At 39.9% G+C, this 288358-nt stretch overlaps 3 protein-coding genes across 3 annotated transcripts; 2 read left to right on the top strand and 1 right to left on the bottom strand.

The window, feature by feature from the left end:
• Nucleotides 1–21168: 21168 nt before the first annotated feature.
• On the top strand, nt 21169–25186 carry LOC110083802 (replication termination factor 2-like). The gene is given in 2 exon segments (XM_078386841.1): nt 21169–21422; nt 21424–25186. Coding segments are annotated over 2 exon segments (495 nt in total). The 3' UTR covers nt 21665–25186.
• A 39911-nt stretch (nt 25187–65097) lies between these two features.
• SYN2 (synapsin II) lies at nt 65098–266543 on the top strand. Its single transcript, XM_020802549.3, has 13 exons — nt 65098–65948; nt 152788–152845; nt 153629–153720; nt 169935–170091; nt 179792–179881; nt 225970–226032; nt 229422–229564; nt 237749–237823; nt 243838–243940; nt 249292–249441; nt 257630–257690; nt 262151–262394; nt 265648–266543. The coding sequence occupies exons 1-13, from the start codon at nt 65557–65559 to the stop codon at nt 265781–265783; spliced, it is 1764 nt and encodes a 587-aa protein (XP_020658208.3). The 5' UTR covers nt 65098–65556; the 3' UTR covers nt 265784–266543.
• On the bottom strand, nt 187320–206626 carry TIMP4 (TIMP metallopeptidase inhibitor 4). Its single transcript, XM_020802560.3, has 5 exons — nt 205518–206626; nt 196489–196586; nt 190516–190630; nt 189913–190037; nt 187320–188411 (listed from the first exon to the last, which is right to left on the bottom strand). The coding sequence occupies exons 1-5, from the start codon at nt 205825–205827 to the stop codon at nt 188214–188216; spliced, it is 846 nt and encodes a 281-aa protein (XP_020658219.1). The 5' UTR covers nt 205828–206626; the 3' UTR covers nt 187320–188213.
• Nucleotides 266544–288358: the final 21815 nt, after the last annotated feature.

The raw sequence follows: 288358 nt of genomic DNA, 5'->3' as shown, positions 1-288358 counted from the left end.
TTGAAAAGTTCTTATGTTGAATCTGCATTTCCCATAAGAATGCATTGAAAACCATTTAATCCGTATCTGCTCTTTTCCGTCCATAGAAACTACAGTGGAACCTCTACTTAAGAACTTAATCCGTTTTGGAATGGTGTTCTTAAGTTGAAACGTTCTTAAGTTGAAGCAAAATTTCCCAAAGGAATGGACTGAAAACCAATTAATCTGTTCTGGCTGTTTTTTTGTTATGTAGAGGTGCGTTCGTACATTGAAGCATTAGTTCCCATAAGAACTAATGCAAAGCTGGTTAATACGTACTCTCCCACTAGGGGGAGAATTTTTTTTTTAACCTAAGATGACCTAAGGTTAAAAAAAGAGCAGGAAAGGTTTTTTTTCCTGTTCTTATCTTGGATTTCTGTTCTCAAGTAGAAGCAAAATTTAGCAAATGGAGCTGTTCTTAAGTTGGATTGTTCTTAAGTAGAGACGTTCTTAAGTAGAGACCCCACTGTAAGTATTACTGAAGTAATGTACAGTAATTCTATTATTCTATTCCATATAATTTAGATGGGAAAAAGCTCAGTGATACATACCATTAACAGTATGTGGCTACATCAAATATCTAGGTAGGTGTGTAAAAACAATACCAGCCTTTTCTAAATTATGAAACAAGTACATGAAACGGGCAGGAATATTTTATTCCTTGGTAACCATCACATTGTTTGATGGGGAAATCATAGCTTTAATAAACCAATAAAACACCCCCAGTGTGTACATATATTTACACTAATTAGGACTTCATCAAGATAAAGAATTTTATTCACCTCTTTCTGCCTGCTGGTCCTGGTTACTGCCCTAATAAGCACAAACCTTGCCAACATTTCTGCCCACATGAATTCTTAAGAGTGATTCCCCACTATGCCTCCAAGCACTGCAGTCAACCTATGTAGCCTTGGGTAAGCTGCACATTCCCATGGTACTCCCAGAAGAAGGGGTTAGTAAAACACTTCTGAGTACTCACTACCAAGGAGACACTGAGAAGGGTTGCCAAAAGTCTTCATGCAGCTCACTGCTGTTGTTGCTGTTAGCCTTGGCAGTGAACATCTGCTGCTGATTAGAAATCTGTCTTTTCATAAACCTTAAGAAAACCTTTTAGAAATGAACATCTAGGCTGAATTAGTTAGTTTAGACACATGATGCCGTTCATTTATTTAGCAAGCTTGTTTGCTGATGTCGGTTTGCCCAATTTCATATAATGGCAACATTCACAGTGTAACAAGAAAGAAAATACTCCTTGATATGTTGCATTCTCTCTGAGATATGTACAGTATTAGCTGCAGAATTTTTCTGATGGTCAAAATCAAAATTTGTATCTTAAGGACAAATATGGAATTTAGCATTTATCAGTGAATCTTGTCTTCTTTGACACATCTAAAACAGTCAAGTTGTAGGTACTGAGATAATTTTAAAAGGTGTATATGTTTTAAATGTTTTAAAAGAGATGCTGTGTGTGTGTGTGTGTGTTTCCATTTTAGGGTTGAAAGTAGCTACTCTGGCAGACATTTCCTTTAAGATAAAACACTTTCTATGGAATGGGAGGGCATCATGTTGTCTTTCACCATGGGCAGCAAAATGATGTGAGAAAACCTGGTGGCAGTGTTTTTCTGACTTAAATTAAGATGTGAATCGATAAATTTGGACAGAGCCTGCTTTTTTTTTTTTACTACAGCTATCAATTCAAATTTGTAGTCAGCATGACTATCATTCTTGACTTGCCTCTTCATCCATTTTGTTTGGCTGGGATATATATTTATCTATTTACTTTCACTTTTTTGTGATCTTGGCACCAGTTCAAGAAAGGATGTTATTTGAGCTTCCTCATCTGGACAGTGGTTTTTGGTGAGAAAACAAATTAGTGAACTCCAGTCCCTGTATTCATGTGCCATCAAGTTGACGCCAACATATGGTAACCTTTCCCAGGGTTTTCTAGGTATAAAGTACAGTATTTAGACCTGGTTTACCACTCCTTCCTTGAAGACAAAGGCCATGCAATTCTCAGGTACATATTGCTGAAGAGATTTTCATAGCATGAGGGAACTGCAACTGAGGCCATATTTCATTGATCTGATTTCTGTTTCTCTTCTTAAACAATCCATCTGTATTTTGAGGGACCTTTATTTAAATAAAAATAATGTTGACCTTTTAAAAAAACAGATTAATAGACTCTCCTGGCCAACTTAAGCTTCTTTGCCTTGTTTCCTCTCTTTCAGATAATGACTTAACAGGTTGGAATGGTTGTCTTTGGCTTAAGTTAACCATCTCAAAGGATAAACCATTTAGCTAAAGATTAATTGATGATGGCAACACTTTCTCTTCCTGAAGGTTTCTCTTTTTTAAAAATCCTACACTGGCACTGCTTGAAATATTCTGGCAAAGTCCCATCCTTGGCACTGCATGCCTGAGCTGTCATTTCCCATGCCTGAAAAGACATTGCAAGGGCGGCCAGATTGCTGGATGGGAGAAAGAAAATGAGGATGCATCCTGGAATGGGAATCAACACTTGAAAAAAAAAATCCAACTATAAAATATGTTACTATAACATGGAACAAAATGGAATTTGAAAATCAATATTTTTTTAAAAAGCGTTCTCCTCCTCCTCCCACAAATATTCATGTATGTCATCCCTTTATTCCCTCAAGGTATATTTGTGAATCAAGAGAGGAAGTGGTTAATCGTGTGCTCCTTGGAAGGCTGTGCTAGATGTTGCAGACCTTCACCACTTCTGGCAGTCTCCTTCTGGAGGTCCTTCAGAAACCTCCTCTCCTAAGGCTGCCCTACCACTCAAGGCCTCATTGGCAGTGCAGTTGGACATAGGGAGAGTTCGAGGGGATGTTAGTTATCCTTCTCCTTTGGGTTCTCCTCATATGACCCCAGCAGGACCCAACCCCTGGGTGACCCAAGCTTTCCTGTCCCATGAAACAATTCATCACCTGTCCCTAGCTAGACAAAAATGCAGTGGGGGCATAACCCAGTTATGGGTTGCTCTGTTATTATATTTCACCTCAGGCTTCAATTCTAAGGAGACAGTGATTGTGTTTGGTTTAGAGGATCCCTGAATGGAATTTGATAACATCCTTTAAAGTCTATTTTGGTCTTATTTAATGCTCTTTTTTTAAAGCAAGGAAAATGGGTTTCTTTCATTGTATTTTACTTTTAAGATATGCTACGTTGTTTTTATCAGCATGCTAGGAAATGTGCCCCTTTCGTGCCCATTGCTGATATTGTACCCTAAAAGTATTTGAAAACAGTAGTGCTTGAATACCGGTGTGATCCAACTCATATAACAATATTTGCTTTATGGATGAGGACTGACCCCTCCTGAGTTGATTGGGAGGTGGCCTGAACAGATTTGTTCCTGGATTTGTGCAGGAATTTGTATGTTTCTAGAAGATTGTGGGGTGAGGTGGACAAATACTGTGAACCCTTTGGTATATGCTCCAGCTTCCCCTTACAGAGAAGGAAATCACACTGCAAGTGTATTCATTCATTTGCGGATGATCTCCTGTGTACAGAGGCAGTGAGTCACAGAAAAGCATTGACATGAGTGAGCCTGTCCAAAAAATAGCATGCCCTGTGGCTGGCTTAATGCGGCAGAACAGCAACTTCTCAGAAAAGCATTTCTACTGTTCATTTTACCCCAAACATCTAAGAGCTTATGCTTTTCTGTATCTGTGTCATAAATCCTTAATTTTATTTCCATTTAAGTAAAATAATCATTTCCTGCAGAAGATCATTTTAGAATAAGATTGCCACCCTCCCATTTAGACTTCAAATGTAAAAACTCGGATGTGGAATGGCTGGTTGACAAGAATAAAGATCCCTTGTCAGGGTCAAATTGCGGTTGATTTCAGTGTTTGCACTCCAGTGTTTAAAATATTGTTAGATTATGTCAACACCCTGGAAGTGAGCAGAAGTGTTAAAACTAAAGAATGAATTATTCTTTTGTTACTGGCATAGGTGTTTACACATTGTGGTTGGGAGCAGCTAAGTGGGAACAAAGTAAACATCCTAGAAAAGTACAACACAATCCTATGCCTATTTATTGAGAATAGGTCTCACCATGTGTTACATGCTCTAGGATATTCCTTTGAGAGTATGTAGAATTGTACACAGGTACTGAGGCATAAATCCCATATAACACATAGTGGGGCTTATTCTGAGTAAACAGGCATAGCATGGTGCTGCAACTCTGATAGTGTTTGCTGTCACTTGCTGTTTCAGCTTGCATATTTCAAGAACAGAGCACAGCCCAACTAAAGACCATTTTATCCCCCATTGACATAAAGAGCGTCTCCTTCCTTCCTTCCCACTTAAGCAGTCTTGAGCATTTTCAGGTACATGCTTATCTGGGTATCAGAAAGCATGGATCTCATATAGTTGGTATTGATTCCCACGGTCATTTGTGCCCCCTCCAGGGAAACTGCTTTGATCATAATTGTGGGAGCAGATGCAAGACATAGATATCTTTGCCAACATTGGTGTGCCCATACAAGGGAGTGTGTTAACCTGGCCTTGGATGACCATTTGTCTTAGAGGGGGGAAAATAGACGGACCAGCTACCAAATGTTCTAAAAAAAATCTTGCTGAAAAGTCTGGTTAGCACACCCAGTAACCCTAAGCATTGCTCTGTTTCCTTTGCAGTGAAGAGCAAGCCAGAGTGAACAAATATAAAATCATAAGCTTAAAATATTGGTAGCCACTAGCAATAGTACAGTGGGGAGTTCAAATGAGCTCAGGCAAGATCTGCTTCACAGCTGAGGTTATTGCAGGTAGGAAGAATACTAACATCTTCCATTCCTTGTCCAGAAAGTCAAATGAAGACCCCAGATTAGTGCTGTTTCCCTTTCTTTTGGAATTCATTTCAAGGAGGATGGTTTCAGGTACTTGGCTGTAGAGAAAAAGAAACATGCTGCCGGCAGGCATTTGATTTTCTTATTTTGTAGCAAGAAAATGAACAATTTGAATATATGGGCTAGATCTGATGTTAGTTCTACTTAGAGCAGCCCCACTGAATTTTATTTAAAAAAATTTTTTTTGCATAAAGTTATTAGAAGATAGCTGTTACTAACAATTCCTATTCATTTCAATAGGTCTACTCTGGATATGTGTAACACTGCTTTCCTTCTTCTTATATCATTTTTGTTGGTGAGCTTTATAAAAGGGTAAAATGTGAAATCTGGTTTAATTTGCATCCACCCCCCCCCCCCATATGCATTTCTGTAAAAAACACACACAACAACAACTTACCATTAAATATATTTGAAGAAAAGCAATTCCAGTCCAGGAAGTGGAGCCATATTTTAGTAGTGGGAAAGTATAAGAGCATGGTTGTGATTGTTGTTTCTTTTATTTCCACTGAAAGACGAAAAGGGTAGGTTTCAAAGGTAGATTACAAAGTTAATAGTTGCCAGTTCAGATTTTCTGACTGAAAAGCACCAGGTGGTTTCATGCAATCATTCATGCAATCATTTCCTTGCCTTTGTCAAGGTTTAACATAGGTTTGTATGTATAGAGTACTAAAATAATTAAGAGGGATGTAAATAATTAAGAGGAGTGTAAAAATGCAACCCTGAAAATGTACATTGTGCTTTATAGAATTAGGCTCCAACAGCAGTGTGTGAAAAGTCACTGCAAAACAATCAGCTAGTTCTCCATGCAAGCCATCATATGGAAATCAAGGTCAATGTACAATAACATTGTCTCACAAAGGATCTCTTTCCTAGTAAGCTAACAATATATGGCAAGAATGCCTGGAAAAAACTTATTTTACCATGAGTAAAACAACATTTTAAAATACTTAAAGTTTGATATCCAGAGAAAGTTTGATTTGATTGAAAAAGTTATCTGATCCCTTTCAGGGATAAATGTCAGATAAATGATAAACCATTCAAACTGCCAAGGAGAGTTGTAAAGTTTTATAGTGATCTGAGGTGTGAGATTTTTTACTTTGATAACTGCAAAGCACAATTCGGTTCTATGCAAGGAATTCAAAGTTTACATATCTTTAAGTGCCCTCTTATCTCTAATCAATGATCAGGGTAAGAGCAGAGACGCTGAGACACCCGATGGAGAACCCTTGTATATTTCAACTAGCCTACAGATAATATTGGTTGGCCCCTCACTTGGTGTGTGTAGGCATCCTTCAGTCTCGAAAGACTATGGTAGCGTACTCTGTATGGAGGACTTGGAACAGCGTCTGGTGTGGCTGAGGAGGCCAATTCGAGAGTTACAATCTCTTCCACACTGAAGACAAATCCAATCTGTCCCCTGTCCAGCTCCCTTGTATTGCTTCCTTTGTGACTTCCTCTTTGCCTCGGCCTGCTGGACAAGGGTCTCTTCAAATTGGGAGAGGCCGTGATGCACTGCCTGCCTCCAGGCTGAACGATCAGATGTCAGAGTTTCCCATCTGTTGAGGTCTATTCCTAAGGCCTTCAGATCCCGCTTGCAGATATCCTTGTATCGCAGCTGTGGTCTCCCTCTGGGGCGATTTCCCTGCACTAATTCTCCATATAGGAGATCCTTTGGAATCTGACCATCAGCCATTCTCACAACATGCCCAAGCCAGCGTAGACGTCGCTGTTTCAGTAATGTATGCATGCTGAAAATTCCAGCTCATTCTAGGACTATTCTATTTGGAACTCTGTCCTGCCAGGTGATACCAAAAATCCGTCGGAGGCAACGCATATGGAAGGTGTTCAGCTTCCTCTCCTGCCGGGCACAAAGTGTCCAGGACTCACTGCAGTACAGGAGTGTGCTCAGGACACAGGCTCTATAGACCTGGATCTTGGTATGTGTTGTCAGTTTCTTATTGAGCCATACTCTCTTTGTGAGTCTAGAGAACATGGTAGCTGCTTTCCCAATGCGTTTATCCAGCTCGACATCTAGAGAGAGGGTGTCAGAGATGGTTGAGCCAAGGTACACAAAGTCATGAACAACCTCCAATTCTTGTGTGGAGATGGTAATAGAGGGAGGTGAGTCCACGCCCTGGCCCATGACTGATTGTTCACGCTGATTGTTAGTCCAAAGTCTTGGCAGGCCTTGCTGAAACGATTCATGAGTTGTTGGAGGTCTTCAGCAGAGTGGGCAACAATGGCTGCATCGTCTGCAAAGAGGAAGTCCCGCATGCATTTCAGTTGGACTTTGGTCTTCGCTCTCAATCTAGAGAGATTAAAGAGCTTTCCATCTGATCTGGTCCGGAGATAGACACCTTCTGTTGCAGTTCCAAAGGCATGCTTCAGCATGACAGCAAAAAAGATCCCAAAAAGTGTTGGTGCGAGGACACAACCCTGTTTCACTCCGCTTCGGATGTCAAAGGGATCTGATGTTGAGCTGTCAAAAACTACAGTGCCTTTCATTCCATCGTGGAAGGACCTGATGATGTTAAGGAGACGAGGTGGACATCCAATCTTGGGAAGTATTTTGAAAAGGCCATCCCTGCTAACCAAGTCAAATGCTTTTGTAAGGTCTATGAAGGCCACTAAGAGTGGCTGTTGTTGTTCCCTGCATTTCTCCTGCAACTGTCGGAGGGAGAATACCATGTCAGTGGTGGATCTATTAGCTCGAAATCCACACTGTGATTCTGGATAGACTCTGTCTGCAAGCACCTGGAGCCTCTTCAGCACAACACGGGCAAGCAGCTTCCCTACCACGCTAAGAAGAGAGATACCACGGTAGTTATTGCAGTCACCCCTGTCACCTTTGTTCTTGTACAATGTGACAATGTTTGCATCCTTCATGTCCTGTGGTACTCCACCTTCCCTCCAGCAGAGACAAAAGATTTCATACAGTTCGGTGATGATGATCTCCTTACCGCATTTCAGCACTTCAACAGGGATGTTGTCCCTTCCAGGTGCCTTGCCGGAGGTGAGGGAATCCAAGGCCGCATTTATTTCTGCTAGGGTTGGTTCACTGTCCAGCTCTTCCAAGACAGGCAGGCACTCAATGTTATCTAATGCTTCTTCGGTTACTACATTCTTTCTGGAATATAGCTCAGAGTAGTGCTGCACCCAGCGTCCCATCTGCTGTGCTCGGTCCTGGATGATCACACCTGTGGCAGACTTCAAGGGAGCAGATTTCTTCTGTAATGGACCTAAGGCCTGCTTGATACCATCATACATTCCTTTGATGTTACCTGTGTCCGCTGCTGTCTGTATCTGAGAGCAGAGCTGAAGCCAATAGTCATTGGAGCATCTCCTGGCAGCCTGTTGGACTTGGCTACGAGCAGCTCGAAGAGCTTGCAGGTTGTACTCGCTCGGACAGGTTTTGTATGCTGTTAGAGCTCTTCTCTTATCCTCAATGGCTGGCATTAACTCCTCCGAATGGGCTTCGAACCAGTCAGCCATCTTTCTGGTCTTCTTGCCAAAGGTGGACAAGGCGGTGTTGTAGACAGTGTTCTTGAAGTGTTCCCATCGTTCAGGTGCATTTACATTAGCTGGACCTGGAAGGGTTTCCTCGAGAGCTTGGGCAAATTCCTTCACTTTTCTTTGATCGCGAGTCTTGTTGATGTCAATACGTGGTCTTCCTTCCTTTTTTGTGTGATACAATTTCTTTGTTCGCAGTTTTACTCTACTACACACCAGGGAGTGATCAGTATCGCAATCAGCACTCTGGTAGCTGCGTGTGATCGTAACACTAGGAAAGCTAGAACGTCTAGTGAGGATCAAATCGAGCTGATGCCAATGCTTGGATCTTGGATGTCTCCAGGAAACTCTGTGTTGCAGCTTCGTATTAAAGAATGTGTTGCTGACACAGAGACCATAATAACAGCAAAACTCCAGTAAGCGCTGGCCATTTTCGTTCATCTTTCCAATGCCAAAACGGCCTAGACAAGTGGGCCAAGAATTTTGATCAGCACCAACTCTAGCGTTAAAGTCTCCAAGAATGAACAGTGACTCTCTTTCAGGGACTTTTTTGATAGTAGCTGCCAGATCGTCGTAGAATTTGTCTTTCACTTCTGTAGTGGATGACAGTGTTGGTGCATATGCACTAATGAGGGTTACTGGTCCTGCTGATGAGTGGAGCTGCAGAGACAGGATTCTTTCACTCCCCACAGTGGGTGGAACAATGCATCTCAGAAGGGTGTTTCTGACTGCAAAGCCAACACCATACTCCCTGGTCTCATTCGATGGTTTTCCCTGCCAGAAGAATGAGAAGTTTTTTTCTTTGACAGATCCCGAGTCTGGAAGTCTTGTCTCTTGCAGGGCAACAATGTCCATCTGCAGTCTACTCAGTTCCATGTCAATGACAGCTGTCTTGCGCACATCGTCTATTTCTTGCAGGTCGTTAGGAAAGCCATAGTCAGGAAAGCCAGGGGTCATTGTCCGTACATTCCAGGTGCCCAGCTTTAGGGCAGAAGTTTTCTTATGATTGTTGCATGGTGCACGGTTGTCGATCTGCTTGTCGGGATTCACCCTAAACCCCACGCACCCCATGAGGTTAACAGACCGTGGCGAGGTAGCACCTTACTGGCTGGAGGCTGCCCAGCTTAAGGCGGGCGGTATCTACCTAGTGAGGTGCAATGACCTCTCCCACCGTCAGAAGTAGCCCCTGGCGTCCTGCTCTATGCCAATTGAGCAGAGACTTATAACTGGTAACTGCTACTTCCCGTGTTGTTTCGACGCTGTATGCGAAGCTGGAGTGTCCTCTCCAGAGCATGAAGCCTGGGTAAAATAATAGGGAGGATAGGCTGTTACCCAAGCAGCAAATCCCCCCCCTCCACGTCGCTGAAATGGTCCAGTGGAAAGGCAAGAGCCAATACAACTGGTTCCAGCAACGTCGCAGGAGTTGGCAGAATGAAAGAAAATGCCTCCGGGACTCCGGCTCCGGATTTTGCCCCGAGGTTATCTCCTGAAGCCCTTTCCATAAGTGGATATAGCCACAAGGCAGTGGAGGTTTAAATTTGGAGTTTTCCTTCTCCTAGATGGGCTGCCTTCCAGGGCTGACGAGCCCCACCTACCCGGCTCACTTGGTATAAAAGGATGAAAACATATATTTCCATTGCAGTAACTGATTGGACAAGGTCTGGTCAAATCTTAGGGGTGAAGTGGGGAGAGTTTCCCACTAAATTTCTGTTTCCTTTTTGTAGTCAGTGACACTGAGCTATAAAAGAACTGCTGCAGGGTTCTTCAGAACAAGTTCCTTATTGGAGAGTTCAGTATTGTAAAAGCAAGCTTGCCAGGCTCCTCACAGTGAAATATATTAATCACACTAATGGGACAAGGGTGGGATCTAACTGTATTATTGCAACAAGGGCACACAGTTCTTGTGCCTGTTAATGACAAGCAAAGTGTGATAGACTAGACTTTGAGCATCCATTATAGCCATTGAGCTGGAAAATTGTAGAAGAACATATGCAGTAGGACCATGAAGGATACTCTATATGTATCCTCCGTTGTCCTGTTTGGTTGCCTATGAAGCAGGTCTGTGGAGGGTGCATTCATAGCTTCACTTATTTCAGCCAGGGCACCTTAAGGCTAGCTTAGCAAAACACGGTCTGATTCATAGATCTACACTACACCACATCACAGCAGGAATGGTCAAGATGACATATTTTCTCTGGAGCTGTAAACTCCCAGTTTCTTTGGGAATTTATATACAGTATCTGTACAGTAGCAAAAGTTTGTCGGTCCCACAGAAGCTAGCATCCAAAGTTATTTGTGGGTGTCTGGTTGTCAGAACTCCTCATCAAACCAAGTCCTAGTGCTGCCATGACAAATCTTGACAGCATCTTAAAAAGCAGAGACATCACCTTGCCAACAAAAGTCCGAATAGTCAAAGCTATGGTTTTTCCTGTCGTGATGCATGAAGTGAGAGCTGGACCATAAAGAAAGCAGACCGCCGAAGAACTGATGCCTTTGAATTGTGGTGCTGGAGGAGGCTCTTGAGAGTTCCCTGGACTGCAAGGAGAACAAACCTATCAATTGTAAAGGAAATCAACCTTGAGTGCTCACTGGAAGGACAGATCCTGAAGCTGAGGCTCCAGTACTTTGGCCATCTCATGAGAAGAGAAGACTCCTTGGAAAAGACCTTGATGTTGGGAAAGTGTGATGGCAAGAGGAGAAGGGGACAACTGAGGATGAGATGGCTGGACAGTGTCTGCAAAGCAACCAACATGAATTTGACACAACTCCGGGAAGCAGTGGAAGACAGGAGGGCCTGGCGTGCTCTGGTCCATGGGGTCACGAAGAGTCGGACACGACTAAACGACTAAACGATGACGAGTGCTGCCATGTTGGAGGATGAATAAGATGGCATCCCTGCCATCCTCCCTTGGTGTGCTGCTTTCTTTTTCCACTAGGTGGCGGCAATGAAAGAATCAGCTCCATTTTCAGCCATGAGGGGATGCAAAGGAAGAAGGTTTGTATTTTCTTCTGCATGTTATGTGCTTTTAATTTCGATTTATGTAAACCCTAGTGACGTTTCCAAGGTATGTGAGATATTTGAGGAATAATTTTACCAGAGCCACCTCCCAGTGAGTTTCCATGGATTAGCAGAGATGTGAACAGAGTTTTTCTGAGTCCTAACCTGACCCTTCATCCCCTCTACTGCTCCACCCCTTCTGTGTGATCTCCCCCCACTCTCCTTTGATCTGGTGACTTATGGTGGCAGCAGTCAATGCAATCTCATTTTTTAACATCCTTTTTGTGCACTCCATCTACAGAGAAGATTTCCAGTTAGATATGCCCTTCCGCATTATTTTCCAGAAGGCTACCAGGCCTCACAGTGTGAAGAATGAAAAGAAAAAGGGTCCAATGAATGAGCTGGCTGATGGGGGTTTGTCCTTCAAGGAGCCTTTAGGCTGCCCTCAAACATAACACCAAGAACAAATGGACACAAAATATGGTCTCCCAATTAGGCTGGGAAGGATTTTAGAAACAAGATATTAGTCTTCCACAACACTAAGCAGCCTCCCGTTCCCAATCTTTCAGACCAGTCATTTTGTTTTCTTCCATTCCACCAATCATATTCTCATTACTGTTCTGTTTGTTACTCTCATTTGTTTGCCAATCTATTCTTATAAAATATTATATATTTGTAAATAAGAACTACTTCTTTGGCAACTAGTATAAATATTTGTTTCTAAAAGTGTGATTTTCCTTAACAAGGCTCTTCCAATTCAGTTCAACAGTATAGTACGACAGTTGTAAGGCTGTTGTTATTGTTTCAACTTGTACCCGTTAGTGCTAGAGTACTCTCTGGCTGGTTTATAGCATAATTATGCAAACAACTCCCATAGACACACACCAGCAAGCTAGGTATTTATTTTACTGACCTCAGAAGGATAGAAGGCTGAGTCAACCTTGAGCCGACTACCTGAAGCTGTCGGGATCAAGTTCAGGTTGTGAGCAATACTACTCATACTACAGTTTAGCAATACTGCAATACTACAGTTTAGCAACTGTACTTATAGTACATGTTGTTATGCTATTATTGTGGAGTAAGAAATGAATTAACAAGTAGCAAATTATTTATATCTATGGCAGCTATTTCTAACCTCTGCAGTTACACAAAATTCAGTTTCTTTCAAAATACTTTGTAGTAACGCATTTCCTTATTATGGGACTGAGAAAAAGGCCTCCCCTGATTATCTTAACAACCAGGCAGGCTCATGAAGGGAGATACAGTTTTGGAGATAGTTGGGACCAAAACTGGTCAGGGCTTTATAGGTGATTATAACCAGCATGTTGAATTGTGCCCGAAAACGGACTGGTAGTCAGTAGAGTTGCTGTAACGGAGTTTATGTGATCCCTGTAACCAGCGCCAGTTAATCCGGATGCAGCATTTGGACCCATTGACGTTTCCAAGCACTTTCCAAAGGCAGGCTCACATAGAGTGCATTACAGTAATCCTGTGGGGATGTAATTAAGACATTTATCACTATGGCCAAATCAGACCTCTCCAGGAACAGGCACAGCTGGAGCACTAGTTTTAACTGCAGAAAGGCACTCCTGGCCACTGGCAAAACCTAGGCATCCAGGCTCAGAGACAAATCCAGGAGCATATCCTGGTATGAGCTCTATAAAGAAAATAAATTCAATTAGTTAAAAACAATTAACTCAATTAGTTGAAGAACAATGAGCATGGAAATGCAAATTGACAGCAAGGTACATTTTTTTGCCCAGCAGGAATTTGCTAAGTGAAAATCTTGAATTGATCACTTCTACTTAATAGGTAACCAATTAGGGAATGTTGACCAGAAAACATGATTCAAGAGAATATTTGAATGATGCTAATGTTCCTATGATTGCTAGCTTTCAAAAAGCCCATGTTTGGTATTTGGTATTTGGAGAGTCAGATATACAGCTGGTGAATTTATGTGTGTTTAAGTACGATTTATGTGGCTATATTGTGATTAAAAGCAAATATAAACTGAAATACAGAATTTCCTATCCATAACCCAATTAGCATAAGGCTAATTTTGCATGACAGTGATTTCCTGGATACTTCATATTATTACATGGATACTTCAAGGCCCAGGCAGATGGGTAGAAATGGGCCTTTCATGTTTCCCTCCCCCTTCTCGTAAAAGACACCCTGTAAAACACAAATGATGTGCATTTATGAAAGAGGCATACACAAAAGTTTCCTATTGCTTTCGTGTGCCGCTTTCGTGTAACCTTTCTTCTTACTTTTTGTCTGTTCTCTATCATATGCCTGGCTCTGATCCTCCTGATACTCACTACCCAGACTAGTCCAGACCACACTTCTGTATACCATGATCTTAGGCCAGATGTAGGTTGGTGTTTGGTGCCAGCCCGTGGCACTTGATATCCATTGGTGGGAGCCAGGCCATGTTTCCTTTTGTGACAGTTGTGCAACTCACCCATTGGAGCAATGGGAGTTGCTGCAGTAAGACTTCAAGTCTAACAGGCACAATGTTAAGAATGAAACATGGTCTGAGGATGGTGTTTTGGGGACACACCCATGGGAGTTGTTCGACTTGTGGCAATACTCACAATTTTTAAAAACCAAGGTCCTTTAAGATTTTCTATCCTTCAATTCAGGACTGTAGTCAGGAAAACAGAAAAAGACTTGAAAGGGCAGTATGAAGGGACAAGAAAAAATCCTTAAGGTAAAAGATGGATCACTTGAGACCAAGGACAAAATCATCCATAATACAGTATTCTTGATTACTATGTACTGATATGAAACCTAAACAGTGAAGAAAGCTGACAAGAAAAAAAATGATCCGTTTAAAATGTGATATTTGAGGAGAACTTGACACTTATTGTGGGCTGTCAGAAGGACAAATAAATGGTTTGTAGATCAAATCAAGTCTTAACTTTTGCTAGAAACTCAGCTGATTAAATTGAAGCTCTGGTACTTTGGACATACCATGAGAGGACAGGGCTCACCAGAAAAGACAGTAATGCTAGTGCAACCACAGTGGTCTAACTGATTCAGCCCAGTGGGTAGGAAAGCCTTTGGAAGGGCTGCATCTTCAGGTGGTTAAATCAAAATTTCAGTTGAGAAAGAGAAAGAGAGAGGTTAAGTATACAGGAGGTGCTATTTGCTTGGGGATAATATAGGCTCTTTTCACTTCGATTTAGGTAACAGAATTTTAATATGTTTGGGCAGGAGGGGAACAAGAAGTCCATGTAGTTATATCATGTATTTGTATCTTATTTTTTAAGGACTATACACACCTGGAACTGTTTTCTTTGTGCTCTGGATTTTTTGCCTTGCCTAACAACAACAGAGATGTTTGCATGACTTTGTTTCTCCCTTCAGGCAGCTCATGATTGGCTTAGTGTTGACTGATGTTTTTGCCTTTAGTTGGCAAAATCTGAGTCAGGGTTCAGAAACACTGCTGAAATAAATTGGGTGATGGCTGTGAGTTTTGAACTCAGTTTAAAATCACATAGAAGTGTGGGTTTGAGATCGGTGTGTGCATCCTCTTGGAACAACTTTTAATCTGCTTTTAAGGTGTGTTATATATCAGTTGAGGGGAGGGCTAAATGAGCTTTTTAAATTGTTGCACGTGAGCCTTTGTCCTATGCCCTCATGCTGGCATGTGTGCTCAACTGTGTGGGGTTTGTCAAGTAATGTATTCTAGGCTCACAGGTTTCAGGCTGCAGGGAAAGCTTGCAATCAGATCAGTTACAGTGGTACCTCGACTTGCGAACGTCCCTACATATGAACGATTCAAGTTAAGAACGGCTCCGTTCACAAAAGGTTGCTTCGACTTGAGAACGGAGCCTCGACTTAAGAACCAAAGAAAAAAGAAAAAAGAAAAACCCTGTCCTGTTCTTTTTTTGATGTAAGTTCACCTTGGGTCAAAAGAAGAATTTTTAAAAAAAAAAAAAAATCACCCCCTAGTGGTAGATATGGATTAACCGGCTTTGCATTTGTTCCTATGGGAACTAATGCTTCAACTTAAGAACAGGGATGCAAACACAAATCTTTAAAGTGAACTGGTCTATTATTTAAAAAAATCTTGTAGTCCATTAGAATGGGGGGAGGGGGAACCTGGATAGAACAAGGAACAGCCAAAAATAGTCAACAAGCTTTGCACAACTGTCCCCTAGGCTGGATTTTGCTAAACAAAAATGGCGATGGAAGTTTGTGATATAATGTTTCAAAATGTTTCTTTCCAGACAGGAGTATGTATATGTGACAAAGCCGCTGTTTTTATGTTTATATTTGGCCCCTGATTGAAGTCCCAAAATGGAGACAGCAGGCTTCAGCAGTTGTCTTGGGACGCAGTGGTAGAGGTTGCACCATGTGGGGCATACATTTTATGGTTTTTCTCCACCTAAATAGGAAAACAGTTTATAGAAAGACAAGAGCTTTGATTAAGTCATTTTAATTTGGAGGGGCACAGTGTCATAAATGACAGGAGAAGAGCTTCAATGTCTTCCAGATGGCTTCTGAGCAAAGCAAAAGCAAAGTGTGCTGCTTATATACTTACTCATAGCACTTAAAGTACTCTCTGGGCAGTTTCCAATTTATTTATGTAGGCTACTGCAGTGAGCTGGGCACTCAATTTACCTACCTCTGAAGGATAGAAGTTTGAATCAACCTGATGACAGTTGCTTGAGCATGATGGGATCAAACTCAGGTTGTGAGCAGAGTCTTGACTTCAGTGCTGCAATTTAATCACTGTGTCACGAAGAGTCAGTCACAACTAAACAAGGATGACAAGACTGTAGTCACTTGAGAACAAATCAAAGTGTTCATTTTGAGCCATAAAACCCCAAATGACTTGAGTCTAGGCCATTTGAAGGACTCTATGAGCTTCCTTCGGTCTTAAGGTCTTTCTTTCGGCCTCACAGCCACACTTGATGGAGAGAGAAGAGGGGCCATTTTCAGTGCTAATCCTAGAATGAAGAGCTCACCTTCACAAGAGCTCAGACTGACCCCTCCTTCCCTGCTGTCCTTGTGCCAGCAGGTTTTTAATAAGTAAATTGCAGCTACAGAAGAAGGCTTTAATAGAGGAGATTCATTTGGCATCTAGGTGGGCAGGCTAAAATCCAAATAAATAAATATATGTCTCTTTTTAAAAACTTGCTTTAAAATGAGTTTCTTTAGTAATTTGAGTTTCTTTAGTAATTTTTAATGATTAATTGTTTTTAAGTAGTGGAATTTATTGTATCTTTTAGTTCTTTTAATTCTTGTGTTTCAAGTTCTCCAAAAGCTGCCTTGGGGTCCTTCTGCTGGGAGAAAGGCAGAGTGTGAATAAAATACAAGAATCAGTAAAATAAGATGTTGGTGGAAATGCCTTATCTGATATGCCAGATTGTGTGGCTTATTCAAAAGTTATGTAATGTGCAGGCTCAACAACAGGCCCATAAAAACAACAGTATAACACTCCTAAATCAAAATTTAACACGAGACATTTCATAATGTGCTTCTTAAAACATTCTTTAGAGGTTTCCCTCAGCAAGACAAATTTCTCATACATTTCCCTCCACTCTCACTCACCCACCCACCCATTCATGTATTTCTTCCTAAGTATGTTTAAACTGCAGTCTTGTACTAATATATTACCTGGTAAGTCCCAGGACTCTCCTGTAGTTACAAAAAAGCTCTCTCAGGAAACCAGATACTTCACATGTCTGAATCCCATCTCTTTCTTTATTACTCCTCCAGGAAATGCATTCTCATGTCGTATTTTTCTCTTTGTCTGTTCTATATCAGTATGTAGAACAGTTCCTATTTATTGTTTCTTTCTGTCTTCTTGGTGCTTCAGGTCTTGCTTGTTTTTGTTGAACATTCCATTTAATTACATTTCTCCCAAATCAAATGCTGCTCGCAGGCAACAGGCCCACAGCCCGAGCGAACCAATTATTTTTCCTGTCATTTTCTCAACCTCACCAGGCTGTAAAGAAACCCATACTAGTAGTTGCTTCCAGTTTCACCAGCACATTCTGTACTAGAGTACTGAAGTGAAACAGTGCTTTCAAATCTAAATATATTTGTGACTGCAGGCCTTTTTGGGGGAGGGGAGCAAGCCTTGGTTTCCAAGATATTTCCTTAATATAGAAATATTCCAGGGAATGGAAATACATAGTCATTAACTACTGGCTCAATAAGCATCATTAAAACAAGCTAGCCCTTCAGCTTTAATGGCCATGAGTATAAAAATGAGAACATTAAAAAGAAAAATAACTTGCTGTTCTAAAAATCTAAATTAGAGGAAAGCAAATCAGTGGGACTCAATTTGTGAATTAACACTTCAGGATTAACATGTATATTATTGACTCAGCATCTAAGGCATGCATGTGCTGCACATGAGCTTAAAAATCATTCTCTGCCTGCAGACATATACGGTAACATCAAGATTTTCTACATAAAGAAAATAGGCAGATATTTTTGTACTTAGTTAATAATATTAAAGCATGCTTTGCTTTAATATTATTGCTAAGAAAAGTCCTAATCCTAAACACACATCCTCTTGAGAAAATGTTCCTGATTTGAAAACTGCCTGTTTTCTGATTTATGATAACTCTTCCCATGGTTTTCTCAGTATAGAGTATTCGGAAGGCTTACCTCCCAGCAAGGGCAAAGCTGTGGGGCCGGGGGCTCTCTGCCCCACCTGTCCAGAAGTTGGGGAAGCAGGGAATGCTGTGTGTCCCACATGGCCAAGCCGGGGTGGGGGTGCCATGGGGGGTTGAGCATGCCTTGTTTAAGGGTGTGCCACCCCAGTTCTAGACTCTTTCCTCTGGAGCGCCTGACCCACCTGTCTGCCCTGGGGACCCCGTCTGAGAGTAACTGGTTGCTGCAAGGGCCAGATAGGCATTCTTGAGCTGACTCCCCAGACTGGAGTGTGGAATGGAAGGTGAGTGGGGAGTGTTTGGTGTATACCAGCAGTTCTTAGCCTGGACGATATCACCCCCCAGGGGGCGATTTTTTTTTCAGGGGGGCAATAGAACAAAAAGGGGCAACGCAGGGCGAAGGAACAGAAGGGGGGTTGAAACGGGGTAATGGATCAAGCCAAACCTGAGAAGATGGCTGCAGCCATGGTGCTGCCAGCAGATCCAGCAGGCGGATCCAGAGCAGCTGGTGCTGGCAGTGGATCCAGTGCCGCTGCTGCCACGCCGCCACGGGGAGGGGGCGATGATAACTTCCTCAATGGCTCAAGGGGGCATTTCTTTCAAAAAGGTTAAGAACCACTGGTGTATACCATACTGTATTTACCCCTGGGTGCTAATGGACATGTTCGTGTTCGGTCACAATGAAATAGGGCACACTGGTGAGTAGTGTGCAAAGTGAGGTATTTTTGGGGAGTTCCCAAGGGGCCCCCATGTTGAGATATGAAAATGTATTAAATATCCATGTTGTATAGTTAAATGTAAAATGGCCAATTTTACCTGAGTGACTGTACTGATTGTATTCAGGAGTGGGTATCAAGGATTAAGGCTTAATGTTGTAGAGCTGTGTACATGATGAAACTTTGTGTAACAGAAAATGAAGTAATGTATTTTTTGAGTGGTCACAGAACTGTATACAGTATAAATCATGTGTAAAATGAACATCTTTATCTGCTGTTAAGTCAGATCACTTTTTCCTATGCTGTGTGTTGTTTCATGTCATGTTAAGCTGCCGGAGGAATGTCTATTCTCTATGTATGTATGTAAATAGACTAAGTTGTTGGTTTTACTCTCTCAGTGTCATAAGTATCTCTGCTAACCAATATCTCTGCTGATGTTATGAGAATACACATAATCAAAATTCTCAACAACGCGGGTGGTGCTAGGTCCTCCAACCTCCCTGAGATCAGGGTGCCAGGAGAGGATATGTGGGGGGGGGGGGCTTCCCGGGCCATGGGCCACTTCGGGTCACAGGGCTTGGTGGCTAGTGGACTGGAGAGGTCACCTGATCCTCAGCTGGCTGGGGCTGGGCTGTTTTGGGGAGCATGCAACTTTGGGGCTTCGAACTTGCCTGTTTAAGGTTGGAGCAGAGGACAGCTACGACCCCCCCAACCCCAAACCAGGATTGTGCACTATAGCATGCCCCTCTTCCAATGGAAGTTCTCCGTTTAACATTTAATAGAGTTGTGGCCCTAATTTCAACCCATCACCTGTGTCTTGACTCTTCATTCTGCGTTAGGTGTGGGGGGAAGACAAGAGGTTTACTATTCCCTTCTTCTGAGTGTGCTCTGGGACTGTGCAGCTTGCCCAAAGCTACCCAGCCTGGCTGGTCTCCTGGGAATCATGGAGGGGAATCAAACTCACTGCCTCTGGCTGTACACCCAGGTATCCAACTCATTGAGCCATCCAGCCAGCAACCACTCTGGAAATGGCATGCCAGACTCTGTGGCTTATTCAGAAGTTATGTAATTAAATCATGCAGCAGCAGCAGCCTTAACCTTTAAATGTTTTGCCCTATAACACAGCTCAAATGAGTTTTTACAGCAAATCAGTTCATTTCCATATTTTTATCTCTGAGCCTCTAGCCATTCATTAAGTGTTATCTATTCTTTGAGATACTGAAACAGATTTTGCATTCTTTTCTTCCTACTGCAAGATCCAGAAATGGCATCTGTGGTTAGCATATGTAGACTGAAAAGAAAAAACGGGCCTGGCAGAATTTTAAGAGTTTCTCACCATTTAAAAAGAGGCTGATTAACTTCAGTGAATTAAAATCAGATAAGGATTTGTGTATTAGTGCCTGGTGGGCATTTCTAGACATTGGAATATTATGTTTATGTAGCTCCTGCTCTTACATAGTTGTGGTTATACTAGTATCCAGTGACCCAAGCATAACTTCCCTGTTCCAGTAGACAAGATGGGTAAACTTTCCCCTCCACTGCCTTCTCCACTTTGAGAAGGAGGAGATTCATTAGTGTTGTTTAGTTTTGTTATGTCTCTGTTTAAGCATCTCATATTTTTGGCTGCCTGATTTTTATTCATAGATATGGCAGTGTAGCATGTGTAGCATACTGCTTAGACATCAGAAATGAGACTTCCTTATAGTACTGCTGCTTTCTACATTTAGATTTGGTGTCGAGACAAATAGCTTCATTAAGATACCTGACTCATATAATCTGGGGTTTGGGACTTACACAGTCTAAGCAGCAGTACTGACTAACCCATGTCTTTGGGATCTCAGCTAGGGTGGCCACTTACAAAATGGAGGAGAATGGATTTGCATCAAATTGCATATGACAATTTATAGGAATATAAAGCTTATGAAGGAAGAATCAGTTGGTGCAGTTTATCCTATTTGGCATTTTACTGTTGACTTGGTGGCAACATGAGGGTGGAAAAGAGATGGATGACAAATCCCATAAAATACACTGTCAGTAAAGCACAGCTGATTTGCTGGTCTCAGAATGTATTGCTTTGCTTCCCAGTTAACTGGTGATGGAAGATGTTACCTTTTCTGCTGAGTCATGCAGTGCAGAATGTGACCCTTTGAAGCTGCTGCCTACAACACAGTACCATTCTTGTAACTTAGAGCTGTGTCCTCTGAAAGACAATGAAGTTTTAAGCAATGGTTTCCTAGGTATTCATGCCAGCCCTACCTTAAAGCAAGGTGAGACATCTGTCTCCAGATATTCTGCAGGCATGTGCTCCACTCCTGGGCTCAGTTCAGAAGCTGGAGACCTCCCTCACCCAGTGGATCTATTTTTAAGTACCCTTTGTTGTGTGGAAACCCGGAAGCAGGAGGAAGGATTTGGGTGGTGAGATGGGTTGCGATGGGGGCATCATCCTGAAGAGGCACGAATTGGTGAATGGACGTCACAAAATTGGGAAGGTTGACAAAAATGAAGAATTGGTGGTGCAGTGGTACTATTGTCCACTAAGTCAAGAAAAACTAAGCAGGCCTATAGTGGTTTGTGAGCTTGGCAGGTTATATAATAAAGATGCAATCATTGAATTTTTGCTCGATAAATCTTCTGATAAAGTCCTTGTAGAGGTTGCATCCCGCATCAAGAGTATTGAATGTCATTGAATTGAATCTCACAGACAATCAACCATGGACTGGTGACAAGGGGAATACAAAAGGGGACAAATATGATGACATCCAGAGTGCCCATTTTATTTGCCCTGTAGTTGGGTTGGACATGAATGGAAGGCATCAGTTTTGCTTTCTTCGGAACTGTGGATGTGTATTCTCTGAACGTGCTCTTAAAGAAATTAAAACTGAAGTGTTTCACAAGGGACACCCAAGACGGTCATAGTGGAGAGTTCTGAATAAATGCGATCCACCTGGACTGGGTAGGTGGGGCTCATGAGCATGGGAAGGCAGCCCATCTAGGAGAAGGAAAACTCTGATTTCAAACCTCCACTGCCTTGTAGCTATATCCACTGATGGGAAAGGCTTCAGGAGTTAACCTTGAGGCAAAATCCGGAGCTGGAGTCCCAGAGGCAGTTCGTGTCGTTCTGGCAACTCCTGCAATGTCAGTGGAACCAGTTGTAATGGTTCTTGCCTTTCCATTGGACTATTTCAGCAACGTGGAGAAGGGGGATTTGCTGCTTGGGTAATAGCCTATCCTCCATATTATTCTACCCAGGCTTCGTGCTCTGGAGAGGACACTCATACAGAGCGTGTTCCCATGGTCTTTCAAGACTGAAGCAGTCCTAAGAACTTACTGCCCGAAGCAACGGGCTGTGGTGTTTTACCCATGAAGATATCATCTGGCAGGGAAGGCTGCCTCCTAAGCAAGCCTGCTGTAGCTGTTCATTCTGTTTTCTAGATGAGAATAGAATTGTGTTTGTGTATGATGTGCTACCAAGTTGATTCCATTCCTAGTAGGATTTCCTACGGTTACTGGCCAAACCTGGGTTCTAAGATTCTCTGGCAAGGAATCAGGCATAGGCACCAACAGCTGAACTAAAGGCCTGATTTTATTTGAATAGCAGCAAAGAAAAGGTCAGCTGGGACTTCTCTTAAAGGCAGACAAGATCCAAAAAATACAGTGTACATATGTTTTATATGATACAGGCAAAGAGTCATAAAATGCTACAATTCTGTTGGTCATTTGTACCCCAAGTTTGGATCTAGTCCCTCATTGGGTAATGATGCCAACTAAGCTAATTTATCGGTTACCTATAGATTTGCAGATGGTGTGCCCATGTGTCCTTGGCTTATGCTCAGGATGCGCCTAAATGTCTGGGGGAAAGAGTCTTATCTTTTGGTGTGTTTATGTGTAGGCTTCCTGGGCCTTCAGTCTCCAGCTCCCTGCTGTGAATGTTTTGGCCTGTCATCGTGGGTTCCTCTGCATACTAAAATCTAGTTTGATTCTGCTCCAGTATCACTACTAGATAGGATTTCCTACTAGGTAGATGGGATATTTAAAGGGTGGTTTCACCAGTTCCACACCCCTCCCCTGCTCCAGTGAGTTTCCATGTCCAAGTAGGGATTTGAACCCAGTTCTCCTGAATCCTGAAATATTCTGTGCACTACACTACACTGGATCAAGAGCATGGTTGCCTTCCCACACAAAGCAGCACAGGTTGTTTCAGAAAAAAAGGGGGGAACAAGTCAGGGAGGCATGATAGATTGCCTCTTTCCATCCCAGAATATTCACAGAACATACAGTTGGTGCTTACCCAAGGCATGTATGCGCACATCCACCCATGCATAGCCTGTTTTGACAATACTTGAGGGAGCCACCTCTGTAACAACAGGAACAGAATTCGCTGTATTCCTCAGCAAAACAAGAGCCAGTCACTAAACTTGTCCATTTGGCTATTAATCCCTTTGAAATCCAGCACTCAGAATATGCCAAGGAGAAAAATAGGGGGTGCTGTGTGCATGACTCCTGTGTTACAAGGTCTCAGAATGCTGTCACTTAATGATCCTGAGGATATTGCACACACTCAGTGGCCTAAGATTATTCTTGCCCTTGAGAGCTAACAGAAGTGATTAGCTGCTAGAACACTCTGGTGCTTGTGGATAAAACAGCAAGTGCTAATTGTGTGAGATTATTTTTTTCAATATTATTTTTATTCACATTTATTTATACAGACTTTAAGCTTAATAATTACTTTTAATTATCAAGTCCTGCCATTTCAGTAAGCCACCTTGTAGCTTCCGGTGGTGACTGAATTTAAAATCTGATTATTATTTGCTTAGACTTAAATGCATATCCATGAGCAGCAAACTACAAAAGTCTAGATGCTGAAGTTGTGTTTGTGTGCTAATCATTGTGTGGAGAACAGACATGTGCAAATAGCTCTCTAGCTCTTCCTCTGAGAGAAGGGACATATTACTCTTCAGTATTGACCAGAACCCTGCTGGTATTTACATAAAGTTTTTATAGCTTGATGTTCAAACATCTGTCAATTAAGCCCTGAGTTGCTGTTCCTGGGAGGGGAACTGGCTATCCACAGGGGCCTTAAAGGCCATTGCCAGATGTGAAATGCCCCACCATCAGCTACTTGTGCCCCAGGGTAACAAATCAGTCCCTTAGTTTTGGGGCCGCTTATAACTGTAGAAATATTTGCCACACAGTCCCACTCTTATGTCATGTCCACAAAAGCTTCTCCAAAAAAGCTCACATTAAGATGGAGCAGTTAGTCTTTAAGGTGCCAGAACATTTATGTCTTCTTTATTTTTATTGTGTTTTGCCTGATATGCTAGCACAAGCTAACACAGCTACCTCTCCTAATTGGAGCTAATTGAGGAAGTGCTGGAATGCATTTGAGTTGTACAGTTGGGCACATGAGCAGACACACAATTGAGGCAAGCCACAGCACCTCGTCAATTGGTTTCAGTTAGCTGCAGCAAGTTGTATAAACTTTGTGCAAACATCAGTCAAATTCTGCCCATTGTAACAAACTATGAAAATTAGCTGCTTGCTCTGTAATAAGTACAAAAATTGATCATTTACTGCAGGTAGTTTTCCCAGCACTTTACTATCTTGGGGTTGGCTGTCACAATAAACCTGGTTTATTTACCTTCTTGCTACAGCATTTTAATATCCTTGTTACCAGAAAAGAGGTTATTTACTACAGGTAACCATGTCACTTGTAGCCCTTTACTTGCATACACTGATGTTGTGGTTTATTGCACACAAACAAACTAGGAGTGCAAGCCAACTATAAATGAGGATTTGTTTTGCATTTGAGAAACCTGGCTTGCTTGACCATAGTAAACCACAATCCCAGGTTTGTATATTTCTGCACCTCTGCCTCCATCTCCCCCACTCTGGCTGCGGTGCACTGGTTACCTATTCGTTTCCGCATTGACTTCAAAGTATTAATGATTACATATAAAGCCCTAAACGGTTTGGGACCTCAATATTTGGCAGATCGCCTCCTCCCACCCAGATCTACCCGAGTCACCCGACATAGCCAGCAGGGACGGCTGAGGGGATTGACGCCGAGAGAGGCCCGGAAGGAGAAAACAAGAAACCGGGCCTTCTCGGCAGTTGCTCCTCGGCTGTGGAACACACTTCCCACTGAAATTCGGCTGGCACTCTCGCTGGGTGTGTTCAAAAACCAACTAAAAACATGGTTATTCAGACAGGCCTTCCCCCCAGTCACCTAAGTTCTTTTCCCCCTTTTTCCTGGTTCTTAATGTTGCCATCTTGGATAATATTAATTATAATAATTGCATTATGTTAGTTATTGTTCTACATTGTTTTAATGTGTTTTAATTTTTGTAAGCCGCCCCGAGTAGACGTTGTCTAGGGGGGCGGGGTAAAAATTGAATAAATAAATAAATAAATAAATAAATAAATAAATAAATAAATAAATAAATAAATAAATAAATAAATAAATAAATAAATAAATAAACTGACAGCCTGGGGATCTCCTGCCAGTAATTCCATTGGCTCCAGGCTGTTGGTTAAAGTAGTTTTTAACCACGTAAGGTGCTTTTAACAGCAGTTTCCCTTCACTGCCCTGCCAGCAGTCAGTTCAGTACTGGCCTCAGTTCCTGTCACTGAGGACAGTGAAATTTTGGTAAGCACCAAGCCCATTCCAGGACCAAGCTTGGAGCCTTTTAACTAGTGTCAGAAGAGCTGACTGGCGGTATGCAACACTTGTTCTCTCACTCTTCATATTGCTGCCTCCTCCTCCTCTCCTGCTGGCACTTGTGCCACCTGCACCTCGCTGCCTAAGGTGGGCACCACAGGTTCCATCTGGCATCTTGGGGGTCAGAGAGCTGGAGACACAGGAGTTCGATCTGGTGCTGGCGTGAGTGTTGTGACCTTCTTCCTCAGCCCCTGTTTTTTGACACCAGTACACTGGGCTCTGAAGCTGGAGTGGATGCATTCTCCCATTCCCCCACCTCTCCTTCTGAATGCCAGGAAAACTCCAGAGGATCCCTGCCAGGGACTGTCTTTCAGCTCCATTCCTGGGATACAAAAGAGTATCCCAGTGGCAATGGTCAGCTCCACCATGGCTCACAGGATGGGATCCAGTTCCTCTGACGCTAAGGCCCAGGTCTCTTCCTCCTTTGCTAATGCCTCACCAGGCATCCCTGGTCCGAAAGAAGGACTCCAGCCTTCCTTCTTGCCCTCCTTTTATTCCCCTTCTGTGCCCGCCTCTTGTACTCCCATGCACTGCTCGTCACCTGCCTCACTAGAGACATCAGCACTTCCCTCCTACGGGTTCCTTTCGACCACCGAGCGCCTGCTATGCCCAACCTTTTTTGGGGGAGGGGCTAGGTAGGATGGCGGGCTCCAATATCATGCTAAGCTACTCCTGGAAGCTTAGCTCACCAACTCACATGGACAGAGAGGTGATGTGAGGGCACATAGGCTGCAGGTTTTAGCACACCCCCATTCATGCTGTGATGCCATGAGACATGATTCATAAGTGAAAATGTATCCAATAAATAATGGAAAACTATGTGGACTAATGCTTTTATGAAGTACAAGACAGCTTCCTCTGATCTTATGGCACCTGGGAGTATGAAGTGGAAAAGTGACAAAATACTGTATCTAACTCTCTGTGCTTTCTGCATGCTGAAATATCTTGCTAAGAAATCGCTGCCCCCCCTCCACCAGTGAGATTTCTGGTCTCCCCACAAAAAAAAATTAGAGCCTCCTCTCATTCCACCCCCTTTCTTTTTGGTTTTTCTCCATTGTTGTATGTGGAAAACTGCCAAATTCTGGTCAGCTTAATGTTCTTTCATGTGTATCCTGTTCAGGAAAGATGCTTTATTGTGCAGGAATTGTGACAATCCTGCGCAGCTTGGTGTTTTCAAATAGAAATGATCATGAAACTTTTGAGATTTCCCATGAGATTTCTCAGAGGGAAAACCACATGAAAAACCTTGCAGAGAGAAATCTCACTAGGAGGTGAAAAGAAACAGCTTCTGTCTGAAGGCGAGAGGCAGTGAAATTCACATCCCTAATATAAAGGGACTTCAGTGACATTCCTATCTTCTCGTTTGCAGTGTTTGCCGGGGGGGGGGGAACAGAAGTGATGCTAATGTGGCTGTCTGAGTTCTGCAAATTAAGCTTGGCCAGTAAGATGGTCAGCTGATTTTTCTCAGAGTAATTTGATGCTATCTCTAGAATGTTTTGCTGACTATGAACCGTGATTCCTTGGTTTTCTCCATTTGATCATTGTGTTCATTGACCTGACTTTATCTTAACTCTGATCTGATTCAGATTCTAGCATTTACTTTTCAATCTCTGACCTTGTGGATGCAATTAAACCCGACACACCAGGGCCTTTTTTTAAGGCAAATAACTTTGCATTCATCCAAAACCTTGTGGGTTTCAGTAAGTGTGGCAGGGCATTAACACAAAGTGGTGTGAACATTCTTTAGGCTGTCCCTGGCTATGCAATTGATCCCATAATGACTTGTGCCACTGGTCACCCAGTAGGGATCCCGCAACAAATGGGAAAATCTCTTGAACCACTGCTTTATAAATACCCGAAAAAGCCAAGCAGAAACATGCCTGTTTCAGAGAAAGGCCAAATAAGTTGAAAGTGTGCGAGAGGCCTGTGGCTCTTCATTTGGAGAGTTGGACTCTGATATCCAACCCACAGCTGCCTCAGCTGCCACTTTGAAACAACAGCTCTAATGTAGCCTGGGTTACACCTAAGAAAGATGTTTCTGGCAAAATCCATCTTGCCATGACCTTTTAGAGTTTAAGTTCTTTAGAGTTTAAGAACTTTTGGACTTTAACTTCTCCACACTGGTACACGCCTGATGAAGTGGTCCTGATGCATGAAAGCTAACAGAATGTATCATGATTTTTTTTAAAAGTGGTCTATAAAGGTATCTCCTACTCTTGCATTTGTAGGTATTTTGTAATGACCACATAATTCCCTTTTATTTCAGCTAAAAAGCCAAGAGAATCCTGGATAGTTGTAGGATATATTTGTGATGCCAGTGAGCACTCCAGTGTATTGAGAGGTAGCAACGGGATTAACAATCTTCATAGAGTCAGTACAAAGATTTGGGATGGGGTAAACCCTTAAAATGCATTTCCTGATCCCAGGAAGAATTCCAATGTCCACCTTGAGTGAGGACCAGCTTAATGACAACAAATGTGTGTTGCTCTTTGACAGTCAACATTTAGATCCTGCTCTTTCCCATAGATGGATGTTTTCCCAATGCAAACACAGGAAAGGTTCACATTCTAAAATCAGAATCCTACTAGAAAAACACAACACATATATGAGCAACAATAATCAAGCTTCCTTTGGCAGGCTATCTCTCACACACTTTGTTGTGCACTGGTTCCAAAATCAGTTGCACCCAGACTTCTCAACCCATGTGCATCCAGTTCTGTGATGGATGCCTTGTTTGGAGCAGGAAAATATAGCAGCGGCTGCTTTCCCGACAGGATTTTGGCCTCAATAACTCAATGACCTGGAAGGCAAAAGGAGCCAAATTAAAATGATAGCAAGAGCATGTAGTTATGCAGTCTATTAAAACAATATCACATGGACACACTGCTGTACATCATTAGTTTCAAGAAGCAGAGGAAATCAATGAAAAAACACGTACTGTGACTTTTTATGCAGCTGGTATAGAACACATACAATCCAATCTGAAAATGCTGTTCAGAAGCTTTGATTCTTGTTACAGATTATGTCAAAAAGCAGGGCTGAACACTGTCTACTGTACATTTGAATAGATGCATCTTAATATCCCACCGAATGCCAGTAAGAACTTCACTTACAATCTAAATTACTATTGCAACCCTATTGTTTTATGTATCTTGAAATAATGGTCTCAAAAAATAAAAAGCAGTTAAGCAAAAGATGTTTGATCTACTAATTAGGAGAACTCGGAACACAGAAACACCAGATTTGAAGCGAGGACAAAAGGCAACAGTTAGAATGAGGTTTCTCTTCCAAAATGGTCTTTCTCATTCACCCAATATAGTTCCCACCTAGCTCCATTTAAAAAAAAAATTGCAAAGATTTCTCAAGACTTTTGGAGGAAGAAATTGCATTGGCAAAAACAACAACAAAAACAAAAGCAAATCCATACTCAAAAGGAATTTGCTTTTCCTAATGCCAAGTTACATAATGATTATTTCTTTACTTGAAGAAGTCGTCTCATGGGGAGGGGGGCACCTTGCAGGCATCAGGGGCTATCTTTACCCATGGCACCTCAGAGGGTCATTTCATTCCCATGCTGAAAAAACAACAACAAAACTCTCAAAATGCCAGCTGTTTCCCAGAAGTCTTGAGGGGGTGCAGTTCCACAATCAACAAGAACACTGTTATCTGAATAGGTCCTAGGATGTTTCTAAGCTTACTTTTAAACAGCTGCCCAGGGCAACATTTTATAGAGAGTGACACTCTTGCTGAAGCAACCTTTCCTTCCTAGGGCTTCCTTGGCACACTCAAGTCTGCAAAAATGAGGGGATCAAAAGCTGAGAGAAGCCAGTCATCAGCTGAACAGTTGAAATGGGACAAAATATATAAGAATCTGAATGGGGGAATATCTGAGTACTGTGGCACCAATTTTGAATGCTGTGTGGATAGATGACTTGCAACCATCCCATCAGCACGTATGCAGTCAACCTCAACGGACTGATGAGAAAGCCAGGAATTGCAGCTAGGTTGTTCAAGATGGTGTCTCATTTTTTTTTAAAGGACCTTGATACCTACATTTTCTTTTTTGTTCCAAACTTTCTAAACACAGATACTCCAATGTGATTTTGTTAAATGCCATGCATTATTAGAGACCTTTTAACTGAGAGAAAGAAGGGGAGTTGTAGGCCCCAAAAGCTGCTGCTAGCCCATGCTAGCTAGGGCTGATCGGAATTGGAGTCCAACAATATCTGTGATAACTGAGTGTGATAACTGAGCTTCCAGGTTTTGGATAGTGGTAACAGTAGGCCTAGCAGCTATTTTTCTAGAGGACTAAATCTCTCTTCAAGAACAAGAACCAATATATTCCCAAGTAATGTTGATATCAATAGCTTCACGAATTAAAAAGACCTCATTCTTTGACTCATAAAGACTTCTGGGGTGGGGAATAAATGCTGTTTCAATAACTGTTTACGGGATGACTTTTTATCTCAGTAGTGAAATTTTATTAGAGGGAGCCTACGTTTCTCTGACCTTGCCTTCTTCTAGAGCTGTGCTTCCCAATCTTAGGTCCCCAGATGTTCTTGAACTACAACACCCAGAAGCCTTCACCACTACTTTTGCTGGCCAGAATTTCTTGGAGTTGTAGTCTAAGAACATCTGAGGACCTAAGGTTGGGAACCACTACTCTAGCATATTAGATATCTTCGCAAATGAAAATAGGGCATTGAATATAAATGGCTGGTGCTATAAACCCATGGCACAAAAACAATGTCTTAAGGTTATACACAATAATAGGGGATCAAAACCAACTATAGGAAAAATCAAAAGACATAAGAAGACAGCTGCATAGATTGGTAGTGCTACCAGTGCATTTTGAAGTGAGTTTCTTATTAACAAACACTTCTGTCTACAAAAAAACACATCAAAACACAACACTTTGTATTCAGAAACACACAAAAAGGGCATCTTATGTAGTCTAACAACTTAAAATATTTAAACATTACATAAAAGATTACAACAATTTAGGGGGAAAAGGAAGAAAACATATCTGATAGGCAGAATTATATAATAGTGTATATTCTCATACAACAAAAGCTGAAATCCTGTTGTGCAGTTCCATGTGCACAACAGAGATGATGGCAGCGGAGGCAGCAGCAACAAATAACTGCTGACTAAAGGCAAAACTCCAGCAGTTAAAGGCAATTTCAGGGTGCACACAACTCATACACAATGCAACAAAGTTATGTGTACCCCGAAATTCTCAAAGGAAGCTTTATATAAGTGGTCATTCTTTGCTACTGTTGACATCATCACCATTGCCCATGTTTTGCAACAGGATTTCAGCCGTCATGTTCTTATATTTATTAATAAAAATCTCTTGGGGAAAATTTTCATGATGCAAATCAAGAGAATGGATATCGTAATGTTTGACCTGATTAACACATTCTAAAAAAAACTTCAGACCGGCTATATTTAATCCAGACACACAAGCCTCTAAGGAGGTCTCATTGTTCCAAGAATTTAGGATCTTAGGTTTTTGGGCTACATGCTTTACTCAGTCATGGTCAGAGTAGTCTAAAATCTAGCTAGCAAATGGATAGAGATCCACTCCAGGAACTGAAAACATATATTGACATTTTGTTTGCACACCAACGGGCACTTTGCAAAATCTAAAGAGGCAGCAGTTCAAACTATGAAAGCCTCTGCTGCCTAAAGGTCTACTCCTTCTGCAGTCATTCTGTTTTTAAAATTCCATTCTTAAAATAAAAAAAACCTTCCAGTTTATGAATGGAGGATATTGTGCTTCTGTAGCCATCATTTAAAACGCCATGAAATGGCCCAATATTGAAGCATAATATTGTGCTCGCATTTTCAGCAGGAAAAAGGATGCCCTAGCAAAGAGCAGCCTGAATGCGGACAATGCCAGTAGCAGCAGTCAAGATGATCTACAGGATACTCTTTCTGCTCACTACTATTCATGCTTGTCAAAAAACAGCCATGAGAATTGCTATGTGGCTGGGTGAGTAGTGGTTAACTGAAGAAAAAAGGATGCAGTTTCTAGTGTCTTCCCTTGCTTGGTCTCACTTTGTGAATGCAGACTTGAAAACTATGTTCCAAACACTTTCCTTGGGATAGTCAAACTGAGGAAGAAAAGCTATATCAGACCAAAAGCTCTACAAACATGTTGTGTGCATGTTTTCAAAAAAATGTCCCCTTCTGAAATTTTTAAAAAAGGGAGAACTGGGAGTTAATGATTATTGCTGGAAACCAGGGTCAAAATCATCCATGTTATGTGAAAGAAAGACAGTGAAGAAAGAGAGAAAAATCAACTTATTTGAAATGCAGTGTCGGAGGAGAGCTGTACAGATACCAAAGACAGCTAGAAAGGCAGGAAAGTGGGTGCTCAGTCATGTCAAACCGAAATCACTAGAACCAATAATTAGTAATTGATTCTATCTTGCCATGTAAACAAAACACAGAACTGACAGAAAAGACAGTATTGCTGGGGGAAAGGTGGGGGCAGTAGGGAGAGAGAACAACTTAATATGAGATGTGGGTTTGTAAGATCTGAGCAGAGCTGTTAATGATCGGGCATTTTGGAGGTAATTAACTTATATAGTCACTACATATCAGAAATGATGTTATGGCACATAGCATCTTTGGAGGTTTTTTCCTTAATTACTAGGGAATAGTAATTAACATGGGTGCAATGGGGAGCAAGGCTCTGCTAACACTCTGTAAGACTACATGGCTATTTTCGAATTAAACCAGAGAACCATATAAGCAGAAGCAAGAGGAAAGATTTTAATGGTAGTAGAATTCTATAGAGCAGACATTCAGTGCATTAAGGAAAGAGGCTGAATTCCGTTGACTTCATTGTATTGATATTATCATCTATCTCAGTTTTCAGCAACTGCCCCACTGTGCAGCTATGAAGGTATTCAATCATTTAGTGTGACTTATTTCTCCATAACTGGATTGTATCATTTGTTCATAAAGAAAAAAAAAGATTTTACTGACAAACCTAATCCAAAAGTAATTTAAATTTAAATGGTGTGAGGAAAGGCTTCCCTTCATGAATATCAGTAATCCATAACAACTAGAATGTTTATAAATGCTTCTGATAGGTTTATCTCTTAGATATAAAAAGTAATGTTGCCTAAGTAGTGGTTATTCTGCTGTTAGAATTCCTTCACAAAACTGGTTGGCATAATGCTTTGCTTTTCAGATGTCTTTATTAAAGAAGAAATAAAAGCAAGTTACAAAAGAAAATACTTCCTATATTCTCTAGGGATAAAATAATGATGTATTTGCAATATTTTATGCTGCATTTCTATGCAACCCTCAAGGCAGTATAGAAACAACCAAATGAACACTATATAATCTTTTTGATTTGTGACTCCCACACCATCTAATGCTCTAGATCAGTGGTGTCGAACTGTGGCCCTCCAGATGTTCTTGGACTTCAACTCCCAGAAGCCTTCACCACCACCTCTGCTGGCCAGGATTTCTGGGAGTTGAAGGCCAAGAACATCTGGAGGGCCACAGTTCGACACCACTGCTCTAGATGTAGCCAAGGGCACCTTTAAACGGATGAGAAGAATCAAGAGCAAAATACAAAGTTCATATGCAGAAATCTGTCAGTTGAAGCTTCAATTACCCAAATGCTTTTGGCCCAACTGGCTGACTGCTGAGGTAACTGGAAAGCATCCAGATGCTGAATAATGTTTAAGCCCGTCCGCATGCCAAGACAGTATTATGCAGTATCAGGAATGCAAACCACGGAGAAGTCTGTGCATGAATAAATAGCTCAACAAGACCTCAGAGACTCACTCACCTTTTGAGTCATGACTTGGCTGCCATTGCTCCTGAATGAATTTCTAAATGGATACTGAAACTTTGAAAGACACACAGAGAAGGAGAACTTATTGTTATCCTTATGGTTTGATGTTGGTATTTATTTTATTTTATTATTCTTGTATGTTGTTAGCCACCTAATAACTAGAACTGGTTGAAGAACAGAAAAGACCCAACAACACTGGAATGTGTATATTTCGTTGTTGTTGTTGCTGCTGTTGTTGTAGTTGTTTTTTATTATTATTATTATTGTTGTTGTTGTTGTTGTTGTTATTGTTATTGTTATTTTAAAAAATCCATGCATGCTTATTTAACATTGTGTTACCTGGGTTCAGCTTATAATCTTTTGTTAATACACCTACAGTGGTACCTTGCTTGGCGACGATAATGCGTTCCATTAAAATCGCTGTAAAGCAAAATTGTCACCAAGCGAAATTTAAAAACCCATTGAAATGCATTGAAAACCATTCAGTGCGTTCCAATGGGCGAAATACCTCAGCGTCCAGTGAAGATCCTCCATAGGGCGGCCATTTTCCTGTGCCTGTAATGCGAGGAATCTCTCCTAAAGCACAGCGTGGAGCCATTTTGCACAGCGGGCGGCCATTTTGAAACCCGACGATCAGCTGTTTTTGATTGTTGTTAAGCGAAAAATCAGTTCCCGAAGCAAATTTGTTAAGCAAATTTTCCCCATAGGAACATTGTTTTGCAATCGCAATAGCGATCACAAAAAACCCATCGTAAAGCACATTCATCATTTAACAAGGTAATTGTTAAGCGAGGCACTACTGTACAATACATATTACGCTCTTAATCTATACAACGTGCTTCTAACCATTGATAAAACAAGTTCCATGTTTGATAATATTCTGCATCTTCCTTTCCTTTGATTTTCAGTATCAGTCTATCCATTTCGGCACAGTCCAATATCTTTTTATTTAGTTCTAAATTCCGGGGCTACCACTGACAAAGCTCTGAGCTCAGAAGTGGATTGATAGCAAATTCAACTGATGCAAAAAAAATGGTACAGTGGTGCCCCACTTGACGATTACCCCGCTTGATGACAAATCCGCTTTATGATAAGTTTTTTTGCGATCGCTATTGCAATGGCAAAACGATGATTCAATGGGGGAATTTTGCTTAACAATGCTTTGGGAACCGATTCTTCGCATTATGAAGATTTTAAAACAGCTGATCGGCGGGTCGCAAAATGGCCGCCTGCTGTGCAAAATGGCTCCCCACTGTGTTTAGGATGGATTCCTCGCTTTACAGGCACCGGAAAATGGCTGCCCTATGGAGGATCTTCGCTGGACGATGAGGTATTTCCCCCATTAGAATGCATTAACCGTTTTTAATGCATTCTAATGGGTTTTTTACTTTCGCTTGATGACAATTTCGCTGTCCAGCGATTTCGCTGGAACAGATTATCGTCGTCAAGCAGGGCACCACTGTATCTGATGTTAGGCTTTGGGGCCTCCATTCATGTCTGGAGCAGCTGAATTTTGCACCACCTGAACATTCTGAACCACACGAGAGGTGAGAGGTATTCAAGTAGCCTTGAACAGGTCCAAACTCTCCAAATGGGATTAAAACAGGTGTACCAGACTAGGTGGATAGAAGGCTGTCATTATGTGCCGTCAAGTCAGAACTAACTTACAGTTACTTTAATAGGATTTTCAAGCTAATTGACTTATTTATGGAATAATTTTACCAGTGTTGCCCCTCAGTATACAGTATTTCCATAGTAGATCCAAGGAATCAAAGCCAGGTTTCCTGAGTCCTAGTCCATTGCTCCATTATACCACACTGGATACCCAGGATAAAATGCATGGAGGATCTTGCACAGTCTTCCATAGGCAGTGATAAGCAGAGAAGCTACCGAAAGCTGCATAAGTGATGGCTCAGAGGGAGACTAGCCCCATCAATTGGTTGGTGGGTTGGTTTGGGTTTGATTTCCATACTGCCCATTCAGAAGCCAAGGCCACTCTGGACAGTTTACAACAACTAAACAATAACAATATCATAATCACAAGAAACTCAATAACATCTATAAAATATAAAGGTATAAAAAAAACCCACAGAATAAAATAAAAATAAAATAAAATGAAAAACATGGTGGTAGTTTAGATGTTGCATTATCAGATGCACTATTGTACCAGGATGTTTTTTTATCTGGGAAGACCTGTCTAAATAATTAGGTTTTTAGTAGTTTTTAAAGGTGCCCAGTGAAGGGGGCTTGTGGATTTTGGGCAGGAGGCTGTTCCACAATTCCAGAGCTACCGCCAAGATGGCACGACTTCTGGTCATTTTCTGGGCCTCTCTCGGGATCTGAATTCTCAGCCACCCTGCCTGAGATGATCTTACTGGATGGGCAGACCTGACAGGAAGGAGGCGCTCCGTTAGATATCGAGGTCCTAAACCATTTAGGGCCTTATAGATTAATACCATAACCTTGAAACTGGAACAGAAGCGAACAGGTAACAAGTACAAGGAGGCCAAGGGGGGTAAAATATGTTGGTGCTGAGTTCTGGACCTGTTGAAGTCTCTGTAGCAGCCCCCAGGGCAGGCCCATCTAGAGGGCATTGCAGTAGTCTAATCTCGAAACTACCAACGCATGGACCAGCATGGTAAGGGACCCACTGTCAAGGTAGGAACGCAGTTGGGCAATCCACTGAGCAACCAAGGATCGGTTCTAAGCATCCATGCATGAGTTCTAAACATCCATCCAGACTAGGCAGTTCCCAACCTGCAAAACCTCTCCCTACTTTGGATTAAGATTCTGCTTGTTCTCCCTCACCCATTTTGCTACCACATACAAGCTCTTGTTCAAGACTCCCACAGCCACTTGGGGATTGGAAAGCGAGAAGGCAATGTTACAATGGATGGCTAGTTACGGAAAATAGTGCTTGGCTATTTCGGCTGCACTTCATGGTCTTCAGCTTTTGGGGTGTCTTGGTTTTCCATCTTTTTACTCACACTTTCTTTATGAAGCTACATGATTACCCATAGGATGCTGTTGATGTTCAGCTGTGTCATTTCTTTACATGATCCCATGGTTTTCAGCTTTTGGGGTTTCTCAGTTTTTCCATCTTTCCACCCAGACTTCAAAGGCTGGAAGGAATGATTGGTTAGTGTTAGATAGACAGTCATCCCAGCCCAAAAAAGTCCCTCCCAGTTACACAAACCACAGACAGCATTTTTTAAAGATTTTATTTCTACTACAAGCACATATCTAAAATACGATACAATACAGACTTCCCCACACCCTCCCCCCTTTGAGGACAGGGATTCAGACCTCGTTACAAACCAGCTTTCCCAAATTTCAGAGAGCATTGAAGAAAACAAAACAGAACTAAAAAAAAAAAAAAACCACAAACAAAGCTCACAAATCATTTTGCCCTATCTTCAAGTCTGACCCTGGGCCCAAACATGTATTAAGTTCCAGCTTTGTTTTGCATAGTCTCTTGGTTGATCTCGTAGCGCTTCTGATAGTGCATCCAGTTCTATAATGTCCAACAGCTTCTTCAGGAACTCCTCCATTGTAGGTACATCTTCACTTTTTCATTTTTGGGCCCAGAGTATCCTAGCTGCTATCAGTATATACATCAAGCAATATTTAATTTTCTTGTCAGTAATTTCTGGCATAATGTTTAATAATAAAGAAAATGTATACATATTTATTGGAATATGAACTGGAGGATGAGAGGGTAAAGGAGACAATGATAAGATGGGCAAGGGATTTCAGTTATAATATCGACATTGATCACTGGACGATGATGTGGAAAGACTGTTATAAAATGATCAAGCCAGTAAATTTAAGAGAAAATATCCTCAAAATGTTTTATAGATGGCATTATACTCCCATAAAATTGGCAAAAATGTCAGAAGGAAGCAGTAATATCTGTTGGAAATGTAAAAAAAAAAAAGTGGGAACTTATTATTATATGTGGTGGTCATGCGAAAAAGCCAGGGCTTATTGGTCACAGTTGTGGGAAATGATAAAGGGAATTATTCAAAGGAAATTAAATTTTAAACCTGAAACCACAGACAGCATTTGAGCTTGCAAACAAAAACTCCAACAAAACAATACTTCCCTTTAGTGGTCCCACATCTTATGAGACCTGTCCTGAAAGCAGTTAAGAAGCTCTGTATTTTAAATCTAACACCCAGTTCTTGGAATACAGTTGAAAGCATTTCCCTCCTTAATTGTTTGATGAAAGATGTTGCATGTGCTCCATGTTAAATCTCCAGGAACTTCACTGTCTGTCTCTGAACCAACCCAGAACAAAGTGAACTGCAAGCAACTAATATGCACATCTGCCAATTGTATTTTAATTAGCATACATTTTAATTGTTTTTTAATGTTTAACATGTCTTTAATTCTACTCTTTTAATATTGTGAGCTGCACTGAGTCCCCTTATCAGGGGAAAGGCAGCCTATAAAACAAATAAACAAACAATAAAGCGGCAATTACAAACCTTCCATGAGCAAAGATTATCAAAAGGAAGGATACACAGGTGTAACAAGATACAGTGACAATGCCATCATACTTTGGGTTCCAATTAATCCAATGCCTTTGCCTGCTTACCTTGGAAGTGCAACAAAATGGGTGTGCTTTCACCTGCAAATTTTGGTTAGACCCTTTCCATAGGCTTAAGTCTGCAAGCATGCCTACTTTTTAAAAGAAGAATCTCCACAACGTTCTAATACTACTGAAACAGTTATTGGAAGTTCCAACAGAGCCTTTCAGTGTAGAGAAAATCATATATATTTTTCTTATTCCGCGCAAGTGTTTAGTTTGCATGCTGGCACTATGAACCTCCTATGATACAAAGAATACCCTAAGGCAGAGGACCTGCACGTTCATTTCCTTTAGGATTAATATAATGGAGAAATTTATAGCAGTACAGTGGTGCCTCACTTAATGACAATAATCCATTCCAGGAAAATTGCCATTAAGCGAAAACATAGTAAAGCGAAATTAAAAACCCCATTGAAACACATTGAAACCCATTCAATGCGTACCAATGGGGTAAAAGCTCACAGTCCAGCGAAGATCCTCCATACGGCAGCCATTTTTGCTGCCTGTATAGAGAGGAATCCATCCCTAAGCACAGCGGGGAGCTATTTTAAGCACCCGGTGGCCATTTTGAAAACACGATGATCAGCTGTTTTTGATTGTCGTAAAGCGAAGATCGGTTCCTGAAGCAGGGAACCGATCATCGCTAAGCGAAATTCCCCCATTTAGACCATCGTTTTGCAATCGCAATTGTGATCAGAAAAAGATCGTCATAAAGCGGATTTGTCGTAATGCAGGGAAATCGTTAAGCGAGGCACCATGTACATGGAAGAAAGAGATGAAAACAGGTGAATTTGTCTCTTTTCTCAATGTCTGGCACACCTTTTCCTCTCTGTCATATTTCCTACCCAGCAGATTTCTGGGCAAAAAAATTATTCCTTCTGCAGGGTGAACTGATCATTCACTGAGGGCTTTTGAATTGTGGCTAGGACTGTGTGTAGCCATAGGGCCACAGACTGCACATCCATGCTGTGACCATTGTTATGTTATCTCCCTGCTATACTGAGCACAACCAGATACTAAGGACAATTTTGGGGTCAGGATTTTAGGGCTCCTGAGATAACACCATTTCATCTGCTGTGGAATGTATTTCCAGTTTTCATGATGCTGTTAAAGAGATGTTAAGCTAGGCTGCTGGGATGGGTTTGCTTATAAATTGGAAGTTATGGCAGTTTTGCTGGATAAATGCCCAAACGTGAGATGGTTCACAGTTCCTTAATGTGCATGATCTGTCATGTTTTACTCATAATATTTCCATTTCCATTTCATTTGTAATAAAGCAACACCAATCATTTGCAGTAAGAGTGTATATGTCAAAATTATCTGACGGCAGGAAAGTGGATCAATTGAAACAACCAGTTATACAATTACAACAATTTGTTGGGACTCTGCAGAAGCAAATCCTCCTGATTTCAAAACCCAAAGCATGCTTAGGGAGCAATCTAGCCAAGATGGCCTAGTATCAATCAGCTCAGGCCATCTGAGCTGGTACTAGGCCAGCTGCAATAAGTCTAGGGTGCTGGCAATTACTTAATACAGTACTACCCTTTGAGCCAGCACAGAGTGCCCATTTCACTCTGTTGATTACTTTAGCCCCACCCCTTCTCCAATTTTCCCCTCTCTTCTGGTTTTAAATTTTAGCCAGCAGAGGTGTCTGCTGGCAGATCTTTGAGACTGATCAGCAGAAGGGAATGCCTGCCCACATAAGAGATTATTGCCTATTCCTAATCCTTATAGATGGCAGATCTTTCATTTAGACCTAACTTTCTGACGTCATGCTAATAAATTATCCACAAATTATCCACCTCCTACACATTTCCACAAAGCAGCGATTTTGCCTGCAACCTCCAGAGTGTGCCTGTCTGCAACAGAAAATGAAGACTGATTGTAATAAGTCATTGAAGGTTTGCCCCAACACACCCCGACCAATGTGGCAGCAGGTTCTTAACCATTCAGTATAGCTCTGCAGGATAACAGTGTGCACAAGCAATGGTGGCAGAGAAGCAAGCTTCCATGAATACAGACCATTTATTATTTAATATATTTTAGAATGATTTCTTCCTTTTTATTTGTCTCTGTGGCAAATTCAAAATTATCCAGGCACCTTTTAAGTGCAGCAATACCATGGCAAGTTCCTAACACATTATATAATTCAGTAAATATTAGTACTTAGTATTGCAGGAAAAATTTTGAAAGCCTGTTTTGCTTAAAATTACACTCTTAGAGATCTACCCCTGGAAGTCTTTTTTTTTTTGTTTTGATCCCTTGGAAACAAGACTGGAAACCAATCTGGGATGCATAAAAAGGATAAAGATTTTCTGTGAAAAGCTTTCTCTCTCCAAATAGTTATGGGTGCGGTATGAAGGTATGAAGATTCTGTCCTATTTGTAGATTTTATTTATTTTGCATATTAAACAGGACAAAATATATCAGGGCTGGGGCATTTGAATTTAGAGTTCATGAAGATAAGGCAGCCAACGATAATGTGACCAGCGCTCTATTTTCTGGCACCTCCATGACATTTCTCAGACTAATGGATGCTGTCCTTCTGATTTCCACCATTATGAAATCAGAAGGAGCGCATCCGTTATTCTGAGAAATGTCATGGAGGTGCCGGAAAATAGAACTCTGGTCATATTGTCGTTGGCTGCCTTATCTTCATGAACTCTAAATTCATATGTCCCAGCCCTGATATATTTTGTCCTGTTTAATATGCAAAATAAATAAAATCTACAAATATACAAATCATAGGTCACCCTTTCCATTCAATTATGGCTTGCTTTGGAAAAACAAAAAACAAAAAAATAATAATCAGCACATAGATTCTAATGGCCTTGCCTTTCTTTTGTATTCTTTTGCAACAGAGTCTCTGACTATTATTTTATTTCATTGACATGTCATGTATACAATATTTCGAATAAGGCACATCTGGCAAAAGCAAAACAACATATACCTAAGGCAAAAGTCCCGTGGCAGCTTTAAGTTGAAGAGATTTATTTCAGAGTGAGTTTTCATCGACCACAGGGCTTAGGGAAATATCTCCAGGTTCTCTGTAGGCTCAGAAAAACAGCTCTATGATGTGATTTTTTAAATGCCTTGCAGATATTTGTTTTAAACTGCACGGAGAGACTGCGTGCCTTGTTGTTGTTTTGAAAACAATGGAGAATACTTTGAAAACGTTTGTCTATGGGGATGTAATATATAATCAATAAAGTATATACGTCTCCAGTAGACAACTCATTGAGAGAGCACTCATTATAAATACACATTTGTCTTTTTGGGTTTGACTTCTAGTTGCAGCTTTGAATCCTCAGCAACATGTCACGTTTCCTTGGAAACTGTCAACATCCATGGGACCTGTCAGCAAGTTCTAATAAGCAGCCTCAAGAAGTAGAAGGAAGTGTGTGTTACACCAATGAGTAAGTGCAGAAAATACTTTTCACCTATCTCGCCTTTGGAACAGTCTCCCCTCAGAGATCTGTCTGGCTCCCTCGCAAGGTGTTTTTAAGAGCCAACTTAAGACCTGGCTCTTTAGGCAGGCTTTTCCTCCTGTCATCACTTGATTATTTTTTTTATTTTTTCCCCCATCTTGAACTATCTAATTATTGTGGCTTTTTATTTTATTATACTGTTTTTATTCTATTTTTATTGTTAGCCGCCCAGAGTACACATGTGTCTAGATGGGCATAAATTTAATGAATGAATGAATGAATGAATGAATGAATGAATGAATGAATGAATGAATGAATGAATGAATGAATGAATAAACAAACAAACAAACAAACAAACAAACAAATAAATAAATAAATAAATAAATAAATAAGTAAGTAAGTAAATAAATAAATAAATAAATAAATAAGCAAGCAAGAAAAGGCTTTGAAAATTAAGCTGCTGGAATGAATGACAGGACTTACCATTCCACTTGAGTTCTTGAGATGGTGCATAATTTTTAAAAAGATCCAACATGATAAATTATAATAATATTAGTGTTAATAATCCAATATGAGAGATTATAATTAGATTAGGGTTAAAAAAATCCAGAACAGGTAGAAACTGTTGAAAAATTTGAGACACTGAGACAAAATCTAAGTAATAAACTTTCTCTAATTCTCTTAGGAAAAGGTAAACAGGACATCCTAAGAAAACAATAAAACTACTAAAGCTACATAACAAAACATACCAAACAGTAAAAGCAAGTAGGGCAGCAGCAGCTCAGGCAACGCCCACAAACTTAGGCAAGCACACACAGTCTCTGCCTCGCTCAGTCAGTCAGCACCAGTGAAGTGTGGGCTTGAGAGAGAGTGAGAGGCAAATCTTTATAGCCCCTTACTGAATAAAGGGGACAGGTGAGGTCTTTAAGCACATTAAGCACACTAACCCACAATGGCTAGAATGCTGGATCTTGCCATATCCCAACAGAAATGGGGTAACCTAGACAGCTAGGGATGAGAGAACCTGCCCTACTAATGAAGGCTGGAAAGAGATGTACAATATAGCTTAAAAGGAATCTTGGAAGAAAGCACGCCAGAGCTGTCATGTTCGTAATGGAAACAACCTCTCCTGAGCTCTGAGAGGTTCAGCTATTCAAAGCGAACATCTCTTATCCAGCTCACAATAGCAGAGACTCTAGAGCTGAACCAGAAAGGTAGCTGTTCCTGTGGCTAAGGTGGAACCAAGTGAGCTGCTGTTAGCATGAGCCCCAGGAAGTCTCTGGACTGGTATAAAATATGCCCTCATGTTGTCAACCTTCTCTCTATTGATTATGATTCTATACATGTATTTGTAATTGTTGCATGATGCCCTGTGTTCTTTTATTGGAAGAAGGGCAAGATATAAATAAAATTAAGTATAATAAAACAAAATAAATGTATTTATTCACTACTTCAGCCACAGATCACAAGAACATAAAGAATTTGCAAGCAACACACCCCTAACTAGATCTACATTTTGGTATATCTAGTGGCAAACCTATCCTGGCTCTAACAATGGGAAGCCTATGCTGGTCTAGTGCAGTCTAGTGAGCATTCAAGCAGGGCTGCTTTTTATTTATTTATTTATTTATTTATTTATTTATTTATTTATTTATTTATTTATTTATTTATTTATTTATTTATTTATTTGACTTCTATACCGACAACCTGTCTGCCAAGGCCGATCTGGGCAGTTTACATATTGAACAAACAAGACAACAGGAATGATTCAAAGCAATAATCATAATAGTTATAAAGTCAAAATTAAATACAAATAACCGACAAAATTCAAGCAATAGTAATTAAAATAATATAAGAGCAAGATGGCAGGACTGATGATATAAGTGTTAAGACCAATCACTGTATTAAGATGTTATGAGGTTCAGGAAGACCTGTCGAAAAAAGCATATTTTGAACAATCGCTTGAAAATTCCCAGTAAGAGGGCCAAGTGGATACAATATTTTTACACCCCCCTGCTCCTTAAAAGGTCCCAAGGTACCGTATTTTTTGCTCCATAAGACGCACCGGACATTAAGACACACTTAATTTTTAGAGGAGGAACACAGGGAAAATGTACTCTGAACCAAATAGTGTAATAAAATATTTAATAAACTATAACATAATAACATTTGAACCATGTAAAGTGAACAGCAGTCAACAGTGGCATTAATATAGACCATTATCAGCCAGTGATAAGACCTATACCACTCTACCTATATTTTACATTTCCTTGGCTCAGTCTACAGTACCTGGTAAGTGACTAAATAAATAAATAAATAAATAAATAAATAAATAAATAAATAAATAAATGTGTGTGTGTGTTTAGTCGTTTAGTCGTGTCCGACTCTTCGTGACCCCATGGACCAGAGCACGCCAGGCCCTCCTGTCTTCTACTGCCTCCCGGAGTTGTGTCAGGTTCATGTTGGTTGCTTCGCAGACACTGTCCAGCCATCTCATCCTCGGTCGTCCCCTTCTCCTCTTGCCATCACACCTTCCTAACATCAAGGTTTTTTCCAAGGACTCTTTTCTTCTCATGAGATGGCCAAAGTACTGGAGCCTCAGCTTCAGAATCTGTCCTTCAAGTGAGCATTCAGGGTTGATTTCCTTTAGAACTGATAGGTTTGTTCTCCTTGCAGTCCAGGGGATTCTCAAGAGTCTCCTCCAGCACCACAATTCAAAGGCATCAATTCTTCGGCGGTCTGCTTTCTTTATGGTCCAGCTCTCACTTCCATACATCACGACAGGAAAAACCATAGCTTTGACTATTTGGACTTTTGTTGGCAAGGTGATGTCTCTGCTTTTCAAGATGCTGTCAAGATTTGTCATTGCTTTCCTCCCAAGAAGAAGGCGCCTTTTAGTTTCAGGGCTGCTGTCTCCATCTGCAGTGATCATGGAGCCCAGGAAGATAAAATTTGACACTGCCTCCATATCTTCCCCTTCTATTTCCCAGGAGGTGATGGGACCAGTGGCCATTATCTTAGTTTTTTTGATGTTGAGTTTCAGACCGTTTTTTGCACTCTCCTCTTTCACCCTCATTACAAGGTTCTTTAATTCCTCCTCACTTTCTGCCATCAGAGTGGTATCATCTGCATATCGGAGGTTGTTGATATTTCTTCCGGCAATCTTAATTCCGGCTTGGGTTTCTTCCAGTCCAGCCTTCCGCATGATGTATTCTGCATATAAGTTAAATAAGCTGGGGGACAATATACAGCCTTGCCGTACTCCTTTCCTAATTTTGAGCCACTCAGTTGTTCCATGACCAGTTCTGACTGTTGCTTCCTGTCCCACATATAGGTTTCTCAGGAGACAGATAAAGTGGTCAGGCACTCCCATTTCTTTAAGAACTTGCCATAGTTTGCTGTGGTCCACACAGTCAAAGGCTTTCGCATAGTCAATGAAGCAGAAGTAGATATTTTTCTGGAACTCTCTGGCTTTCTCCATAATCCAGCGCAAGTTAGCAATCTGGTCTCGAGTTCCTCTGCCTCTTCGGAATCCAGCTTGTACTTCTGGGAGTTCTCGGTCCACATACTGCTGAAGCCTACCTTGTAGGATTTTGAGCATAACCTTGCTAGCGTGCGAAATGAGTGCAATTGTACGGTAGTTGGAGCATTCTTTGGCACTGCCTTTCTTTGGGATTGGGATGTAGACTGATCTTTTCCAATCCTCTGGCCACTGTTGAGTTTTCCAAACTTGCTGGCATATTGAATGTAGCACCTTAACAGCATCATCTTTCAAGATTTTAAATAGTTCAACTGGAATGCCATCACCTCCACTGGCCTTGTTGTTAGCCATGCTTTCTAAGGCCCACTTGACTTCGCTCTCCAGGATGTCTGGCTCAAGGTCAGCAACTACATTGTCTGGGTTGTCCGGGATATCCAAATCTTTCTGATATAATTCCTCTGTGTATTCTTGCCACCTCTTCTTGACGTCTTCTGCTTCTGTTAGGTCCCTTCCATTTTTGTCTTTTATCATGTTCATCTTTGCGCAAAATGTTCCTCTAATATGTCCAATTTTCCTGAATAAATAAATAAATAAATAAATAAATAAATAAATAAATAAATAAATAAATAAATAAATAAATAAATAATTGTTATATTGAATGTGATGTTACCTATAGAACTGTAATAAATGCTATGTAAGTTATATAATTGTGCCTGTTTGTTTAGGTGGAAAAACATGTTTCCCCTCCCAAACAAACATATTTAAGGGGGGAGGTCTGTAGCGTTCCCTTTTATGATGTCAGTGGTTCATGTTATTATGTTAATTCTTCATGCATATTCATGTTGCTGACAGGTGGAGCCCAGGAGAGATGTTATAAGAGGCAGAACCTGGGAGGAAGAGTCAGTCAGTCAGTAAAAGTCAGAGAGTTGGAGTGGAGTGTGAGAGAGAGAAGTAGTTAGAGTGTGGAGTTTAGGGAATTCTGAGGTGTGATTAGAGTTAGGAGTGTATTATCAAATAGAAGATGGTTGTTAATAATAAAAAATTTACTTCAAGAAGATATTCATGAATCAATATCAATTCCCGTAATCAATAAACAAAAGTCCTATTTAAAAGACTTTGAGTGTGGACGTGAATCTTTATCTTCCAGAAGTAATGGTGATTTAGTGATCACCTGGTGGCAGCAGTGTAAAAGAGGGGATTGTTTGCTCTGAATCTTGATGGTCAAGCAAGGGAGCACGAGGGTGAATGCCACACCTGGTTTGGAGGTTTATGGTGGTTCATTGGACCAGCACCACTGGTGCCACACATTTTCTTCCTCCACAACACCCCAGCTGGATTCTCCACTCACCATCTGGTGTGCACTGCTCTGCTCCTTCTCTTAAGGCCTTCAACCAGTCCCAACAGGAGCACGTGCTTCCCTCCTCTGCCTCCTCTGGCAGCTGTCCACTCAGATGAGGAGTCAGGGCAGGGATTCCTGCAGTGCTGCCTTTGAGTGGGTGGCTGCTGGAGGACGTGGAGGAGAGAAGCATACACTCCTGCTTGGACTGGCCAGATGCCCAAAGAGATGGAGAAGAGCAGCATGTGCCGGCTGATAAATGGAGGATCTGGCCAGGGTGGGAGAAGGGAACGTGGAGCAATTGTGGTGCTGATCTGACAAACCAGCATGAACCTCTGTACTGTGGTTCATGCCCATCTTTATCTCTGACCCTGGGGGTATTATAAGGAAGAGGTTTTAATGGAGTAGTAGTATGTCTTATCATTTTAAATGTTTTTAATGCACTAGCTTTATTTTGAAATACCGTAAATTTAATTATTTTTTAATCTTGTAATTTATTGCATTTTTTAGCTTTTCTAATACTTTTTAATATGCTTTGTAAGCTGCCTACAGAAAGGCAGGGTATAAGACAGAGAACTCAGAAGATGGTGCTGCAGAATATTATTCAACATTCTGGCTGCTGGCCTGTGGGGTCCTACTGAGTTCTATTCTGTCTCTTATGTTATTTAACAGCTACTTGAATCCACTGAGAAAAATTGTCCAGAATTTGGGGATTCAGTGTCACCATTGTGCAGATGACACCCAACTCAATTTTTCATTGCCATCTAAATCCAAGGAGACTGTTTCAGTTCTAGATCAGTGTCTTGTGTCAGTAATGGACTGGATGAGGGTGAATAGACTGAAATGTAATCCAGACAAAACAGAAGTAGTCCTGATCAGTCAAAAGGGAGATCAGGAAGTAGGGATGCAGATTGTGTTGGATGGGGGTTGCAGTCCCTCTGAAAACACAGGTCCCAAACACTCAACAGCAGGTCCAAAACACAGCAACCAGATTGCTGACTGGGGCTGGTTACAGGGATCACATTCTCCAGTACAGTAACTTCGATGGCTGCTGATCCATTTTGAGGCTGAATTCAAGATGTTGGTTCTAACCTATGAAGCCCTAAATAGCTTGGGCTCAAACTATCTCAAGGACGATACAGTATCTCCCTTTGTCTGCCAGTTCAAGTGTTAACATCATCAGGAGAGGCAGGCCTTTCTCTTGGTCCCACGACCTTCACAGGTGTGTTTGGGGAGGGACATAGGAGAAGGGCTTCTCTATGGCTGCTCCCAGACTTTGGAACTCCCTCTCATTGGAGGTTGGATTGACCCCATCTTAGCTGTCATTTTACAAGCAGGCAAAGACATTTCTCTTCAGGCAAGCTTTCCCTGAGTGACTGGCTGCCTGGGCAAGCTTTTTAAATGGATTGTTTACTGTTTTGGATGTGTTTTGGTGTTGCTTACGTTTTTTAGGACGGTATTTGTGTGATACTTTTTAGTATTTACATACTCACTGTAAGCTTTAATATTGTTTCATTGGGTCCTTCTAAGGAAAAAGATAGGGAAAAATATTTTAAGCAAACATTTTGCTTAAAATATTTGTTTAGGTTGACCAAACTTTATGGTCTGTATAAAAGAATGGGAAAGGGGTGTCTCTGAGGAGAAAGTCACAGGAGAGGAGAATTAAGGCAATAGGTAGAAATGACATGTTCTTATTGTTTGCGAGGCACCCTACTATGCTGGTATATTTGCAAAAGTCAATTACTACTTTGTGGGCAAACATTAACAAATACAGTATATCATTGACTGCGTTTATTAGGGGAATGCATAGTACTGAATTTGCAGGAGATCATTGCTGCCAATGCTGGATGTTTAAAAGAACATTTCAAGTAGCTAAATGCAGCTGTGAAGAAATGTAGGTTTAAAAATAAATCCTTTGGTGGTTTAGAGCTGTTCAGCTCTTTAGGTGTGCAAATGAAAAAAATAATCAGGGATTTTCTGCTCACAAATCCCAAGAATATCCATGCAGTGGAAGATGAAGGAAAAGGCATGGGAACAGGCAGAGAGGGGGCAGATCAAGAGCTGTTTTGGGTAGATTTTCCTTCTGCAGTTTTAGAAGAGGTAGCCTTGTTAGTCTGTGCTAGCTTATCAGACAAAAACAAAAGAAAAAATAGAAAACAAAAGCATTGCAGCACCTTAAAGATGAATTGCTATATTTTACTGTGAGCTTTTGTGGACAAGCCCATAAGAATGGGCTTTCCTTCTGCAGTTATTTACAGTTACACTGTTCTCTAGACATGCAGTCAACAGAGACTCCACTATCCTGTCAAGCTTTAACAACCAATTTTTGTTGCCCTCAGATCCAAACTACATGCAATGCAGAAGTTAAGAGAAGGAAGAATTGGGGAAAAGATATAAACCCTGGGTGGAAGAAACACTGTGGAACAAATGATCTCCTGACTGTACGAGATACAACATTGCTAGAGTGGAATACACATGATTGGTATTGCGTAGAAACAATAACAACTGAATTGAGCAAAGTGTGGACGATTTTTAAGTGAACAAAGCATCAGAACAATCAATTGCAGAATGCATAATTTCCTTTGTGTGTGAGCCAGACTTCAGAGTCCTGTGATAATCCTGTGTAATTGGGCCATCTAATGTTCACTATGATGTCTATGATGTTTTTAAAAGGGTGTTCTGGTTAGTGTCTACAAGAAGTTAAGACATATATGTCTGCATTAACTGGTGAAGAAATTGCTTAGGACCACCTTCAAAATAGCTCAGAGTGGATCAGTCTTGAGTCATTTGACAAATCCCTAGATACAAATTTGACTGAGAAGTGCAGGCACATCTTTCGTTGAGCTGTCCTACTTGGAAGTCACCATTTTGAGTTGTTTTGTGCAATATTGATTTTCTGTCTGGAATGGTCCCAGAATATTGTTCCTGAGGATTTTTTGTGACTGGTTGCATTGGTCTCTTTCTACTCAAAGGATGCAGGCTTAACTACATTTGCAAGGTTAAGGACAATGGACACAGAAAGCTGCTGAACAGAGTTGCTGCATGACTCATGTCCTTTGATAGCCAACTTCATAGGAGATATTCTTTATATGACTACAATTTCTAATTCCATGCGGTGAAGAACATCAAGTCTGATCTCCGTTTTTTCTGCAGCACATGGCTGTAATGTCTAATTGGAATAATGCTGTGTACTGCCTGTAGAGAGAAAAAAATGAAAATGTAGAGTCATCTGCTTGCCGAGAAGCAGCTTGCCTGTTGGAGACAAGATCCACAGGGAGTTGCTTAAACAGGAATTTATGGCTGCATTTTGTGTGCATGAACCCTAAATAACTGCAATAATTTTGCTGTTTATCACAGGAATTATGTCTACAGATACATGGTGATCTTAGTCCAAAGAAAGGTGACTACCTTTACACCCTGCTGAAACCAATGGGCATAAGTTAGTCATGGCTAACAAAGTCTATCTGATTCCAATGAGGAATAAATGGGACAAGCATACTTGGTAGGAAAGCCTCAGTAAACCTGGTGGGACTTAGTTCTGCATAGACTTCCATAAGATTTTACTTTAAATATTATATTCATAAATGCCTTGGATCCTCAGCTCCTATGACTGGAATGCGCTTTCTGGAAAGCTACTGCAGATTTTTTTTTTTTTTTTTTTTTTTTTAGGAATAACAAGGGTCTGTAGAACATTTCTTCATTTTCTCCAGCAGGAGCTCTTAAAATCAGCCAGGGCTGTGATGGCTGAATGGGCCGCTCAGATTGTGAATTCCTCCTTATAGGAGGAATATTTACCTTCTGTCCTGAAGGAGATGATGATCCAGCCCATTTGAAAAAAAAGCCAATTTATCAATTGGTGACCTATTGTCCAGTTGCTAACATACAATTCATGGGGAAACTTATTGAGAGGCTGGTGGCCAATCAGCTACAGGTGTTCTTAGAGGGTACCAATAGTCTGGATCCATTTCAATTGGGGTTCAGGCCATGTCATGGGACTGAGACAGTTCTGGTCACCCTACTAGATGACCTGTTACGGGAGGCTGAGCAGGCGAGTGTGAACCTGTTGGTTCTCTTGGATCTCTCAGATGCCTTTGATACAGTCGACCACAGCATCCTCCTGGATCAGTTATCAAGATTGGGGATCAGAGGTCTAGCATTATGCTGGCTCCATTCCTACCTTGAAGGCTGGTGCCAGAGAGTCCAGCTTGGTAAAGCTGTTTGTTCCCATGGATACTACAATGTGGTGTTTCCACAGGGGTCAGTCATCTCCCCTTTCCGGTTTAACATCTATATGAGGCCACAGGGGTGGGTGTCATTCAGAGATTTGGATTCTTTTATCATCAGTATGCAACTCTATATCTCCTTTTCCTCTTCAGAACGGAAAGCTGTACAAACCTTAGATCATTATCTGGCTCCAGTTATGGACTGAATGAAGGCAAATAGGCTGAAGTTAAATCCTGACAAGATGGAAATCCTGCTGTTAGGAGGGCATCCTGATCAGTTGGGGGGGGGGTTATTGCCTGATCTTGAAGGGTCACACTACTCCTTAAGGATTAGGCCTGTAATCTAGGTGTGCTTTTGGACTTGGCCCTCTCGATGGAGAAACAGATCTTGACCATGTCCAAATCTGCCTTTCCCCATCTGAAACAGCTTGCACATCTCCAATCCCTTCTCAACAGGAAGTTCCTAATAACATTGGTCCACCCATTGATAATCTCAAGGATCAGCTATTGCAATGCTTTTTATGTGGGCCTGCCTTTGAATGTGGTTTGGAAGCTGCAGCATGTGCAAAATGCAGCAGCCAGGTTGGTCACTGTAGTGGTCACCCTGTCATGCATATTCAGCAGTGTATTTACATTAACCAATAGGGAGCTATTGGGAGGTGGAGCCAGCTACATTGAAGGGGGTCTGAAGCAGAGAGTGGGGGAGACAAAGAAAAAAAGGAGTGGAGAGTTTTGAAGAGATAGATAGTTTAGGAGTTTTGTGGCAGAGAGAGAGAGATTTTAGTGATCTGTATTAGTTAAGTATAGGTAAAGGTTAAAGGTTCCCCTTGACAATTTTTGTCTAGTCGTGTCCGATTCTAGGGGGCGGTGCTCATCCCCGTTTCCAAGCCGTAGAGCCAGCTTTTGTCTGAAGACAGTTTCCATTGTCACGTGGCCAGCGCAGCTATACATGGAATGCTGTTTACCTTCCCACCGAGGTGGTCCCTATTTATCTACTTGCATTTACATGCTTTCGAACTGCTAGGTTGGTGAGGAGCTGGGACAAAGCGACGGGAGCTCACTCCGTTGTGTGGATTCGATCTTACAACTGCTGGTCTTCTGACCCTGCAGCACATAAAGGCTTCTGTGGTTTAGCCCGCAGCACCACGACGTCCCTTTGTTAAGTATAGAAGAGGAGTATAGAAGAGGTTAAAGGAATATGCCAAACGCTTTGTGTAACTTTAAGAATGTGCTTAAGAACTATTCATGAAACAACCTGTAACCAATAAACCTGTTCTTATTTCAAAGTTAAGTACTGAATGGACCTCAGTCTTTTACAGTAAGCATAGTTGTTAAAGAGATCAACTGGTGGCAGCATAGTAAAGCACGCCAGAGATTGATGGTGAGCTAAAGGGTAATGAGACAAGTGGTGTTAACTTGTAGGGTGGTCATGACAGTCACTGATACAGCTAAATATCACCATATTTCACTCATCCTAGCCCACCTGCACTGACTGCCAGTAGACGTCCGAGCCAAATTCAAAGTACTGATGTTAATTTATAAAGCCCTTTATAGTTTAGGACCTCGCTACCTCTTAGAGCACCTCTCCCGCAGGTCATCCTCCTGTCCCACCCACACCTCTCCACCTCTTGATGCTGTAGGTAGCCACTGCGAGAAGAGTGGCCCAGACGTCATCAGCTGGAAGCTGGACTTTGTCCACAGTGGTTGCCCCGCTCTGGAACTCCCTCCTTGTGGAGGTGTGATTGGCCCCCACCCTCCTGAGCTTTTTACCCAGGCCTTTACCAACTTCACATCTTTGTAATCTTAATTTTGTAGTAAGTTTAGGTCAGCCCATGGTTTGCCAAAGGGTTTTTTGTTTTTATATGTTAATTTTTTAAAAAAAATCTGTATATTTTTGTTATTTTCTGAAAGCCACCCAGAGTCATGGGTTGTCCAATAAATGGGCAGGGTATATGTTGAAACAAACAAACAAATTAATAAATAAACAATGTCTTATAGCACTGGTTTCTGTTGCTTTGGAAGCAGGCAAGCTTGTCCCTTTATCTCAGTGTGTATGGTTTTTTAATAAGGTGAACATATCATAATTCATACTATACTATAAAAGTTTGTAGTACCCAACATATAGTATATTCATATTATACTATAAAATTTGTTACTCTTTCATTAAAATCTTCTTATTACCTATTTTCTTTTTAAAGTTATACTAAAAGGCAATTAATTGGATCAAATGAATTATAAAATATTGCCTCTATATCAAACTGGCATATTCAGCATTATTGCCCACTGACCTTGTTATAAGAAATATAAAAACAGCTAGAGAAGTACAAAGTATGATCTGTAAGTCATTAGTCCAAAAATCAACTTATCTATAAACAAATTGGCTAGTTGCAAGGAAGTCATGGTCAAGGCCCAATGGTGTACTTCAGAATTCAATATTCATGGAACTGGGACATTTTTCTTTCCTGTTTCAGCTGTTTGAGATGCAAAACACCTCTGTGCCATCTTCTAGAACAAGTTTTAGGATGCATGGGAGGTGACACTGGAAGGACATGGGATTGCCTATTCTGCCAGAATCAGAGTGAACCAGTGGAACTGCACCATTGGGTCGTGGCTGATAGTTGTCATACACCTTGTTGCTAATATGGACCTAGAAATTATGGCCTTCCTCAGAATGTTGTAGGAATTACTGAAAAAAATAAATATGAGACTGTTGTAAATATTGAACATGAGCATTATGTATTTACTATGTTGAAATCCTGGAATGAGTCACCATAAGTCGGAATCAACTTGATGGCACAGAATACATGCATACAGTATTATTATTTCTAATACATATTATAATGTTTGTTCCTATCTATTTTTTAAGAATATAGCAATATGGGATGTTAAGATGTGCAACCAGAGCACACATCTAAAAATATGGATTTTACTGGTGCAAATCCCCCTTCAGATATTGTAAATGGAGGACCTGGGCCATAATTTCAAGATTCTTCCATAGATGAGTCATTGCATTTGCAGGATGTCCAAATTTGCTGCTACTGGCTTCTGTGTTAACGACTCTACAAGCCCTGCTGGAAGAAATTAAGAAGAATTGCCTTGCTAGATTACATCAAGAGTTCATCTAGTCTCCAGTGATGGAGACTTCCGCAGAGGCCAGATACGTGTGTAATGTAATTTTGGAAAGACTCTTCTTAAGACTATGCAATGTTTCTAGCCCAAATGATCATAGCAATAACTAATATATAATTGGCTCTGCTTGGCTGAGCAAAAATATTTGTAATGCTGGACACCTGTACATTCTCAGCTGAATGGTGCTCCTTGCCTTATAGGCATTATTTCAAGCAATTGTTGTGTGGAATGTACTGATATATGCTAAATGAATATATTAGCTGAAATCCTGCTGCTTACTAAAGTAGGCCCTCTGAATCAGTGGGAATTTGGTGACTCAACTTCCTCTATAAGTTCCACTAATTCAATTGAGCCTATTTTACTTGTGACATACTACTCTAAATATTTTAAGCAATTAAATAGTGCACTTTCTAGTTAATAAATATTATTTTATTAATCAATATGGAAAGAGCTAACACATGACAATGGCTCATATGAGATGTCTTTGCAGGAGTCACTAAAGCAAGTGTGCCATGAGTAATGATCTATTTTTATGAATGCAGAGATATGCTTGGCCATCTGTTCATCAGCTCATCATTATGCCTTCTAAACATTCTTTGGGTGTTCAAGTGTATGCTTACAATGACATAATTAAATATCCTTGAAGTTAATCATGTGCAATTCACTTTAGTTATTTAGTTTCAGTTGTATTTGTTTCTGTGATCAACAGAACTTGGACTATAGTTGGTGTCCTTTCTTGTCTCTCCCCAGAGTAGCTTGTTGACAGCAGGGGTGCTCAGGTGTATGTCAAACGGTGAAAGTCTATGCTGTAGGACTACAAACATTTATAACATTCGGTTATAAATGTTTAAATGAATAAATCAAAACAGAATTATTATAGCTCTTTTTGTTAAACTTAAAAAAAACCCTAATGAATTGAGGGAATTGGAGTAAAATGGATGGAGGAATATTAATTAAAATGTTATCACTTGTATGTTTTTTCTTGTCCAGCAGAATCTTGTTCTCTGATCCAGATAATTTATATGTACCAGCACAGGATTCCATGTATCCCTAGATGGGGAGAGTAAATTGTGCCATGCATATATAGCTCCTTTCCATGATCCGACTGCTGGTACTGTTTACAACTATGGGATGGAAGATTAGTGATAGTATTGTCAGTTTGTTGTGAAAGGGAGCAATTACATTGGCTGACTGGTCTGATTTTTCACATTTTTATTAATATTTTACATGAATCCACAGTGTTCACACCCTATTTGCACCTCTCTAAAAGAGAATCAGCCATAATGTGTGATATTCTTCTTGTGGTAGTGGGGGTTAACAAATTATGAAAAGATTATTCTGGATTGGATCCAGATTAATCAGGCTTGGAATAGACCTATTGAAACAAATGGGATTTAATTTATCCCACTGACTTAAATGAGTACACTTTAAATCTAGATCTAACCTCATCTTGCTGATTTACATTTTACTTTCATAATATAAAAGCAACAGTACCAGATTAAAGAGAGGATGCTTTCCCTAAACTGTACATTAAGTTTTAAAGTCAATATAAACAATAATGTACTGGAAAGGCAATTGAAGGCATGCCCCAAAAGTACACCCATAATGAACACTACATTGACCATTCTTTGCTTTGTCAGTGTGTACTTTGTCCTTTACTTTGATTTCCAGAGACTGGGAAATTTGCCTTTTTTTAAAATTACAATTTCCAGAATCTCCCAGTCTGCACATAAGTAAAAGAAGAAGAAATCCATGTGTTATAGACACGTTAAATGGAAATATCTCTTAAAAAACTAAGAATATCTTGGCAGGCAGATACCGTAAACCTTACAGTGATGGTTCCAAAGTATTTTGGATTAGTGTAACACTGTCTGTTGTTAAAAGCTGTTACCACCTTTTCCAGATCCACAAAGCATTACTGAGACTGGAATATGATATTAGATCTGGAGATATAAGTGATTACAGAACCTGAACAAAACTCTAGAACCTGAATGTTAATTCAGCCTGGCAATTCACCGTTACTTCAAACGGTAACCAAGAATCCTTTCCCCATTCTGTGCAATGGCGGGCACTGACTTTACTTACGGACGAAGTATGGTCTATTTAATTATTTCAGAAACTTTATAAGTGGAAGAGTCATGCTTAAATCAAGCATATTACAGCCTTCTCTCTCTTTTTGTTTGTAAGTATGTAAGATAAATAGGACTGTACTGTATTTGCATGACAAGTAATAAGATTTGTGTTTAACCTTGACTAGATCCCTAGTTACATGTCCTAGGGATGGAGGTACCTGGCAAAAAGTAGAGTTTAAAAACAGAGTCTTATTACCTGCTGAGGTACAATGTTCCCTACTTCTGGAAATATAGTAAGTACTGTATATACAGTACCTACTTTAATTTAGATGAATAGGTACAATTATCTAATTGGTACTTACCTAATAAAAGTTGCATAACGGGTAGTTACCTAATACGAAATAGCTTTCAAATATAGTTTCCAGCTTGCTTTTATTATTCTTGTTTGAGCAATAATATTGCTTAATGTAAAGGCTCTGATAATATTAATCATATTTGTTAAGATGCATTGTTCACTAAAAATAAGATTTCCTTCTCAAAATATCTTCAAGGAAATCGAATGAATTTTAGCATTCAAAGAAAATTACCTGAGCTAAGCAACACAGAATCAGAGCATGAGAGGAAAGGACCCAGGAGAAAATAAAAGACTTATTGAAAAAAGTAACCTGGCAGCTGAAAAAAAAATTAACATGCTTCTACTGTATTCAGTTTGGACTTCACATTGAATGTAATGGGTTAGATTAAAAAAACAAAGGTAAAAGATCTACCATGTGAAATACAAAATGTACAATTACGTATTGAACATTGTAGATGTAGATAATCAGTATTTAATGGTCTTGAAATAGAAATTGGTATTACAAAGCTGCCCACAAACAGTGACAGATGGAAAATAACCGTATGTTGTTGCCCCATTTACTTGATGGAGGGTGAGCACTTCCATTTCTTTTGACAAGACAAATGACAAGGCTCATGCCATCCAGATTGTCAATTTTTTGCTGAAAATCCATACATTGGATATGCATAGGGTACACACCCAGACATACATGTTCATTTAACTGTATAAGGTATTGCTCACTCTCTGCATAATTCCTCTTCTCATAGACAGAGCTGTGTACATAATCTGAAAGCAGGATGTATTCATCTAGCTAGGGAATCCAGCAGCATGGTCTTCCATTGCTAATTTTATGTTCTGCCAGTAAGAAGGACTATCTATGGGAGAAAATCTGGTGGTAACTTCACTCAACAAAGAAGGTATAAGAAGGTTTCAGCTGCCACAATCATTCTTTAGTTGACTTTGGTAGCCTATAACTCTTGAGAGGTTACTAGACTGCAGCTCTCATCATACCTGATAACTAGTTCTGGCTGTTGGCAACTGGAGTCTAGAAACAGCTGGATGGCCAAAGGTTGGCCATCTGTATCCAGCTGAGCATCTCCAACTTCAAACAATCCATAATGTGTATATGGAATGCACTGTTACAGTAAATTAAGAACTAGTTTAAGAACTAGGGATGGTAAACTTTTAGTACTCCATTTGCTGTTGGTCTGCAACTTTCATCATCTCTCACCACTGACTCTGTTGGATAGGACTGCTGGGAGCTGAAGTCCATGATCTCTGGAGGGGCACAAGTAGTGCACTCATGGCTTACATGGTCTTAAAAAAAATACTAATCAAAGTAAAATGGATGATGCCAACCTGAACACAGGGGAGATTACAATGGTTGAAAGGCGAACATCACATAGGAAATATGATAGTAAAATGAAATATATACTATTCTCAAAAATGATGCAGCACAAATGAGGGCATTCTAGTAGGTGAATGGAAAAAGAACACACACACACACACACACACACACAAAGGATAAGAAGAATATTATCTGATATTCACATCCATTTAGCACAAAAGGAAGGACTCCCCCACCGTTTGGAAATTTTAGCTTAAACATGCAGTTGTCACTAGACCTCTGTTGGAACACTATTAACAATGGGTTTCTTTTAATATTCATTTAATTTCTTGCTTCTGTGTAAGGGAGAAACTAGTCTTTGCATGTGATTGTTTAAACCACTTGCTTATTCAATTCTTTTGTTTTTGAAGCATCTAATGCCTTGTTTCCTTATATTTGTTTATGAGAAGTAGTAAGTATAAAGACATATAAAGAAATATACACAGCCTTTCTGTGTCCTAATTATTTTTCAGATTTTTGAGAGCTGGTGCTGAGCTCAGAAATGTTCTTGTCTCCTTAAATAATCTTCAAAACACTTGAAAGAACAGTGCATCTGTTAACATTGATATGGAAATTATCTAATTTTCCCATTTAAAATTACATGAAGCTTCTGGAACTATGGGAATGAATAAAACTCACATCTCCTCGCTCTATTACATCAAGAATATTAATGTGTGCAATAAGTGAGAAATCTTAACCTTACTAAAAGGGTAGAAGGACCGTTTTGTATTGCCAATTTCTGGGTTCCCATTTGGTGGCTCTTAGCAGAGATATCATCTCACCTAAAAGTTCCAACATTTTCAGAGTCCTAATAAATATCCATGGGTATTTGGACTCATGAAACATTCACACACTCCGATGCATTCAGAATGAAATTGAAGCAGTAACAGACTTCTGTGGATACATCCCTGCTGGTTAAGGAACAAAATATCCAAAACCTGCTTCACAAACAGTGGCCAGGAAAAAAACCCTCTGCATTGATCATTTGGGGCTGCAGACACAGTTCCCAAGAATCTCAGTTGTGGAGTTTTACTTGAATTTGTTATTTATTCATGAATTTGTATACTGCTTTTCTCTTGCTAAGCTCAAGGCACACGGATTTCTTCTACCCGTCTTTAAGCTCGGAAGAACAACCTTGCAGGATAGGTCAAGCCAGTGGAGACTGAGGACCCGTATTCCACAGGAAGGGTAAATCTCCTCCAGGTTTTGGTCTACATTTTATGGGACTTATCTAAAAGGCTGAGTTCCATCCCTCAAAATCAGTTCAGCACCTTTTCTAGTTCCCTTAAAGTTCATATTAAAAATCAGAGTGGATCCGTCACTCCGACAAAATCAGGGTCAGCTTCCACTGGGGCAAACTAGGGAAGAGTGACAGATCCAAGGTCACCCGATGAGATTCATGGCTCAGTGGAGAACTGAAAGCAGATCTCTCAGGTCCCATTCCAACACCCAGTTTTCCCATTCAAAATAATAACATTTAAAATTACACAAAATTACTGGTACTATGAGAAGGAATAAAACACCAGAATGAACAAAACACCAGGCTAGCTCAATATTGTTCTGTCTTTCTTGGTAGTGCTAATCACACATGTATGCATGAGAGGATTGAATTCAGGCCACTTTCCTTCCTGTTTTGTTTGAAGGAAAGTAAAAGATGTTATGAGTAAGCTTCCTGTCCAAATAGGATTCGATCTTGTCAAAGTGTACAGAACCCATCAGACCCCTATTGATACTGAAGTGCTGCATAAGCATAAATATCAACACAAACTTCAATGCCATCAGTCAGTTCATTCACTTATTTGGCTGCCTCTGAAATGTAAATATAATACCTTCATTTATAATCAGCATCCAAAGTTTGGCTTTAAAGGAAAATAAAAACATACTACAAAAGCCCACAATAAAAACAAAAATAATGTTACAGCATTAAAAAAAAACAAGCAGACTCTCCAGTATAAATTGGAGATGATTGCTGTTCAAAAGGCTTTAACAATTTTAAAACATTTTGGAATCTTGGGAAAAATTAAAGTAAATTCAACTTTGTTAAATAGTTGAATGGCAATAAGCAAAGTAAAGTAAAGCAAAATGTGCCACTTACATACTGCCCTGTTGCACTTAAATCACTCTCTGGACCATTTACAATTTAATGATGCAGGCTGCGCACTGGCCCCCAAGGGAACTGGGTACTCAGTTCATTGAACTTGGAAGAATGGAAGGCTGAGTCAACATTGAGCTGGCTATCTGAGGCTGTCCGGATCAAATTCAGATCATGAGCAGAGTCTTCATTGCAGTACTGCAGTTTTAACCACTGCTCCACAAGACTACTTAGGGATACAGTTGGTGTCAGTAAGGAAAGAAAATAGATAGAAATGGCTTTCTTCACAACTTCCAACTTTATTAATTTTAAAAGTGCGGGCACCCTGAGGATGAATAAACCCACACATAGCTGAAATAATATTGGAAAAGTTGTGTCAAAAGATACCAAGCCCAAGGATGGCAAGCTAAACTATGTCATAGAAGGCTTGTGGGTATAAATAATTAATTATTTTAAGATGTACTACTCAGTTAGGGAAGGAATTCTTAAAATCATGCCACAGGATTAACTGAATATTCAAGATGGGGCTTATATGTTCCTATGCTAGAAATGGCAACAGCATTTACAGACAGGCCCTCATAGGGAGCCTGTACTTGAGGAAGAGGGAATTGACAAATATGCTACAGTCTCTAGCCAACTCTATCTCTAACCTTGGTTTGCCTAGATGTTTTAAGTCATTAGGTCCACCAAGAAAGCTCAGTCCCAAGATCTTGCACACCAATTCAAATTTAATGTCTCGTGTTTCTTGTATCAGAATGGTACGTGGTGGGTGCTGCTGTTGCTGTTGTTTGTACTTCTGTGCAACCTCTTTGTTTCACCTAAAGCAGATGTCATGTTTTCATGGGGCAAGCACTGGTGAGCCAATGCTGAGACAGTCTCAGGCAGGGTATAAAGGGAATGGCAGGTGCCCACCTGGTTTATGGTGGCCTTTTAGTTCTGCAGTGGGGGGGGGGGCACTAATTTGTCTTCAATCCCAGGAAACATTGCTGGATGGCAATGTCATATGTGCAAATCTATCAGTTACTCATTAAGCCTACAGCTTCCACCTTGGAGTTGAGTTCAATTACAGACCTCATGGCTCAAGATATCTAGCCAGAGTTTCAGTTTTCATGCTTCTTTCCATCACTGCTCTGTTTAACACCCAGCCTGATGAAAGATTTTGGAGAACCTGAATGCTTGCATATTAATGTGGAGATGTAGTTGGTCTTAATAAAGATATTGCCAGATTGTATATTCCATTTTATTCTTAAGGATCAATGTGATGACATTCCAGGCTTAACACAATCAGATATACTGTAGTATGTATGATGAGAACAGCATTAGATTGAATCCACTGCCTTTGCTCTCAGTCAGGCTAATTGTCATTCTCATACATCTATTCCATGCATGCCCCTTTGTAATCCTGTTACAGAAAATGTGTCTTCCTTTTAATAGACAGCTCATCAGGGCCAGCTGGAAAACTGGACAGAACATTTTGTTACATCAACTAGCTTTATTTATTTATTTAAGAATATGTATATGGAACATTATAATTATGTTCTCAACTAACAAACACAGAGAATTAAAAACAAATACTGTAATTTTATAGATGTTTCAGAACAGTATAAAGACCATAGTCCATGTTTATAATTCAAAGATACCACTTTAATGATATATCATTTTGCATTACAACATTTACACTGGTTCTTTTTAAAATATGGTCCTTGACCTGGTAGTGGTCCGCAGCCTAGGCAGGACTGAGCTGTGGACACAGATCTCCTGTCCCCACCATAAGCGTGCTCCACCCCCTGTGAACGTGCCATGTAGATGCGTGCAAGCTTCCCCCGTGAGTGCGCTCCAACCCTGCAGGTGCACCACACCTCCGTGAGCATGCCACGCCTCCCGCACAAGCATGCAACATGCCCCCAAATGGTCCGCGGTTGGGAAAAGGTTGGGGACCACTGGTTTAGATCACATGAGTTAGCCCGGTGCAGTAGTGGTGCACATCATTTGCTAAACATTCTGTTTTGCTCCTTGGGTGATGAAACATATGTGGGCAGACAAAAGAATACCAGATCCTATAGGACTAAGAATGTCTTAATTAATATTGCTGCTGATCCAAGTCATTAATATTGACCCTGAGTTCAAAGTGACTCTCAGACAAAAATCTGATATTTATTTCAAATTAGGCCAAGAGGGTCATCTTTTCCCTTGTTGGGTTAGTACAGTCATGCCCCGCTTTACGATTACCCCGTTTAATGACAAATGTTTTTGCGATCACTTTTGTGATCACAAAATGATGGTTTGAATGGGGTTTTTCTGCTTTGCAATGATTGGTTCCCTGCTTCGGGAACCGATTTTTGCTTTATGATGATCAAAAACAGCTGATCGTCGGGTTTCAAAATGGTCGCTGGCTGAAGAAAATGGCCCCTCAGATTCCTCGCTGCAGAGGCATGGAAAATGGCCACCCCTATGGAGGATCTTTGCTGGACGGTGAGTTTTCAGCCCATTGGAAGCCGCCTAGAGTGGCCTTTTAGGCCAGATGGGCGGGGTATAAATCAAATCAAATAAATAAATAAATAAATAAATAGATAAATAATAAATTGGAACACATTGAACGGTTTTCAATGCATTTCAATTGGCTTTTTAATTTCGCTTTATGATGTTTTCGCTCTACAGCGATTTCGCTGGAACGAATTAATGTCATCAAGTGAGGCACCACTGTAATACTACCATTTTCTTATTTTCTTTAATTCATTTAACTCATCTTCATTTATGGGCAAGTCCCAGTCCTGGCTCAACGGGGATTCTTGTGTTCTTATCCAGTATTATTGACTTGGGCAGCAGATCACTGGATTTCACAATTGAAAAACTGGGTTTCAGTCCCATGTATATTAAAAAAAACATAAATGCTTATAAATAAATAGTTTTGTAAAATTGCATAGGTTACAGAATAGACTTCTTTCAGTGTTTGAATGCCTCATAAAATATGAAGAAACTTGTATCAATATATAATTCAATGTCATGGTTAAAGCTGTATTGATAGGTAATTCAATTTTATGGTTTTGCTATTGCTGTCCTTCCAACGTCATTCATTTGCAATCATACTGTGGTTTATATGAATTTTACAGTACATGACATCCATAATTATTGCACAGTCCAGAGCAATAATTAATTAGAACAACTTGTGTTCACCTAATTTTGATGTCAAAACATTATTATGAATCCATTAATTTAGAGAATAAATTGCTTCCTCAAATGAATTTCAGTTCCATGGATTAGCTCATTTCTGGTATATGTTTATGTGCTGTGACTTGCAATTTTTCATAAACAGGGTACTTTTTCCATGTTTACTTGTAACACAGACCTTCAGAGATCAATATGTCGCAAATTTGCAGGAAAAAAAGAAGTTTATGTTCAGACTTCTAGCCAACCAATCATAACTACTCAATTTCATTTCCTTTCACCTGCTAATAATCATTTTATGACCATTTTCTGCTCACTAAGAATACTGTATTTGGTCCTTATTAAATTTGTTCTGAAAGATCTTAAAGATATTTCCTGAAGGTTTTGTTTTGTTTTTGTATTTCTGCAAACTTTTAGGTTCTCCCACATTTGCTGGTATTTCCTTTTGTGTATTTGTATTACTGTTTTGCTAAATAAAGATCCACAAGATCATGCTTCTTTCACACTGGTAGAAGAGGGAATGACTTAAATTAATAGGAAACAGGACATCATCCATTTTTTCAATGAAGTTGTGGGGCACTATTATTTTAGGTTTTTAATGTAGCTACATTTAATGTTGCCAACTGCAGCCGTCTTGATTAAATTTAAACCCCACAAGCAAGTCATAACATATATTGGTTTCAACAGGCAGAAAATAGGTACCTCTATGACGTATGCCCTGCTGAGGAAACACTGGAAGTCACAAGACAGGCTAATTTTGCCAGAAAGCACCATCAATTATGTTTGTCACGAAGCAGGAAAAGAATGACATCATCTAAACAGGTCTTGTCACAAGAAAGAAAGAGGGAAGAAGAAAATCCCACATAGGCTTATGACTGAATAGTAACTGCTCCAAAAGGCTTGCAGGGAAAAGCAAATTCATTTAAGGGTTGGTCTGCAGCTACGGATTAGTCTTCAGTTTGGGAAGCAATGTGGAAGCAAAACTGTAAAAATTTGCCCAGCATAGAAGACACAACAGGGTATAACAGCTTTTATTAGTCCTCGTGATGTTGCTAAAGAGGCAAGCTTTGAACATGATGAATCTTCCATCCCACACAGCTCTACTAAGCACAACCCTCCTAACGTTGGAGAGAGATACTGTATAACCTAACCTTCTATTCTCCTATGCAGCACCATGGACAGCACCCTCAGCTATTAAAGCAATGCTGCTTAAGGCAGCAACTTGGTGGGTGTCACGTTGGAGAAGGCATTAAAGGTGTCATGTTTAAATTTTTGAGGAAATGATTAGAAGATGTTCTATCGAAACAGAATGCAAAAAGAGTTATTAATTTGCCAGGTGTTCAGTTTTAATCAGAAAGGTTGGCCATGGGATTCTGAAAGATTAAATGAAGAACCTAATAAATACGAAGAACATTTTCTTGTGAAATATACTATATCAGATGTGCTAGAAATTATGTAAGATAAACTATGTTATGACTCTTTCTGTGTTCTAATGTTGCCTGATTTATGTATAAATGTTTTCTTCTTTTATGATGAACAGAAATTTTATCTTATAAAGTTTGATGAGTATGTCAGTGTTGATTAGAAAGCCAAAACCTGGTGAAATACATAACATAAATAAAAATCTCATTTATGCATATATTCCACGGCTCCATATTGAAAAGACAACAGAAATCGGTTGTCGCCTTGCACAGCTGGCACTAGAAGGAAGAGTAGGACTGCTACCCCACCCAAGCAGGTAGAGCTCATCTCATTCAAGATGACTGATGGAAAGCTATGTCCTCAGAAGAACACAGACTTTTCTTCTCTGCCCTGTCAAGTGCGTTTTGCTCTGATATTGTCCATTTGTGTGACTTAAGACACTTTTGAATTGCAAATGCACTTAAAAGTGACTGGCCAGACACATGAATGAGCAAAGGCAGTGACTGACTGTTTAGCCCCAAAAAGAACATGGATTTGAAATTGCCTTGAAACTTATCTTCAGGGAAAACCAAAATAAAAAGACAAAAGGCAAAAACGTGGTAGCACTTTAAAGACTAATTGTTATGTTTTAATGTGAGCTTTCATGGACAGGTCCACTTCTTCAGAGTTGTCCAGGAGAGGTCACATTAAAATATAGCAGTAAATCTTGAAGGTTTTTGTCTTTTTTGGGGGGGGTATGCTAGAACAGACTAATATGGCTATCTCTTCCAAAACTTCCCTTGAGGCGTGTCTCTTCTTTTAGATATACAAACGACATGGTGATATTGGACAGGAACAGGAGCACAGCATCTGAGAAGGGCACAGGATTGTTGTCGGCCAACAGCTCTGTGTTGTTTTCCAAAAAAGTAACTTGAGATTGTCGAATCTTCTTCCTCTCAGTCACCCTCTCCTCCGATGGTGAACCAGAGAGTAAAAAGGGCTTGGCTTCACAAAATGGCTGGACGTGGGTGGCAGCAACGTTTGCATGGAGATATAACCTCTGGTTTTCTTATGCAGCATTCTTCCGCCGAGGAGGTAGATTTCCCAAAGAAATTAGCATCTCTGAGGTAAACAACAACAACAACAAGCAGCAGCAGCCACCCAGGCTGGGAGGGGCTCTTGTCAGGAGGGGGTTTCCCTTTCTACGAGGGAGGCGGAGGGGAGCGCCCAGGCTTTCCCGCCAAAGCGGAGACCCCACTCGGAAGGCAATCCCACCCACACCTCTCGTTCCCGCGCAGCTTGAGAGCGAAGCCCGACGCGCCTGGGCGCCGCCTCCCTGCCCGTCCCTGTTCCTCCCAAAGAAAGCGTCGGGCTTGGCGGCCGCCACCTAGAGACGGGAGGGCGGGACGAGGCGAGCGGGGAAGCAGCGGCAGCAGCAGCAGCAGCAACAAGAAGCAGCCAGAGCCGCTGCCGTCGCCGTCGCCCGCGCTCAACCAGCAAGGCGGCGACCGGAGCGCCAAGCCCGGCAACCAGCCCGCCCGCCCTCCTTCCTTCGCCCGGGTAGGCGCCTCGCCTCCTGCCTCCTCGTCGTCGTCGGCTAACGCTTTCCCTTCCCTCGCCGGCCAAATGATGAACTTTCTGCGGCGCAGGCTTTCGGACAGCAGCTTCATCGCCAACCTGCCCAATGGCTACATGACCGACCTGCAGCGGCCGGAGCCCCAACAGCCGCCGCCACCGGCGTCGCCGGCCGCTCCTTCCCCGGCCTCTTCTTCCTCGGCTTCCCCGGCCTCGGAGCGCCGGCAGCCGCAGCCCGCGGCGGCGCCTTCCCCCCAGCAGGCTCCGCCGCCGCCGCCGCCTCAGCACCAGCAGTCGGTGGGCAGCAGCTTCTTCAGCTCCCTCTCCAACGCCGTGAAGCAGACGGCCGCCTCGGCGGGCTTGGTGGACGCGGGCTCGGTGTCGCCGGCGGCGGCCAAAAAGTTCAAGCAGCTCCTGGTCATCGACGAGCCGCACACGGACTGGTAAGGGGCCGCCCTCTCTCTCCCCCCTTCCCGTTCTGCCCCCTCCGCTCGGACCGGGGGGCACCAGGCTTGGTGTGCAGCCCTCCGCCTTCCCCGCTCCCGTTTGCATTGGCCTCACGGTGTGTGGTGCGGGGAGGGATGGGGGGGGGGAAGGAGGGAGAGAAAAGCGCGGGCTTGGCGGCGGCATCCTTGCTTTCGCCGAGAAATTAGGGAGCGTTTTGTCTGTGGAACCCCCTATTTCTCAGCTGCCTGGTTTCCCGCAGGGCTACAGCGGGGACCAAGGGCATGGCCCTCGAGAAAAGCCCGGCAGTGCCTGGAAGCCCTCGGCGGCGGGCGGGTCAGCCCCAGACAGCTGCGGACCAAAGGCGGAGAGGGAGGGGAAGGGGGAGGGGAAGGGGAAGGGGGAGGCCGCCTCTGCGGAGGGAGCGCGCCAGGCCGCCTCCCCACTTGACTCCCCTGCATGCCAAGAACTTCCTCCCAGGGGGGAGGGGGGAAAAGGGGGAGTCAGTGGGGAGCGGGGAGGGCGAGCGCCTCGGCCGCCCGCCGGGAAGGCGGGGTGGGGCGTGGGTCATGTGACGCGGCCGCACGTGCACACACACATCTTTGGCAGGAGGTACGTGTGTGCCCTGTGGAAAGTTACCGCGGATTGCAGTTCCCCCACCCCAGCTTCTGGGTACATTGGGTGGAATCTGCCTCACGTACGCGGCGGCCTCCTCGCTCGAGGTGGTCTCAGGTGTTTCTTCGGAAACCTGCTTAAAATGTTGGCCGCAGGCTACCAAAGGGGGAAATGCCTACCAGAAAACATGTGGGGCCGTATAGAAGTGGGATCACAATCCCATGAGTTTAAAGGCAGGCGCCTTTTCTTCAAAGATACATATGAGTTTGAAAACACTATCCTATATGTTTACTATTTTCATAGTAAACATAGGATATTTGAGTACCTGCAAGTTCTTTAAATACTTGTTATCTGTAAGTTTATTTGCAGTAATTATAACGAATACTGGTTTAACTTTACATTTCTTTGGTGAAAGAGTAAAGTTTTCTTTATTCATGGAGTGGAACAAACCTAATTCTTGCAATGCCAGAAATAATACCTTGTGCCTACAACATGTCTGTGTAACCGTCTGTTATCTAAATTCATGAACTACATTATTTTCCCCTGAGGATCTAGAAAAGATTTCCACCGTGAACTGTGAATGGACTGAAAGTACCAGATGCTGCAGTCTTACTGAAGCTAACCTGATCAGCAATCTGGAGGGGAGACAACTGGGAGCCATATTACAAGCCCTTTTTTTTAAAGAGAGAGAGAGAGATGTTTATGAAGTCATAAATGATGCAGTTAGAGTGAAACACAAAGGGGATTCTTTTGTACAACATTTAATTTTTAATGGCTTTCATATATGTGTGTGTCAGTCATGTTCAGGAGCCTGATATGAAAGCCTCTGCCCCAATGAATTTGTTAGTCTTGTGTAAACCTATGAACAATTAATCAGAAATAAGACCTGTTCAGCACAGTTTTAGACAGTCCTCCGCATCCTTGTGTACTATTTAAAGCCCATTAAACTGAGTGCATGAATAGATACATACAGGGTTGTACTGATGTTTTTGTTAGAACAGATGTAGGGTATCTATCTCTTGCTAATGATATGCAAGAAAATAAAAAACTTTTTAAAAGATGTGATCCTAAACATTAAACAATCCCCAACTTTCATTATCTTCTTATTTGCATCCACCACAGAATGTGGTTATTGTTGGGGGAGGGCAATTAATCCTTTCATATATAATTTGATTTCTCTGCCTTGGTTTTTTCCTGTTAATATTATGTATAAGTTATAGCTATGGACAACAGACTAATACAATTCCCAGTAGACAACCTGACATTTTACTGTTCAGCTCAAGATAGTAGTGTGACTTTGAAGGAAAATGTATTGCCACAAATTAGGTTGTTGCTGCAGTGTATTTCAAATTGCAAGTCAGATACATGAATAGATCTGTTTATGGCTGTTAACCATGATAGTTATATAGAACATCTGTGTTCAGAAGCATTACACTTTGGAGTACCAAATGCAGCGCAAGATAATCAGCACCACCCTACAGGGCTTCCAAAGTCATTTCTATGGCTGCTTTTGGAAACAGAAGGCTGGACTAGAAGAGGTCTTACTCTGGTGGAGTCAGGCTGTGACAATGTTCGTCTTTGGCCGGGGGGGGGGGGGTTGCGTAGTAAAGGCGGGAAAAAGGCGCGGAGGCGAATCCATTTCTTGTGAAACAACAACTTTATTTGTATGCACACTCAACTCCACCGGATCAAACGGATCCTTCAACACTTCGTCCGTTAACAGGGTATATCTTTTTGGTCTTACAACTGGTGGGTTCATCTCTTCCCCTACCAAGGGGCCAGGCCGAATCGTTTGCGGTCCGTCAACGGTCTTAGGGGCGCACTCCGCACGGCACATATGGTCCCACAACAGGGATGGCGTGCCCAATCCCCCTCTGGAGGCTTCTGTTGGAATTCTGGGCCCGGGCGGATAACTCTCTGGCCCCACCAGGGTAGCCCACCGGGAAAACCGAGACCCTCCATTCTAAGGGCTCATATGCCCTACCGCGTCCGCTGGGTAAAGAAGGCTCCGGCAACAGTCCTCCTTCTTTCTTTATATTTGGAAAGCCGTCAGCCAGGTCCGCCTGGCTCCTGACGTCTGTTAGCCAGTCTGTCTGCACCCCCACATTAGTGCATCTGCCCCGCTGTCCTTCCCCTAGCCAACTGAACTCCCGCACATTTGATCCTTCCCCTTTCACCTCCTCCCACATGATCAGGTCCAGTTCAGCTCCTCCCTCATCAACCAGGCACACTTCTGTCGGTCTCCTTTGTGGCTCTTCCTCACATTCTATTTCCACTAAAATCCCTTCTGCACAACCACTCTCTTCTTTCGGGCTTTCTTCTTCTGAGGACGGCACACTCGGTCCTACTCCTTCACACAGGCAAAGTCATATACTGTATATGTAAGGTTTCAGGTCTGTAGCTGTCAAGTGTTTCCCAGGGTAGCACATTCTTTTAGCATTTATGGACCAGCATAATGTAAGCCTTTTCTCACCAAATTAGTGGCAGCTATTAACCTTTGAATATTGCTGTTTGGTTTTTGTCTTACATTTTGCATTCCAAAGCCTCTTTGAATCCCGAGTTTGTTACAATAGATCTGAATACGTGTTGGTTGATTTATGACTATAGGAGTATAAATCACTACCTCCTGAGTTTCTAGATCTAGATAACAAAATCAGCTTGGTAGTTGACTAGCTATGTGCAAAAGTGCTTTCAATGCCCTGGTGATGTTTAAATTTTGAGATGTTTTATTAGCCTGCTTTTAACTTAACTAAGTTCTAATAAACATTTGATTGGGTTTTAACATGTTAAGTTTTTGTTTTGTTCTTACTTTTACATGGATTTATCTATTTTTTCCTGTTTTAATTCTGTTATGTGCCAAGTTGCAACCTGCTTCTAAAAGAAAAGCCAGATTTAAAAAAAAAAACTAGCCCTGATAATTGTTTTGTGTTTGAAGTAGTGAACTGATGAAAAAAGGAATTATGTAGGTTCTGGGATTTTCTTCTGCCTGATGTGTCTTTGTGAATGGTAGTGACCACAAAAGAGTGTCCTGTAGACCAGTGATCCCCAACTTTGGGCCTCCAGATGTTCTTGGACTTCAGCTCCCAGAAATCCTGGCCAGCAGAGGTGGTAGTGAAGGCTTCTGAGAGTTGTAGTCCAAGAACTCTAGCTGCCTAGAGTGTTCGCGATGAACAGATAGGCGGGGTATAAATGGAATAAATAAATAAATAAACATCTGGAGGCCCAAGATTGGGAACAACTGCTGTAGACCATTGGTTCCCAAACTTGGATCCTCAGAGTTCTTAGACTAAAACTCCCAGAAGCCTTCCCCACCAGCTGTGCTGGCCAGTATTTCTGGAAGCTGCAGTCAAAGAATATCTGGGGACCCAAGGTTGGGAACCACTGCTAGATCATCTTGACTGCTATTGTGTGTGAAGTTTGCATAATCTTGTGCACCAATATTGGGCCATTTCCTGGCATTTTGAGTAAGGGATACAGAAGCACAATGTCTCACATTCAAAAACTGGAGGGTTTTTTGTTTATTTATTTGTTTTTTGAAGAATTAAATTTCCTGGCTTTTTAAAATGGAAGTTTAAGTATACATACACTACACACAGATTACAACAGCATTTTCACTCATGTAAAATTGCTCACTGCTTGAGGATCTTAGAAGTTCAGCACATGATCTGGTTGCTGGAGGAGTGCAGAACCAAGAACAGCTGGGATGTAGCTGTAGTCCCTCTGTGCCAAAATATTTTGAAGGACTGTTTTGGATTTAATGAAATGGTGAAGCAAAAATGTGAGTGATGCAACACATACAACAGAGAAACATACACACCCTTTAATCTCTTCAATAAACTAATCTTGCTATGCCCACTTTGCAGAACCCAGACTAGAAAGGTATCTTTTAGTTTCTAATTTCTACAAACATGTTGCTTGCATATTTCCCAAAAGATATCCTCTTGTCTTTTGAAATTAAAAAAAAAAGGGAGGGAGGGTTGGGAGTTAGTAAAAATTGGCACGCATAACCAAGGTCAGAATCATCCGTACATGTAAAAGACAGATTGTGAAGAAATACAAAGCATCTGTTGTGGAGTTACTCTGCTCCAGAAGTGAACAGTGGCTCTTTCCTTCACTATAGGTACTCCAGTTATTCATATATACCCTGATTTGGTGTATATTTGCCCATTTGGTTGGAGATGTGTACAGCTGTATTGAATAGTAAGATAAATTGAAATAGTTTTCATAATGCTCAGATATTTTACTTTATGGAATTGCCTTTTTAGTGAAAGTATTATCGTATATTCACCTGTGTAGACACACTAGTATTTATACATCAGGATATGCAACTTTGTTTTTCAGGCTTGGGGGCTGTATGACAGGAATATGGCATATGCAGGGTTAGTTTTAAAAATAAATGAAGTAATATAAAGATCATGTTTCCCATTTTATTTCACATATTATGCATTATTCAATTACAATAAAATTGCTGTCCAACCATAATTAATTAATACTAAACTAGAATAATTTATCGAATTAAATGGGTAAGATTTAATTAATTATGTTTTAAGTGTATTGAATATTATTTATTAATTGAAACTGGATAAATGGCACTCACACACATTTTACTTTCATAAAATTACCAGGGCAGAACAGTGCAGGGATGATCTTTATCACTGTCAGTAGAATGAGCGAAACTGGCAGAAAGAGCATCAGCAGGCTGCAACTCACTGTTTCTTGGAAGACTGAGAACCATAGAAACATAGAGGATGTAGCACATATTCTGTCTAAGGAACTCTTAGAATCACAGGGATATTTCTTTCTAAAAGACAGACACTATACAGAACCAACTTATTAAAGGGTTCTAATACAGATTAATTAGGCTTAATTAACTGCTTCCAAATATGGAAATGAATAAACAAGTATTAATTTTACATTGCAGATCACTAAGGAATTCATGGTTTTGTACCAAATTTTGGTGGCAAATAGTGCTGTCAATTTTTGAATGGATCACACTGTCTATTTTCAGTGGCAGGAATATTATTATGACTGTTTCTCTGTGGTGCACAAAAAAAAGGGTCATCATGAGCTACACATTATCTGCCTTGTTGATCATGCACACCTGCATTGTAGGTGCCTCCTGTAAACAGTTCTACCATGCAGAAACAAATAAAGAATTTTGAATACTGTAGTGATGAGAGCTATAGTTCTTGTTCCCTTCTCATTCTTTGGACAGCAGTATATCTGGTACTAGATAAAATAATAGTAATTTAAGGACCTTTTAGTACTTGTTGAGTAGTCCACCTTTATGGATGCAAAATATTTTTATGGAGGAAATTCTGAATATTACAGCTCAAGATAACTGAGAAGAACTGGCAAAGCTTATAACTGGGATAATTTTTGTTGTTATTATAAAATTTTGAAGCTTCCATCTCCATGGCTCTGCAAATATATACTATTGAGTCAGATAGCTCAATTGCATCAGTCTGGACCCGTAGCTCAGGATCTTCCTGACTGTGTTTCAGAACCTCTGAAATGTTGATCTATCCTTAACTGCCTTAGAATATAAAAAGCAAAGGTAGCTGTGTAGACCATAAGGAAAATGTCAAAATTCCATACTCCTGTAATACGTTTATTAAGCCCAAATGAGTACAAAAAGGTAAGCATAGTTTTGAGAGCTTAATATTCCTTCATAAGGCAAGAGTTTATTAAAAAAACAGAACAGGGAAGTTTGGAAAACTGATTTGATATTGATGTCTAAATGACATTTGTGTTGTAGCAAAAGAGAGAAGATCTGTAAATTTTCAAATAAAACTCTAGCAGGTAATGTGATGATTCAACATTCACTTGGAATCGTTTATAGAAGTGTTGGGTACAAAAAGGGCCAAACTGTTTCTTCCTCTTTTTTTAAAAAAAAAAACATGAAATACAGGTATAAACTTATAACTCTCTCTATCCTGGGCAAAGCAGTCTGTTTTAAAACAGGTAGTCTTTATAACAAAGCAAGAGATAACTTTAGATGCTGCATTAGCTTTAAAAATTGAAATTAATTGGATTGTGTTACCCATAATTCATCATGGTGAACTCTCAAGGGATAAAGTCCCAGATACAGGTAAGATCATCCATATATTTTTCTTTATCTTACGCACTACAGTTGGTATTGGAAGGACCAATTTACTAAGCAGTGAGCAATAAAATCTACTTCAGCATCTGAAGAGGATTCATCTGGGCTATGACTAAGTAGCCCAGATGAATCTTAACTAGCCAAGATGATGGAGGGTTAGCTGAGTTGACACTAGGACACCTTAGGCTCCCAGCCTAGGAATGTTGGGAACTACTTAGGATTGCTGTCTCATTTTGCTTTGTGCCACCATAGTGGCTCTGAATCTTCGCTGAGAGGGGTTTGGATCTGGATTAACTCAACTACCATCTCACCTGTCCCCCAGTTATTGGGTGATCTTACTCATCATAGTACTTGCACTGGCAGATCACGCATTATGCTGGAAATTTGAGATCAGCTGGGACAAGGGTTTTTTGTTTTGTTTTTGCTGGCACAAGGGCAGTTGTGTTGGCACAAGAGTCTTTCTCCGACTCCAAACCCATCACAGTCAGCATATATTTGACTGTGAATTCCACTGCTAGGGAATTAACCACCGAGCATCAAACAACAAATCTGACTGTTTGGTTGCTAAGTTCAGACTGAAACATCTGCTATGCTTTCCTTTTTCAGTGAAATAATTTCCCATTTCATTTTAAAATCAGTACAGTGATTGTATTTAATAGCAAAACAACACCAAAACACATCTGTAATATTTTTCACTTAAAAGAAACAGCATTCTTATTTGGGCATATTAAACACAGGTTCTGATTTGTTAAAAGTATGTTCAGCACTTCAGGACTGTACAGAAGGAAGGAGGCTGAATTGGACATAGCGTGTAGAATCACAACAGTATTATACAGCTGGTTTTGCCTTTTGCTGCCAGTTTATCCAACTCCTCTGGTGGATCACTCTTGACTTAAATAGCAGCTTGGGAATTCAGCAGGGAGGGATGACGAAGCAGGCATTTGGAATCTAGGCTGACGGAACACAGCTGTATTTTGGTTACATATAGAAACATCAGCTGTGCGGTGACCTTAAAATGTAAATGAAAGCTGTGATGACGTAAAAGGCAGAAGAAAGAATGATACATTTCTGAACTGTTAAAAGGCGTATAACATTTCTGAAGTTACATACACAGAAATATATTAAAGTTGTGTGATTTGAATCAAAAATGCTTCTGGTGTCTTATTTTAAAGACAAGGCATAGAACAAAAGTTATCTTTCTGCTCAGATTTTGAACACTGACTAAAAGGAACCTAGACCCTTATTTTGGGCTGTACTACTGCCAGCAGAACAAATAAACAGGAACTGGGTTGAAGAAAATACTAGATTGTGAGGTATGTTGGATTAAAACCAAAAAGTTGGTTTTAATCCACCTTTGGCTTTTTTTATATAAAAAAATTACCAACAGTTTTATGAGTGTTAGATAATAGTTCTGGAGTATGTTGAAAATCTGCTAATTTTCTCTTGGCAGTTTTGTAGATATAGAACATGAATATTATTCTTGGAAGCAACAAGGTGAATTAGAAGGAAATGGATAATTGCTGTATAATTTTAAATACCATTATTTCTCATAGTATCAGACCCCTTTGGTAACATTAATTCCTTGGTGGCATGAATCCATCTTTTCTTTGGGTGGATGTGCATGTGTGTGTGTGTGTGTGTGTGTATTCCAGGACAGACATCCTGCCAGTCATCACACAATGTAACAGTGTGTGTGTGTGTGTATATATATATTGACTGTTAGGAAATTGCTTCTGATAACTGTGTCTGAACTCTGGTTGCTTAGCATAGTAAGTCACAACTAGCATAGGCCAGTTTGAATCAGTGGAAAGTACAGAGCAGTTGGCTTACAAAATCACCATTGATTCAGTGATATACTGTAGTGCTACTTATTACACTAAGTTGCGGGATTTCAGCCAGAGTGTATAGAAGGGGAAAGTTTTTAGGATCTGGGAAACAACTGGTAAAACCACTTCTTAAATATCTTGTTTATCTTGAAAGCCCTATTTTGTTGTTTAGTCGTATAGTTGTATCCAACTCTTTGTGACCCTATGGACCAGAGCACGCCAGGCCCTCCTGTCTTTGGTCCAACCATCTCATCCTCTGTTGTTCCCTTCTCCTCTTGCCCTCACACTTTCCCAACATCAGGGTCTTTTCCAGGGAGTCTTATCTTCTCATAAGATGGCCAAAGTATTGGAGCCTCAGCTTCAGGATCTATCCTTCCTTTAGAATTGATAGGTTTGATCTCCTTGCAGTCCAGGGGACTTTCAAGAGCCTCCTCCAGCATCACAATTCAAAAGCATCAATTCTTTGGCGGTCAGCCTTCTTTTATGGTCCAACTCTCACTTCCATACATCAATACAGGAAAAACCATAGCTTTGACTATGCTGACCTTTGTCGGTAAGGTGATGTCTCTCTTTTTAAGATGCTGTCGAGGTTTGTCATCACTTTCCTCCCAAGAAGCAGGTGTCTTTTAATTTTGTGGCTGCTGTCACCATCTGCAGTGATCATGGAGCCCAAGAAAGTAAAATCTGTCACTGCCTCCATATCTTCCCCTTCTATTTGCTATGAGGTGATGGGACCAGTGGCCATGATCTTAGTTTTTTGATGTTGAGCTTCAGACCATTTTTGCGCTCTCCTCTTTCACTCTCATTAAGAAGTTCTTTAATTCCTCCTCACTTTCTGCCATCAGAGTGGCATCATCTCCCTATTGGAGGTTGTTGATATTTCTTCCAGCAATCTTAATTCCGGCTTGGAATATGCATGATGTATTCTGCATATAAGTTAAATAATCTGGGAGACAGTCCTATTAGAATTGGACAATATACAGCCCTATTAGAAAACCCTATTAGAATTGCCATAAGTCAGCTCTGACTTGATAGCAAACAACACATAGTTTAAGGCATTGTTGAAAAACTTGTACTTCTTCAGAGGATAATTCCAGTCATCCTTGTCTATTGGTCATATTGGCTGGGGCTGATGGGTGTTGAAAACTTAGCAACATCAGGTGGTTCACACATGTTTAGCATTCCTGGTTGAAGATAAAATATGATTAACCAAAAAGTTGTTTGTTGGAACTACAAGGGCATAATTATACAGCTATATATCAAGAATCAGTAGTGACAGCAGCTTTAATAAACATAGGGTATATACAATATGAGAGTCCCCTTGACTGCAAGGAGATCAAACCTATCCATTCTGAAGGAAATCAACCCTGAGTACTCACTGGAAGGACAGATCCTGAAGCTGAGGCTCCAATACTTTCGCCATCTCATGAGAAGAAAAAACTCCCTTGAAAAGACCCTGATGTTGGGAAAGTGTGAGGGCAAGAGGAGAAGAGGATGAGAGAGGACGAGATGGTTGGACAGTGTCATCAAAGCTACCAACATGAATGTGACCCAACTCTGGGAGACAGTGGAAGACAGGAGGGCCTGGCGTGCTCTGGTCCATGGGGTCACGAAGAGTCGGACACAGCCTTAACAACTAAATAACAACAACAATATACAATATGAAGAAGAATTTGTACTGTTAGCTTGATGGTTAAGTTATCACTGTGCCTATCACTGTGCTTCCACTCTGATTGCGAAGGGGTGATAACATTACTGTTACAGGTATTCCGTAACTCTGGTAAAATCTGGCCCAACTTCAAGCCAAACCTGAGCTGCTGACAGGATCCAGGCAGCCTGGGAACATCCATCTTGGAATCTGTCTTTCAATAGAATAGTTGAAGTGGCAGGAAAAGAAGAGAACTGGCCCAGTGTCTCAGAAGCATTGATAGATAATGAAAAACCAAAAGCAGTTATGATAGTGAAAGGCTGTGAGCCACAAGCCAGTGTCTGAATAGATTATTGGGAGTGAGGTGAACAATAGTAGAATATTAGAATGGTTGAAGAATTTGTTTTCTTGTTTATTGCTCTTTTCTTTGGTGGCTGGAAAAGTGATTTTTAATTATTTATAACGACCACCAGCACCACCAACAACAACATCACCATCAATAATAATAATAATAATAATAATAATAATAATAATAATAATAATAATAATAATAATAATAATAATAATAATAATAATAATAATAATAATAATAATAATAATAATAATAATAATAATAATAATAATAGCAACTGCTAGACAAATACTACAGTCCTAATTACAATTAATAACAATTCACTGAGTCTTAATTCTGAATATGTGTGATACTGGTATTAAAAATAATTTACTTTAGAGTAATTGTACCTGATTCCCCTCAGCTGAGGGAAGGCTATAGAAATAATTTAAAAGCGAAATCTTGTCTATAAAATCTGTTATTCATGGAATAAAAGTCTGTGTTAGCCATACATATTTTACTATTGTACTCTCTAAATAATAAATCATCATAAAACAAAGAAGGATCAAGCTTTTGACAAGGAAAACACATCCTGTTATCTTCAGGATTACAAATGGCATACTAGCTACATTGCATGCAATGTTTTCTTTGTCGAAAGCTTGATCTTTTATTGTTTTATTCAAGTTTTTACTTGGAATCTAAACCTGTGAAGTTTTTTGAACCAATTCAGTCTGTGTGACTGAGATTGGTCATCTTTTTCTATGATATCCAAGGTTTTCATCACATTGATATGTTGCACAGCAGCTTAATTTACTGTTTGCTGGCTATTTTCAAGTGACATATGCATTTTCTCTCTGTGTTCACTATGAAAACCACAAAATGAGTTCATTACTATAAATTGCGATAAGAATAATAATTAGAATGTTATGTCAGAGCACAGAGAATTAATGGCTAGTCTTTTAAACCTCCAGCTACAGTGGTGCAGTGTCTGCAGTACAATTTGCAACAGATAATGGGGACAGTATTATTTAATCATAAATGAGGGTTGAATTTGTACAAGACACTTCAGACTACATTAAGGATCTATTGGAATAATAGATATTTTAGAAATCTACTATTAATTGAAAACCAGTGTCAAGAAGTAATAGTTTTCCAAGAAGTAATATCAGTCTTAAGAGCTATGAGAATCTGTCTAACTACAAGACTGACCACATTTAAAATACCTGATATGCCCATGTATAATTCTTAAAAGAATTATACAGCAGGATTTTTGCTATCCTTGCAGCAGAAATAGTGATATTTAATATGAGAAATAGGAGATACATGGCGTTTATGAGAGTGAAGCATGTGGCTGAGTAATTATGAGATCTTTCTACTTTACAAAAAAAAATGATTGCATGCCAGGGCCATTCTGCAAATGAAGCTACTGTACTAGTGTCTTAAAACTGAATTCAAAGTGACCACTTCAGACATGCCACCAGAATTATTAAATCTAACTGACATTTATAAGGAGGAAATTTAAAAAACTAACTTCTAATATTCAAACCTGAAGAGATCTGTCAAGGAATAATTTTGTTCTAAAGTGATGGTTTTTCATTACTTCATTGTTCTTAAAGCATGTATCCAGAAGCCTTTTGCTGCCTGAATTGGATAGTCTGCTCTCAATAGAAGCTCAGTGCTACTTGTCAGGATGTTTTTCTCTTCCTCCTCACCATCTGTTTCCCTCTTACAGAATTACCATAATGCCTAGAAAGCAGGGTCTTGCTTGGATTCTCAATAGCCCCTAGTTCCCTTCTAGGGACTTAGCTAGCACAGAAGGTTTATACAGTATATACTTACTGTATATGAGTATATCAATGTTTATATATAGAGAGAGTATATGAGTATATCAATGTATATGAGTATATCAATGTTTATATATATAGAGAGAGAAACCTTCTTTGCTATATAGAAGTAGGTTTTCAGATTTTCTAATTTTACAAATGTTAGGGGGAAATGGGTAGGCTTTCCAGCCAACAACATGCACCTACCATATTGACTGAAGTGCAGCTGCTGTGTGAAGAATCGGAGCTGCTGTTTGTTTCCAGTTGTCTGGGGTTATAAACTTATATTGTTTGGATTGATAATTTGTCTTATTTGGACTCTATATATTGATAATGAGTGAAGATACAGAACCAGTTGTGTGATGGTAATAATGCAGCTAGTGTCTGTAGAGCTCTCTCTATCTCTCTGTGGGTGTGTGGGTGTGTGCTCGCACACCACATGGAACATATAGAATGTACAGTTCTTTCTAAAACCAGGAGCTTACTAGATTTTCCAGGATTCACAGGGCAAGCCAAGTATACATAGTCACTACATGCAGATGTTTGCTAAATCACATGTGGAAGTGTGTACTATTTTCAGGTAAGATACCATGTTGGATAGTACTTACCAGGCATATTGTTCATATTATTAAATGCTGTGGATCATCAATAGCCTGTCACCTAAAAAAGAGGGTGCTTCACCTATCAGTGATGCTGTGACCAACCTATTTCCACTATGGACCACTGTTGCCATGTTGTTGTTTAGACGTTTAGTCGTGTCCGACTCTTCGTGACCCCATGGACCAGAGCACACCAGGCCCTCCTGTCTTCCCAGGCCCTCCTGTCTTCACTGTTGCCATGGGCACAGGCAAATTAAAAAATGAGGATGGAGTTGTTTTACAGTAATCTATTCCTATTAATTAGGGACGTGGTGGCGCTGCGGGCTAAACCGCAGAAGCCTGTGCTGCGGGGTCAGAAGACCAAGCAGTCGTAAGATCGAATCCACGCGACGGAGTGAGCGCCCGTCGCTTGTCCCAGCTTCCGCCAACCGAGCGGGTTGAAAGCATGCAAATACAAATAGTTTAATAGGGACCACCTCGGTGGGAAGGTAACAGCGTTCCGTGTCTAAGTCACACTGGCCATGTGACCACGGAAGATTGTCTTCGGACAAAAACGCTGGCTTTATGGCTTGGAAACGGGGATGAGCACTGCCCCCTAGAATTGAACACGACTGGGCAAAAATTATCAAGGGGAACCTTTACCTTTATTCCTATTAATTAATTAATTGTAGGCCCACCTTTCTGGCAATGAGCTCAAGACTTGCAGCTCCTCTACCTCTATATTTTCAATAACAACAAGCTTATAAAATAGTGCAGGCTGAGAGAGACAGTGACTGATCCAGTGAGTTTCACTAAGCTTGGAAAAATAACTGTTGAACTTCGGCTTCCAGAATCCACCTGCCAGCAGGGTCACTGCCTTTTCTGCTCTATGGAATGTTATATTTCAGGGGAACTGGAGCCCTTATTTCTCAGTTCATAACCTAAGGCTCAAACAACTAGAGAACACTGTAAATGTGCACAGTGAGACACCTGCAGTTAGATAAACAGTAATAATAAAACTCGCAATAAAACCAAGGGATGTTGTTGTTGTTGTTGTTTTAAAAAATAGGTGCATATGGATATTTATGAGGGGACAGTTAGATAAAAATTGAGTCCTCTGTCTTTTCTGGGAGTTTGTTTTGCAAATAGTAGGGGAAAAAAATAAAAATAGTGCAGCCCTCCAGAGATTAGATTCTAACAACCATAGGCTCTTCCTTGCATAAGCAGTGATCAGTGATAATAGGTGTTATAGATTCCCATTGTCCTTATCACATCTGCCACACTAATTTCCTCTCCCTTCCCTTTGCTCTTGCTTTTAATAGCCGCATAACAGGCAAAAAAAAAAAAATGGGCAGATGTTCAAGAGGTGCAGTTTTTCTCACCCCAACATACTCATAATGTTGGATTTGGCAGAAGGAGCAATTTTGATAATTTGTTTTGGCAGACTACTATGAAAATTACATTTTTCTCCAAAACAGAATAGAACCAAGAGCTGATAACAGCAGTGACCACTCCTTAGGAACTCTTTCACTACCCATCAAGCATATTAACGTACCTGGCGAAGCCATTGTACCGGCTGTGTATGGAAGGCACTAATTGACTTCTGGCAACTAGCAAGAAAATTGTGATGATGTCCCATGATTTCGTCACCACCCTCCTACATACCAAGTAAAGCACACAATCGGGAAGACCTTGACACCACTGATCCCATGAAAGCAGGAGCCCATGGCTGTCCCAAATCCAGTGCCTTTTAAAGGCAAACATTTGAAAGCTTCTGCGGTCCCAAATACAGACAGTAAATGAAGATCTCATTTGATTGGGAAGCAGCCATATTCTGTAGTGAAGAAAAAGGTACGGCCTGAGGGTTGTTAGCTATTCTAAGGTCTCTGTCCTTGGTCTGACTGATGATTTGAAAGGATAAAGTGAGGAGTAAACTTGCTTCCACACAATTGCATTGAAAAATAGCAAGGGAACCAGGGGAAAGCACTATATCACTAGTTCTTAACCTTGGGTTATTCAGGAGTTTTGGACTGCAACTCCCAGAAGCCTTCACCACCAGCTGTCCTGACTGGGGTTTCTGGGAGTTGCAGTTCAAAAGCATCCGAGTAACAAAGGTTAAGAACCACTGCACTATATGATGATTTAAAATTCTTTGTCTTCTGGTAGCAGATTTTCAGAGATTGGATATGTTATGCTTTTGGGCTACAACTCCTATCAAATCTTAATGGGAAGGCTGAGTAGTAATGCTCACTACAGTATTTTGAGAGCGGCAGTATCTGAGAATTGTATATACTAAACATGATGCCATTTCTAATTTTCCCCAGTGCTGTTTCCCATCTCTGCACATTAATTTGTAGCTAATTGTTCTATTTAGTGCTTCTACTTGACAGCCAAATTCTATGCTTTCCTAGGATGGCTAACGACCCTGCAATTCAGATTTTCTGTAGTAGACTAACAAGTGGCCACTAGAGAGTGATACATGTTTATAGAAAGTTGCTAGTATCACATCTAGGTCCTCTGTCTCCATTTAATGCCTACACAGATGTAACAATAAAGTTATAGTTTGCCATGATTAAATGTAACATTGACAAACTTAACCCACAAGAAGGCAGTGCTCATAGGCCAGGTTTTCAAATTATAGCTTGAAGTGCTTTTTACAAAGTTTTGCATTGATTGTTGCCAAAATACATTTGCTCTCATCAAACTGTAGTTCAAACTATCTCGTAGAGATGGATAAGTTAGTGAAGAAGTGTTACCAGTGTGTTTACATTGGACAGTGTAATTTTTTAACAGCTAAGTTGATAATAAATGGCTGTTTAATTTAGATTAAGACAATAAAAACCAGGAAAAAAGCTGAAAAATCTCATCTATTATTTTAAATATTCATCCATCTCTGTTTTTTGAGATTTAGAGAGAAGGAAACAGATCTATTAAAAAATAAAAATTATTCACCCACCAGATTATATATATATAAAAGGTAAAGTGTGCTGAATATACTGTAAACTGCCCGATAGCTCTTAAAGCACTCTGGGCAGTTTACAAGTTAATTATGCAGGCTACACATCCCCCCCCCAAGTGAGCTGGGTACCTTTTTACCAACCTCAGAAGGATAGAAGGCTGAGTCAACCTTGAGCTGGCTACCTGGGATTCAACCCTGGTTTGTGAGCACAGTCTTGGCTGCAGTACAGCAGTTTAATCACTGTGCCATGAGGCTCTTACCCTCCTCTTTTATCCCTTCTCTTTCTCCCTTATAATCTCCTTACTCTTATACTCTCTTATACTTACTCTCCCTTATAAACCTCTTACTCTACCCATTTTAACTCATTGGTCAAAATCCCATTGGGACTTGATGCGTGAGCCAGAGGAATCACATAACATTGTCAGAACTAATTGAGGAGGTACCTGGAATGCTCCAGGTGTGTGATCAGGAGTGTGAATGGACATGTGACTAGCATATATGCAGTTCCTTATGAGTTAGTCCTGACAATTTATGTGACTTATTGACATGCATGTAAAATCCCAACAGGGCGTTGGTCAGTGATACTTAAGTGACTTACAGCAATAATCACAGGGAGTCAAAACTCCCTTGTCCAGCAGGCCGAGGCAAAGAGGCAGTCCCGAAAGCAGCAAATTCAGGGAGCTGGACAGGGGACAGATTGTATTTGTCTTTGGTGTGGAAGCGATTGTCACTCTCAAATTGGCCTTCTCAGCCACACTAGACGCTGTTCCAAGTCCTCTACTTAGAGCATGTTACCATAGTCTCTCGAGACTGAAGGATGCATACTTAAAATCTTTTAATCTTGCGTTGTTAGGCTAATGAGGCCTCTCAAGTTGTACTGATTCATTCAAAGTTCTACACTCTGCACATATACACAGGAGCCTCTTTCAATGTTTAATTAGACCTGCTTCCTGGAAAAAAAACTAATTGCACTTTATTAGCAGTGCAAACCAATGCAGATTCATTCTGGCATAAATTATACTACACACCAAGTTCTCTTGGGTCTTACTGAATATCAATTCAGTAAGACCCTCCAAAACAAAACAAAATAAAAAACCCTACACAATTCTCTTAATAACTTGTTGCATGCTCGAATCGTTATTGCTTGAAAACAGCTGAAGATATATTAATATTCCCTTTTTCAAGAGAGAATGAGAGATTCTGTAGACCATTTGTGAGGTTTGAATGTTCATTCTTACTAAAACAAGTTGTGGAGGTTCCTATTGAATTTATAGTGATCCCGCCGTGAAGCTCATTATATATCATTTCTATTTCTAGAACTTCTGTAGCTCTGCATTTGGGAAATCAGTTATTTGCAGAATCTATATTAAAAAAAAACTGTTGTCATTTCCAAGAGCGTACTTGTAGTAAATCCCTTGAGGTGAATAGAACAAGTTTGATTAGGAAGATATTTATTGTGCAGATTTGCTTTCCTTGTACTGACTGACCTGTCTTGTTTTCTAAGTTAAGGTGTTTCATTTATGTTGTTGTTAGCTGGATGGAAATTATGTATGAGTGTTCTAAAAAGAGTAGTTTTTTATTATTGAAACACTGGAGATTTTCATACAAAATCTATACTTTATGATAGATGGTGTTCACCCTGTGAAAGGCTCTGTAATGTTCTTGAAGTTATATAAAACTGTGTGTTCTGCTAGACCTGCTTAAAATGTATTCTAACCAAAATTTGTCTTACTTCAGTAACCGTATTAATGCTCATAGATCAGATTTACATATGGCTATAACAATAGTTTTGGAAATTAAACAGTTTGCTTTTACAAAATGCATGCATATATTGCAAAATGTATTCTAACCAAAATTCGTCTTACTTCAGTAACCGTATTAATGCTCATGGGATCAGATTTACATATGGCTATAACAATAGTTTTGGAAAATAAACAGTTTGCTTTTACAAAATGAATGCATATATTGCAGGTGTTTTAGAAGATGAGTGAAAACCAGCAATTCTCAACCTATTTTTGGCTGCCACCATAAACACAAAATGAAAGAAAGAAAAATTAGGATTGTATAAATTGCATAACAGACCTTATAAGGTCTGTTTCCGGTCTGTGTCCCTTGAAATGTGCCAGGACATCCAAGGGGGCCATATGCCCTCTGTTGAGGATGGCTGGTCTAAATTAAATCTCAGACATATTGCAAATGTACCACCTGCATAGATAGGACATTGCTATGATTAAATAAATATAGTGCTCAGCAGTTATTATTGGTTTTATTATTACATTTGCTTAATACTTTTTTAATACAGTAGGACCACGGTATCTGCAGGAATTGGTTTCAAGTCCCCCTCCCCCCGGTGGATTCAGAAAAAAGCAGAAGTATCAAATGCTATATATTGCTTGCTATTTAGTGGCCATGGTAAATACATCCTGGAAATACATATTTCTGGGATTTTTTATTTATTATTTTCAGGCAGTGGATAAATGAAACAGTGGATACAGATGGGCTGGTCCTACTGTATTGCAATAATTTATTATTTGGCTTTTAACTTTGTTTCATTTAAATACTGTAAGCCACCTTGGATCCTTCAGGAGAAAGGTGACATAATTATTTTAAATAAATACTATAATGGCACATTTTTTAAAACAAAAAGAAAAATGAGAACAGGATTAGTACAGACCATGGACTGTTAGTATCAAAAATTGGAACAACACTAAAACAGTCAAAGGGCCAAAATATAATTTAAATAACATTTTGAAGAACTGAAATACAGTATATCAAGAACAGATTTGCGTTACTAAACTCAGTTGACCACCAACTGAACAATTGTGAATTGAAACTGGAAATGTTAAATAAACAGAAAAAGTTAACAGTATACTGAAGAACTGTGCAGAAGAATATGCAAGTATGAAGTCTCACTGAAATCTAAAACGATTAAACTGATTAAAATGATTATACCTTTGAATATATAGTGAAAAGATAGATTGTCTGGAAAATACAATGCTAAGGAGAGTTGAAAGCCGTAGGGAAGGATCAAGAGCTAAGAAGAAAAAGAAGATTGGTTTGCAAGACCTGAGTAAAGCTGTTAATATAAGGATCTTTTAGAGGTAACTAATTCAAAGAATTGCCATAGGTTGGAAGGCGCTTGATGGTGTGTAACAATGACAGGACTGAGCTTGAGCAGGAATAACAACTGCAGTATTGGAAAGGAAGCAAAACATTGATGTGGCCCCTTAGAATTATTGATTCCATTAAGTTTTAGAAGAAATAGCTTTACATTTTATGAGTTAGAAAAATGACATTTTGAGTCTAGCCTGTTCTCATACAATTTTTCTGTGCTATTATCTTGTATTGTTCTAATAGTATGCTGAATCTGATGGTTCTGTATTCCTTGTCTTTCATAAATAATAAAAAGCAAATCAAAAGCTTCTGAGCTCTATTTTAGTTTTGATAAGGTCATCTATCATCTTTGCTTCAAATGTAATACATAAAGATCTGCTTGTCAAATATAATGGAAGCTGAAGGCTGACAGAGTCCAATATGTCACTGTGAACTTTTTAGTCTAGTGAAAAATATAAAAAGAAAGATTTGTCATACCAATTATTATAGCTCAATTTTTCCCTAGCATAGACTAGGTATTTTCAATGTAGGAAATAATTTTGTGTCGGGAAAAAAACTGGTATTGCTTTTCACTCTTTCTCTTTCCAAAGAACTTGACAATGCTTTAGTATGCATTGTCCTGCGACTCTTATTGTTCCCAGAAACCATGATCAGTGGGAGTTGTAAACCAGCACATCTGGAAGGAACCAGTTTGGCTGAGGTTACTCTCACTTCTCATATAAAAAATGAATGGTAATTTTTCTCTATCTCCCCCAACCTGGTATTTCCAATAGGAATGTGCAAGGTGAAAACCTTCATCTTTGTTTTTCACATATTTTATGCACCAATCATTTTGTGAAACACAGAAAGACCTCTTTGGGGTTTGTTCATTTTGTTTTCTTCCCATTTGTATTCTCTAAGGCACTTAATTAATAGCCCTGAAAAAATCCTTTAAAATGACTACCGAAAAAGCAGAGAGGCAAGGTAACAGAGAACCAGTCCAAAAGTCCTAAAGAATCCTTGCAAATTATTTCAGAAAGGTAGAGAGGCTAGGTAACAAAAATAAATGTACAGTACTCCAAAAGCAGACAACAGTATATAAGAAAAGACAAATAGTCAAAAAGCCAATAAAAATATTACACCTTTAATAAAATAAATACACAGCAAATGTCTTACACCCCCATCTGTAGTTTTTCCTCCCCACCAGAGACTCTTGAGGGAGGACATGAAGCTCACACATGTGTGCTTGTTTACAAACTTACATAAAAGCAGTGCCAGCACTCCTCTCTCTGCATAGCCGCTCCTTTCCCAACATACTTTTTTTCTTCTTTTTTAAACAACTTCTCCTGGGTGGGCAGTTTATTATTATTTTTTAACATCTTAACAAGCTGTACCAGTGGAAGATGAGATACAGTGGACCCTTGACTTACAGACAGCTCGACTTACAGACTTTTCGAGTTACAGACTTCTCTGGCCGCAAAATTTAGGTTCGACTTGCAGCCAGAGAATCGACCTACAGACTAGAAAAAAAACAAAATGGAATAAAAATGCATTGTAGATCAATGGAGACTCGACCTACAGACTTTTCAATCTGCAGCCATGGTTCCAATACGGATTAGTTCCGTAAGTAGAGGGTCCAATGTATGGAAATAAGTGAGGAAGGAAACCCTTCTTAAGGCAGTTCTTTTGAAGCGCTCCACCTACAGGTGCATCAAATAGAGCTGCAATTAGAAGGTGCTTTTTTCCTCCTCTTCTGTAGCCACTTACAATGAAGAGAACTGAATGTTCTGATGCAATTTCACAGCGGGAAAATACAAGTTAGTTCACCTTCTCCTCGCTGTGTCTACATAGGATAAAAGTAGTAAACAGTCCAATTTTTGTTTACTGTTCACTTAACCAGACTGGTTGTTTGTAGAGTATTGGAGGAGGACCCAGGAGACCAGATTTAAAATTGGTACTTAATCATGATATTTTCCGAGTCCTCTTGGGTCAGTGACTCCTTCTTAGTTAATTTATATCACAAGGTCATTATGAGGGTAATATTTTGGAAAAGAGTTGAAAGTCTGTACATTGTCCTGAGGTTCTTAGAGGACAGATAGGATAAAAATATACTGGTAACTATAGTAACAATAATACTGATGGCTCTGTGATGTTGTATGCTTTGTTCTCCAGATATCACATTATTGAAAAGAACCAATTACACTTTGACAGTAGTGCCAAGGTTTTGAATTTTTCCAGAACTGCTAGCTGTTTTTAAAAAATCGTATCATCTGAAATATGCACACTTACCAGTGAGTCGTCAAACCTGCAGTCACCATTTGTATTTGTTTTAAAAAGTAGAAACACATCCTGCACTAGCAGAATACATTTTAAAATCTATCTGATACATTACAATGAAATTATGTACTTTTCTGCATTTTATTGTTTTATCCTATATTGTAAGCCGCCTAGAGTGGACGAGTCGCCCAGATAGATGGGGTATAAATCAAATAAATAAATAAATAAATAAATAAATAAATAAATAATGACCTGCTCTGTGATTTATTAAATAAATACAAGATTTTGGTTTTGGCAAAAGCAATTTAATTTAGCCTTGCTTAATCGAGATTATAAATTCTCGAGGAACACAAAGAATGGGTAAGGCCTGAATTTGCATTTTGCATTTGAAAAATCGATGTTACTGTCACTTGGTTAGCATTTTAAATACTACACTTAAAGACTGAAGATTTTAGGTAACATAAACAAACAAAAAGTGGACCTATTTCTGCTATACCTCTAAAGTCATAAAAGCTTTATTAATTTTCCTTGTGAGAAGTTACAGAGCATATGTGGGTGTAAGAAAAATGACTGGAGGCATTTAACAGAAGGGTGGGTGGAGGAGACCAGAGACACTTCTGTAGTGTAACCACCCACACATTCTTTATCAGGAATGAGCAGAAGCTGATTTATTCAGCCTACAAGAGGGCTTCTTAAGGAACCAAGATGCATTTTAACTGCTATTTGATATTTTGTTATTCGATTCCTAAACCTTATGCATTTGAAATTCTGCTTGGAAGTAGTAAATGGCCTAGAAAGGCTCTGCCTTAAACTTTGAAGTTCAGTAAATGTTGGTTTTAGAAAAATGTAAATGTTCATTATGAATTAATAAGATGATGACCCAGATGGCTAATTCACTGACTACTACTTGTAATTCAGTTGATTCAGACTTACATTATTTAAGTTTGTATTTTCTTTGTGGTAACAGAGTTCCTTGAGACATTTATTTTCTTAATGTTTTTGCCTTATTTACACATAAAATCTACGTATTCTCAAGTTTAATTTTTATCTGCAAGGAAACTATAGTAGGTCATAAAGGGTTTAACATATTACAGGTAGCTTGGTTAGTAGGTTTACCCTTCCCCTTCCCCAAGATTGTATTTTCAGTTTCCTCTGTGTTTTGACAGAAGACTATGGCATGTACGTAAATATTTCAAAACACAGCTGTTCGTCAGTCTAAGTGAAAGCCCACTTCTATAGAACATACCATTGCAGTGAAGTGTGATGTCTGTTTATGATATCTGCTGATCTCTGGGACATGAAACAGTTATTTTCCTTTATTAGAAGATAAACAAAGAGTAAGTGTATGACTGAAATAATATCCTAGTACACTATAATAATGGTAACAGTTCTATTACACATTCAGAGAGCGAGCAAGTGATATTCTGTTGCAGTGTTGCCAAAGTTACAGTGTTTCTAATTCCTTCTCTGACATTTGAAAGCAAGCAGAGATGGCAAATTTTTCATGCAAAAGCAGCTAAATACATTGCTTGCTGATCAGGGTGAAAGGATTTCAGGTGGAAAGCATAAATGTCAGAATCATAAATGAGATTCATCTTTCATTTTTAAACCTGATGTTATTAGATGTATGTGGAAACGTTTGACAATGAATGAAAGCATGTGGCAATAAACACTAGTTTTGATATATCTCTTAACTATCATCATCATCTTAGAACTGCAGGGCAGGAAGGGACCCTATGGATCATCGAGTCCAGCCCCTGTCAAGGGGGCACTGTGAGGAATCGAACTCTCAACCTTTGTCTCTGTAACCAGATACAGTACTTAAACCACTGAGCTATCCAGCAATGTCTTTGTATCTATGGTTAGGTATTTGTGACATACATTTGCAGAATTCTTATACATACTTACACATGGGCAACCTCAAGCATCAGTTATAAAGAAAAATACTGTTCTTTAAGTATGCAAGCTTTCTGTAAAGACAACAACCTCCAACTCTCCAAACACAAAACAAACAAAATAAAAAAAAAGATGTTGTGACACCTTAAGGACTGATGTATTTTAACATAAGCTTTCATGGAACATGTCCACTTTTTCAGAGAGTTGCAGTACAGAGACTACATGGTAAAACATTAATGCAAGGCTCTAAAATAAAGGAACATTAGTGCTTGGTTGCATTTCACACCTAGTAATGTTTTAAGATGCCTATTTGGTATTCAGTTGTTTTGAAGCCCGGTTCTGTTAGGAGTAATAATGATGAAAGAAAACAACATGGGAATAATATGTGGTAATGTAGAGCATAACAGACTTTGCCTTTGAGTCCTACATATTCTGAAGATCTGGTTAGTTGAGAAAGAAAATAACAGTAAATAACAGCATAATTATTACAGTCAGTAATAGCTTTAGTAACTTTGACTAATACTTAATCCTTTGAGATGAGTGTCCAACATATATATGTATTTTCTTTCATTTGTTTTGCTCCAGCTTTTCATTCTGTATTTATTCTTCTCTGGAACAGCAACTTTCGTATCTTGCAAAGAGTGTAGTAATGAAGTAATTTAAAACAGGTTTCTATGTATTGTGATTTCTGATGTCCCGCTTTTGTCCTTTGATTCTTTCGCATAGAGTTTGCCTTGTTTGTTCTATATAAAGTTCAGAGCAGTATTTTTGGCAAAAGATGGCATAAATCACATTAGCAGAGGAACAAGTAAAAGGGCCATTGTTGTTCTGTATGACTTTTTTGGGTCCTGTGATCGTGTTGACAGAGTAAATGGATCTGAGTTTGCAGTAGGGTATTATCTCCATCATTGTATCAGTGTTGTGTAACTCATTGTGTATCAAGAGTTGCTTGAGATGGTGGGGTTGTCTCAAAGCAAATATAGGCCGTGCCACCAAGTGTTTGGGAGAGTGAAGAATTCTTTCCAAGGTTGGGTAGGGGATCATTTATGATGCATGTGAATGGTCTCACTTGTGGCTGAAAGTGACAACTGGTGGTGTTTGGTTTTTCCTCTTCTAGTATTTGGAAGCAGCATGTCCTTCTCCCATCTAGGATGGCCTTACAGTTGAAGAGTTTTGGCCACCCGCTCCTGGCTTTCCTTGTTGCACTGCTTCTCCCTCTGTGGTTCCTTGATTAGGCATAATGAGGAGCCTATTGTATCAGCTTTATGGAAGTCAGCACCAAGTTAATTGAGAGACTATCCATTTGAAAGGCAGTTTCTCTTTGTCAGCCAATGATGACATTCTGATCTCTTTCAGATGTGTCTGCAATTTTATTTTTCAGAGTATTGGATCAAACTGTTTGTAATTTTACATTCTGATAAAGGATTTCTATGAGGTATGTAACCTTATATTTTAGGCTAGCTGCATAGCATAGGCATCCTTCAGTCTCAAGAGACTATGGTATCGTGCTCTGCATGGAGGACTTGAAACAGCGTCTAGTGTGGCTGAGAAGGCCAATTCAAGAGTGACAATCCCTTCCACACTGAGGACAGATACAATCTGTACCCCGTCTAGCTCCCTGATTTTGCTGCTTTTGTGACTGCCTCTTTGCCTTGGCTTGCTGGACAAGGGCCTCTTCAAAATGGGAGAGGCCATGATGCACCGCCTGCCTCCAGGCTGAATGCTGAGATGTCAAGGTTTCCCATCCGTTGAGGTCCATTCCTAAGGACCTTCAGATCCCACTTGCAGATATCCTTGTATTGCAGCTGTGGTCTCCCTCTGGGGTGCTTTCCCTGCACTAATTCTCCATACAGGAGATCCTTTGGAATCCGACCATCAGCCATTCTTACAACATGCCCAAGCCAACATAGACGTCACTGTTTCAGTAATGTATACATGCTAAAAATTCCAGCTCGATCTAAGACTACTCTATTTGGAACTTTGTCCTGCCAGGTGATACCAAAACTGCGTCAGAGGCAACGCATATGGAACGTCTTCAGCTTTCTCTCCTGCTGTGCATGAAGGGTCCAGGACCCACTGCAGTACAAGAGTGTGCTCAGGACACAGGCTCTATAGACCTGGATCTTGGTGTATGCCGTCAGCATCTTATTGAGCCATACTCTTTTTGTGAGTCTTGAGAACATGGTAGCTGCTTTGCCAGTGCATTTATCCAGCTCGACATCTAGGGAGAGAATGTCAGAGATCGTTGAGCCAATGTACACAAATTCATGGACAACTCCAATTCTTACATGGAGATGGTAATAGAGGGAGGTGAGTCCACGCCCTGGGCCATGACTTGTGTTTTCTTCAAGCTGATAGTTAGTCCAGAGTCTTGGCAGGCCTTGCTAAAATGATTCATGAGTTGTTGGAGGTCTTCAGCAGAGTGGGCAACAATGGCTGCATCACTGGCAAAGAGGAAGTCCCGCATGCATTTTAGCTGGACTTTGGTCTTTGCTCTCAATCTAGAGAGATTAAAGGGCTTTCCATCTGATCTAGTCCGGAGGTAGACACCTTCTGTTGCAGTTCCAAAGATTTGCTTCAGGATGACAGCAAAAAAAGATTCCAAACAGGGTTGGCAGAGGACACAGACCTGTTTTACCCCGCTTTGGATGTCAAAGGGATCTGATGTTGAGCCACCAAGAACTACAGTACCCTTCATTCCCTCATGAAAGGACCTGATGATGTTAAGGAGTCGAGGTGGACATCCAATCTTGGGAAGTATTTTAAAAAGGCCATCCCTGCTAACCAAGTCAAATGCTTTTGTAAGGTCTATGAAGGCCACAAAGAGTGGCTGTTGTTGTTCCCTGCATTTCTCCTGCAACTCTCTGAGGGAGAATATCATGTCAGTGATGGATCTATTTGCTCGGAATCTGCACTGTGATTCTGGATAGACTCTGTCTGCAAGTACCTGGAGCCTCTTCAGCACAACACAGGCAAGCAGCTTCCCTACAACACTGAGAAGAGAGATGCCACAGTGGTTATTGCTGTCGCCTCTGTCTCCTTTGTTCTTATACAATGTGACGATGTTTGCATCCTTCGTGTCCTGTGGTACTCCACCTTCACTCCAGTGAAGATTAAAGATTTCATACAGTTCAGTGGTGATGGTCTCTTTACAGAACTTCAGCACTTCAACAGGGATGTTATCCTTTCCAGGTGCCTTGCCAGAGGCAAGGGAATTCAAGGCCGCTTTTATTTCTACTAAGGTTGGTTCGCTGTCCAACTCTTCCAGGACAGGGAGGCACTCAATGTTATTTAATGCTTCTTCAGTTACTACATTCTCTCTAGAATATAGCTCAGAGTAGTGCTGCACCCAGCATTCCATCTGCTGTGCTCGGTCCTGGATGATCACGCCTGTAGCAGACTTCAAGGGAGCAGATTTCTTCTGTATTGGACCTAAAGCCTGCTTGATCCCGTCATACATTCCCTTGATGTTACCCGTTTCTGCTGCTAACTGTATCTGAGAGCAGAGCTGAAGCCAATAATTGTTGGAACATCTCCTGGCAGTCTGGTGGAGCAGCTCGAAGAGCTTGCAAGTTGTACTCACTAGGGCAGGCTTTGTATGCTGCTAGAGCTCTCCTCTTATCCTAGATGGCTGGCATCAACTCCTCCAAATGGGCTTTGAACCAGTCGGCCATCTTTTTGGTCTTCTTGCCAAATGTGGACAAGGTGGTGTTATAGAAAGCATTCTTGAAACGTTCCCAGTGTTCAGGTGCATTTGCCTCAGCCAGGCCTGGAAGAGTTTCCTCAAGCGCTTGGGCAATTTCTCCACTTTTCTTTGATCACAAGTTTTGCTGATGTCAATACATGGTCTTCCTTCCTTTTTTGTGTGATACAATCTCTTTGTTTGCAATTTTACTCTATTACACAACAGGGAGTGATCAGTATCACAATCAGCACTGTGGTAACTGCGTGTGATCGTAATGCTAGGAAGGCTAGAATGTTTAGTGAGGATCAGATCGAGCTGATGCCAATGCTTGGATCTTGGATGCCTCCAGGAAACTCTGTGTTGAAGCTTCGTATTGAAGAACGTGTTGGTGACACAAAGACCATAGTAACAGCAAAACTCCACACTGTAGAAGTGAGAGACAAATTTAATGACGATCTGGCAGCTACTATCAAAACAGTCCCTAAGAGAGAGCTACTGTTCGTTCTTGGAGACTTTAATGCTAGAGTTGGCGCTGACCACAATTCTTGGCCCACTTATCGAGGCTGTTTTGGCATTGGAAAGATGAATGAAAATGGCCAACACTTGCAGGAGTTTTGCTGTCACTATGGTCTTTGGTCTAGGCTAGCTGGGTAGCTCAATAAATGCAGAGCCAGAGCTTGGAAGTTCTATTCCCCCCTGTGCTTCCCGGGAGAATAGCCATCCTGTGTAGCCTTGGTCAAGTTGTATTGTCCCCTAAAAGATAGCAAACCACTTCAGAGCAATTTATACCAAGAAAAACTTTAAAACGGTCACTGTAAGTCAGAATTGACTTGAGGGCATATAATTATTATAAACCTTATACTAATTTGTTATAATTGTACTTTTGAGTCGGTTTTTCTATGCATTCTCATATTTTTGTGAACTAATACAATTGCAGCAAAATAGAAACAAAAAGTTTTTTTAAAAAAAGACAAAAATTAGGTGGCACCTTAAAGACTAACTTTTATATATTTTTAATGTGAGCTTTCATGCACAAGTCCACTTCATCAGACATAAGAGAAAGAGATTTAATATGCCAAATATTTATACATGGCATCAACATACCCTCTAATTTTTAGCCCCATTGGTCGGGGCTCCGCTTCTCTCGCGCACGACGTCGCCCCTGTGTGCGCACCTGTCTCTGCCCACCCCCCATGCAGGGTTCTGTCGTAACCAGAACCAAAGAGGCTGCATGGCAGCAGGAGGAGGAAAGCTGCACAGAGGGAGGCGGAGTTTTGCGTGAACAGGTGTGCACCTTAGAGGGAACCTTTCATGGCATCAAAATAGAGATATCAATATACAGTACAGAGATCATAGTTGGTTGGTAAGAAAGTCAGTAGGTGTTTGACAGTGTGGTGTTATCTTCAAAGCACAAGTTTCAGTGAAAGATCTGCTTATCAAAGATGCTATCACTACAGTTTTAAACACCCACTGACTTTCTTACCAACCAACCACGATCTCAGTATTTTGAAGTCTATATTTTGATGCCATGTATAAATATTTGTCATGTTCTTTCTCATGTATGATGAAGTTGACTTGTTCATGAAAGCTCACATTAAAAAAATATATAAGTTAGTCTTTAAGATGCCACCACGTTTTCTTTTTTTAAAGATCTTTATTTGTCTATTTTGCTTTCACCTGTAATGCTTGCACAGACTAACATGGTTATTCCTTCTACAACTAATACAACTGGGTATTTCTACTTTGCTTGTTCACACCTATAACCCATTAAACGTAATAATCAGATTCCTCTTTGTGATTCCTGTGCATGGAACTAATGTTGAATTGGCCATTGCTACTTGTCAGAATACCTGGTTGCATCACTAGCCACACAACAGGCACTGTGATCAATAGCTGCAGTCACCGCAGCAAATTTAATTCTATGTGTGAATTAAATTCTGAATTGTGTGGGATGCATAAAAGAATCATGTTTTGGCGTTTATGGGTGGAAGTTCTGATTTTAAAAAAAGGGTATGCCCTTTGTCCATCTTTGGGATGAGAGGCTGATTTGTGGTCTTTTGAAGATATGGTTTCAACCATGTGCAAAGGCTCCCCTTATTTTTCAATTTATGCATATAAGTAAATGGAACTTCAGTTTAAAATCAATGGAACTTAAAAGTTGTTAAATCAAAGTCCCATTTATTTCAGTGGACTTTCTCTAGGTAGAATTAACTTTAGATTTAGTCCTACATCATGAGCTCAAGGTCATGAGATCCTAGCGATATGTACCAAAAATACAAGAACAGGTAAAGGTAAAGGTTAATAATAGAAGGAATTATTACTAAGGGATTATTTTTCTTTCGTATTTTGTAGGATTTTTTTAGCTGTAAGGTTTACAGTTATGTTAATTACTTTAAAAGCATCCTTTGTATGACAACTAAACTTCATACAAGTGCCAGAAGGCTGCTCTTGTGTATCCATTCCCCTAATTAGGCTGGTTTGTTTTATAGTATGGCTGATAATTGCAAGTGATGTTCAGAGCAAGCTAGAGAGTGAGTGCGGTTTGTAGATTATAACAAAACTGCTATTTCCAAAATTGCCAAGTTAATTATTGGCAAGATGAAGTTTGATTGCATATAATTGCAACATTTATTTTTGCCCTGAGGTAATTATAAAAATAAAACTGTTTCACTATTAAAAAAGTGATGTAGCTATAGACCCAGTGCTGATAGACTAGCAATATACTGTAGTTCATGCTAAAGTAAACACCATATGTATGAGTTATTAAAATCAGTTTTTGTGCCTACTGTACTTATGGGAATTATGTGATAAATTCATTGTGTTAGATTTTGAAATCCCATTTCAGGAGATTAAATGTTTACAATTGTAATATTCAGCAAAAAAAAAAAAAAAAAAAAAAAAAAAAAAAACCAAGGCAAATTTGAATCTTTAACTTTGCAAGCATATAAGTGACAAAATATTTTTAACCACTACATCTCTACTTTCTTAGCCAATATCTAAAATGATCAGAGCATAAAATTTCTTTCTTTTCTTTCTTTCTTTCTGCTGCCCACCCTCTCGCTCCCAGTACAGATTACTTTTATTTTAGAGGACTTTTGACATCTCTTCATTTATTAGTTTTTGGGTTTTGCCACAGGCCTATATCAGTCATTTTACTGCTTTCCCACCTTTTTTTGATTAATTTGTCTTGTTCTTGTTTTATTAAATGTGTATTTAGACAGCAACGCTATACAAACCACATGGCGATAAGATACTGTACACCGAACACAGTGGCCATTCATGGAAGAGAATCACACAGCATTTTTTTTCTTCCTGTGGATTCTGCACTTCATGCAGTGGGGCATATAAAAAGGCACATACCTGATTTGACAATGAATGTGAGCCTGCACAGAGAAGAACCTGGGGGAGGGGGGGCTATTTAATTATCATACTTGTGCAATAATGTAAATAAACAGGATTCTCACCAGTGAAACTTCTCAGTAGATATCTACAGGACTGTACTGGTCTCCTCCTCCTCCTCCTCCTCCTCCTTCTTCTTGAGATAGCTCTTCGGCCTAAATGTTGTTCTCCGTGTGTCTCCATTATTTTCGCTTCCCCCTCTTCAGTAGCTGCTGTTTAGCACGGTAAGGTATAGAATGGTTAGTTCCATCTTCACTATTACCTTGGCACTGGATGTATGTAAGTGGCAGAATAATATTTGTCTTTTCATTAGAATAAACACGTGAACATTGAAACGACTCTTGGTGTTATGCAGCTGAAGCTACTGTTATATGTTGCAAATTTTAGAGTTTGGCATAAGTGATTTTTTTGTTTATTTTGGCACTGCCTTTAAAATATTAGACTGTTACAGAACTGTATTACTCATAATTTGTGAGCATAAGCTATTTGCTTTTGTATTTTAAAATGTTTAGTGATAACTGGATCAACTGAATTTGGAGATGAACCACTGTTTTCCAGATTAGCAAGTTTGCATGTCTAGCAGCCATGTTGCAGAAGGCCCTAGACCCCATGGGGTAGCTCTACTGAATGCAGTAATGGTCAAATAGCATTGGTGTTTTGCCACCATTACAACCATCAACCTGGGGATATACTAAAACAACAGAAGAGCAAATAAAACAATGAAGTCATATAAATAAGGTATATATAGAATGACAGTTATTTCCTGGTTTTTTAATAATTTTCATGGGCTTCATTAAATAACTAATCGCCAAGATCTGATGGCATGGAACATTCTCAGTGCTGTATTATATAAAACTGAATGATCAGCATCAATGCTCCTTCATATTGACACCTGTTTGTTGTATTTTCCTCCCACAAGGGATGTGTGTGCAAGCAGAGGTATGCTTATGTTCACCAGAAACCTATGAAAGAAACACTCAGAGGATTCTGATTACCTGTTTTTTGACATAATGGTTAGCATTTGAGCTCTGGGAAGGGAGAATCAAAGGTTTGCTCTAAGACTTTTGTGACTGGTAGCAAGTGACTACAGTATTCAGATTGCAGGTCTGCTATGTATGTATGTATGTATGTATGTATGTATGTATGTATGTATGTATGTATGTATGTATGTATGTATGTATGTATGTATGTATGTATGTGTGTATGTGTGTATGTGTGTATGTGTGTATGTATGTATGTATGTATGTATGTATGTATGTATGTATGTAAAATATTTTTACCCTTTATTAAAAAGAGCCAAACAAATACTGCACTAAAATGGTAAACAGCCAGTCACTAAGAGAAAGCTGGTCTGAAGGGCAAGGATTTCGTTTGCTTGTGAATAATGCTGTTCAAACTAAAATACTTTATTTACAACCAAGATTGGGTTATTCTGCTTGCAGAGCGGGTGATTGTGCCAGTGGTTTGACTTCATATAATTGGTGCCAGGAAGTAGCCAGTGATTTCTTATGCAGGTGAAATCCTAGTGTGCCTAAACTTACAGAAGGGCAAACAAAGAGGACCTGTGTTACCTTACCAGCAGAGCTGTCTACTGCTAGAATGGAGCAGGATTCCAGCCCAGGTCTTCTAGGAATCCTGAATGTGCACCACTGATCTTTGGCTTATTTATTTTATGTCTTTTTAAATTGATCAACTCATAATTTCATCTTACCTTCTTATTTATCTTATTAACTAAGTTTATATAGTTTTAATTTGACTTTATTGTGCTCTGTGGCTTCTGGCTCAAGACTTCCTCTACTTAAGGAAAAGGAAATATCTTATTTATGCTTTTATAGCCTGCATACGAAATCATGGAGTTCATTTTTAAAAAATGTTTAATGTATAAATGAAGTTACCTATGTAATAAATTCATTCTTGCAAGCTTATATTTTTATGGGGGGCAAACAGTATAACAGTAGACTGAGAGAAGGAAAGTACTTTGCCTTTGATTAATAGTTTTTCATAATAAGATCTATATTTGTGTATACTAAGATATAATCCTGTTTACATGATATTAAGTATATGTTACACTTATTTTTTAAAAAAAAATTAATCATTTTCTAATTTGTGTGAAACCCTTTGCAAAAAGCAGTTTGATCTGTTGTATTATCCAATTGGTGTCAAATGGAAACCAGAAGAAAATATGAACAGAGTTTTCTGGTACATGTAATAAATTGTGTAAAATTACATTGATGAGATTTGGAAAGAAATTGCCCCTTGTGATGGATGATTATTTCTTATTCATATTCTAATTCAGTGGTTCCCAACTTTGGGTAACTCAGGTGTTGTTGAACTGCAGATCCTAGAAACCATGCCCAGCACAGCTGATGGCGAAGGCCTCTGGGAATTACAGTCCAAGAAAACCTGGCTGGGCACCACTTTTCTAGTTCAGAAAAACAGTTATTCGCAAACTGAATTTACTAAAGTGAAGTAGAATAACAGATACAGTATCACAGAGGGATGAGTGGTGTAGCATCCATTTTGTTATGTCAACATGTAGAAGAGATGTACTTCTTAAATGTTTGCATGACTACTGATAATCGGTGTCTGAAACAGTGACATTTTTGTTTGATTTTGTTTCAAAGCTTCCATCTTTTTTAAAAGACCCTTTCTAAAATAATAGGTTAACACATCAAGTAGAATGTAACACATTCTGCATTATGTAACTATCATTACACAAACCGGCAACATTAGGAAGAGTAATGGAAAGCGCTATCCAGAAAAAAACATGTTGGAAGATAAAACAACTACAGTACATCAATTTATATGGGCAAATAAAAATGAGGCAAGGATAAATGTTCTTCTAGTCAAGTGTCCTGCTCGCCAGTGTTCTTTCAGATGGCGTGGAGTTAAGGGTTTCTGTACATGATCTAGAGCTGCGGTTCCCAACCTGGGTCTCTAGATGTTCTTGAACTACAGTTTCCAGAAATCCTGGCCAAAAAAGCTAGTGGTGAAGTTGTTCTTGAACTACAGTTTCCAGAAATCCTGGCCAAAAAAAGCTAGTAGTGAAGATTTCTGGGAGTTTTAATCCAAGAACCCCTGGGACTCTCAAGTTTGGGAAGCAGTGATCTAGAGACTGCAATCTTATTCATGTAATCTAGATTTAGGGCTGAGTTGCAAGAAGCAATCCCTGTTCAAGAAATTTGCATAGTACAGCCTTTAATTCTCTGTTGCCTAAGTCAATAGTAGGCTGTTTTGGTGGAGACCAATTTCCAACTCTTCTCTAAGGCTGTATGAATCTGCCACTGTATCATCAAAATTTGGCAGTGAGTTTGTGAGAAAAAGGACGTAATGATTCATTGATTTACCATCAACTTCCAGTGGCAGAGGACACATTTTATATGGGAATGTAGTATTGATTTTGGAGTGATTTTCCTAGATTGCTACCAAATAGCAAGCATAATAGAGTAGGCTTATACCTTTGTACACCACTAAAAAAATATTTGTACAGTCCTCTGGCTTTTTGCACCAGGACCACTTTGTCAAGCATGTACCCATGTGAAGAACTTGATTTTACCAGGTACATTTGTCTTAGATGTAAGTAAGGAAAAATGGAGGCTGGATGAGAGATGTTATATTAAAGTAAAAGGTGAGGCAGTTGTGGATTGCATACCCCTAGCCAAACAGAAACTTTCAAAGAAAGGCCAAATGGAAAGAGGTGTGTGTGTGCGCGCGCGCGCGTTCGTGTGCGCTTGTGCACACATGCACATGACCTGTGCCTCTTTTTCTGAAGAACTGGGTCTGATACTCAATGCACATCTGTAAAAGTCATCTTGCTAAGAACATTTGGATTTTACATCTAAGAGTAACTTTCCTGGCAAAATTAATCTTGCCATGAACTTTTGGACTTTTAAGTTCTTCACACCTGGACATGCCTAATGAAGTAAGTGGTCCTGATCCACAAATGCTAGCAGACTGAATGATGATTTTTTTAGTGGTCTGTAAAGGTATCACCTATTCTTGCATTTGCATTATGTAATGATTACTGTACATGGTTCTATTTAATTTGTAACCAAATATCAGTAATACACTGGGAGGGCATATTGACTCATGCAACCTACGGACTGTGTGTTGTCCACTTCAATCTAAATAGTTCTTTGTTTGAATAGATAAATAGGTAAAATAATTTTACCTGAAGTTTGTTTCTGAATGATTATGACTGCAATTTTGTGTTGCTGTTTACCTGCATAGTAGAGCCCAATGAAAACAATGTGTCTTTCTTCTAATTCTTTTGTAAATGTCTCTCCAGTTTTAATTCTGAAATGACATTTAGCTTTTAAAATGTGCATCCACCCACTATTATGTATTAAAAGTAAGTGTAGGATTTATTATAACCTCTCAACAATCTGGGAGAATTGCCAAGAAAGCTTCTAAACTCATGCTTTAGATTCCTAGATCTGAAGGTCCATTGTAACTGAGAAGTGGAAGCTTTATCTTTTTTTTACTTTGATAATGCATTATATTTACGAGTTTAACCATAACATTTTAGCAGAGATAATAGGATAATGGGAGGTGAATTTTTATAGGTCAAGGATTGAAGGAAATAAATAAACAGGCATCTATATATTCAGTTGTCTCTCCACCTTCATAAGAAGGAAGTGCATCAAGGTGACCTACATTTATAGATGAAGATGAAACTAGAAGCCATTCCCCCCTTGAAAGCTGGGAACATTCTCTTTTGCCCATACTGTATAAGGCAGACAAGACATCAGGGCTGGGCTCAGCACCTGGCCTGGCTGACAAGCTGTGAAGCAGTCACTGTTCCTGACCTTGTTTGCCTTTGACCTTGATAGATGGGTGGCTCTGCGTTTCTGGCAGATTTAAGCTTCCCACAATGCCTCAGCAAAATTCAAGGTGCTGTGGGTAAATGAAAAGTAAATGAGAGTTCGTCACAGCACTACTGCCAGGGTCACTAACCCATCGAAAGGGCTGCAAGCCATTGGACTTTCTTGGATTGGGTGCTGGAAGTGCAAGAGCAATTAAATCACAGTAAAAAAAAGTGGATCAAAAGGATTAATGTGTTAGAACTTTGCAGCATGCATTGATAGAGGTCATCTAGAATGTAGAGCTAATTAACAAGTCAAGGTTGGAAGCATGGGCTGATGTGGCCCAGTAACCAGAAAGTTCCCTTGTGTCTTCCTCTTGGTGAAAAGAAAGTTAAAAGACTTCTGTTCAGCTAGGTGCTGTGTGGCTTTGTCTCTATGGGAGTTCTGTGAATCTTCATAGCTAATTTTTGAGTATTTCACCACACACAATATTAAGAAAGGCTGTTGTAACTTCTTTGTGTGTCTCATCCTGGCGTGATTAGATTAGGCATCCTTCAGTCTCAAAAAAATATAGTAGTGTGCTCTGTATGTAGGACTTGGAACAGCATCTAGTGTAGCTGAGAAGGCCAATTCGAGAGTGACAGTCCCTTCCACACTGAAGACAAATACAATCTGTACCCTGTCCAGATTCAGGACTGTCTCTTTTCCTCAGCCTGCTGGACAAGTGTCTCTTCAAAATGGGAGGGGCCATGATGCACCTCCTGCCTCCAGGCTGAACGCTCAGATGTCCTGGCATGAAGTGAATGAGCAGATGCTCCTTCCTCTTTTTGCTATGTGGCTGCAAGGTGGAGGAAACTGAAATCATCCACTACACTTTCGTTTTGATTTAACTATGATATATCATTACATCCAAGCCCTGTACTGTGGTTAAATCAAACTATGATTGGGGAACCAATCCAGGATTGAAAAATAGAGTTTTGTAGCTGGCTTGTTAAACTGTACTTTGCTTCAGATGTAATTACAGTGGTGCCTCACATTACGATGTTAATTCGTTCCAGCGAAATTGTTGTAGAATGAAAACATCGTAAAGTGATTTTAAAAAGCCCATAGAAACGCATTAAACCCGATTAATGTATTCCTATGGGCTTGAAACTCACCGTCCAGTGAAGATCCTCCATAGCATGGCCATTTTCGCTGCCCGTGCAGTGAGGAATCCGCCCCAGAAAACAGTGGGTGGCCATTTTTTTACCCAGCGGCCATTTTGAAACCACCGATCAGCTGTGCGAAAAACGCCATTTTGCGATAATCGGTTAGTGAAGCAGGGAACCGATCATCGCAAAGCGAAAAAAACCCATAGGAAACATCATTTTGCGATCGCAAAAACTTCATTGTTATGCGATTTCGTTGTAAAACGAAGGGCTCGTCTTGCGAGGCACCACTGTAGTATATACACAGTTAGTTCAAAATGAAACCAAAATCTTCTGGCTTCTTTGCAGCTGTGCTGGAGAAGGAAGGAGTGTAGCTCATGAATCTGAGCCTAACTATCTAGGGAAAAATTCTGCCTGGAACCTTTTTCTTTTTGAACTTTCTGGGTTAGATGGATTAGTGGCCCATCCTGGTGTGCATATAAGAATGGAAAAAGTTAAGAAGTTTGTGATCATAAATACTGAGTGACTACCAAGGCAAGTCAGCATTTATGAATATCTATAGTTCAGTGTTAATATTTATAATCTTGAGTCACTGACGTTCATAGTCATGATGTAAGCCCTTTCCTAAGCTACAGATACGGAAGGATAAAGTACATTGAAGCAGACACTAAGGGCAATAGCTAGCTAGCTGGAGTTGGAGAGAAGGGTCCATGTGTAAAATAGAATATAATAGCTAAAGTGTAGCTGCTTAGTCTAGTAAACCAGAACTGGAATAGGCCCATTGAATCAATGGAACTTGTAGAAGACTTTATTCACCAAATCTCGAGTGATTCAGTGGGCCTATATTAGTTGTGATTTACTACATTAAGGAACAGAATTTCCTTAAAGTTTTATTCAATTATCCCTAAAGTAATCAGATTGGGTAAATATTTTTATTAGTATATCAAGTCAGCACCCGCTTGAAATTTCAGCTGCACAATTATTGCTGTGACTGAGAGCATTCTCAGAAAACTTTGTTCGAGATTAGCTTCTGTAGTTTAGCAAAATCCTTAGTCACCTTCTTAATCATCTTTCCAAACCATGAGCAATTCCCAAAGCCTTTAAGTGCCATTTCATTTTAATACCATTCTTTACTGTTATTGAATAATTGTAATACGCTGAGTGAGTTCTGGAATATATTTTCACTTCAATGAGAATTTTTATTTATTGTAAGTTGCAAAAAAAATATGCCATTACCCATGACATGTTTGTGGGTGCCAAACCAAGACTGTTCTCTAATACAGAAATGTGCAGTGCAAGAAAATACATGTTCATATGAGGAGGAATATCTTTTTAGTAGATATCGGCTTTTATTCTTTCCAGAAAATGTAAGTAGCAGACTCCTCTTCCCTGCTTTATCTGAATAACAATTCTGTGTGATTGACCAGGCTGAGGTTGAAAGAGTAGGACCGTTCTAACTTTACCATTGAATTTAATATCTGAAATCTGGTTTGAGGCCAGGTCTCCTGTGTCCTGCTCCATCACTCTTACCATTATACCACATTGGCTTTAAGTTCAAAGCAACAAGAACTGGTTTTAAACCTCCAAACCAAGGAAACAAAGATATATTCTGGTCTGTCTTTACATGAGATGCCAGTGTTAAAAATATATACGGAAGAGAAGTCTCATTGCAGGTTTAAATGATCAGGCAGCACTGTCCTTTATATGAGAGGTATCTCCTCAAATATATGAACACCAAGCCATTTATAGTTTTATAGATCATTGTCCTGGTTTTAGTTCAGAAGCCAATGTAGTTCTTTCAAAACATTCTAAAAGGTGTGATTATCAGGAGTTTAGTTGCCATGTTTTGCAGTTGTTGTAGCATTGTGTCACATTCAAGGGCAGCTCCGTGCATTGCTGTAGTCTAAATGGGAAGTTATCAGTTGATGAACTACTGTGGCCAAATCATCCATGTCCTAGAATAGCTTGCCAATCAAAACTGGCCTTAAGTGCTCTAAGCCATTGACTCCATGTGGCATTCCAGGAAGAAAGATAGATCTAGCAGTACTCCATAGCTATACACCTACATCATAGGGAGAATGCAGTGTTAATCCGGATCAGGTTGCCTACCTAGCCCTTGGACATGAGAATCACAAAACCACAGAACTTTCATTGTCCTGGAATTCAACCTTTGATTATTGGCCTTCATTCAGCCCATTGCAGGGCCCAGATGTTTTGTACCCTCATCTTACTCCAAGGAAGAAGAGGAATAGAGGTTGGTATTGTCAGAATACTGGTAGCACTCAACTCCTAAACTTATGATGACCTCAATCAGTGGCTTCATATAAGGCATAACAAATAGAATAGAACTGTGTGATGCCCCACAACTCAAAAGCCATGGGGTTGAATAGAAATAATCCATGCTTCTCTTTGTAAATGATTCTGCTAGCTTGCTATCTTGTTTGTTTGAAAACAAGTGTAGTGTTTTTGGTTTCGTTTATTTTGGTGTTTTAATATGTTATATTGGCTGGGCCAGAAAAAGTACTCCAGTAGAAAGATACAATAGATTTTTGTTGGGAATGTTTTTACACCAGCAATTTTTTGTCTGTAAAAACAGCACAAAACAAAGCCTGTGCATAGCAAGTGGCTAAAATTTGGAGACATTATTTCAAACTGTTCAGGTAACAATGCTGTAAAAATATGCACGTTGTATATCTAGTTCTGTGTGGGTTATGCAACAAAGCATTCTCTGGGAGACAAAAAAGGTTCCCATGCATATGGATGAGAGATAAATGATGCAGATATATCAAAAATAAAAATAACAATCTCTCCAAATGCTGTGTAATTTGTATTATGGAGCACTTATGGTGTTAAATGCAAAATGTATCCCTAATATGCAGATTGCTTTAATTTCACACTAGTCACCAATCAATGATAATTATTATACAGTGTAATGCACAGTTTATACTATGAGCAGCTTCTATCCATTTCACAATGAATTGATTCACTGGAGGGCTTGCAAGCCCATGGAGCATGTATAAACCTGTACACCTATGCAGATCCTGTGAAAGGAGCACTTTCACTCATCGTTACTGTGCTTGGAATGTGTAAGACGTTAGTGTTCTTGAAGGAAACTACTAGTGAGGGAGTATTCTCTTGGACAACAACAGCAGTGACTTTTAAGGATGAGCATCTTATGAAGCTCATAGCTGCAATTGCTGCCACCACTTCTGCTTGAATGTGAACACAAGGCCTAGTCCTGAAACATGCTGTTTATGTTACATATGTGGAATGTAGGAGAGGGATTGGAAGGAAAATGAACCTATGTCTATGGTAATTTCCCTCCTGCGAAGGACGGCAGAGTTCACTAGATTCTCAGAAAAATAAATGGTATTTGAGGCACCTGAGAGATGCCACTCGGGTGCCTAAAATCAGACAATCACCTTTTTCTCCTGTTTGGTACGTTTGTTGTTTAATCATTGAGTCATGTTCAACTATTCATGGGCCCATGAACCAGAGCATGCCAGGCCCTCCTGTCTTCCACTGCCTCCCGGAGTTGGGTCAAATTCAGGTTGGTAGCTTCGATGACACTGTCCAACCATCTCGTCCTCTGTCGTCCCCTTCTCCTCTTGCATTCATTCTTAAGGTCTTTTCCAGGGAGATTTCTCTTCTCGTGAGATGGCCAAAGTATTGAAGCCTCAGCTTCAGTTTGGTACATACATCCTTCGAAAAGATCATGTTAAAGGACCAAATCCTTCTCATTTATATTGCTATGCTAATTGTTAAGAGCTTTTTCCTTATTTAATGTACAACAAGCTATGCAGACAACAGATTCTGTCAGAAGCATACTGTATTACCTTGGGAATAAAAAAACCCAGGTTATTATCACAGGTTTAGAAAAGTGAAAAGTATGGAATGAATGCTTTCATTTATTTATGTGTGGGATGGGTGAGATAGAGAAAGGATGGGTAGGTGAGAATATATATATGGTTGTATGGGGTTCTGCTTTTCATTATTGCATTGCACTTGCTAGCTACTATAAAAATAATACAGTGTTGATTGTTTCCCTCTGTTGCAGTTATTCAGTAAAGTGCTAACGTTCCTGCTAGGTATAAAGATAGAATTAGCCATCTGCAGAGTATGGTGTGTAACGTTTCTGTCTTTCTTTCTCTCCCTTTACATTGTTAAAATATAATAAAATGTGCTCAAGTTCAATTACTGTACTAACCCTTACTGAGTGTTTTGTGGGTTATATTCTGTCCCCAATGTGAATTCCTGTATATTGCACAATATAAAAGCATGTATGAAAAAAATATATTCATGAGTGCAGAATCAAGTCTGTTCTATAATACCTGGAACGCAAAGAAACAGGTCTGTATGATATTAATGCTTGCTTTTTACAGGCCTACCTCTTTGCAAAAGATATGAGCAACACAATATCTGTGACTTTAAAGCAGGCTTGTCCAACCTGTGGCCCGAAGGCCGCATGCAGCCCAGGTCAGCTCGTAATGCGGCCCAGTGCAATTTTTTATTTTTAAAGAAATTCCAAAGTTTTAAGTTACACTGCCGGCGCTTGCGGCCAGAATGTGGCCAGGGCATGTCATAACAGTAGAGGGGAAGAGAGGGAAGGAAGGAAGGAGTGGGAGGTGAGGGGACAGAGGGGCTGCATGACTGCATTGTGCCGTCCCCGTCAATAGGTGAACCCCCTCCCGGCCCCATAAAGCTGCCGGAGTCGAAGCTGGCAGCCTCTGCTGTCTGAGATCGCAGCTGCTGGTAAGCATGCTTGGAGTGGGGCTGCGGAGGATGGCTAGGGCTGCCCCCCCCATGTGGCCCAAACCAAATATATGTGCGGCCCAAACCAATTTTTCATCTTCTAATGTGGCCCAGGGAAGATGAAAGGTTGGACACCCCTGCTTTAAAGCATAGGATAACTACTATGTTGTTTCTTAGTATAGTTGTTAATGTATCTGGATAGATAAAAATCCCACCTTTCCTTCAGTGAAATAAAGGTAGTGTACGTAGTAGAAATGGGAACAAATCAAAGAATGAATTGCAATAGTTTTTGGAAATCATGGATTCATCACAAATTTGTTGCTTTGTATTTATTCAATATGGAGAGCCTGATGAATACAAAGTGATGAATTTTTACCTATTTTTTATTTGTAAATTCAGCTGCCCCATTTTGTGTGATCTACAGCTCGCTCCAGAAGCCAGTCAAAAGCTCTAGGCAACCAAGGGAGGGACCTGGAGAGTCCTGGATTGGCAAGGCAGCCAGCCAGTCATGCTGCAGAAAGGTTGGAGGGGGAGTTCCTTTTTCAGAGGCTTTATAAGCATTTCCCCTGCAACCATTTCCCACTTCTGCTCCGAATCTTGGCTCAGGCAGTTGGTGCTGCTGTGCTGTCTGTGTGCTTAGGCAGCCAGCAGTTTTTTTTTCACAGTGGCAGCAAAGCGTTTCTTTAAAATTCTTACATTATGAATATTACTTAATATTAATTAAATATTAATATTTAATTAATATTAATGGGAATTTGTGGAGGGCTTTCTTTAGCTGGGTAGTAGTGGTGACTAGTGCTGCATTTTATTTCAGAGGCTATTTACTTTTTCAGGTTTAGGTTAGGGTGCGGTGGTGATTCTCTCTCTCTCTCTCTCTCTCTCTCTCTCTCTCTCTCTGTATTTTACACCCCCCCCCTAAATTCCAGAGTATTTGTGTGTGATGGGGGGATACTTGCTTGCTAGTGCCTGTGTGCTCCAGCCAGTACTACTGTGCGCTCAAAGAGCCCTTATTCAGTTTAAAATTCTCTGTTTATTATTTTCATTCATGGGACACTGGGGACGCCTTTTTAAAAATCTGGTGCATTTCAGTTGAAGAATTAGTTTGAGGTATGCCTTCGGGCAGAGTGGGTGATCTCTGATGTGTGCATGTGTTTTTCCCTCCACCCCTTTAAATTCAAGAGTGTTTGTTTGTGTGTGTGTTTGGGATTGGCTGTCTAGTTATTTAGGGGTATTTAGTTTTCCTACTCTTTCCCACATTACTTTAACATTTTTTTTAAAAAAAATCAATTCCTTTACCACCATCCTATTTCCTTTAAAAAATAAAAAATATTGTTACACCGCCTCCTATATTATCCTACTTAGTTATTCCTTCCTTTTTCCTTTATTTTAAAAGTGGTTTAGGTGTACAAGAAAAGGTGGAATTGAAAGGCAGCGGGGTCTCTTAAGGGGAAAAAGGATCCCCTGACTAGACCAGCTACCACCACTTTTCCTCCTCTGGTGGCCTTGGAGGCAGACGTAGAAGCAGAGCTTTTTCTGGTGCCCTAAGAACTGCCACTACTCTTCCTGGAGGAATCTGAGGAGTTACTAGTTCTAGGGGATCCAGAAACCTTCCAGTCCTTGGAACCAGTAATGGCAGAGCAGGTTTCTCCAACACTTCCATCCCTGTCCCCAGGCTCATTTCCTCCATCCTCCCAGACCAGCATCACTGGCACAAAATCTTCCCAGTGGGTCATTATAGTGCCAAACAGGGCAGAGGGTCCCTATGAGATAATTTCAACATGGTGAATCATGACCCATGGCTAGTATGTTCACTGCCTTCACCACCCTTTGCCAATATCTGGAGAGGCATCACCTGAGGCTCCATTCTGGTGAAGGCTGTTTGTCGCTGCCAACTGGGGGGAGGAAAACAGCAACTCTAGGGAGAAGGGGGCGAGTAATAAGGAGGCACCTCCTTCCAAAAACATAGTCAGGGGGGTTGCTGGGTCTGGGAGCGTGAGGCAGGCCACACTCCACAAAGTTGCACACATTGGGTCTGCTTCAGCAGGCAGTCTAAGGGCAAGACAATACAGTTGTGACCATTTTTACAATTTATTTGTGTTTTTTGTCACTCTTCTACAACCAACGCTGTTACAGATGAGTGCAGTTATCAAGTATTCACAAGTATAGCTGGAGCAAATGGCACTTCAACATCTGGCATAATTCTTAGGTCCAAGCAAAATGCTTGATTTATAAATGCTTACATAATGTTTTACAAAAAGGCTCCAAGCATTAAAATAATAGAATGGAAACTTCATGTTCTAGCTTAGCTCATCATACTGATTTTTATATACTTATCAGAATTGCCCTGCAAGCATTTGTAGAGAAAATTTTTAGATAATGTATTCATGAAGGCTTTCACGGCCGGGATCTATTCAGTAGCCCTAAAAGCCCACAGAAGTACTGTCCTCTGAAGATCCCGGCCACAGAGACTGGCAAAACGTTAGGAAGAACAACCTTCAGAACACGGCCAAAGAGCCCGAAAAACCCACAACAACCATTTTTAGAGAATGTTAGCTAAGCAGCTCTTTGGATATTAATCATAATCATATGTAAATTATTTGTACAAATGCATTCATGCCACCTTAAGAGGAATCAAATCACTGTAAATAAATTTTCCAGTGTACCATCTAGGCAATAAATACCTACCCATCTGGGGAGATATTAGTCTTCTTATTCTGCAGGCAGTACAGTGTGAAAACACCTCTGATAATTGGAAGTTCTCAAAGCTATGTACCAGTCAAAACATGATATAATACTTTCTGTTTAGTTCTAGATCATTCCCATTCTAATTCATCATGAAAAATCATCCTCTGGTGGTGACAAGATGTCAAAACACTATAAATTCAACCTCTAGCCCTGATTCCTTGGCTACATAAGATTTTTGTTTAAGAAATCTTTTGATGTGGTTATCATGGCTTATTGTGCCTCAAGGGACTAAATGAAATATCATTTACCAGACCACTCTGATAATTTTGTCTTGTTGTCTAAGTCTGATAAATAGTTTTTCATATAGTTTATTAAGGTAAGTTGGTCCATAGATAGCCAAATTTGTGTCAAGATCTAAAGCATGCTGATACTTCTAGTGACCCATAGGGACCAGAGGTTGGAAGTAATAAAGTTGGAAACTGAAGCTTCAAAGTACAGAAGGTAAAAGAGACCCTGCTTAATGTCAAAGGCAGAGGGATAGGAGTCAGGATTTATTCTTATTATGTACTATAGAAGTTGCTTCTAACTTATAGCAACCCTGTGATTTCATTAACTCCGAAAGATGCTATTGTTAACAGCCTTGCATAGGTCTTGCAGACTAAGGCTGTGGTTTCTTTTCCATATCATGTTAGGTGTTCCTCTTTTCTATCTGCTTTCTGTTTTCCTAGCATTATTGCTTTTTCCAGTTAGTCTCGTTGTTTCACAATATGTTCAAAGTGCAGTAGTCATAGTTTAGTTTCTAATTCATGTTTTATTTGATCAAGAGCCCAATTATTTGTCTTTCTGATGGCCCATGGCCCTGGCCTCCTGAGATGCAAAAACGAAGACTGCTCCATCTCCCATGTGACAGCTCTTCAAATACTTGTATAAAGTGACAACCCAGCTGTGGTTGATATCACACCAAATACTTGAATAGGGCCCAAACAGGGAGCCTCTGTCCATGCCTCAGGTCCTGTTCTCAAATATCATAGTTAGAACAAAGAACAAACGAACAAACAAACAAAACACTGAGAGGACAAAGACCAAACAACCTCTACTTGGTGTCATTGTTCAATATTGTGACAGAAATACCTCTAAACACCAGCCGTCCTATGGAAAAAAAGTTTCAGATGGTCCGTCATGATAGATCAAGGAGCTGAACGACTTTTTATAGATAGAACTATGTAAAATGGTATAGAAGTATTAAGAAGGGAAAGGGATGTAATAGAGGATTATCAGGAAATAGTTTTTGCTGTAAGACCTTCTCTATGTGTGACATTTTTAGTGAGTGGAAAAAATATTTCCAGTTTCCTGACATGAGAAGGAGTGCAGGACAGCAGAAGAGATTTGTGAAGGAGGGGGGAAAGGTATTTACAGATTATAAAGATATTTACAGATATTGGAACACTGGAATATCACCCAGAACTATTTGCATACATTAACACAACAGGTATTTGCTTCCAAACTGGTCTTCTAATGGAATTATTTCAGTTTCACAAACAAATAGTATCTAAATCTTGTCAAAGTGATTTACCTATTTAAATATTTATTTTTTCCTGCTGGCTACTTTTCCCAAAGGCATTTACAATAATAAGGGATTACCATTTTAAAAAAATTAAACAGTTTTAAAAATCCAATTTTATAAGTACTTTAAGGTCCAAAAACCTTTCAGAATAATACAAATTTAGCTGAACCGGAATGAAGCAAGCCTGATTTTTCACGAGATAAATTCCATAGTCAGGGACGTGGTGGCGCTGTGGGCTAAACCGCAGAAGCCTGTGCTGCAGGGTCAGAAGACCAAGCAGTCGTAAGATCGAATCCACGCGACGGAGTGAGCGCCCGTTGCTTGTCCCAGCTCCCGCCAACCTAGCGGTTCGAAAGCATGCAAATGCGAGCAGATAAATAGGTACCATCTTGGTGGGAAGGTAAACAGTGTTCCGTGTCTAAATCACACTGGCCATGTGACCACGGAAAGATTGTCTTCGGACAAACGCTGGCTCTATGGCTTGAAGAGCGGGATGAGCGCCGCCCCCTAGAGTTGGACACGACTGGACAAAAATTGTCAAGGGGAACCTTTACCTTTACCTTTACCTAAATTCCATAGTCAGTTTGTTGCTACAGAGAAAGTCCTGCCTAGATTCTGATGGTGGTGGGACATATAATAGTGCCTCTGTGGGCTTTTAGGGTTACTGAATATATTTTATAAGCTGTAGTCTAGATATTTATCACATAAACTAGAAGCCAGAGAAGAAGCCAGTAATATTATCAATGAAGAGTAAAGACGCCCAAACAGGAAAAAGCATGATAGATCAATATTCTGTCTTTTATCAAGTAATGAATAAATCCATGCATGGAGACCAAATGAATTTTTATAGCTTTATACATGTGCTTTTCATTTTACAGTTAGGCCTCATTTCTGGGAAAAGTCCCTTGTAGAAATTTTTAGCAGACTATTATGGTTGATACCCAATGTGGATTGAGTGACAGATTTCTCACTTACCTTGAAAGTCATATTAGGGTTGTTGTAAGTCAGTCCTGACTTGATGGCACATAACAACAGCAATATGTATAATTCAAAGGTGTCACTGGGAGAATGTGGTACGGATTTAGATGGGTTTATATGAACTCCTCAGGGAAAGCTAGTATTAGTCAACAAATCAGGTGGGATTGTATTCTTGCCTTTTCTTTTACAATTTCTTTTAACATTCATGTAACTAGGGCAATGTCATCTCCTGCCTTCCCAACTCCCCAATAACACTGGAGACAGAAAAGGTCCCACTTCAGATGTTACTTTGTTGTCTGTTATTCAGGGCTGTGCTGAATGCCAACTGGCATTTTGACACAGCCTTCAGCAATTCAAGGGGAAATGTGTTGCAAGAGCAGAGTGATAAAAATGCTGATTTTAGAGACATCATAATTGTTGTGAATTATCTAAATATTCAAAGAGTGAATAATAACCTACTAATGAATGTAATGAAGCCCTAGCTGTTTTTAATAATTGAAAAGCAGTTGCAAGTTTTGATCACAAGGTGAGAAGGAATACTTCAGTTTTTACCTCCTAGCTATACAGGTACAACATGAACTGTGTGGAAAAGGAACGTAATTTGGGGTATCAGTTTAAATAGGAAAATTACTAGAAAAAGAAAGGTTTAATAATTGTTTCCCTAAAAATCTGCTGTGCTCAAAATCAGTTTCATATTGCCACTTCTCTCTCTCTCTCTCTCTCTCTCTCTCTCTCTCTCTCTCTCTCTCTCTTTCTCTCTTTCTCTCTCTCTCCCTCCCCCCATAGGGGACCCAGGGTGGCTCACAGCAGAAAAAACAGCTGAATTAAAAATCCAGTGTAGATATCACATTTTTTAAAAAAATGAAAAAAATGAAAAGTTGTTAGAAATGCAGAAAACATACTTCATTTTCAAACGTGCGTGTTACTTTTAAGTGGTTTTGCTTGAAGCAATGTTTATTTTGTTATTACGCAATAATCCTGTAAAATGCTATTTCCTTTCATCAAATTAGAGAGTACATAATTATTTCAGCCCTAGTTTCCAAGGCATTCATCCTTAAGCTAATATTCAAGCAGTGTTTCTATACACAAGCGGTGGCAGGAACTCAAGACCGAGAGAAATATATTTAGGCCATTTGGTGTTGCTGCCTCTGGCTGGCTTGCACCTGCGCCCAGCATGGGCTTCCTCTTTATTTCCAGTCAGTGCAAGGCTTGGCTTTTGAGGGCAGAAAGCCATTTGCAGAACCAGAATGATGAGATAGATGAGATAAGCAGCAGCATCCTAGAGTCATGCTGAGTAAGTTCTTCATAATCCACTTGTCACTAATAATTAACTCCATAATCTTTTCCTATTTAAACACTTCAAGACACCTTCTAATTCTAAACAACACATAGGTATCTTTTCCTTCATTTCAGAAGCATATGCTTATTAACAAGAAGTGTATGAAATTGTTATGTGCTTTGTGTCAGCATTAATAAATGCCTGTTCATTTTTTTTGTATGCAGAACATATATGGAAAACCGGGAGGACTGAAAATTGGTGGAAGAAATAGTCATTTAAGAGATGCACAGGGGTTCATGATGGTTCCTGCTTCATAGGTAGCCACGGGTCACAAACCATCATGAACCACCAGTTTTCCAGTTTGTGCCTATCTCTACTCTCAGAGATAGTTGTTATTATTGTTATGAAAAATACAACTTTACCAGTAGTGTAAACATCTGCACACTGTTACACTGGCTGACAGTGTGTTTTTCAAATTGAATTGAATTTTTGTTTTTGACCTTTCAAGCTCTTAATGGTTTGGGATCTGATTACCTGAAGGACTGCTTCCACCCATATGAAGCAGAGGAGAAATACTACCTTCTGCATAAGAGCACTTCATGAATATTAGAGAATATTTCTGATCGTAACAACTCTCCCCCACAAAGTAATTCAGCAAACCCTCTCTTTCTGTTCCTTTGAGAAATGTTTCCATTGAAGAGGGCTTTTTCATAGTATTTTTAACATAAAGTTGATATCTAATTTTTAAAATCTCTTAACTGTTCTATTACTTTATTATGTTATGGTTTTACTGTTTTTCTTAATTTCTTGTTTCTTTCAAACCACCTTTTATGGATTATAACAAAAATCAAGTATTTTAGCTTTAAAAGCTAACAGGTTTATGACTATGCAAACTTTTCATGGATTGTGATCAATTTCTTTGGTTGCATAGAGGCAGAGGTTATAAAGCTCAATCTGAAATGTATCTTTTGGTCTTAAAAATGCTACAGTACTCTCTCTCTCTCTCTCTCTCTCTCTCTCTCTCTCTCTCACACACACACACACACACACACACAAACACACACACACACACACACACACACACACACACACACACACACACATTTTTGTTGTATGTGCTGAAACAGACTAATGTGGCTACCTCTTTCAAAAAGTCCTTCTCCATATACTGTATACTGTCATACAGACAGGTAGATAGGAAAACAGATAGCTGGACACCTAGGCAGACAGCTAGGGATTTTTACAAATTCTAGAATCAATATAAAAATAGCTCAGTAAATACATAGTTCAACCTATCTACTCAGATAAGTTCTTTTTGGAAGACCAGAGTATATGTCTAGAAGTAGTTGAAATAAATGGTTTCACCCCTAAGACATCCAGATTTTGACTAGGGCTTGTGTGGACACTGACCTGAGCAATTGATTATAAAAGACAATTTTCAGCCCGATGAAGTCTATAAAAATAGGTCAGCTTGCAGATGGTACGTCTAATTGTGAGGAGAGATATTATCCCCACTACATTTCTGTTTTAGCTCTGCTGAAGAAAAACTACCCTGTATGCTGCTTCAGATGACCTGGTAGATTCTGTCTTGCTGTACCTTTCATATGAAAAACAATATGGCAGGTGATGGAAAATAGAGAATGTTGTTAAAAACCTAAGCAACAAATGTCTGTCTGTCTGTCTGTCTGTCTGTCTGTCTATCTGTCTACTGTATCTATGAAAAAAACACAACAATCGAATAGTTTCTAGAGTTTATTAAGCTTTGCTGTCCACTTTGATATCCAAACTTTCTACTAGATAATGGGATAGGCTTAAAATGTTTCTCTGGTTACATGTCTGATCATGAAGTACAGACTGAAATCTCAGGATGTATACATGTATATATCACATTAAAACTATTCAGTGCCTTTTGGCCTGAACAATTAATAGCCTTCTTCAGGGGCTGTATAAAAAAACAACACCCAAAATAAAACAAAAAGGGAACAACATGTTACAATTTATATTTTTTTTTACATTGCATATATACATCTGAAACTTTCATATCTTTTGTCTCTGATTCCCATTGTGTCATAAGTAGTCTAACATACCAAAAAACAAGGGACATATAAAAAAATTTAATGGTTTGTATAAAATATAATGTATTTGTCAGATAAATGTGATTAATAATATGCTTGATGAATGTTCTCATTTTGAACAATGTGTATTAAAGTTTCAGAATTTGAAAGGGGAATCTACGCCCTTCCCCTGACACCACAGAGTCCTACCACCAGGGTCATTTTGCCCCCATGTGGACAGGCACCGAGATCCTTCCCCGTTTCTACATGAACAATGGTCCTACTATCTCTGATCTCAGATTACACATAACAAGAGTAGACATGGGCTAATCATACTAATCATGGCACTACAGGTGCCCATTCTCTCCCCCTAGAATTGACCGATCCACTCACTATTCACTTCGTGGCGCTCGGCTCCATCTCTGTAGTTGTCACACCAATCGTGGAAGGAGCCCAGCCGATTCTTCCTCATCTTCCTGCTCAGCCAACCACTTCTAAATTTCAGATCCATTTTAGTTGAGCAGCTAAATTAGCTAAATTAGTAATGGGTAAGAAATATGAATAGGCGTTGACTCAGCTGTTTTAAAGTTCTTTCAAGGATTTTCATGGAAACATTTACATTCTTGCAAAGAAGCAATATGTTTGTAAAGGTTAATTTGGAAAATGTTCCTGCAGATTGTTTTTTGATGCTAAATAATATTACAGATTAATTCTTAAGTTTTAGCTGGATGACTTCACAATATGAATATAAAGGTTAAAACAAAGTACATATGTCTTTTGGCAGCATTCAAATGTACCGAAACATAGGCAAGATTTGCCATCAGTCATTAGGTTAATGATACTTTATAAAGTCATGTTGAAGTTGTTGTTTTTTAATTACATGCTGTGGTATGCTGTTCAGTTTAGATCTAAATATAGTGTATGAGTCAGCTAAAAACATTTCTCTAGCAAGACGCTGCTAACAAAGACAAGCTGTGGTGTTGAACAGAATATTCAGGTGCTGTGGATGGCTGTCAGCAAGCTGCAGTATAAACACAACACACATAAGAGCCTTGGTGTTCTTCTCCCTAAAGAAAGATACTGATGCAATTCTCATTGACCTAGATAGTTTTTTTAAAAAATATATACATTAAATACAATTAAACAAATACAATTAAACAAATGAACATATCTCTAACATATGAAGTATCACATTGGAAAGACACAGAAAAGGCATAATGTTTTTCCTCAGTATCATAGGAAATATCATTAATTACTTCAAATTTACACAAAGGTAGTCACCATGAAGGTTGAAGGTCACAAAGAAGCCATGAATTATAAATAGAGATGGGCACAACATAAGTCATGCTGCATTGAACAAGTCACACCATGCGATGCCACAGCTGCTGCGCATTTCCTCCAACCACCAGGTGGCTGCCTGCCCAACTTTTCTAGTCAGTTGCCAGAAAAGGCAGGGAAGGGCAACCCAGGGTCCTTCTTGGAATTGACCAGCCTCTGTCAGAGAACAACCCAGGTGGTGTGTGGAGGCCTGTGAGTGGGGCAGCCAGATAAGGGTGGGTGGGCAGAGGGAATGCCTAGCAATTGTGGTGCCACACAGCGCGAGTCATGCCCATCTCTAATTATAAATGTAGGTTTTGTACATATTTTGAACTTATACAGAATCAGAAGGCTGGTTTCTTTTAAAAAGTGTGTTTATTGGTTTTGCATGTATATTATAAAACAAATACAATCCTCTATTCATTTCCAAACACAAACAATGTACGACACCACATCAGGGTTTCTTGCCACCAGCTATATATTCAACCAGAAGATAAAATTTGGACCACAATTTGATGAGGGTACCCACGTCAACTCAGATCTAGATCACAATTTCAGTTCAGAAATCTAAATCTTTGTGCCTTTCATTGCTTATCCTTAGAAATAAGCAAAGTACTTTGTCAAAACATGAGATTTTCAGGAGTCGTAACCCCTGTGAGGGAAATTATGGTACCAAATATCAAATAGGTGGAGGGATATACTGTATCGCTTTGAAGTTTAATATTGCTCTTGTTAGGTTATCTAGTCATGCACTGTCTGAGCCACTGCCTCTGCAGAAGTCATGTCAGTGTCTTGACGTTGTGGCTTTGATTTTGATGGAGAAGTGACAGCCATATTGGAAGACACAGGAGTGAAGGTTCCAGAAGGGGCTGCTCCAAGCAGATGCTCCAGCACTGGGTCAGAACCAGAACCTGCTTGCCCTTAGACCCATGCACATGGCCACTTTTTGCTAGAAAATCTTTCCTCATTTGAGACCCTACACTTCCTATTGTTAGATCACTAGTGCGACCAATGAGCTTCAAACTATTGAGAATCCATTCTTCAGGTTTTTCTTTAAGCTTGCTTCACTCCTGGCAGAAAGAATAACAAAGTATGAATTTTCTTGCACTTTCTGTCAGAGAAGGGCACTGGCTGGTTTGACCCAGCAAGCTTTGTGGTTGAATTAATTTTCCAATATTCTTTTATTATGCAGTTGAAAAACCATGTGACTCAATTATAAAGCTGCTTTTTTTTACAAGGGTACATATCCAGTGATTCCCCTATAGGTAAATTACAATTTTCAAAGAGAACGGAAATTGAAAGATACATTTATTACATTCAGTAGTAGTAATGTCTTCATGTAGCCTTCTTTCTTTCTGTCTTTAAATCCTTTTCCATTCATGTAGCACACAGTGTGTTTTATGAAACTGCTTGCTTGAGCAAGTGCTGATTCAATGCTGCTAAACTGGTATAGTAATTTAGTCCATGTTAAACTTACTCTGGAGACTGTCATCTCCATTCATTGCTTATTTATTCAATTTAAAGTGCTGTTTTTTACCTCTAAAGCATAAATGGCCTGTGACCAAGTTCTTTAGGAACCATTTGCTCAAACGTGAGCTTCCCTGACATCCAGGATCAATCTTAGCATCCAAAAGCAGTTAGCAGTCTTTAAAGAGAATAAATACTTCAAAACACCGGGAAAAAACACACACACACAAAACAAGGTAGTTATGAATCAACTGGGTAAGCCTTTATAAACAGGTAGTATGTTTTTAGAAGGCATTTAGGCGTGCAAAGGATAACGGCATAGCCTTCCTGTTGGGCAGTCTGAGAACCTTGTTGAGTATTTAATAATCTAAGGAGTGGGATAGAACCACAATGTATAAAGAAAGTACAGATTAAACAAGTGGGCGTACAAGGTAGGTATGGAATATCTTGCATCAGGTAGCAATTAGTCCAGTTTGCATTGAAAACACATCTGTTTAGTTCCTTGTAAAAATGTTTTCCCTTTTCCACACACACAAAAAGGCAAAATTGCTGTGTATTTGTATTATAGATGGGCACAAATCACTGGTTTGTAGGTCCATTTATTGGCCCAACAGGTGTTTTGTGCCTCCTCCAGCAGACACTCATTTGAAGGCAGTGGCCTGACTTCCCTACCCCACCTCCTCCATGCTCTGCTACTGAGTGTGCCCGCGGCTTTGAAGTCCTGGACACCTGTTTGACTGATAAGTGAGCTGGCACAAATTGTCTTATTTTTTTAAAAGTGTAATTGCTTATGAGTAACATTTTGATTTAAAACTCAAAAGTTAACTCTGCTGTGGAGCAGAGTTGCAGTAAAGGTTTGAAGACTTACGAGAATTTTCATTGTTCAAAACATGAGGCAGTTCTTACAGATCTCAGTCTTTCACAACGAATGCTTTGCATAAAAAGCTCATGGGTTCCCCGTCATGTCAATACATATTTGTTGTTTAAATAGTTCAAGCTTTGGATGGCACTACCCTGTGCCAGCTTTGTCAGGGAAGGCAAGATGTCAACTAAAACAAAGCTAACCTTAAATACAACAAGATACTGTACAATCAAATCCAACTGGGTAAACATTAAGAGCAGACTCAGGCAAATTAACATTAAAGAGCCAGTAGCCCACATTGGCCAATATTCTATAAAGGCAACCTGCCAAGTCTGTCCAGTTTACAAATCAAAGGCTTCCAGCAAGTACTGAAAATAATGCCACTACAGTATCTCTGTTGATAGAATGTGGCTCAATTTTTATCAAGAGAGCCTCAATAATAATTGTATCCCAAAATTGACTGGTTTTGTCCAATATTTGTACCCCAAGGCAGTTCTGTTCCACCAAGACATAAGCAAGCAGCAAAATAGTTTATAGGAAGGCTGGGAATCATACATTTGTTTAAGACTAAAAAAACTGGCTTAAAGAATTAGAGACAGTTATAAATAAGTATCTATTAAAATACCAAGCACCTGGGCGCAGAGGAAACAAGGTTCTACACACTTGGATGCTTTAAGGAAAAGTTTTAAAGCATGTCTTGAATTATATGAATTGTTTTTCTTGGAAAAATACTTCATTTTTCTTTTGTGTTGAAAGACTCAGGTTCCTATTACAAATAAGGGTTGAAATGAAAATACTATTTTCTGCCCCAGTAGATCTTAATGTTGTGTTAGCGCTTGTCCAAAGTAATGTTTATTTTTGGAAAACAGCCATAGGCTACTAGATACTGTCTGGGCTACAGTTGCTGACAGTTTGTCAAGGAAAGGAAAGAGCCATCCTGTATTTTTATTTGCACATCATGACTAATGTGTGCATAGCACATGGCATATAAGAGAGATAACTCACCCACACATGCTGCTATGGGTCATGTGCTGGAATCTCAGGTTCATGACTTCGTTACTTATATTCAGCCTTTTCTGAACAAGTCCTCCTACTGAGACTCTGAAGTGTTTCTATCTCACACTTTCTTGTTATATAACAACCTAAGAAGTATAGATACCTATATCACTAATGTAACTGATCCTTCCTTTCAGCCATTATGTTACTTTGACATTGTATTTGACCATGTCTGAGGAAGAGTTTAAATGCTGTAATCTTTCTTTCTCCCGTATCAACTGAAGTGAGAAGCACTCTGGTTCACTGGGAATCTTTAGGGGAAAAATAATCTTGTTAGTTTTTATAGGGAGATGGAGTAACCAGGAGAGCAGTGAGATTTTTTTCGAGGGATTGCAGTGGAAATTGTGTTATCCTTCAGTCATAATTCTCAGAAATGTAACTTATATTACTGGTTATCAGTAAAGGATGGGATCCTGAAATCCTATAGTATTGTTGTTCATTGCTCAGTCCTAGCATGGTGATAGGCTAGCTGTTTCTGCAGGCTTTCTGAACTTTTGTTGTTTTTCTCATTATTTCTCAAGAAGATTTTTTTCCTCATGGTTCTTGGAATCGAAAGAATCCCTCAATTTCAGTGTCAGTTCACATTCTACATTTGAGTGTTCTTTTATATCATCCAATTTTCCATAAAGTTTATCCCATAAAATTATAAAAAGTAATTTCAAACACTCTGCTTTAGTGAGCTAATGTGATAGTGAAAAACCTGTATTCAGCATATTGTACTAGATCAAACTTATGCTTGTTTGGTTTGTTCTTATGACAGATTCAATACACAACCTTCTAAAATGGCACTTAGGCACTTTCTGCCTGGCCTGGCCTGCCAAAGAAGGAAGGAGATCTCTTTCTGTCACACATACACGAGGACACAGATTTTATCTTAGAAAGCCCCTTTCAACCTAAAAATTTAGTAAGTGGGGGGTTCAGAAAGGTGCAGTTACAGCTTAACCCTGAAACCCCACTCTTTCAAAGCTAATGGATGGAAAATAATAATGTGGTATATTAGGAAGTATGACTTGATAATTGGGATGTTGTCAATAAAATAATGAACACTGCTCCAGGCTATATAATATTAGGTGAAGGCCACACACAGATATTTACTAAAAATTAGCTGGACAAGCCAATAGTTTTTACACTAATTTTCACTGTATTTCTAGGAAATGGTTTGGAAAATATATTTAAATTGGAAAGCATAAATCAGAAGGTTCAAGAGAATGGAGAGATTAGTAACTATAGATACTCTGGTAAAAATGCTCAGTTTCTTTTTGTAATCTTCCTTTTTAGCATGATTGTGTAAATGGATGTAAGAATACACTTTCACTCTCTGGAATTTTACCCCTTCCCGATCCTTACCTATTCCCCCCCCCACCCCATTTACCCAATCTCAATTCCTAGTCTCATTGAAAATGAACAAAGAATTATGTTTAAGTCATCACAATTAATCTGTGAGTGCTGCTAGGGAAAATAGAAGCTAACAGACAACACAATTGATTATTGGAATTATAATTTGTTGAAGTTTCGTACTTTGTTTTAATGTAGGATGTAACCATCTAGTAAAGTAGTGTTTAAAGATGGACATCATAAAGGGCAAAAATGGGAGGGACCTAACAGAAGCAGAAGACATCAAGAAGAGGTGGCAAGAATACACAGAGAAATTATACCAGAAAGATTTGGATATCCCTGAAAGCCCAGATAATGTGGTTGCTGACCTTGAGCCAGACATCCTGGAGAGCGAAGTCAAGTGGGCCTTAGAAAGCCTGGCTAACAACAAGGCCAATGGAGGTGATGGCATTCCAGTTGAACTATTTAAAATCTTAAAAGATGACACTGTTAAGGTGCTACATTCAATATGTCAACAAGTTTGGAAAACTCAACAGCGGCCAGATTATTGGAAAAGATCAGTCTACATCCCAATCCCAAAGAAAGGCAGTGCCAAAGAATGCTCCGACTACCATACAATTGCACTCATTTCACACGCTAGCAAGGTTATGCTCAAAATCCTACAAGATAGGCTTCAGCAGTATGTGGACTGAGAACTCCCAGAAATACAAGCTGGATTTCGAAGGGGCAGAGGAACAAATTGCTAACATGCACTGGATTATGGAGAAAGCCAGAGAGTTCCAGAAAAACCTCTACTTCTGCTTCATTGACTACGCAAAAGCCTTTGACTCTGTGGGCCACGGCACATTATGGCAAGTTCTTAAAGAAATAGGAGTGCCTGATAACCTTATGTATCTCCTGAAAAATCTATATGTGGGACAGGAAGCAACAGTTAGAACTGGATATGGAACAACTGATTGGTTCAAAATGAACAGCTAGTTTCACATTTTTAGCAGCCAACCGACGTTACAGAAATAACAGAAAACCGCAAAAGAGGAGAATGATGGAACTGAGGTAGGGCTGTACAGTGGGGTCTCGACTTACGAACGGCTCGACATACGAACATTTCAACTTACGAACCGCCCTCATAGGAATATATGGACTCGACTTATGAACTTAGATTCGAGTTACGAACTCTTTTTTTCCCTTTTTAAAAGCTAAGTCATCTTAGGTTAAAAGGAAAAAAGAAAAAATATCCCCCTCTAGTGGCAGAAGGCAGAATAGCCGCTTCCCATTAGTTTCTATGGACAAAAAGAGCAGATACGGATTAAATGGTTTTCAATGCATTCCTATGGGAAATGCAGAATCGACTTAAGAACTTTTCGACCTGAGAACTGCCTTCCAATACGGATTAAGTTCGTAAGTCGAGACCCCACTGTAGTGAGATTCGGTGTGAATGTCACTTGCTTCCTTTACAATTTAATGTAGTCTAGTTGGTGTGGATCTTCTAGCATCTGGAGCTAACAAACTTTCACAGATGTGACTAAGTCAGTGTTTATTACTCTTTCCTGTGTTCAAAAAAATCAGCTGTTTAAAAAGGACTGCTGTGTCATTGATTCTGTGCATCTGCATAAGTATCTAGATCCATATATATAGCACAGGTATTTCATATATGACTCTTCACAAATGTAGGCTGTAGATTACTTGATGTGCTTGGACTGTCATATTTACTTCTGAAAAATAAAAAAAATGAAACAGACAGCACATTTATTTCTAAGAATAGCTGTTTACAGAAAGTTTCCTGCTTAATAATGAACACCCTATCTGCCTTCCATCCCTCATGGCATTCAGCACATTTCCTTTCTCCTCCTCCTCCTGTTTTTATTTATTCCATGTTCTAGTAACATTCCATGCCCCCTTTTAATTTTGTTTTTCTTTTAGATCAACACCTGTGTCAGCTTGTCAGGCAGTGATGAAGTTTAAGTAGATATTACGGGAATCACAATCCCACTATATCTTCAGTTTCATTATTTTTATCAAATGCAAAGACAAAAATATGGATCTATCCAGATTAAAAGCAAGAGTTGTTTTGGCATTGGCTGTAACTTTCCGTAGGGGCGGCTTCCCTGTTGTACGTCATTATTGAAAAACAGAGTATAAATTTGTATTGATTCAGACCAATCTTCATCTTTGGCAGAACTACAGTGAGGTATAACACCTTCTTCAAGTCCATACACAAATCTAGAAATACAACAATTGAAACTTATATCTGACTTCTGTTTCTACTCTTTTCAAAAAAAAAACACGTGTTTTTATATAAACTTAAGTATAGTGCCATTTATTTATTTATTAGGGGACATGGGTGGCGCTACAGCTTAAACCACTGAGCCACTGGCCTTGTCAATCGGAAAGTCAGCAGTTCGAATCTGCGCAACAGAGTGAACTCCAATTGCTTGTCCCAGTTCCTATCAACCTAGAAGTTAAAAAGTATGTAAATGCGAGTAGATGAATAGGTACCATCTCTGTGGGAAGGTAATGGCATTCCATGTCTAGTCATGCTGGCCACATGACCACAAAAAGTGCCTATGGACAAATGGCAGCTCTTCATCTTACAAACGGGATGAGCACTAGCCCCTAGAGTCGAATATGATGGATTTAATTGTCAAAGGAACCTTTACCCACCCACCCACCTACCTACCCCCCCACCCCCCCACCCCCCCCACCCACCCCCACCCACCCACCCACCCACCCACCTACCTACCTACCCACCTACCTACCTACCTACCTACCTACCTACCTACCTACCTACCTACCTACCTACCTACCTACCTACCTACCTACCTACCTACCTACCTACCTACCTACCTACCTACCTACCTACCTACCTACCTACCTACCTACCTCTTCTTTCTTTCTTTCTTTCCCACCTAAAAAAGGATCCAGGTGAGCTTACATCATTTAAAAAAATTGAAAGCTAAAGACATTAAATTATTTAAATACTTAAAAAGAATGGATATCACTATATTAAAAATGTTAGATAAAAGCATCACTAAAAACAGATTTAGAAGCAGCACAATATTATTCTCTTCTGGACAGACAGTCACTAAGGAAAAGCCTGCCTAAAAAAGAAAGGTTATCGCTTGCAGAAGGACTGGAAAAATGGGACCAGGTTGGCCTCCGTTGGGAGGGAGTTCCGGAGTCTGGAAGGTGGCAGTTCTTATTTTGGTTGTTCTATCAAGTTTTATTGCATTTGGTTTTCATTTATTATCTGAAATGGTAAAAGCAATTACTTTGCATATCTGCTACTATCTCCGGAAGTTATCAATTTTCACATGTCGTCATATGAACAGTATAATAAAGAAATGCATACTGATACATTGTTCAGAGCTAAGTCGAGTTAAAGCATTTCTAAATGCAACAGTAACTGTCTGCTTCCTTTGCATAAATTTATTGCTGTTCTGACTGAGCAGCAAAGTAGTATAATAAATGCTTGAAAGCCAGCCTAAATTGGATATTTGACAAAGCATGCAGCAGAATATTCTGTCAAACCCTGAATGAGATGGCAAATCTCCTGAGGCTTGATTTCAGTCCCAGAAAATTCAGCAGATCGTGTGGTACTGAACAAAGATACTATTTATGCTGCTGAGACTAGCAAATGACTTGTACGTTCCTCTAACTGTATTGTTTTTTGCACAGCAGGCAAAACAAGATGAAGTCTCCAACATATCTATTTTAATAAATTATAAATTAGGTAATTGTTTTCCATTGTGCTCCCTTCTGCTTCTGTATACATAGCCTCTAGGCTGAATACCTCTTCAAGTGAACTACTCCTAGATAATAGACAGAATGTGTCAATTTAAATTAAAGATGTTTAGAGAATCTAAATAATTTATTATTTATTTACATTATTTATATGCCATCTTTCTCCCCATAGGGCACCCAAGGCAGCTCACAAAAGATAAAACACAAAATTAAAAAACACTGTATAAATATCACATTTAGAAAAACCAACAAACAAATGAAAAAAAATTAAACATTTGTTAGGAAACAGCATTTGGGCATCTTACCGCTTAAACCCTGCCTGAAGAGGTCTTTGCCTGACAATGGGAGGACAAGAGGAAGGGGGCCAATCTGGCTACTCAGGGCAGTGCATCCCACAGCCTGGGAACAGGTTGTGAGAAAGCTCTCTCTTGCATCCTCACCAAGCGAGCTTGGGAAGGTGGTGGAACTATGAGAAGGTCCTCCTCAGAAGATTTAAAAAGCGAGATGACTCATATGGGGTGATATGATCCATCAAGTAGCCTGGCCTCAAGCCGTATAGGGTTTTATAGGTAATAACTAGGATTTTGAATTGGGCCCAGAAACAGACTGGCAGCCAGTGAAACTGTTGTAATAAGAGAGTTACTGAAGTATCTGAACACTCATCAAAGGCTGCCCCACGTAGAGCATGTTGCAGCAGTCCAAACAGATGTAACTAAGGGACATATCACCATGGCCAGATCAGACATAAATAAAAGTTCTATAGTGTAGAGGCTTATTCTATTTCGGTCACTTCCCCCATGTTTTTAATTTTTTAAAAATGTACTCAAGAGCATGATCCCCATTTTATTTTTCCTTAGGAACTGCCTACGTTTAGGATATCGTTTGTCTTCAGCATAGTTTCTTCTTTTAGATACAGTATTTTGTTCTGGTTCATTTTCCATCACTGTTCATATATCTTGTCTGTCAGCGGAGAAGAATTTGCTCTCGTTCCATGAGCTCCCTAGGGGTTAGAAGTGTTGAAACCTCAACCCTCTGAGAAGAGATGGAGGTGCAACAAACCTGCTTCAACTTCTGAATTAGATTTCAGGTTTTAAGGTATCAGCAGTATATTTTATAGTCCCTAATTATAAACCAAAAAAAGAAAAAAGATACCGTACTAAGCACTTATTTCACTCTCAATTTCATTTTAACATAAGATCCCATTGAAAAGCCATGATAGGCTACAACTCCTTGCTTAATGACAGTCCTGAAATTTCAAGGAAAAATAGCTTTGTACATCTATGGCAGCAAAAGCAAGTCTTGGGGTACCTTAAAGACGAACAAGCAGATGAGAACCAACAAACAAGATAGCAGCAAGCAAGAATCTTCATAGTTTTTTAGTAACTATTATTAAGTGGTGACAGTATCTTCCAGAGCAAATTAATGTCTTGGAGAAGCCAAAGTGCTGATGTGTGAACAGCCTTAGGTAGTTGCTCCACAAACTCTGTTTTAATTACTCTTTATTGTATCTGTTTTGGATTATTTTATTTGCTTCTCTAATCATCTGGTTTCCTCTACTGGTGCCTTGTTTAATACTGTTTCCCCAAAAAGTGCTGCTGCTGCCACCAAAAGAAGGCAGAGCTTTCAGTTAGAAGCTTAGACTCTGAGAAATCAACTACAAAATACAGGGAAGAAAAACAAAGGGCAAGAATGAGATCAAATCTGCATTCCTCTTCAGTGTCTGCCTAAAATTATGGACTGGTGTTTTGATAGCATTAAAGAAAATGGTTAGTGGCTTCTCTGCTCTTACTTTTGCAGATTAATGAGACAATGGGATCAGATCCAGAAATGCAAACTGTTACAGACTTGCATTACCTTACTATTGGAAGTGGGCCATTAAGCTTTCAACTGGCCCCACATTATCCAGGTGCAAAGCCTCCCCTGAATACAGTCAGGACTCTCAAAAGGAACCTTTGCTAGACATGACATCAGACCACAACTTTCTCACTTCTCGAAAAGTTAGGGATATTTTATAAGACGTCAGCTATACTTCCTGCCTTCTGCAACAAAGTTGTGAATCTTCTACTCCTATGACTACTCAGCAGGGCTGTGTTAAGAGGCTACATGGCTCAACCAGAAGTCATATACTGTATGTTACAGTAAGGTTTATGGTGGTGGTGGAGGCAATAGCCAGAGTTGTGGCTTGATGAGAATGTCATTCCACCTAAATACTAGTCAAGGTCTTAACATTAACAGGTCTGCTCAAGTCTTGTAAGCTAAAGGCTTTATTTTTCAACCCAATGTTAGATTGTCTTCTTTCCCCCAGTCTTCCACATTTCTCAGCATTATTGTATTTTCAAGGGAGTTGTGTAACCTCAATTTAATTATTTTAACTTCTAGTAGGAATTCAAGTTTAATTTGATTCAGGACCTACCTATTTATCTTTCTGGTTGCTCCTATCTTCACAGGGGGCACTAAACAGTCCCAGCCCCCAGTAGTCTCAGGAAATGAGGTAAGCTGTAATGGGTGTAGAGTGAGAATTCATTGAAAAACTGTTCACCTGGCCCAACCAAAAGGTACTGTTCACAGTTCAAAGATCTCACTAGTGAAGAACTTTAGTCGTGTCTGACTCTTCGTGACTCCATAGACCAGAGCATGCCAGGCCCTCCTATGTTCCACTGCCTTCCAGAGTTGTGTCAATTTCATGTTGGTTGCTTCGCAGACACTGTCCAGCCATCTCATCCTCGATCATCCCCTTCTCCTCTTGCCCTCACACTTTCCTAACATCAAGGTTTTTTTCCAAGGAATCTTTTCTTCTCATGAGAATAAAAACACTAACAGCATAAAAATCAAATGATGCCAAAAGCAGTTTCCCAATAATAGCAGGAGAGGAAATAAACAGACTGAATGAGTCTCTTAAGGCAGACCACTACTCCAGGTCCTTCATCTTGGCTGCTCTATCCAAATAGATTTGTTGTTGTTTAGTCGTTTAGTTGTGTCCAACTCTTCATGACCCCATGGACCAGAGCACGCCAGGCCCTCCTGTCTTCCACTGCCTCCCGGAGTTTGGTCAAATTCATGTTGGTAGCTTTGATGACACTGTCCATCCATCTCAGCCTCTGTCGTCCCCTTCTCCTCCTGCCTTCACATTTTCCCAACATCAAGGTCTTTTCCAGGGAGTCTTTTCTTCTCATGAGATGGCCAAAGTATTGGAGGCTGAGCTTCAGGATCTGTCCTTCCAGTGAGCACTCGGGGTTGATTTCCTTTAGAATTGATAGGTTTGTTCTCCTTGCAGTCCAGGGGACTCTCAAGAGCCTCCTCCAGCACCACAATTCAAAAGCATCAGTTCAAAAATTTCCCAATACTGCTCTCATATTTAAATAGATTCAAATAGATAGCAGCTATTTAAATATGAGAGCAGTATTGTCATTCCTTTGAGCTAGCAGAGTATGAGGCATGGGGAAAAAATAGCCACACAGTAACATGGAGAGATCATGTTAGTGTCATCAGCCCCCCTTCGTTTGTTGTCTCTTTTGCACAAAAACTAACACTTTGTGTGATAAAATCACTCTAGAAAAAGGTATCTTTATTACAGTTACCTTCTGTAGCTACAGTCAGAAGATTAAAAAAATGGAGAAATGAAGTTTCCAACATGTGGAAAGACTCTCCATGTTTGTTGTTTGGAGGAAGATCAGAGAGAGAAAGAGATATCAAAAAGGGGCTTGTCTCAAGGTGGGAAAATAATGTTACCAATCAAATTAGTGCCATAGGACAATCACAACCCCTCCCCACAATACCCATTGTTAGTACATGCAAGATTGATGTCTCAAAAAGCAGAATATCCAAGCAGACCCAGAACAAAAATAGCTGTACTCCATCTTAGCTGCTAAAACAAAAAAAGCTATTTTTAAATATAAGACACAAAGGAAAGTAATTAGGGAATAATACTGTACAGCTGTTTTGAGATTTGCACATGATTTGGTGATTCTGGACACCACACTTCAAGAAGGATACTAACAAACTGGAACAAGTTCCGAGGAGGGAGGCTTTTCAAATATTTGAAAGGCTGTCATACAGAGGAGGGGCAAGATCTGTTCTCGATCATGCCAGACTGAAGGACACGCAACAGTGGGCTCAAGTTAAAGGAAGCCAGATTTCTGTAGAATACCAGGAAAAAATTCCTAATATTAGAGCAGTATGACAATGGGACCAGTTATGTTGGGAGTTGGTGAGTGCTCCAACACTGGAAGCATTAAAGAAAAACTTTGATAATCACCCAGCAGATATGCTTTGATTGTATTCCTGCACTGAGCAGGGGGTTGGGCTTGATGGCCTTGTAGGCCCCTTCCAACTTCACTTTTCTATGATTCTATGATTCCTGACAGTGAACTCACCATTTTCTATGACTGGGTTTTCTTTTCTTTTGTGTTCTTTCCCCCTTCCTAGAAGTATATTTTTTCAGAGTTTTGTAGTTATGCATTACAGGGATGTAAGTTCTAACACACGACTGAAGACTGTGCAGCTGGAAGCCCCAGTCATGGCTCCCTAGTAGCTCCCGAACATTCTTTTTTGCTGAAGTCTTCTCAGTTAAAAAAATGATGGAACATACAGAAGTTGCCAGGCAGCACAATGGGCCATTTACATTTTTTTCACCAAGTTATTGTAGAATGTAGTCTTTTTTAAAACCATTCACCTTCTTTATTGTCAGTTCTACTTTTGAAAGAAAGGGGCAGGTACAGCTCCACTGAGATTGTGTGGGTACTTAAGGATCTGTATTCCATTTTCCATTAAAGAAAGATCTTTTCTGGTCTGATATCTGTAGTGTGGCTGTACACCCCCTTATTCACTCTACCAAATCTCATGGTTCTTATATTTGTCAACAAGTGCCATATTTTTATTTTTGGTATGTATGTATGTATGTATGTATGTATGTATGTATGTATGTATGTATGTATGTATGTATGTATGTATGTATGTATGTATGTATGTATGTATGTATGTATGTATGTATTCATTTCTTGGCTATCGTGTTTTATAGAAATAACAGTGGCTGGTCTAGTTGATCCACAATTTTGGAAAATATAAAATTCAGCTATTACTCAGAATTTTCTCCATTCCTAGGTTTGTTTATAGCTGGAGAATTGAAGGAATGAGAATCTAAACATTTTTTTATATTAACAATGGTGGATATTAATTTAGATAGCATTCCAATATAGAAAAACCAGTAGAAACTAGATGGGTAGTGTTTAATCTATAAACATTCTATAAAGGATTGTTATTAATCATAACATTCTGATGTACGATACGAGGTATTTCCTTATTGCTTTTCATCTGGAAGCATGGTCAAAACTGGTGGAAGACCCTTACCGCACATCCCCTCTTTGACACCTCTTCCCATGGCTGCCCAGTACAGGCATTCTGGAACTAAGAGTAGGCTGTAACTCTTCCGTTCAGTGGCCATCTCTCACTGCCTTATTGCCTCTTCTAAAGAGATGAAGATCTGCCACTCTCTGTCTTTTCTCTCAGTTCCTTTTCTCAGACTGTTAACATCTCTCTCTTGAGAGTGGGCTCAACCCCTCCACTCGAGGCTATGTTCTTAATAAGCCTGGTAACCTTTGTTTAAGCTCAGTCTTTATCTCGAATTATTGCTCCAGAGAACAGAACAATAAGGAACACCTTTGGCTATTAACTCATCTAAGCGAGTACCTAAGGCTGCTGTCATGCTGGCAATAAGAATGACATTTAAATCAATGTAGAATTTTATCATTCATATGATGCAAGAGTGAAATCAATTTATATGGGCAGCAAAGTGAGGTTCTTTTTTTCAACTGGCTAGCAACGGCTTTTCAAAATACCCCACTCATCAAATTGATTCAGTTCAGTGCAGTTTTGTGGATGTGGATGCTTTTTAAATTTGTGGATATATGTGCATTTATGGTATCTATTGCACACTGCACATTTATTGGTACTGCATTGTATCTGTAATTTAGTAACCATAGCTTTTGTGTTTCTGGAATCCATAATCTACAGTTATATAACTAGCATTAGCATACTGATGACGCATTATTATCAGTTATTAGATATTATGCATAGCCTTTTCACATCAGCTGTTTACATTTTCTATTTATCTTATTCATAAATATGGTATATTCCTCTGTTGTGATGCTCAGTGTATTCTGTGTCTCATATTGGAGAGATTCCCAAGAAATAGTCTCAGCAAGTTAGCACCTCTGGTGTACTATACTAGGATGCAAAATCTGAAAATGTCACTCAAAACACTTTATTCTTTTACAGGTCTTACAGCTCTCTTAACAACCAGTCAGTTGTTTCGTCCTTACTTCACAAAAAAGAGAGAATAATTGGTTTTGTTTGTTTGTTTGTTTGTTTGTTTAATTTCGACACCAGATGCCTTCGTAGGAATGATCCTCAGGATACCTTAACACTGCGATTCTTACATACAGTGCTGTGGAATTGCCCCCAGGATGCATTTGTTCCTTAAAATCATGAGACATCTAAAATAAACCAGTTAATGCAGCTTTATCCAGTTGAGTTCACAATTAATTATATTGGGTTTCTTACACTAAGAATGCACTACGGATCTCCACCACTAGCTTGTGGTTTTGCTTTACAGCTTTACAACAATGGGATTGTTAAATCCACTCTACTGAAATAAACTTAATTTATACTTTGTGTAGTGAAATGACAAGGTTAAACATTTTCTCCACCCTGTATTGAGCACTGAGTATCAACTGACTGATTGAATAATTATTAGTACAAACATTTTAATTCATCTTCTTGTTGTTGTTAGAACCTCAGTTTCTTTCCACGTACAGTGGTGCCCCGTATAGCGAGGTTAATCCGTTCCGGATTAACCTTCGCTATACGAAAACATCGCGGTGCGGGTAAGCAAAGCCTATTGGAACGCATTAAACTTAGTTTAATGCGTTCCAATAAGCGTGGAAACTTACCCCTCCAGCGATGTTTTCGCTCCGGCGGCCATTTTGGAGCCGCCGATCAGCTGATCGGCGGCTCCAAAATGGCCGCCGGATGGCCCGAAATGCCCCCCCGCAGCGTTTTCGTGACCTCCGTAAGCAAGGGGAGAGCGCGAAAACACTGATAGGGGCCATTTTGGGTCATGCGGCGGCCATTTTGGAGCCGCCGATCAGCTGTTCGGTGGCTCAAAAATGGCCGCCGGAGGCCCCAATCGTCGCAAAGCGAGTGCGGCGATTGGGGCTGATCCGTATAGCGATCCCCAAAAAGGGATCGCTATACGGATTCTTCGTTAAACGGTGCGCTCATTAAGCGAGGCACCACTGTATGTGTATGTGTGTGGGTAAATAAGCAGGAATTGCCCTCTTACATATTTCTTCATTCATGTCAAGAGTGTTACATAATTCAAAATTATGGACATATGTGGAATATGACTAAAATTACAAATTAAAATGTTGAGATAATTACACTCTGTGTCGATAAAAATCAGTGTCATTTGTGGTTCTAAAAAAATGACCATTGAGTCATTTTGTTCTTCATCAGGTTTACAATGCATTGCTTCTGGAAGTTAAGGGTTAGCTGGCTGCATGCCGTTGCCCAGGGGATGCCCAAAAGTACTCAGAGTGCTTTTTCACTCTTTGAGGAAGCTCTGTCTCTGCCTCCCCTCAGTGAACTGCCAAGAAATAATGGAATTTTTGCCCTTTTGGAAGCTCTGGAGGCTACAAATGCCTTGAGGCTTTGTGCTTGCCACCTCTGTTCTATACACTCAGCAGGCAAGTGCTATGCAATGCTGAGATCTGAGCCCTTTGATCCCCTGCTCTTTCTTTGCAATACTCTCTGGAACCATAGCATGGTATCTCTGTTGCATTTCAATCTGACACCATGCTTCCTATAGACAATTGTTTAGTGTTCTCCTAATTCAGTAATATTCCTATCAGTTTATAATTTCATTTTTGCCTTTCATTCCAATTAATCTCTAGTCCTGAATTGTCAAATGCGTCAATTTCTGTCTGGATACTCAGCAGCAATATCTTGTGCTACTGCAGGTTCTGCATGACCAAAGAGTCCCCCCGATGAGCACAGAAGGTTGGTTTTTGTGCTTTACTGGAATAGAATGTATGCTTAATACAAAGCAAGAGATGGCAAAGGAAATACCACTTCTGTTTCCTTTTACTACAACCCTTTGGAGACTGCTGCCATGTATATTGCTGTGGATCAATGGTTTGATGTCAACAGAGATAATATTCACTTCGTTCTAATGCCTTACATGCCTTTTCATCATATTTTCTATTACCGTTCAAAGGCAGCAAAGTCCTGTAGAAAGGGACATTGGGCTGATTATCTGCTGTGTAAACAAATATAATCCAGTCCCTATTTGAAGGATGCTACAGTTTTTTGTCTGACTTTAGGTTTTTTTCCCCCTGAGGTTGCTTTTGCATGGCATATAAATATACAGTATTCTAATCCTGAAGGATATACTGTACAAAGGTGTAAGATTAGTGAATGATAATTCCAGGTCTCCCAGAGCCTTCTTTGATAAAAAGGCTGAATCCAATGGATTTATGAAGGAGCGGGAGAAAATAAGCCAAATATATAAGAAGTGATTGTCTCTTGAGTAGAACTTAAATGTATGAATATTTTGGATCATGAAGCGTTTCTAACTCTGACAGATGCTTACTAAATTTTCTGATCCTTATGCTCTGTTCCTCATTTTTAAATACAGTATATCTCTTGGATGTGTGTGCATACCAGATACTTGAAGCATTATTCAATTCATCTGAAAATTTGGGAAATAATATTTCTTGCAAACTTTTCAGAACTTCAGCAGTGTTATATGTCTTACATTTTTTGGGAGTAAAGGCATTGCAGTTAATAGAATGGTTTGTTGATGTACTAGGTACTCTTACATTACCTAGTCAGTACCATTCTGGAGCCTGCTGCAGTAAACGTGGCTCAATGTTGTAGAAGGGCATGGAATGAATTTGAAAATTTGGTGAAATATATTCAGTTACCAAAGGTACTCTGCTTTGTTTCCAGAATGCAGTGTTGTGGCAGGTTGACCAACAGCTCCCTTATCAGCCATTGCATTGCGAGTGGGAAACTATATATTCCTGAAGAAGCCATCTCCTCTTCCTTGCTGCTCGGCTGTTTGCCAATCAGCTGAGTAGCTGTGGTTCAACATACTCCTTGTGTTCTCCCCATCCCTGCTGCTCTTCTGATTGAACTGCTTTGCAATCAGCTGAACAGCAGCAGGGTGGGACATCATGGGGAGGGAAGCAAGTGTAGGAGAGAGGCTGTAACACAATGAGAGAGATAATGAGATGCTGCCCCTTGAGCCCTCTCTTCTTTGCTGCTCAGGGGGACATGGAGAGAGAGAAGGATAGATGTCGGGTGGATGGGCAGGTGGAGGAAAGAAGGGAGTGGACTGATGCATGGAGGTATATGTGTAGGACATAGGGAGGTCACATACAATTGAGGTCACATACAATTGAGTTTGTTTTTGTTTTTTCTACAGTGTTACTAAGGCTGTTAAATTATCCCTTATTTTTCCCCATCTGCCATTCTTGTCACTCTTCTACATTGGCTTTCCTTGCATAAGGTATACAATTTAGGGTTGAAATTGTCCATATTTGTCCTTTATAAGGCATCTGACTGGATTTACAAGTCTGCGGAGATAGGAATGTTGTTATAATTTTCCTGAAAATGTTTTTATAGTTTTCATTGTAACTGGGGATGCTGTGTGGGATGTTGGATAAAATCTTCTCCGCTATGCGGCTGTAATCCAGCATGTCTTTTTAAATAGCTAGTCCTCTGTTCTTTTTGAAAGGGACCACTAGGAAAAGACCCATACAAAGCACAGATCCTGATAATTGGGAATAAGGATCACTTAAGGAGTGTGTTATTCGGCATGGCTTTCAGACAGTGTGAATCTTTGATGTCATATCTATTCGATTTAATTGGTACTTTCTTGAACTCCTTTTATTTGCCTTCATTTAAATCCATTCACTGTCCTTCCACAATAGTTTTCCTTGATATTCTCTCTTTTATATTTTCTACTGGATGCCACATTCTGTTCTGCTTTATAGTCATCTATCCTGGGCTCTTCTTAATTAACAACATTGTTGATACTATATGAAAGCTAAAGCCATATAATTATATAAAGGTCAGCTGCATTGTGGTGGCAGGGAGATACCTTGTGAAATACCCTGCTTTCTTCAAACAATTCAAAATATAGTTTGGAAGATAGCTTTACTCTCAATAGCCTTGAGATTTGTATGGAATTCTGGGTTTTTTATGATTTAGCTTCCCCACCACCACCCCAGGGTTGAATTGCAGTTCCTGAATGTGTAGTTTGTTATTAGAGTTATTTTTTAAAAAGTTATCCTGCATCAAAATGAAAGATTTTACACAGGGAAAATGCAAAATTCATACCACATGTGTCTGAGTTTCTAAAGAAATATCAAGTATGTAAAATAAGAAAAACTCCACATCTCTCATTGTTTCTATTTATTTTTTCATACTACTGTATATTGCTATGTTTATACATTTAACTGCATATAGTTACTCTGTTTCTTTTGGCCCTAAGGTCAGTAAGAGCCATATTGATTCTTCTAAATGTTATGAGCTCTGAGGGCCATACTCATTTTCACTACCTATCACATGCAAACAAAAATGTCCTTCTGGATGAGACCAAGATTCTGTTCCCACAGTGTCCAGAAGCTAGTGATAACCCATGAAGAGGATGTAAATGTGTAGTGCCTTACCATTGCATGTTCTTACCCAACCAGTATGTATGGCCAAATTGTCCTTGATAAAGAAGGTAATATATAGCTGTGTACACAGCTAATTTTGTGTGTGTAAAGAGGATTTAGGGCAACATTTCTTAAACAGGAGAGCACTACAACACATTGAAAGCTGCCTTTCAATATGGCTGGAAATGATGAAACCTGCAAATTTCACTTCGAGTTTGGTTTTTTTTAAAAAAAAAAAGTCAGAAATCTGACAGAATACATTCAGGGCTTTGCTATATATTTAAAGTAGCTCTTTGGATCCCAGCTATTCTATTTATCAACTAATTAACAGGTATTGCACCTGAATTTTAAGTGCACTTACTCTTAAGCAGGACTAACCATTCAAGTCTGGAACTACAGTATTACGTCCATTTGAAACAAGACAGAAATGTAGTCCTTCTGTTATGACACTACATGCTAGGCAAACTGTTGTTGCTGACATTGACCTAGATTTCTTCTTCTCTAAACTGCATCGCTCGGAGCTACTGGCATTTTGTCAGTGCTGTTGCAGAACTTTAGGGACTGAAGGGACAGTGATGATTTAGTAGCTGGGAAAATGAGTGAGGTGGTAAAGAATTCAGAGGGTAATGGCTGAGTGGTACAAAAAAGAAGGAGTTACATTATTATCTAGCTAGGATTAACATGTGAGCTGGAAAATCATTTATTGGTTGTAATATGCATCCTTATATTACAATTTAGAGGTTGTAATGTGTTTGCCTTGTCTCTACTTTCCAGTAATGCATTTTGTTTGGACCATTGTAATAGACTGTAGTCCTACAAACCTGTAGTTTGCCATTCATATGTACATAGCTGCGATATCATTATCAAAGCATAACAAATTAATTTCATTTTCATTTTCTTAAATGTTCACATTCTACTATGACTTATATTTTTGTTATTATAATATAATCTTCAGAAATGCATTAAATAATAGAAAAGAGAGTAAACACTTCATTGGACCCGTTTCAATTTTGCCATGGTGTGTTCACATTGACTACTCTAATCATAGCTTTCATGGGAGTTGGTGTTTGTTTGTTTCTTTCTTTGTTTAATAGTATCTTTTCTTTTTAAAAGAAAAAAAGGTTTCCATGTGTGAGCAGTTTAAGTGGTGAACAGGCAATTTAAGACTGAACTGTGTAGGAAATAGGTGTTTTGCAGCGGAGGGGAGGGGAGGTCTTTTCAAAGAATAATCTTTTTTCTCCTCTAAAATCCATGGGGACCAAGAGCTCCCCGTGTTGTCAGTTGTTGTTGGTGGAGAAAGCAATATGAAGACATATAAGCTCAATAAAAAAAACAGTCCTCCAGGTCTGTGCTCCGGCTAGAGATGCTGAAAAATAAGAAGAAATTGGAAGCTTTTAGGCAAGGAATAATTAAATCACACTCGTAGGTGACTGGAATGCAGAAATGGGAAATAAGACAGAAGAAAACCTCATCAGGTTTTCTTTTCAGGCAAAGAGTTAAAAATGAAGCAGGAAACTCACAGAATTCTTTGAAGTTCAAAATGTGTTTATTGAGAATACATGTTTCAGGCAACCAAACACAATAGTACTTGGGGAGGGCTCCAAATGACGACTATAGAAATCAAATAGGGCATATAATTGGAAGCAGATGATGGACAAAACTATTCTTTTTCCAAAAACAAGACCAGGAGTAGACCGTGATTTCCAGTGAACTGTTGATAGTAAGAATTAGAGTAAGGCTGAGAAAGAGCAGTAACAAGCTATGTCAAAATACAATTTGAACAGCTTTCCTGTTTAAACAGTTTCCTTGTTGAACAAAACAGATTTGTTCAACAAGTCTACCTTCAACTGATCATCAACAAGAAGAATTATGGATTGAAACCAAAGATGATCAGGGAAGAATGCAAAAAGAGTATTCTTGTAGCCAAAAGAAAGCCTTTTTAGATGACTGATGGAACTCTTAGCATTCTTAATGGCAGACAAGAAGCAAAAGTGTGACAAACTTTGGATCAGAATCCTAAGTGCAACTTTGAGCAGCTTGCATGTAAGGATAGAGATTGTACAAGATTTATTGCAGAAAAATAGAAGAGGAAAGGAAAAATGAGATCTCTTTCATAAATGCCAAGAAATCAGCAATTCAGATCAAAATTAGGGATGCTGAAAGTTCAACAAGGGGATATCTTATATAGGATAAAATAAGGAAAAAATGGAAACAATATGGTAAAGAAGCTACATAGGAGAGATGCAAGCACAACAGATTCCATGAAAGTCTTTTGATTAGAAAAAATCTAGTGAAATCTGCTCTCAAAGGAACAGTAACGGCATTGGCTTGTGGCCAACTCTATGACATGACATTTTCATACAAATCCTCCTCCCAAAAAGAAGGGGAAATAAATAATTTCCCCCACTAAAATCAGGAATATCCTTTCCGTGCTAATTGCTACCCTTATCTTTCAAAAACTTTGCAGGTTTGTTACTCAAGAATACTACTGTGTTGTCATTTTCAGAGCAATGGTTCAAAAGAAACTGGAGGATTGAAGTGATGTGTTTGAAGACTTTCTAAATGTAAAGGCAGTTCTTGTACAACATTCCTTGTGCCTATTCATCTGAAATTTGGCAGCCTTAATTTCCTTCTGAAAACATCTTCCATTTATACCAAGAAATAAAAAGTTATTGACAGTTCTATAGAAAAAAGCACACTAAAATGCATACTAGAAAATCCATACATTCATTTCTCTGCAAGTTGGCAGGCACTCCTCCGGGGCTACCAGTCTTTTCTCACACAGAAGACAAAGGTGAGAGCTAGATTTGAATTTCTAGTAGAAAGTGAAAACATCAGCTTTCCAAACTTTTAACATAGATTTGAGGGCAAATTAGAATTCAGCTGTCGTTGAATCACTTTAACCAAATTGAGCTACTATCTGTGCTCTGACTCAGGGTCTAAATCAAATCTTGTGGAAAGTGTACACCTCTTTAGGATGTCAGATCCATTTGATTCACTTTCACATTGTTAGTTCTCTCCATTGTGTGAGGTTATTGAGTTTTCATACCTGTTCATTTCATGCAGCCACTGATATATCAGATTCAGCCAATATTTTATTCTGCTGAGCAGAAAGTCCTGCAAATATGATAATGAGGAATCATGGATGGATGTAAATCTTTGCTTATTTCAACTTTTCTGATGACTGCAAGTATTGCTCTTGTCAAGAACAGGGTGTGTTTACTTCATGGAGATCACCACTTGTGTGCAGCTCTTCGTGAACACTTGTGCAAGCAATGCTATCCTGCATTGCTATGTTGGCGAGACTTTTCACTTAGTGGATGATCAGTAGCTACTGACTTCTGTAGCTAAGTGATAGTTGGGTCCCTCTTTAATTTCTTAGCCAGGATGCTGTAGAACACCTGCAGAGCATGTGGGATTTCCTGATCTCTGTTAGCACAGTAAGGCAAAAGATACTTTCTTGACTGAGCAGTGTAACCATAATCACTCACTTGACCATCCATTGGTATGACCTGTTTGAACAGGATCCTGAGCCTTGTCTTTAGGAGCTACAATATTAAGCAAGAATTAGAACATGAAGACATTTAGGACTTTAGCTGGCACTAAAGTATTCTGTTTCCACTGAAGTAGGGTTTTCTTAAGACCAAATTGTGTTTAGGATAAGATCAAGGCAAATTTTATGAAAGGACTTTTAAAAGCATGACTTTGATAACTAGCCTCTTTCTTCAGTTTTAATGAGGATTAAACTTGCAGACATGTATTAGCCTAAATATATGAAACAGTAACTTTAAGGCTCATTTGTGATACTGTTTTAAAAGAAGGAATTATGCCCATATATGCTCAAAATGAAACCAATTTTGAAGCAAAAATTTAACCAGCAGGTGGCAGTGATTAACTGCAATCTTAGGTATTTACTGTTAAAGATTTTGGCAATACAGTATTTTATATATGTTGAATGAGTAGTGTTGCTTTTAGATTCAGTGTACATACTGAATCCATTCAAAATGTGCTTTGTCATCTCACATGTTGTGTTGTGGTGGTGTGCAGGGAGGAGTTCATTGTATCTTCCAAATATCTCTGACCACATATGTGTAGCCATGTGCATTTAGACTCATGAGAAAAGTCATTCAGCTTACTAACAAATGCATTTGGAAATAGAGAAACATCTGTTTATATTTTATTCTCAAATAAATGAAGTGCAAATTGATGGAATAAAAACACCAGGCATTTTTGATCCTCTAGATTTATTTTTTATGTATTTATTTATTGGTTCAACTTTTATACTACCCTGTTAGTGTAAACATAGTCTGGGCAGTTCACAACTGAGCAAGGCATAATTACAAATCATATAATACGAAAACCACAATATACAATAAATACAATAAAAGCTCTATTACTAACTGAAATTAGAAAACCTGTATTCAAATAAAATTAAACAAATTCAAAACAGATTTAAATATTTCAGGTCAGTAGTTCAATACTAATAGAAGTCAGCCCCATGTAAAGAGTTTTACACTAATCTATTTAAGAGATTATCAGCACATGAACCAATGTTGTTAGGCATTTCTTACTCAAATAGGGGCACAGCTGAGCAATCTACCAAAGTTGATTAAAAGGCAGTTGTGGCCACAGCTTTACACCTCCAAAGAGAGAGATGGGTCCAAGAGTGGCCCCGAGTTGTGGACTCAATCCTTCAGGAAGAGGCCAAGTAAATATTCAACTAATCAGTCTGATAATATTCCCAACAGTAGGATCTCCATCTTTGGTTTCAATTTATTGGCTCTTGTCCAGTCCATTGTCAATGCCAGGAAGCACTCAAGGACCTGTACATCATCAGCTGCAAGTGAAGAAAAGGAGAATGAGAGAGCTGTGTGTTGATTCCAAATCTCTGTATGACTTCTCCCAGCTTTAATATAGAGATGAAAAAGCACTGAGGAAATGAGTAATCCCTGAGGGACCCGATGATGATGATGATGATGATGATGATGATGATGATGATGATGATGATGATGATGATGATGATGATGCATTTCTCCCAACAAGGAACCCAAAGCGACTCACAACATTAAAATCCACACAAATAAAAACCCAGTAATGAAGATCCCGAGGGGCAGACATCCTCTCCCCCTGAGATGATGGTGAGATGAGTAGAGGCTGGTGGCTCCTATGTCATTGAGCAGTGAGTCAGTCAGTTTCAGGTTTTAGTCTGGATTTTAAAAGGGGCCACCCAAGGTGCTAGAATACTTTAGATAGCTTTTCTAAAATTTGGACTGCAACTAGGTGTCAATTCACCCCACTCACTGACTGAAACTTCACTTAAAGAAGAATCAGTGATCATACCTATGGCATCCACTTTTCTTATTTCTGTGGACAGCATAATTCAATTTATTTGTCCTGAGGATGTAAACTGGTTGTTTTACCAGTTCCACACCTCCAGAGAGCTTTCATAGTTGATCAGGGATTTGAAACCAGACCTTCTGAGTCTTGAGTGGCACAGTGGATTTTGAGTGTCATGAAAAGACTGCCAAATGCTACCTAATCTTAGAACTGCAGAGTTGGAAGGGACGCTGTGGATCATCAAGTCCAGCCCCTGTCAAGGAGGCACAGTAGCTCTGCAGCCAGATTCCTAAGCCACTGAGCTATCTAGCTGTTACCAAACTATCCAGCAGTTCTATTTAGTTTGTTATTGTATTTTTTCACTAGCAGTGGTAGGGGGAGGTGCTTATGGAATTTTCTTTGTCTTGGACCAAAATAGCCTGGGTGACTTTGCATCTTAACTTTGAAGGACTGGGTGGCAAACTGGAACACCTGCCCTGGCCACATCTGGGTGCCCCTTTGGGTGGCAAACTAACTTCTCCAGGCCCTCTGAATTTGGAAACTTGCACAGGTAGAAAATGCAGAATATAGTTAGGTTTCTGCAATCTGATTGAATTATCATGTTCTTGCAGTTTCTGCATCGGCTTCCAGTTCTTTTCTGGACACAATTGAAAGTGCCACCTAATCCTTGTCATCATTATTTTCAATAATGTTTTTTTAAACCAGATAAACAAAGAAAATAGGGGGTTCAATCTCCATCCAGCTTTTGGAAACATAGAATGGATCCCACTTATAAATCAAGTGGGTAAGCTTCTCTGTGACTTGGTCGTGTGCATATCCTGCTGGAATTTTTAAAGAGCACATTAAAATGGTGGAAGGCTCTGACAGAAAAAATATTTATTCATATTAAAATCACGGAATATTTTCTGAGGGTTGGAAGAAGAGTATAATTTAGATCCAGCTACACTGTAAAATATATGCATTGTCTACTTCATAAAAATGTATCAAAGATTTTTGACGGTGTTCACAAATCAACAAATCTAACATGGGCCTTTCATCCTATACTATTGTGTTATGTGCAGTTAAGTTGCAACTGACTTATAGTGAACCTAATAGGGCTTTTGATCTAAATGGGATATTTAAGGATTGGTTTTACAAGTTCCACCCATCTCTCTTCCCCACTGCACCCCATGAGATTTGAACCAAATTTCCGGAGTCAGAGTCCATCACTCTATCCACTGCACTACGCTGAGTGAAATGTATTTCACTTCCAGTTAAATGCTCCATTCTGGTTCACTGCCATTTTGCATCATGATATCACAGGATTTCAGGTAGCTTAAAGATGTTTGTTCTATATTAGTTTCAGACATTGTTGAAACAAAAACTAAAATTAAATGGATTTATTTACTAGAATATAACTTGGATTAACAACAACAACAACAACAACAACAACAACAACAACAACAACAACAACAACAACAACAACAACAACAACTGTGTGGCATCATGTTGACTCTCGTTTATGGTGAATCTTCTCCTGGTTTTCTGGATGTAAAATTCCAAGAAGTGGTTTACACTGTGGGCATTCTGGGACCATATACCTTGCCAAAGGCCATGCCAGCCTGGTTGTTCTTTTGGGAGGCCCAGTGAAGAATGATATTTCCAACCCCTGGCTCTGAATTCAGTTATCTATCTCACAAGGTTACCTTGGATTGTTATCTACTTATTTCTACACAAGAGGGCAGCAGAAACCAGCAGCTGTGTGTTTCAGCTTGTATGTTTTTCTAAAACCCATAAGGGATAGTTGTGAAGACAACTATCTATTACCTCCAAGAGGTAATAGATAGTAACTATTACCTCCAAGAGGGCTGAGTAGAACATTGCATTTTTGTTTGATGAGAAACAGAGGCTAAGTATCAAAAAAAAAAAAAAAGAAACACATTAAAGTATATGCTGACACGTTGGGAAAATGTTTATTGTTTGTGAAAGTACCTTACATGTTTTTGTTAATTTTCTTATAGGCATTCAGCATTTCCTCTCTTATTCAAATCATTACAGCCCTATTAAAAATAACATGTATCCTTTATTATAAAAAACGACAGATTCATTGAACATACAAGGTTTGCATCAATTTTTAATTTCTGTTCTGGCAAGCCCTGAATATTTTACAGGAAGCAACAAGAAGCTTAGAATGTGTGAGCTTCTTGAAACTATTCAACATGTGATCCACACATTCCAGGGCAATAGGCTGGGAAACAACCATTGTTTCCAGTCATGATTTGCAGCTAAATTAGATTTTATATAATGGGAACAAAAGGGGGGGGGGGAGGAAATATGTTCTCATTTTTAGAGCTGGACAATAAAATGTTCTCAAGATAATTTGATCAGTGTTAATTCTACTGAAGCTGTGTTAAAATGAAGCTTCAGTATCTCCACTGTGTTAGGTTTCAAAAACAGTATTCACTTCAGTGACCAAAATATCCTTTGGCAAAATATTGTGTCTTTTGGTCTCCCATATAGCAGAAAGAGTGCCTTTTGTACTTTTACAAATTACAGGTTATAATTCCAAAACAGTTTGTACGCCAGACACATCCTTAAAAAGAACTCAATTGAGCCTATTTCTGTTTGCCATTTGCCGGCAGCATAAAAGGTAGTCTCTTGTACTTTGAAGTTGAAACGATGTCAATGATGATTCTGTTAATAGTTCTTCCTGGGCATTTATTTTTGGCCACTCTTAGAAGTGCAGCCCTATATATATATATACTCAGATAAACCAGTCGAATACCTATAATGTTCTATATATTGTCAGCCAAAAAGAGGAAAAACACGCAACCTGATAATAAAATGGCACAGTGAACACAGTAGACGTATCTCCAGTATTCCTGGAAACAACAGTAAAGCCTACCAATCAGCAACTGTTCTGGCACAACCATGCCTCCATAACTAATATTCTGACACTAGAACAAGCCAATCTGTTAATCTTAAAGTTGCCATACATTTGTTTGTTTTTTTGTTGCTGTATGTCAATGAGGAAGGAGATCCTGCATAACATAGTGCAAGCAACTCATTACTAGGACAGAGTGGAAACCTCTTGAACTTCTGGAGGTGAGGCACTATCCCCTGCTCTGTCAATAATGTCTTTCTATATAGTACCTGATAGCTCCCTGGGCAGGATACGCACAAAGAACACACTGTCCTGATTGGGAGAATACTGCTGATAAGCAGCCAAGTGGAGGGATCAGGACTGGCAACAAGAGTTGCTACAGTGTGAGTGGCCTCTCCAACATGACACAGCAAGCTCCTTTATTAGAGCAACTCAACTTTAAATGAGCCAATGCGGCTCAACAATAAAACTTGGGAACTTTTGGGGCACCAGGGAATTGACTGTACTCCCAAACAGTCCAAGTTAATAGACCAAGTCAACAACAGTCCCTTACCGGGAGGAGAGGAGCCCCGCCTCATCTACCAGTTCATCTACCAGTTCCAAAACTCGTCGCAGTTGAGCCAAGCACAGAGTGCCACAACATGGGTCTTGAATGCAGGCACTCAGCTGTTCCTGGATTAGCGTAGAGTGGGTGCCTTCCTCAGCTACTCCCTTATAGGCACTGCTGGCAACACCTGCACTCTATATGTGGTATTCTTCCTTGGAGGCATAGCCAAAGTTTCTACGGATGTGGCTGGGCTCACCAGACTAAAAAAGTGCATAGGGAGGTTAATAGGAGAAGGAGGGTCAGTTGGGCAGCATTGGGTATGCTTTCAATAGGGTCCTTCCTGTAGGGTCCCTTGCCTCTCCTGCTTCCTTCGCCAGCATTGCATTCTTTGCTGATTCTATAGGCACTTTGCCTCACACAATCTCACCTCATTTTGTGCACCGGTGCTGCTTCCTCTGATAGCATGAGCAATGCCCAATATTGGGGTCCTGATGAAAGATCATCTCCCAACCAGCCATCAAGTGCCCTGGCAGTGGCAGAATGTCCTGGGCTTCGAATACCTCCTAGTTGATGGCATCCACCCAACAGTTCACTTCGTCCTCTTCGCTTTCCTCCCTAAATCTCCAGTCCAACATGGCTATACAGTGGCCTCCAAGGCATTGTCTACATCGGTGCTATCCGTGCTCTAGTCCACTGGTGCACTGCTGATTGAGAATCTCACCCTAACTCTTGGGGAGATGGGAAACCCACTCTCACCAGCAGGGGGATTGGTGCCAGTCCCCCCTCCACACACACACACAGAAAAATGTGTCTGAGGCAGTGGTCTTGTTCACAAAAACTCACATTAAAATATAGCATTTCATCTTTAAGGCGCCACAATGTTTTTGTTGTCTTTATTTTTTATTTTTGACAGGAAAACGTATCACCATAAATGCACCTATAACTGTGTAGAAATAAAAGGATACTTCATGCTTTAGCAACTGCTATGGACAGTCAGACCATGGGGCACAGAATTCTGGAAGAGATGGGCGTTCAAACCAATTGGTGATCATGCCCATATTCATCTCTTGCACTTTTTAAAATTATTATTATTTATTATTAGACTTAATACCTTGCCTCTCTAGACAACGTCTACCCAGGGCGGCTTACATGAATAAAAGCACAGGAATATAAACAATATAAAAACCATCTAAACCACAATTTTAACACTTATTTCTAAACAGCATATTACCAAGATGGCATGACTCAAACAAGAAAGATAGGGATCAGCTAGTTGACTGGAGGGAAGGACTGCCTGAAGAGCCAAGTCTTTAAATGGCTTTAAAAAAAAAAGAATGACAAAGAGTGAGAATTCCCAAGACTTAAACCCAATTGCAGTGTCATCTGGGCTGCTCCCTAACCACTCAGCCACAACAGGACACATTACAGGAGCACTTGTTTTGATCGGCAAGACCAGGCAGAAGGAGCATTGGGACTGCAGGAGAAGCATTAGCTGACTGAAATGGGTTACAGCTAACTCCCAATTTAAATCAAGCATTCAATCACATCCTGGAAGATATCCAGCATCAGACAAACCCTACGCTTTAGCTGACTGCTAGGAGCAATAGCTTAGATCCTGCATGGGCCAATAAATCCTTTTGGCCCAGTTCCTTACACCGATAACTTCTGTGAGCAATTCATCTCTCCTCGATAGTCTACATGGCAAGCCCTTCTAGGTGGTGTCCCAACAAATGTCTTTATCTTTGCCCCTCCTTAGCTCTTCCTCCTCCTTATCCCTATCAATCTGTGATCCCCATCTTTATCCCTTGCACACATCATCAGCTGATTCAAATGCCCTGGCAGCAGTACCCTTTCCACTTAAGTATCTTTCAGGTGCCTTTCTCTTTCTGCTTCCCATCACAGTTCAGGAAAACAGGAAATGAGTTGTCTCAAGGTCTTTTTAAAAAGCCACACAAATTGAGCTGTTTTCTTTAGGCAGTGGTTTGGGAGATGCAGGAAGAGATTCCTTTGGTTTCAGAGTCCCACTTTGGTCCCGTTCATTGGAGCTGAGAAAGCTGGACTTCATTTCAGGATGTTTCATCTAAAAGGATCCTTGCCATACAACATGAGGGGGAGGAGTACAAATCTAGCATGGCATCACTTTTCTGCAGTTCCTAGGCCAGCTCCTTAACCCTCACTGTAACAACTGTTGGGAGCAACACCAAGGATCAGTATTCATATGATAGCTGTCTCTGCCTTCTATAGTACTTACTATTCATAGAGAGAGAAGAGGTTGTGTTTTGCTCTGAATTCAATTGCCATTGCATCTACCACTCCATCAGTAAACATAGGTTCCCTTTGCCAGAAATGACTTAGCATAACCACACACTCCTTTTTCACAGCCAAACATGACTATTTCTCACCACTCTATCTATTTTAAGTACTCAGGATATAGGCTTGTTTATGTTCATTGCTTGTTTTGCAATAAAAATGAACAAGCGATCAACTTTGAAGTAAAGTTTAGAGGAGTAGTGAAAATGAAAGCAAATAAGTTCAGGAACTCATTACACAGGCATCTGAGTAATGACACATCCTATTATGAGCCCACAAAATTCTCCAAACTTGGCTCAGTATATGCAGTGCTGTGGAATTCTAATCGCAGGTCAAGCTGCAAGCCAAATGGTCTGTCCAAAAGAGGATGGGAGAGGAGGACAGACATCATATGGAAGAGATCAAGTGCCAAAGGCAGGAAGGTTAAATCAGATGCATCTGTACTAGAGTCTGTACTAGAGATTAGCACAATTTTAAAAAATTGCTAAATTAATTAAAAATGCTCATTCATCAATTTGCATTTGTCAGAATAATTGTTATTGTTTAGTCGTTAAGTTGTGTCTGACTCTTTGTGACCCCATGGACCAGAGCACGACTGGCCCTTCTGTGTTCCACTGCCTCCCAGAGTTAGATCAAATTCATGTTGGTTGCTTCAATGACACTGTCCAACCATCTCATCCTTTGTCATCCCCTTCTCCTCTTGCCATCACACTTTCCCAACATCAGGGTCTTTTCCAGGAAGTCCTCTCTTCTCATGAGATGGCCAGAGTATTGGAGCCTCAGCTTCAGGATCTGTCCCTCCAGTAAGCACTCAGGGTTTATTTCCTTCAGAATGGATGGGTTTGTTCTCCTTGCAGTCCAGGGGACTCTCAAGAGGCTCCTCCAGCAACACAATTCAAAAGCATCAATTCTTTGGCTGTTAGCCTTCTTTATGGTCCAGCTCTCACTTCCATACATCACTACTGAAAAAGCCATAGCTTTGACTATGCAGACCTTTGTCGGCATAGTCAAAGGCCTTGTTGTTAGCCATGCTTTCTAAGGCCCACTTGACTTCACTCTCCAGGATGTCTGGCTCAAGGTCAACAACCACACTATCCGGGTTCTCCGGGACATCCAAATCTTTCTGGTATAAGTCCCCTGTGTATTCTTGCCACCTCTTGTTGATGTCTTCTGCTTCTGTGAGGTCCCTACCATTTTTGTCGTTTATCATGTCTATCTTTGTACCAAATGTTCCTTTAATATCTCCAATTTTCTTGAACAGATCTCTGGTTTTTCTCTTTCTACTCTTTTTCTCTACAGGATATCTTTGCACTGTTCATTTCAGAAGGCCCTCTTGTCTTTCCTTTCTATTCTTTGGAAGTCTGCATGCCATTTTCTGTAACTTTCTGTATCTCCCTTGCATTTTGTTCCCCTTCTCCTCTCTGCTACTTGTAAGGCCTCGTTGGACAGCCACTTTGCTTTCTTGCATTTCCTTTTCTTTGGGATGGTTTTTGTTGCTGTCTTCTGTACAATGTTACGAGCTCCCATCCATAGTTCTTCAGGCACTCTGTCCATCAAATCTAGTTCCTTAAATCTGTTCTTCACTTCCACTGTGTATTCATAAGGGATTTGGTTTAGATTATACCTGACTAGCCCAGTGGTTTTTCCTACTTTCTTCAGTTTAAGCTTGATTTTTGCTATAAGAAGCTGATGATCTCTGAATTACTCAAGCCCCTTCGCCACGACAAGGCAGCAATCCATGAAGGGGGTCAGAATGATGTCCCTCAACAAATACAAATGAACTAATTTTTAGTGATTTTTGATTTGTTGATAAGTTGGGCTATAAAATGCCCCAACCCCAGCACCTAGAGACACCAATATTTCAGAGAAAATTCCCCTGACTCTCCACTATGGTTTTCCTCAGGCCACCTGCTAAAGGGCACTTTCCTGGGAGGACCCAGGAAATATAACTTAGATGTCTGAAACCCAATCTTCACAAAACTGGAGTGATTGTAGAGGAGAGTAAAGGGAAGCTTCCCTGCAATTTTGGTGTCTCTAGATGCTTGAGGTTTTACAAGGTTTTAAAGGCAAAAATAAATTAACAAATTGATTTGTCAATTCAACAGAAAAAAGTAGATTTGTAATTCGTGGTTCATCAACCTTGATGTATCATTAATCAAAATGAATCACCATTTTTCCGATTCATGCCCATCTCTAATTTGTACAGTGAGTCTAGCTGATGACTTATAGATAGACTGGCAAGTTTTTCCAGCTCCTAACTGCTTAACAACTGCTACCATAAAATGCCCTCCCCATACTTCCAGAATCCTTGCTCATACGTTGTTTTGTTACATGTGGAAGTCATTGCAGTGTATAAATCATTTTCAATTAGTACATGGCCTAGTTCCATCTAGGGACCTGCATGGTGAAATTGATATTGAACGATGGGCAGGTGATGCAGAAGAAGCTCATGATTACACTGTTAAAGAGGCAATGAACCCCCTTTGGATTTTAGTCTAGACTATACAGGAATTAGGGACATTGTGGCACTGCGGGTTAAACCGCAGAAGCCTCTGTGCTGCAAGGTCGGAAGACCAGTAGTCGTAAGATCGAATCTACGTGACGGAGTGAGCTTCCCTCACTTGTTTCAGCTCCTGCCAACCTAGCAGTTCAAAAGTATGGAAAAATGTGAGTAGATAAATAGGTACTACCACGGTTGGAAGGTAACTGCATTCCATGTCTAGTCATGCTGGCCATGTGACCACGGACACTGTCTTCGGACAAATGCTGGCTCTATGGCTTGGAAATGGGGATGAGCACCGCACACTAGAGTCAGACCAAACTGGACTAAATGTCAAGGGGAAGCTTTATCTTTTACCTTCATACAGGAATTATCCAAGATATTGAACTCTGTCATCAAACTGAGTACATCACATTGCAATGCTGCTTTAAAGTCAGGACTAAGATCTAGTTTGGATTTACTGTCCCCATGAAATCAGAGTCGCTGTCACAAGTTGGGTTGCCTGGTCTCAGGATGCCATCTAGAGTCTCGGGGAATTTCTTGTTCATCAGACAAGCAAATCCTAGGATTTGCAGCACCGGGGAAAGAAGAAGTAGGATTTTTTTTTCTGAAGCCTGTACAGATGTCTCGATCCATTCCCAATTGGTGTGGCAGGATGGATGGAGATAGTTGCACAGGCTTCCATCTCAGCCTAAATTTCTTTGTGCCTTGCATGTGTGTGGTGTCATCACGCCAAAAAGCGAAGAGGGGAGGGCAGCAGAGAGATCCAGTAGATGCACATGCTAGGGGTCATTGGGCCATTTAGCACAAAGCAGGGGGTGAAGCATCAACTGCATTTTCTCACGTACTTGTTGCACAAAGCCCTCTCAGTCATGGCACATGGCTTGGGGGGAAAACCTAGAGGTAAAGGCAAGTGATCAACTACCCACAGGCCCCAACATCTGTATAGGGCCAGGGGTAAAAACCCACTTGTAGCATATACTGTAGGTAAGGCTGCATGAGATGTGAGCATAGAAACAATGGTGCAGGAATCATAACAGCTGCTGGGAGTACTTTGCCACTTGATCAGCTGCAGAAAAACGTGCCTTTCCCCTCTCTTTATTCTGAGTTCTTCTATTCACTGGTTAGCAGGTATTACACAAAATTGGGGTCTATTTTCTGCAGTGCCCCTCATGCCCCAGTCAGCTGACCCAAGACCAGCTCTAGGGTCCTTCCCAACGATTGCCTACCTAGCTCTTGTCACATCACAGAGTCTCAGTTTTTGGCCTGGTTTCCTTGAATCTCAGGGAACAAAATAATAATGACCTAGCGACCTGACCACAGATGCAAAGAGGAAGGAGGAATTTTTGGATATGTTACTTGAAAAAACTCAGTGCTACTGTCAAGTTTTAAAAGTAAGTGCTACCACTCTATATACCTTTCCACAGTGGAAAGCTGAAATTGGGGTGGTACTACAGGTCAGGTGCCCCTGGTGATTGCTGCTAACAATTTAAATGCCCCTTCCATTTTTTGTATTGTTGGTTTTTCATATTGTAAGCTGCCATGGATCCCCTTGAGGAGAAAGGCAAGGTACAGATACTTTAAAGAAATAAATAATGAATACAACCATATATCAGCAACCATTTCTTTGCTGACCATTTCTTTGCCATTCAGTCTCAAAGCGAACAGTATCTTTCAGTCAGAGCATTCCTTTGTAAAATGGTCCAAAGGCAAGAGTGGGTGATAACTATATGAGAGTGCTAAGACAACAACAACATAGACATAAGACCCCTAAGGGTCTTCCTCAGACTGGGCACCACAATCCTGGAGGTGGTGCAGAAGAAATGAAGCATTTCTAAAATCACAGCCAGATATGTCGCTGAGGCTTCAGTGCTTAAAGTCAGTTTCAAAATTGGGGGTTGCAGTCGCGGGTCAGCGATGTACCTTCCGATTTCTCATCTGGTGGTAAAGATTCAAATGTGCCTCCCAGTTTACTAGACAAAGTCTTGACAATCACTCAGCAGCCCCAACCTACCTCCATGGCCATGTATAGAAAAAACATGGCTCCTTTTTTGGTTGAGAACAGAACCAAACAGAAATGTAGCAAACCTCATATCAGATATTTCAGGATAAAATTTAATTTACACACTAGCAAAGCCACCTGCCGCCAAATTAAAAGTATTACCTAGTGGCTGGGAAAGGATCTTTTCCTCAGTACTAATTAATATAGCACAGATTCCAATGAGCAAGTGAATTCCACATAAAAAGAAAAGAAGTAGCCGTAGCTTTCTTTCCAACACGCCATAAAACTATTTTTACTTCCCTCAGGAACACTTTGTTTGGTTAACAAAACTGACATAGAACTGCTGCCTTGGTCACTGTTGATTTTCACTTATATAGTAGCTGTAAATGAAGCAGGGAATCACAGTCCTCATCTAACAAGACCTTCTAAGAGACCTCCTATGTTTGATACTTTACTTCTTCAAACAAGAAAGTAATTTATACATTAAATGGATAAAATTAAACGTTGCCGCAAATTTCTCAAGTTCATATGCTGGGAATAATATGGCTTGATGGTTTTTTGATTTTTTAAATTTTTTTTTAGCATTGAAGGCGCCACTTTACTTTGGAACAGGCCCAATTTTTCAGTAAATAAGCACTTCAAAAGTTAGTCAGAGTTTAGTCCTCTGAATCTGGGAAACTAAGAACATGCTTTATGATGTTATGTTTGAGGTTTGGTTATTTTTTTGTTTTTTTTAAAGCCATGAATGATCTTTTAAGCCTAAAACATTCAGGAAGCTTTTAATGCTTTTCTACTTCAATGTTTAATCCTTTTGGGGAATTAAGTCACTGGAAGTATTTGTGGTCTCATTTTGTTTAACATTTTGCTAGACTCCAGATGGCATAATGTAATGTTCAGTATTAGTGTTTATTTTCAAAACTGAAGTCATTTGTTGAAACTTGGATCTTGCTAGAGATCAGATATAATTGCCTCATCGAGAGGATATTTACAAAGAAAAGGTGACTCCAAGGAAGATTATTTCACCATGATTATGATACGGCCCTTATATTCAATATCCAAGATAGATCCACATTATTTTCATATAGCATGCTTTTGCTGTATAGACATATAAAATATCCATTGCTTTCTTTTTGTTAAAAGTCTGTGCATTAGGCAAGTTTAAATGAAATGTAAAAAATGTATCCATTAAGTTGAATAATGTTAAAAAGTTTTTGCAGTGCTTGCTAAAGGATAATTCATTTATTGGTGGCATGTTTAAAATGCGTTCTTTCCTCTTTTTTAGGACCAAATCTTTTCGTGGGAAAAAGGTCCATGGCGAATATGAGATCAAAGTAGAACAGGTATTAACTAAGGAATTTACTGTCAATTTTGATATCCTCAATATTACTTTACCCGGGCTTCTGGAGAGGACACTCCTCGATTCAGAGCATGTTACCGTAGTCTCTCTAGACTGAAGGATGCCTATGATATCTTGAGCACCATCCCTTGCAGTGTGGTTGGCATTTTTCATCCTCGGTGTCAGGCAAAGGGTTTGCTAGTTATTTATTTGTTAGAGTTCTATACCAATTTTCTAATGCAAACACTATGTTAACTATTTTAGAATAGTTAAAATGTGAGTCGTATCATAAAACAGCATAAATACAAAACTTTATTAAAACACAATATTAAAGCATTAATTAAAACACAAAGATGTGCTTTCAAATGTATACACAGAATCTTTTTAAAAAGAAATCCCAAACATTCAGTATTTTATCTCAGATGTATACATGATGGGGGGGTGGAATGCTCCTTAGTATTTAGACCCTACTGCTCTATCCTTCAAGAGCAGTTGGTCACTTACACCAACTGAAAGGCCGGTCAGCTTGTAGATGAGCTTCAAAATTTCTAAAGGCACTTGACTTCCAAATAGGACTGATAATCCATGCATTGCATAAAAATCTCTTTCAACAGCTTCCTCTGGCACACTCTGCAATGACAGAGGAGCTTTTACTCTGTTCAACACTGGCCTGCCTGAAGATGTTAAAGTTAGAGCCAGAGGCACAAACAAAAGATAGACAGCCACTTAAGAATCTTACCTGACAGGTTTATTTACTTGGTTTCTTTTCTTTTCTCTTTTTCAATAGGCACAATTTTCAGAGATCAATTTGATATCTCACGCTGATGGCAATTACGCTGTAGACATACAGGCATTCCGAAATGGCACTAAAGTTGTCAGGTAAGTCCTACTCCCATCATCAAAATTAAAATTAACATATCCTAGTAGAAAGCATTGTCATGAATGATGACTCCTTTTCCCTAGAATTATAATATCACATAGTGTTTGACAATCTAGGACCCACGACACTCCTCGTTCTGCCGGTGCTTCCCTTCTTTTCCCAGGTGCCAAAGTAGGACTAGCTCAGTCAACACATTGTGATTTCTATGGCAGACTTTCCAAATGGTATCCTTCTCTCTGCTGATCAAAATGAGAGGGAGTCTACTTCAGTGCTGTCCCAATATCATAGAATCATAGAATAATGAAGGGGCCATTGAGTCCAAGCTCCTGCTCAGCACAGGAATAGAAATCAAAGGATATCTGACAGGTGGTTGTCTAAATTTATCTTGAATGCCTCCAGTTTTGGAGCACTCACTACCTCTTGAGGTAATTAATTCCATTGCCATACTTTTCTAACAATTAGTAAGTTTTTCTTGATCTTCAACTGAAAACTGGCTTACTGTAACTTGAGCCCATTGTTGTGTGTCTTTCACTCTGGGATGATCAAGATCCGGTCTTGCCCCTGCTCTGTATGACAGCTTTTCAAAGTGCTATCATATCTCTCCTCAGTCTGCGTTTCTCAAGGCTAAACATGCCCAGTTCTTTTAGTCTTTTCTCAAAAAATTGGTTTCCAGCCCCTCACCATCCTTGTTGCCCTCCTCTGCACTTGTTCCAATTTCTCAGCATCCTTTTTGGAGTGCGGTGTCCAGAACTCAAGATAAGATCTAACCAGTGCTGAATAGAGGGGAACTAGTATTTGGAGAGTGTACATCTGTTAATGCAGCCTAAAACAGCTTTTGAATTTTTGGTAGCCACATCACACTGTTGGCACAAGCTTGAATATCTTGTGATCTATGATGATTCCAAGGTCCCCTCCTTTTTTCCCATTTGCCCCACTTGAGGGGAAGAAAATGGAAGGGCTTTTCAGGCATTGGAATGAGGGGGATACTCACTTAGTAGCATCGCTGTTCCATCTGGTAGCTTGATCGATGTTCCTCCACTTTAAAAAACAAGACAGAATTGTTCCAGATTGATGCTGTACAACGACATCACATTACTGAGGCTACAAGCATAAGAGTTTTAAAAAGGCAGCTTCTCCTTGATATTGGAGGCTGCCAATTTGTTCCCAGAATTCCTTATCAGAACAACAGTGCGTTATTTTATTTTATTATTTATTTATCGAGTATAGCCTGCCCGACTTAGTGAGAACACTACTTGGGGTGGTTATCATAATGAGGCAAAACATAGAATGACTAAAATAATAAAAAAATCAAAATGCATGATACCTCAAACTGTCTCATAGTGTCATCTCTGAGCACATCTGAGGTTTCTTTTTAGGAAACTATCAAGAGAAGCACTTGATACTGGTTGCTCGGTTTTGTCATTGCTACAGGTTTTACTTCCCCATGCAGGTAGGTTTGGGGGCCTTTTTTGTCTTCAAACCTCCAAGTTTAAAATGGAAAATTCTCATTTGAGAACATTGTTTAAATTCCTTGAACTAGGCAGGAAAAATATGTTCAAAAAAAGGACTAAATTTTAGAGAGGGACTGTTCAGCATTTAATATTTGCAAATAAGGAGAAGCAGGTAGTACTATTTTGAAGTATGCATGATTGTAGTTATGGTACGTCAATCAGGACTTTGCCCCAGGTCTCAAATTTAAATAGCACAGCAGTTGCCCTCCGAGCACAGACAGGAGATAAACACTAAAGGCAGCAAGGGCCCCAACCTTGCCTGCCATCTGCAGTGGAAAGTAAAGTGCTTCCTCCACATCACTGAGTCACCACAACCGCATTGCACTCCCAGTACACTGAAACTTTAAAAAAAAAAAAAAACAACAGCACTGCCATCCCTGCTGCTGCATGCTATAACATTCAGAGTCAGTTATGATAGCCTTTGGGGCATAGCCATTAACACAAGGTGAAAGAAATATAGGCCGAATCAAGATTGTATAATGAACCTTGTAAGGTGGTGTGTGAAGAATAGCTTCCAGTCTGTGGCCCCCTTCAAGTGTGCCGGGAACCCCCAGGGGCCTGTTGAGAATTCTGAGTGGCACGTTCTGATTTGAGGTGTGGGGCATTCTGGTTCCAGGGAGGGAAAACCCTCTGTGCTAAGTTCCACTCCCTCTTTAAATATTTTATCTTTTGGACCTTTTTTTTAAAAAAAAATAAAGCAGCTTTTATTGCTTGTATTGTTTTACTAAAAGAAGAATTTGGATTTTAAAACTTTTATCTATTGAGACTGCAAAGTGACTTAATGAGCCAGGGAAAGTGAGAGAAAAGCAGGAAGTTTCAAAGCCTAGAGTGGTCGTTTTGACCAGATAGGCAGGGTACAAATAGAATAAATAAATAAAGCCTTGAAAGATTTGGCAGCAGCATTTTAGTTATTCAGCTGCTTAATCATTGGGAGCTGCCTGATAAGCCAGGTTAGTTTGCTTGTTGAATGGCTTTTGGAAAGGAGGAGTGTGGAGCAAGAATTTATCAGAATGCCGAGGCCTGGAAGGACACTATACTTGCAAATCTAGACTGAGCCACGGAGTTTAATACTGTTGGACTTTGAGGGGAAAAAAAGGCTGTTTGTTTGAAGAAGTAGGTGGTTTGTTTATATGGGGTCTGCTACCACCCAGGCCTGAATTAAGATTTTCCTGTGCCTTCACCCCCCAACTCAGCTTTGCCAAGACTTATTGACAGCCCCTAGGAGTTGAAAATCTTTGCAGTTTTTCAGGTTTTATGCTGCCTTAAGGCTTGATCCTACTAACAATAAGAAATGCTGTTGTATCACATTCTGCTTTTTTTTTTTTAAGGCAGTTTAAAATAAGGTGTCGCCATAATATGGAGAGTAACATGGTTAACTTTGCCAGGTAAAGGTAAAGGTTCCCCTTGACATTTAGTCCAGTTGTGTCCAACTCCAGGGTGTGGTGCTCCAAAGTGTCATAAAGTACATCAGAGAGTAGTTTGTTTTAGCGTACGTTTGACACCCTGATTTCTTTATATCATCTCCACATATCTAAACATTTCTGTCATTGCAAATTGTGTCTTTGGATAACCAGCAGAGGTGGTGGGAGAGGCGGCGGCAGCTACAAGACCCACAGGGCCGGGTGGACAGACAGGTGCAGGGAGCCTGAGGGGAAGGGGAGGGTGCAGCTAGTCCGGTGCAGGGTTGGAGGAGTGGGGAGTAGTCTTTGAGCAAAAATGGATCAGAGGCATAGATCCTCATGGATCCGCATGATTTTTTGTAGGATCATCCCCCCAAACAATCTCAATCATAGAAACCATCTCTGCTCAGAGTGGCTTGGGGATGATCCCATGTTAAAATCATGTGGGGAGGAACCATGTTTGGATCAGTGTTTTTTTCACCACTGCAGAGTCAAGCACTGTTCATTTCTGTGGTGTATTCTGTGGGTACCTGTGGCAACCCCAGACCTACTGGAGTATCCCACCCTGTAGTTATGCTGCCACCAACCATTCCCTGTAAGGAGTCACACAGACCAGGAATGGATTTTAATAAACAAAAGAACAAGGTTTATTGAAACAACAAACAGGGTAAATAAAAGAATCAGGTAAATAGGAAACTGGAACGTGGCATAGTCCTAATCATATACATACAACAGATTGGTTCCCACTGAACACTTTAAGGTAACGCACAGACCCTGAACCTATCAGTTCTGGCTACCCAGATAGAAACCTGAACCTATCAGGTATGTACTAACTGACAAACAGTTGTACCCAGTCTGACACACAGACTCCAACTCCTAACTCTCCACACAAGCTCCAAATATATATACAGTACAGCTCCTCCCCCCTGATGTCCCGCCTTCCACTCCCCATAGGATGGAACTTTCCGTCCAAACCCATGACAGACAGGTACCATCAGTGCTGTATGTGACACCTCCCCTCTTTATAAGTTGTTTTGCGGGGGAAAAGCTAAAGTGCTTTTCTCCAAAAAAACAACCAGGATCAAAACACAAAAACAGTTATACATTATAACACAATCCCATAACCCATACTTACTTTAAACATTAATATTTGCAATACATTAAGTTACCTTTATTAATACAAACCAAGCCTGTTCAATAAACAGGTACATTTAACTTTTGGTCACCAAAATATACACAGTCCATGGTTTCTTCGCCGTCTTCATTCGTCGGGTCTTCTTGACAAGGCGTCAGCAACACGGTTCATTGACCCTCTGACCACCTTCACTTCAAAGTCAAAATCTTGCAGGTTTAAAGCCCACCTCATAAGTTTACTATTATGGGTTTTCATTGTCTTTAACCACTGCAGTGGTGAGTGGTCAGTGCACAGAACAAAATGTCTTCCCCAGATGTAAGGTTTGGCCTTCTGAATCGCGTATACTATGGCCAGGCACTCCTTTTCCACGGTTGCCAAATGTCTCTCACCTTTCTGGAGTTTCCTACTCAGGTAGGACACTGGATGCTGGTCACCTTTTTCATCCTCCTGGCAAAGAACTGCTCCTACCCCGCTGTTAGACGCATCGGTGTAGATGATGAACTCCCGGTCGAAGTCTGGAGCACGCAGCACTGGATAGTTGATGAGGGCCTCCTTCAACCTCTGGAACGCCTCCTCACAGTCGCTGGTCCACGGGATGCGGTCATCAGTCTTCTTCCTCGTCAGATCGGTCAGCGGAGCCGCAATCTCGCTAAACCTCGGGATGAACTTTCTGTAGTAGCCCACCAACCCAAGAAATGATTTGACTTTTTTCTTGGTGTTGGGTCTGGGCCAATCACGAACGGCTTCTATCTTGGCCTCTAGGGGTTTGATCACTCCTCCCCCTACTATGTGACCCAAGTATTTTATTTCTGGGCTACCCAGCTGACACTTGCTTGCCTTTACTGTTAGCCCTGCTGCACTTAACCTCTGCAGCACTATCTCCAGCTTATTTAATAAAACCTTATGATATTTAGTGAGCAGCACTTTTAGTTCTTGCTGCTGGTCTTGGGTGAGTGCAGGACTGATCTTCACCTCATCTGGGTTGTATTTCACATCCCCTCTACCCTCCCAGAAGGGTAATTCAGCTTCCTCACTCTCAGCTGCTTTTATCGCAAATAAAACCCTCTGTTCCCCTCTGTAGTAGGGTTTCAGGGCATTCACATGTACCACCCTCCGTGCTTGGTGTTCCTCCTGTTCTATAAGGTAGTTCAGATCCGACATCTTGGAAATGACCCTGTATGGTCCTGCCCATTTGAGCTGCAGTTTGTTCTCTTTGCAGGGCCTAAGCCAAAGCACTTCCTCCCCTGGGTTAAAGTGCCTCTCCCTGGCTTTCTGGTCATACCAGGTTTTCTGTCTGACCTTCTGAGCTTGCAGGTTTTCTGCTGCTAGCTCTAGGTTTCTCTTCAGGTCATTCATTAAAGTGTCTATATACGTCACAACATCTTGTGGGTCACCCTGGGTGATCTGCTCCCAATTTTGTTTGATTAAATCAAGCGGACCTCTTACTTTTCTCCCAAACAAAAGTTCAAATGGACTGAACCCGGTACTGGCTTGGGGCACTGATCGATAAGCAAACAAAAGGGATTGCAGCTTCTGGTCCCAATTGTTTGGATTCTCTGCCAAGTAAGCCCTAATCATGCGCATCAGAGTCCCATTGAACTTCTCCGTTAACCCATTACTTTCGGGGTGATAGGCAGTGGTTTCCTTGTGTTTAATTCCACAGATTTGCCATAACCGTTTCATGAGCTTTGATGTAAACGATGTGCCCAAATCTGTGATTATTTCTGAGGCAAATCCCATCCTGGACATATACCCCACCAAGGCATCTGCCACTGTGTTAGTTTCGATATTAGTCAAGGGTATGGCTTCGGGGTACCTCGTGGCATGGTCCACAATGGTGAGAATGAACCGGTTCCCCCTCTTTGTGGCCTTGGGCAAAGGTCCCACAATATCCACTCCTATACATTTGAACGGGGTGTCAATCACAGGCAAAGGGCACAACTTCGCTTTGGTCCTGTCACGGTTATTCCCCTGCCTCTGACACACATCACATTGTTTACAGAACTCCTTGATCTGCTTCCCTATTTCAGGCCAGTAAAAATTTTGTGTGATTCTCTGCTGTGTTTTGTTCACCCCCAAGTGCGCAGCAAACATGTCAGAGTGCCCCCTTTGTAAGATCATGGGGCGATACTTTTCAGGTACCACTAGCTGACTTCTGATCCCATCTCCCCCTTTTGAGATATTCATCAGGGTCTCTCTATATAAAATTCCCTTTTTCTCGCGAAATCTCGCTGGGGTTTCAGGTGTTAGCTGGGTGTCTGTCACCTTTTCAAAACACTTTCGGAGAGTGGCGTCTGCCTTTTGCTCTTGGCCAAATTTGCTGTCCGTGGCTAAGGTTTCTGCCACGGCTTCGGGACTACCCTCATCTGCTTCAACCTCGGGCTCTTCAGTACCCCCCTGAACTGTCCCCGTGGTAGCTTGTGAGCGTGTAATCACTAGCACCCGTTTCACATGTTCAGCCAGGTCATTTCCCACGAGCACGGCTGCTGGCAGAGTCGATGAAATCGCTAGCCGCCAAACTCCCCTCCAGCCTTGAAAGCTCACAGGTACCTCAGCTACTGGCAGTGAGATCACCTGCCCCTCAATCCCTGCCACCTTCAGGCTCTCATTTGGGATTATATACTTCCTAGGAATAATGTCTGGATGGCACAGGGTCACCTGGGAACAAGTATCCCTTAGCCCCCTATACTGATGGTCAAGTATTCCTACGTCCACCCCTGCGGTCTCAAACAATTGCGAATCTGTCCTCACTAGTAAGCAGCGCTTGACCTCCACAAGAGGACCATTTTCCCCAGCCTGATCAGCAGATGTAACTGGTCCAGATTGAGTAGCCATGGCAACCGGCTCCCTCAGTGGCAAGGAGCTTTGCTCTGTCTGGACACAGAACACAGCTTTTGGCTTGGTTCCACTCAAATCATGAGGCAAATTTCCCATTATCTGCTTCCATTTCTCACACTCTGAGATTAGATGGTCCTTTCCTTGACAGAAATAACATTTTCTGCTGTATTTGGAGTCTTTCTCATCTGGTTTTGGTTTTCCCTCCAAAATCTGAGGTCTTGGTGGTTTCATGTCTGAGGGCTTCCCTTCAACATGGGCCCCTCCCCCTTGCTGGTTTTTCCCTGGTCCCTGAGAGTACCTGCTGTAGGTTTCTTTGGGCTTACCCACAGTTTTCCCCTCAGCACCTAAGGGCTTCCTTATTTGGGAAATAAAATCTGCGATCTCTGCCGCTTCTGTCACCGATTTAGGTTTCCTCTCCCTCACATGGAACTTTAGTTCCCCATGCAGGACTGAATAAAATTGTTCCAGCGCTATCAGGTCTTTGAGCTGCTGGAAGGTCTCTGTCCCCTCCTGAGACAGCCATTTCTCTAGCAACCTCACCAGTTGGGCCCCCACTTGGGTAAAAGTCTGCTCTGGTTTTTTTGTGAGTGACCTGAATCTTTGCCTCAGCTGTTCAGCATTTATCCCATGCCGGGCAAACACCAGTTTTTTAAACTCAGCGAAGTCCTTCAGCAGTTCCACTGGCATCTCTGCATAGACTTCTGCCAGGCTGCCACTGATCAAAGATCGCATAATAGTCATCTTCTCAGTTTCCCTTACTGAGAAGTCCACAAACGCTCTTTCCACGAGGGAAAAGAACACCTCAGGGCAATCTCCCTTGTGGTACACCGGGAATTTCTTCAGGTCAGTTTTAGACAGGCTGCCTTCCCCATTCCCTGGGTTCCCCTCATTATTATTGTTATTCCTATTTCCACTCATCATCTCCAGCTTCTTCAGCTCAAACGCCATTTTTTCTAACTCCAACTGTCTCTGTTTCTCTTCCTTTTCAAACGCCATTCTTTCTAACTCCAACTGTCTCTGTTTCTCTTCCCTTTCAAACGCCATTCTTTCTAACTCCAACTGTCTCTGTTTCTCTTCCCTTTCAAACGCCATTCTTTCTCTCTCTAATCTTTCTTCTCTTTCCATTCTCTCTCTCTCTCTTTCCATTTCAAATTGTCTTTGCTTCTCCCTTTCCTTTTCCTCCATTTCCCTCACCCTCAGTTCATGCTGTTGGGCTAGGAGCATTTTTCTGAGTTCTGAGGTCAGTTCTCCTGTGCTCTCATCCTGCACTGAGCCAAATTCCTCCTCAGAACCTTGGTCTCCCTGTGGTTCTCTCACTTCCCCCATTTCTGCCATTTGGCTTCTAGTCAAGGGCATAATCCCCCCAGAACAGGCTGCCTTCAAAAGTCACGCCTCAAAATAAAACGACGACTTTTTTCCTTTTGCCTCAGAAACAGCCTTCTATAGACTGCTGCTGTTCCTTCAGCACCAACTTGCAACTGTTGCCAGGTAGAATCCACCCCCTCTGCTAGGCCTCTCAGCAGACAGGCTAGATCACTGTTACTTCACGCAGCTTTGCCTCAGCCCTTTCCCGCCAAAATGGGTTGCCTCAGAGCTCCCTAATCTAGTCCCCCAACCTGAGTTTGCACGTTCTTCCACTAGCCTACCTCCCCGTGAGGTAAGCCTAGAAGATTACCTACGCGCCCTCAGATTTTCCCTGACTAGACCCCCCTTGCTCTGGGCACACTTGCCAAGGCTTTGCTGGACCACTGGGCAACTGGACCAGTCGTATCCCACACGCTGGACACCAATCAATGTGGCAACCCCAGACCTACTGGAGTATCCCACCCTGTAGTTATGCTGCCACCAACCATTCCCTGTAAGGAGTCACACAGACCAGGAATGGATTTTAATAAACAAAAGAACAAGGTTTATTGAAACAACAAACAGGGTAAATAAAAGAATCAGGTAAATAGGAAACTGGAACGTGGCATAGTCCTAATCATATACATACAACAGATTGGTTCCCACTGAACACTTTAAGGTAACGCACAGACCCTGAACCTATCAGTTCTGGCTACCCAGATAGAAACCTGAACCTATCAGGTATGTACTAACTGACAAACAGTTGTACCCAGTCTGACACACAGACTCTAACTCCTAACTCTCCGCACAAGCTCCAAATATATATACAGTACAGCTCCTCCCCCCTGATGTCCCGCCTTCCACTCCCCATAGGATGGAACTTTCCCTCCAAACCCATGACAGACAGGTACCATCAGTGCTGTATGTGACAGTACCAATGGGAACAACTCTCCCTCATCATAGCAGCAGGGGCAAGTGCCCAGTGCAAGGCCAGGCAGTCACAGGACAAAGCCTCAATTGCCGCAATTTTAAAAGCCCATGTAGCCCCCTCAACTGATACACAACACAGCTTTTAAAAGGATTAAATGTTTTTCCAAGTTAATACACACACCAATCCAAATACCACGTAGCTACCATGTGATTTTAACTTGATTTCAAAAACTCAACCCAGCTACTGTAACCATGCTCGATATTCATTTTCAATGCTATAGGAACAGGGGAGAGCCACTTAAAGCACACAATGAATGTCTCTCAGATGGATACAGGAACCATCATTTTTACTACTTTGTAGATATTGTTCTTTGTTAGTTAAGTTTTATTATACGGTCATAGACTCAAAGATAAAAACATAATACAAGATATACAGAATAAATAAGTTGTTAGAACATATCAACAGTATAAAACTACAGTCAGGTGGTTGTCTTAATATGACATTTTATGAATTCTTAAAACTGAAAATAAAAACTTAGCCATCAACTATGTTATTAATTGGTTCTCTCCTGACAGCAGAAACCTAGTCTGTGGTAGTCTGTGGGATATATACTAGTACATTTACACATTATTGAGTAGAGATAGCGGATGCCTTCAAACCTATATAAGCTGCATTCTAGAATGGTGTGTGTCAGGGACTCAACTGTTTCTTCCTCACAGGGGCATATCCTTTCTCCATAGGGAATGTTATTAAAATGCCCTTTTAACAAGGCTGAGGGAAAGCAATTAAACCTAGCCCTTGAGAAGACAAAACAATACTGGTACTGTGATTTGGTATAAGTAATTTGCAGACTTGGGAAAGTTAAAATTTAAACCAAAGTACATTGGTCCTGTCTGCACATGCTAGTGGATACTGGAGGTCTATATCTTTAATGCGTTGTACAAGCATTGACTTGATACTGTCATAAGGCTCACTCAGAAAGAAGTCCACAGAGAAGCCTAAAAGATGTAATTTGTCTATAAATCTCTTATGCCATGAGCTGATACACATATTTTTGTAGATAGTGTAAATACCCACTGGTTGTGGGACCATATACCACCTTCAACCAGAATTGGAATGCATACAACTAAGCTTGACATTCCACTGACTGGAGGCCAGCCTCTAAACACAAGGCAGCTGAAGAGACGCATCCTGGCATAGTGAATAGGAGTTTCAGCAAATTTGACAGGACACTTTCAACTGAGGGATTGAAACCACTTATCCAAATCGCAATACCATACAGGAGCTGTGCAAGAATTTTATACTTAACTATCTGCAGAGCAGCAGGGATAAACTGCCCACCCTGGACATAGTGGTATCATCTAAGAACTTTGCTGGTATTCTTAGCCACCTGCACTGCTGCTTGTCTCTGGTGACACCAGGAGAGGGTACGTGAGGAGACAATTCCCAAGTATTTAAATGTTTTGAATTGCTCTATACGCTGGCCTTCAATAACCCATTCTTTAACTTTACGATGCCTAGTAAATTGTTAATAGGTTGTTTCTGCAGTAACTCATAAATGCACATACAGTAGAATTCGTTTAAGACCAACTTCCGATAGTAACATGATAACCACGTCTTCTGCGTATAGTAGTAGGGCCACGCTGATTTTAGCCAGTTTCGGGGAATGAAATTGAGGTGCTGAGCAGCTTTTAGGAAAGTCATTTAGGTACAGATTAAATAATGTAGGTGCCAGAATGCAACCTTGGCAAACCCCTCTCTCTGTCTGAATGGAGTTTGATAGTTTACCATCCACATTTTATCCTAATTGTGGTCTGTTGGTAGAGGCTTCTGAGAAGATGTACGTAACAGCCTCTTATCAATTGAGGAAGAGTAGAGTTTTTCCCATAAATTTCCTCTGGGTATTGAGTCGAAGGCAGACTTTAAATCTATAAAAGCTACAAACAGGCCATTCCCATGACAGCCCATATACTTTTCTGTAAGGTGATTCAGTACTATACAGTGGTCAAAAGTGGAGTGGTTCTTCCTAAAACCTTTGTTCATTCCCTCAGATATCCTTCTCCTCAATCCATGTGATTAATCTATTATTAAGATATCTATTGTAAAGCTTGCCTACTATTGATAGAAGGCTGAATGGTCTATAATTTGAGGGTTTGTCTTTGTTCCCCTTCTTATAGATTGGTATCATATTGCCTCTAGAGCAGGGATGGGTATAATGCAGTTTGCAGGCCACATGTGGCACCCAGGGGCTTTTTTTTATGGCTCCCAAAGCTATCTCAGAGCTCCCCTATTAAGAATACATAAAAAATAGTGAGATGCCTGTTTCTGTGCCTGAAGGCTTCCAAAAGTAGTAGCTATCCAACTTTGGTTACAAGGCAACTTCTCTCCACATTTTTCTCCTTTGGTTTTGTTCTCATTTCTGTTCTGGTTGGCTGCTTGGTGGGTTTTAATTGTCACTTTCAGCTATTCCCAGGCCTGGTATGGCCATTTTGGTTTTGGGGTTCAAAATTTTGCTCCCAAGCCCATCAATGTTGCCCATCCACGTTTTAGCATCTGCAGAGCTGAACATTTTGCTTTTCAGTTTATGAGAAGGCATTTATTCTTGTTATGTTTTAACCAACACCCTGAACATACTTGAATCATGCGTGGGGTCCAAATTTTGTTCCTATCTGCTTCAACACATAGGCTGGATTCCAGTGATTTCAAAGGAGTTACTTTAGTTTCTCCCAAAATTGCAGTCTTCTAATTTCCTAAAAACAAATAAATATACAAGACTGTGAAAACTATTAATGAGAGAATGTATATCAAATGCTATGAGCCATTGAACATTATATATATATATATATATATATATCTCACACACACACCGGTTTACAAAGATAGAGGGGATTGCTTTGCTAAAAAATTTATTAGATATCCATATGGGTTATCTAACAAAAAAAAAAGACCTGACAAATTGATTCCTGGTTCGTGGGGCCACTGAGGGGCAATTCGTGGTTCATGGGTCATCAAGGTTGACAATCCACAAACAAAGACAAAGCCTCATTCTGGCACTTTGTCTCCGTCTCTAGTGAGCAGTGTATCAACAGCTGTGGAATTTGTAAAGATAAAGAACAAACCTTTTAGTAACTGGATATGGTAATAAAATCAACTTTGTGTGGGCAGATTTATTTTTCAAATTATAAGAAATATGTCTGAAAATGCTTATTTCTTTGGCTCTTCATTTATGTTATTTGAGTGAAGTTATTTGTTTCTTTAAAAGTAGTTCAATATTTGTGGAGGCTTGCCTTTAGTATTAGTCAAAACTTCCTGCTTGTGCAGGACAGACGATTCATTATAAATGAAGTTCCCCATTGTACTACGGTAGACTTACTAACGTGTTTCCCCAAAAATAAGACAGGGTCTTATATTAATTTTTGCTCCAAAAAATGCATTAGGGCTTATTTTCAGGGGATTTTTTTTTCCTTTCCATATACAACCATCTACATATATTCAAAGACAATCATGTCATCTTCTTCTGGTTGCTGCACAGTGGTGGAGGGCAGGGTTTCACTTGACTGGGGATTATTTTGGGGGTTGGCCTTATATTACAAGCATCCTGAAAAACCATACAATGGCTTACTTTCAGGTTTGGTCTTATTTTCGGGGAAACAGAGTAGTTGCTACTAATGTTCCCTTGAATTAAATAGCGGGGGGGGGGGAACCTCCCCAAAGCAGCAGATGTAGCTGGGTTGTAGCAGTGATTAATATTTACATAGGGTACCTCCATCCTTTCCACAGGAGCTTAATCATGGAGGGATGCTCATGACATAGGGCATGGTTAGACATGGGCATTTTATATTTATATCTCACCCCCAGAATCAGCCGGCTCACTCACCAGACTCTGTGCAGCTCTAGGGTCCTCCTTCAGCAATGGCAGAGCAATCCCAGCATGAGCCCAGCTGGCCTTTCTCTGCCTCCCTGTGAAGCTGACCATTTTGGTGCAGAGGCGGGACAGGGAGTCTCCCTGCTCAGCCAAATATGCGAATACAAAATGCCCATATCTAGGCATGACACAGTTTTGCTGTGTCTGTTTTCTTTGCTCTGTGTTCACAAACACCGTAACAGGCATGATTTAAAAACCATAACAGAAGATGGAAGGCCTGGGTATATGTGCACTCAGAATGACCTGATTCACATGAGTATTGCAGTAAGAAATGGGGAAGGTAGGTTGTTGTCATACTCCAAATGAGTCCCTTCGCTCCCATCATTGCTGTTCCTGCAGCACAACTGAATTAAATCCACACTAACTGGGAAACATACAAAAATAATTCTGCTAGTTTACCAGCAAAATACTATCTCTAAGGTAGGTATAAATGATATCTTATTGGAGGGGAACTATAGATAGATATTTAAAAAACCACTCAGGAATATACTTATTGATGATTGAATTGGATTGGGTTGGATTTGTATACCATTTGTATTAGTGCCAGGGCACTACTCTGGGTAGTTTACAGTAAAAAAGCAACACAAAACAGAAATAAAAGTAGAACTGTTAAAACCATAAACAATTAATCAATAAAACAGACAGTGCTTGATGCGATAATGCAGAGAAATTATGGATGAAAAAGAGTGATCAACTAGGGTCAGTGTGGAAAACCTCCCTGAAAAGCCATGTCTTCAGTTGCCTCCTAAATGTCAACAGGAAGGGGACCAGGCAAAGCTCCACCTCAAAGAAGGCCCTACCTCTAGTAATAGATGACGTACGGGCCTCCCTTGGGGTGGCCACTTGGAGCAGCTTGCCTGTGATGATCTAGTGCAGTGGCCCCCCCACCTTTTCCCAACCGCGGACTGATTGGGGTGTGTGGCATGCTCGCAGGGATGTGGCATGGCATGCTTGCAAACATGCGCATGGCGTACTCGCAGGGGGCAGAATGTGCTTGTGCGCATGCGTGTGGTGCACTCGTGGGGGGGCCCTGGGGGGGGGCAGGAGATCTGTGTCCATGGCCCAGTCATGCCTAGGCTGCGGGCTGCTGCCAGGTCGCAGACCAGGGGTTTGGGGACCCCTGATGTAGTGGATTGGGCAGGTGACACTGGGGAAAGAGGCTCAAAAATTTATATAGGTCAAAAATGGGTAGACTTTAGCACAATGAAAGTTTCTAATGTGTTTTCAGAAAGGCAAAGATGTTTGTAATTAAAAATAATATTTAAAGGCAAGATCAATTTTGTTAAATTTAGTTGTTATTTCTTTTAAGGCTATGGTTTAAATCCTGTGAAGTTCTGTCATAAGGTATATATGTTCATACACCACCTGAATTCATAGCATGAATTCATTAATCAGGTGGTGGGTAGAAATAGGGGTTAAGTTATTGCCAAGTACATTTGTTAGGACTGCAGTCTTAAGCTTGATTCCTGTGTACTTGTACTTCACGGTATATGTTTCTAAATAGTTAGGACTCTAACCCACAGTCAAGGGAATTGTATCCCCAGTGTGGTCAAGTAGTTTGATCACATTATCCTTTTATAGGGTCAGTGTCATAGAGGGGTTTTAAATCCTCACTTGCCTTATCCTTGCAGGCAAAAATTAAGAATTCAAGATTATTCACCTTGCCCATAAGAAAGTGAGGCATTTTGTAGTGCTTATGACAGAAGAGAATGAAGGTGGGTTGTTTTTTTCTGGGTTTTTTGTGAGTGTTTGTTTTTGCACAAGGTAGGCAACATTGTACAAAATAATGCTTCAGTGTAACTAGTGCAATTTAGACAAAAACGACAATTGTTGCTTGATGGCATTAGAAGCACTGCAAGACAGTATCTTTTTTTGAACAACAATGCTTGTGTGTGTGTTGTGTGTGCGTGCTTTGCTTCTGAAGAGACAAAGACTCTCCTCCTTTGAGAAGTTATGGAAAACCTAATTAGAAATAATAAAATTCCTTGTCACCTCTTGTCATTCCCCTCCCCCCTTTCTTCTAACTCCAGATCCCAGAATTCTCCATTCTGGGAGTTCTGCCCACCGGTCCCACATGTAAATTGTGCTCACCTGAAACAAGAACTTGGTGGAAGACTTCATGGCCGAGGACAGGTCTGACGTCCTGTTAGAAATTGAATTTGCCTCAGTGCTTGCTAGGATAAGCTTATACCCAATCTAAACTTAATTCCAATTAAGTTTGAGACCAATGGATGGGAACAATCTGGTCTACTGACCTGACTTAATGCATTAAATGTTTTTGCCTACAGTAGCATGGAATGAATTGACAGCTAAACAGAGATATTGAGGTATGGAAGTTACACAGTTTCTGAGATTGAATCCAGGTGTATAGTATTTACACAAATTTGTCATGTTCTTGATATTACTTAACACTATAGCCTTGTTTTCTAATTGTGCCTGAATGCATGAACAGCTCTACTCTTGGCACAACATGCGCCTAAACCCTGCCCACTTTGAAGTCAAACAGACCTTCACATCTGGAAGTTGAGTCATGGGAACTGGACTTCTTTCTTGTTTGATTGAATTGTTTCTCTGCTCATTCAAGCAGCTTATTCAGTCTGGATGTTTGGATGAATAGCAAAACGTTTCAAGCTAACAAGAAAGAAGTCCAGTTGCTATGACTCAACTTCCCTATAATCACACCTTTACATGTTCAGCATAAAGGTCTATGGAGGAGCCTACCCATAACAATATTCAGCGGATCATGCTTACAGAGTTCCTGTGATTGAGAGCCCTTTAGAGTAAGGAAAGGATGTAGAACTATATATGGACTAAAGCTTCCAAGAGTCCTCTTTCTATGTGTTATCTGACAACCTCATTACTGATATCCAGTCTACTCTAAAACATGTTTTCTCTTCAGAAAGTCATGTTGATTTCATTACCATTAATCCAGAATCAAATAGGACCGTGGTTTTAGTAACACAAGAATTCTTGGGTTTAAACTCCTGCCAAAACTATATTTTCTGGTTTACAAGTCAGTGCTTTTCCTGTAAATGTTTTAATTTATCTCCTCTAATCTAGCATCTCATATTTCTTTCCTTTGGTGTGGTATTTCAATATATATTTATTTATATATCTAATTATCCTTAGATCATTCAGGCCTGACTTCGTTCTTGTTCGACAACACTCATTCAGCATGGCAGAAAATGAAGACTTCCGTAACTTAATTATTGGGATGCATTACGCTGGAATTCCAAGTATTAACTCCTTGGAGTCAATCTACAACTTCTGTGACAAGCCCTGGGTGGTAAGTAATGCAACTTTGTTTTTGTTTTTAAAGCCTACATATTCAGGTATGAAAATGTGAGGCAGGGATTTTAGTGAGCCAAATGCCAGACTGTCCATACATGCAGGTCTGCAGGCTATATTTTCTATTAGCACATATATCTGTGTAGTATAAATAAACATTTTTAATATTTTGTAATGGCTAATACCTTAAGAATGAAGTTGAGTGTTCTGTTAGATGTCTTCAGAGGAAATATGGAGATTCCATCCTGTCTAATAACCATATATGATTATTTCAATTCCCACCTGTTTAGTTTTTTTGTGATGTGTATATAGATAAGTTGATGTTTGCACAACAGCCTGAATAGATTGATTGACAGAGGTGGGAGGAAATGCCTCCATAGAACCCATTATGGCAGAGGTGGGAGGAAATGCCTCCATACAACCTTGTTTTCATCAGCTGTTTTCCCCAGCTAGATAGATGAATAGATATGTAATTTGAGAAATTAGGATTAGAATAGCTAAAAAGTTGTGTTAAATATCTTTATCCTGTTTTCTTTGTCATCCCAATCCTTTACACTTAGCAGCAGCTGAGAAAAAAGTGAGGAGCATAGTGCTTCAAGCACTCTCTGGGTGGTGTACAAGTTAATTATGCAGGCTACACATTGCCCCCCCCCAGCAAGCCGGGTACTCATTTTACTAACCTTGGAAGGATAGAAGGCTGAGTCAACCTTGAGCCGGCTACCTGGGACTGAACCCCAGGTCGTGAGCACAGTTTTGGCTGCAGTACAGCGATTTAACCCCTGCACCACGAGGAGAGGGAATGGAATAGAATGTCCTGGAAAAGATATGGCTGGCTACGTAGAACCCTGAAAAGAGTGCCCCATACCTTCAACATGGTTTGCAGGTCCCAAATGTGGATGCCATAATGCAAACACTAGCTGCTGTGTACGGTCTTGATCTTAGTTAAATGTGATCCCATCTTCCCGCTGTTCATTCTTGCAATCTGTCAACGTTTGCTTTAGTGCCCAAAACATTACTTGTGGAAGCAGAAAATTAATGTGAATGGACAGGCATTTTAATGATGCATTTGCCTTAGAGAAGGACCTTTAATAGCAAGGCTTCTGCTGGCATTAATGACAGAACCAGCTGTACTTGTATTGAGCATCATTCTGCCTTAGGCTGTTCAGTCCGACATTCCTCCTGTTGTTAAATAGGTTGCAGGAATTTAAAAACTGATCTTGCATATATTATCATTTAAAACTAGGATGCTTTGATCTTTCACTTAGGCTTTTGCATAAGGAAATAACTTTTCACATTAACAGCATAAAAATTAAGAATGTGAACATGTCAGAGAGATTGAAAGCAAAAGCACCTGAGTATCAAGTACATAGGATTGTGTTATAATTATGCTACCAAAATTCCATTCCATTGGACAGTCACATTTCAAGAAATGTACAGGTTGTGCATTTTTAAATAAATTTTCACAGAAATGGGACTATGTTGAAGCTCATTCGGTATAATGTGAAAGTTGCATAGATTTTTGCTATATTTTCACAAACAACTTTGCTAAAGAGTGTACTTTTATTTATTTTAATGTTTTCGCCTCCCCCCTTTTTTATCCTCACAGTAACCCTGTGAGCTTGTTTGAGCTCAGAGATCACAATTAGGTTTGGCCACCACATAAACTTCGTGGATGAAGTACAACCTTAACCTGTGTCCCTCCACTATGGTCTAAGCTTTGTTCCACCCTAGCCTATGAAAGTACAGTATAGTAAATGTTCTTGCCATTTAGGCTTTCACTACATAACCAATGTTCTGCTTTTAATCAGTATAGGTAAACATAAAGGTTCCCCTTGACAATGTGTCCAGTCATATCCAACTCTAGGGAGCGGTGCTCATCCCGGTTTCCAAGCCATAGAGCCAGCGTTTGTCCAAAGACAGTTTCCGTGGTCACATGGCTAGCGCGACTAGACACAGAACGCTATTACCTTCCCACCGAGGTGGTACCTATTTATCTACTTGCATTTTACCTGCTTTCGAACTGCTAGGTTGGCAGGAGCTGGGAAAAGTGACAAGAGCTCACTCCATCACATGGATTTGAACTGCTGATCTTTCGAACTTGCAGCCCAGAGGCTTTTTGCGATTTAACCCACATTGCCATCATATCCCTCTTTTAATTAGTATAATTGTTGGTATAGGGAGGGAGGCCACAGTTGTGATACAAGGATATCTGCAAGCAGGATCTGAAGGCCTTAGAAATGGACCTCAACAGATGGGAAACCTCGACATCTGAGCATTCAGCCTGGAGGCAGGTGGTGCATCATGGCCTCTTGCATTTTGAAGAGACCATTGTCCAGCAGGCTGAGGCAAAGAGGCAGTCCCGAAATCAGCAAAACCGTGGAGCTAGACAGGGGACAGATTGTATTTGTCTTCAATGTGGAAGAGATTGTCACTCTCGAATTGGCCTTCTCAGCCACACAAGGCACTGTTCCAAGTCCTCTATTCAGAGCACGTTACCATAATCTCTCAAGACTGGAGGATGCCTAATCTAATATAATCTGTTGGTATACATGGATTGTCAGTATGGTGTTTGTGTGTGTGTGTGTGTGTGTGTGTGTGTGTGTGTGTGTGTGTGTGTGTGTGTGTGTGTGTGTGTGTGTGTGTGTGTGTGTGTGTGTGTGTGTGTTCGTATTCATATGAAGAACATGAGATCACTTCTCTGGAAAGTTGCTAGAATCCAATCTCGGGAACTCCAGTATCCATTTGAATAATACAGGGAGAAGAGTTTCCAATCAGTCACCAACTCTCAAGGTAACTGATTCCACTGTCATACTGCTCTAACAGTTAGGAATTTTTTCCTGATATTCTACAGAAATTTGGCTTCCTTTGACTTGAGCCCATTGTTGTGTGTCCTGCACTCTGGGATGATCGAGAACAGATCTTGCTCCTCCTCTGTATGACAGCCTTTCAAATATTTGAAAAGTGCTATCATATCACCCCTCAGTCTTCTTTTCTAAAGGCTAAAAATGCCCAGTTCTTTCATCCTTTCCTCATAAGGCTTGGTTTCCAGCCCCTGATCATGCTTGTTGCCCTCCTCTGAATTTGTTCCGATTTGTTAACATCCTTCTTGAAGTGTGGTGTCCAGAACTGGACACAATACTCAAGGTGAAGCCTAACGGTACTGAATAGAGGGGGACTAGCACCTTGAGGGATTGGAAACTATACTTCTCTCAATGCAGCCTAAAATAGCATTTGCCTTTTTTGTAGTGACATCACACTCTTGGCTCATATTTAGCTTGTAATTTATGACAATTCCAAGATCCTTCTCACTTGTAGTTTTGCTGAACCTGATATCCCCATCTTATAACTGTGCATTTGGTTTCTTTTTCCAAGTTGCAGTACTTTGCACTTATCCCTGTTGAATTTTATTCTGTTGCTTTTGGCCCAGTGCTCCTTCCTATCAAGGTCATTTTCAGTTTTGTTGCTGTTTTCTAGGGTATTAGTTATTCTGCCCAATTCGGTATCATCTGCAAATTTGACAAGCATTCCTGTACTCCCTCATCCAGGTCATTAATAAAAATATTAAAGAGCACCAGGCCCAAGATTGAGCCTTGGGGTACCCCACTTGTTACCTCCTCCCAGTTAGAGAAGGACCCATTAATCATCACCCTCTGAGTATGATTCTGTAGCCAATTGTATATCCACCTGACACTTGATCTATCCAGACCACATCAAGCTATCTTGCTAATCAGGATATCATGGGGCACTTTGTCAAAAGTTTTGCTGAAGTCAAGATATACTACATCTACAGCATTCCCTCTGTCTATCAGGGAGGTGACCTGATCAAAAAATGAGATCAAATTAGTTTGGCAGGATTTGTTCTTGACAAATCCGTGTTGGCTTCTAGTTATTACTGCATTGTTTTCTAGGTGCTTGCACAATGACTGCTTTACAATCTGTTCCAGTGCACAACAACCACTTTATGATCTGTTCCAGATGGTTTACATGTTCTTAGTATCTCAATTGTTTTATTATTTTACTTAATTTGCTATTTATTTTATCTCAGCACTGATTATGTAATGTTTTTGTTATGGTCTTATTACACTAGTCAGATTAAGTGTGCAGAGTAACCATTGGTTTAGATGGGTGATATAAAAAATGGATAGATGGATGGACTGACTGACTATTCCATGTGGCAGACATGGAGATAACAGTTGGACACAGCATACACAATCATTCCAGTGATTAACACATAATAAATAGTATTATAAGTAATTAAATCGTCTTTCAGAAGAGCCAAGCTTTATTCAGCACAAAAGGGAGACAAAATGTAGTTGTGATAAGAATGGCAGTAGGTTCTATATTAAACATATCTCAAGAACCCGAGGGTCAAAATTGAACCACCACATCACTGAAAGATATGACTAAGAAAGAGTGCTGCAGACAGCCCATAATCCACAAGGGATGACCAGAATGATCAGGGTACAGGTGCTCTTCACCCTATGTAGATTGTCCAAAAATGTAAACAACACAAAACATTATAACAATGTTCATATCCATCTGGTGCAGGTCTTTTGTAAAATGAATGGGTCTTAATTCAAGATCCAGCCATGTGCAGATATTGTCATTATATTTAGTGTTGCTAGAAAAAATCCATGGCCCACCTCAGATACTTGTGAGGATTGCAGCAAAGGAGCAGGGTGCTGGGTGACACTGTCATTTCTGAAGTCTGTCCCAAGATCTTCTGATCCCTCACTCCACTCCAATAGGGGGCTCAGTCACTAGGGGAGATCAGAGGACTGGAGCAGCTTACTATGAAAAAGGTTTATATTAGAGACTTTTTTTTAGTTTAGAAAAAAATGTCAAATTAGAAAAATGATAGTAATTTATAAAATGATGCATGCTATGAAGAAAGTGGATAGACATGCTTTTCCTTAGTCAACTTACAGGAGGACAGAAAAGAAAATATGACGTTCCTACCTAGTGTGCCATTCCCATCACATCCTAGGAATTGATGGTGGTAACGATCTATCATCCATAAGCAACTTTATTCCTCTAAAAAAAGATTTACGATATCAATCTGTACTTTCACAATCTGTAATTTCTGCCTAGCAAAAGTGAAATTGGCTAGCATTCTCTTGCCAGATAACTGCTTCCCATTTAAATTTCAGCTGGAATTGCAGTTCTGCTACTGTTGCTTCTCTCATCCTGTAGCAGGAAAAGAGAACGGAGGTGCGGGAGGGGGAAGATAGATGTCATCAGCCTCCTATCAGCTCCAGTTGGCCCAGAAATTACAATTTGTCTTGATCTTTGTCATGTGTTCCTTAATGATCATTTTGACATTTTCTTGAACAATCAGATGTCATTGCTACTCCCAAGGAAATTTGTTATTTTTGTGTGGATTTTGTTCAGTTCCCAATGCTCCTATTACTGCAGCTGTGTTTCCTCACTTATTTTTTGGCTCAGAATTGTATTGTGTGAATGGTTGTTTTCAGTCCTTCAAGAAAATTGCTAGGCATCTCTTGAGAACACAGATCAAAGCATATATAATGAGGCGTATTGTGGAAGTGAACACATTTGCCTCTTCCCTTCCAATGGTTTGCACTACCACTAAAATAACTTTCCGTTGCATTTTTTTTATTTATAATGATTATAGTCCTGTTTTTAAAGAGAACTTTGAACCACAAAGTATTTGGAATGGAAGTATGAAATACATATATAACAAAAAAAACTCAGAAAACCATTCTCAGAAAAATAATTTGAAGTGATGATTGCTTCCTTCACGAGTAAAAAAAAGGTTTTGCACTATGCTGATGTACTGCTAAACAATATTAGCCCTATATCTTTCTCGTTGTTGTTTTAAAGGACACTACATCAAGAGCTGCATTCAATGGAAACATGATTTTTTTACAAAAAAAATCAGTAAATCCATGTCTCGAAAAACTGTGGTTTTGAGTGAAATAATTGGTCCACCTCAAGGCCTGCACATGCTGCTAAACCCATTCAGGATTTTGTTGGTTAACTTAGGGTGCGGTTACCCTGACAATAAGAACTGCTGTTGAATTGGGTTTGTGTAAATAAAATCAATTTTTTTAACATCTCAGCTGCACAACACACAAAGAAGCCTGATTTCTTTTGGGAGAGGTATGTGAGCTTTTTAAAATATACCATAGTTTAATTTGATTCTCTTCACATTGGTTTGGCCATTGTGAATGCTATGATTGCTGGAAAGTAAGCACCATAAGAAAGCAAGGACAGAGAAAAGAGGATCTAGCAGTATGCCTGCAGAACGTGATTGGCTAATTTTTTTGGGGGGGGGAGATTAACTCAACTCAATAGCTGGCTGCAACAGTCATGGGATATATTTTCCCCAAAAATAAATAAACTGATGTCTCGACAAACTATGATCTATATTCTCTTAGGCATCAGAGCATGCAGTGTTAAAAACAAGGTATTAAAGTGAATGTAAAGGCCAGAGGAAAAAAATTGGTGATATTGGCAGAGGGGAATGACAGGGAAGGGTAAGGAGAGCTAGGGGAGAAATGTTGCTAATATCATCCACTGTGTGAACACCCTGGGCTAAAAGAAACATGGATTTGTGAACCATGCAACCAGTTTGCAGTACAGGGAGCATGAATGAATGCAGAACTGGTTGCAACTGTAGTCACAAGTATTTTTCCCAAGAAAGAATCCGATTGTCTTGAGTAAGTAAGTGTGCATACGATTGCTGCTTTCAGAGTCCTGTAGATGTCCTGACATCTTCCAGGTACATATCAAGGCTTACTATAAAGATTCAGAGAATGGGATACACCCCTCTTGAGCTGAAGATATTGGCATTAATGGGAGCTTTTTCTCAGTACATATAGTACAAGTATAAAGTTGAAATATCCTACCTAGAATTAACCCATCCGATACCTGCAAGGTGTTCTTTTAAGCCATTCCTGCAACTGTTAATTGTATGAATGTGTCTTATTACATCTGATTTGGGCCTAAGTGGGTGAACAGATGATAGCATAATCCCCTTTTCCTCAACTCTTAATTGTGCAATATAACAGTAGACTGCTTGTTTTAGTTTGGGTAAACAGAGCTGTCACAGAAATAGCTTGTGGTAACTAACTGAGAAGGATGCCATAGTCGTATGACAAGTCAGCCGTGTGGAAATATGGTCCAAAACACTTCCTCTTACCTTTACCATATGTGTGGGAGTCTCTTCCACAGCATGTTGAATAGCTGGTGACTTTTCAAATAAGTAAAATATTTGTGTAGCAAAGATGCACTGAAAGCAAGGCAATAAATTCTACAAGTGTTCTGGGACTTGACTTGATTTCTCTATTTTCAAACAAATACTACTTATCAGACATAGGGGTTGTTGTTGTTTAGTCATTTAATCGTGTCCGATTCTTCGTGACCTCATAGACCAGAGCACGCCAAGCCCTCCTATCTTCCACTGCCTCCCAGAATTGTGCCAGATTAATGTTGGTTGCTTCAATGACACTGTCCAACCATCTCATCCTCTTTCGTCCCTTCTCCTCTTTCCTTCACACTTTCCCAACATCAAGATCTTTTCCAAGGAGTCTTCTCTTCTCATGAGATGGCCAAAGTACTGAAGCCTCAGCTTCAGGATCTGTCCTTCCAGTAAGCACTCAGGGTTGATTTCCTTTAGAATTGATAGGTTTGTTCTCCTTGCAGTCCAGGGGATTCTCAAGAGCCTCCTCCAGCACCACAATTCAAAGGCATCAATTCTTCGGCGGTCAACTTTCTTTCTGGTCCAGCTCTCACTTTCATACATCACTACAGGAAAAACCATAGCTTTGACTATTTGGACTTTTGTTGGCACGGTGATGTCTCTGCTTTTTAAGATGCTGTCTAGATTTGTCATCGATTTCCTCCCAAGAAGCAGGCGTCTTTTAATTTCATGGCTGATGTCTCCATCTGCAGTGATCATGGAGCCCAAGAAAGTAAAATCTGTCACTGCCTCCATATCTTCCCCTTCTATTTCCCAGGAGGTGATGGGACCAGTGGCCATGATCTTAGTTTTTTTGATGTTGAGTCTAAGACCATTTTTTGCACTCTCCTCTTTCACCCTCATTACAAGGTTCTTTAGTTCCTCCTCACTTTCTGCCATCAGAGTGGTATCATCTGCATATCGGAGGTTGTTGATATTTCTTCCGGAAATCTTAATTCCGGTTTGGGATTCCTCCAGTCCAGCCTTCCGCATGATGTATTCTGCATATAAGTTAAATAAACCAGGGGACAATATACAGCCTTGTCGTACTCCTTTCCCAATTTTGAACCAATCAGTTGTTCCATATCCAGTTCTGACTGTTGCTTCCTGTCCTACATGTAGGTTTCTTAGGAGATAGATAAGGTGGTCAGGCACTCCCATTTCTTTATGGACTTGTCATAGTTTGCTGTGATCCACACAGTCAAAGGCTTTTGCATAGTCAATGAAATAGAAGTATTTTTTCTGGAACTCTCTGGCTTTCTCCATAATACAGCGCATGTTAGCAATTTGGTCTCTAGTTCTTCTGCCCCTTCGGAATCCAGCTTGTACTTCTGGGAGTTCTCAGTCCACATACTGCTGAAACCTATCTTGTAGGATTTTGAGCATAACTTTGCTAGCGTGTGAAATTAGTGCAATTGTACGGTAGTTGGAGCATTCTTTGGCACTGCCCTTCTTTGGGATTGGGATGTAGACTGATCTTTTCCAGTCCTCTGGCCACTGTTGAGTTTTCCAAACTTGCTGGCATATTGAATGTAGCACCTTAACAGCATCATCTTTTAAGATTTTAAAAAGACATAGGGGTACAACTGTATTAATCCCAACTCAATCTTTTTACCATTAGTCTGCTCCTTCAAAGCCAGTCCCTTAGAGAATGGACATTTTGCTTTTCAATTCAGTTCAAAAGTACTTCTTACCCCTTCTAGTTCTTTTTGGTCAGCCTAAGAAGATGTCGAGACTAACCCAGCCTGTCTAATCCCATCTGAATTCATCCAGAGCTGAACCCCACGTTACACTTTAGCTCACTGGTTCTTAACCTTGGGTTACTCAGGAGTTTTGGACTGCAACTCCCAGAAGCCTTCACCACCAACTGTGCTGGCTGGGGTTTCTGGGAGTTGCAGTTCAAAAACATCTGAGTAACAAAGGTTAAGAACCACTGCTTTAGCTGACCTTCCCAACCTTCTCAACCTTCTCCTCCTAACTGATTTATTGCTTCATTTCTAATGTGTGATTCAACTGAGAGGCCCTTAGAAGGCTAACTGGTGTGCCATTAGAAAGCTATTTAGTCAAACTGTCTGTCACACACAGCTGCAATAATGAAATAAGCAAAGATTTGTACCCCTAAAGGAAAATGACCCATTTCCTTAGAAGGGATCAATTTTACCTAGGTGACTCACACACCCTCTAAAATGTTGGGCACCTGCTTCCACTCATAACTTAAATGTGTGTTGAATTGGAGGCATTGTTGTCAATGCTGAAGACAAGAAAACATTTGTTAGTACCCCAAAATCTATCCTTGTGCATTTAACTTTTTATACATTATTTCTCTGTAAGTGGATAAAAAAATTTGTCCATATCTTAGGATTGCTGTCCTGTATCTTAGGATTGCTTTCAATAGATAATATTGTAAGGTTTCAATAGATAATAATGGCAGAGTTGAATAGCAGCACGGATGTCATTTCAGCATGCTTAAAGTTCTGTTTATTGTCTTCTGCAGTTTGCCCAGTTGGTGTCCATCTACAGAACCTTGGGACCAGAGAAGTTCCCTCTAATTGAACAAACTTTTTATCCGAATCACAAGGAAATGGTAGGTGTAAATAAGAAATATAAATACTTGTCACTTTTATGTGGTAGTAAGGAGCTATAACACGTGATTCATTTTGGCCTTCTGTCCACTTCCCTGATGGCTGCTATGGAATGCTGCTGTTGTTTCATCCTGCAGAAGTGAAGTTAAATAACCTTTGGAACCATTTCAGACTCTGAAAACTGGAAAAACATTCCTAATCTTTCTAAAGTTGCAAAGACTGAAATAAAATATAACTTATTCTGAATGTGTAATTTGATGTATTTGGTTTATAGTCAAATGGTCTTGTGGTTTACACTGGATTATGCAAGCTGCATGAAATGATGACTTTTCTTTAAAATGTATTTGTTTTGCAGATTATTAATATCATTTGGTTTCCTTGCTTATATATGGCCCTTACATGTTCATATTCCCTCTAACAGATGTTTCTCTTTTCAGTTTCAAATATACCATCTGCTGCTTGATAAATTAGATATATGCACTTTCCCACAACCTCTTATCCCTTCAAATTACATAAGTGGCTTGAATATGCCCCTGAAAGAAGTGCTTTTCTTACTTTTATTTTGAAAAAAAAGTATGCACTACTTTCAGTAGAATAGAGAGAGCTAGCATGAAAAAAATTAACAGGCAGGAGTCCAGGTTGAATTCCCAGTCAGAACTTTATGGGTACCACAACCTTAACCCCTTATATAAAGCTTGTCTTGTCTCTTTTCATGCTGCATGTCTGAAACTCAATTCAGTATCTCAGAGACTATCCTGCCCCTCTCAAGCCTAAGGCTGGGAAGAAGGAATTTAAATGCCTTGGAATCCCAGACTAGAAAGGGAGCACCAGCTGTCTTCTCCAAGGTGGAGCAGCGCTGGAGATCACCCTGCAATTGCACTGTGCTCTGGGAACAAACCAGGCATTCCTATTTGCCGTGATTAATCTGTTTGCTCTCCTAAAGTAGAATGTATTCAAAGATCAGCAGACAATTAAGTCAGTGTTTACCTTCCAATGGCCAATTACAAAACAAAGGACTCTAAAAGCATGATAAATGGGTGAAAAAATCATTTCACATGACAAACAGGTTTACTGTATTTTACCCCTTGTCGAGTATCTCTGCAAAAACATGGTAAATGTGTCATCTAGTTTGACCACAATGTGACTGCATGGATGATTGCTGACCTTTCCTTTTCTCCAGGTTTTGTTTTGTTTGTTTGTTTGTTTGTTAATTTTGGTTTTCTTCATCTTGCTGTGCTTCCAAGAAGTTGTGAGTCCAGTGCAACCGCAGAAACATTAACAAACCTTCGCGTTCCTTTCCATCTCTGACGATGGGGGGCTGGTCTGTGTTGTGTTTTTAATACAGGGCCAAATCAAGCCTGTATTAAGGTTCGGGTGGGTGGGGGATTATTGGCATTGGTGGAATTGTGCCTCCAAAACAATGTTTACCTCTCAGGCCAGCTACCTATCTCTAGTTTCAGGTTTGAGAGTACGCCTGAGACTCATACATGAACAACTGATAGGGTGGGTTTGTGGGAACTGTGATAGTAGCTTAAGTCCTGAACCATTGCAAAACATTCCACTTTGGCTTCAGGTAGTGCTATTTTGAAAACTTTGAAGAATTACCTCGACCTCATCCTGTGATATTGTAACATTTTTTGTGATGCATCTCTTTTTGGGATACAAGAATGGAGAGTGTAGAAAACATAAGAAGAATAGATAATAGTGGAAAATACCAACTCTGAAACATCATTTTGCATTGTGGTACTTGTTTCTGTCTTCAATAAAATGATAGTTCTTTTTGAAATGAGGACAGCGGTAGCTGAATGAGAGCTACTTCTGACTTTGTGCAGATATGTGCTTCTCATGGACATTTCTGCCTTACTCCAGTGCTTAACATATGCAGCATCTAAAGTATAGATCCTGAATGATTAAAAATGTATTTAAGATGTAGATTCTCTGAGTTTAGGCCATGTGATGGAATGATGGGTAGCTTTTCTGATTTGTATTCTTACCACTTCATTTTCTTGTCTAATAAACAAATATGGTACGTTTTGAAAAATCAAAGGCTTCCATGTTCCAAGAGCATTATGGCTAAATATCTGCATTATAAAAAGGGTTTTACCTTAGATTCCCTGTTGCACAGTGCTAATCTAGAGGGGCAGAATATGCATGGCCTGGCCTGTCCATTCATTATCATCATTATGACCGTTTTTATTAATGTAGTGAAATTATGAAACTGTTTTTTAAAATATTATTCTTAATCATAATTATACAAAAGAGGAAATGAAAAACAGCTGAACTTGTATGATATCAATAAAATGTCATCAGTGTCTACAAAATTCTATGATCCCTTATTAGACCCCTAAAATTGGGTATAATTGACTTCCAGCACATGTTTACTCGGAGACAAGAGTGTAGTGCTAGTCAATTCTACCTAGAAATGTTTGATTGAGTTCAATAGAACTTATTCCCAGAAATCTGTGTATATAGAATTGCAGCAGAAGTATTCTTAGATTTCCATGATTTGCTCTATAATTAAACTGTGGTCCTATACATATCTATTTTGGAGTTAGTCCCATAGTTCTTCTTTGACTGTTTCTCTAATGTTTACAGAGTTGCTTTGAATTGAAAATATCCACTGTTCATGTATTAGAAGGATTTCTGCACATCTTTTCCTTGTTGGTGCCACAAAGTCATATTATTTGAGAAAAATTATTTTTCTATGGCCAAAATCCTACTCATGTAACTTTATGTGGCAGAAGCTCCCAGAGCATTCCCAGAAGGAGGGAATGATAAGTCATTTTGTACATGTGTACTCTTTATCTAGAAAATCCTGAAAAAGAGTTGCCCTAAATCAGAATTGACTTGACGGCATAGGGTTATTATGTAAGAAGATAGGTATTGAGCAAAAAACAATGAACTGTACAAAGCATAATATTCTTGTTTAATTGGGAGTGAGGGATCTGACTTTACATGTACAAAAAACAAATGGTACAGTCTTGTTGGAAGGAAGTTCTTTTTAGGGCTTTTCCGCAGCTGCCATTAAGGTAGAGCACAGATGGGCAGCTTGTAGCGCCATATTTTTTTAAAAAAAAGTATTCATTCATTCATTCATTCACTCATTCAGTTTGTCTCCCACTCCCATTAGTGTCGCAGCACTGCTCTGGGTGGGTTACAATCTCATAAAATAGAAAATACAAATGAAAACAAAAATATTAAAACTGATAACAAAAGCCCGGAAGGAAGGAAGGAAGGAAGGAAGGAAGGAAGGAAGGAAGGAAGGAAGGAAGGAAGGAAGGAAGGAAGGAAGGAAGGAAGGAAGGAAGGAAGGAAGGAAGGAAAGAAGGGAGGGAGGGAGGGAGGGAGGGAGGGAGGGAGGAAGGAAGGAAGGAAGGAAGGAAAGAAGGGAGGGAGGGAGGGAGGGAGGGAGGAAGGAAGGAAGGAAGGAAGGAAGGAAGGAAGGAAGGAAGGAAGGAAGGAAGGAAGGAAGGAAGGAAGGAAGGAAGGAAGGAAGGAAGGAAGGAAGGAAGGAAGGAAGGAAGGAAGGAAGGAAGGAAACCAGATGGCACTGACTAATCTCAGAGCAGATGGAATAAAATAGGGGAGGGAAGGGGGGAAAAGGAGAGGGAAGAAGGTGGTCAGCTGGGGTTGGCCTCCCTGAAAAGCAATGTCTTCAATTGCTTCTTAAAAGTCCACAGGGAGAGGGCTAGGCAGAGCTCCTCTGGAAGCTGGTTCCATTAGGTTGGAGCCACCACAAAGAAGGCCCTACCTCATGTAGAGGATTTATGGGACTCCCTTGGGGTGGCCACCTGTAGGAGCCTCGACTGGAATGACCTTGTGGGTCAGCAGATGCCATGCTCAAACAGGGAACATGGGTCCAAACTGTGGAGGGCTTTGTATGTGAATATCAAAACCTTGAAAAATAAAAATACATATTTTTTGCCATGTCTCGGTCTCTCAGCACCTTATCCCACATGAAATTTGACTTCTTGAGGAGGCAAATTGAGACTTTTTTCAAACTACCATAAGAAAAGAAACTGGAGAGTGGAGGTTAAGCAAACAAATGTGTGTATAGACCCCTGACTTCTGGAAATTGTCGATCCCACTGCCACAAAGCTTGACGTTCAGGGTAGATTATACTATAAATTAGCCACATGTGCAATAAAAATGTATAACCCTCTTCTACAGAGTAATTTTCTGGAAGATACTGTCGTACGACCAAAAAAGTTTATTTTCTGCTGTTGATAATTGCTAAAGTATATCCGGCTGTCTAAACACTGTTCTGCCAGTAAATCTTTTTTTTTCCAGAAACATCTTTCCTTGTTTGTTTTAGGAAGTGTATATACTTCCTCATACGTGTAACTATAAAAGTTCAATTCAGTGAAATTTCTTTACATTCGCCAGGACTTACTGCTGCCCTAGTGAGTGTGTTTATGTTTTCAGCCAAGAAGGAATGTATGAAAAGCAAGGGATATAAGAAGCTTTGCACACCTGTTTAACCAGGATATTGATGATGAGTAGGAACCAGCCTGACTAGACATAATATAAAAGGCAAATAATGCCAATGCCTCATGATGTTTCTACTTTCCACAAATTACAACACATCAAAAGGAATTGTCACACTATAATTAAATTAGGTTTCCTGACACTTGTTTCATCAGCATAATACATTGACTTGGTTTTATGGTTAGCAAAAACATGATTGATGTTTCGTATAAGTAGAACATGCTTTAAAACAGAGGTCTAGTTCAAATTTGGTCATTTATTTTTGTATAATAGTACTAGTGTGAAGATATTTCTTGATTATTTGATCTATTTATTAAATATTTACTATAAGTGTAGAGAGCAAGAGAAGAACAATTTTTCTAACATTGTAAATAACTATTGGAGCTAGCTTTGCTCTTAATGTAGTTCAGATCATTTAAAAAACAGATCTTGAAGTAGAAAGCTCACTAGCTAGTATTATCTGGAAAAGAAATAGACATTATGGTTCAGAGTCCGTCACCAATTCAGTGCTAAAAGAGTTTTGTTTTAAAGTGGTTTAGTCTTCATGGGAATATATTTGAAATTTTTCAAATGAAATCTCTTCAAAATGAGTAGAAGCATTTGTGTTGACTTTGATGTGATGAGTACAATTCTAAGTTTTGGACTTGTAACATTTGAATTTAATTGGCTTTTCAGATGTTTCAGTAACTTTGAGAGCAATTAGTTGCCTAATTTTAATTCCCATGATAAACTAAAAGGAAATATTCATCAAACTTGTAGTGACAGAAAAAGTAGCCAGAAGTGTAGTGTAGTAGATGGAGAGATGGACTAAGGCTCAGTGTACTAGGGTTTAAATCCCTGCACAGCCATGGAAAATCCTTGTTGGGTGGCACTACGTAGTACACTATCCGTTGAATGTCTCACATAGCTTGAAAATCCTATGATGTTAGCTATAAATTGGATGCAACTTGATGGCACATTAAAAAAACATAGTCCACATCTAGAGAGAAAGGCTGTCCTATATTTATATTCAACTAATGAGGTCATTGAATGACTAATATTCCTTATTCAGAATTAGAAATGAGGATTGCAACAAGAGCGCTTCAAAAGTCAAACTCCCAGTTAAAAAACAAACTTTGCAAATGATGTCAAAGTGATTCAGAACCATATTTGTAGACTGCAAATGCAGACCCCCTTCCCAGACCCTGTAAAACCTAACCATCAGAAGGTGTTCTTTAAATACTTATCATTTCCAAGGCCAGCTACACGACATGCTCAATACCGCTGTAGACCTGGTGAGGTCAAGAGCTCTATGTCTCTTTGTGCTTCCTCCCTAGAATGACCATTTCCCTTCTTTACAACCTTTTCCACCAAGAGTGCATTCTTGGTTTTGATCTTTCTGAGTTTACAAAAGCTCCTCAAACGTTTTCACATAGTCACTGTGAAGAATCAGGGAACTCAGGTGAGTTGCAGAGTGAACGGGATACTATTTACCCATCCCTAAAGAGATAATAGTACTGTATCTTTGAAGTGTTTATGTGCCAGCTGCTTTTGCTTCTTCTTCTTTTCCAGTCCTCCTCCCCAGGATTAATTTTATGTTCTGAACCCGTAATTCAGTACAAAAAAATGTTTCTCTGTATATCTGCCAGTACAGATATAGAGAACATTTCCAATCAGAACATTTCCAGATGTTCCAACCAGCAGAGAACAGGACAGCCAGCAGGAGTTCAGTAGCCTCTCTGTCCCTTGTAGCATCCAGCTCCCAAGTATACCTGGAGTTATCTGAGGTTTGGCTTTCTCACAAAGCTCATATTCTTGAGAAAGCTAAACCCAGTAATCTGGTCATGCTCACTAAGGCATTAATTCTGGAGCTAACAACAACAACAAAATATTTTGCACTAACGTTCCCACTCCTGCTAGCATGGTCACTTGCCCTGCTGACTGTGGAATGCTAGTAGCTCTTGTGCAATAAAACAACTTTTCCAGGCTGTAATTAATTCTGTTTAGTGCTTCAAATATGCTTAAATAAATATAGTTGGAGAAATCCAAATATGGCAAAAGATTGTTCACGTTGGCATTGCTAAGCTCACATCCTTCCCAAACCCTTGAAAAATAAAATGGTGCCTGTTTGCTCCCAAGGGATTAGAAATTTATAAAATAATTTTGTATAACCAATTTGTATAACACTTGAGCATTGTACTTTTTAAAAGAGGCTGTGTTTCAACTTAGCCACTATGGCAGAAAATTTAGAAGTACATTTTTACAGAGTTGTTACCTGATCATTATCAGACCAAGTATGAAAGTGTCACATTTGCAAATCCCAATAATTTATATTCATATATTCAAATTCTTTCTGCAGCTGAAACTTTCAGAGTTCCATGCCTAATACTTAAAAATAATTCACAGGTTGTCTAGCATATATAGTTATATATCTAACATGGCATGACTTCTTCCTGGTTTAATCTGACAGTGTTCTGTCGTAATCCGTGTCCCCTGAAACGTAGTTAGCAACGAACCAACTCACAGTGAACATATTTATGATTGACATATTCAGGTAGACCATAAAGCAATTGCAGTGATGATGTTACAAGTGAAGATATCAGAGCCTAGACATCTTGTTTCCCAAGTCTACCCAAATAATATTACATGTCCTGCATATTTTCCAGTGCAGATGTATAGGACAGCATATGTGCAAATTTATGATTATGGAATGTTCATGAGCATGATACTTTCATCATAGGTATAAGGTCAGAGCAAACTCTTTTACTGCTTCTCATGACAATGCCCTAATACATATCAAGAGAGATTGACCATTCCTCCTAGTATGATGATTTCATCCATCTCCCTTTATGACCATCATTTCATCCCTTTTGCTTCATTTGTTCATACAAGACTTGGTAACCAAGTACATTTCAAAATAATGGAACACACACACACACACACAGACAGAAAGAGAAAGAGAGAGAGAGAGAAAGAGAGAGAGAGAGAGATTTAGTTGTCAAAAGTTCATCAACACAAAGTATGTTTCCTTGGCCATAATGATGCCACTCGCTCTGAAGGTGAAAAGTTCTAATAGAGAAATCAGTTTTTATGATTTCATTGATGTTCCTTCTTTGGTGGTAAAAGTGTCATAATAATTACATAACAGAACAATCAATGTTAATTTTTGTTTTACAGTATATTCCAATCCATTGGATTATTACACCAGATCTGCTTTTGATTATCAAAGATGAACTATAGTTACAAACAAATCCCTCAGGACAAAGATAAGGCTAAATGAGACAATAGTAAGCAGTGTACAGAAAAATGCAGTAGAACATTTTAAACAGCATACACAAAAAATTAACTTGCACCATCAGAAACAAGGTAGATTAATCTTTCAGACATTTTACAGCAGACTGTTATAACATCTTACATACACATTATCCAAGCTTTCCTCATCTCGGAACATTAGTCTAAAGAAAGATGATTGTATGAGACTGTTCTTTTTAGTCCCCAGAAATAGAATTTTGGATTAAAACAAGATGGTTCTTTTACACAACTTATTAACAGCAGTCGTAGTCCAAATTCTGATGAATCTTATTTGTATGGAGACATTCAGTTAGACTTTAAAACGTATTTTCTGAAAACAATACAGTGCTCCCACATAGCACCCCTCTACAGAAACAACTTTAGAGAGTAGCTACCTCCAGGAGACTCATTTCTCTTCTTGTCTGGATGCCAATTCTACAAACTGTGTACTTTATTTACACAGCACAATTTCCTTTTGTTTCTAAGCAAGAAATGGTTGTTGGAAGTTCAAAGCAGCTGTGAGCACGCAGCAATGGAGAGACTTAACTCCTGGGGCTTTGAAAGAAATTGCATCATTCATGGTTCACTGATGTCCACAAATTCTTTCTCCAGAGGAGGGCCACCACGATACCAACTACATGTTCCATCACTGCGCTTGATACACGCATAGTGTTTTGCTTGGTGTCCATAGAGTTTTCTTTCTATCAGCCAATCTGTCCACAGGCATTCGTTTGGTGCAGTGATGGAACAGGGCACCATGTAACAGGTAGAAATCTAAGTGCAGAAAATGTTGTTAATTCTCAAGCTTCCTTTTTCTTTTTCAATACCCATTGCCAATGCATGAAATTTAATATGTTCCCATTTGTAATGGTACTGACACTTAAAATTGTTACTTCAGTTGCTTGAAATGTGAGCTGCAAAGTTAAATTCCCTCTAGAAAGAATACACTTTGTGTGTGTGTCTGTGTGTGCATATGTAGACACATAAAATGAAGGCATCTCTAACATAGACTCATGAGACAATATAGACCTTACTCAATGTCTGTCTGTCTGTCTGTCTGTCTGTCTGTCTGTCTGTCTGTCTGTCTGTCTGTCTGTCTTTCTTTCTTTCTTTCTTTCTTTCTTTCTTTCTTTCTTTCTTTCTTTCTTTCTTTCTTTCTTTCTTTCTTTCTTTCTTTCTTTACTAGAAGGTCAGATACATGATTTTGTATTGATGTTGCTTTCATACATCTAAAGGACACTTAATCAATTGATTATTGAGCTGAAGCACAAGAGATAGCCTTGGGTCCATGTACCTTTCCCATAGCTCATATAACTTTTAATATGAACCAAACTATATTATTATAAACAAAACACTTAAGGAATTCATACACCCCTTTTTCATGATGGATGTATATTTTAACTGATATTAGTTTGGATAAATATGTGATTTGGAAGAGCAAAGCTGAGACTCTTTTCCCTGCCATGCTGTTTATGTACTGTTGCTGTCATAAAAATAATTCAACATGAAGGGTTGAGGAGAAGATAATATTCTACACTCATAATTCTGTAATCAGCTAATGACAGTCAATCAAAAAAATTATTGAAACAAATTATCGTGAACCACCAACCCCTAAAGAAGTGTCCACCCAATCCAGTAGATTCAGTTGGGAAACACATTATAGGCATGATAATGTCAATGAGATGTCAGCATGTAGTCATAATATGTTAATCAGGGTTTTTTTTTTTACACAGAGTAAGTATGTAAATTACATTCTCCCCATGCCAGGAGAATGTACGAACATTTACAAACAAACTCTACTCACAATGCTGCAACATATAATGTAACCAAGGTATATGAATATTTTGATTCTATCCAGCAGTGGGATTTTTAAAACAGTAATTTCTTTGTTGCTTATTACAAGCCATCACCACCACCACCCACATTTGAGCCTTTAACAGTAATGGACTGGTGAAAAGAATATTGTTCAAAGGGTTAATAAGATACAAACAGAAAGCCATACTAAGAGTAATGGTATGAGGAGTGTTACCTTGCCAAGGCAACCTGTAGTAGTGCTGGGATACCTAAACAGTAGCCATGTATCCTTTCCTTTTCAAAGTTAAAATGCAATACTTGATCTAGTTCAGTGAGACTGGCCATGTCACTATGCATTATTAGAAAGCACAGGTTTTGTATATTTTTATGATAATCAAGTAAAAGGGGATGCCTTGCTGAATTTATCATCCTTGGGTTCCAGAACAAAACCAGCAACAGCACAGATTAGATAGATACTTACTTTACAGCCACAGCCCATTTGATATCTCTGATTCAGGCTTTTCTTTTGAGAGAAGGTGAGGTCATCCCATGGTTCAATATAGTTGCATAAGTGGATAAGAACTTTCCCATCATCTAAAATTTGTCCTAGAATAAGAAAAACAGAAAAATAAAGAACACAAAAAATTATTAACAGGGGATACGCTATTTAAACAGGGTTTTTTTTTTTTTTACTTTCTACTACAGCACAAGACATTAAGTTCAATTATATTTACTGCAGATAAGTGTGCATAGAATCACAACCTAAATTGTGGCTTTCAGCCTATAAGCACACCCTTGAATGAGTTTGCTATTGGGGGAATTTCATATTTAACTGCCTGCCCCCTTTTATTTTGCTTTTTTATCATCATGCACAATTTTTCAAAATAAAGGTAATATTTAAAATTAAAATAACTTTCACCAAACAATACACCTTTAACAAAATTTTCATTATCTAAGTGAACACAACTTTGTATAGCTCTACATTCTAGGTTTGTTTGAGTTCTAGTCTTTAAACTGTTTTCACCTCTTGTGAAATAATAACTATTTGTTTGTACAGTATAGTTTAGGCTTCTATATACTTTACCTGTAAGGAGATACTGCTTCTTGTTATTGGCTTCTAATTTCACCCCACAGAGGGATGAATCAAAAGGTGTGAAGACAAATTGAACATCTTTCAATTTTTCAAATCCTTTAAACATCTATATTAAGAAAATTTTAAAAAGAGAAAGAAAGAAGTGTTACAGATGAGAAATTGTATGAGACACAAAAATTGGAATAGTTCTCTACATTTTTAATGTAAGTTCGTTTTCCATCCCATTTGTTTCCAACAAAAACAAATACAAAAATACAAAATACTTACTAATAAAATCCAAACCACAGTGCTCCCCCATACCCACAGGACCCTTTGGAACAATACTTTTAATTCGAACCTCCTTTCCAAAATTATATTGATTGTTGTTTAGAGGCTTTCTCCTTTCCTTTCACTAATACAAATTCAACAAATCTACTCCAAATAAGCATAAAATATTTGAAATTATTTCCCCTCTTTTCATCTTAAGTTCAATCATCAATTTATCATTTACTGCAATGTCCCACACTTCATTATACCAATTCTCTAATTTAATATCATTTTTATCTTTCTAGAATCTAGCTATTAATATTTTGGCACTTGTCATAAAATTGGAAATCAATTCCTTTGAGCAGTAATCAAGTTCTATCTTATCAAAAATTGACAACAAAGCAGTTTTAGAATTGAATTTGATATCTTTTCCAAATATAGCACATATTTCCTTAAAAATCAATTTCCAAAATTTCTGAATCCATTTATACTCCCACCACATATGATAATACATGCCAATTTCTTTATCATATTTCCAACAGGCCCTAGAATAGTCTGAACTTATTATATTCAATTCACTGGAGTCATATACCACCTTAAACTAATTTTAATTTTTTTCCCTTTATTCTTACCAACATTAATCTTTAAAATCTCATCTTCCAAATTTTTGTCCAATCCCCTGTTTTAATTTCTGTTTTTAAATCATTTTCCCAAATTGATTTCAAACCATCTGTTTCTGTCTCTTTTTCCTCTTGTTCCAAAATTAAATTATAAATTCTCCTTACTACTCCCTTCCTCAAAGCATTTTTCTACATGTCTTCATGTGATGATAGAAATTGTTCGTACTTAGTACATTACATTTGCCATTAGTATTCAACCATCCATTTGTCCAACTATCTAATTGGATATAATTATACCATGATAGTTTATTAGTTGAAGTTTAACTATAATCTGATCCTTCAATTTTTTTTTAACCTAAGATGACTTAGGTTTAAAAAAGGGCAGGAAAGGTGAGAGACAGAGAGAGAGAAGACAATGGGGGAGGGAGAGAGTTTGGAGTCTAAAACACATGATAAACCCACACATTTTAAACCCACACATTTTACAGCAACACATTTTAAACAAAGCCGGTACAAACCCTTGCAAAAACTTTTCTGATTTGCAAGGGAAGCATGCAGGAACCATTGCAAAAGCACAGAAAACAAACAGAGCAGATCAGAAATGCAAAGAGAACGAATCAAGAAAGCAAGAGAAGCTTGCAAGAACCATTGCAAAAGCACAGAAAACAAACAGAGTAGATCAGAAATGCAAAGAGAACGAAGCAAGAAAGCAAGGGAAACATGCAAGACACATCAGAAATGGGGGGGAACCCCAAAAGCAAACAAACTGCCCAAGACCAATCACAGCACAGAAACATAGCCCCCCCAGCTGAAAATCACACTGCAAAAATACCCAGAACTGATTTTTAAAAGTATAAAGCAGCACCTTACCTTAGTAGGCAGCCTCCTTGGATCGCACACTCTCTAACTGCCGGGGCGAAAGAGCTACAAAGAAGCAGTCTCATCGCCACCTACAATTAGCTATTTGAATTTCCCTCCCTTTTCCCCTGCCTTTTTGTGTTCGTAAGTCAAAGCTCCAATCGCAAGTAAAAGCAAAATTATGTGAACGAAGCTGTTTGTAACTCAAAATGTTCGTAGGTCAAGGTGTTCATAAGTCAAGGCACCACTGTATTCAGGATTGTTATGTCCTCACCTCACAAAGCCAATAGAAACTAGCAGAGTTTAGAAATTTAAAATCTAGTGGGGGAAAATATCTTCTGAAGCCTTTGTGGCTCATCCGCCCAGTATTATTCATCAAATTCTGATTATCAGTAGAGTCATCAGCATGTCTACTAAAACCATTCTTGTTAAGACGCTTCCTGCCAAAGATAGGTTAGAATAGGATTGCAGCCTTACCTTGTGGCCAGGTGTCCCGTATATTTAAGTAAATTTTAATATGTTCTCCCCCAGCACAGCAATCTCAGACTGTTTTAACTATTTGCTATAGTTCACCTCAGATATGGCAAATTTCATGTGTCATAGACATATAACTCATTATAAGAGAGTACAACTGAATAAGAAGCTGACGGCATATACCAAGATCCACATCTATAGAGCCTGTGTCTTGAGCACACTCCTGTACTGAAGTGAGTCCTGGACCCTTTGTGCTCATCAGGAGAGGAAGCTGAACACCTTCCATATGCGTTGTCTCCGACACATTTTTTGTATCACCTGGCAGGACAAATTTCCAAATAGAGTAGTCCTAGAATGAGGTGGAATTTTTAGATTCTATACATTACTGAAACAGTCTATGTTGGCTTGGGCATGTCGTGAGAATGGCTGACAGTCGGATTCCAAAAGATCCGTATGGAGAATTACTGCAGGGAAAGCACCCCAGAGGGGGACCACAGCTGCGATACAAGGATATCTGCAAGCGGAATCTGAAGGCCTTGGGAATGGACCTCAACAGATGGGAAACCTTGACATCTGAGCATTCAACCTGTAGGCAGGCAGTGCATCATGCCTCTCCCAATCTGAAGATTCCCTTGTCCAGCAGGCCGAGGTAAAGAGGCAGTCCCAAACCCAGCAAAATCAGGGAGCTGGACAGGAGACAGATTGTATTTGTCCTCGGTGTGGAAGGGATTATTACTCTCTAATTGGCCTTCTCAGCCATACTAGATGCTCGAGACTGAAGGATGCCTAATCTAATATGTAACTCATTTTGTTCAACTCTAGCATTTTTATTAACAAAATAAAATTTCTCTCAGCTTGGAACTTGCTTTACCCAACCATGTCATATGCTGATTATGTGTGGATAAAGTCATCAGTCATGGCTGTTTTTCAGGGGGGAAAAATTCCAACTCCTCCTGAAGGTTCTGAGGCTTCTTTGAGATCCTTTTTCTTTTGGGAAAGTTATCAGGGGAGGCTGCAGGATGGGGGAGATGTCCTTAATCTCTGAAAACACACCAGCCGGATAATTTTATCATCAGTAGCAATTTTTGAAAATTGAAATCTCCCCTCTCTATCCTGCCACTTCCAACAATTTCGTGGAAAAGTTTTTAATTTAATATACTCAGCATTGAATCTGTAACACAACACACCCTCAGTTCAGTAACCAATATGAACTATTCATTATGTCTCCCCCTCCCCCCAGCCAAACAATTATTCCCTAAAAGCTGGCTTTAACATATTTTTATATATGTATATCCAGGGGTCTGAATCCATGAAATGTAGCTTTAGTACCTCTAATGGTAAAGGATACAAACAGTGGAATAAATTGCTCAGAAGTTTTTTTTTATTGAAGTAGTAAGCCAAAGTAATACCTAATACAGCGGTGCCTCGCTTAGCGAGCGCTCCATTTAGCAATGAAATCGCATAGCGATGAACTTTTTGCGATCGCAACAGCGATCACTTTGCGATGTTCCCTATGGGGAAATTTCGCTTTGTGATGATTGGTTCCCTGCTTAGGGAACCGATCATCGCAAAGCCACCATTTTCGCACAGCTGATCGGCGGTTTCAAAATGGCCGCCGGGGGAAAAACATGGCTGTCCGCTGTTTTCTGGGACTGATTCCTCATTTAAGAGGCACCAGAAATGGCTGCGCTATGGAGGATCTGCGCTGAACTGTGAGTTTTAAGCCCATAGGAACGCATTAATCACGTTTTAATGCGTTTCTATGGGTTTTTTTATTTCGCGTTGCGACGTTTTCATTCAACAGCGATTTTGCTGGAACAAATTAACGTCGCAATGCGAAGCACCACTGTAAAGCTTTGCTGTATATGTACATGTAAGCTTGTTGAGTTTGCACTGAAATTAATCTGATTAATGGGACTCATCCAATATTGCCTGTAGCTGACCAGCAACAACTTCTTCATAACTCTGCCCTCAAGAGGTTAATTCCCATAATCAGTGAAAATTTAATATGCTGGACCATTATCTCTTCCCAGGTGCATTAAAATGCATCATTATAAGAAAAAGGAGTGATAGGCACAAGCCTCCCTAAATATCTTATCTGTGTCATCTTATCAAATAAAGAGAAACCCATTGCAACTTAATATATAAGTGCTTACAGCAAGTAACATATAGTAAAGAGTCTGTCAATCAGCAAAAATCCACTAAGAAAAATTATAAAGCATTTATTAGAGATCTCAATCTTTATAATGAACGCTCTGCACAAACAGTTCGTGGGTTTCCAGTCATGTCAATACATGTTTAAATAGTCCAAGCTTTCAATGGCAATATCCTGCACCGTCTTCAGAATGTTTGGCTTTTTAAAAAGCCTCTAACTATGCAATACAAAGTACAGAGATCTACAGAACAGAATTAGCTTCAAGTCTCCCCAGAGTAGATCACCCCTTGTTGCTAGTCTCACGGACTGGTGCTTGCAGTCTCAATAATTCCCTCTGAGACATTGATAAGAGAAAGAATAGAAAAGTCTATTTACTAATCATTCTGAACAGACCAAAACCAGCATATTGTAGGAAAAAAATGACTGGTTACATGAACCAGGCATGACTGACACATAGTCTGCGTACTGACTATACATAGTGCGTTACATGACTAACTCTAACACTAACTGAACACTGACTCACTACATCGCTATCTCTACTGAAAAAGAACTAGTAGAGACTCTTAGGCAGATAGGTGTGGATCTCTTCAAAATCAGACAAATGATAAAAAATTATTTATGTTTGTAAATTTATTATTACCGTACTGATTGACACTCACCCCAGCCCAGCAAGGTCCCTCCCAGCAAAAAAAAAACTCTTAAAGGAGGCAGCATATGAAGGTTGCTAAAACCCCAACATAGAGCGTGATTCTCCCATGTGCCTCCCAGGAGAAGAGCCAACCTATGTAACCTTGAGCAAGCTGCTTAGTCCCAGAATACCCTGAGAGGAAGAGAATGAAAGACTACTTCTGAGAACTTTCTACCTGGAGAACTGCGGAAAGGGTCACCATAAATCAGAACTTTAGATACTCAACTTCCAGTTCAAAATTATTACTGTATTCCTAAACCTTGACCAGGCATAAGAATTTCTACACCTATGTTTAGAAGGTATTAAGAAGGTGATATATTGTTGAAACACAATCCTACACATGTAAGTAAGTCCAATAGAGTTGCTCCCAAGTAAATAGGAAGTGTACAGGAGTCTGAATCAAAACAGACAATATACTTAGCATGAGCTGGGCTCCCTTAGTGGTGAAAGTTGTCGGTGAAAGACTGTTTTCATCACCTCTGTATCTTACATTTAATACCGTCTCTTTTGTCACCATTGAAAGATAAATCTGATTAAACATGATGTATTTGCAGGTCTGATTGCTGAGCTGCATTACCTTGGATATTCTGTGCTGAGAGGGAAAATGTGTCAGTTGCCTGGAATGTGTATTTCTTTAATGTCTACCCACTCTTTCTTCCAATTTATTCATACAGATATTTGGGCTTGTGACTGTTGCTAGAGTGACTGGAAATTTGTTTAATTCCTTGTGTATGGTAGTGGGTCCCAACCTTGGGTAATTCAGGTGTTCTTGGACTGCAGTTCCCAAAAATCCCATCCAGCACAGTTGGCAGTGAAGGCTTCTAGGAATTTCAGCCCCAAAACACCTGGGTTGGGAACCTCTGGTGCATGGTTTATTATCCATCGACATTCAAGCCTCAAAAAAGACAAGGGATGTTATGTACCTTTATTTGTTTGATTTCATACTGGATCATTTTGTGAGTATGAAGAGGATCCTCACTTGGTGCAATCACTTTTTCACTGGAAATTTTTGCTCGAATCACTGAAAGAAAATGAAAGCAAAATGTTAATGGCAACAAATCCAATGTTTTGGTTCCTATTCCACCATACTGTTACATAGTATTTTTATTATAAAGCACAGTTACTGTTTTAAAATATAATATTCTGCAATGAACTGAGAGAGGGGCATAGCTGCAGGATATCCTTCTAATGGAATTTCAAGTAAACCAGTTTTCTCAGCTGATTTCCATCAAATTTCTAGAAAAATGATCCTAAATCTATTTGGGATTCTGCATCCTTTCTGCCAATGGGATGTAGAGGAATAGCCAGAACAGATGGAAAAAGGTTGCTTCCAAAGGATTACAGGACTGCATGATTTAGCAGCAGCCACTTCCACCCTGCACTCATCTATGATTAGGCAAAGATTTGCTGCCAGGGTAAATAATATGTCACTGCTTTCAAACAGCATGGTGGTGCAGCTGCTTTGAGTGTGGGTTCCTAGATGGCAAATCTTCCCCCTTCTTTTAAAAAAGATAGTGAAACACTGGGGACTTACTAATCCTGAGATCTCTCCCTTTTGTCCCATCTGTTGCTAAAAACTGAAACAGAGCAAAGGAAAACTGGAGTCATGTGGGTCATCAGAAGAGAGGCAGGTGTGCATCAATGCGGAGAGAGGTGAGGGAACAGGACAGCAACATCTCTGGAAACCTTCACTCCAAAATAAAGAGGAGGCATGCATTTTTACATAAGCTGGTCTGCCACAACACACCCCTTTTGCAATGCTAAGAAAATAAGTCCTCTGTCTCTGTATGATAAGGACGTCTTTCTTTGGGTCAATATACCAGCTGTTTTACAGAATAACAGTCATTCCAAAGTCTGTAAAACCTGAATTAAATTATAGTAAAAATCTAAAGAGAGAGAGAAACAACATTGCTGTCACTTTGGGGATCTGCTACAGATCAGATCAGATGGAACATAAGAGAAAAGGAAATAGTGGGTGAGATCCTGTGGTCAGAAGTAGTAGAAGAGAAGGGAGTTTGTGCAGATGGGAGTAATCAAACAATTCCTATGAAAAGCACCTAAAAAATCCTGATCTTTCAAATGAGTTCAGTTCAAATGAGTTCAAAAGTGATATGCATAGAAAATGGAAAGAAAGACAAATCACCAGGAAAGAGTACAAATAAGTATCTAGTGTTGATAGGGTGAAGTTTGGGAGGGCTAAAGTTCAGAAGGAGGTCAGTCTTGCAAGAGAAGTAAAAAATAGTAATAAAAAAGCATCTCCTTCCTGTCTTGTTGCTCTTAGAGAAAGGAGAAAACCAAGGAAGCAATAGGACAGCTGTGTGGAAAAGACTGAAAAATGATAATGGGTAACAGAGAAAAAACAGAACTTAAACCTGTAGAGCCTACTTTTCCACTGTCTTTTTACAAAAGGAAAACAATGATCAGCCTGATGAAAACAGATTCAATGATTATGTGAGAGGGCAGCAGCCTGAGGTACTTAAAGAGGCTGTACATTAAAGGAATACCTATATTCAGAATCAGGTGAACTGTATTTAGGAGTACAAATGTAGTCCCAAAGTTTCCATCTGCGAATTTTCAGTCTTTTTAAAAAACAAGTCAGGGCCTTGAAAACTACGGTTAAGCTAATGATTTCCCCATCAAAAGGGTGGGGGCAGGGAGAGAGGATCCAGGCAGCTATTACTCAATGAGTTTAACATCACTAGGCTGTGAAACAGATAGTTAAAAAAATACACATCTGTGATCAGTTGAGGAAGAAACACATTGATTACTGAAATCCACCATACAATTCTCAATGATAACTCAAACCAGACTAATTTTCCTTCTTTCTCTGATAGAACTGTGAACTGGTAGATTAGGGGTGTGTAGAAGATGTGATGTATCTTGATTTCAACAAAGTTCCCTATGGTATTCTTGTAGTAAACTGTGAGCTTAGTGATGCCAATCTTGGGTGGATTTGCAGCTAGTGGATGAGACATATATAAAGAGGTTCTTGGTCATTCTGGAGAAAAGTAAGTGGAGTATCACAGAGTTTTGGCTTGAGACTTGTCTTGTTCAGCATCCTTTTAAATTACTTAGATGAAGAGTAGAGAGACACGTATCAAAACTGATGATGCCAAACTGGAGATAATAGCTAATTCCATGAGAAAACAGAATTAGGATTCAGCATAACCCTGACAAATTAGAGAACTGGTCCAAAACAAATAAAACGAGTTTCATTGGGAAGAATATAAGTTTTTCATATTTAGGTAGGAAAAAAAAACAGAAAAATGTCAATTTTAGTGTAAGTTATAGCTACCTTTGCGATAACTTATATTTGAAAAAAAATCTAGAGGCATTCATAAATCACAAGCTAAACACGAGTCAACATTGTGATACAGCAGCAAAAACCACTAATGTCATTTCACATTATATGAGCAGTAGTGTCCAGATCAAGGGAGGTAACACTACCACTCCATTCTGCGTAATTCACAGTTCTCTTGGAATACTATCTCTAGTTCTAAGCACCACAGTTTGAGAACTATATCGAGAAGCTGAAACATATCCAGAGGAGTCCAGCCAATATGGTACAGGATCTGAAACCAAATACGATGAGGAATGGTTAAGAAGTCATACGGCGGCCATCTCCTATTATCTTGAAGAGCTGTCATAAGGAACATGGATGAGGTTTGTTTTATATGGCTCCAGACAGGAGGACCTGAACTGATGGATTCAAATGATACGAAAAGAGATTTTGACTAAATTTTAGGAAGAAGGAACAGTCAGAGCTGTTAAACAGTGAAACGGGCTACCTCAGAAAGTGGTGAATTCTCCTTTGTTGGGTGGCACATAAAGCATCCCTGACAGATGGGGGATAGCCTTCATGACCCTTGGGGTTCCTTCCAGCTTCACAATTCCATGATTCCATAAAATCATTACTGAAACCTGGTCCATAGAAATTGGGCATGCTTTGTTACTCTAGTGATAAGTTACATGGAAATATGCACATTAGCTGCAGTCCGTAGACAAATTATGCAGTTTGAAAAAATGTTGTAGTGTGCCAGAAAATCCCATGAGCAATCCCACAGTACTCTGAATGTTATTCAACATATTCAGAGGTGGGTGGAAGGTGTGTCATTTCTACTGCAGTGGTAGAAAAAGACTGGCTGTGGATATTTTGTCTTTGAGTTATCAAGAAAGTGCAAATGTATAAAAGGCCTGGTCAACCAAAATTGTAATAGTAAAGGCATTTTCATGGGCAGCCCATATGGGCAGCTGTCTCTTTTAGTTTCTTGTTTTTAGCTGTATGCAGTTCTGTTTCCTTAGCTAGAGTCAACTGTCATTAAAATGATGAACAGTAGCCAATTTGGATATACCAACAATGATAATTACAGAAATCAGCTCCTTTTTGTTCTTTTGGTGGCAAAATATTGGATCACCCACGTTTTCTGAGTAATAAATATGTCAGTGGGATTTTAATGAGTTCCAGAGCTTCACAAGTCGTAACTAAATTGATGACTTTAACATATTATACATTGAAGCTTGTGGATTTGTTCTTAAAAGAAAGAAAAGAATATTTCCAAAATGATAGCCGAAAAGCTTTTCCCCTCACTCCACTTTGAGCAAGGACAATATATCTTGCTGCGTAGGAAATGAGTACCTTCACAGAAGCCTGTTAAATAACATATTATGCACATTATTCAATACCAGTGGTGGCTAGTATTGAAAGGAGAGGTAGAAGGCAAGCTAAGCAATCGTGAGCAGATTCTGGGGCAAAAGTGAGTATTCATACATATTGAAAAACACATCAGCATATTTATTTATTTATTTATGTATTTGATTTATACCCCGCCTATCTGGCCCACCGGGCATACTCACACAGAGGCAGCCAAACAAGCATTCACACATACACAGTTCTTCTGCTTCTGGTAAGGATGCAGGTCAAACCCCACTGACATATTAATTAGCAAAGCTGGATGGTCCTAATGGATGAAAAGGAGTAAGTATAGAAAATAGGTCATTGTAACTTTATTAATTGCTGTAATAACCTCCAATGTAGGCCTAACATAATTCTTCCTGTGTAAACAGTAATGAGCTCAATTCCACTATATTGTTAGAATTTTGAAGTTGTATCCACAGTTGTACAAGTGAAAAGCTACATACCTTGTGCAAGGTAGCCTAGTAAATTATCCCACAATCCACTTCTTTCATTAAAAATTGATACTGCTTCTTGATTCAGCAGGGAATTCGACTCAGAGACCTTTGGGGTCCCTTCAATTCTATGACCTTATCTTGTTATGTGCCATCAAGTCAGAACTGACTTATAAAAGCCCTAATAGGGCTTTCAAGGTAATTCAGGTTTTACCAGTTCCACCACCACCATTGTGAGTTTCCATGGCCAGTGGGGGGGGGATTGAACCCAGGTCTCCTTAGTCCATCATTCTATCCATTACACTAGCCTGTGTTATGATTTACCAGGAATTGCTGTTTTTGTCTTAATACCTACACTGTTAACTCAAGAAGCAAAAGGCTTTTCTCCCCTTCAACATTCTAGTAACAGGTGTTAACAAATTACCAAAGCTGTGATATGAATGTCAACTATAATAGAAACAATTTTGATTAGGCAGAGAATCTTCCCTTTTGCAACTCTTAAAAGGGCAACGTGAAATATGTTTCCTCAGTAGAGATACAGGGTGAGAAATACAGGCATGCCTTTGAAAGTGTATGGTACCTCGAACAAGTAGACCATGGGAAGCTAGATTATTAGAGCATTTTAAGGCCACATATAGTGTTCTTGATGTGGCTAATACCGTGTTTCCCCAAAAATAAGATAGGGTCTTATATTAATTTTTGCTCCAAAAACCGCGTTAGGGCTTATTTTCAGGGGACGTTTTATTTTGTTCATGTACAACAATCTACATGTATTCAAACACAGTCATGTCATCTTCTTCTGGTTGCTGCACAATGTTGCAGGGCGGGGGATTATTTTTGGGATAGGGCTTACATTACAAGCATCTTGAAAAATCATACTAGGGCTTATTTTCAGAGAAACAGGGTAGCTACTGACTTACTGTTAGGAATACCACTATACTGCAGCCATGTGCCATTCCTAAGGTGCTTTTAAAATCTATGTCCTTCTGTTCTGCATGCCACCATTCCACATGTAATTTCTTACTGCCAGCACTCCCATCTGATTTCTCTCAAGTTACTTGAGTTTATTTGGTAGCTAAGGATGTTTTGAAGCTAGGCATAGCTTGAAACAACAAACGTTCCCATGACAGGAATAGCCAAAATGTCACACCACTAATCACACAGGCAGTTGCTATAATGAAAAGTTCCTTGTTTCATCATGGGAATGCGAAAAGGTTTGAATTAGTCAGAGGTCATTTGTACACGGTCTGTTATAGCACCGTAGCCATGGGTCAGCCCCTAGCACTAGAGCACTAGGACTGTGACTGCCCACTATCCAAAAACATTTATTTCCTTTTGGAAGAGCTGGAGCTGGCTTTATATTGTATTTGCAAGAATTGCACCCCACCTACTTCTCTCACTTAGCTGTATTTCCAACCCTTATTATACTTCAACCAACCTAACTGAAGGTCTGTTGATAGCCACTGCTTCTGCCACTCTTCCTTTTTCATGTATAAGTTGTAAAAGACCAAAATTGTAAAAAGGAGCACAAGTTGGAGGGGGAAAAAAGATCATTATGAGTCATTGGCAAAGGTTTCATATTTTTCCTCTTGTATAACAGAGACTTTCTTTTTCTAGGAGGAAGTATTTGTTTATCTTTTTTCGCATTCTCAAAGCAATCCAAATAGTAGTATTTTTAAATAAATTCTACTTGAATGATTTCATTGTTTAAATTCTTTATTACTAATTAGGTCAGATATACAAAGCAAATCACATAATTCATCAGCCTAAAAATGGCCAGTGTTAATGACGCCTCATATGTATGCATATATGTTCCCTACATACATACAAGTTCATCATACTGTACTGTCCAAATCATGGTTTAATTTGTAATGCTCTGCAGATTGGATTTAGATTGTGAAATGAAGGGATGCATTTTTGAGCCTACCATTCATCAGAGCAAAACTACAGAAGATCGTTTCTAACATAAGTCTCTTATAGCTGTGGTCCCCAGCCTTTTTAACACCATGGACCGGCTGGGGACACACACACACCCGTGCTCACGTGCATGCGTATGGGCAGGGGGGCACTTGAGCAGGGCAACGCACACTCGCACGCATGCGTGAAGGGCAGGGGGCACTCACGCATGCATGAAGGGGTGAGGGTGCTCACGCTTGCATACTTGCACACATGCACAAAGGGGCTGTGGGGGGAGTGCATGGGGTGGGTGGGAGATCTGTCTCTGTGGCCCTGTCTGGCCCAGGTCATGGACTGACAAGGGCTGCGGACCGTGGGTTGGGGACCCCTGTCTTATAGAATATCAGTTGTTACTTCTTCAGTAGAAAGCATGTAATTAAACAGCAAAACACCCTCTCTCGCTCTTACTCCTTTCTTTTAAACAAGAAAAAATGAAGACAATAACAAGTACAGTGGTGCCTTGCAAGACGGAATTTAATTTGTTCCGCGGTTAATGTTGTCTTGCGAAAAATTCATCCTGCGAAACGTGTTTTCCCATAGGAATGCATTGAAATCTAATTAATGTGTTCCTATGGGCAAAAAAAGTCAGAACAAAGTCAAATTTGGTTTACAAAGGGTTTATTAAGTGCTCTTTAAAGCCATACATATTGTGCAGATGATTTAAAAAATTTCTATCAATTTTTTTTAACTTTTTAAACATCATAGAAAAACATTTAAAAATCAGCAAACGTGAGGCAGGAACAAAAAACAGAAAACATTTGTCTTGCGAACCATGGCTATAGGAACATTTGTCTTGTGAGTCATCAACCCACTTGCCAACACAGTTTGTCTTGCGAGTTTTTTGTCCTGCAAGGCATTTGTCTTGCGAGGCACCACTGTATTAAAAACCAGTCAGAACAATATGACAAACTTTGAAGAACAGGTATCTACTTTACAGAACTGGCATGGTTCTATAGTCACCCTGAACACTGGTTTACATATAAGTGACACAGGCTGCATGGTGAATTGAAGACAGAGAGATACACATTAATGAATGGCACATGGAACAAAATGCTATGGTCCAGAAAGCTTCTGTTCAACAGTCTAGCCAATCAACCACGCCACTTTGAGGATGCTTCATTCTGTACCCCATCTCACCAAGTTGTTGATCCCCATCCCTGCTGCAAGAAGATTGCAATCCACGCTCAGTCACCATGCTTAGTTTTCATTAGACTGTCCACAGAGGAAGATGGAGCTTACTTTGAAGATTATTTGTACTTCCCACAAATATTTGAGTTTCCTCAAACATGCTGACAGTATTGTTTTCGAGGGGGCACATTTTGACCTCAATCCTGTCCACTCATAGATTAGTTTGTAGGATTGCAAAGATGAGATATTTCTCCACAGCCTTTTATTATTGGTTTTTCTATAGCATATATTAATATGGTTTAGTCTTCATATCAGATAACCACCTTACATAAAACCTCCAGAGCCAACAGTAAATAAAGGCTCAGTAGTACAGATAATGCAGTTTTGCTTTTAGTAGCCTGGTCCATCGTGCTCTATTGGAGGAATGCCACCATCTGTTTACTTTGAAGTAAAGAAGCAAATTTAACTTGGTCCTGTATATATATTTATTAATTATATTTTGCATGCATGGTTTTGAAGCTAGAAGGAAAAACTTATCAACGGACTTGGAGATGCAAATCCTATCTTCCCTCGCCCCCCCTTTTTTTTTTTACATTTTTGCTTCACTGTGCTCTAAACATTGCAGGATGCCACAGTCTTCCTCATAGCCTTGACTTGATTACCAGTATGAGCAATGTTGATATGTTTCACATTCCAACAGAATTTTGTCCTATGCCTGCTGAATAACATTTTGACTCCTTTTCCCATTTGATAGCTATTAAACTAAGGTAACACTAATTAGTACTTCTCCTGTGTTTTACAGTGTTCTACGCTGGCATGCCTGGTGTAGGTAATTTAATGAAAACATTATTTAACACAGCCAGATTAAGAAACAATTTAATTAATGGTCTTAAACAGAGTTTAGAGTTTGTCATGGCTACAAAGATATTCTGTCAGCACATGAAAGCAATTAATCAGTATGCAGAAGGTATTGCCTCTCCCATAGAAATGCTAATTTTGTGACATTTTAGAAACTCATGTTCTACATTTGCTGTTCTCTCTGGATGGAAGTTAACTAACTACAGCTTGAACTGATAAAATTTTTAAACCTTCAAAGTGTCCTTTTTTATATCACAGTGTTATCTAATAGTGAAAGTTTAATGTTTTTAAAAATAACGTTGGATACTTGTCGAGAAAGGTAGGCATTGGGGAGAGAAGGAGAAAGAGATACAGCAGAATATATTCGACTATACTATGAAGAGCTTAAAAATCTCTTGTTAGAAACCTAGTAATTTAAAAATTGTTAGAATGATTGAAATCAAATTATATCAAAAATAAGTTAGTGTGATTATTTACTCTGTTCTATTTAATAGCAAGCAGCTCAAAATCTGGGCAATACACATCTTACATAATCCATATACAGTACTTTCTATTCTTCATACAAAATATTAACAATACTCCATCTAATTTTAAGAGTATGTCATTATGCAAACAATCCCTAGAGGATTTAATACAGCAGGACCAACAAATTATTGTAAAGAAAAACAAAAAGCGTCAGAAAGGGAATGAGAGCTCCAAAGGCTTACGAAAGTCATCTCCTGAAACCATTTTATCTTCCAAGTTCTTCTTTTAGGCACCTCGCTACCCTCATTCGTAAAGAAATCCCAGACAACACTGCAGAGAAGTGCCCGCAGTTCATCTACAGTACTTCCAATTGCTTTCCTTCTAGCAGGATAAAAAGTGTTTAGGGTTTATGACTCACCTAAAGCAGAATCACAGATTTGCTGCTGAGGGTGCGCAGGGGCACAGCTGCAAGCTTCTATCAGCTCCTGAATTCTGAGAGTTAGGAGGAGTAGCAGTGAAAATAACAAGGTACTGAGTAGAGGATTCATTTTGCTCGGAGCACGGCTTGCTGTCCAGCTTGAAGAAAATGTTCTTTCACTCTTGAATTGATATCTAAACTTCCTAATGACTGTCTGGTTTCTTCTTTCTGCAAACAGCCGTTCAGTTTGCAACCGACTTAAAATGCTTTGAGGGGTGTGTAAAGAGCCCTCTGAGCTCAGCCTGAACATATACTTATGTTAACTGACTTCTAATGCCCCTGACATAAGACCCTCTTATTTATTTCCCTGACACTTAACGTCTAATCCCGCCTTCCTTTATGCAAAAAGCACATCATTGGTGAAAATACTGTATGACAGGTTTGTTGTACCAAAAGAAAGGTTACCTTATTTGATTATGTTGTTATGAGTCATTTTCAGCAGCGTTCGTCCGAGGCCTTTCAGGAAATGTATTCTCCCTGATCTTAAAATATTTAGAATATTTTGTAGATCTTATATATTTACAGAAATTAGCCAAGAATATTATATGTGATTTTCTCACATTATATGTGATTTTTCTCACATTGGCAAAGTAAACTGGATGACCCAATACTAACTTTTACTGTGAAGCTCAACGTACATTTCTGTCTCTAATCATTTTCTGCCCAGTCTCAGAATGTTTGTAGAATGACGTCTCTATGCTGGTTATACAGGCTATCATTCATGACGAGGAAACATTTGAATGCCTTGCTTGTGAGGCCCACACAATAGCTAGATGCAAGCAGTGCCTACCAGGAAATGATTGCAGTAGAGCATTTTAGCAGCTACCATACCATGAATGTATCCAAAGTATTGATTAACATTTTTTTATGTGCCCCAAGTCGGAATCTGTAAAATGAACTTGTTACTGAGCATCATACTAGTGCTGACTACAAGGAAGAGCTGCTTACTCTGCAACTGCTTCCCCACCCCCCCACCCCACAGAGTGTGCCACATTTTCATTATTAGAGGGGCAAGAGAGTCTCAGAAGGAGCAAAAGTATTCAGTGTTACAGATGTGTGTGTGTGTTTAGTCGTTTAGTCGTGTCCGACTCTTCGTGACCTCATAGACCAGAGCACGCCAAGCCCTCCTATCTTCCACTGCCTCCCAGAATTGTGCCAGATTAATGTTGGTTGCTTCAATGACACTGTCCAACCATCTCATCCTCTTTCGTCCCTTCTCCTCTTTCCTTCACACTTTCCCAACATCAAGATCTTTTCCAAGGAGTCTTCTCTTCTCATGAGATGGCCAAAGTACTGAAGCCTCAGCTTCAGGATCTGTCCTTCAAGTGAGCATTCAGGGTTGATTTCCTTTAGAACTGATAGGTTTGTTCTCCTTGCAGTCCAGGGGATTCTCAAGAGCCTCCTCCAGCACCACAATTCAAAGGCATCAATTCTTCGGCGGTCTGCTTTCTTTATGGTCCAGCTCTCACTTCCATACATCACGACAGGAAAAACCATAGCTTTGACTATTCGGACTTTTGTTGGCAAGGTGATGTCTCTGCTTTTCAAGATGCTGTCAAGATTTGTCATCGCTTTCCTCCCAAGAAGAAGGCGCCTTTTAATTTCAGGGCTGCTGTCTCCATCTGCAGTGATCATGGAGCCCAGGAAGATAAAATTTGACACTGCCTCCATATCTTCCCCTTCTATTTCCCAGGAGGTGATGGGGCCAGTGGCCATGATCTTAGTTTTTTTGATGTTGAGTTTCAGACCGTTTTTTGCACTCTCCTCTTTCACTCTCATTACAAGGTTCTTTAATTCCTCCTCACTTTCTGCCATCAGAGTGGTATCATCTGCATATCGGAGGTTGTTGATATTTCTTCCGGCAATCTTAATTCCGGCTTGGGTTTCTTCCAGTCCAGCCTTCCGCATGATGTATTCTGCATATAAGTTAAATAAGCTGGGGGACAATATACAGCCTTGCCGTACTCCTTTCCCAATTTTGAACCACTCAGTTGTTCCATGACCAGTTCTAACAGTTGCTTCCTGTCCCACATATAGGTTTCTCAGGAGACAGATAAAGTGGTCAGGCACTCCCATTTCTTTAAGAACTTGCCATAGTTTGCTGTGGTCCACACAGTCAAAGGCTTTCGCATAGTCAATGAAGCAGAAGTAGATATTTTTCTGGAACTCTCTGGCTTTCTCCATAATCCAGCGCAAGTTAGCAATTTGGTCTCGAGTTCCTCTGCCTCTTCGGAATCCAGCTTGTACTTCTGGGAGTTCTCAGTCCACATACTGCTGAAGCCTAGCCATTATTCAACTGGAAGCAGAGGAAGTGGGAAAGTATGAGGATGGAAAGAGCACAAGGAGGGTCAGCATGACAACAGAAACCCTACATAGTCTGAGTTTAGCAGCCCAGATGGTAGAGACCTCTGGGTAGAGTGGGTGGCATATAAATTCAATAAATAAATAAATTATCCACCTATTCACAATTACAACAATTAAATACAGCAAATGTTGCCTGACACGTGTCATAACAGTGTTAAAATAGATGCTTTTTTAAATAAATACCTGCCTAGGAAGTTTTAGAACTATCAGCTAACACTCTAGCTGAATTGATATGGGAAGCATTGTCCTTCCTCTGAAGTAGCTTTCTTTGCTCTCAGTTACATGTTTCCATAGATGAATATCAACTACATAGGCCTATTTATGTCGTACTTGCATGAAGCGGCACCAGTTGTGCTGCTTTTTCCTACTCCTAAAGTACTGTGCCTTGCCGGCCCTGCCTCCTAAGGCGCCAGTCTGTCCAAATGGTGTTATAGATTATATTTTCACATGTTCTTTCTTCAGCCATCCGTCCTTACTGCATGGACTTTGGTAAGACTGGGCTGAGGCATGCAACAGTGGCAATTGCAGATAGCAGCCGCGTGAAAAGAAGTGTCCTTGGCAGCATGAGACCATCCTCCACCACACTTTGCTCCTGAGAAAATTATGTGATTTGTGTGTCCAAAAATAGGGCATCAAATCAGATGCACAAAGAGGTGTCGGGCTGAAAGTCTTAGTATAAGAATCCACAGTTGCTGTCTGGCTGGTATTTGTGCCTTATCTTCAACTCCTTTTTAGGATTAACTCTCTTGTGTAGAGAGCTCACTTTTTATTTTAGCAGTCTTACCCTGAAGCTTGGTTCCAGTATTCACTTTTGCATTTGATTCTTTCTGTCTTATTAGAAGATTGTTTCTTCTTCTTTTACAATTTTTCATTGCATATTTTCTGCCATAATGCTATGCATAGGTGCTAGCCTGCTGGTTTGGATTTGATTTCATCTGTTCTCAACTACATTTGTTCTATGTTAGTTGTACATTGCATGTATTTTAATTGCTTTATTGCTCTTTCAGTTTTTAAAGTTCCTTCATTTGTCCTTGGGAACAAAAAATAGAATAATGAAGTCTGTTTGAATTGTGTTTGTGTCTTTCAGTGTATTAGCTATTGCACCCAATTTTGTGCCATACACAAATTTGATAAGCATTCCCTTCACCCCCTCATCCAGGTCATTAATTTTTTAAAATGAAGAACACTGGGCCTATGTCTGAACCTTGTGGTACCTCACTTGTTACCTCCTCCAAGTTTGAGAAGGAGCCACTAATAACTCTCTTAGTATTATTCTGTAACCAGCTGTGTATCTGTTTGATAGTTCTATCCAGCGCGTACCTAGTTAGCTTGCAAATCATGGTGGACTTTCTCAAAAGCTGAACTCAAGGTATGTTATGTCTATGTCCCACCATCTACCAGGGAGGTTACCTGGTCAAAAAATGAGATAAGATTAGTCTAGCAGGATTTGTTCTTGACAAATTTGTTTTGGCTTCTAGTTATTATTGCATTACAAACAGTTTGCCTGTGTGTGATTTTCTTCCTAGAAGTATGCCTCTCATTTTGTTAGGGAAAGTGCTGTGCACAGCTACTTTCCCACAGGTCTGTTCATCCTCCATTGAGTTTTGAATACAGTGGGGTCTTGACTTGAGAACTTAATCCGTATTGGAAGGCGGTTCTCAAGTCAAAAAGTCTGTAAGTCAAGTCTCCATTGACCTACAGTGCATTGAAAACCGATTAATCCCGTAACAGGCCTTTTTTGTTCCATTTTGGTTTTTTTCTGGTCTGTAAGTCAAATCTCAGTCTGCAAGTCAAACCTAAATTTTGCGGCCAGAGAAGTCTGTAACTCAAGTCTGTAAGTCAAGCCGTCTGTAAGTCAAGGGTCCACTGTATATGTGAGTTTAGTCCACTTTGATTTGGAGTAAAATGTCAATTGGCCACAGTCATAGCTATGCATGTCCTTTTATCACATTCATTTGATGGATGTGGTCATGCCATTAGTCATGTTCTCTAGTATTTAATTTTATCCTATAGCACATTATAAAATGATTGGGCAATTATCTGCTGCTTTTGGCACCATAAAAGGGGGATCTCTGTATCCTGAGCCTATCCCCACAAACTTGCAGGAAAACAAATATGGTAGGATTGAGAGAGTGTTTGCCATGGTAGAACAGCAGATACGTTAAAACTTCTTTATGCAAGCTAGTTCAGTAAACTGTCCCTTTAACTCTGAGGCTGTACTGCTGAAATTGAAGCCCGTGGCCAATTTCATGCTGTTTGAGGAAATTAGTTATCTGTTCTTCCTACTGTCTTCAGAATTCACAGTTTTTAACCTGCTGGTTGTTTTCAATTTTTTAATTTTCACAAGCTGTTTGATGTGTGTAAATGACAATGCCAGCTTCTTAATGTTTTTAGCAAAAGCAGAATTTCAATAAAACAATCTCAGCATGATCTTATCTAGATCTTATATATGGTATCCTTATTTGACTCCTCAGGGTGATTCCTCTAATATACATAAAACATGCTAAATGTTTCTCCACTTTGCATTGCAGTATTTTGCATCTTTTACATAGTCATATTTTTAGGGAGAGAATTTTGGGTAACATCTTCCTAATTGCCAGCTGCTGGGTGTTGGGAGGAAAATACAAGAGCTTTGATGTATAAATTCATACTTATTCATCTAAACTCACCACTGCAAATTTTGCAGGATGGGGTTGTTTATCACAGCTCTTGTCCTGCTTGCATTTTACTATGAACTTGGTTTTCAAAATTCAATGTTAGACTTTGTTCATTACACACTTCATTGTCATTATTCAATAAAATTGTGGACCATCTAACAATGTAGTCTGTATATTGGCTGCTGTAGGTAGCCCCATTTGAATCAGCAAGATGTTCTTGGAGTACAAAATGAAAAACAAGCATGAAAGTATAAATTCTTCTTGTACTGCTTCTATCTTTACATCCTTTGTCATTTGGTCTTCAGCTTGCAGTGTAGCTTTTAAATTAACTTTATTTATTTTTTTATTTTTTTATTTATTTATTTATAAACAAAACATTTGTAATTTAATAATAATAAATAAATAAACAGTAATTGATGTTGTTGTGTGCTATCAAGTCAGAGCTGACTTATAGCAGCCCTAATAAGGCTTTCAAGGTAAGTGAGATATTTAAGGAGTGGTGTTACCAGATCCATATCTCCAGTGAGCTTCCATGGCTAAGTGGGGATTTGAATCCAGGCCTCCTAAGTCCTAGTCCATCATTCTATACACTACACCATCATACTGGTTATCCCACTGTCAATATAGGTTGTCAATTAAGTTCACATCTCTTGAATCAAGACCATTCTTTACCAACAGCTCTGTTAGCTTGCCGTGCTGTACCTTGTCAAAGACATCCTTGTAGTCAATAAAGCTAGTACATATATCGAAGCTCATGTGACACAGTCTTGTCCTGAAGTTCATGTAGTCAGAACAGTTCTTCCCCTGGAGGAATGATGTGATGAAAAATAATTTTTAAATGGTTTTCAGTTCATGATCTTTGAAAAACCTGCAAAATAACTAGATTGTTTGTTGCCCTCAGCTCTTACGAAGACAACCAATGCATAATTTAAAAAAAAAATGAACAATAACAAAAATGTTCTCTATATCCATGGAAGGGATGCATTGTAAAGTCAGATGAGTGTATATTAGGTATTCAGAAGATAAGGAGAGCTCGAATAGATTAATTCAAAGCTTCATCTAGTCCAGCAACCTGTTTCTCTGACTGACTAAATGAAAAAGCCTCGGTGCTTTAGCCTTTCATTGTAAGTAGAGTTGGGCAGAAATCTTTGGAGGTTCATGCTGGTTTGTGTTCCTTTCCTCCTCCCCCCCCCCCATGACCCACTCACCAATTAGAGTGCACTCTTCTCCTCTTCAGCTGTTCAACCAGTCCCCAGCAGGAGCAGGGATTTGCCTGTCCTGCATCCTTGTCTGAGTGGGTGATCCTCCAAGGAGGTGGGATAGGGAAGCCTGGGTTCCTGCTGGAGTCTGGTCAAACAGCCAAAGAGGAGGAGAGGAGCATGAATCACCTCATGAGTAGGGGATCCAGCCACCTAGATATGGTCATGGGGAAAAGAGTTCCTGTGCCTTTCCCAGCTGCATAGAAGAGAAATTTTCAGTAGATATGGCTGGGCAAGTCAGGTTTATGGACAAAAGTTTGCTCTACTACAACATGATGAATAATCAGAACTGTAGAAAAATAACTAGATTTTCTCAACTAGATTTTCTCATGGTACCTCCTTTTCATGGTTTGTATGCCAACAACTTCAATCATAATGCAGATTAGTATATGTGTAAGAATAAGCCATATACAGTATATGTGTAAGAAAAAGCTATATATACGACATACTGTCAGACTGTTTACCAATCGTTTTTATGGGTTTTCTCAGTATCGTTTAGTCTGTTTGAAAGGAAAAGCCAAATATTTGTAATATCCCAGGAAATGACAACAGAAGAATACACATATTGACTTTGTATTATCTTCAGCATATTCTAAAGTTTCTGACCTTAAACGAAAAGACTCACATATAACTTTCCTGCTTAAATCACAGACTTCTGCATAGTTGACTCCCTTCAGCCCACAGCTGTTTCAGAAAAGAATCTTTTCAGTATCATAGCCCTTGCGGTTAAAATGGGCTGGACATCTGAGAGGTAATGGTTTTGAACCACGAACAGAACTCTAGGCACATCAACTCAGTATATGAGACAGAGGCACCTCTGAGGTGGGCAATGGCTCGGATTTATGGAAAATCCCCTGCTTAAGACCAGGAAAATAAAAATTAATCTGAAGCCAGGAAATCCTGTGCTGAAAACCATCAATAGAAAAACAATACGATGTAACAATAACGCATGCAGTAATAAAGGATTTATCTTTGTGTTGATTGACTCCAGGGAAATAATTTTTTAGGGAAGAAAGTAACTCTTTCTTTTTACATTTCTTAGAGGTGGAGGGAGAGTCCTACGTGCCACCAATATAAAGGAAACAATGTTTTGAAACACTTCATTAGTTACTCTATAGAAGTCCAGCATTAAGATTCATAAAAGGGGTATGAACATTCAGCTACCAGAATTTGATAGTTGTAATGCAGTACTCTTTGTTTTGCTCTAGAAAGATAAATCACAAAATGGCTTGTTCCATCATATCCTTTGTGGCATTGCAACGTTAGGTGTTAAGAATGAAATAAAGTGTAATGCCAAAGAGAAGAATGCCATAATATAATACAACAGAAAACCACGGATAGATGTTGAATTCATTATCCAATACAACTTCACTGTTGTGAAGGGTTCACAATTTCATACAGCTAATTAGCCTTCAAAGGCCTAGATGAAGAAATATGTCTTGACTTGCCACACAATGTGATAAACATGTTAGATGCAACTGTGATGGCTAGGTAAGTGCAGAACCTAGGGCTCACAGAAAATACCTTCTCAAATGCTGCCATCCAATTGGCACCTCTCGGTGAGCTTAAAACCTAGACTGGTCCAGATATAAAGATGCAGTTTTTCCCAACATTTGGCACTCAATAGGAGTGTATAGGAGGGCTTGAGTAATTCAGAAAAGCTATCGGCTATGCCGTGCAGGGACACCCAAGACGGACAGGTCATAGTGGAGAGTTCGGGCTACACACGATCCACCTGGAGCAGGAATTAGCAAACTACTCCAGTATATTTGCCAAGAAAACCACATGAACAGAAACAAAAGGCTAAAAGATATGACGCTGGAAGATAGGCCCCTCAAGTTGGAATGCATCCAACATGCTACTGAGAAAGAGCGGAGGACAAGGACAACTAGCTCCAGAGCTAATGAAGTGGTTGGGCCAAAGCAGAAAAGACTCAGATGTGAACGTGCCTGAAAGTGAAAGGAAAGTCCGATGCTGCAAAGAAAAATACTGCATACGTACCTGGAATGTAAGATCTATGAACCTTGGTAGTAAGCTGGATGTGGTCAAACTGGAAATGGCAAGAATAAACATTGACATCCTGGACATCAGTGAACTAAAATGGACAGGAATTGGCGTATTCAATTCAGACGATTATCATATCTACTATTGTGGGCAAGAAGCGCATAGAAGAAATGGAGTAGCCCTCATAATCAACAAAAGAGTGGGGAAAGCTGTACTAGGATACAATCTCAAAAATGGTAGAATGATTTCAATACGAATCCAAGGCAGACCTTTCAACATCCAAGTTTATGCATCATCCACCAATGCTGAAGAGGCTGATATTGACCAATTTTATGAAGACTTACAACACCTTCTAGAACAGACACCAAAGAAAGATGTTCTTGTCATTATAGGAGAGTGGAAGGCTAAAGGAGGGCATCAAGAGATAAAAGAAATAACAGGTAAGTTTGGCCTTGGAGTTCAAAACAAAGCAGGGCAAAGGCTAATTGAGTTTTGTCAAGAGAACAAGCTCATCATCACAAACACTCTTTTCCAACAACACAAGAGGCGACTCTACACATGGACATCACCAGATGGGCAGTACCAAAATCAGATTGATTATATTTTTTGCAGCCAAAGATGGAAAAGCTCTATACAGTCAGCAAAAACAAGATCATTGGCTTCTTATAGCAAAACTCAAGCTTAAACTAAAGAAAGTAGGAAAAATCACTGGGCTAGTCAGGTATAATATAAACCAAATCACTTATGAATACACACTGGAAGTGAAGAACAGATTTAAGGAACTAGATTTGGTGGACAGAGTGCCTGAAGAACTATGGATGGAGGCCCGTAATATTGTACAGGAGGCAGGAACAAAAACCATCCCAAAGAAAAGGAAATGCAAGAAAGCAAAGTGGCTGTCCAACGAGGCCTTACAAATAGCAGAGAAGAGAAGGGAAACCAAATGCAAGGAGATAGGGAAAGTTACAGAAAATGGAATGCAGTCTTCCAAAGAATAGCAAGGAGAGACAAGGGGGCTTTCTTAAATAAACAGTGCAAAGAAATAGAGGAAAATAATAGAAAGGAAAAAATCAGAGATCTGTTCAAGAAAATTGGAGATTATAAAGGACATTATAAAGGACAAAAATGGCAGGGACCTCACAGAAGCTGAAGACATCAAGAAGACGTGGCCAGAATACACAGACGAACTATACCAGAAAGATCTAGATATCCCAGGCAACCCAGATAGTATCGTTGCTGACCTTGGGCCAGAATCCTGGAGAGTGAAATCAAGTGGGCCTTAGAAAGCATAGCTAACAACAAGGCCAGTGGAGGTGATGGCATTCCAGTCAAACTATTTAAAATCTAAACAGATGACGCTGTTAAGGTGCTACACTCAAAATGGCAGCAAGTTTGGAAAACTCAGCAGTAGCTAGAGGATTGGAAAAGATCAGTCTACATCCCAATCCCAAAGTAGGGCACTTCCAAAGAATGCTCCCACTACCATATCATTGCATTCATCAGTGAGGAGGAATTAAAGAACCTCATAATGAGGGTGAAAGAGAAGAGTGCCAAAAATGGTCTGAAGCTCAACATCAAAAAAACTGGAAGTCTGCATTCAATTTTCTGTAATTTTTCCCTATCTCCCCTGCATTGTTGACCCACAAGAGTAAAACTCCCAAACTTCAAGGCCCAAGGCAGAAATTACCTTCATTAGAACCAATTGCAAATGCACAAACTTCATAAGCTGAGATTATTAGGACTCCATATCAGGCTGAATGGTAAGAACTTGGAGAGATAGAGAAAGACATGGAAGTCCAAATACATGGCTACATGTTTCAAGTCATGGCAAACTACAAACAAGCCCATACAGTGGTGCCTCGATTTAAACCATACAGTGGGGTCTTGACTTGAGAACTTAATCCATATTGGAAGGTTCGCAGGTCAAATCTGCATTTCCCATAGCAATGCATTGAAAACCATTTGAGCCGTATCTGCTCTTTTCCGTCCATAGAAACTAATGGGAAGCTGCTATTCCGCCTTCAACCACTAGAGGGGGATATTTTGTTTCTTTTTTCTTAGGTCAAGAAAGGTTCAGGGAAGGCAGGGAAAATACAGTCCAGGCAGTACCAGGCAGTCTGAAGACTGTCTCCCAATCCACTCTCTAAACGCTGGGAGGAGTGAGGAAGCAGACAGGCACCCTTTTCACTGGCCAACAGTTAAGTGAAAGTTCAAATTTTGCACTTTCCCTGCCTCCCACATGGTTTTTTTCAGTTCGTAACTCAAATCTAAGTACGTAAGTCAAGTCAATATTTTCCTATGAGAGCGGTTCGTAAGTCAAAATGTTCGTAACTCGGGCCGTTCGTAAGTCAAGACCCCACTGTAATCCATTCCAGAAGATGGATGTAAGTCGAAATGGTCATGAGTCGAAGCACCATTTCCCATGGAATGCATTGAAATGCAATTAATCCATTCCAGCCAAAGAAAAAAAATCACCAAAAAAAATCACTGCAAGACTCTTTGGAAATGCAATTAATCCCTTCCGGCAGAAGGGGGGGGGAAGAGAAAAGCAATCAAGCATGCAAGACCCATTGCAAATGCACAGAAAATAAACAGAGCAGATTGGAAATGCACCGAGAACAGAGGGACAAGGCCAGAAATGCAAAGAAAACAAAGGTAAAAGCAAGGAAAGTATGCAGGACCCTTTGCGAATGCACAGAAAACAAACAGAGCAGATTGGAACTGTACAGAGAACAGAGGGACAAGGTCGGAAATGCAAAGAAAACAAAGGAAAAAGCAAGGGAAGCATACAGGACCCATCAGAAATGGGGGGAATCCCCAAAATCAACCAAACCCCCAAGACCCATTTTGGGGGAAACCTCCAAAAAAAACCAAGACCCATCACAGCACAGAAACATAACCCCCCAGCCTAAAAGCACACTGCAAAAATGCCCAGAACAGTTTTTAAAAAGCAGAAAACAGCACCTTACCTTACCTAACAGGCAGCCCCAAGCCTCCCTGCAAACACACACATGCTCACTGAGAAGCAGAAGCCAGGCAGTCCTTCCTCAATCGCACTCACTCTAACCATCGGGGCAAAAGAGCTACAAAGAAGCAGCCTCTTTCACCACCTACAGTTAGCAATTTGAATTTCCTGCCTTTTTCCCCTGCCTTTTTCTGTTGATAAGTGGAAGCTCCGGTCACAAGTAGAAGCAAAATTTTGCGGCCGGAGCTGGTCGTAACTCAAAATAGTCATAAGTAGGGACGTTTGTAAGTGGAGGCACCACTGTATTAGAATGTGTAGCTTGATGTCATGCAGCTAACAGTGAAAATGGAGGAGGTAAAACTCAGTATGCATATGGATGACATTGATTAGCTGGGCCCACTTCAGGTGATATTCTAATGTTGTTATAGTACTGAGATGGCTAGATTACCTAGGCCAGAGCATGGATGGCAGGAGTGCAGTTTGAAGTAGGAATATGACAAGTACTCACAATACTTCCCATTTTAGATACTGTAATTATCTGAGTCTTACCATGCCAAAATTCCCTTCAGAGAATTCCCCACATCATCAAGATTTCCTGGCTTCCCACAAAAACAAGAGCCCAGAGTCTACTTTTCCTTTATTGTTCGATTTTTTTTTCCTGTTCTAGGCAGGAAGCAGCTAAATTCTGCATGGCCTAATGCTATTCCTAGTGAGTTATGTGTGGGAAAGATGCCATTCTGCACAGGAATTGTAACAATCCTCTACAGCTTGGTATTTCTTCTTCACTTTTCCAGTGAAAGATGTAATTGTAACAATTAAGCATGAGGAATTGTAATAATTACATTACTGTGAAACTTCCAAACATCCCATGAAGTTTCCTATAAGATGTGATGGTGGGGGCAAAATTGCATGGATAAATCTCTCTGGAAACTAAAGAATTCTGTTTCACCAGCTTTTGATATCAGCCATGACCCATACTGCATGTTAATTGCTTTCTGGGTACAATTCATGGTGTTTGTTTTAATTTTTAAAGCCTTAAGGTGTTTGGGACCCATCTGTTTAAGAAACGCTTCTTTGATTATGAAGCTGTTTGAGTACTATGACGTTCAGGTGAGGTCCTCTTGAAAATCCCATCACTTGTGAAGGTTTGCTTGACAGTTATGCATTTCTATTGCATCTGTCCTAGACTGCAGAATGTAGTACTCTCAGAGCTATGATCTGTTCCCAGTCTCACTGCTTTTAGACAAAGTATGAAGATACATCTGCGCTGCTCTTTTAAACTATTTTGATATTTATTAATTTAATGGTTTGGTTTCAAGGAGTATTTTAATAGTTCTTTGTCATGGTCTCTGTGAACTCACACATGTCGGTTGTTCTGCATCTTTGCAGATGATATCAGAATCTTCTACAGCCTGCAGAGTGTTAGGGCACACCCTTCTTTAGTGCAAATGCTTCATTGTGGCCCACATGTTCCTCCCAGTTCCCTTCTTACAGCCACTGTGTTAAGATTTCCAGAACCATCTTTTTGAGTCTTCCTCCAGCTGGTTGTACGCTTTTTTTCCTTTTCTTCTTTTGTCCTCCATCACTTAGAAAAATATCAATTATTTATTTTCATACATCCATATATCCACCTTTTACAGTTTTCCCACCATTTTTGCCCGCCCCTTGCTTTTTATGGCTCCTGTGGGCCCTTTCAAACACGAAATCATATAAGAATAAAACCCCTCTCTCAGACAGACATCCAAGTACTGTATCTATTTTGACTGGGATAGACTTATCAACCACAGCATTGACAATTCTTTAAAACTTCACTAAAGTGGCAATTGAGAACCCTCAATCCGGCCTCAAGCTTTGAAATTCTTCGACATTTTGAATTTACTTTGTCTTTCATTGTCTTAAAAATACCATTTTAAAAATTTAAAGCACAACATATGAAAAGTGTGGCATTAATGTCGTGTATGTATATATTCACCAAACTATTATCTTAAGAAATTATTCTTATATCTCATATTATAGAGGACATGCATTTCCATATGTATCCTTCCATGATTCCTTGCCAAAGGATGTGGTGATGGCATCTGGCCTAGATGTCCTTAAAAGGGGATTGGGCAAATTTCCGAAAGAAAAGTCCATCGCAGGTTACAAGCCATGATGGGGATGTACAATCTCCAGGCTTAAAAGGAAGTTACCTCCAAATGCCAGATGCAGGGGAGGGGGATCAGGAGACAGGTCTCTAGTTGTCTTGTGTGTTCCCAGGGGAATCTGGTGGGGCCACTGTGAGATACAGGAAGCTGGACTAGATGGGCCCTTGGCCTGATCCAGCAAGGCTCTTCTTATGTTCTAATGATTGATTTGAAGATTAAATAAAAGGGTTAAGAAAACAAGAATGAAAACTAGTAGTGTTTAAAACAGTGTTGTTTTAAAGTCAAAGGCTTCTTTTAAAAATAAAAATAAAAATACATTTGCAGTATATGTATGATGTAATATATTTCAGATTTTAGTAGTTTAGTAGTTAACGGCTTGATGCTATGTGTAGCTGGAAGTACCATTGATTTCAATGAGACTTACTCCCAGGTAACTCTGATGAGAATTATAGCCCACAAGTTTCATTTTCTTTGCTCTTGAAAATGATAGCCACTCACTTAACAAAACTTGTCAGACTTCAAATACAAGTGACAGATTGTCTGCCAAACTCTTTTTAAACGTTGCTGTGTTCATTTAATCACATGTCAAGCATGAATAAACTCTGCTGTGAAAGCTCCATATCCTAATTTATTACATGTCAGTAGTGCTTACAATGATCAATAAGGCCTGTTGTTTTGAAGAAACCAGCTTTCATATGAAATGTTTTTCAATCTGAAATTTAGTTTCTCACTCCCACCGCCAGTTCATTCTTAATTTTTTTGAATGTAATGTTCAGATATAATATCCATCAGAAAATACAGCTCCAAGATTGTAACAGCACAAGCCAATAAAGGCAACGGCAAAATTCCTGTTCACATCTGTGCTATCAACATAGTACTTTTTGGGAGTGCAATTTAGCTGACATCTGTTGTACAATTAGGATACCAGCTTCCAAGGAGCAGTTGTAGACACACTAGAAAGACAAACTTAAAGGGGGAGGGGGGAAGAGAGAAAAAACAAAACACGGTAGGACTTCAAACACTAACAGATTTACTACAATATTTTGTGGATCAAAAAGATACTGATTTCCCTTTGCTTTTTATGCCAACTTGCCAAGGTGGATAAAAATCAATGATTTTTTAAAAAAATAAAATTGATTTAAATCATGATTTAAGGTTTTAAAATCATTTTTATTTAAATCATCAAAAATCCAATTTTTTTCCAATCCACTCTGCAATTTGCTGAGACAGATGATCACAGATACTTCTTTGGAAACAGAAAAAGTGTTAATCATCTGAATAAATGACTCAATCTGGGTGGGGCAGGGATTTAATGAAAAAGCATATCATTTATCACATATACAGCTAGCTATGGCAGTATGTGTAGTTTGTATTAGTTTACTTGGCTGTTTCTGGCTAAAGTATTTGTAAAAACCTCTAAACATACGGTAAGTCTTAACAATTAAGGAAGCAATATGTTAGTTATTCAGTAAAGTTTTGCTCAGGAATTGCACCAGTTAGAGATCACATAACAAGATTCCCTTTCCCTATAGAATCCAGGATGTTATTTTTATGGATACATAGCTGTTGTTCTGGAGCACAGGTGAAGTTCAAGGAATGATTGACGTTGTCGAATCAATCCATGCAGTTCAGTAGGCTTAGAAGTCAGACCAGGTATCATCATGCATTAAGCAAATCAATAGAATCATGCCCTGTATAAGAACATATGGAAACAGGAGATAATCAATAGGGTACAATAGTAAAAAAAAAAAAAAACCTCATGAAATTGCTATGAGTAATGTGCCTGTCATATTAATTGCTGATCCTGTTTTAATGGGTTGAACTACAAAATTTGCTCTTTTGTTTTAAAGACTTAACAGTTTTTTTAGCTGTTTTCTTAAAGTTTGATTGAGATGTTGCCAAAGGAGAATTTCACTTCAATTTGCTAATATTCAATTCAGGTCGATACTTAGAAAAGAAAGATACTGTATGTGAACTGAACCATGGAAGGGGACCAAACTCCATTTTTTACCTTTGTATAACTTTATTTCCATCAACCAAAATACAAGAACTCTGTGAAGCATTCAAGTTCTGGAGAACAAATTAATCAGGCCCTAAAACTATATCAACTATCCTAATGAAGAGTACTGGATAACTCATGTTGTGGAAGGTATGGAGTGCTTACAAAGTTTAAGGCCATGTGGTACAAGCAGCCTTCTTTATGTTTCTTTTGTGTCACATATTACCGTATTTTTTGCATCATAAGATGCACTTTTTTCCCACAAAACGGGGGTGGAAAGTCTGTGCGTCTTATGGAGCGAAGAAAACAGATTATATTTTCCTGTTTTCTTCTCCTAAAAATTGGTGCGTCTTATGGAAAGGTGCGTCTTATGGAGCGAAAAATACGGTACTTAACAATGACATGTAACAATTGGAAGAGGTTATTAAAGAATTTAGGATTGGAGACTTGAGGTGTTATCATTGAGAAGACATTGACTGGACAATTGTGCTGTAGTTCCCCTTTTTAATCTTTTTTTTTTAATAAGAGAGAAGATGAAAGAAGTAGTATGACGCTTAAGAGGATTACAAACAGAACATAATAGCAAGAGTTTCCTCTGGCCCCAATCAGGTCTACATCTACTTGTACCTATATTTCTTCTTTGGTGTTTAAATGATGGCTGCGCCAGGAGTTCAGTTGCACAGCTTCAGCTAAGACTAACTGTACATTTCTGGGATAAAATATGTCGGCTTCTGGCATGTCTGCCTCACTAATCTTGAGACTAGGCTTTTAAATGGGACTACAGCTTTACATTACAAAAAAGCATGCGGATTATTTTGTGATTTGGGAGAAGTATTGACCATCCTATTGACACTGCATGAATGCTATTAAATCAATTACAAGCAGCATGGCTTCCATGTAACAGGTGTTACAAGACAAGTGTTACATGTAAGAAAAAGACTGATGGGGAAATTCAGGCCATGATATTCTTTTCCTTTCATGAATATGTACCTATTTTTTCAGTGCTAGCTACAAGTTGCTGGATGTGTAGTTCTTGAATCTAAATAAATATTAATAAAGAGAAATTAAAAGAAGCCATTTTCCTACTGTTTCCAAAACAATATAATGGATTATTCTATCCAGCATTAAAAACTAGGAATATGGGATATTTATGAAGGAAATCCAATCCGCCCCAGGTACACTACTCTTAGATTGTAGAAAGACTGGTCCCTCTAGTTGTGCACACAATGAGGTAGCAAAACAAGTCTTTTGAAGAAAGGGGTGAATGCATCTCATAATTCTCTCTGCAAAATCCTCTCAATGCAGTAGAATACATTCGTGGTTTAGAATATGGCAGATGTGTATTGAATTCCCATTCCACTCACAGTTCATGGTTCCTTGAGTTGACAACCCCCTCAGATTTTGGAGAGGAAGGTTGCTGGAAACAGTGTCAGTGCTGAGCCTTAGACTTTGACAGCTGTTCCTGTGGTACTTGATGTTTTTATGTACCAGCACCAGATCATGGACTGTGTTTCATTTGACTCTTGGATGACCATTGCTGACTTGCTGATTGAAGATGGTTTTGGTAACTGGAATGCTGTTTGATTCTGTAACTAGATGCCCCTCTTATCTTCTGCTTCTTCATTCTTAGTAGAGTTTTTAACTTAACTCCTGCTCCTCATTTCAGTTCCTACTTGACTGTTTCCTTGTTCAGTCTTGACTTTGATTCCACAGCTTGTTCTGACTTATTCTTGGCCTGGAACATGACATATGCCCATGAGTATGTCCATTGGAAGAAGCAGCATCTTCAGTGGACAGGATTGATTTTATGGACAGAAGATACACAGTTTCTCCATAAGGGCAAGGAATTTAAATTCTTTGTATTTCATAGTTTGCTATTTTTTCTAGTCTTTGAACCCACTGAAAATACACAGTAGTAATTTACATTAATGCAACATGCATTAATGACAATAACTTTACATAATGTGACTTATAGAATAGGAAGCACTTCATCTGCAGAGGCATAAAATGAGGGTTTGTGGTTATTAAGATGATAAAACCGCAGTTTAGCCAAAAATAAGGACATGCTGAAGTTTTATAGTACTTGTGGGATACAAATCTGCTGATGATATCAGGGTGTTGTTGTTTTTTCAGGGGAAAAAAAATTGAGGGAACAACCCTATTTAGCACTACAAATTATATCTAAACATAATCCAGTCCACCACTTGACAGCATAAAGTGTTGAAAAAGTTATTTCTGAGTGTACTAATTGGACATTTTAAGCAAGTCATCTGAACTATTTTCCTGTAATTAGGAGAAAATGTTGCTTATTCTGTGAAGAGTTTGGGGTGTTGATATAGATAGCAGTAGTAGTTCGTGCCATAGGCACTGGCACACATGACTGTCCTCTGTGGCTGATTCCTTCTCTCTCCTCCCTCCCTCCCTCCCTCCCTCCCTCTCTCTCTCTCTCTCTCTCTCTCTCTCTCTCTCTTGCATTTGGCCTTTCCTCACCTGGCAACTTCCAGTTATTTCAGACTGCAACTCTCATCATCACCTTCCAGTCAGCATGGTCAGAGATAACTATCATCAAAACCATATTGTGGGAAGCTGGCAAAGGAAAGCTGATTAAAATTTTCTCATAACTAAGACATGGGGCAAGATTTGTACCATTCCTTCTGTGTGCAGCAATAATGAGCCCAACTATTTCATAATTGTGTTGTTCCATCAAGACTTCAAAATGGAATTAGCCATCAGAATAGTTGATCAAATGAAGTACAATTTCTTCTTCTTTTATTGCTTTCTTGTTTGTGGATCTTGAAGCATCCTTATATGCTTCAAGCATTTTCAAGCTTGTCACTTCAGGTATTCATCTAAGTGGTTAAAATCCCAGTTTTCAAAAGTGACAAGTCTGAAAGTTATTGAGAGCTGTACAGGTTATTGTCTTACATCTCTGGCAAAATCCACTTAGAGACTGGGTTACTGTGAACCTTATTCTTTTTTATTATTATTATTTAAACCACTTTTCACTCAAGTCTGCAAGCTTGAAGTCTAGCCAAGTTTGTGTAGAGCTGTTGTTCATCTTAATGGCCTAAATCCAGTTGCTCATAACAACTAGAGCAGACCCACTGAATCAATTGTGGACTGGCAGGTCAACATTTGTGTAGCCTCATTGACTTAATGAGCCTGCGCTACTTGGGACTGGCAACTATTTTCTCTGCATACCTACCATTCACTCTCATGAAGGTGGCAGAACTCCAACATTTGCTTGGAATAAGAGAATTGTACTTCCATCACATGACACAAGTAACACCTCCAGGTAATCTTTATGATGACTTAACAGTCATAGGGAAGTAAAGGACAACTGTGTGGTCATAACAAAATAAAATACAAATACAGGCAGTACCTTTATAGACCACTAAAAATCATAGTCTCTTGTGAACCAGGGGGGCTGTCCTGAAGGAAATGTGTATGCTGAGCTATTTAGAGGGGAAGAGGCAGACACATACAGTCTGCTGCATTTGGGGTACACAAACATAATCTTTGCTAATTTAGAATACTTCATGCTTCATCCTGCTCTGGGGTGGATTTGATTCAATCTGTTTGATTTAAATCATGATGTAATTTTTTTTTAAAATGGATTTCTTTATTATTTAAACTAAAAAATTAGATTGTTAAGTTAAATCGTAATTTTATAAAAATCATTGATTTTTATCCACCCTGGTATGTCAGAGATAAGCTACCAAACAGAGTTGCCTAACTGAAAATTGTCTGTATCACCAAAATTGTTTCCAGAACAGGAGAAGGTTTAGCTGTTCCATTTCATGATATCTTGCTAAGAGAAGTACCGTTATAATGTAATACTGTAATGTTACTGACCTTTCCCCTTAGTCATTGAGCAGTGCTTGAATGTAAGCTTATGTGCTGTTACATTTTGTGAACCCTAATTATTATGCTGAACATATTAGGACTCAAAATTCTAGGCAAAGCAAAAGTTTCCCACAATCCATTTTAGTGTTATGCTGCAGTTACGGAAATTAAAACGTATGATTCATTTCTTTTTCGTCCTGTTCCCTCAAAAGGCTATACTTACTGACCTCCGTTCAGATATTAGGTTTACATCTGTTATAATCAGATAATATATAAAGCTTTAAAATGAACTTTGAAGGTATCTTTCCGTTGTTTATCTGCTTTCAACCTCTCTACTGTGAATGTGATAGTTTAGAATTGGATTACATTTTATGGTAATGAATACATATATTTACTTAATCATACCTCTTGTTTATGCATAGCTGTGCAGTATACACTTGTTATAGTGCAGTATCGCTGTATTACCTACAGCAGGCAGACAGCAAGTGGCCTTGTTGGGTTCTTTGTCAGGGCCTATAGGTAGCCACCAGGGTAACCACAGAGGCTGGAAAATTCTGCCATCGACCCCTACCTTCAAAAAGCAACCAAGATGTGGCTACAATGGTATTTCTTTTTCTCTGGGTTTTGGGTTAGTGCTTCAACTGGAGATGGGATTCGCACTCAGCTTGAAAGAGTGTCTTCTTGACATGCCATGGTGTGGCAACGGTGGCATGTCTCCTCCTTAAATTGAAAAATGCCATGGACACTGACTCACCAACTCATCTTCCTCAAATCAGCCCTGCATTGCAGCAGCAATCAAATGGTTCCTGAATGAAACCCTCTTCATGTGTTGGATGTGTGAACACACAGTGCAGATAAGAGAGGCAGTGGGGGTGGCCTGGGTTCACCGCCCATGTGTTCAACAAAAATGTTGTCTGTAGGAAGTTATACCTCCTTTCATTATATAAAATAAAAGGCAGGAATGAGAGCAGTGTGCATAGAACTGAGAATGCCAATTTGATACATACAGATATTTAAAACCAGCCAAATCTCAACTGTCATGGTTTTTAATCAATCCTTTCTTCTTACAGGGAAGTCTGATCCTGCTAATGAAATATACAGTGTATAAATGCCATTTTAAATTTTGTGTTTTTTTCTTTCTTTCTTGCCCTCAGCTGACATTGCCAACATTTCCTGTTGTTGTGAAGATTGGACACGCTCATTCAGGCATGGGAAAGGTGCAGGTGCTACTTATCTATCTTCAGGGGAAGTGATGGAGCTACTTGTTAAGTCTGTTACATAAATATTATAGGCACCAAGCTTTCTAATGGAACCAGGGCAGTAATTATGGAAATCCATAAGAAAGCATATACTCAGAAGCCCATCAATGTCTATTTTATTAATTTTAGACATATGTATAAGTTGTTTATAATTCTCCTTTGAAAGTCAGTGCTTTAATTTGAAAGGTACATCGAAAAATATGTAGTCACTTGAATAAAAACTGACAAATAACTTGGGAAAGGAATACTGTACACCCATGATTTTCCCCCTGAATTTATATAATTAATCCCATTGTATAGTTCTGTAATGAACCAGGCTCTGTCCCTATTTTTATTGACAGGCATGTTTTTTTCCAGGGACTGACATGAAAATTAAAATGAACTATTTCCCCCAATGCAGAAATACATGATTCGTTAGCAAGCCAAGTCATTCTATTTCCTCCTGGCCACCCATGCTCATCTTTAAGTCCAGTAAATCTGAACCCCCCAAACAGTCTTCTCTTTCCATGTTAACCCTACTTCCTTGTCTGGAAGTCCAGCAGGAGCAAATGCTACAGAGTAAGGGGAGGGCAATATAAAGCCTCTGTAGTTTCCAGGCAGTATTTTCCAGACACAAAAGATCAGTTGGAGAACAGAGACCTCCGTTCTCAACTGTCTTTTGCCTTCTTCTGCACCATCGATTGTAAGGAGAGGTAAAGTAAAGAAGAGATAAGGATTGGTGCTGAGCTTGGTGGGTGTCACGGAGCCTGGCTCGGCACTCTTTGATTCAGATTTTAACGGAGAACAATTCAGGAGTTCTAATTTTTGTCTTTTCCAAGAGCCCCCTAGGCTGAAATCTAATTCTTTCCTTATGTTCTTAATCCTTTTACAAAAATTGCTCAGTGTCATATTTTTACATATGATATTCACCACTTGAGCAGCCTTTTCCACTCTAAAAGAGCCATCTTCTGCAATCAGCCAGGTATATGCCCCTTAGATTGAAAGAGTTACCATTGCTGGGAGGGTCACAATTAACAAAAAGTATTGGTGCTAATGGGGACGTGGTGGCACTGCGGGTTAAACCGCAGAAGCTTCTGTGCTGCAAGGTCAGAAGACCAGTAGACGTAAGATCGAATCCACGTAACAGAGTGAGCTCCCGTTGCTTGTCCCAGCTCCTGCCAACCTGGCAGTTCAAAAGCACATAAAAATGTGAGTAGATAAATAGGAACCACCTCGGTGGGAAGGTAACGGCATTCCGTGACTAGTCGCGCTGGTCACATGACCACAGAAACTGTCTTTGGACAAACGCTGGCTCTATGGCTTGGAAACGGGGATAAGCACCGCCCCCTAGAGTCAGACATGACTGCACTAAATGTCAAGGGGAACCTTTACCTTTACCTATTGGTGCTAGTCGATCAAATCTATTAAAACATGATGAAATTATTTCTCATGGGTTTAAGTATACCTGGATGACCTGAGATACTGAGTGATAACATTTAATGATAAGGCCACCCATTTTACATGGTTTGTTTCTTCTTGTTGTTGCTCTGCTTTCAACCCTCTACTCAAACATTTTTACAAAGAAAATTGAAATTATCCAAACCTTTCAAGTAATATTTTGAAAATGGAACATGAAGGAGATAATTGTCAATACTTTCTATGCATACTTCAGTTGACTTCATATAATCATACAGTTTATAAGGTGTTTGCTGGTTTATTTAATTACACTTGAATTTGAAACAATGCAAACTGTCCTTTGTTGTTCTGCATCTTAGGACTGATGTTTGCTTGTAGAAAGGTCCTCATTTTTTTTAAATATATATAGTGTCTGATATTACTGGCCTGTGTTCCTCTTGTGACAGAGTAAAAATGATGTGGCTAAGCAGCATATTGCCACTGATTTAAAACATTGCTTTTTCAGTTTTGGGAAGCATGCAATTTTGTCTCATTGCACAAGAGTCACAGATACTGAAGAAGCAACTCTTTAATCCACAAAAGATTATCGGCCATTGGGTCCATTTTAAAACAAATAATCACCAGAAATTATACTAAAGGACTTCAGTAATAATGAGCCTTTTTGCTGCTGCTGCTGTTAATTTATTTATTTATTTGATTTACATACCGCCCATCTGGCAGCCAAGGCCACTCTAGGCAGTTTACGGCAAATAATAAAAAATAACAGAGTCACAAAAAAGCAAATAGCAACATTAATACATAGGTGTGAAAATAAAAAATCAGAAAGTAACGTGAGGGTAAAATTATAATACAATAAATACAATTAAAAGCATAAAAAAATAAAAAAGCATGGAGCATGGCAGTATGATAGAAGTTATATTATTGGGTACTATTGTATCAGAGTGTAGTTTGTTCAGGGAAGGCCTGTCTAAATAGCCAGGTTTTTAGTAGTTTTTTTTTAATGTGCCCACTGAAGGGGTCAGGTGGACTTCGGGCGGAGGAGAGTCCCATATTTGTGGAGCTACCGCCAAGAAGGCCTGATTTCTAGTGGTTGTTTTCTGGGCCTTTCCCAGGGTCAGAACTCTCAGCTGTCTGTGATGATCTTATAGGATGGGCAAACGTAACTGCAAGGAGGTGCTCAGCCAAATATTGAGATCCCAAACTGTTTAGGACCTTATAGGTTAGTACCATCACCTTGATCCAATAGCCTGCAGGGGCGGACCATTTTAATGGGTCCCTGCTCCACACGGGGCGGGGGTGAGTGCCACTGGGAGGTTACATTTTATTAAATGGTGGTCTGACCATGACAAGGGGACTGATACCAAGTCAGTCACCATTGGTCCACTCTCTCCTTGACCTGTTGAGAATAATCAATAATGTCATCTTTCCATTCATTTAAAAAAAAAATAGAAATGTAGTGTCCCTCCTTTAAATATATTTAAAGTCACTACTTGTCACAACTGCTATTTCAGGCTGGGAAATAGGTAGGTTGCAATTAAAGAAAAAGAACAGCAGCAGCAAAAGATTTCAAGACCATCTATTGTGGTTACATTTTACACTGCAAAACAAGCTGAGAAATAATCATGCAGTCTGAAACAGAAGGGGAGGGCAGTTTCCTAAACAGCACACTTGTTACTTGACATTTTCTAGACTCAAAGTAAGTATGGAAGGTGGGAAATCTAGCCATATTTTGATGGTATGTTTGCTTTTTGTATTCCAAATCTTTTGCATTTCAAACTTCCAAATTCTCCAAGCCAGAAGGAATAGAATACTGTGGAAAAAGAAAACAGAAGTTTATAATACAGTATATGTACAAGATGTGGCACCTTCTTTATGAGGCAACCCTAACTTTCTCTTCCTTCCTTTTCTTTGTTCTTTTTGTCTCCCCCATTCTGTATATCTGTTGATAACAGGTCAAAGTAGACAACCATTATGATTTTCAGGATATAGCCAGCGTGGTGGCACTCACTCAGACCTATGCCACCACTGAACCCTACATAGACTCCAAATATGACATCAGGATCCAAAAGATAGGCAACAACTACAAAGCCTACATGTGAGCAAAGTGATTCTATTCTTTTATCCTTACATTTAATCAGCCATAAAGCCATTATTTCAGTTTTGTGCTTTCTCAATCAGTAAATAAAATAATGGGGATTTTAAAAGGGACATTAACCTGTTCCATAAAATGGGGCTTGAATAATAATACCATAAATCTTCAGCCATGAGCATTAAAATCTATTAGAACATTACATGATTTATTAAGATAAAAACCACAACCGATAAAGAGGAAAGTGTATTTCACTAGAAATGTAGTTAAATTATTTTCAATGTTTTAACAGCAAAAAGCTGAAAGGGAGTGGGGGAATTTGGCTCTCTTGCCAAATTTTCTAATGGTACCTAGCCTAGAAACCAGCTAAAGAGTGTTTCATATTTTGAGAAAGTAGCCACATTATTTGTAACGTGTAAAGCATACTGCTTTTACTAGGCAAGCTTCATTTTTTCCAGCTGTACTCTGATGTTCTCAAAGCTTCTAAGTGTGGAGTTGCACATAGAGAACTGCTCCAATTATGGAAAGCATGAAAGGGACGCATCCATATTGAATCAGGACCCAAATCCAAACTAGCAAAGTCCCTTGTATAGCTTACCCAGTGTTAGGCAGATCAGGTCTTATTTGTGGCTTTCTACAAGAATATCTAAGAGGGTGATCACAAAGTATAAGGAGAACAGGGCTTCTCTGACCCTCGTGGAATTAGAACACTTAACCTGAAGCATGCCTGACCTTTTGGTTTTCTAAACTGACACCTGGTTCAGAGCAGTAAGTAAGGAACAGCAAAAAGAGTTCAGAGATGTCTTCCTATAAGGAAGATCTTATGATTGCCAGATGTCTGTCAGGTTGTCATTTGGCAACATTTATAATAATCATCTATTTCTGAAATAAAACTGCTTGGCATACAGCTTTTAAAAGAAACTGTAAAATATAGCATGTTATCATATTGGTATTGGATTGACCCACTGGCGAAAAATGCTGAACTGGCGAAAAATACGTAAGTTTTATTAAGCCAAAGGGAAGTATGTCTAATTATATGCTTTACTATTCTATAAAGTGCCCAAACTGATATATAATTCATAAATTATAAAACTATGCAGTGACTCAAGGAAAAGAAAGATCTTCCATACAGGTCATCTGCTGTTTGTATTTAGGCAGTGCATGAGAATTTTCCATGCGCATGTTGTGAAGGTACTGGAGATGATTCAAAGCTTTTGGAAGGAAGCTTACACTAACTGCAGGATTTTCTTGTTCAGTAAATAATTGTTCTTAGAAGAATTTTAAGAGAATGCAACAAATGCAGAATTTGCAGCCTGCTTTCTTTTGGTGATAAATTATCTGGAGCCATTCAAGTGACTTAAGAGAGAACCCGGCATGTACATTCCACGGTGCAGGTCTTCTGCAGTGAATCAGAAAAGCAGCAGTGGTAAACAAGACCCCATATACCAACATACCATGCAAAGAGTCCCAGTCCAGGACAGGGGCTCCACTTCTGTTTGTATAAGAAAGTGGATTTCTACCTCAGATTACACCTTGAAATAAAAGCAACTGGTGCTAGTTTGCATATTTAGCTGATTTTATGTGTCTGCTTTTATTCATTATATATTTATTTAGCAGACCTATGCCACTCTTTATACTCAAAGAAGTTCTCAAAGTGGCTTTCAAAAGATTGTCACAAAACAGTCACATCAGGTTTACAGAAAGAACGTGGTATCCTGTAGTGCCAGGACTATTCAGGCAGCTTTTTCTGATCTAGTCCTTGATCTTCCCTGATGTTGGCATTTAGCTAGCCTCTGCCAGACAAGTCAGCATACTGAGACCCTCCAAGACAAGAGATTGACACTAAGCCAAGGGAACTTGATTGGCTCATGAGTGAGGTGAATCCTCCCTTGTCCACAGTCACTAGTTGTGATGTGGCAACTCTTACTAAAGTCCTCCAAGAACAGACAGCATAGTTAAGCAAGTGGAAATCATTCAAACTATTATGGAAGCAGCTTTTCCTATAGGCAGGGTTGCTATTTGCACATTGTGCACATTATTATTATGCACACTTCTGGATAAGCCCCTTCACAGATTGCTGCCTTGTCATGGAGAAGGGGCCTGAGTAACTCAGAGAAGCTATGGGCTATGCCCTGCTGGGACACCCAAGACGGACAGGTCATAGTGGAGAGTTCTGACTAAACGCGATCCACCTGGAGCAGGAACTGGCAAGACACTCCAGTATCTTTGCCAAGAAAACTCCATGAACAGAAACAAAAGGCTAAAAGATATGATGCTGGAAGATGAGCCCCTCAGGTTGGAAGGCATCCAACATGCTACCAAGGAAGAGCAGAGGACAAGGACAACTAGCTCCTGAGCTAATGAAGTGGCTCGGCCAAAGCCGAAAGGACACTTAGCTGTGGACACGCCTGGAATTGAAAGGAAAGTCTGATGCTGCAAAGAAAAATACTGCATAGGAACCTGGAATGTAAGATCTATGACCCTTGGTAGTAAGCTGGATGTGGTCAAACAGGAGATGGCAAGAATAAACATTGACATCCTGGGTGTCAGTGAACTAAAATGGATGGGAATGGGCAAATTCAATTCAGACGATTATCATATCTACTATTTTGGGCAAGAATCCCATAGAAGAAATGGGGTAACCCTCATAGACAACAAAAGAGTGGGAAAAGCTGTACTGGGATACAATTTCAAAAATGAGAGAATGATTTCAATACGAATCCAAGGCACACCTTTCAACATCACAGTCATCCAAGTTTATACACCAACCACCAATGCTGAAGAGGTTGAAATTGACCAATGCTATGAAGACTTACAACACCTTCTAGAACTGATGTTCTTCTCATTCTAGGGGATTGGAATGCTAAAGTAGGGAGTCAAGAGATAAAAGGAACAATAGGGAAGTTTGGCCTTGAAGTTCAAAACAAAGCAGGGCAAAGGCTAATAGAGTTTTGTCATGAGAACAAGCTGGTCATTACAAACACACAAGAGGTGACTCTACACATGGAAATCACCAGATGGGCAATACCAAAATCAGATTGATTATGTTCTCTGCAGCCAAAGATGGAGAAGCTCTATACAGTCAGCAAAAACAAGACCTGGAGCTTATTGTGGTTCTGATCATCAGCTTCTTATAGCACAATTCAAGCTTAAACTGAAGAAACTAGGAAAAACCCCTGGGCTAGTCAGGTATAATCTAAACCAAATCCCTTATGAGTACACAGTGGTGTAAGGCCCATTTGATTTATTGAGATGTATTAATTTATTCATTTAAAATATTTTTATGCTGCCTTTCTCCTTTAAAAGAACCCAAGGCAGCTTAAATCATTTAAAAGACAATATGCGAAAACTAAAAACAGTAGGTATACAAATATTTACAAAGAATTAAACAAGTAAACATTAAAGTCAATACTAAAACACATTTAAAACAACAGAGCACAAATCGCTCAGACCACCAGTTATTAAGGGAAAGCTTATTTGAACAGAAAGGTCTTTGCCTGCAGAAGGATAGCAATGATGGGGCCAGCCTATATCCAAATAAACAGTTCAAAGAGCTGAATTGTACTCTCAATGTTGGGTTAGTTCTTCAAAAGGGGCATTATCATGTCCTTATTATTGTTTAGAAATTTAATATGCATGCAACCATAAGCTTAACCTCAACAACCAGAAACATCTAGTAGCTTGCTCTACCCTGTTCTGTTCCACCACCCGCATTATCCCTTTCCTCAGGGGAGTACTTACCTAAACCCCCAAATGCCCATGAAAGATAAAATGAAATTAATGTTTTTGGACAGCCATAACTTACAGAACTGTAGAGCCCAAGGAACATTGAGCACAACTCTCTTACCACAACAGGAAATACAATAAGAAGCATAATACAGTGTTAGAGTTTGGCTGATTTCCTTTTTTGGGGGGGGGGGGTGCTATGACTTCCATATCCCCCCCAGTTTCCAAAGAGGTAACTGTGGTAGGCTGTTTAGCATGTGGGCAAAAAAAGGGGGGAAGGGGGAAAGACAAGATACTGTGGCATTATAAAGACTAATTGATGTGGCTCTATATTTGCTTTTGTGGATCAAAATCTATTTCCTCAGACACTAACACATGCCTTGTTATTTAAGACAGCTGTTTCCCGATAACTAAGTTATCTTAAATTGTCCTCAGCATGCATGCCATCCCTGTCTTTCCATGTGGAGCCTTTCATTTCTGTTGAAGATGAGTGGGTGCAACGTAGCTAACTCTGAAGAAAATGCATAGGGAAGAGCAGATGGAGAAAGAAGGAGCTTCTCAACTGTCCTGGACTGTCACTCTGACCTATGCTGACTTCCATTTAAATTAGCTTAGTATTCCTTGGGTTGCTCATGTCACTTCTTTCTTTCTGTCTCACATTTCCTCCTTAACCCTTTTTGTGAGAGAACAGAGAAGACATCTTGTCTTTGTTCTTGAAAGGTGAGGAGGCAACCATGGTTCCCTGCATCCTCCTGCATCCCTTAGTTAGGTACAGCCAGAAATTTTGTCATCTCAATGTATTTCTCTAACAAACCTTAGTTTTCTTACACAGTGGTGCCTCGCACAGCAAGGTTAATCCGTTCCGGATTAACCCTCGCTGTGTGAAACATTGCTCAACGGAAAGTAAAAAGCCATTGGAACGCATTAAACATGGTTTAATGCATTCCAATTCGGCCGAATACTCACCGTTGTGCGATGTTCCGGGATGGCCGGCAGCCATTTTCGCGCCCTCCCCTCGCTGAACGAGGGCGTGAAAACGCTGCGATCAGCTGTCCGGCGGGTCCAAAATGGCCACCAGAACAGCCGAAATGGCCGGGCGCAGCATTTTCGCGCCCTTGGTAAGCGAGGGGAGGGCGCGAAAACACTGTGCGCAGCCATTTCAGCTGTTCCAGCAGCGTTTTCGCACCCTCCCCTTGCTTACCAAGGGCGCAAAAACGCTGCGCCCGGCCCTTCCGGCTGTTCCGGCGGCCATTTTGAAGCCACGGAACAGCTGATTGGCGGATCACAAAGCGAAGGTCGGTAAGCGAACCGCTTACCAACCTTCGCTCTGTGAATTTCCCCCTATCTAGGTGCCGTTTTGCGATCGCAAAATGGCATCGTTGCGTGGATTCGTCGCTCTACGGAGCGACCGTTGCACGAGGCACCACTGTATTCTTAAAATAGCAAGCATGGATATGATTTGTTCCCAAAGGGAAGGTGTGCTTGCTAATTGTTCCAACTTTTGATGAGTGGAATCCACAAGTTAACTTAGCAGCTACCTAGTGTGCTTCCTTTGCCAAAAATTATGTGCTCCATTATTGACTATGTCATTTTTTGGCTCATGTTATACACTGTCTTCCTCTTATATAGCAAAAATAACATGCTCTATTTTCACTGTCCTTTTTGGACAGGCAGCCATTTCATTCTGACTAATTTTATTGCATTAATTGTGTTAGCTGAAGGCACCTATTCTTCTATTATTGCTAATTTTCATTTTAGCAGGTTCTGAACTCCATAAGTGCATTCTGTCACATCTTTCATCCCTGTTGCAATTTGCTGGCTTGATCCTTCTGTTTTAGTACAGCTTTGACAGCATTCAGATTGTATTGCATATATTTTTGCTCTGGTTTTCAGTGATCGGTTTAAATGTCTTCACTGTTTGATCTCACATATTTTAGATTGTTTCTTTGATGTCCTTCCACACAAAAAGAGAAGCAAATGTGATTCCAGGGGAGAGATATTAATTAGTCTACATAGGAATAAAGGGATATACATTAACTATTTTGATAAAATGAGAATGCATCCACCTGGAACTCTATAGTCCAAACAGTGCATGAATCAGGATATAGTAGCACAAACAAATAAATACAAAATCAAAATGTAATCTAAGAGCCCCACATATATTTCTGTGAAATAAAATACATGTAGTCACAGCAAAAATATAATCGAAAATACCAAGAAATATGCAAAATGTATAGCACAGCATAGCACAGCCAGGAGGTACACTATACGTGGTGGCGCTGTGGGCTAAACCGCAGAAGCCTGTGTGCTGCAGGGTCAGAAGACCAGCAGTCATAAGATCGAATCCACACAACGGAGTGAGCTCCTCTTGCTTGCCCCAGCTCCCGCCAACCTAGCGGTTCGAAAGCATGCAAATGCAAGTAGATAAATAGGGACGACCTCGGTGGGAAGGTAACAGCGTTCCATGTCTACGTTGCACTAGCCATGTGACCACAGAAGATTGTCTTCGTACAAAACGCTGGCTCTATGGCTTGGAAACGGGGATGAGCACCACCCCCTAGAGTCGAACACGACTGGACAAAAATTGTCAAGGGGAACCTTTACCTTTACCTTACACTATATCCAGTGTGGCTGCATATATTCAGAGTATTCACAGTATACTTCTAGTTTTATTGTTTTTATTTACATAAGTTAGGTCTCTTTACAAGTACAAAATTACGTATTTTTCAGTACTGTATATATTCATGATTGTAATGTCTGTTTCATTATATGGAAACAGGTATATGAGGGATATTGGATTACATTTTTTCTTTGTATTTCTAGTTTATTTGTGTTCTTATGTCTGAGTCCAGACATTGCTTGTATGGGTTTTTGTTGGAACTTCTTTTTTTCTTTGCGTGTGTATATTCATGCAACATATAACACAGTTCTTAGATCAGTGTCCCTATGCAAAGTGCTTGCAAGTGAAAGTAGTAAAAAAATTCAATATGATCACTGTAACAGCAGCTCAAATCCTGTAATACAACAGTCTCTGTAACCCCATGGGGATTTTCTTGCCATCCCAGTGTGATCCCTGTACTGTCCCTGTGATCCCAGTATACTCTCTATAATCCCACACAAAGTAGGGCAGATGTTGAAGAGCTTTTGAGAAACAACTGTGTATACAATTTCTCTTTTTTATATTTATATGGAGTACATTTCTGTTCAATTTGAAGCTGAACTATGAGTAGACCTCTTGCTCTTCACATTTTTATCAGTTATAAATCAGTTATACTTTGTCAAGGGAAAGAAGGCAGCATATTACAATGTTTAAGGCAATTTCCTTTGACTTTCATGGTTAAATCGCACTACAGAGTGAAAATTTGATCTGCAGCTAAAGACTCAAAATCTACATGAAACTTCTATTATGCTTCATGTGTGTTCAGAAAGATATAGTCCTTAGCTTATGTTCCACAGCTGTGGATTTTTTTTCTTTTTCCTTTCCTTTTTCCTTGAGTTTTTTTGGGGGGGAGTGAGAGGAGTTGTTTTGTTTGGGGTTTTTTTAAATCCATGTCCATACACAAGCACAGAAGAATGACTTGAAGAGGTGCCAAAGGAAATATCATCTGTTTCTGTAGCTTTAATGCTGTGATCAAAATCTCATAATAGTTGTATCGTTTGTGGCCATGGGCACAGAACTCACATTATAGATAGCTTACTCTATGCTAATCATCAGATAACTAGGATAAAGTATGGAACCATTCCCAGCTCCACATCTTCTGCAAATGCTTAGAAATTTATGCCATATGTATAAATATCAGTACATCATTGTTTTAAGGAAATGACATAGGGCAAAAAAGAAACAAGCACAGTAGGAACAAAATCGCACACATGGAAGCTGTCAAATTCTCTAGAATCATCTTGTCTTTTTCCAACCACAACTTACTGAATACATAGATTTATATGTTAATATGCAAAAACACACGGGTATAAACTGAAATATGTTTTATCATTTGGGGTCCAAAATGTAATGGTGAATGGCATAACTCTTTGTAAAGTCATATGATTATTGTTACAAAATGCAAATGTCAGGTCAAGTCCAGGTTACTAGGTTTTCAAGTAGAGCAGAAATAACCCCACAGCTCTTCTTAGCTCCATTTCTTTTCTTTTCTTCTGTTTCTTAAAGTTAGAACTCCTTACCCAACTGAGGATGGACAACTATCACCTGATTCAGTACTCAACAGATTTACTTTTATGAGTAGCCTCTTTGCTGTTCTGTTGTGCTCTTTTCTGTGCACATCCAATTAAATGCTACTGTTTGGGGGTTTTTTTAAATAAATAGTTGAATAAATGTTCTTTGCTTGATATTTTGCTTTCTTCAGGTTGCTGTGCATGCTTATTATTAGGAAATAAACACAGCAAGGGAATAGTAAATAATACAATGAAATTGCCATGATGTTCTTAACTACTTCTGTTTATTTACAGGAGAACTTCTATATCTGGAAACTGGAAAACAAACACTGGATCCGCAATGTTGGAACAAATTGCCATGTCAGATAGGTAGATACAAACCATTTCCAGAATGGGCCAGAAAATGCATTGTGTCCCATATGTGGTAGGGCTGAAAACATTAGTGTTGCTGTGTTTGATGTGAAATAGCATCTGTCCAAAGGGTGGATGAGCAGATGCTTTCCAAATAGTCTGACAATTTATTATATTAAAATGTTTACTCTTCTCTACCTGATACCTGCCTGAGGGAGGCCAGAACACTGAATGCAGTATCTATTGTTACTATCATCCTTTCAACAGAGTTAATATTTCTCAGCATGTATGGGATCCGTTCATTCACTTTCCCCCCACTTCAGTAGGACCTTCTGCATTCTGATTAGCCCTCTTCAGTTGCTGGAAGTAACTACACAGTGCAGGAAATGCAAACTAACTGTCCTTCTCTTGCTGCAAAAGTCACATCGGGGCATTGAGTTCTCTCTGAGATAAGTGGCCACACAGAGAAAAAAAGACTTATACTTGCAGTTCCATTTGAAGCACCTGTAAACACATATAGCCTGTCCCTCAGTCACTTCCTAATCTTATCTTGCTGGGAGTTCTGAAGTTGTAAAAAAAAAAATGAATGCATGCATGCATGAAAACACAGGACTGTGGGAGTGGGAAGCTCTTTTAAACAAAGGAAGTGGTGGCTTAGGGAAGCAGAGACTTTGCAGAGAGAGGTAAGTGCTAGCTTGTGTGTGTGTGTGTGTGTGTATACGTCTGTGTATGCCACATGCTCTCACTCCCCCCCTTTTTAACATTTTATTAGTTTTTCACTCTATCTACATTTAATATGTGCTTGTCAAACATCATATTACATGACTTGCTTACAATTATTTGTTTTTTTTTTTACATCTCAGTGTCTTCCCAGTTGTCCCCCCAAATTCCAGACATCTTTCACACATTCAAGCCATTCATGTACATATTTTAGTGTATAATATGGCTACTATGAGATGGTTGGACAGTGTCATTGAAGCAACCAACGTGAATTTGACACAACTCTGGGAGGCAGTGGAAGATAGGAGGGCCTGGCGTGCTCTGGTCCATGGGTTCATGAGGAGTTGGACACGACTAAACAACTAAACGACGACAATGGCTACTATCATAATATTACTTTCATAGTGTACAATATTCTCAAGATCTTCTAATAATATTCTTAATAAAAGTAGTTCCAGATCCATGCCCCAACCTTATATCTAGTTTAATTTACCTAAAAAGAAAACCCACCATATTCCATCTTTACCCTGGTTAAAGCTCCCTTATTTCAATTTCATTCTCCTTTTTAATATAAAGGATATGCTCCTTTACAATTCCCAAAGTTAAATATATACATGTTTTTCAACATTAAGGGACCCCTTCCTATTTTTCCCCTTTTCATCTTTCTAAGTAATTCCATCTCTTGTTTCTCTTTTTTCACTTTTTTGTTTCTGTCTCTCTAAGTATTCTGCCATCTTTCATGCCCTCTGTAAGTATTTTGTGCATCTGATTTATCTCCACTAGATCTTTATGCACTTGGTCTATCTTCAATAGATCTTCCAGGCTTTTTAAAATTAATTTTGCTGATTTTCTCCCCTTGTCTTCCCTTAATACTCTCCTTGGATCCAAGATTGAAGTTGTTTCTCTTAGGTTTTCCCCATTAATTTCCTCAGCTCCTCTTTTGATTGGCATACATCATCCAGCACAGTCTTATTTCCTTCTTCGTTATTCCCTGTCTCTTGTTGACTATAATTCTTCAGATGTTCATTGAATAATTTTGTCTCTTGGTAGTGGGATCTCACTATTTCTAGTACTGTTTGAAGGGTAGATTTTGTTTCATCCCAAAATTGTCCCTGTTGTGCCATTCTGTTCCAGCTGCCCAAGAGCTTAAGCCAAGATTCGAAGCCCCCAAGTCTCACAGTCCAGTTCGATGATTGTATCTGCTCTCACTCCCCCTTTTGCCCCTCACACATACACCACTCCCAGCTGCCTTTCATTGCCCACTCCCCTCACACTCACTCGCTTTTCTCCCAGCTGGTGCTTCTATTTCCATTTTCTCCCCCCTGCTTCTCTACAGACAAGCCCTTCCCTTTCCCATCCACATAGGGGGGAAACACCTTTCAAATTTTCGAGAAAAAAAGGCAGGAACAATTCAATTCTGCCTCTATATCATGTGGGCAGGAAAAATTACTGCAATATGTTATGTGTGAGGCTGCCCTTGAAAACAGTAAAAAAAAACTTCAGTTAATACTGAGTGTTATGATCTTAATGCACCAATATATGTCATTTTTATTGTCTCCCAGTTTATCTCTTAGGTCAATAATCAACACACAATTTTTTTCATAATTTCACCTACAGTATCTAAAGGATCATTACTTTTCACATATTTCTCTGTCTAAACCTTCATATTTTAATCTGATCCCTGTTTCAAGTTTCTTCCCATGCTGAGCTACAGCAGGTAATGACTTCGGTGCAGCCTGATTAAGTCATAGCCCTGGCCACCCACACCCAAATTAGAGAATACCATCCACAAAGAGGTCTGTCTAATGCCTATTTTGTTATGCTTCCAGCATCAGACAAAGACCTCTTTATTCTCTCAATTTTAATCCTCTATTTCAGTTGTTACATGTATTTAAGTAGTTCTATTTTTGATACTCATTAGTTCATGTAATGTCTCTTTCTGCTGGTCCTAATTAGTTGTCTTATTCTGTTTCTGTTTTTATGTGATTTTTTTTTGTTTTTATTGTGCATCACTTCCAGAACTATCAGCTATAGGATGACAAATACATAGTATATGAACCTGTTCTCAAATAGGTTCTTGTATTATTTGACCTAGAATTTTAAACTATTATCATGTGATGACTGTTGCAATGCAAAATACTTAAGGATGAAAATTTTGGAAGACGTAGTCATGTTAGTCTGTGCAAGTATATGAGGCAAAATCCAAAGGAACAAAACAAAACAAAGACAAAAACTCGTGGCACCTTAAAGACTATTATATTTTAATATAAGCTTTTGTGTACACATCCAGATAAAACACTGGAACAGTTTGTTTGTGTTGGCAAATTACAGCAATAGGTTGTGCTTTGAGGCCAAACTGGAGTTTTCAGGCATGACTCTGGCCCTGGTCACATGAGGGAAATGTTCTCTAGTTATCTCCCAGTTAGATTGTTGCTTTTTTTCCCCCCCCAGTCTCAGGATGCACAGTCAAGATCGAAATATTTTCCCGGCCAGCAATGTAACTGCAGCTTGTTTTCCATTCCCTGGGAGAATTGTGTTATGTGGTACCTCTGTTGCATCAGTGCATTCCTTACCAGAATTGTCTGTGTGGAGGACCTGTCCCACTTCTTTTCAGAAGCAAAGGCAGGAAGGTTGCCACCATTGTTGCAGAATGCATTTTTGTGGTTTTTTTTTTTTTTAACTTTGTGGCCGGTACATTGATACATTGGTAAAAATATGGCACAGAGCAATTTGAGCCATTGCATTTCAACACACCACTTTTCAAAAGTCACTGTGAGGAGACATTCATGGGCGGGCGTTACAGATGGGGGGACCAAAATGGCGGATTAAGCTGAAAGGCAGAGGAGATGGTGAGGGAAGTAGACGGACCAGTGCAATTCTTCAGGAGCAGCCAGCACAACAGAGGACATATTTCTAAACAGAAATCCCTTCCTGATACAGTATATCGATGTATTAAAAATATATTAAAAAACAAGAACTTTTACCAGTTTATTTTTTCTCTTCCTTCAAGGGGCAATTGAGCTCCTTGATTTTTTTTTTCCCAAGGGGCTCAATTGCCCCTTGAAGGAAGAGAGAAAATAAACTGGTAAAAGTTCTTGGGAAGTTCATCCTGGTGTATATATATATACCATGTGACTGAGAATCAGCACAACAGAAGTATAGAAAGTATTGGAAGAACTACAGAACATTTCTCTCATGTGACCAGGGCCTCTGTTAAAGCAACCCTTTAAAATGTCATCTGTGAGTTAAACCAGGCAACCGCACTTGTTGACATAGCAGGGATAAATAAAGGATCGGTCATATTGTGAAGAGTAAAAAGAGATCGGTAATGAGATGCTGCTTTCCTGTGTGAAAAGTTAATAAATTCCTCTGGAAAATTTTCAGAGAGTAAATGTTACAAAGGAGATGCTTGTATTGTTCTCCCAACATTTGTTTTTGACTACATAGTTGAACAAAGGGAAGGGCCTAGCAACTCATTTCTCCTCCAGCAGTTTGTCTACTCCACATCACTCCTCCCTGCTGTTTTTCATCCTTAAAATTATAAAGGGAACCCATGAGATGGCTCATAGTTATTTATTTTATAATTATAACTAGAAACATGATGCAGGAATAAAGCAACTTTCCTCAGCCTGGCACCTTCCAGATAACATGGACTACAACTCCCATAATCCTTACATAGCTTGGGGTTACAGGACTTAGAATTCAATGTCTTTGGAGAACACCACATTGAGGAAGGCTACCCTAGAGCAGTGGTTCTTAACGTGGGCGATAATGCCCCCCAGGGGGTGATTTCATTTTTCAGGGGGGCGGTAAAATGAAAAGGGGCGGCGTGGGGGCGCTGGAGCAGAAGGGGGGCGGTAGGGGGGCGCTGGAGCAAGCCAAACCTGTGAAGATGGCTGCAGCCTTTTTACAGTGTGCATGAATATATATTTTTCTCCAATCTTAATTTAGTTTCAGAGTTTTCGTCTTGAAATTTTTAGTTCTTGCACTGCAGTTTGTTTTTATGCCCTTTTTAAATTTCTTTTTGCTTCTTAAAATTCACTTGCAACTAAATCATTAAATGTTACTTTTTGGGGGCATTTCATTTTCTTGGAATTGAATTTTGTTTTCAGGGGTCATTGGATTTAAGTGTCTTAAATAAATAAATAAATAAATAAATAAATAAATAAATAAATAAATAAATAAATAAATAAATAAATAAATAAGATATCAGCGCGGGGAGGGGGGCGATGATAACTTCCTCAATGGCTCAAGGGGGCGTTTCTTTCAAAAAGCTTAAGAACCACTGCCCTAGAGTATGAGGGGGAAAGATACAGTACCTTTTGTCAAAGCAGTGGAGCATGGGAGTGAGCCCTTCAAAAATCCATGCTTTGGATTTGTATTGGGTTGCATCAGACCTGCATGTCTCCAAAGCTTGGGAAACGTGTACAGTACTTCAGGCTAGCATTCTCTGGACCACTCAGCCACTACCTCCCTTCAATACATACATACTGTTTATTGACTAAGTTAGTCAAACCTGCTTTAGCAGTCCTTGGCTTCAAGATAAGCTTTCCTTCCCCAGTATTTTTAAATTTTATTTAAACCTTCTTGCTCATCATTGTTGTACCCACCAGAGCTACTTGGGCCATTTACAATAGCTTAAAATAGTGAAGAATAGATTTTTTAAAATGTAAATAATATACTCAAAACATTCAAAAACAAATTTAAAACATGAGGAACAGATTTAGAATGTTTGCCAAAAGCCAGTTTAAAGAAAAAAAAACTATCCTAAAGATGAAAGAAACGGTGAAGTTTTAGTTGCTCATCGGAAGCTCAACAGAGATGGAACCGGCCTAACATCATTTGGGGAGGAATTCCACAATATCTCTTTCCATCTGTTTCATATGTTTAAGAAAGTGCCTTTAATAAAATAAATAAATAAATCTCCCTATTCCTTTGATTTTAATTGGAAGGACCTTTCAGAATCAGCCTTCTCTGTTTGGTTTGGTTTTTCTCCAGATTTGTCATTAAAAGAAAGAGCACTTTTCTTACATTCAAGTGACTCGAACATTTTATAGCAAGGACAGTTTATAAACAAATAAGTTCAATCACTGCTGTCAGCATTTCCACAGATGTAGAGTCTGACAAGCATCCAACAGCAAAGAAATAACCCTGAGAAATGAAGTTGTACATGAAATAAAAAGCCAGCTATTCTGATGTGTGGCTATGGATGTAGGGAGTAATATGGATACATTCCAAATTGGACCATATAGTTTTGTCTCTGTTGTGACTGCCATTTTTTTAATTGATGGGAACTTCTCTTTGTCTTCCAGGTACAAGTTTTGGATTGACAGCTGTTCTGAGATGTTTGGAGGTTTGGACATATGTGCAGTCAAAGCAGTACATGGCAAGGATGGGAAGGATTATATTTTTGAGGTATGATAAATAGTTTTTCTCTACAAGCACTTTTGCTGGTATAAGGATAATAGGAAAAAAATTATGTCCCTAATTTTTCTTCTCCTCCATCCCTTTTTTTAATAAATAAAATTTATTATTCAAAAATACACTATTACAAAAACCAATCAATTTGATTACGCATAGGATGATGATATTCAATACTTAGATTTTCCATCTTGGTCGTTTTGGATAGTCCATTGAGAGTGTGCATTGCAGTTTATTCAGGGACACATTCAAATAATCAAGCAAAGAAATGTTTTCCAGTAAATAGCACTGCCTATAGGAAATCAAAAGAGGGCTCACAAGGTGTTATCATTTTGCTTTCATATATTTTTAGGCTAGAGATCAAAATGCCTGCACCAAATTTTCCTAAACCATCTGTGTTCCTTTCTAACTAATCTCACCATTATTGCTTTGGGGCAAGATGTATGGTTGTTCTCCAAGAGAAACCCAAGAAAAGTACATCTTTACATCAAGAGAGAGAGAGAGAGAGAGAGATAAATATGTAGTATCACGTTTTGCTAGGCATAAAATATATTTTTCAAGTAACTATGCATGCTGCGGAACAGCGTTTTTTAGGATTCACATCTGTTCTTTAATTTCGAAAAACACAACTCACCTCAGTTTTTTAACAAACAAACCAGGAGGCACTAGCAAAAGGGAAATAAATCTAGTTTTGGGGGAGGGGGTAGTGGCCCAACCCATTTCAGTTGCAAGCCAACCTCAGTTGCTTTTCACCTCTTTGCTTCCTTTCCCCACTATGCTCTTCTTAACTTTTGTCGTGCTGCATATACCTTTCTGTCTGACCTGTAATTTTGTTTGCACATTTGGACTTTTTCATGATTATATCATTTTTTCTTCATTTATGTACTTATTGTAAAAAATGGTATTACTGTGCACTAACATACTTTCATAGAAAAGTAGTTTACAAACACTGGAAATATATCATAAATGTGCCCATAATTATAACATGCACTGGGCCATTTTGACAATTTGTCACATGACAATGGTCTAAACTCTCCGGAGTATAGGTTCCCTTTAAGCTCTTAGAGCTCTGGCATTCTCTCTGAAAGAACAATTATAACCCAAATCAGTTCTGAGATAATACTTTGTCAAATGGTAAAAATTTAATAATCTCAATGGTAGATGTGATTGGTCCCAAAAATTGAAAATTTAAAACAGACAGATTCAAGAGTCACCGTTTCAGATGCATATTGAGAAAGCACTTAATGCCAACAACAAATAACCACAAATTTTTGACATGAAAATTACTTCTTTGGGGAAACGTTTTATGGAACTGTAAAGCTGGAAATGATATCAAATTGAGGTACAGAAAATAAGACCTTGCTGTCTCTTCAGATGATAATTTTAGAACTTTTGTTGTCATGGATAACTCAAAATAGCAGAAATATTTGATCAGAACAGCTAAAGAAAATTCTAAACTATTTGTCCAGCATGAAACCAATTGTTGTCATCAATAGCAAATGGTGTTTTGGTCTCTTAATAGGAAAGGGATACATTTGATTACAGAAAGTATTATCTTAATACCATCATAAGTGGATATGGAGATTCTAGGCCGTGAAAAGCATGCACCTCTGTTACTGAATGTTGCAGGTCTGCTGAAAGTCTAGAGTAGCTAGCTCTCTGACTTATATAGTTTTAATATACAGTACTGAGATATCTGCTTCTAATATAATCGAAAGCATATTAGGAAACTGCACAATTTTCAACCTAATCATACTTCTGACCCAGCGACCCCATTATATATACATGGCAATTGTCTGCAGCCACTGTTGCAGCTGTGAATAGGCCTGTTTGTGGAACACTTTGGCTAAAATCCTGTTAGGCATGGTTCCTTCTGCACAACAGGAATGATGTCAGCAGCAGCCTACCACCTGTCAAAGGCTTCATGTTGCTGTTTTACCATGCATGCAACTTAGTATGAAATCCCCTAATCAGAAGAGGAAGCCTTTTGTCAGCAACAATCTGCCACTGTCAGTGACATCAAAGAATGGGTTTTCTGGTCCAGGTTATGCTTTGTTGCCCGGAGGTCACACGGTCAGAACCCTAAGTCCACTGCAGTAAGTTTTCCATGTTCATTCCCTTCTTCTAACAAAAGATTTTGTGAATCAAATGGAGAAGGGGAGAAAATGCTTCTGATGTCCATTTACTAAAACCAGTTTGAAATGGAAAAATATATGACATGTACAAACTAAATATATGTTGGAGCATCTCTCCCTTGAAACATCAGCCCATACCACCTGTCCTTCTCAGGCCCTATTTCAGATTGTCACACACGATCACCAGAAATTATGTCTTCTTGGGTATGGCCACATACTTATGCAGTGGGCTCCCAGCAGAAGTACTGGGCAATGGGCTTCAGGCCCCCTCCCTCCCATCCTTAAAGAGGGTGTTAAAACTGTCCTGTTTCAAGAGGCATTCAAAAGCATCCTCTTTTAAGCTCTTCTATATGTGTTCACAATATTGCCATCATTTTGGGTTGGTATCATTGTTTTATTTAAAATGTTTAATGTTGGGTGGTTCACAGAATCATAGAATAGCTGAGCTGGAAGGGGTCTATAAGCCCATCGACTTCAGTCCCCTCCAATGCAGGAATCCACATCAAAGAAGATCTAACAGATGGTTGTCCAATTTTCTCTTGAATTCCTCCAGCCTTGAAGAGCTCACCATCTCTTGAGTTATTTGGCCCATTGTTGTACTTCTCTAACACTTAAGAAGATTTTTCCTGATATTAAGTCTAAATTGGGCTTCCTGTAGCTTGAGCCCATTATTGTGTATCCTGCACTCTGGGATGATCGAGAACAGATCCTGCCTCTTCTCTGTATGACTATCTCTCAAGTATTTGAAAAGTTGTATCATATCTCCCCTCGGTCTTCTATTCTCAAAGGTGAACATGCCCAGTTCTTTCGATCTTTCCGCATAGGGCTTGGTTGGGTCCCTATTGCATTGTGTTGCTGTAAACCACTTAAAGTAGTGCTTTGCACTAAGTCAGTGCTATATGAATGCATTAAATAAACAAACAAACATACTGTACCTAATAATCAAATTAATGCAGCTATCAACCAGTGAAAGTTGATTATTAAATAAGCATGTATGTGTAGTCTGTTTTTTTTAAATGTACATATTGTTTAAAAAAATCAGTCCCAGTTGTCTCATATTCTGTTTATGCACTCAGATGATGGGAAAAATATATTTGCATGTATCCTAACACCACCTTTCTAAGTGAATGTTGGCTCATTCCTTCTACAAGATGTTCTACCACTTAAAATGAATATTTTAGAGCTATTATGGTTTGAGCTAAACCTTTGCTTTTGTAAGTCTGTGAACAGTGTTTTTAGCTTTCACAAAAGTATATCAATCACTTACTTGCCATAAACCATCCTCAGAATTACCATAGTTAAAGAATCCAGGTGATAGCAATCATAACAAAAAAAGTAAAACAAAAACAGAAATTGTTCTTTCTTTGTCTTTGATTAAATGACAGTAAAGGTAAAGGTAAAGGTTCCCCTTGAGAATTTTTTGTCCAGTCGTGTTCGACTCTAGGGGGCGGTGCTCAACCCCGTTTCCAAGCCGTAGAGCCAGCGTTTTGTCCGAAGACAATCTTCCGTGGTCACATGGCCAGTGCGACTTAGACACGGAACGCTGTTACCTTCCCACCGAGGTGGTCCCTATTTATCTACTTGCATTTGCATGCTTTCGAACTGCTAGGTTGGTGGGAGCTGGGACAAGCGACGGGAGCTCACTCCGTCGCGTGGATTCGATCTTACGACTGCTTGGTCTTCTGACCTTGCAGCACAGGCTTCTGCAGTTTAGCCCACAGCGCCACCAAATTGACAATAATGTAGAGTTATTTGGTAGCCTATTGACAGCATTGATCTTAGTTTTAAGATCATAATTCTAAGATCATGGCCACTGGTTCCATCACCTCCTGGCAAATAGGAGAAGATAGACCTCTGGGTAGTTTGGGCGGCATATAAATTGAATAAATAAATAAAATAAATAAATAAATAAATAAATATGGAGGCAGTGACAGATTTTACTTTCTTGGGTTCCAAGATGGTCACCAGCCATGAAATTAAAAGATGCCTCCTTCTGGGGAGGAAAGCAATGACAAACCTTGACAGCATCTTAAAAAGCAGAGACATCACCTTGCCAACAAAGGTCCGCATAATCAAAGCTATGGTTTTTCCAGTAGCAATGTATGGAATTGAGAGCTGGACCATCAAGAAGTCCGACCACCAAAGAATTGATGCTTTTGAATTGTGGTGCTGGAGGAGACTATTGAGAGTCCCCTGGACTGCAAGGAGAACAAACCTATCCATTCTGAAGGAAATCAACCCAGAGTGCTCATTGGAAGGACAGATCCTGAAGCTTAGGCTCCAATACTTTGACCATCTCATGAGAAGAGAAGACTCCCTGAAAAAGACCCTGATGTTGGGAATGTGTGAAGGCAAGAGGAGAAGGGGACAACAGAGGCCGAGATGGTTAGACAGTGTCATCGAAGCGACCAACATGAATTTGACCAGTGGAAGACAGGAGGACCTGGCATACTCTGGTCCATGTGGTCATGAAGAGTCGGGTATGACTTAATGACTAAACAACAACAATTGAGAGCATTTAATAAAATAGCAGACTCCTGTGTTCCAAGAAGTGGATTTTGATCCACAAAAGTTTGACACTAAAATAAACTGTTAAAGTACTTTATTTTGCCTTTTTTTTTCATTTATTTTGCCAAATGCCAAGGCAAACTAACACAGCTACTTCTTCAGAAAAGGCTATAGTCCTGTTAAGGCATTATAGAATGTAATTGCTTCAGCACACTTAGAAGAGAGTGGCAAGGCCCACCCTCTCCACTCTTGCTTTCTTCATACAAAGAGTAATGATCTCAAAAGAATATATTCCTGTGTGATTCTTGTTCAAGTGTAGAACAGGAACCTCTCCTCTTATCCTTGTTGAAAAAAGCAACAATGGACGGGGTGCGGATAGCCACTCCCTTCTATGTATGGTGAAGAGACAGCATGAAATAATGCCCAGATAGACCTTGCATATATCACTAGTAAGTACACATGTTCTTGTGTTTTACACACACACACACACACACACACACACACTTATATCAGTGTGTCAAGGATAGGCATAATATATTTTTTTAAAAGACTGCTGAAAACATTAACTACCTCAGCATGTGTTGAATTCTTAAAATTCCTGTTCTCATATCTGCAGGTAAAAACAGTTAAAAGGAATCTAGCAGTCTGTTGAAATTATTCACAGTGTGGATATACTTGTGTTTGTGCTTTCCTGTCTTCTAGGTTATGGATTCTGCCATGCCTTTGATTGGCGAACATCAAGTGGAGGACAAACAGCTGATAACTGAGCTTGTTGTAAGCAAAATGAACCAAATGTTGTCTAAAACACCCGTACCCTCTCCTCAGAAACCGACTGCCACTCAGCAGCCCCAGGTGAGGAATGCTGGCTCATGTTATGTATTCATGCAAAATATTAAATATTATTAGCATTTGGAAGAAAGTGAGTAGTAAAATAGAATATGATATGCAGGATTTCTTGAAGCACAATGTCAGACTTCACATATTTAAAATATGCAAATTAGAGTTCAGCAGAAAAGCTGAGACATTACTTTTGGAAGTACAGTAGCCCTAAAGATAAGTTTAAGCAGATTTAGTGATATGTGTATTCAAGTTGCTACAAGTTAGTTAAGCTGATTCAACAACTTATCTCTGTTTTGCTTCAAAGCGATTTGTTTCTTCAAGGTGGTTTGTTTCACTTCCTTCCCACTGCTAGGGTTGATGTAATACAGCTCTGTGCATTCAAGTTTATGTGGCCATGTGCTTTTCCTTTAATTGTATCTATTATATATACATATTCTCTCTCTCTCTCTCTCTCTCTCTCTCTCTCTCTCTCTTTTCTGTGGGCCCAGTTCTGCCATGTTTATGTGAATTGTGATAAACATCATAAAATTATAACTAAGTAAAGAAGAAAAATAAAATGCAGAAGTTAAGGAATAATAAATCAGTCATTTCATCAAATCACCTTTCACTTCTGAAACCACCTCTTGCCTCTGTAATTGGGCTTTTTATCTTTCCTTTAACATTATAGCACCATCTGGTGGATATTTCTCTCTTATTTTGGAAATCAGGATTACTTCTTTCCCCATTTTTTTTTTTTTTTTGAGGGGGGCTGGTTGAAAATTCCACCTGACAAATAAGTTTATCAATGGCTACAAGACAAACTGAAAACCGACATAGACACTGAAGTATATGGACCATATCCTGCTGGCAAATCATACTTCACATTCTGCTTGATCTCTGGATCACCGCTTTACAGCAGGACTTTTGCTTATGCAAAATCAGTTATGCTGAAACAGTTAAAACAACTTAGTTAAGAACTAATCAGACTGACCTGTCTGTGTCTTCCTAGAACCCCAACCTTAAACATGAGTATATGTGCAATATATGTACTTAATGAGGTACAGAAACATACATGCTTTGCAGTAAATTTCTTCGTGCAAGCCCTACTAAACAGCAGCAGCAACAAAATCATTGTCTGCCATGCAATTTTCTGAAACAGCCTTCCCCCATAAGGCTCTGCATCAAGATCTGATACCGTACTTGTATAGGTGCAATGTCAGGATGGTCCTTGTGATGCTGTGAGTATAGCTGTTTCCAACCATCAACACACACACACACACACATACACACAATATATGCACATATCTTCTGCCTGTCATAGAACTGCTTCTGCAGCTGTCCCTGTGCTCACCTATAGATGCTTTCTTGGCCCAGAAGAGCCACAGAAGCTGGTGCAGAAATGCCCTTCTCCTCTCTAACAGCAGGGAACGGGACACTGAGAGCTAGCATTGAGAGTGATGCAAAAGATTTAAATATTAAAAACATAAAACATGGAGCTTGCAATTTTTCTCCTGTCTCTCCAAAAGTGCTTCTTAATGGACATTCCCTTACAGACTAGAACTTGGGGTGAGATTTGGGTTTGAATCACTGCTCAATCATGGAAACTCACTAGAAGTGTGAAATTGGCAAAAGCTACTCCTTAAATATTTCACTTACCTAGAAAGCCCTTTTAGGGTTGCTATAAATTCTGAATAGTCCGAATAGTCAAAGCTATGGTTTTTCCTGTTGTGATGTATGGAAGTGAGAGCTGGACCATAAAGAAAGCAGACCGCCGAAGAACTGATGCCTTTGAATTGTGGTGCTGGAGGAGACTCTTGAGAGTCCCCTGGACTTGTAAGGAGAACAAACCTATCAATTCTAAAGGAAATCAACCCTGAGTGCTCACTGGAAGGACAGATCCTGAAGCTGAGGCTCCAGTACTTTGGCCATCTCATGAGAAGAGAAGACTCCCTGGAAAAGACCCTGATGTTGGGAAATGTTATGGCAAGAGGAGAAGGGGACGACAGAGGATGAGATGGTTGGACAGTGTCACCGAAGCGACCAACATGAAATTGACACAACTACAGGAAGCAGTGGAAGATAGGAAGGCCTGGCGTGCTCTGGTCCATGGGGTCACAAAGAGTTGGACACGACTAAACGACTAAATGAAAGGAATATATTCTGACTTGACAGCATGTAAAGGAGAGGCAGAATACTTTTGGATGGCCCCATATTTATCAGGAAAAAATACCCAGTCTTCTAAGTTTTAAAGGGAGCTGTTTTGATGTGGGTGATAGTCCCTAAACAGTTTAGTCAGGAGATTATTCCAGCACCCATTCATGCACCTCAGCCACTGCTGCTATAGGCATAGGAGACAGGAGAGTATAAAAATGCAATGAAATGTTTACATATGCCTGTTACCTTAATACACCAGCAGATGGAGTTGTTGTCATATAGCAACAAGATACATAGGTTGGTTCTTTCCTTGTTTTTTGGTTATTGTGGGAAATGAACTTTATGAATAATGGAAAAGCACTGCGCCAAGAATTAGAAGACAGCTAATGATGTTAATCTACTTACAAACCATTTATAGGGAACCCTGGCACAAAGAATGGTATCCTCATAAATAAGTATGAATGTCCTCTGCAATACACATGCAAATAAGAAGGAACTTTTAAAGCAGAGTCTCTAGAGAATAACCGCTCAATACCCAAGAGCAGAAGATCTCTATAGAAGAAGGCAGTCCCAAAAATTATGGTTCTTTCGCTGCTGAAAGAAACTACTAAGCAGAAATATGATTGAGGAATATATGAATAAAGAAATCAGATCATAAAAAAAACAGATCATAAAAATCTAAGGACAATACTCACTGAGATTAATGGGTAGAAGGTTTAAAATTAAGAAGAAAAATATATTTCATGTCATGCACAAAAAACTTTGGAAAACATATCGTTTATGCCTAGGTAGTGCAGCCTTCTGTTTCCACAACAACCATTTGAATATATATGGGAAGCCGAAAATCAGGACGCAAGAACCACGGGATTCCCCTAATTGCATAGTCCACTAACGGGCACTAAGTACTCCTTCTTCATGCTCCATCTTCATTATGGTCTGGGACAACAGGAGCCATTTGACCTCTTGGGAATGGAAGAGAGGGGACAAAGTTACACCTGCTGTTTAAACTTCAGGAATATCTGAATCACGTTTATGACAGGAGAAGGAATGCCAACTTACAGAATCCATGCAATGTTGCTGTGTACTCAGATGCTTCTACACCTAAAGCCGTATTGTGCTCTGACTGTGGAATCCTCTCAGGCTCCTGCCACTGTCCTGATAACATGAATGTACCACTTTAGCTATCATGGCTCCATCCTATAGAATTTTGGAATTTGTAGTGTGGTGAGCTATTAGAATTCTCTGTTAGAGAGTGCTAGTGCATCCATTTAGACTACCACCCTATAGACCTCTCTTGCAACGACTTCTAATTAACCCACCAAACTACACATTTCAGAATTCCGTACAATGCAGCCTTGACCAGGTGAAAGAGGTATCAGACTGTTATAAACTGTGTGATGTGGATACACTCATTGATTTTGTGGAACAAAGGATTCAAACTGAATCACAGGCTAAGTAGATACAACTATATCTTGTTCTCCCAATAAGCCCTGTTATTTCCCCCTTCTATTTTTCCTGAGTTTTATTCTTTTTCTCTAGTATTTTTGGAGTTCAGTTACCCTTTTTTGCCAGAATGACCTCTGTACATCCTACAGAATGTGGTCCAGTACAAGAGGAAAACCCTGCACAGGTTTTATTCTAAACTTCGCAGCAGTAGGTTATGATGTCAATGTTCCAGTGGAGAATATGGGCCACTCCAGTCTCTGCAATCATCTTGACTGTGTTTGGCTTGAAGCACAGGATTATAAATACTGGTATTTAAGATATACATTGGACACGATTCTGTAATAATTTTTGCAGATGTTAGAGTGGGCATAAAATGAACATTTAGGAAGAGGCCAGCTACATTTAAATGTAGTAAAAATGATTTATGCTTCAAGGCTTTATTTGTCAAACTGAGTTGAGTAAGCTAGCCTCTCATTTTGAGAACTAGTTTGCACACATCAGTCTAGGCACTGAATTCAGAATATTTCTTAACTATCTACATATCTCACATGTGTTGGCCAAGCATATAGAGCAGAAGGTATTCTAAGAGCTGTTTGGCTCTGTTCTTTTCATACTGGTTTGCTTAGGGTATTTAGGGCTACTGCTGTATCTTCTATTAGACGTAATACTAAAATCTGCAGAATATCTGTAGCATTTCAGTGATGGTTGTAAACAGGGAGACGCTTCAGTTTGTAAACCAAGATTTGTAAACTGCAAGTTGAATCCTTGACTAGATACTTCTGTGACCTTTTGAATCCATGTCTCTCTCTTCTTTCTTTCTTTCTTTCTTTTCTTTTCTTTTTTCTTTTTTCTTTTTTCTTTTTTTTTCAATGTCTGGATGTGATCTGAGGTTCTATAGCTTTGAAGTTAACAGTTTCTCAAATTTGTATTTAAAAATAAGGACTAGAGTGATTCTTATAGTTCCTGGGGCCGAGCAGAAGTTCAACTGCAGGATAACTCACCTGCAGACCTTTTGCCTATTCCATATATAGTACAGTACAACATAATCTCCTAATGGACAATTGTATAATAGGATTGTTACGGACCTGCAGCAAAGTAGGATTTGTCCTGTTTGATGAATACTGTCAACCCATGCAAGCCCTCGTAACTGGGTTTGAATCCAAGTATAAAGTCACTGGAACTTTTGATGGCTGTGTGGTTTTGTAAGAACACCACATTGCCTAAATAAAATTAATAATTATTATCCACTGTCAAAACTGATTCTGACTTAGGCCTGTGCTACATTATAGCTAATAAAAGGGGTTCTGAAAATCTGTCTTTCAAAATTTATTTATTATTTATTTTATTTAAAATATTTTATCCTGCTTTTTTTCTTAAAAGGACCCAAGGTGGCTTACGTCATTAAAAGACAATATTAAAGCTAACGATTTAAAAGCAAATACCATACCAAAAACAAATACCATGCAAAAACCACAAGCAACACCAAAATACACTCAAAATAATTAGGCCCAACACCATTTTAAAAACCTTCTCAGGCAGCCAGTCACTCAGGGAAAGCCTGCCTAAAGAGAAAGGTCTTCCCTTGCTTTCAGAAGGACAGCAAAGTCTAGCCTCCTGTGGCAGGGAGTTCCAAAGTCTAGAAGTAGCAACATAGAAGGCCTTTTCCTGTACCTGTGAAGGTGGCAGGACTGAGAGAAAGGCCTCTCCTGATTATCTTAACACTCCAGCAGGGTCATAAAGGGAGATGTGGTCCTTGAGATAGCTTGGACCCAAGCTATTTAGGGCTTTATAGGTTTGAACCTTAAATTGAGCCCAGAAATGGATCAGCAACCAGTGGAACTGCTGTCACAGAGGGGTTATTTGATCCATGTGACCAGCCCAAGTCTGGCTGCTGAGTTTTAGAACAGCTGAAAATTCCAGATGCTTTTCATTGGCATCTCCACATAGATCAGACCTCTCCTGGAATGGGCACAGCTAGTGCACTAGTTTTAATTGTGCAAAGGCACTCCTGGCCACTGCAGAAATCTGGGCATCCAGGCTGAGAGATGAGTCCAGGAGCTCCCCCAAGCTGCACACCTCTGTTTTCAAAGGGAGTGTAACCGTATTCAGCATCCCTTTTCCTTGATCTGCCTTTCAACTGACCAGAAGCACCGTTGGCTTGTCTGGGTTAAGTTTCAGTTTATTCATCCTCATCCAGTCCATTACTGATACCAAACACTGATCTAGAACTGAAACAGCCTCTTTGGATTTACATGGCAATACTTGTAATATTCAAAGATTGGTCACTGATATATACGGACCTATGTGGGAAATAGTTAATTCCCTTGGGGGGGGGAAAGTCCTCTGAGTAAAAGTTGTCTCCTTTAAAATGTGTTGTGTTAATTCATTTGTTTTGGTTTAGTCTATGCAGATAGCCTTGACAGCAAGGTTTGTCATGGCTGTGTAACTGGGATGCGATCCCTGTTCTGTCTGGTGGATGTTTGGTGAAGAAGGCTGCTGGGTGTCTGATTGAACCAGGGAACTACAGTCACTAATTAGGGAACAACAAGTGCATCCGTAGGAAAGTGTGCAAGGGCTATTAAGGTTCCAGTGTGCTTAAAACAAAGCATTCATTTGAGGAAATGCAATGAACAGGAAGCATGAACCAGCATGCTGGGAAGCCTAATTTAAGGCAAAGGCATTTCCTTTGAGGTGGACTATATTAAGACTAGATTGAGGCCTATTAATCTGATATAAAGATTTTAAACAGGGTTTTCATCATCCTGACTCAAAAAAAGAAAATTGGAGGAATATTTCAAATAATGCTTTTTCTCTTCAAATCCATTCAAATTCAACCAAGGAAGTCCAGTTTTTCTCAATCCTATGAAAAACACTTCAGGAAATCACCCTATCTTAACAGATTTCATGTGGTAAACATTTTCCTATGCAGAAATGCAGAGGAAAATGCATTTGATAGAAAGGTAGTTACAAAATGCATCCTTGCAAAAACTTTTTCTCAGGTATGTTGCAGAAGGGGAGAAAAAAGCCCTTTTCCTCTGTCATGAATTGCACATTTCAAGTGCCATTTTAAAAAATGAATGTGGTGCATTTACCATGCCTGTCTAGTTAGGCAGCCACAAACTGTCATCGCTGGATAAGGCAAGTTTGCTTTTCATTGCTATTGCCAGTTCTTACCTTTTTCCGTTCCCCAGTGCAAGAGGCCACTCAGGCCCCTGTCCAGTTTTAGCTGCTCCGGACGGGGCTTTCAGATGCCAGCTCCAGAACTTGCCCCAAATCACCACCCTTCTGGGAGACGTCTTGCACTAGGAGAGCAAAAACAAAATGCCTCATTTCCTGCTTCACTACTTATGCTTCAGCTGGGAGGGAGAAGGGAATGGCCCCTCAGTCCTACTGTGCCTTGGGAGTCACCCAGTGTTCCATGGAAAGGGTAGGCTGTAGGGGAAGCCTCTCGCTGAACTACACCGGAGCAACCCCAGGAAGCAGTGCAACGAAGGGGGTATTGGCTCATGTCTGGCTGTGACTTCTTTACTTCCACAGAGAAGCGATAAGGCCAAAATGTCTTACATTTTGACCTGCATGTGTCTTTCGGAAACCTTTCTGAAATAGGGGTTGTTGTTGTTTTTCTGACAGGTGACCATTTATATATTTGAACTTTACTAAACTGAATGTCTACCAACCTTATATTGTGTTTCTTCAGACTCACTCTCTCTCTCTCTCTCTCTCTCTCTCTCTCTCTCTCTCTCACACACACACACACACACACACACACACACACACACACACACACACACACACACACACACACACACACACACACACACACACACACACACACACACTTAAAATAAAAACTCAGATTCTTCAGAACTTGTGAGGGGTGCTACTTTACTTGTTATTTCTTTCTTGCATTCCCAAGAACAGTTCACCTGTAAACTGTCATCTCACTTGTTATCCAGACGAGGGTGCAATAAATCTCTACTGTTTTTTTGTCTACCTGGCTGTGATCGGAACTGGGGCTAGAAGGCACCGTCTAGTTGGTACAGAGGAATGGGCAATGGCAGACACTTGGGACAGGTTTGGGGGGTGTCTGGCCTTCGGCTTAACCCCTGACCACATGGCATCAAGAAAAGGTGGCTAAGTTTTGAGGTGAAGATGCCGGCGAGGTGTCCTGTGGCTGCCTGAGGAGGGTGTAGCTCACTGGAGAAGGAAAATAGTGAGAAGGAACGCCTCCTCGGGAGAGCAGCAAGACTCCCGAGGAAAACAAGGTCCAGTTGGTGCTTCCGGAAGCTTTTCTTCTTGAATGAACCACAATGCAAAGTGTAGCAGTTTTAGTCACAGTCCTGGGTAGGAAAGCAATTCTTCCTACACACATCAATTCCCATAAAAAGAGAAGTTGGTCACACCTACTGTTTTATCATGGAAAAAAATGTATGGTCTCTAAGTTTGCGTTGAGATTGAATGTTAAAGTTATGTCTTCTTTGCCTCTTGGAGATGGCTTTTACCTTGTAAAAGGTTCTAATGGGCTTCTGGTAGCAATGGGCCTATCTCCCATTATGGATGTCTGTTGCAAATGGCTTTTTTAACCTCTGCTGCTTTATTTTATTCTCTTTTGATCTTGCAGAGCGGATCGCATAAGGAATCTGAACCAAACAAAGTTCCACCCCAGCGACCACCTCCTCAAGGTTGTTTACAGTACATTCTCGATTGTAATGGCGTTGCAGTAGGACCAAAACAAGTCCAGGCTACTTAAATGGTTGAGATTAAAAGCAAGGGTTAAAGCCAAAAATGGGGAGGGAGAAGAGGAGAGGAAATCAAACAATACCAGTTTTTGTGCAGTTTTTGTATCGTTTCAGTGCTGACCTGGACTGTGTTTTTTCTATGCAGTGTCAACTATAGTGTCTGGTTGTTTATCTGTTCATGTTTGTGTTGTAATGCTTACTTATGTTTCTCTGTATAACTTGTGATTCAGGGCTGTTGTCAACAGTGTACAAGAACTGTGCCTCTACCAAGTCAGTGCAACTGTATACTATGGATGGTTAGACAGTATTTTTTTAAGTGTTCTGAAGTATATTGTGGGGTAAAAAGACTAACTAAGCCAGATATAAAAATTAAATACTTTTGCTTAACTCCGTGAATATATGTGTTATATTCATTTTTTTTAATGTGCATGATAAATATAGAAAGGTGGTTCTAATATTTTCAGATTCTCATTTAGTAGAATGTTGAATGAGGAACCTTTCTTTTTATAATTTTATAAAGGTTGTTAAGTTTTGAGTTCATACTAACAGCTAAAATGAAAATCTAATGTTTTTATTTTAATTCTTTCCTATGAGATAAGAAAGAATTATTTCAAGAAATATATAGATATCCTTTATTTTCAATGCAGACTTCTTAATTTTTAAGAGCTGTGTTAAATTATTAGCCTGAGTGCTATAAAAATGGGCCACTTATGTGCAATATTGACTCATTGTGAAGGTACTGAATGTATTTAAGTTCAGTGAGAATTTATTTGATGGTTACGAAGTAGCTATCTGCTCTTGTACAAAATTAAAATATGTTTATTTTAATTTCTTATCTAAATAATGTATTTAAGCTACATCAGTTTGATTGAGGAAGTCAAGAGGGCCATTCAATATTTCCTTTTCCAAATGCTAGGCTAGCCACTCTGCAGTTTGGATTTTCATTTCATTTTATTTTGCCTTTTAAAAATATATCTATATATATATAGTTCATGAGCTCAACATTTGGCTAAGGTTATAGCCAACCAATCAAGGAACAGGACAATGCTGTTATGTTATTATCAGTCCTTTTTAGCATAAGAAACAAAATATTTTCAAAAATATGAACATATTATGGGTGATACACAAGGAGGAAGAGCTCTCAGGCTTAGATTGTCCTACTTGTCACTCAAGTATATGTAAATAACACAAGGTGACCTAAAGGGTTTTATTATTGTCAGATTTTCTTATAGCCATAAATGCTTATGATTGTCACATAACCAATGGCTATGCGTGTGATCTTACAAGCAATATCCAGACAGGCAATTAAACTGTTACCAAAAAAATATAGCCTGTAAACATTAAGATGCACAACTCAAGCATACTGTAGAAGTAGCTGTGACCAATGGGAAGAATTGTATTTCACCAGTCAGATTCTAATATTAAAGTAAATCATAGTCCTTAGGTTGATACAAACAAGTCTGGTTTATTGTGAAACAATGCCATGGTCTGATTTTATTTTCCTTTTCAACATTGCCAGCAAACAAATATAGTTCAGTTTCCACAGGGTTGATTTTATTATTATTATTATTATTATTATTATTATTATTATTATTATTATTATTATTATTATTATTATTATTATTATTATTATTATTATTATTATTATTATTATTATTATTATTATTATTATTATTATTATTATTATTATTATTATAGCTGGTCAGCTGAGAATTTCAAGGTACTTTTAATGCCAATTTTGATGTTTTGAGGGCATGGCCATGTTTTCTGCCCATCTTTGGCTGTTACAGCTAAGAACATTCTGCCCATTTCTTTACAATCACCATTTCTGGTTAGTGACCTCTTGATATTCACACCGGTAATTTTGATTGTGAAGAATGAGGGCATCCCCTTTTGGCATCAGGTTCTTCCCTTCCTTCCAAATTGCAGTCCAAGTGACCCAATCCAGCATCCCATCCTAGGGATGAAAAAAGGAACCTGCTGATTGAATGCCATTAATATCAAGCCATGAGTGTTCTTTTGCATGTAGTACTTTGAGTATTTACAGAGGCTTTTGTGCATTGTTTATGGGCACTATGTGTGTGTGCGCGTGTGTGTGTATGTGTGCGCGTGTGTGTGCGCATGTGGGCAGACTGCAGAGAAATGATTTGCATCCCCTGCAGGACGTATGTGTTTACTGCAAAAGGTCTTAGAAAGGCACACACCAGTACTGCCTACCACAGATTAAGAAGCAAATCAAGGTGTCTCTGCATGTTAGCATGCTTAGGTGCAATATTTGTGGGAAATAGGGAACTGATATTTTACACTATAGGATTAATGTCTGGGGAGTTGGTGTGTGTTTGGTTTTTTTCCTTTTCTTTTCTTTTTGTAAAAGCTTTTCAAATGATGATGATTATTGCCTTTTTGTACCAAACCAGCTGCAAGAAAGTGAGCAAATGCTGAAGTGTGATTGCAGTATATATTTTGTGAAATATCTTGTACAGCTTAATGTGCAATAAAAAAAGTTACATCTGTCTTCAGTGTATAGTTTCTGGCATGCAAGTTTCCAAATGGGGGAAAAAGTAATTTGTACTAAGAACAGCTAGCTAAGCAATCAAATGATGTCTGTCAAAAAACCAAGTTTTCCATCTAGAACAGAATGACCCAAATGCAAGGCTGTTGGAAACAAGAGTTTCCTGGCCGTGGAGTGGGGAAACATCTTGGGGGCTTCCATTTGTTTTGTATTAACCACTGCCCCGTACACACCGGCCAAACTGCCAGCAATCAGGGATTATGGAGGTGCTAGTCTAAAACATCTGGAGGACACCAGATGACTTGCCTCGTCAACTCTAATTATGCAACATGTCAATTTCAAGGTACATGGGGGCGGAGGGATTAGGATGATGCCTGCTGGCTCCATTGTGACCTGCAAACCTTCAGGAGAGCTTGGCTCCTTTAACCTGAACTGCAGCTGAACTAAATCCAATCCAAGTAGTCTAGCTTAACAAGGATGCCATTACATCTGCAATTAGGTCTGATGCCTTAACAGAGGAATAGGAAGCAGCAGCCAAAGAGATGTGTGCGCGTGCTGTTTCCAAGCACCTGCAGTTCAGTCATGGGTCCGCTGTGCCCGTACTAAATTTGGTGCTGCCTTGAATTGATGTTGCTGCCTCTAAATGTGATTTGCTCCCTGATCATTCAGTCATTCATTATTTATTTATTTAAAATATTTTTACCCCATCTTTCTCCTTAAAAGCACCCCTTGTGTGATGCTTAGCTGAAGTAGTACCTGCCTCATATTTTAGAACACAGCCGTTGCCAAAAGGCTCCGTGAATAGCCATTGCGAGTGTATGTGAGCCTCTATGGCATTCTAAAAATAAATAAATAAAACCAACAAAGCACAGAGTGCTCAAATGTTTGAAGTATGTACAGCACGAAGATAATTAACTTGGACTAATACTATCATATGCAACAGTAATGGGTGGCCATGTGCTCTAAGTTTCTGTTTGAGGGTGTTTTCTGTCTGAAGGACTGTCCAGTCGCAAGCAAGGCTGATGAGAACCATAAGAAGGGAGAATAGTGGTGGTCTTAAAAGTTGTGCATCAACATTTAGCTGACAATGGCACTTGGACAGAGTCTCCTCCTCCACCACATGGTGGGAAGTACAGTTACAGTATTTATATTTGGGCAATTATTTATATATTTGCACTATGTACACATATACACAGAGAGAGACACACACATGTATTATTTAGCAGATGTAAATGATAGGCAAATCTAGCTGCTTTTGCCCTCTTTTTGGTGATGTTTTTTCTCTTTTATGAGGTTTTTAAAGGACCTGCCCTGCTAAATTATGCACAGGTTATATTTGTGTACACAAAGCCATAATATTATGACCATATTGCTCCTCGTTGTAACTTTACTGTATTCACTTTGTTGTGAAGCAATGTCTGAAAGGTTCTCTTCCCCCCCCCCATTTCAAATAATTTTAGAAAGGACATGGTGAAATGTTATAATTAATGTACAGTATCTTGGTTTAGATGTTTGGCCCTCCAGATGTTTTGGACTACAAGTCCTTCAGTTCATTAGCACTGACTCTCCTAGACGGGGCTGATATTAGTTGAAGGCCAAAACATCTGGAGGTCCCAAAGCTTCCCATCCCTGGGTTGAGGTGATTATTTCCCTCTTGGTCCAGAGGAGAAAGGAATGTGATTGCTAACATAACACATCTTCTCAGTAACACCTTTTGTTGAAAGTTTTCCAGTGACGGAGAGTTGTGCCTAGTGATAATGAGAACAAAAAGTTGGCTAAGTATCCTAAGACTGTACTTTATGGGTTCCAGGCTTATATTTTTAAGTGTTGGATATAGGAGTTAATACAAAATTACTGATACATTATGAAGTTTTTCTTGTACTGAACCTAGGGGGCCCAGTGCAACCCCAAGGAATGCAATCACAAAACCAGGAGCCATTGCAAGCACAGCGTGTGGTCCCTCCGGGACAGTCAGCAAAGCCCTCAAGTTCCCTGCCTCCACGTCCACCGGGCTCTGCGATTCAACAGCCACTTGCTAAGGCCCCAGGTCCTTCTACGGCTGGAACACCAAAGGACACAGAGACGGAGCCCACGTCAGTTCCACCACAGAAGCCTCAGCCACATCCACAGTTGAAGTAAGACCTTCATCTTATTTTCTATTGTGTTGCCTCTAGTTGCCAGTGATATTTTGGGTAGAACCTGCATATATCCCCTGCATTGAGGAAAAACAGTTTGGGATTTATTTCAGTTCCCCACCAACACCACTCTCGGTTTGATCAGGAATAGGAAAATCTCTAGCAAAGAAAGCATTTGCTGAAAAAGCAACATTTCATGCCATACATGCAGATTTCTCCTCATATGAGAGCAGATCTGGAGAATGTGTCATCCTCCTCACCCTTCTAAAAGACACTGACTCATTTTTGGTTGCGCTGTCTGTAAAACAGCTGCTGTGGGTAAAAAGGGAAGTCTTATCTACTCTAACTTTTAAACTTACAGCGACTCAGACATCAGCTTGCCAGTTTAAGAGACTGATCTGAAAGCCCATTAGATGTTTGTCATGTCTAAACGTAGGTACACCTATTCTGATTACACGAGACACACATTCCTTACATAGGGCTGAAAGTAATGAACCTAAATCCAGCCCTTGATGGAACTCGTGGTCTTCGTATGCAATACGTTAGATATAATTCGTTTTAGTTGCATCTTTGAATTTTATGGCATTCATAACATTTTTGCATTGCTGTAGATGGTTAAAGACACAGAAAAGGAGAAAATGCCTGTAACATAATTTTTCAGAAATCATTCATTTCTTTTCTTCACCACCTTCTCTTTCTGCCTTTTTTAGGGTTACTTAGTAGCATTTTAAAGGTTATCTTTAAATAAATATATTTACTTAAACTAAAAGGTTCCAAATTCACCAAAAAGCAATAATATAGAGGAAATGTACAAATATAGAGCATTATACTAAAACCCTAACAATGTTAAGAATTCTTCAGTTACTTTTGAAAAATAATATTGTTAACCCCCCAAAAAAAGAACATATGTAAGATTGCTGATTATAAGGTGTTAATTCCAAACATGATAGTAGTTAGGACAGAAAAATCAGCTGATCAGTAGGTACCATAATGGAAGTTCTGATCTCTGAGCTTTGAGGGGGGTCCAGGGAGGGACACAGATAGCCCTCCAAGCACCCTTTGCGAACTGTTAGCCAAACATAATTCCTTAATTACAAAAGCAAGGCTACAAGAATAAACAGTGGCATTCCAGTGGGTACACACTTAGAATTCTTTTTTTTTCCTGCCATCAGATCACAAAATAAATTACTTGTTTATAATAAAATATGTATTCCACCACTAAATCATACACAAGGTGGCTGGCAGAAATAACAGCGAAGCAATCAAAAGCAGGAAAGTGACACAGCACCTTCAGCAGTAACAAACTAATGTGGCTGCTTAACCAGAAATAAAAGGCAGGTAATCAAAGTTGTTGCAGGCAGAAACAACAAACTAGCAAACACCAAATGGCTGCAACTTGAAGGCTGGTTGTAAATTAGAGATTCACCTCTATTATTATTAACAAATAATTGTATGCTGCCTGTATATTTCCTCCACTGGGGAAGCTGTTTGCAGAGGATGGAGATTTTAAACAGAAAACAGGTCGGTGTGAAACGGTTATGTCCCTGCATGTGATAGAATTGTTGACATTGAAACTTTCTGAGGAAAACAGGTACACTTCCCCCCCCTCCATTTTTATACCTTTCTTTGCAAGTGCAGTTCAAACTTCAGTTGCACAAATGTGACTTTCTCCTTTTTTTTAAGTCTTTCTTTACATTCCTATCTTCAACATTTGTATCAGTGCTAGTCCCTGGACATCCAGCCTCATGTTATGGCTTGGGATGCTGTCCTCTCATTGTAACATTTTATGCCCTGCTATGGAACATCAGGAAGCCATTCCTTAATACTTGAAAGTTACATACTTATGGTGTGCCACTGGGCCTTTCCTGAAGAGCTGTACAGCTTGAGTCACAAGCTTAATCCAGTTCATATCTCAATTGTTAAAAAAAATTTATTTCCCCCAAACCCAAACCAAATTGCCAATGGGATTAACTGTACTCGGTGTATTTGGCAAGGATGTGCCCTAGCACTCTCACCCACGTGCTGTTGCTTAACATGTGCACGCAGGTTATTCGCCTGTGAACAAATATTTAATTAGGCCATCTATTTTTGAGCTCCTAATCAAGTGAACTCCTGTTCTGCCTTTCCACCCGCTCCTTCCAGCGAATATTAAACCCAGGTACAATGGAAATGAAAGACTGAACACACATACAGCATAGCTTGCTCTGATTTTCAACAAAAGGTATGTGTTGAAAGCAAATGAGCAATGAATCGTTTCCTCATGCTGAGGCATAGTACGAGAAGCAGAAACCAGATAATAAGATAGCCTCGTAGCATTTTTCTTCTCCCTTAGGATTTAGCTGATAAATAAAGGAAACCAGTTCGTGCTACTTTGCACACAATTTGCTAGCTTGCATCCAAAAACTTATGTACGCCTCACTCCGTAATCCTAAAAGTGTTCACAAGAAGTCAGTCCCATTGGTAACACTGGGACCTTGGTCTAAGCCAGGCTGAACTATCCTGTGACCCCCCCAAAGACCTGAGCTCCATCCCAAACTCCTTTTCAAAAAAAAGTTTTAAAAAAACCCTACAGGAATCACATTTTAAATGAGTCTTAAGGCTTCTCTGCATTTTTTTAAACACTAAAAAGTGGACTTCCAAACTTTTGGCACCTTTTTGGTGGCCTGTTCTTCTCCCAGAGGTTTCTGAGGTAGAAAATTAACCCCCAGACTTGCCAAAGTTGCCTGGCCCTTTTAAGTTACCATATTTGTAATTGCACAAGACTTTCCATTGGAATCAATGTCTGTTTTATTAAAAAAAAAAAACACTCAGTTCCGTTGTCCACATGTTTGCATCCTTTTCAGGGACTGTATCTGATTGAAATTAATGGAGCAAATAAATGCTGCTAGTTAGGCTTAAGTTGCAAATCCCATTCACTTCAGTGTCCCTTGGTCCAAAATGAATTCAATCCAGATAGATGTCTCTGAGGTTCAGCTGTGCAACCGATTACATCCTTGGTAAAGTTGTCCAGTAAACTGATACACTGCTCAAAAGATGAATCCAGATCATGATCATCAGTGTCAGAGCTAGTAATGATGGGCATCTATTAAGAAAAGGGGGTTTGGGCTAGAAAGAAGGCTAGCTAATATACCTTCACCCCATTATGTTATATTCAAGATGAAATCTTGAAGGATAGCTTCATTAGTATTTGTGTGGAAACTTCAAATGTGCTAACAGATGTGTGGATTTTCTTAAATCTTTTTTTCCCTTGCAGCAAATCACAATCTCTAACCAATGCCTTCAACTTCACGGAGTCATCATTCTTTCGATCCTCTGTGAATGAGGATGAAGCAAAAGCCGAAACCATCCGAAACTTGAGGAAATCCTTTGCCAGCCTCTTTTCAGATTAGCCATGCAGAGTTTAGTTGTGTGCCCTTGTAATGTGTCTGGAAGTCTACTGTGAACATTGTTTCGCAAACGATCTCCCTGTGAATGATCCTCATTTGCTTTTCCAATGTTGTATTAAGCAATATGTTAAGGTCTTTTTCAAAAAGGGACTATAATGAAGTATATATTTCAGGTATTTTTTTAAAAGCTACTAGAAAAAAGCCAAGAGGAAATAGCTATACAGCATAATGCTTAAAGTCCTCGTCAACTGTGATATCGTGGCCTTACCATAAAATGCACTAGGTCCTCACATTAGGCTTACTAACCATGATGTAATCTCTGTGTGATCATCACGAGAAACACGTATAATTCATTTTTGACCATATGATAATTCTTTCCAGTGTTCAGCTCACTGCATGTTTGTTTGTTGATTTAAAGCGTTTTGTTTCAACCTGCTTTCTTGTCTGCAGACCTTCAGGATGTAACTTCACATTGCTGTTTTCTTGTTAATTCACTCTCAGCTTGAGAGAAACTAAGGCCATTTTGTTTCCTTTAGCAGGCTTGTCATCGGTTCTAGGTCGTGTTCAAAGATGCCAAGAGCAAACCCCTGGTTAACCCATGTTACAGAGCTATGTGTGTCTATATTACCTTAACCCTTCGTGTTGGTTGTACAATTGTTTGCGAGTTCTCAGCAGCGACGTTCAATTCAAGTTCCGTGCATGACTTCATGTTAACCGTAGTTCCGTGTAACCTTCTAATAAATGCAAAGTTGTATTCACAGCAGCCAGTATTTATCTGCTGGACTTGTCTGTGCGGTTGTACTGATTTCTCTAACAAAAAGGTTATGTGAGATCTAATTTCTATAATTTAAAATGAGTCAGCAAAAAAAAAAAACCAGGAAAAAAGTAGATTTAGTACACTAAATATCTGACATAAATCAAGTGCTTTGTCAAATACAGCCTTAAAAATACATGTCTTTCTCCACAGATAATGCAATATATTTTACACAGCAGATTAACATCAGATCATAGGTGCTATGACAACCAGTAGTCTAAAGAATTATACTTACATACAGTACTTCTCTTTTGCCTTCAAACAACCAGAGGTGGCCAGTATTCTCACATGCCTGGGGTTTATGTTCTCCAAGCTATGTAGGATTTTTTTTACAAACGGCTTTCTATAGAGAGCACAGATGAAACTGGTTTTACATTATATGGCTAGCTTATATCTTGTCATGCTAAACACAGGTTATTTATAACCCCTCCACCTGGGACTTAATTGAGTACTTGAGAATATAAGAGTGGGCAATTGTTTAGCACAGCGGTTCCCAAGTTTGGTAACCCAGGTGTTCTTGGACTGCAATTCCCAGAAGCCTTTACTGCCAACTATGCTGGGTGAGATTTCTGGGACTTGTAGTCCAAGGGTTACCCAGGGTTGGGAATCAGTGGTCTAGCAGTTAGTAGTCCATAAAAGGCTACTGAGCGACATATAAAATCTTCTGGAAGGTCATATAAGAGCTTTTGGAATAACCCTCAGGTATTCATTTCCTAGCATTTTTTTCTCCACAAGCATTCCCTAGGGAAATGGCCGAATGAAGCTATAGCCCACGTCTGTAATTGTGGGGGGGGGAGATACAATTGGCACAGTTAGATTAGAGAGAGAGGAGAGAGAGAGAGAGATTTATATGTACTGTAAGTTTCTAAGTCATAGATGCACATGTTCAGGGATAATACTGGTGAATAATAGTGTGTGAAAATTATGAGATATACTAAAAAATACTATTTTTATGCTTGTGCATGAAAAATCTGCTATAGAACATCAAAAGTAGCCTATTCTTTAAATAGATATATTGCACTAAAAGGAGAGCCTGTTGTGACCTCAAAACCTACTTATAATTTGCAATATTTTCCCTCCTCCACCAAAGACATGACTCAGAATACCCTCCTTTTTGCCTGTATCACTACTGGAGTGAACACAGCAGTGGAGCTTCCTGCCACTGCTCAAAGGAGGACCTCAACAACATATTTCAACATTAGACGCTACCCTTCCTCGACTTGCAAAAGGAGAGACCAGCAATATCCTGTGGCCCCTGGGATGATCTCACAAGCTGAAGGCACATTTCCTATTTTTAATTTTGCCAGAAGATTTATAGCCCACCTTTCTGTTTATAATGCCCCCAAAGCAGCTAACTAACAAATGTAAAACAGTAAAAGAAGGTGTAATACTGCATTCAATGTCTAGTGAATTGCTGTTTTAAAGAATATTAGGACTTACAGGAATAATTTTAAAGTTCTTTTAGTATGCCAGTTCAATATTAGGCAAGATCATTTTCTTATATAAAATATTCAGCAAGAGAATTCTGGGAAAATCCTGTGATCGAACTGTTACTAGTCTGCACACAATCTATCCATCAAACACTCCCACGAGATTACTTTAAGAGGGGATGATCTTAAACAAGTGTCTAGAGGCAGTTTGGGGGTGGAAATACTTTTGATGGGAAGACCACTGATCTAAAACAGATTGCACAGTGGAGTTGGGCAATCTGTTTTAGATGTGATTACATAGACCCTACAGAAAGGGACGTGGTGGTGCTGCATGTCAAACCACAGAAGCCTCCGTGCTGCACGGTCAGAAGACCAGCAGTCGTAAGATCGAATCCACGTGATGGACTGAGCTCCCGTCCTGCCAACCTAGCAGTTTGAAAGCATGTAAATGCAAGTAGATAAATAGGTACCACCATGGTAGGAAGGTAATGTCTAGTCGCACTGGCCACGTGACCACAGAAACTGTCTACAGACAAACGCTGGCTCTACAGCTTGGAGACTGGGATGAGCACCGCGCCCTAGAGTTGGACATGACTGACTAAATGTCAAGGGGAACCTTTACCTTACAAAATCAGGTGCATAGCCTGGAGATACTCTGACATCCCCCTATTCTCCATGGAGGCAGGACTTTAGCAGCTTAGGTTGGTTTACCAATTGTGACTATTTCTAGAGAAATGAGGCCTAACTTCCACTACACACACAGCCTGCTTATGCCCACTCCCAGACTGGACAAAGATGCTGTGTAGCCCTGCATTTATATATATGTGGTGAAGCCAAAAAGTTTTGCTTAAATACTACTATTTGCAATTCACTCATATATATATTTATATGAGTGACTTCCTTCAGTTACTCTGATAAAAGTCATATATATTTATATTTTGTTTCAATTAAGACACTTAATTATAGAAGTACTGTTAAGAATACCAAATTCTAAAAAGTAACCAGTTCAACAAGGGTGTTATACTCCATATTTTACTCACGTTCATATGCTAGCTAAATGCAACAATGTAAATTAGTTCAAGAATTGATATATTACTATTAACAGCAAAAAAAAAACCCTCTGTATTAAAGACACAATTTAAAAAGACATCAATCAAGCTGACAAATTCCAGGGACAGAGGTTTTTCAGTAATAGGAACTATTGCTTTTAAGAAGTAACTCTCAATATTTTTTATAAAATGTTAAGCTTTTCTTTTTCTCCCTACTTAATGTTTAAATAGGTTTGCAGATGGTTTTAGTCTCTCTTTTTAAAAAAAAATATTTGTTCAATTGTGATTTTTTTTTCAATCTTTTCTATTGTATGTTGCCTTGGTAGGGTTTACCCTAAAAGGATAAGTAAACATACATTAATTCAACAAGCGCTCCACACTCCCCTATGACAGTGATAGCTGTGGAATTACTTTATCATGTATGAAATGGCCATGAATAATAGTTTGCAACTGAGTAACCACTGCAAGCAGTCTCCTATCTTAGCAGGAAGGCTATCAGAAGGTGGGGCTTCTGGGTGATATTAAATCCTGTGCCTCCCTTTTTACAAATAACAGTATTGTACAGCAAAGCTAAAAAGTGGAAAGCTACATCACTTACTTACAGAAGCAAAGTTACTTGGGATTGCCTTCCAGTGAGTGAAGGAGTCAGAAGATTGGAGGGAGTGGGCTAGCTGTCCTCTAAGCTCACAAAAATGTCCACTTTGAGGATCAGGCCTAATGGACCTTAGCTGAGGAGGCAGCCGTTAGGCTTATTTGAGAAGGGAATAGCTGGAGGACCAGGAGAGAGAAAAAGGACTGTTCTCCTTACCTTGAGGAGCTTCTGTCCATCAGGAAGAATCTAGTTTTCCAAGCATTTACAGCATAGGTATTAGCTGTCACTGTCACATTACCACTCACGACAAGCTAACTACAGCCCTCATTGGATGCTGAAAATTTAAACAAGTTTCAGGGGAAGCAAGATGTGCTCTCCAGCCAATCCTTCTACTTTAGAATCCTCTTGTGCTGAACAGTATGCATGAAAATAGATCCACATTTGCCCGAGCATGGCTACACGCTGTTCCGTGACATCTGGAATCTGGACAAGGCAGGACTTCCAGGAGCATGATTACACTTTCATTACAGCCTTCTCACACCAAGACAGGGAGCTTTGGTGGTAGAGGGGGTAGAGCTGTGCCCCCTCCCCTCCACACTTCCAATTGTGGAACATCCAAATATTTGGGTGCACACGTTCTGGATAACTAAGCTGTCTTCTTTGAAAAAAAGAAAGAAAAGAATGTTTTAAGTTTTTCCTAATCACTGAAAGAGAAAACAATAGACAGAGTTGCTGCTTCAAATAAAGGGGAAAGGAAAGAAGGAGGAATCAATCCTTTCAAATTAGTTTAAATGCTGTTGCATTGATTGAAAAGAGATGTATTGGTTTTTTCTACCTCAGCTGGAGCATGATATTCGGAATCAGGGCTGTCAGAAAGCTCTTGTGTAGTATTTATACTTTGCAATAATACCTCCATTTTGAGATCTTTGTCATTACATCTTTTGCTCATTACATCTCTGTGCAGTGGCAGCAACCTGAGTAAGGGCAATGGGGGGATGAAGAAGCAAAAGGCTTAAAACTATGCAGTTCAAGAACATTCTGTCTGCTGCTCGGCACAGGAGCCCCTTATGTGTAAGTAAGATGGCCACTCCAAGAACCTGATCAGGGGCCTGTCCTTTCTCTAGGTTAGAAACCTACAGATTCTACATTATTGTCTTCCACTTGGTATACCAGATCAAAAAAACAAACAAACCCAAAATCGTAAACAAAAACATTGTGGCACCTAAGACTAATGTATCTTTTAATGTGAACATCTGTGTACAGTATTGGAAGGTGCCACATATTTTTGCTTTTTATTGCTTTCTTTCTTTCTTTCCTTCCTTCCTTCTTTCTTTCTTTCTTTCTTTCTTTCTTTCTTTTTGTCTGATATACTTACAATGACCAGCACCACTACTTCTTCAAAAACTTCCACTGGGTAATAAATCATGATCCTGTTGGGATGATGCATGAGACCTGCATGCATCATACATTTTAGTCCATATGAATCACGACTTCACCTGAACTGGTCATATGAATGGGCTCTTTATGATTGCAAAAATAATGCATACATTTCCATCACACTTTGTTGTGTGCTTCGAACACTTCACATACATTATCTCCATATCCCTCCCAACTGAAATCTTGCAGGAGGAGGACTGAGACTGACAGAGCAGTGGTTTTCCTAAGGGCAACACCTAGTGAAAGAATGGTTGTGACAAGTTTGGAACAAATGATTTATGCATTCACACATCTGTCTTTCAGCTGCAGTGCTTTATTATTAATAACAGTGTGCCACCAAGCTGACTTATGGTGACACCTCTTTGGGTTTTCCAGGCAGAGAACCCTCAGAAGTGATTTATCAATCCCTTCTTCTGGGGATGCCCTAGGACTGTGCAGCTTGCCTAAGTCAACACAGGCTGGGTCTTCTGGGATGCACAGTGGGAAAATTGAACCTCCACCCCTTAGGCCATAGCCAGGTGCTTGAACTCTGTGTTATTAAAACAGAACCTGGGAACTGGAATGTATCCCTGAGTAAAATGCTACCAATGCAATATAAAAGCAAGGCCGATGGTGCATTTCCCAACTATAACCACTGACACAGAGCTACTGGCTTCTGTTAGGTAGGTACTCTATCAACATAAATGCAGTATCAGGACTTGAGAAACTCCATCCTACAACATAATAGCTGCCATTCTCAGAACCAGCCATCCTGCTACATGCCTTAGACAGAATGAATGAAATGGAAGCACTAAGATTGACAGACATACCTCAACCTTGCCCGATTTTGCTTAGAAAACAGTATTTGATGTCATGACATGTGCCATTACTGGGAAGTGGAGCAAAACCAAGACACCCCCCCCCCGCCGCCAATCATTCCTTTTCAGTTGTGAATGCAAGATCCCATTCAATAAAATACACAGGAGCCCTGTCGCCATCTGCACCTGGACAAAATGCTGCTACAGGGGCACTCAAGGCATGGTTTGGTATCACAAGGACTGAACCACAGCACAGCAATTTATGGGATCACTACTATTCAACATGGATCTCATATTCTGTGGCACTACAGGCCAAATATGAAGCTAAGAAACACTTTTGAGGGGGAAACCAAATGGTTAGAGAAGGGGTGCCAATGGGAATGTAAGCCATCTTTTACTTCATTCTCACTGGTTAGTACAATTTTTTTTTAAATGCTCTCTCTACTGGATTGAATGGTGACTGCTTTTTGTTTGTGCAGACCACTTCACCCCCATAATTTGTATGTAGTGCAAAATACAAGGTGGTGTTTAATGCAAAATACACATTTGTCACAGACAAAAAAAGTTTGCAAATGATGATGATGATGATGATGATGATGATGATGATGATGAAAGTACTGGTTTGCTTCTGGGGGATTATCTCTCATGTAGGAGTGAAAAATCTCACAGTGGTTGCCCTGCGCTACCCTTTTTTTTTTTTACAACGGCCTCTGCGAGGCGTGCAGCTGCCGAAGCGGGGCTGCTTTGCCTGCTTGGCAGGGAAGAGAAGAGGCAACGCAAGAGCAGGGGGAGGGCGAGAGTAGAAGCCTTAAAAGGTCTGCTCACCGGAGCGTTGCCCTCTTCGCCCGGGAGAAGTTGGCCCACCCACACCGCCCCATTGATAAGAATGAGACTAGCTGGTCACTTCGGGGCCAGGTGGGAATTTTTGACTTGTGCCTGAATTGGCACTTGGTACAGCTGGTTTTTCACCCATCCCATTCGCACTCACGATGGCGGTAGTGGTAGTTAATAACAAATGGTTTTTAAATAGGTTACAATGGCAGGTAGTGCAAAGGGAATAGGTTTAAGTGAGTTCAAAATAGTAATTTAGGGTTTGCCGAGCACCCTCCTCTCAAGTTGGAATTAGCAGAAGTTAGCTGAGGGGAGGGAAAGGAGGGTACTCCGGTTAATTCATGCCTGGGGTTGTGCTGCACAGTAAAACAGCACACTTGCGTATTAAAAATTCATGGAATAGAGGTCTGGAACCAAAAGTCAATTTAGACTACGTTCACAGACCAGAATTTGCACTACAGTAGGCCCCCCTTGTGAAAGGGGAATTAAAGTTTAAAAGTTCATAAAATTGTGGCCCAGTTACCCAGTTATGTGTCTCATCTCTTTATTCCAGGCTGAGTGGGCAAAGTGTTTATATATGTAAAGACAGCCTTTTTCGTTAAAACTGAGAAAATATGTAAGCCTTTGTTACACCCTTAGTTGAACAGCATGTTCCCCCTTGAGGTGTTGTGCCTGTCGGATACCTGACAGCTCCAGCCAGTGTGGTCAGTGGCAGAGGAGCTTCCACATATGACATAAGAAAAGCTATGGTATATGAGGCCCCTCTGGAGCAGCATTCTGACCTCACAGAGGCCAACCAGACACCCATGGAAAACCATACGCAGGACGCAAAGATAATGACACCCATCGGTTTGTATATTCCCAGCAACTTGTACAGTACTGAGAGGCCTGCTGCCTGCAATACATGAGGTAATCTATATCCACCATGACTAATATTAACTGGTGGTCATAGTCTGAGGGTACACGGGTTCACCCTTCAAAATGTCTCATCTGTTTAGAAAACATGCTTCTTCAAATTAAGAGCCCTACACCCTACTTGTAAAACTTTCTACTTGCTTTTGGGCTTCTATTTTATCTTTTGTAGAGTTCCCTGTAAAAAGAGGCCCACATGGTAAAATCTTTACAATCCTACAGTTGCTTCACTTACAAACTTGTGTTATAAAAAGCCCACTTATTTTGGAAGTCTGTAAGAGTTCAGGATCTCCAACTTTAATGGTCTCCTATGGTATATTTTCTTTTAAAACATCAACATCCCTCTGATTTATGAACTGCGGCTGCAACGTTACTTCTTACAGCATCCCACAACAGATGGGGTTCGGCTCTGATTCTCTCATAATATTTTAATAGGAAGTTAAGGAGGCAGCTACTGGGCATATGAAAGAACTGACAATACATCTTGCAACTTCTTATTCCCTCTGAGGCTTATGTTTTCTGGCAGAAAAGTTGGCCAAAGCTAGCAAATTAGGCACATAAATCTAGATGAATCTACTTTCTTGTAAACTTCAGTTCATAACACTGACTGTAGTTACAAAACCAAGGACAGCCATGATGGTCCATGAAAACAAAACAAAATGTTTTTGTTGTTGTTTATATCCTAGTTATTTAATTTAAGTTAGTTTAATTTGGAGCACTTTGTTATATTTTGTCCATGTGCTATTGCAGAGGTCCCCAACCCCCAGTCCGTGGCCCAGTGCCACTTCATGGCCTAAGCCAGACCAGGACACAGAGACAGACCTCCTGCCCCGCCCCCTGCATGCATTCACTCCCGCACAGCAGATTTGCACATGTTCGTGCTCCAGCATGCCCGTGAGAGCGCCGTGCCACTTTGCACATGCGCATAAGTGCAAGCGCACCCAGACAAGCACTGCACTGCCATTTGCGCATGCGCATGAGTACACTCTTTTGTGCGAGAGACAGTGTGCACTTGTTCATGCAAGCGCATGAGCGTGGGGGCTGCCCCGCCTTCCCCAGCTGCTCTATGGGGTGGAAAAGGTTGGGGACCCCTGTTCTATTGGATTGTGAACTGCCCAGAGTGACCAATGGTAGGTAGGTAGGTAGGTAGGTAGGTAGGTAGGTAGGTAGGTAGGTAGGTAGGTAGGTAGGTAGGTAGGTAGGTAGGTAGACAGACAGACAGGCAGGCAGGCAGGCAGGCAGGCAGGCAGGCAGGCAGGCAGGCAGGCAGGCAGGCAGGCAGGCAATATTGCTGCATGAGAGATCTGTAATCATGTAGAGTATATTTGGTATATATTTTCTACCAAGGTAGAAAAGGTCACCGTCTCTGTAGACACATGCATGGTAAAATGTCTGCCCTCTTCATTCATAAAAGACAGAATGAAAATCTCATCATTGAAAGTAAATTATGGAGATCAAAAAGATGTTGGCAAGTGTGATTATTGTTTATATATAGTTGTCCACTTTTCATGCTTTGTTTTGAATCTGACCCTTTCTCTTTACAATAAGGTTCAGGTGGAACTGAGAAGGTGCCTGGCCCCTGCTGCCAGATCCGTTTTGATTCACAACTTGCTTATCTGGAAGCATGATTGTTAAAAAGCATCATAGCTGCAAAACCCTGCCCATGATAGAGTGAAGTCCTAGGTTCAGCCCCTGACATCTTACCTTAAAGTAGAGGGTGAGCAACACACAGCATTTCTTAGGGTCACACTACTGAATCTGCAGACCCTGCTAATACAAAAAAGGGGGGAAGAGGGGAAAAGGTGGCATCTTCTTAAAAGAAGAAGCTTAGGTAAGCTGTATTGGACTCCCCAAAAAGTCTCCCAGAAACACATTTCAGTGTCAGATTGAGGGCTAGTAACCTGTTGCCTAAATGAAGAGCAGATGAGGCCATCACATAAGCATTCCTCCAGCTCCGTTAGGCTCCCTTGGGTATGACCAGTTGTGTGACTGATACCACAAGTATTGTGAGGACTGGGATCCCACAGGGAGCCTGTTGAAATAGAGGAGAGCTTCGGCTGTTTCTTTGCAGCTCTCCATTTAGGCAAAAGGACACCATCTAAGGTCTTAAAAAGGAATGCACAGAAGGAAGCCTCAGCCTGAAAAGTCCCGCATTGCAGGGGTTTCGCTAGATAACTCTTGAGATGACTTCCAGCTCAATCGTTTCTATCAAGAAGGCTTAACTCACCTTGTGAGGAAATTTGCCACTATTACTGCCTCTGTGAATTTGGCAGGGTATCAAGAGCAGTACAAGGCCTGGATGCTACCGGGGGGGTGTTTGTGTGGAGGCAAGTGCAGACTCTCACTCTGGAAGTTGTTCCCACTTGCTCTAAAGTACTAGCCACAGGTGAGGAGGAGAATACTCTGCCCTGACCTAAAGCAGTTTCCTCTGAATAAAGAGTGATGTTGCATTAAGAAGACTACATATAGTGCCATGAGAGACAAGGGAGGATAGGTAAGGCCAGCAGGGCACATCTTTCCAATCCTCAGACTCCTTTTCTGACTTTGTTTAAACATACTACAACAATCATGAGGCCCAGGCTATTGTTTTTTATAGTTTAAACCCCAACTGAAATAGCCCACACATTTACAGCTGAAAGCACTTGTAAAAAGTGATCAAGGCAAGGAGTCTCATTGGAGGAGATAAGTAGCAGAGAAGTGCAATAAAGATTTAAAAAAAAAAATTGGGCAGTCTTTTCAAGCTTGCAAAATTGGACTTCAAAAAAATCCACTGCTTAAATCATGAAGAGAGATCATCAAGAAACAAAGCCAGCTAATTTGCCTGCTCCCTCAGGTGAGAGAAGCCTCGCCGGTGACACTCAGATGCTTTCATTACTTTAGGATTTTCTTCTTTGACTTGCAGGCTGTTTCTGACCTCAGTTTCTACCCTCAGACTGGCAGATAAATTAGAACAAACACCATCTGATCCTGGTGATGTGATACAATTAAATAAATTTATTACCCTGTCAACCAGATTCCTCCCCATTGTGATTTCTACACAGTGATGGAGACCAGCTTAACTCTTAGCCACAACTACCATTTCATCTTAACAACAGAAACTGCAAGTAATATCTTTGCTGACCAGCAACAAAGGCTTAAGTTCTTTGTTAATCAAAGTGTACTCATCCAGATTTGCCATATGAATCTTTAGTTCACTGTAATATAAATCTTCTCCTTACCAGTTATGGTGACAGACTGCTTCCCAAACCAGAGCTTGGAAGTAACATGTCACAAGGCATAGCATAATTTCTTGTGCATTACTTTAGGAAATAATCAGTGAGCCAACGCTTGCTGGAGTTTTGCTGTTATTATGGTCTCTGTGTCAGCAATACGTTCTTTAATATGAAGCTTCAACACAGAGTTTCCTGGAAACATCCACAATTGAAGCATTGGCATCAGCTCGATTTGATCCTCACTAGACATTCTAGCCTTCCCAGTATTTCGATCACACGCAGTTACCAGAGTGCTGGTTGCGATACTGATCACTCCCTGGTGTGTAGTAGAATAAAACTGCAAACAAAGCGATTGTATCACACGAAAAAGGAAGGAAGACCACGTATTGACATCAGCAAGACTTGCGATCAAAGAAAAGTGGAGGAATTTTCCCAAGCGCTTGGGGAAACCCTTCCAGGCCTGGCTGATGCAAATGCACCTGAACGATGGGAACATTTCAATAACGCAGTGTATAACACCGCCTTGTCCACATTTGGCAAGAAGACCAAAAAGACAGCAAACTGTTTCGAAGCCCATTCGGAGGAGTTGATGCCAGCCATCAAGGAAAAGAGGAGAGCTCTAGCAGCATACAAAGCCTGTCCTAGTGAGTACAACTTGCAAGCTCTTCGAGCTGCTCGTAGCCAAGTCCAACAGGCTGCAAGGAGATGCTCCAATGATTATTAGCTTCAGTTGTGCTCTCAGATACAGACAGCAGTGGACACAGGTAATATCAAGGGAATGTATGTGGTATCAAGCAGGCTTTAGATCCAATACAGAAGAAATCTGCTCCCTTGAAGTCTGCTACAGGCGTGATCATCTAGGACCGAGCACAGCAGATGGAATGCTGGTTGCAGCTATATTCCAGAAATAATGTAGTAACCGAAGAAGCATTAAATAACATTGAGTGCCTGCCTGTCTTGCAAGAGTTGGACAGCGGACTAAATTTAGCAGAAATAAAAGTGGCCTTGGATTCCCTCACCTCTGGCAAGGCACCTGAGAAGTATAACATCCCTGCTGAAGTGCTGTAAAGAGATAATCACCACCGAGCTGTATGAAATCCTTTGTTTTTGCTGGAGAGAAGGTGAAGTACCAAAGGACATGAAGGATGCAAACATCATCACATTGTACAAGAACAAAGGCGACAGGGGTGACTGCAATAACTACCATGGCATCTCTCTTCCTAGCATTGTAGGGAAGCTGCTTGCCCGTGTTGTACTGAAGAGATTTCAGGTGCTTGCAGACAGAGTCTATCCAGAATCACAGTGCGGATTTCGAGCTAATAGATCTACCACTGAGATGGTATTTTCCCTCAGTCAGTTGCAGGAGAAATGTAGGGAACAACAACAGCCACTCTTTGTGGCCTTCATAAATCTCACATAGGCCTTTGATTTGGTTAGCAGGGACGGCCTTTTTAAAATACTTCCCTAGATTGGATATCCCCCTTGACTCCTTAACATTATCAGGTTCTTTCATGAGGAAATGAAAGGCACTGTAGTTTTTGATGGCTCAACATCAGATCTCTTTGACATCCTAAGTGGAGTGAAACAGGGCTGTGTCCTCACACCAACACTTTTTGGGATCTTTTTTGCTGTCATGCTGAAGCAAGCCTTTAGAACTGCAACAGAAGGTATCTATCTCTGGACCAGATCAGATGGAAAGCTCTTTAATATCTCTAGATTGAGAGCGAAGACCAAAGTCCAACGGTAATGTATGTGGGATTTCCTCTTCGCCAATGATGCAGCTGTTGTTGCCCACTCTGCTGAAGACCTCCAACAACTCATGAATCACTTTAGCAAGACTTTGGATTAACAATCAGCCTGAAGAAAACACAAGTCATGGGCCAGGGCATGGACTTGCCTCCCTCTATTACCATCCCCACACAAGAATTTGAGGTTGTTCATGACTTTGTGTACCTTGGCTCAATGATCTCAGACACTCTGTCCCTAGATGTCAAGCTGGATAAACACATTGGCAAAGAAACTACCATGTTCTCTAGTTTCACAAAGAGAGTGTGGCTGAATAAGAAGTTGACAGCATATACCAAGATCCAGGTCTATAGAGCCTGTGTCCTGAGTATACTCCTGTACTGCAGTGAGTCCTGGACCCTCTGTGCACGGCAGGAGAGGAAGCTGAACACATTCCATATGTGTTGTCTCCAACACATTTTTGGTATTGCCTGGCAGGACAAAGTTCCAAACAGAGTAATCCTAGAACGAGCTGGAATTTTTAGCATGTATACATTACTGAAACAGTGATGTCTATGTTGGCTTGGGCATGTTGTGAGAATGGCTGATGGTTGGGTTCCGAAAGATCTCCTGTATGGAGAAAAAGCACCCCAGAGGGAGACCACAGCTGCAATACAAGTATATCTGCAAGCAGGATCTGAAGGTCCTTAGGAATGGACCTCAACAGATAGGAAACCTTGACATCTGAGCGTTCAGCCTGGAGGCAGGTGGTGCATCATGGCCTCTCCCATTTTGAAGAGACACTTGTCCAGTGGGCCAAAAGTCAAAGAGGCAGTCCCGAACCCAGCAAAATCAGGGAGCTGGACAGGGGACAGATTGTATTTGTCTTCAGTGTGGAAGGGATTGTCCCTCTCGAATTGGCACCTCAGCCATACTAGACCCTGTTCCAAATCCTCCACACAGAGCACGTTACCATAGTCTCTTGAGACTGAAGGATGCCTAATCTTATCTAAATCAGTGGGTGACACTAAAGGTAAAGGTTCCCCTTAACAATTTTTGTCCAGTCGTGTTCGACTCTAGGGGGCGGTGCTCATCCCCGTTTCCAAGCCATATAGCCAGCGTTTGTCCAAAGACAATCTTCTGTGGTCACATGACCAGTGCAACCTAGACACGGAATGCTGTTACCTTCCCACCGAGGTGGTCCCTATTTATCTACTTGCATTTGCAAGCTTTCGAACCGCTAGGTTGGCAGGAGCTGGGACAAGCGACGGGCGCTCACTCCGTCACATGGATTCAATCTTACAGGTGAAGATCTACAGATCTTACAGCACAGAGGCTTCTGCAGTTTAACCCGCAGCGCCACCACGTCCTCATGGGTGACACGATTATTGCATAAAATAATACTGTATGCTGACAGTTAACTTTGTTAGATGTGAGAAGTCATGGCGAGAGTCACTCAAGGCATGCAACAACGATGGTTTTTAACTAAGTCTGCTTTGAAGAACAGCTCTAAAATTGCTTGATCATTACTGTTTCTTGAAATTAACTTTTTTGTCCCCCGACAGGTGAACAAGCGTGTGCAGATGTTAAGCTGCTGTGACTCAGATGCCAAGTAACCAGGAAGGCTTAATCAGGAAAACACAGCAGAATCCACCCGTTGGTTCTGCCAGGCAGCAAAAGGCATGAATCAGCAGATCAACGTTTCAGCTATCAATTTTTCTGTTTAATTTAGATTCTTGGCAATGAGACCCAGGGCCTTCAGATCTTCCCTTGCTGTGGGTTCACTTTTGTCGCCCTCCCTCCTCTGGTTCTTCCTCTGTGCTCCCTAGTCCACACCTTCCAAAGGCTGATGAAACTAATAATAGAAGGCACTCTAGAAGCAAATTAATTATTGCTACCAAGAAATGTGGAATCATTTTCTCTATCTGGGCAGTACACCTAATTGTTACCTGTCTCATTTCAGCAGCAGACAGTACACGACTGCATTACAGGTAGCTCATTAGCACAAGTCCCACCTCATGACTCCAAGCAAAGTTTCACACTTTATGAAGAATAAATCCCCTCCCACCCTCTTCCTGAGGGGTTTGAGGTGGGAAGGCCTTCACAGCAGCCCTTTGTCTTTTTGCCTATGGAAAAGTTAAGACGAAGAAGAAGAAGTGATGCAAGCGAACCTGCGTGACAAAGCCTCCCACGCCAAAGTGAGGGTGCCAAAATGTACCTCTCGCCTTCTGCGGTATGTTAATCCTCCTTGCAAGCAGGCTGGTGCATGTATCTTTCAAAAGGAAAGGGATAGGCTTGGAATGGGATCGGAAGATGCATCGAGCAGCTGTCCAGAGACCCAAACAGTCCTGTGCGAGGAAATTTCCCTCTTGTTGCCACCGGGCTCATTTGCCCAGCCATTTTTAAATCTCTCTCAAGAAAGCAGATTGAAATGCTCATCACCAGTGAATGATCTCTCTACCACTATTTACCTTCTCTTTCTTCAGTGAGAACATGACAAGCTTTAATTTCCTTATGCCTCGTCTATAGATCCAGGTTAGGGACTAGGAAAGTGTCAGGGGTGAGTAGAAATGCCTGGCCAGTTCTCAAGAATGAGATCAATATATCAGTGGCCTCTCTGAAAAAGAGGCGAGCATAGACAAAAGCACACGGTGGGTAAGACTCCTCTTCTGCCTGTAAAAATGTTCCACTCACCATTTTGCAATCAGATCATGATATTCTGGGAGAAATGTTATGGTCTGAAAAAGTTTGGAAGAACAAGACAACCATCAGCACTCAGCCACTGACAACATGGCCCATGCCATCATCAATGCTATCTCAGAGGGTGCAGAAGGGGGGTTAAGAGCTTTGCAGATAGGCAGCCCAGGACATTGAATGGCAATTGTTAGCTGCATAAATTGCAGAAAAGTTATCTGCTTGCAGTTCTCCTTCCAGCTTGAAGGGTTCAGACTAGAAACATTCATAAGACTATAAGAAGAGCTGTGGTGCATCGGATCAAAGGCCTGTCTTGTCAGCCACCTAATACCTGCTCAAGTGGCAAGGATCGTTCAAGGGGTTTTGTTGACTGAGATGTTTGTGCACCAGAACCTCGTTGGATTGGCATCTGGCTCTTATTTTGACTTGGAACTGTGTCTCCCTGAGGGCAAACACTACTTTGCGTTCCATGCAGGCCTGTCCTTGAAAATCTTACCATTCCTTCACTTTTCCACCATCTCTTCCAGAGGCACCAACCTCATTCTTGAGAAGCTCTCTGTCACTGCACAACAAGCCAAACATGCCCGTGCCCCCATTTTACAGCATTTCTGAGAAAAGGCTAAGGGCTATGTAGCTGAACTAGCAACCTTTACGGATAACTGCACTTGCAGTGGGGCCCAGGCCTTTTTCAGCAACTGGCTGTAAGCTGTTTCTAACCTAGAAATTCATCAGTGAAAATTATACAGAAACTTCAAGCAAGTGTTGTTATTATTTGGGGGCGGGGGGGAGCTACGTTTCTATTTAAAATATAGCTTTCTTCTATATGAAATGAATCTTTGGTTGCAGATCTCCTTGAGAGATGCACATTCCACCAATAAATAAGATAAATATGGTGGGAACACCGGACAGGTCCTTTTGTCTGGTGGCATTCTCTTGAGCCTGCGGAAATTGTTCAGTTTGATTTTAAATGTGTTAGCTCTGTTCTCCATTTTAAGGTTAAAATGGACTTGGTGCTTTTCTTAATTTCACTGCTAGTGTGTTGTTTTAAAGTTTACAGATAGTTGTGAGATACTTGTAAGCCACCCACAGGGCAAAAGGCATCTCTGATGGGATTGTAGAAATTTAAATGAATAATTCATTAATGTCCATTGGGAATCAATTAGCAATTGTCAATTTCCACAGTTCTCACTTCTGACATCATGTCACCCACTGCTTAAAGAGCACAGTAGTCAGGAAGTTTTAGAACTTCACTGACTCTCTTAAGAAAGATAGAACAAAACCTAGACAACATGCAGGAAAGTAACTCATGAATAACACCATCATCATCCTCTGTGTTCACTCCTATGCCATCACTTTCCACAACTACAACCACTTGCATCTAAACTTGTGTCTTACAAAGCACACCCCATGCCTCTGTAGAAGTACAGTGCTATCTATGAGATCTCAGCATAAAATAAATCTATTAAATTTTAGGTTTTCACTAGACTTTGTTTCCTTTTTGTGTGTTTTTTGTTTTGTTGTTTGGCCATGTTTGCTGAAACAGACTCACAAGATACTTCTCTGAAAAAAACGAAAAATCTGTTTCTCATGTCTACTGTTTCTGTCGGTCACTCTGTACAAAGATTAAGGGCTTGTCCACAGACAGATGTGATCCCTTTTCTTCACGGATCCCACAGTGGCCCACTCCAAACGTCTATAGCACTGGTTCTTAACCTTGGGTTACTCAGGGTTTTGGACTGCAACTCCCAGAAGCCTTCACCACCAGCTATGCTGACTGGGGTTTCTGGGAGTTGCAGTTCAAAAGCATCTGAGTAACAAAGGTTAAGAACCACTGGTCTATACCAGCTTTCATTTTTTCTTGAATACAATCCAGGCGAAGTTTGTTTACTACAGCTGTAGGGAACACACACACACACACACACACACACACACACACACACACACACACACACACACACACACACACACACACACACACACACACACACACACACACCAGAAAGATCTGTGAATGATGTAAATGAAGCCAAGGGCAAAAGGAAGCTGTGCTGAGAGGTTTCCCATTTAGCAGCTCCTTGTTGCTTGTACCTGCATTATTTTGATACATCACATACTGCATTAAAATTTCATCCTCTGGTGAAATTGACTAGCTTTTGTAGGGGGAGGGGTTTCTCTCAGGGGAGTTCCAGTTGTAGAAAAATTATTCCAGAAAAAGGAAGACACAGAACTGACAAATCTGGAAGGAAATGGGTTGCCAGGGCAGAAAAGGTTCCCAAGAAAGACAAAATTATCCTGGAACTGAAGGGAAGAGGAAAGGATAGATTCAAGTCTCTTATAATATCATGTAACTCCATAAACTAATTTGAAATGATAACGGATGGAACATCTCTTATGAGATGCATTTTTGGGGGGGATGTCCAGTGGTCTCCACACCATTGTGCATCTCTGAGGCTCTTTGACATGGCCTCTTTGGATGGTATCCTTATCTTGTTTCCTCCTCCTCCTCTTCTTTCAAAAGCAATTAAAATGGGTTGGAAAAATATGTAGTGCTTAAGAAGTTCTTGAAAGGGCTCTTCTTAAGTAATGAAGGAATTGCTTTTGGTTTAGTTATTACTGGCTTTTCACCTCACCACCTTACACGCATGCTATAACTAATAAGGCGTAGATAATAGGGCAACCAACCTATTCCAGTTCGTAGTTGAAATGTTGATCCCTAAACCAATCATGCTAAACACACTTTAAAGTATTTGGTTTCGGGGGGGGGGGGCTTTAGAGATTTTTATTTCAATATATCATATTCTGCATTAAAGTCTCATCCTTTGGGGCTCTAATTTTACACCCACATGCCTGGGAATAAGCCCTGTTGCATTCCACAAGCCTTTCTTCTGATCAGATAGGGGTAAGAGTGCACTTTCAAGCCCCAGTTCTCAATTCCTATACTGAGAGGTTCTTAGTTTCAGTAAGATTCGTATCCAACAAGTCAAGATAGCTTTAATCGTACGAATGCTAAAAGCTCCCTGTGTTCCACCAAGCATGACTGGATTTGAATCCACCAGTTGCTTTCCAGCTCTCCAACTAGAGGGTTTTTACAGCCTTACCCCCTTTGTTCTTGATCCCTCCATGCTGTACTTTTGGATTTTTCACACGAGTTGAACTGGAGCAGCAACAAAGGAAGAACAAAACTTTTATGTGAGTAATGACAGTCCCGCCTCTGAGCTGACAAGCCATTTGCCAAATAATGACTTGGTTCTTCGCACGGAGATTTCACTGCCTAGGTTTCTCCAAACTTATGGTTCTGTCACTACTAAAGCTGAGGGTTTTCAGCTGGTTGACCTATTATAATTGGAGGTTGATGCAACATTTCCTGGATCCCATCTACTGACCCCAATGTGTGTGTTACCCAGGTGCATAAATGCCTTGCTTTTGCTAATCCAGAATAGCACAAGACATCTGTAAGAAGTGACATCCATCACAATCATATCTGTTTGTGGTACATGGTCTGCTCCTGTCCTGAACAACAACCATGGCCCAATCACATGTTACAGAATAACCATGCTCTTGGTTATGTCTCAAAGAAGAGGAGTTATAAAGGCCTCCTCCAGCTTCTACATCATGGTTATACTGTCAGACACAGCTATCCAGCTGATTTTATTTCACTGCGACTCCCATGAGCCTTCACCATCTTCTATGCCAGGGGTCTCAAACATGCGGCCCAGGGGCCATTTGCGGGCCCCCCAGATGATAGTTTGTGGCCCTCACCTTGCCTGTCCCCCCAAAAGTGCCCACACATCCTTTGCTGTCAAGAGTTTAAAAAAAACTTGCTTTGCTCGCCGGCTCTCTCCCAAGACAGCACCTCTTGCACTCTCCATCCAGAACTGCAGCCTGCCAGCCAGCCCGCCTGTCTGTCGGCTAAGGAAACTCCTGGGCAGCTTCCTCGGGCTTTTGCTCCGCTTGGCGGAAAATCTGATGTGGCCCAACCTCACTCAGACTCTGCCTCTAGCGGCCCCCAGGTAAATTGAGTTTAAAACCCTTGTTCTATGCTGTCTAGAGCATATGGGAGCTATAGGCCTGGAACATCTGGGTGACCATAGTTGCCCAACCCTGTTCTGCGTCAATGTTAACATTCTCCTTGGAGTACTACCTAATCAGCCTATGGATTGGCACACCGAGGAACCACTCAAAAGTCACAGGGTCAACAATGCAAATGTTTGTGGAAGGCAGTCTGGACATATGTTTTGCTCCCAGGTGGATGAGAGATCTGTCTTTCTTTAAGCAACTGTGCCAGGTGGGAGACTCCAGAGTCAGCAGTCCACAAACAGTAGAGCAGAGTTAGCATCTAAGAGCCTGCTAAGGTGCCAGCAGCATCTAGAAGCACGATTCTTATGATGTAGGAAATGGGCAAGGCCTTACTTCCTCCTGCATGTGGAGAGAGGAGGAGCCCAAGTCCCATCAAAGGCTTTAGTCCTGTAGTAGAAGGAAGCCAGAATTTTTCCGAAGTCTTCTTCCCACACTAACTTCAGTCCTTCTTTCTCAATCTCTTCTTCTTCTAGATCAAGCACGAATTTATAGATTTTACTCACTGCACCCTTTACTGAATCAGTCATCTGAATATCTTCATATGATAATAGGAAATTGTTCATACTTCATATGTTCTCTAACTTCATTATATTTCTTTACCCATTCATTACTCCATCTTTCTAATTGCATATAATTCTACCATGATATATTCTTATTTTGTTTCATTTGATCTTTCAGTCTCATTTTATACAGCCAATCTTTCAATCTAATCACTTTTTTTCTTTAAATAATTCTGCATAAACTTTCATATTGGCAAGAAAATTCTCTATTTCAGTCACTAATCCTAATGGAGAGTTAAACGGACATAAATTCTTTCTATACTTGTACCAGATGTTTAACATAGTCTTTAAAAACGGGTTATTAAATTTCACTTATTTTATATTTCTTAATCATATCAAATAGATATTTTTCAATATCTACCTGCCATTCTGTAATCTGGCTGGGGGAGTTTCAGGCTTCTCCGTATCACTGGTGACCAATCTCCGGTTGAGCGAAATGGTGGAAGAATCTGTGGTAGTCACTGTATCAGAATTCTAGTTCCACTCTAGAAGTAATGGGGTGCTGCCCTTATGTTCCTTTTGGAGGCACTAACCATTCTTATGTTTCTCCTGTAAATATCCAGGGAGGCTTTTGTTACTCAAGCCAGAAAACTGAATCAGTAGAGTTTCAAGATATGTATTTTGAAAAGACAGTTCTCTCAGCAACTTATATAAACTTACAACAACTTTTCAGACCTAAAGACAATAGAATAGGCTTCAGGTTCATTTGTTCTTTTAATGTTTTTTTTTAAAGCAACATGTTATTTCTCGAACTGTTTGCATTGGGAAATGGTGATGCACACTGGCCCGAGGTAAATACATCTCATGTTCATTTGTTCTTTCCATGCTAATGAAGAAGCAGAAAAAGCCATCCTGTTATTTCTTAAGCTGTTGTTACTGGGAAACTGTGATGCACACTGGCCTGAGGTGTCAAGAGTCCACTGCTGAAGCTGTAGGCGTGTCCACAGTTGCTACAAATCTTCCTCTGATAGCAGCGGGATTGCATAACTGCTCAGCGGACAGCATCAGCATGATTCAGCAGTTCAGGATGCATTTCATTCCGTTTACTTTCCGGTTAAAGACTTTCTCTTTTTTACATGCTGTAAAACAGTGACTGTTACTAGGAAGCCTTTGGAATACCAAAAACTATTCCATGTAAGAGAGAGAGAGAGAGAGAAAGAGAGAGAGAGAGAGCATTCATACACCTAGAAGAAGAAAAAGAAAAGATTTTTTGCCCTTGAAAAGTGTTTATAATGTTTTGCACTCTGCCTTTCATCTTAAGAAAGATTTGCTCTCAAAATCATTTCTTATTTATCTATGAGTTGCAGTGAAGTGGCAGATCTGCCTACTTTCTTCTTGGCCTTATTCTCACAGCACCTATGTGATGTAGATCCAGCCGATGGAGATTGCCTGGTGCAAGATTGCCCCATGTGTTCTCTAGCATTATGTGTTACAAACAACTTGTTATTTGAACAGGAAATTCCTTAACTGTTGAAAACATCTGGTTGTCATAGCAGATTTTTTTTTCACCTCACATAGTTTGCAAATAAGCTTGCTTTGTTTTGTGATTGATATTTGTCCATTTGATTTTTCAGACATCAGAATCTACCTAAATCATGGATTTCAAACACTAATGCAATTCTAGCACTAATTATAGGTTGTATCCGTAACATATCATTTGTCTCCCAGTAAGGATATGAATCGGGATCTTCCATCTCCTAGCCCAATATGCTGATTGCTATGACATTGTGACTTTGAAACACTGCCTCATTGGAATGAAACACTCCAGTTACACTAAAACACACTGAAATCAACACAAAATATTCCAAGATGAATATTGTGTTGTTACATCAGTAGCTGATAACACTGGCATGTTCTATGGTGAAATCCTATCCTTTAGCTATTTCCCGCATCAAGCAGGCAAATAACAAGACTCCTTTCCTTTCTAAAGCATCCATGTGCATTCAAAAAGACGTTGACACTCCATATCACAAGACAAGGAATAATGCACTATATCTCCTGTATGGATAGCCTGAGTTCAGGTCAGTTTTATCAGTGTTGTGTGAATGGGAAGTGAGAGAAATGGGGGGAGAGAGTTTAGGTCAAGTGAGCTATTCCTTCTATCAGGTAAATGCACCCCTTCAGCCCAGACGGTTATGTGCACAGACTGTTGTGTGGGTGGCTGCACTCCCGTCTCGTCTGGTTGCCTCTCTCTCTTTACCAGGCCATGTCCACCACCAGCCCAGCTGAGCCAGTTTGAGGCAACTGCTCCAGCTTCTTGTCTCAGAATCAGGTTAGTGTTGCAGAGACATGATTTAGGCAGATTTTCTGTGTGTCAGAGAAATCACACTTGTAAAGGAAGCCACTGTTTGGGGGGTGTTTTGAGACACCTTGTTCTTTTTTGAAATCACTTGAGACCAGCCAAAAACATTTTCCCTACCAATTCTCACAGTCTACCTGTTACTCACA

The sequence above is a fragment of the Pogona vitticeps genome, chromosome 2 (genome assembly GCF_051106095.1).
Source record: "Pogona vitticeps strain Pit_001003342236 chromosome 2, PviZW2.1, whole genome shotgun sequence".
NCBI classification, from domain to species: Eukaryota; Metazoa; Chordata; class Lepidosauria; order Squamata; family Agamidae; genus Pogona; species Pogona vitticeps.
The sequence above is the reverse complement of the archived record's forward strand: the minus strand, read 5'-3'. Positions and strand labels throughout refer to the sequence as shown.

Coding starts and splice junctions, on each gene's coding strand:
- SYN2 (XM_020802549.3), top strand. CDS start 65,557: ATGATGAACTTTCTGCGGCGCAGGCTTTCGGACAGCAGCTTCATCGCC. Junction 243,941..249,291: donor GGAAGGATTATATTTTTGAG/GTATGATAAATA, acceptor CCTGTCTTCTAG/GTTATGGATTCTGCCATGCC. Junction 257,691..262,150: donor CCAGCGACCACCTCCTCAAG/GTTGTTTACAGT, acceptor TACTGAACCTAG/GGGGCCCAGTGCAACCCCAA.
- TIMP4 (XM_020802560.3), bottom strand. CDS start 205,827: ATGTTCAGGCTGAGCTCAGAGGGCTCTTTACACACCCCTCAAAGCATT. Junction 190,038..190,515: donor GAAGCAGTATCTCCTTACAG/GTAAAGTATATA, acceptor TTCTTATTCTAG/GACAAATTTTAGATGATGGG. Junction 188,412..189,912: donor AAATGGGCTGTGGCTGTAAA/GTAAGTATCTAT, acceptor TTCTGCACTTAG/ATTTCTACCTGTTACATGGT.